The following is a 261,661-nucleotide window of genomic DNA, read 5'->3' as shown; positions in this document are numbered from 1 at the left end:
TCTCCCAAAGGCAGCTGATGCTTGTTTGATTCTGTTCTGGACCTCATTGTCAATGCTGTTGTCGTCAGAGATAATACTCCCAAGGTAATTGAATGATGGCACAATTGATAGTTTTTCATCTGCAACATAGAAGATGGGTGGTGCGGGTGGAATGTTGGCACTCCACTGGCAGATTACCACTGTTTTGGCGGTGTTGATGGTCAACCCCATCCTGCTGTATGCCCTCACTGCTGCATCTAGGACAGACTGGAGGTCTTGTGGAGAGTGAGATACGAGAGCGCAGTCATCTGCATACTGCAGCTCAAGTATCCTCACTCTGTGCAGTTTGGTGGTTGATTGCAGTCTCCTGATATTAAAGAGGTTACCATCCAGCCTGTATGCTACTGTCACTCCACTGTTGTCTTGTATTTCCTTGTGGAGAAGCTGGGTGACACAAATGAGGAAGATGTTAAAAAGCACTGGTGCCAGCACACACCCCTGCCTTACCCCTGTGCGCACAGGGAAAAGGCTAGACTGTTGACCTCCTATTGTCACCCTAGCAGTCATTCCATCATGAAACTGACGGAGGATGTTGACAAACTTAGTGGGGGATCCAAACCGGAGGAGGACTTCCCACAAGAGATCTCTCTGCACAGTGTCGAAGGCTTTGGAGAGGTCGACAAAAGCCATAAACAGGTCTTTATGTTGCTCCCTGCAGTTTTCCTGAAGTTGCCGGGTTGTAAAGACCATGTCGACTGTGCTCCTGTTCTTTCTAAACCCACACTGTGACTCGGGTAGCATAAACTCTGTGATGTTTTTGATCAGTCTTTGTAACATCACCTTAGCCAGGACCTTGCCTGCCACAGCAAGAAGTGATATGCCCCTATGGTTGTCACAAATGGTCCTATCCCCTTTGCTCTTATATATGGTGACAATACTAGTATCTCTCCATTGCTTTGGGATGCTTTCATCAGCCCAGGCCTTGGTGATGTAATGATGTAGTGTTCTTGTGCAGAGATACCCTCCCTGTTTTAGCAGTTCTGCAGGAATATTGTCAGAGCCAGGAGACTTGTTGTACTTCAGGGAGCGGACAGCTGACAGAACCTCCAGGAAGGTTGGAGGTTGGCTAAGGTTGTCAATAGGGGGAAATTCAGGCAATTCATTTAGGATGGTATAGTCTGCATCAGAGTCCTGATTTAGTAAGGTGTTAAAATGTTCAGCCCACCTCTCCAGGATGCTATTCTGGTCTTTCAGGACTTTGAGCCCATCTGCTGTTTTCAGGGGAGTGATACAGTGACTTATTGGGCCGTAAATGGATTTGACTGCTTTATAAAAGTTGTGCATGTCATTTCTGTCAGCGAATGACTGAATTTCATGAGCCTTCTCCATCCACCACTTGTTCTGTAAGGTCCGCAGGGTTCTCTGGACTTCCCGAAAAACTTTTTGCCAATGCTGTTTGGCAGTGCTGGATAAGGGTTTTCTTAGGGTTTGTGCTTTGTGCATATTGCTTAGTAGGTTATGGATGGACTCTGAGTTGTTGTCAAACCAGTCTTGATGGTTTTTGCTCTTATAGCCGATTGTTTGGGCTGCTGCTTCATGAAGGGCTGTAGTAATAGAGGTCCACTGCTGTTCTGTGGCATTACCATCCCTCAGGAGGAGTTCTAGCTCCCCTAGTATCTCAGCCAGGGAGCGACGAAACTCATTCCTTGCAGTGGTATCTTCCAGGCGGACACAGTCTAGTCGCATCCTACTAGATCCTCGTTTTCACATGGGGGGGCGCACTTTCATGAGGACCTTGGTCATGATCATGCGATGATCTGTCCAGCATTCCACACCTCTCATGGCCCGGGTTATGAGAACGTCTCTGAGGTCACAACATCTCACGATGACATAATCAATCAGGTGCTAATGTTTGGAACGTGGGTGCATCCATGATGTTTTGTATTTGGTCCTTTGCTGGAAGATGGTGTTGGTTATGGTCAGGTTGTGCTCAGAGCAGAGGGTAAGTAACCTCATTCCATTTGAGTTGGCCTGACCAATCCCATGCCTGCCAAGTACTCCTTTCCATATCCCACTGTTCTGCCCAACACGAGCATTGAAGTCTCCAAGCAGGAGGATCTTGTCGTTCTTGGGGATCTGGTGGAGAGCCTCATCCAGTGTTTGGTAAAAAGAGTCTTTAGACTCACTGTCAGATGGTAGAGTTGGAGCATACACACTTAGAAGTGTGGCATAGTGGTTCTTCACCAGGGGGATACGGAGGGTCATCAATCTTTCACTGATGCCCACAGGAGTTTCAGTGAGTCTTGGCAGTAGTGTGTTCTTAATTGCCAGTCCCACACCATGCAGATGTTGTCCACCTGTGGGATAGCCTTTCCAGTAGAAGGTGTAGCCCATGCCCTTCTCTGTTAGAGACCCCTCATCAAGGAACCTGGTTTCACTCAGGGCAGCAATGTCGATATCATAGTGGTGCAGCTCGGCTGCAACCAGCGCTGTTCTTCTATGGGGTCTATCAGACCTGCCATAGGAGTCCAGGAGAGTTCTTATGTTCCATGTTGCCAGTTTAAGGTTGTAGGATTTGTTTCTTCTGTTTCGACCACAGATGTGGAATGACCCGACAGGTGCGGTATCCTGTCCAGGTATGAGTTGAGTGGGCATTTTTTAGGCCACCTTTTCTAGACCCTTCCTCAACTTGAGGTGAGCAGTGCGGTCCCTGAATAGGGCTGCTCAGTCGCACAGGGGTCTGCCGAGAACACCTGCCACTCAACCCCAGCTGTTAGCGACCAATACCCTTTGCCGCTGACGTGCAGGGCTCTGACTAAGCCAATCAAACCTGCCCCCGTCATCAGACACCCCATCGCCGCCAGACTTCAACCAGATGTAGATCCAGGTAATATTCACCATGGTCAGAGGTGGAAACCTGCGCATGTAATTTTTAAAGTGCTTTAGGGGGTGCGCTCTCTCCAGTAGCACTGTCTTCACTATGATGAGGTAAGTCTGGTGGCATGGGTAAGCCCAGGATGACCAGCTCCCCATCCTGGCTGCAGGAGGCTGCCGGGAGCTAGCTCTGTTTAGGCCCACCTATTGCGCACCGCCAGCGCATTGCTTTTCTGTTGGGATGTGCTCCCTTAGCCTTGCCTCGAGAGGCTTACCCAAAAGGCAGTGGGGCTATTTACCCATAGCTGGGGCAGTGGTTGACGGGCGTCAGGGCATGTCCACCGTGTGGTGGGCCTGCACACCACATCTCTGGGGCCCACTGCTGCTCCGAGATCCCCTGCAGTTCAGCATGGGACTGCGAGGTACCCAGTTACCATGTGTGGCCACGAGGAGGCACTGCAAAAGTCTTGGTGGTGGAGAGGCTGTGTACTGGCGGAGGAGACTTACGCATTCGGCTCCTCTTTTCACCCCTATAAGGGGGCTAGCCAGCGGCGGTAGCTAAAAAGCAGAAAGTTGCAAGCAGCATGCAGCATACAGCATGCACTAACTACAAACACCTCCAACTCCACACTACTGCACTAGACGCTTCACACACACCCTGTGCCGGGAAAGCACACACACACACACACACACACACACACACACACACACACACACACACACACACACACACATATATATATAAACGGCATTTTTGAAAATGCATTCATATTTCATTTAAAAAATAATTTGTCCTTAAATAAATTATGCATAATTTTAATTATTTTTTTGTATTTTCTAAAATGTATAGATAGATATTTGTTCTTTTATTTTAAACACAATCATGATGTCAATTTGAATATACAAATTAGTCAGGTGTCAAAATCAGAAAACTGTTGACATCATCAGTCAATACAGTCAATAATATCCAATCTTAGTCATTTAGCCTAAGAGAGTTATCTGAAACATTGGTCCAACAAAATACACAAAGGAATCTTTTTGGAATTTTGTGTGACAATCACAAAAAAGAAAAAAAAAGAAAAATAGCTAAATCTATCATAACTGCTGTCATCATAATATTACTGCTGGTGACATTCATGCACAAAACCATGCTATTGACCTTCAGAAGGGAAAGAAACTCAGAGAACAGCATTACACTGCGAGGCTAGCACACATTGTGTGAAATGAGAGCGAGTGCAGATGGAGCCAAAACAAGATCAATATATCGATTAGAACCGTAATACGCTAATGGTTTGGTGAACGAGCGGACAGAAATAAACCCATGAGCATAATTAGAGTGTCATTTACCTCCTGCTCCCAAAGACTGAAACTGACACTTTATTTTCTTTAAATCAACTTCCCTTTATTAAAATGTTTTCATGTGTGCCCAACAAATATGACTTAAACATGAACTTTGCCTGCTGAGATCATTAAAAATGAATAATTATTTTGCATAATTAGAATAATAAAAATTGCTTTGTGTACATAATCTCAAAATACATGTAGCCTTTTTTGTGACATGTTGCTGATTACTGAAAATGGGGGAAAATCCGAAAAAAAAAAATCTGTATAAATGAACTAATTGTAATTCATTTTAAATTAATTTCAATAAATGAACTTTAATTTACTAAATTAATTAACAAATAACAGTTATTATTTTTTAGATAAAACCGTTTTATTGATGTATATACACCAGTGTTATTGAAATACTATTACAATTTTATTAACATTTTGAATGTTTTTATTTTTATATTATTGTTTTAATTAAAATTTTAGTTAACATTTTAGTAAATTAATTCTCTTTGTAATTTTATTAGTTTTTTAATGTCTATAGTTATATTAGTACATCAAGTTAAATGAAAAAGAGAAATGTTGCTTTAGCTGCAATAAAATTGAACACAATTAAAATTTAATTAAATATAAAACTTTTTTTGATTTCCGTTAAAGTTAATTTTATTTTTCTGTAATTTCTATAACTTTATTAACCCTGATGTACACAATTTCAACAAACATATTTCAATTATTTGAAGGCAATCAGAAAAAACGAGGTCCTATGCATTGGGTTTGAGGGGCGTGGCCATGATCTCATGAATATTTAAGTATGGAGTCCTTGGCAATACTGTTGAAATTTTTTGTTTTATTTTAAATCAATATGATTGAGATGTTTTACTAAAATGCTTCTTAGGAATATTGAATGTGAGATGGGCTTAAGTTTGCACAGATAGTTTATTTGCAGCATCATATATACTCATTTTGTACAGTAAGATCTTTTTGCAAAGGTTTTATAAGCGCAGTCAGACACATCAGAAGGATAAATCCAGTGCAGAGGCTGAGGGTGAGCTGGTGTGTGTCACAGTACAAATGTTTTAATGCTTTTTTATCAGATCAGGCCACTTAAGGCCAGGAAGCCGGTCGATGGTCCACTCTGACGAAAAGGTAATGTCATTAGCTCAGGCTGTGATTGGCAGATGCAGCCAGAGTGAGGTATCATGGGACTGATCGACCGCCTCGGCACTACTGTGATGCTGAGATTCATAAAATCACTCATTTATATATTAAATATTGATACTGACTGATGCCCTTTCCTGGAGATGGTTGTGGTTTTATTTGTCTTTATTTAAAAGTTTTAAAGTAGTCCAGCAAAACATGTCGCTGTGTCAAACTGGAATAATAGTTTGTTTTGGTCTTGTAGCAGACAGGTTTAAGGTTCAGTCGTTTTTCGGAGATGTAAGCCACATGGATCAATATAGCTCCAATCAAGACAGAAGCCTCAACCGCTAATGAATACAGGCTGAGCCATGCATGCATCTCCATCCAGACTTAAAAACAGCTTAAAATATTCCAGGATGCACCTTTTTATTTTTTTATTAAAGCTGACCACCTTCATAAACAAACAAATAAATAATGCATGAAAGAAAATAATGCATTAATTATTAATCACAGAGGAAAAATATAAAGGAAATAATGGTTGTTTTCCCTTCAGAACAAGAAAAATATATATATTTTTCAGAATGGTGTTTTTTGAGAGAGGATTGCTTTGGTGACGTAAATGGCTGTTTGTAGGCATGAAAATGCCTTTTTTTCATTTCAACAACGGCAATGTTTTGTCATAAATTAAAACACTTATTGACATATAAAGAGGAGAGTCTTATTGGAGTATGTGTGTAGGGGTCAAAGTTCATCACCCATGGTAAGGTCACAATTTGAATGGTTATTAATGGCTTTTAATGATCTTGCACCATAAGGTCAAATGGGCCTCTAATAATGTAGTTTTTACATATTGGTTTTGAATATAATTTCAAACAATATGCATTTACGATCTCATTGACTCATAATAGAAATATAGAATGGAATACAAGAACACAATGGAAATGGATCCTCCCTCTGGAGTGTTCCTTCGCTCAGCACCTCAGTGATTGACTGGATCCAGCTGATCACAGCACTTCAGAGCTCGTCGGCTTTATATTAACAAAGTGAAGTGTTACTCACCATGTTTCTGCAGCCCTTGGCCAGAAAATGCTGACTTGTGTACTAAAACAGTAATTTAATTAAATATGGCTTTGGGTGGCAATGTATCATAGCAATGTATGTCAGATATTTAAACATTTGTAAAGGTCCTCATTTTACTTTTACTGAAGGCTCAGTTTGTATGGGCCGCTGAGACGAGGCAAAAAGACTGAGATGTGTTCATTGCCTCTTTTCATGGTTGGTAGACATTTGAATTGTGTCGGCACTATGTAGGTCATTCACTCACAAAGGCCAAATTGCCAGTTCTGGCACAAGCCTAATACAGTGTATTGGTCCAAAAGCCATTTTCCCTACTTTTAATCATTTTACAAAATCTTTAATACATGATATTGTTTAAAGCAGCAGTTCTCAACCTTTTTGTCTCCAAGGCCGCACTGTTGTCCACCACAACATTAGAAAGCCCCTTAACGTGTAATTGTTTGGATATGGATTGAGTAAAAAAAAAAAAATGTTGTATATTTTATGGCATTTTAAGAGTTAAAATTACAATATTTTTTGCCAGTTTTCCATGAGTTTTCTAGGTATGGAAACTATACTTTTTAAACTATTTTCTCATATATTCATGTTTCCTGTGGGAATACTGATTCTTCAATGAAAGAAAAAAAACAGTTGTTGATGGGGTCAGTAAAATAAGGAATATATACACTTTTTAATTTAGATTTTAATGCACATTTTGTCTTATTGTACATTATTTAACACTTATTTTGTTTAGGCCCCCCAGTGGGCCCTGGATCCCTGGTTGAGAATTCTTGGCTCTCAAGGCATGATTTTAGACAGATACATTAAACTTTGTAATATAAAATAATATTATCATTGTATATAATTGCTCAAAGAAAGTGTATACAGAGTTTGGTTAATTAAACTGGTTAGTCTGAACAAGATCACTTTGGTTTTAATTTAGAACAATGCAAAGAAGAATTACAATAAATGCACTAACTATTTGTTAGAGACAATTATCTAATTAAATACAGTTTTTTTTCAAGACAGATCATGGACACAGTAAAATTCAGTTATAGTAGATTTTTATCAGCAGTAAATCTACTCTGAATGCACACAGAGATTCACGTTCTTATGTTTCTCCCAGTAGTGACATTCTTCAGGAAAACTCGACAGAGCAAAGCTGTCCTTGTGACGGCTGACGGCATGAACCAGAAACCCAGCTAACTGATTCTCCAGAAGCTCCACAACAGCTTTGGCGTCTCCCTTCCTCGCAGGGCCTTCCATCATCTGCTTTACGCTCTCGTTGGACACAGGCTGAGGGTTGCTGCTGAACGAGATCACCAGGTTGGTGACATTTCCTTGAGATACTTCAAAATAATTCTGTCCGGCCACACACTGAAAGTTTTGTCCGGCTCTCAGGTTGCTAATTTTGCCCAAGTTACTAATGACTCTGATGGACCAGCTCACCCAGTCGTACTTCTTCACCAGGAAGTCCAGCAGTTCCTGGGCCGTTTGCTGAAGGTTCCCATCCTCTTTCTCCTTCACAAGCCTCTTGATATCTAGTTCAGCTTGCTCTGGAAACGAATCCACACATTTCTCTATTGTTTCCTTCATTTTCGTCTCAATTTCTTGGATCTTTGTGCTCCACACTTGAATCTTCTCCTGCTCTGATTCCTCACCCTGAGTAAGGAAACAATATCCCAGCAGAGCGATGATTCCCAAGCAGAGCAGCTCCTTCAGTCTGACGCAGAAGTCTTCCAGGACCCTTCTGTTTCTGGCCTCGTATTGTTCCACGACATCCAGGATCGGTTCCCCAAATGTGCTGTTCCCCATCAAAGCATCATAAAGCATGTAGAGGTTCTTCTCTCCTCCTGTTTTGGGAAAATGCTGCAAGAACAAGCGTTTTCTAACCTCTCTGTACTCAGGTTTGGCCTCCAGAATATCTATGTATTTTCTAAACTGGTTGCATATATTTTCCTCCACAGAGAAGAACTGGGAATCCAAACGTCCCTTTTTAATCTCACAGTTGATGTCCTCTATTTGAGATGAGAGGACATCTAGTTTGCTTCTCACAACTAGAAACTGATCTTTGACATATGTGATCTCCTTGCTTTCCACATTGTCCAAGACCAGCCTCAAAACTGGTGCAGAAGCTTCAAAAAGAGGACACAGCTCCCCAACAGCGCTGGCCAGCACCTCTGCTCCTCTTTCAAACATCTCCATTACAGCTTCAATGGCCTCCTTCTTCTGGGCTACAACCCGCTCTAGTGGACTGGACATTTCTAAAAACAACCAAAAACAAATGCCTTAGTTTGTGGTACTATTAAAATATTTTTTGAACAATTAGTCTGTTTTATTCCAAAGTGCATAATGTAAAATAAAAGTTGCAAATGCAATGTATTGGTCAGAGATTGTTCTTTCATAAAGATGGAATAATTTTTGCCTGAGAAAACTGAACGTCTCCATTTGTTTTATATTCTAATTGTTGAAACGCTTTAGTTGTAAATAAATCTCAGAAAACCTTTAGAGATATGAGAGACAAAAAAGCTGAAGTGCATTCGGTCAGATAAATTATAATCATATTTTTATGTAAAATGTAAATTTTTTTCTCATATTTGTTTTAAAAACTAAACCATAGTCCTTCGTGTTTCATCACAGTCGAACGTATTGAGAATACACGAAACTCCTCACGTTGCTAATTTTACACGATAGCCTACTGTGCCATCCTCATCTTCTTCCATTTTAAATCCGCATGCATATTAATGAGAAAAAAAATGGCAAGCACATGGCAAACCTCTAAATAATCACATTCAGAACAGAATTAAAACGAGTTGTGCTTAAAATTATTTCATGTAGATATGGCACAACTGGATGTGCCATCAAGGACACACCTCGAAAAGCGTTTTAAAGCGCAGTCTCCCTCGTAAGTACCCTACGTGTGCATCACAGTAATTTACCCCAGCAGAAAATACTTCAAACAGGTTTCTCACGTCTGGCAGGTTGAAGAGCCGCTGTCCGAAATTCAGGTTACCCTCAGGTATTGGCTCGAGGAGGATATTTGTGATCTGAGTTAGTGTGGAATGAACAGAGAGGCAGTGTGCGCGCGACAGAGAGGAAGTTGCGCGCGCTGAGAATGCGTAAGGATGATTTTGGTTTGGAAAGTACTTGGCAACAGTCGGATTGTCTTTATTTTGACGTGCTTGGCTGGAGATTGCGCTTTATTCGTAAAATGGCAACAGATAGAAGTGTTCTGGACTGTTTTTAGAGAGAAATAGCGCGTGATGTTATGTTCATCAAAATGAATTGCGCGCAATGCGCAATATGGAGCTGCTCCGGTGGATCACAAGAAACATGCGCAGATATTTTCCATACTGGGATGGCAGGTATTTCACACACTACTGATGTATTTAAGTGCTTAACGAGTTTATATTGTATTATGTTATTTTATTTAAAAATAGCATATTATATAGGCTACCACCTTCATCCAGGGGGAAATCTTTTAGTAGCTATTCTGTAGCTAGTAGCCTATGTTCTCTGAGTGTGTGCTAATGAAGGAGGGTTTAAATGCAAATATTATGAAATCAAGCGCGGGTTAAAAGGAAAGAAAAACGAAGTCACATGGATTATTGTACGTATATGCAAATCAATTGTTGGATAAACATTGTTTTGCTAACAATCTACAAATAAGCGTGTGAAAATAAGTCAGGTGTGACCGTGTGTCTGAACGCGTCATAGACGGCTGACACTGCTGAACATGATGACTTATTCCCATGAGACCGACAGAGGAGGTGTCTGCACTGTAATGTTTTTCAGCCTTGTAGTCTACTGACTGGTATTAAATAAATTACTGCTTTAAATATTCAGTAGGCCCATTAGACTACGTCATATTCTGATTCTGATTATTTTATTGGGGATGCCATTTTCATATTTCAGTTACTATGTTTTCAGTTTAAAGTTTAAAATAAAACATTTTTTTTTCTTTTAATCACATAAACCCTCTAATATTAGACATTTTTGTATTTTCTGTCCACTGAACAAAAATTACACAATAATAGTTTAATCAACACAATAAAACCAAACTGGTATACATTCAGTTGAATTGAAAGCGTATTTTTTCACAAACTGCTATCTATCTATCTGTCAGTCAGTCAGTCTGTCTATCTATCTATTTATATTTTCCTAAATTCATTAATTAGGCCTGCACTTTCCTTTTCCTCAAGTAAAATGCTAAAACATTGCTGTTTTCTTTTTCATTTTGGCTGTTTCTTGAATTATTTTGTGGATCACAACTTCTCCAGAAAATCCTTAACATCTTCCTTTCAGAATCGTGTCCATATGATTGCCTCTCCGACTTGTCTTAAGTGTCTTTGCAAGTTTTTCTGGCTGATGGCGTGAAAAGACTCAAGACCTTTCTTCTGTGACGTCACAAGAGGTAAAGTAAAACTCATTAATGTTTATGTTCTCTTAAATGAAATCAGCCTAGTAATATCTCACAAACTACTTAGGATTAATCCTGAATATTTTGGGAGGAAAATGTATTATTTGTGTGAAAGATCATAGATTTGGACTATTCAAAGACAGTTTTGCACGTGGTCCAGAAAGCCCTAACTACACCATTGATTGTACTGTTATTTAAAAACATCTTTCTGGAAACGGCAGTAGACAACGAACTTAAAATAGTTATGAAAGTTGTGAAAATGACACAACTTCTTTTTTTAACAGTGTATGCCATTGTAAAGACTATCCCTCACAGTCTCATTTTTATTCACGTTAAAATTCGTTGTAGCCTCTAACCTGATTAAATTCTGTTGTGTAGGCAAAACTAATTCAGTTTTTATATAGAATAGTAGATGTTTAACCAGAGTCCATTTTGAAAGTTTCAAAAGTCTGAAATTACCTTGTATAACCTTTTGTGTCTGTGGCATTTGATGCATAGATAGCCTACTTTAAACTTAACATAGTCTGTATTCACTTTTTTGACACGTGCAATATAACTAGACATCATCATGCCATATCATATGGCAATTTAAACTTATTATAGCTGCATATTACATGCTGTTTTTACATATATTAATAATAGGTGCTATACACATAATATGCATTAAGCAGTAGCAGTATGCCTGTTTTCATATTTTTACGTCTAAACTCAGTTTATGATCTTTTCCTGCCATCTAGTGGCAGAAGAACATCTAACAAGAAAAAGCTCCTTCAAAGGTCCCTCCACCTACTGTTTACGTCAGAATGTAAGCCTTTAACATTCTATTCTATTTCTTAATATTATATATATATATATGTATGTATATATATATATAATTACATTTCTGATTAATATGATTAAATATACAGTATATAATGAATTTCAGTGCAAGTCAAAACAACTTGTAATAGTTTTGATTCCTTGTATCTTTATTGAAAAAATTAATGATATTGTACAGCATTATAATTGCAACAGCATTCCAAAGACTGAATAATAAATAAAAAAAGTTATTTTAACATTGATTTGGAAATTCAAGGGTTCCAATCCATTAGACATTCAAAAAGCACACAGAGAGATTATGGATGAACAAACACGATTATTTAGATGAACTTCAGACTAAATAACAGACTAGATTATTTAGACTAAACATGCAGCACTGTACATTGTGCCAAAAATAATAAATAAAACACAAGATACAATTAAATGCACACTAATGTGGCAAAAATATGAATAATAAACATTTCAGATCTAAATTTTGATCTTGGTTTGCACACACAGTAAATTTCATGCTCTTTATTTTGCAACATTTATGAATATATATATATAGAGATATTATATATGTATTTTATTGAATACATGTGTATATACTATGTATTTATTCAGGAAACAATTGTTCATCATGTAGTAAACTTTCAAGGTGAAACTGCTTATTAGCTTAAATTACGTTTATATAACCACAACCAGCATTCTTTAGATTAGTGTGACATATCTTGGTCATGTAGTTAAACTGAGGCAAGGCATATAGAAAAAACAAAACAGGATTACATAAAATAGATTACAGGAAATGATTGTGTACGCTTCAGCATGACCTGCGGTCATCAGGGAGATAACGCTGCAGGTCGATAAAATCTATTAGTGTAAGAGGAAAAGGTAAAGCACAAAGGCAATAAAGCTTTCACGATCACTTGCATCTCCTCAGCACCTCCTGCATTTTCTCCTGCACGTTCCTCATATTCTCTTCCCACTCTTTGTTTCGAGATTCCAGATCATCCCCCAGGATGCCGTAGTAGCCCATCAGAGCGATGAAACCGATGCAGAACAGGTACGCGAGTCGAGTGCAGAGGTTTTCCATGACATGCTGGTCACCCTGCGAATGCTTTATGTAGATGTCTAGGATGGGCTGGCTGAAGAGTTTGCGCTTCCCCATCACACCTTCGTAAAGCGTGTACATGTTCTGGTCATCTTTGTCATTGATGAAACTCTCTACAAAATCATCCTTCTTGCGTTGCACTTGCTCCGGTTTGGCCTCCACGATCTCCATGAATTTGCGGAACTGATTGCGAATGTTTTCTTCCACCTCGTGGTACTGTTTGTCCACTGTTTCCTTCCTGATTTGCAGCAGGGCTTGACTGTTCTGCTGTGAGATTTCATCCAGGGCTCGATTCACGCTGCCAAACTCATGTTTGAGTTTCTGGATGTCTTCATCGTCCACGTGGTGTAGCACCACCTGGATGAGAGAACCAGCCACGCCGAAGATGGGATTGACCACCGCTGCTGCAGATGAGATGGTGGCCACGCACTCCAGAACCTTCACTAGACCCCTCTTCAGCTTCTCTGGATCATCAAATATCTCATCGTCAGCCATTGTCTCCGGAGGAAGATTTTCTCAGTTAGATTCTTATCGGTTAGTTCACCTGAAAAAGGAAACATTAAATTTATTCAGAATTTAAATCCATAAAAAATATTTAACATGCATTCTTGCTGTTACAAGAACATTCTGGGGTCAGTCAGGGATCATAGAAACACGAATAACTATGAGTGAAACAACATCTAAAATCATTAAAAAAGAAATAAATTGTTTACTTTAAATGTAAACTGAAATAAATTATATATATATATATATATATATATATATATATATATATATATATATATATATATATATATATATATATAAAAGCTAGTTTATCATTTTAATTTAGTTTAACTTGGTGTATTAAAATAACCACACATATAGACAAAAAATGACAAAAACAAAATTATTTTTTAAAAATTTCAAATGAATTTGAGAACTGAAAATATACAAATAAAAATCCAAATATGAATAAAACTAATATTAATGAAACAATACTATTAATAAAGAAAACAGGTTAAGCTCAATCAGCATTTGTGGGATAATGTTGATTATCACAATCATTTTGCTTCTTAAAAACGCAAAAAATGAGATTTCAGTAAAGCACTTATGAGGTAAATTTTTGGAGTTTTAAAGCTTTTTTATTGAACGCTCACATTAATTCTGTTAAAATGTGCATATTATTTGTGTTGTAAATCTATATATTGATTTTTTTAGGCGTTATGTTGCAATGATGACGAAGTTGTGGAAAAAAAAAAAAAGAAAAAAAAAATAGTAAGGGATTTGTTTACACTAAAATCATGCTTACGTGCATGCTTGTGGCTATATTTGTAAAACTGAGTATTTACTGTCTAAACCGTGAGTATTAAATGTGTAAGGATTGGCCCTTATTCACTACCATTGTACAGCAAATGCCTCAATGTAACCCAGAAAGAAAGAAGTGGAAATTGTAATCAGCATTATGCCATAAATTATGTTAATTTAGTTTAACTTGTACTAAACCTGGAATTTTTCTTTCATTTTCTTTTTCAGATTAGACTGATCAAGCATTCTGCCTCTGAAACATTGACAGGTTTGCATTTAATGCAAATCAGTGCAATTTCCATATTCACCTGCAGTCTGCACTCAGTCTTTAGTGTGTTCACATCATGAAGTGACTTGGCAGAAATCACATTTGGTCATATAAAATGACAAATAAAGAGGCTTACTGCAATGACATGACAGAAAAAAAATAGATTTATTTATTGTGCAAAGAATGAGAGATGTTCCACAAAACATAAGCAAACAATTATATAATAATTCATACGAACTTGTGTAACTCGCATCAAAGGGTATTATGATTTTTTTTTTGCAATATATTCAGCAACAATAATGACCAAAACATGCTTAACATACTAAAAAAATTTTTTTTAACTGCGATATACAGTGTTAAGAACTTTGCACTACTTCAGTATTGCATTGAAAAGTCCATTGGCAAGCAGGAAAAGATTCACCCCTTTTACACCCCACACGATTTATTTAAACTTCCTAATTCAAGACTTTCAGCATATGAAATGAATAGTCTCAGCAATTGTTCAGTGCAATGTTCCCACTTCAGTTTTCCTCAGTGCACTGTTCCAGAACTTCTTGCATCTTGGCTTGAATTTCAATGACCCTCGGGCACCATTTGTCTCTCACTTCATCCTCGTCATCTTCAGTGACGGCGTAGTAGGCCATCAGTGCCATTAGACCGATGTAGAACAGGTGTGCGATGTGAGAGCAACGGGCCTCCATCACCTTTTTGTTTCTTTGGCAGTTCTCCAGGTAAACCTGCAGCATGGGCTTCCCAAACAGAACGGCACCCTTCACTCCACGGTAATACGTATCTAAGCTGAGATCCATCTTATCATTCTCGTAGATCTTCACAAAATCCTTCATGTGACGATCTGAGTGCTCGGGGTCCAGTTTTACATTTTCCAGCATGTTGTTGAAAGCCTTGTACTGATGCTTGATGATTTCCTCATGTTTACCATAAGTCTCATTGATTTCGTCGATGCGGATCTGCCGCAGGGTCTGCTTGTTCTTCTCTGAGATGGTTTCCAGCTTCTGATGGATCTGTTTGAAGTCCTTGTCCATCTCATTTTCCTCCTCATCCACGAGGCCTTTCCTAACCACCCCAACCACTGAAGTCACAATCCCAAAGAGAGGGTCTATGTTGGAGGCGAAGGAGGAGATCTTCTCCACATAGCACAGCACTTTGACCGCAGTCGCTTTGATCTGCTGTTTTTCTGCCATAGATGGGTCTGAATCTTTGGTTCTTCTAGGCTTTCAGTCTCGGCTGATTCTGAAATGAAAGGAAAACTTGTTTTTAATAAACCATATAAAAACAGCACAGACCATAATGATACTGCAAATAAAAGCAGGAACTAAAATAGTATTTTCATGTAAAATGTACTGAAATTACCTCATAATTACCTAATATCTTGACACTGAACTTGCATTGAGAAATGCATTGTGGAATCGCCTTTATTTGTTTATACTTTATTTAAATTTATACTTATATATTATTTTGAGTAAATTTTCCATTTCATTAAATTATAAAAAAGTCCAGTGCAATTCAAACTGACTATTTTACTTAGTATTTGTGCACATTTCGTATTGTAAATGAAAATTAGTGTATCATGCTGTTAGCTTAGAAATTAATGAATTCTCTAGAACTTTTATTTGAGAAGCCTATGAAGAGTTTCCTAAATTGGTTACTTGTGAGGTTTACTGATCATTAAATTCTACCTTAAAAAACAGTGGTAGGTTTTCTAATAGGATTATGTTTTCTCTTTCTTTGACCGTAAAAGGTTGCTGTCCAGTTCTGAATCTGCGGTGTCCTGGGTGGAAGTTTTCAACATTTCCAAAGTTCTACCTTAAACTATACAAAGTTATATACTATAAAAGATCTATACCTACGTATATAGCAACATTCAGTTTATTTATAAGCCTTTGTGCTTTAAGAATGGAAGTTCACAGCAAGAACTGACTCAAATCCACACATTATTTAATAGTAATCAAAAACCGGTTTGCACAGGAAAACAAACTAAACTTGTAATTCTACAACTAAAACAATGCAGTTGATAAGCATGTTGTGCTTGACATACCCATTCAACCATGTGGCATAATGAATGATGTCATACTTGTGGGTTCACTCAAGTTTTCATTTTCTATAAATGAAAAGATTTTCCAAAAGCAAGAGTTTTTTCTATAACATTCAGTTCATCTTTGTCGGGTTGGTAAAATAGGTTTCTAGGCTGAATGAATGGCAGGATGGCTTGTAAACAGGCTAACACAATTAGCTCAAGAGCGAGGTTAGACAAACAGCATCGTTCAGATACATGAATCAGCAATAGAATTTCATTTTCATGTCTCAGGATGCATGTTTAGTAAAACCTAGAAGCAGGACAATGTTCTAAGCTACGGATCTTACCTGTAAATGTGTCTGTAGCTGCTCAGTTCCTAGTGGTGCTGCTGCTGTTTGTACAAGCAGCCACCATTTCACTGTCCGGTCTGAGAAACAGCCCCTCCCCTCTTTGTCATAAAAGGAAAGGGTGTGGGAGTGACTCATACCACAGCAATGCTGATTGGTTTAGAAGGGGGAAAAAAAAGTATGCAGCTTTTCCGCAATCCTCTTTCTGAAGAACACGCACACACCCTGCATGGAAAATGGCTGCAATGCGTTCTGCCAAGTTCAGTTATGGATCTTGTCACTTGTAGACAAGAATGAATAACTAGGGGAGCAGATGAGTAAATTAGAGATCATTTGGTTTGTCTGTGTAAAAAAGAGGAATAAGAGGAAATTCTGACTTTGACTAATCTAATATTAATGCATGAGTCAAAAAAATATAATACACGTGAAAAAAAAATAGTTTATAGACATCAAACACACTGTATAGATAGTAAAACTATTCTTACAGTCAATCACATAAAAATGTTCTATTCATTCCACTCGTGGTTCATGAATGAGGTGGTGAGTGTGTAAAAATTTAGGAAGCAGGTATATCTTGTTGTGGATTTTCTAGTTAAGTGAGAAAAACCCACTGAAGAATGAGCAAAGGATGAATATACTGTACGGTGAAAGGAGAGGCTGTCGGGCAACTGTGCGTGTCAGCTGCCATTTGAACAGCTGTGAGAGAGTCAAGTTCATGACAGATGCATGCTGTGAGCTGGGCTTTGTGTGGGTTTGTTTTTTTAATAGAATGCCAGCAGATTTAATTCAGTAGGTAACAAAGTAATGTGCATTGTGCTTGGAGGAAAAGGTAACATTTTCACTTTGTTTAACAATGAATGACAATGAGTGTCACCTTTAACCAGTAAAGACAGGAAAATTAATTCTTACGTTGCAGTGAGAAAAACTGGATGTCCCAAATGGAGATCTTGTTTTCTTGTTCCAAGGACCTGGAAAAAAGGAAAGAAATTTTAGTAAATTCAGTGACTTCTAGCAAAGCATATTCGGAAAGATTCAGATCAGTTGTCCGTTTAAATTGTAAGAATGACTACTGATAATCTTGGTATTATCAGATGTTTTACACAGCATTCTATTGTTTTCCAGAAAAAGTATATATAAATATTATTATTAGTATTTTTTTTTTTTACTTTTCTTTTTTGTAGAGCGTGGTGAGAAAAAAAACAAAAAACATTTCTAAACCCTGTTAGGTTAAAGGTTTTTTGATGTCAAAGTACATTCTGGCTTGTTAAATTATATGACTTTTCATCTGAATATTATTGCATAATCAGAAGCTAAACAGTATGGTCATAAAAATATATTAGTTATAGTTAAAATTTTTTTAAAAACTCAAAAATAACTTTTAGAGAAGCAACAGGCTATAACGGAAACCGGAAGCCCCATTTCCACCTCACAGCAACTTCAGCTTCATACCTTAGTTTTGACTATTAACCCAATATTTTTAACCTCGATTCATCCAGAGGGGGCAGTAATTTTCATTTTTAGATTTAAAAAAAATTAAAATAAAATTACAACAATCAAGACATGACAAAAGTTTTCCACTGACACTGATTACTACTTAAAATGTGAACAAAACTCACATTTAATGTTAAAATATCTGTTAAAATTCTTTTTTTATCTTGTAAAAACATTTTATACATATAGTACAGACCAAAAGTTTGGACACACCATCTCATTCAAAGAGTTTTCTTTATTTTCATGACTATGAAAATTGTAGAGTCACACTGAAGGCATCAAGGGCTATTTGACCAAGAAGGAGAGTGATGGGGTGCTGCGCCAGATGACCTGGCCTCCACAGTCACCGGACCTGAACCCAATCGAGATGGTTTAGGGGTGAGCTGGACCGCAGACAGAAGGCAAAAGGGCCAACAAGTGCTAAGCATCTCTCGGGAACTCCTTCAAGACTGTTGGAAGACCATTTCAGGTGACTACCTCTTGAAGCTCATCAAGAGAATGCCAAGAGTGTGCAAAGCAGTAATCAAAGCAAAAGATGGCTACTTTGAAGAACCTAGAAAATGACATATTTTCAGTTGTTTCACACTTTTTTGTTATGTATATAATTACATATATAATTCCACGTGTTAATTCATAGTTTTGATGCCTTCAGTGTGAATCTACAATTTTCATAGTCATGAAAATAAAGAAAACTCTTTGAATGAGAAGGTGTGTCCAAATGTTTGGTCTGTACTGTATATATTTATGAGCAAGATATAGTATCAATTTATCGGTTATTAAAGTTTTTTATATCACTTCATGGCTCAAAGAATATGACTTCTTATGAAAGCCAATACTATGGAATTATAACTCTGAAGAAGCATAAACGGTTATATATTTTTTATTTTTTTTTTGGCATGGCAAATAAATATCTGATTTACAAGTTAAAGCAATTAAACAGTGAAATCCACGTTATCAATGTTTTTTGATGTCAAAGTACATAATGGCTCAATAAATAATACAACTTCACAGAAATATTACAGCATAATTCTTCAGAAGAATGGCTATAGTACGGTAGACAGGCCCGGACACACACATGTGCACAATCAAGGTTTTAAATGATAGGGTACTATTTGTTGGAAACACCTCTATCTTATCCAGGATTTACACTAACAGGTTACAGTGTAAATCACAAAAATTCATTGCCAATAAGATGGCTGTTCACAGAATGCTGTATCCAAGCATATTAACAGAAAGCTGAGTGGAACTAAAAAGTGTGGAAGAAAAACATGCACAACCAACCGAGAGAACCGCAGCCTTATGAGAATTGTCAACTGGATTCAAGAATTTTAGAGAACATCACAAGGAATGGACTGAGGCTGAGGTCAAGGCATCAAGAGCCACCACACACAGAAGTGTCAAGGAATTTGGCTACAGTTGTCGTATTTCTCTTGTTAAAACACTCCTGTACCTCAGACAACGTCAGAGGCATCTTAAGGAGAAGAAGAAATGGACTGTTGCCATTGGTCCAAAGTCCTTTTTTCAGATGAGAGGAAGTTTTGTATTTCATTTGGAAACCAAGGTCCTAGAGTCTGGAGCAGGGGTAGGCAAGTTCGGTCCTAGAGAGCGGCAGACCTGCAGAGTTCAGCTTCAACCCTAATCAAACACAGCTGAACCAGCTCATCAATCCATTCAGGATTACTAAGGTACAGGCAGGTGAGGGTTTTTTTTTTCAGGGTTGGAGCTGGACTGTGCAGGACTGCGGCTCTCTAGGACCGAACTTGCCTATCCCTGGTCTGAAGGAAGGGTGGAGCTTCTCCAATATCCCAAGTTGCTTGAAGTCCAGTGTTAAGTTTCCACAGTCTGTGATGATTTGGGGTGCAATGTCATCTGCTTGTGTTGGTTCATTGTGTTTTTTGAAAACCAAAGTCACTGCACCCATTTACCAAGAAATCTTGGAGCACTTCATGCTTCCTACTGCTGACCAGCTTTTTGAATATACAGATTTTATTTTCCAGCAGGATTTGGCACCTGCCCACACAGCCAAAAGCACCAAAAGTTGGTTAAATGACCATGGTGTTGGTGTGCTTGACTGGCCAACAAACTCACCAGACCTGAACCCCAGAGAGAATCTAGGAGAAACAAGAGACCAAACAATGCAGATGAGCTGAAGGCCACTGTCAAAGAAACCTGGGCTTCTATACCACCTCAGAAGTGCCACAAACTGATCACCTCCATGCCATGCTGAACTGAGGCAGTAATTAAAGCAAAAGGAGTCTCTACCAAGTATTGAGTACATGTACAGTAAATCAACAATTCACTGAATGTTTTTTTTAAATTGGTTTTATGAAGTATTCTAATTTGTTGAGATAGTGAATTGGTGGGTTTTTGTTAAATGAGCCAAAATCATCACAATTAAAAGAACCAAAGACTTAAACTACTTCAGTCTGTGTGCACTGAATTTATTTAATACATGAGTTTCACAGTTTTTAGTTGAATTACTGAAATAAATGAACTTTTCCTCAACACATTTATTGAGACGCACCTGTATTATATTTAATTTGTGTTAAAACTCGAAAAGAACTTTCAGAGAAGCAACAGGCTATAACCCTCAATTTCCACCAGATGCGTTACGGCTCCGCTGCGTGACAGCTCCGTGTTCCGTCGTCCGTCAATACCCACCAGGTCCGTATTTGTTGCGTAACGGCTGCGGTCATGACTGACAGCTGACGTCACGATGCCCCATGTAATCTCGCGAATTCTGGTGTGATCGCGCGATATGTAGTTTCTATAAACAGAACTACCAAACCAGGAACAGTTTTCCATCCGAAGGAGTATAGGATAGAACTCTTTTCTTTTCTCTTTTCATTTCTTCATCCATCGTGTCAACGGGGTTAAAACTTCAACAAGCCTGTCTCCGCCCATTATGACGTTTTCAAGGTGTAGTGTAGGGAAATATGAGCGCGGTGTATTTTATTTTGAAAATTAAACGGATCTTTTATTTTGTTTCTGGCTGTTCTGTTTTGTCCCTCGACTTCCTGTCCTGCGTACTCTGCCCTGTAGTGCTGCGGAGCGCTCCGGCATCCGGCAAAAATAGAAGCTCTGCGTATCTGGTCCCGAGGGCTGCGGATCGCCGGAGTCGGAACACAGCTGTAACGCATTCAGTGGAAATACACTCATTGACTTTAGATTGACTCCGCCGCCGTGACGGAGCCGTAACGCAGCCGTTACGCATCTGGTGGAACGAAAAACAGGAAGCCCCATTTCCACCTCTCAGCAACTTCAGCTTCATACCTGACAGTTTTGGCTGTCTATAGACATCTACCCAATATGTTTAACCTCGATTCATCCAGAGGGGGCAGTAATTTTCATTTTTAGATTAAAAAAAAGTGTGACACGGATTACTACTTAAAATGCGAACAAAATGAACATTTAATGTTAAAATATCTGTAAAAAAAAAATTCTTGTAAAAACATATGAGCAAGATCTAGTATCAATTTACCAGGTTATCAAAGTTTTTTTTATATCACTTCATGGCTCAAAGAATATGACTTCTTATGAAAGCCAATACTATGGAATTATAACTCTGAAGCATAAACAGTTATGAAATTTATGTTTTATTTTTATGTTTTTGTTGGAATTTCAAAAATAAGATGATAAGATAAGATCTGAAATACAAGTTAAAGCAATTAAACGTTATAAATTTTTTTTTATGTCAAAGTACATTATGGCTCAATAAATAATACGACTTCACAGGAATATTACAGCATAATTCTTCAGAAGAATGGCTATAGTACGGTAGACAGGCCCGGACTAGGAATCCTTGGGAGCTCTAAATAATGTTTTCCCACATCCACACACATGTGCACAGTCAAGGTTTTAAATGATAGGGCACTATTTGTTGGAAACACCTCTAGCTTATCCAGGATTTACACTAACAGGTTACAGCCTGTGATCACATCCTCTATCATACAGGATTTACATCAAATGATTGAAACAATGCTTTCCTGGACCAGCAGCAATCTTTGTAATAAGTGTAAATAGTAATTACACTATCTGTACTTTATATTGGCAGATACTATTTGCATCAGTATTTTTGTATATTAACAGAATAATAACATAGGGACTTATTCATGAAACTTGTGTGAATATGTGAGTAAATTCAAAGTAATCTGCCCATAAATCAGACCTTCCCGAAAACTCTCCTCCAGATTCACAAATGCTTCATAAACATCAGATTCGATAGTTGAACATGTGTATGTGTTACGCATCCAGGAACATTCTGGACTCCCTTCTCAGGTTTGGCTCCAGTATATTTGTAAGTATATAAGTCGCTGGGGTATATTTGTAGCAATAGCCAAAAATACATTGTATGGGTCAAAATTATTGACTTTTCTTTTATGCCAAAAATCATTAGCATATTAAGTCAAGATTATGTTCTATAATGTTATTTTGTAAATTTCCTAATGTAAATATATCAAAACTTCGTGGCCTAATGGTTAGAGAGTCGGACTCCCAATCGAAAGGTTGTGAGTTCGAGTCCCGGGCCGGCAGGAATTGTGGGTGGGGGGAGTGCATGTACAGTTCTCTCTCCACCTTCAAAACCATGACTTAGGTGCCCTTGAGCAAGGCATTGAACCCCCAACTGCTCCCCGGGCGCCGCAGCATAAATGGCTGCCCACTGCTCCGGGTGTGTGCTCACAGTGTGTGTGTGTGTGTGTTCACTGCTCTGTGTGTGTGCATTTCGGATGGGTTAAATGCAGAGCACAAATTCTGAGTATGGGTCACCATACTTGGCTGAATGTCACGTCACTTTCACTTTCATTTGGACAACTTTAAAGGCAATTTTCTTAATATTTGTAAATTTTTTGCACCCTCAGATTGCAGATTTTCAAATAGTTGTATCTCTGCCAAATTTTGTCCCATCTTAACAAACCATACATCAATGGTAAGCGTAATATTAATTTCTCGATTGATGCTCAGTCATTGCACAAGTAGGATGGTTGGTCAGTGTAGCATTCGTCCCAATGATTGGATGGCTGGTGACAGTGACAAGCTGTATTTTTTACCCAAAGTTGAACAGTAATCAACCATAGTCTCAGCTCCAAAAGAAAAAAATAAATAAAAACTGAACAAATAAAAATGTTATGATGGCAGTGCATCAAAACACAGTGTCATCAGTTTGCCAAAAAGAACATTGTTTTACGCACCATTAACACATGAGCAGTTGTACATCTCTTTCGTACCAACTAACATTTTGAAAATATGAATATTTTCATGAGTTTGAAAGTCTATGTCAGAACGGCTTTATGAACAATTTACACACAAATTTGTTCTGCTCGTTTCATGAATGAGGCCCATAGAGTGGTGCACTTGAACCCGGGACTATCACATCAAAAGGTTAGCTGAGACTGACTCTCTACAGTCTACACCACTGTAGCCATTGAATTTAATGCGTCTTTTTTAAATGTCATCCAGACATTGGTGGTCGGAGGTACTGTAAAAAGTGTTTGCCAACAAGTGCACTATTTGCACTTAATGTAAAGACACTACAATTTTTTTTTTCCCCTTGCTTGGGCCCCTGGGCCTGTGCCCATAATGACCATTGAATAATCTGGCTCTGACAATAACTATAAACATATAAAACTTAAAAAGCACTTTTTTTTAACAGGACAGCAGACTGCTGTAGGGCTGTCTCTTTTAGTGCGAAAATCGATTGCACAGTCGATGGGACCAACCAAAAAAAGTTTCAAAAATGAAAATAGGGAATCGATTTTAACCAAATATGTACCCTATTAATTTTAAAGGATTTAACAATTAAAAAATATAGATGTAACAAAACTCACAAACAAGCAGAAAAAAGAAAATAAAGAATTCCAAAAGTGCAGTAGGCGTTGCGAAAGCTAGACAGAAAATACCAGCAATTTTACGCGCCTATAAGACCCAGTGACGTCGAAAGCGACCTCTTACAGGAGATGCTGAGTTATGAAAAGGAGCCACCATTGCCTGCTGAAAGCGACCGGCTTGTGTGGTGGAAAATTGGCAGTAATACCCCCACCTTGCGCAGCTGGCAATGAAGTACCCGGGTGTCCCTGGGACATCAGTGTGGTCAGAGCGCATCTTTTCAACAGCTGGACATATAGTGACAGCCCTAGACTGCTGTAAGAAGCTCAGGCAAATTCATAATCACCTGAACAATTATCTTCAACAAGGGGCCTTTAACATTTACACGTGTGCATGGGAGAAATTTTAGTAGTAGTTCTGTTCTAGTAATGCTAGTTTATGAGAGAAGAGGGTGTGAATTAAAGTTCACAGAACAATTATGTCTTGTGATGTAGCTACAATGCAGCTGCCTTTAGGGGTTAAAACTGTCCAACTTTTGGCTATGATAGGACTGTACTGAGGGCTTAGAGGAACAATTTATTAAGCAAAAAGGAAAAAAAGGGGGGCTGCAACTCTAAATAAGAGGAGGAGCACATGTTTACTGCTCTCATTTTCCCATTAGAGACACAGACCCTTGTTCCTGATCCATCCAGAGGGGGCAGTAATTTACATTTTAAGATTTCTGATAAAAACGGCAGACAGTAACAATTAAAGCGTGTGGTAATTTCCTCTGATGCCCCCAGGAGGACTAAAATGTAACCCTTTAAATGCTGGATGGTTTTAGGATATGAATATCAAAGTTACACCTACATCCTCAATTCTTACGTTCTTTCAGTATTTAACCCTTAGTTTATCGGTATGCCTTATCTTATGTTAAAATCATAAATAATAATTATGTAATCATTTATATTAACTAAATTACTCATTTAAATATAATTCAACTTTCCTCCATTTTCATGGACATATGAGACATAAAATCAAAAGATGAATCATTTTTTATTAATAACTAACTATATAGTTTTATAGGCTATATCGTCCATGTCAAAAACTGAACAAAGGCCCTCTAAAGTGACTAATCGGAGACTAGTCCATACTATGCACTTAACTAATCCCATTCTCTAGGCTTATAAATAATAAATAAATAAAAATTGGTTCAAGGTTCCTTTCAGTTAACAAAACCATAACTTTGATTATTAATTACTTAACTGTAAATATTATTTTTCCCCCTGAAGTTTTATTTGAAAACTAAATATGCATGAACACAGTGATAACCAACACAGAGTGTCTAATAATTCATGAAGAAACCAGTCCCAACAGCATTCTCTACTCTGAGGAGCGGCCATCTTGAAAGCTCTTTAACAGTTCACTCAGAGAAGCTAATTTGTCAAAATTGTCTTCCAAATTCACACAAATACATAATAGTATCTATGATTTACATGCTTTTATTTATCAAGCACCATCATTAACATGCTTCCTCTCTTCTTTTCTACAGCATTGCCTGCATGTCAAATTGGCCAAGGGATAAAGACACAACAATTGCAGACCATCTTTATCAAGCTAAAGCACAAAATAGAACATCTTCCTTTGTTTTCTCAACCAATGTGAGTATTTTAAAGAGTCTGAAGCCCATTTGGAGCAGCTGACTTCAGCCAGCTGCTGTCCACCCTGTTATAGCTCCCCCTAGCAGCTCCCTCCATATTTCCGTGTTTATGCTAACCATGATATCTATTTTCACCCTATACAGACACCATCCCATGATCTGTAAAAATCCATATACTGGCATGCATCAGGGCTAGTGTACATACAACCCAAATGAACCCATGCATCCATTAGTGACCTGGGCATTGGAGAACACAGCTCGTCTTACCTCTTCAGATTGCCCCCTTCGTCTTCAAAGCCCCAATCCTGACTGTACTTCTTCTTCCCAGCAAACACTGCAAAAGAGGCACTTCCATTTTAAACTTGATATGGAGGGGTGTTCAAATTGGACTATACCGTTTAAATTGGTGTACAGATGGCTCTAGAACTTCAAAAAGGGCCCTTTGTCCACCATATAATGCAAGTCTCCACTTGCTACATTACAGAGGCATATATGAACCCCTGTTGACCAGCCCCCTCATCAAGCTAAAGATGACCTCCCCCAATGACATTAAAATATTTTAGGCTTGCAACAGTTAGATAGTCTATACAGAGAGTCGACTGTCACTTCTGGGGGCAGCTGAGGGCGCAGACAGGCTCTAAACAGGCCAGCTGCCAAGCTCTGCCATTGGTTACAGCTGGTGCAAAGCTATTCATGGGGGACTTTTTATTCAAATAAAGCTTTATATAATGAATTAAAGGTTAGAATGAACCAAATGTATTAAAATAAGGCACAGAGTTAAAAAGGACACCCTTTCAATGGTGTCAATGCGTTTCCAAATACTGTAGGACACTTGTTTCTAGTGATAATAATAAAAAGTGATAAATGAAGTGCCTAGACATGCAGAGACACAAAAGCTGGCCATTTTGTCTGTAAAATGGTGCAAAAACAGGATATGTGTTTTAATTGTCATGGCTAGAATATTCTGACGTCTCAAAATATAATGTCTGCTGAAACTGAAAATAACCCCTGCAGGAACATAGATGAGTGCACAAAGGTGTGAAGTCGCAGGATGAGTATATAAGGTAGAGTTGTTGAAAAAAAGAGGACATCTGGGTATTGAAAGGTATATGTAGGCCTACATAAGGTTGTTGTTGTTGTTTTTAATCTGTAATTGTATTTTTGCCATGAATGTCTCACATATAACATTTTTCTATTTTTCTGCTGTAAATAAATGTACTTTAATTTCTAATGCCAAATAACTATGTACTAGTTTTAATCCAGCACTAGGGTGGTGTGTATTTGAAATAAATTGTGTGCCTTTTATACACACATACACATTAAAATCATTCCATCACCACTTTAATTCAATGTTAAACATTTAGAATACAATGCAATTTAAAAGAGCTAATTAAAAGCCCCTGACTAGTGTCAGAGTTTTTTTTTTCAGTTTATTCCAATTATGTGCATTTTTTTTCTCATGCTGTGCATAGTACAAAAGAGTCCAGAAGTACATTTGTAAATCTTAAAACCCTCCCCATCTGCTCAGCCATCACATTCCTTATTATGTAGCATGTAAATGAAAACCTTGTGTGAGTTTTATATATAAACTAAAACAAAAGAGCCTGTAAATTAAGATGACAAGGAAGAGAAGGTGGTGGTCCTATGATTTTACCCTATTCCTTGTTTTTAACTGGGTAAACAGGTCTCCTGCAACAGTCATTGGTGCAGTAGCAGTGTGTGATTTAGCTTTAAACATGCTTAGAAACAAAACTGAATGAAATGAAATAATAAAAACGCTTACCGGCTTTGTGCAAAAACTGAAGCAAAAATATGAAGCGCCAAAAAAAAGAAGAAAAACTATAGACAAGGGAGGGATTTTTTGTTAAGTCAGCAATAGGCCTAGTTTAGAACAAAGCATTAAGTCATTTAAACATTTAAAATGCGCAAGTAGCCTATCAGTGCAAATACTATGCAACATCCAAGTGAAGGATTATTTTCAGACAGGCATCCGTTGACTGCCTGAGCCACGTGTGTTCTTATCCCAAACAAACAATACACGAGGCCTGTGAAATCTGATCTAATGCGAAACATCGCGAAATCGTTTGCAAATTATACTGGTTCTGGTATGACCTCAGGAATTAAGACAATATATAAAGGTAGGATAAAAACATAAATGTCAAACCGAGACTCACAGACACGCTTAATGTCGTGGATTGCTTTCAGAGATATCGTTGATTCGTCGCGTCCATCAGTTCTTGTGATGGACGACGTCAGCACAGCGTTACTAATTTGTACTCAGAAGTGAGTTAAATCTCACTTTGATGAGGTTTTCGTTGTGTCTGAGGTCAGGCATTAATTAAATCTTAAAAGAGTCTTGCATTAAAGATTATTTGACTATTTTTTTTTTTGTTGGTTTTGCGTTTTTTGTTTAAAGGATTTTTATTAATTTATTTTAAATCAGCTCGTTAATTAAAAAACGTTATACTGGGCAGACTAATGTGCAATTTGTATTTGTTCTGCCGTAAATACAGTTATGATTGGCATAAATCATAAATCTGGCAGATTACAAAATAAACGAGGTGTAAGGATGCATTAACAGTCCCAGTGATACTTAGTGTCTTAATATGTTTTTCTGTGAAGTATCAAGTCTTACAATTTATTAATGCTTTATATTGTTTTTTAAACATTTCGAATTCAAGCTCCTGAAAGAAATTGACACATTTCCCCCCACATTATTTTTTATCAATAACGCCAAACCACTGGATAAACTTATATTCAACACCAGATTACAATAATAATCACAGAGTTGTGTAGTATGTATCACTGTGTATAATGTTGTCTTAAAATATATTTTAATACTATTCTATTGACACACAACATACTCTACTATGAAATGCCAAATAAAAGCCTGTTCCACCTTATGTGCAGTTGTCTTCACCTATATTGCATTTCTCCATATATTCTCCATATGTTACAAGTTGTAATTGCACAATATAAGCACATTGATGTGAAAATTAAGTATGAAAAAAGCCATATTGTTGGTTGTGTATGTAACAGGATTAATTATTTCATATGTTGTGTGTTAGGGTTAATGTCTGATGACCAAATCCTTTGGTGTACTATACCCATATCTTTCTTTTGTCATTAAGCACATAGAAACTGGAGTAATGATATGTTTTTCTGGTGTTTTAGGAAAAAATGTGTATATCCTGCTTTTCATGACTGCACCACAACTGCAAGGAAAAAGATCAGGGAACATTTGACTTCTCATGATATGACTCATTCAGTGCTGTAAGTCTCTAAAGACGTCTTCAGTACTCACTCATACAATATATGCTGCATTTAAGGCATGTGACATAAATGGACAATTCTTGACAGATCACATAAATATTAGTTGTCAAAATGTTTGCTGCTAAACTGCTTTTAGATCTTTGTTTCAGTTGTTTCTGTGATGTACTGAAATATAATTACAAGCACTTCATATGTTTCAAAGGCTTTTATCGACAATTACATGACATTTATGCAAAGAGTCAGTATTTGCAGTGTTGGCCCTTCTTTTTCAGGACCTCTGCAATTCGACTGGGCATGCTCTCAATCAACTTCTGGGCCAAATCCTGACTGATAGCAACCCATTCTTTCATAATCACTTCTTGGAGTTTGTCAGAATTAGTGGGTTTTTGTTTGTCCACCCGCCTCTTGAGGATTGACAACAAGTTCTCAATCGGATTAAGATCTGGGGAGTTTCCAGGCCATGGACCCAATATTTCAACATTCTGGTCCCCGAGCCACTTAGTTATCACTTTTGCCTTATGGCACGGTGCTCCATTGTGCTGAAAAATGCATTGTTCTTCACCAAACTGCTGTTGGATTGTTGGAAGAAGTTGCTGTTGGAGGGTGTTTTGGTACCATTCTTTATTCATGGCTGTGTTTTTGGGCAGAATTGTGAGTGAGCCCACTCCCTTGGATGAGAAGCAACCCCACACATGAATGGTGTCAGGATGCTTTACTGTTGGCATGACACAGGACTGATGGTAGCGCTCACCTTTTCTTCTCCGGACAAGCCTTTTTCCAGATGCCCCAAACAATCGGAAAGGGGCTTCATCGGAGAATATGACTTTGCCCCAGTCCTCAGCAGTCCATTCACTATGCTTTCTGCAGAAGATCAATCTGTCCCTGATGTTTTTTTTGGAGAGAAGTGGCTTCTTTGCTGCCCTTCTTGACACCAGGCCATCTTCCAAAAGTCTTGGCCTCACTGTGCGTGCAGATGCGCTCACACCTGCCTGCTGCCATTCCTGAGCAAGCTCTGCACTGGTGGCACTCCGATCCTGCAGCTGAATCCTCTTTAGGAGACGATCCTGGCGCTTGCTGGACTTTCTTGGACGCCCTGAAGCCTTCTTTACAAGAATTGAACCTCTTTCCTTGAAGTTCTTGATGATCCTATAAATTTAGGTGCAATCTTAGTAGCCACAATATCCTTGCCTGTGAAGCCATTTTTATGCAACGTAAAAAATGTTGGGTTATTTAATCTACCCAACCGCTGGGTTATGAAATGCTTTACCCATTATGGGTTATTTATATGGAATTTGGGTTATTTTGTGCAACTCATGCGTTGGGTCAAAATCCATCAACCCAACTTATTTCAGTTGACCCAGTACATGGGTTGTTTGTGCTTCGAACCTCATCACATCATCACCAGAGTCCACACACCGAGAGCTCAACACAGCAGAGAACCTGAATGCTCATCCAGCGAGAAGAAGAAGTAATAAAAGGTATGTGTACACTACATGTCTAATTCACTTTGTCTGTGTTAAGTTACCTATTAAAGTAGTATATTGTCGAAGCAAGTTGGTTGGTTTGACAAACATTGTAGCTAACGTTAGCCATTATCATGGAAGCACTGGTAGCCTACAGCTTATCCGTTTGGTCTGAATTATATTAATTAATTAACTTTAATTAAACAAGTTCATAATGCCCATGAGCATATAGTCATGTTTATTGAATTCGCCAGGCTAATTTGAAAGGTAGTTTAAAGCTAACCAGGTGATTCGCCAGTTAACTAGTTTACTAGCTAACAGGCTGTCAGTTGCTTTGCCTTATTTTCTGGCTATAATGAGCGCTTGTTTTTCCTGAAGCTTTTAATGTGACGTGAAGGAATAACACCGTGTTTGACTGATTAAAATAGGTAAAAACAGTGAGATAATCTGATTTTGTGAAAGAGAGAATTTTATTTTTATTCATGTGAATTGTAGATATGCGGGGCTTGAAAGTAAATCAGCACAGGGTTAATATAGTCTGCAGTGGTGAGAAACCAGGACTCTTATTTTGAAAACAGAAAGGAGGAGCTGTGTGCGCGCCTGCGCCCTTACATCTGCAGAGCATTTGGTGAGACGTTACACGGATGTTTCCTCATCAAATTTTCCTTTTATTTTGCAGGTATTATTGTTACAAAAAATTGATAATATGCACACGAGATCTGTAATGTAAATGTATATGTTCATACCGCTGATATTTCACTGCGGTCAACCCAGCCGCCAAGTAGAAAAGCACGGTCAATCTAGCTGCCACGTTATCGGGATTGTGAATATGTTGATATGCAGACTGTCCGCCATTTTTTGAACGCTGTAAGACGAGGTGATTGTGAAACGCGTTTAATTCTATTCAAATTGACTCCAGTTACAAAGTTATAGTGTTCATTATGAGTTTACTTCAAATTTGTGTTTGGTTTATTTCGTTATATATACGTATAAAGATCGGATGTACTTATTTTGCAGAACTGTCTTATCTGTCTAACGTTACTTGGCCTTCTGCGCGGGGTCTGTAACATCAAGAAATATATAATATATCTATGTGCACTGAAGGCTATGCTGTGAGCAGCCACAAATATTCTTGTGCTGTAAGAACATAGACAATTTACATGTATGCAATTTGTAATGAATTATATAGAGAGAGGGAGGATTGTTTTCTCTATATTTTGTGATGCTAAATAAAATTGCTGGTATCTTCACATCGTTTTACATTCCTGCTGCTGTAGTCTGCATTGCTTTTGCATGGTGACGTATGAATAGTTAATACAATAGCAATTGTATTTTTGCTTAAGCTCTTTTTGTGTTTGTTTCAGATCAATGGACAACTTTGTCATTAACCCTTTTACAGACTGGCAGCTGACAGACCTTGTGACTTGTCTAAAGATTTAACATTAGAGGTAAGAAATTAGTTTTCCCATCTACCGCATATCAAGTCTGCATTGCTACTCAAGCCCTTTTCAGACATGAATTCTTATGAAATATAATTTTTCAGCAGTACTTTAAAGTGGTAGTTTGAATTATAGGACATAAAGATGTATGAAATGCTTACCGTCAATATGCCCTACAATCCATTTAAATCTAGTTTTCTAATCTAGATTTTACCTGTGTGTGTTTCTGATTAACAGTCCTACATAAGATATCAAAAAGGCACTGGCTGGAGACTTCCGGTGATGCGGACCGAGTAGCAGCGTTCGGTGTGAGCTCCCGCTTTGTCGATGCGAAATATCCTGATACTAATGCTTAACTCAGCCCAAGTCGATAAAAAAACACGTGTAGAATTTAGCTGATGTCATTGGACCACTTCTGGGGTAAAGCTTTTGTTAAAATGGCTTCAAAATCCGCGAAAAAGACACAGGAGAAGAAGAACGTCACGGCTAGCAACATGGATAAGACACAAGATGGCAACACAGAGACTGCTGAGACGGATGTGTTGAGTCCCGCAATGACCAAGGCCATGGCCACACTTACAGCAAATATATCCGGGGTGATAGAGGCTAAGTTTGACTCTTTCCTGCAAAAGATTGGAGATATATCGAAAGAGTTGCAAGACACAACTAAGCGTGTTGGGGAAGCTGAACATCGCATCTCCGCGGTGGAGGACGTAAATGTCGAGACGGAGAAACGTCTCTCATACCTGGAAAAAGTTGTGGCCTCTCTACAGGAACGGCTGGATGACCAGGAGGATCGAGGCAGACGTAAAAACCTCAGAATAATCGGTCTGCCAGAATCCTCAGAGGGCTCATCTGTTGTAAGTTTCATGGAGATGTGGCTCCCCAAAGTTTTGACACTGACCACCAAGGACGGGAAAATAAAGTTGGAAAGGGCGCATCGGGTGTCGGGCCCGGCGAGGAGGGGAGCCGACTCACGCAAACCTTACCCCCGCGCTATGATTGTAAGGTTTCACTACTACAGCGATCTGGTTCGGGTGCTAGAGGCAGCCAGGCGGGCGAAGGAGCTTCGTTTTGAGGACAGCAGAATTTTCTTTTTCCAGGACTTCTCCAGCGGAACTCAGAGGAAACGTCGGGCTTTTGACGAGGCCAGAAGGAGGCTCCAGTCGCTCGGACTACACACCTATGGCCTAAATTATCCTGCAACTCTGAGGATCACCGTGAATAACACTACCAAGTCCTTTATCAAGCCCGAAGAAGCTATGGCATATATAAACACGCTTGGTGGTGAAAGCACTGCACCGGACGAACGAGCGTGAGTAAGTAAGATCTTACAATTTAGTCATGGTCTGTGACGAACAAACTGAAATATAACGTTACAGTTCATGCTGCTGTAGTTTGTTTCCAATCTCAATGTTTTGGAGAACGAGTGTAAAAGACTGGCGTTAAGACTATCATGTTAAAGGCATTTGGACTGTCTCGTGTCTAATGTTTTTTTTTTTTTTTTTTTCTCTCTCTCTCTCTCTCTCTCTCTCTCACCCTTCTGTTTCTTAACAGAAGTTTATCTTGGAAACGAGACCTGCACGGCTCGCAGCCATAAATAATATCACTTTGTCGGTCATAAGTGGAATTTTTTTTTTAAATTTATTTTTATTAATTTATTTTTTATTTTTATTTTATTTTTTATTTTTTTTTTGTCTGTCATAAGTGAAAGTGCCCAAAGGAGCGGGGTATGTCGGACGTGGCCAGCTGCCACCTGCTGTCACCAACAGGTGGTAGCACATGATTATTTAATTTTATTTACTTTTAATTTTTTTTTTTTTTTTGTCTTTATATTATTAACTTTCTGACTGTATAGATACCAGAGATATACCTGTTCTTTTTGTGTGATACTATGTAGAAAAATTCAAATGATGATTGAACGTCAGCTCAATGAACATAGGGCTGATTGAATAATTGATCGCACTCGATATTGTGGGTTCAGGAACATCATAGTCGCATCTGAAGTAAGGTTAAGAGGGCCTAGCAAGGGTCTCTCTTCTGAAGTTGGGGTCTCCACCCTTCTCTTTATTTTGAGTTCCATTTGCCTGTTTGTTCATGGGAGACTATGTGTATATAGTTTTGATCAGGGGGTTATTCTAGGGTTAGGGAAGACAGCACAGCACTTTGAGTTTCTCTTTCTGTTTTATCTTTTTTCCGGTCACAATGTATGGTACATGGAGGGAATTAGATTATGGATAGTATAATGCATACAGACTTAAGGCAACAACCAATCCTCGCTTTATTTAATTCTTCACAATCACTATGATTGACTCTAAACTTAAGGTATGTACATGGAATATTAGAGGCATACATCATCCTGTGAAAAGAAAAAAAATATTGACGTATCTAAAAAAAGAAGAGGTTGACATAGCCCTACTGCAGGAAACACACCTAAAAGACACAGAACATGAAAAACTTAAACGGGAATGGGTGGCACAAGTTTTTTTTTCTTCTTTCACGTCCAATAGTAGAGGAGTCTGCATCCTTATTAACAAACGGCTTCCTTTTAAGCTAGAATCCTGTATTAAAGATAATGCAGGAAGATATGTTGCAATAAAAGGACACCTGTTTGGCGAAAATATATCTATTTTAAATGTTTATGCTCCACCAGGTCATCCTCCTGCTCTCATTACAAAAGCTTTTTCAGAATTAGCAGAGTTGGACTGTGCTCAGTCATTTGCTGGTGGTGACTTAAATTGCATATTAGACCCTCGCATTGATAAGTTACCTGCTGAAAGAACTAACCCTACTAAACGGGCGCGAGCAACCGCTGATATATGTGAAGAACTAGGTTATTTGGATGTGTGGCGAGCACTCAATCCAAACAACAAAGAATTCACATTATTTTCTGGAGTGCATAAAAGTAGCTCTAGAATAGACTACTTGTTTGTCCCTAAAGCAATGTTGTATTCTGTTTCATCTTGTGATATTGGGAGCATTACAATATCGGACCATGCCCCGGTTTATTTAAAGTTCTCACATGGAGAGGCCCAGCAACGATCAAGTAAATGGCGGTTTAATAACCATCTGTTGTATGACCCAAATTTTATATCTTGTTTTCGGACTGAGTTTCAGCTATTCTTTTCATGTAATAATACACCTGATGTATCTCCTTCTATTTTGTGGGAGACGTGTAAGGCTTACTCACGCGGTTTGATAATATCTTATGAAAAAAGCACAAAACGGAAGTGTCAAGAAAAGCAACGGGAACTGGAGCTACAGCTAGCTGAGTGTGAGAGGGCATATAACCAGAATCCTACGGATACTAATCTTAAAACAACTTTGACAACAAGAGCAGCACTTAACTCACTGCTCACTCAGAAGGCAGAGCAGACTATAAGATTCGCAAGGCAGAAATTTTATGAATTTGGTAACAAACCTAGCAAATATTTAGCCAACCTGGTCAAGAATAGACCTATCTCTCAGAACATATCTTCAGTTAAAGATGTCTTGGGGCAGGAAAAACTGGATAGCAATGGCATAAATAAGGTTTTTGTAGAATTTTATACAAAGTTATATACAAGTGAGCAGCCAGCAGGGTCTTCCAGACTTATGGAGGGCTTTTTCTCCAATCTGAATCTGCCCAAGCCTAATGACCAACAAAAGACAGTACTGAACGGACCGATAACACTGGAAGAAGTAGCTAAAGCTGTTCGTGTTTTACAATCAGGAAAGGCTCCAGGCCCTGATGGCTTTAGCTCGGACTTTTCCAAATGTTTTAAGCCGCTGTTGGTGAAGCCCCTACTTGCCATGTTTAATGACTCCTTCGAGAAGAGAGCTCTTCCCAAAACACTTACAGAAGCAAACATTAGCCTGATTCTTAAGAAGGATAAACCAGCAGATATGTGTTCATCCTACCGACCTATCAGTCTACTAAATTTAGACTTTAAGATTTTATCTAAAATACTAGCCTTAAGACTAGAGAAAATCCTCCCAACTATTATTAATAATGATCAGACAGGGTTTATTACTGGAAGGAACTCATGTAATAATGTTAGAAGGTTACTTAACATTATTCAGCTGTGTCAGCAAAATAATCTTAAAGGTATGGTAGTGTCATTGGATGCAGAAAAAGCCTTTGACCGTATAGAATGGGATTTTTTGTTTTTTACACTCAAGGAATTTGATTTAGGTAAAGATTTTATTGATTGGGTCAAGCTGCTTTATCATAACCCAGTAGGGTCTGTCATCACAAATGGTAAATGCTCTCCCTACTTTGCTTTGGGAAGGGGCACTCGCCAAGGGTGCCCCTTATCACCACTGCTGTTTGCAATCGCAATCGAGCCACTAGCAGAAGCCATTAGAACCCACCCTTCTATTCATGGTATATCGATTAATCATAGGCAACATAAGATTTCTCTGTATGCTGACGATGTTTTATTGTTTATCACGCAACCAGAAATATCTGTTACGTTAGTCCTTACTGTTATTAACGAGTTTAGTAAGTTTTCTGGTTACAAAATAAATTTCAGTAAGTCAGAGGCCTTGCCATTTGGTCGGGTGCATCACTCTCTTCCTCCCGGCTTGTCACCTTTCAGATGGGCAACAGAAGGTTTTCTTTATCTAGGTATATTTATTACTCCTCTGCTGCAAAGGATGTTTAAAGCAAATTTTCAGCCTTTGCTGAAACGCATCCATGATGACCTAGAGAGATGGTCTTCTTTACCACTCTCAATGCTGGGAAGAATCTCTTTAATTAAGATGAATATCTTACCACGACTGCTCTACAAATTCCAAATGATCCCAGTCGTACTAAATAATAATACTATTAAGACGGTTAACGGTTGGTTCAGATCATTTATATGGAATGGCAAAAGACCACGACTTAAATTAACAAAATTGCAACTGTCATCGGGTCAGGGAGGTCTGGCAGTTCCCAACATTAGACTATATCAAGTAGCTTCCCAATTTCGATATCTAGTAGATTGGGTACGGAGTGACTCGGACTCTGTCTGGCTTGATATTGAGGCATATAATTTAGGTAAGCCATTACAATTAGCTAGTCTCCCTTTTATCCTGAATCGGAATAAACTAGAGATTGCAGAGGGTAATTTCATTGTTAAATCCACACTAAAGGCTTGGGACATGATTAAGAAATGGGAAAAGAGAACAGATGTTTTATCTCCAATTACTCCAATACAAAGAAATACAGATTTTCTCCCTGGCATGACAGATAATGGGTTTGCTCTGTGGGAAAATGCTGGTATCACAACTTTGAAAGACTTATTTGAAGGGGACAGAATGATGTCATTTGATCAACTAAGACTGAAATAGAACTTATCACACACACATTTTCTTAGGTTCCTACAAATCAAAAGCTTTATACAGAATCCAATTCGGCATAAATTTACTCTGGAAATGTCACCAATTGAGCAACTACTATACAAAATACATAGCAATAAGGCTATAGTAAGGCGATGCTATGAGGCCTTTTATAAGTCCATTAAGACTAATAATACAATTATTCAAACATGGGCTCGGGACCTTGGGGCAGTAATAGATAAAGTTATGGAGGCGGACATATGGGAGCATGCTAACAGCATATCCATGTGTAATAGAGCGAAGGAATTACAATTTAAGTTACTGCATCGCCTTCAGATATCACCTGAACTCAGACATAAGATGGACCCAAGGAAATCAGCTCTGTGTATGAAATGTAACAGGGAAGTTGGTAGCTTTATACATACTGTATGGACCTGTATGCATATCCAGGATTTTTGGGTAGAAGTGGCTTTGAAATTAGACTTGGTTTTTAATAAGAAGTTGGACCTGGACCCAGTGTGTTTATTGTTGGGATTACCACACCCACAAATAAAAGGATCACATTGTCAAAAATTGTGGAATGTTTTAACATATGCTGCACGTAAAGCTATATTGTTGAAATGAATTTCAAATAAACCACCTACAGTTTTAGACTGGCATAAGGTAATATTTGAACTTTTACCCATGGAATACTTAACATACTGGTCCAGAGGGAAAATTGGTTTATTTTATCATATATGGACCCCATTTCTTGATTATGTAGGACCTAGAATATCTGCCATATTTTGGAAGGTGCTTCCCAGACCAAGGAATAACAGTTAAATGTTATAGGAGAAGTTTTGCTGTTTGTAATATTACTTTTGGTTGTTTTGTTTTTTACTTTATCTTATCTCCTAACTGTTGTAATGTATACTTATTTTTATTTATTTATTTATTTATTTTTATTTATTTTTTTTTTTTTAATTATTATTATCTTTTAATTTTATACTATTGTTAATTATTGTCATTACCATTGCCATATGATACTCTGCCATGATTGTGACTGAATGCTGTGCTGTATGTCCAACTTTGGAGGGGGGGGGCGGGGTTCTCTTGAATGGGGGGATGGATGTAAAAAAAAAATGTTGTATATGTGAATAAGATGTGATGCATAATTATATTAAAAAAAAAAAAAAAAAAAAAAAGGCACTGGCTTCGCGTTTGGTTCAGTCATTTACCTGTTTGAAAGACTCAAGCAGTGGCAACGTGAGTTTTTTTAATGTCATTGAGATTTATTTGGGTTGTCATGATCCTCAAACCGATTTAGTTTGATTTTTAAGGTTGCAATCCAATTCGATTTTCAATTTAAACTTTTCTTAGTTTACTGGAGTCAGCCGAGGGCTCTACCAGGCCCCCTTCTGTTTTTGCTAGATTTCCTATGTAGATCTCCTATTTCTGGTGAATCCTCACCAAAGAATACACACAAGGGTTTGTACATGTGAAAATTTTCCCGCAGGTCCTTTAAAAAGTTTTAAATAAATAATTGGGAATTTGAGGCCTTAAATTAGAAAAACTTCCATATTTCAGTTTCTGACAACTTTGTTCTTTTTTTACAGAATGTACCATATCAGATGAACGTGCGTCACAGTTTAACGAATGGTTGAGAAACAATTCTCCGCCCCTCAGCCAGATAGAGACCTACAAAGGACCACGTGGATTAGGGACAACAATTGGACCATCGATCAGATCCTCGAAGAGTTCCCTCGCTTAATGACCAAAGGCATGGTAGGTATAGGGAAATATGATCTTACTTATGAGGAAACATTGTTTATAATGTCTTATTAGTGTGCCACATTAAATTGGTTTTAAAAAATGTGTTTTCCATTTTATAGATTGCACGGGACTTTCTTGTCGTACATGGGGATGCTGCATCAAAGTTGTCTGAAACTTGGCTACCCATTTATGTTGAGAAGATCCTGTACCTGGCAAGACAGGAGGGGAAGCTGACATTGCCCCTGGATAGATTAACACCAGGTAATATATTCTTGTCAGCAGATCTTGTAAATGCAGGGAATGCAATGGAAGATGCGGGGTATTTATGCAATTATATACGATGAAATTGCAGGTATTGTGAAATCACAGGTATGCTATTTCACATCGTATTGACACCTATGTTTTCCTACAGATGGTGTTGGGGAACTCACCCTGATGCAGTTGCCAGCCTTGCTTCTACCTACAATTTACAAAGTTGGCCGTGGCCACGGTGTGAATGTAGTTCGCCTCACCATACAGGAATGCAGCTTGGCCTTCATCAACCATAAGCTTGTAAGTCCTCAAGCACATCTAAAGGGGGAACTTTATTCATTTTATCAACATATCTGAGCTCAAGACTGTGCACGCACACATGCATATCCAGGTTTGTTTTACTATACTTTTGGGGACAGGCATCAAATATAGCCTGACAGTATTAGCTGTTCTACAAGCTTACAACTCGTTGGTCACTACCAAAGCATCCTAGAACACCTCAGCAATGCTACAGGTTGATTACCTCTGTACCACACTGATGCAGTAATTTGTTCTAAAACGGGCACCAACAAAGTATTGAGTGCAGAAATTTTTATCAGAAAGTTGACTCTTTTGTATTTTAACCCATTTGGACCTGACTCCATGAGGTTGACTCTAAAGAAGTCTCCTAAATCTACAAAGCATTTGCGGCCCAACTATCTGACCACCTAACCCTGCTGCCTATCGGCCAGATAGGATGGTCAGATAAGTGGGCTGCATGCATTTTCTCAGCATGTTTATTGTAATGTTAGATCAATCAATTTATGACTTTTTAGGTCAATTGAGGTCTGTTAAATTGTTTTCTGTAATGAGAGCTATATGCTCTAAGACTTAGTCAAAAAAGGTTTGGAATATTGGTTATTTGCAATGAAATGTGAACTATTACAGTTCAACTTTTTTAATTAGAAATGCACTGAATCTTTTCTAAATTGTAAAGCTAACTAGACTTTATCATAAAACAGTAATTTCTCTAGTGAGGACCAGGAAAATGGTCCTCACAATGTCTGTATTTCAATTCTACTATAGTAATCGGTTGACATTTGGTCCTTATTCACTCGTACTCTCGCTCTCTTGTATTCTCTTTTATAGCTTGGAATAAACATGGTGGAGTACCTCCATGAGGCCAAGGCATGCAAGCCATACCCCCACATTGACACTGGGAAATGATCAGAGTGCATTTAAGGCCTTCGTCTAAAATGGTTAAGTTTATTCAAACTAGAATTCTTGCTTGCAAGTAGAGCTAATAGCTCTTAAAAGCAGCAATTAGGAATTTGAATTTATTCACTATAGAGCTGCTGTTGGTCTGTTGAATGTTCAGGCAGTTCAATCGAAAATGTTGTTTTGCTCTGAATGTTTGAACTGAATCATTTCTACTATATTGTTGATATTAATGTAATAAAATTTTTCAAACATTCCATTGCTTTGTTTTTGTATTTAAGTGTTTATTACATAATATGCATAAATCTAGCACAGTGGTCTCCAACGTGGTGCCCGCGGGCACCTGGTAGCCCGCGTGGAGTCTCTGAGTCGCCCGCCGAGCACCTTCTATAAATAGCCTGAATTGTAATCTTTCATTTTTTTTTTTTTTTTATGATAATGTTATAAAATGAGAAAATAACTATTGGTGACATTTCATATACCATTAAAACATAATAAAATAATTCAATTATTTAAAATATTTAGAATCTGCACGTCTCTCTCTCTCTCTCTCTCTCTCTGCGTTTCGTGCGTGCACCTCTCTCTCTCTCTCTCTCTCTCGCTCGCTCTTCGTCTCGCGCGCGCGCACCTCTCTGTCTCTCTCTCTCTCTCTCTCTCTCGCTCGCTCTGCGTCTCGTGCGCGCACCTCTCCTGTTCTCTCTGCGTATCGCGCGGCAGAGGAGCAGCGTTTTAATTTAGTTAAACACAGATATTATGTTGCTTTTCTAATTTTACATGCAAGTATGTAAATTATATAATTCAGTCACTATTTCAGGGCCGGCCCGCGGCATAGGCGGTATAGGCAAATGCTAAGGGCGCCACTCATCCATAGGGATAGGCTACTATTTAAAAACCATTAATTCGAAATACTACCAAATAAAGCAAAAAAAAAAGAAAAAAAAGTCCGGCTCTTCAATCTTTCCCCGCCCATCGAGTGCTTGAAGTGCGTCAAAAACAGAGCGCGCGCACGATCAGTTGTTGGTAATTTGTTGTGTAGCGTGCCCGACGCCGCATCCAATGTAGACAGCACTGCTTTTGTTAACACACAGCTCGTAGAAACGGGCCTGGCAGCTCGCGCCAGTTCTAGACACGGTGAAAGTTTCCTGATTGTGACGGAAGGCCGAATTTACATGACACATTATAAATGAGCATAGTCTGCGATAGATACAGTGCCAAAAAGAAGAGAAGAGGATAAAGACAGAGGTAAAGAGATGTAGTGAAATAACAATTTATTGCATAGGAGTAAGATACTATAATTTCATGGCAGTTATTTTTACCTTAAACTTAGCAGTTGTTCTGAGTTCTGAGTCCCCAGACTGTGATTTTGACTGTTGTGCAGTTTTGGGGGGATACAGTACAGGCCAAAAGTTTGGAAACATTACTATTTTTAATGTTTTTGAAAGAAGTTTCTTCTGCTCATCAAGCCTGCATTTATTTGATCAAAAATACAGAAAAAAATGTAATATTGTGATATATTATTACAATTTAAAATAATTTGTTTTCAATTTATTATACTTTAAATTATCATTTATTTCTGTGATGAAAAGCTGAATTTTCAGCATCATTACTCCATTCTTCAGTGTCACATGTGACATCCAGTCTATCACATGATCCTTTAGAAATCATTCTAATATGATGATTTATTATGAGTGTTGGAAACAGTTCTGCTGTAATGTGTGTGTGTATATATATATATATATATATATATATATATATATATATATGCTAAATCATGAACACAATGAAAGGGTGAAATGGGCTGTGATGCATGGGGCGCCAGGTAAAATCTTGCCTAGGGCAGCAAATTGGTCAGGGCCGGCCCTGCACTATTTCATATTTATGCCGTTGTTCTTTCTCCTTTCCCCCCCGTGATTTTGTCTATATCGCGAATATAAGACGACCCCCCATTTTTTAGGACAAAAAAGCCTATTTTTAGGACAACAAAAAACTTGTCTTATATTCGGGTATATACGGTAATTATATATTCAATAGTCATAATATTTAACAATATTACTGTTTGTTGTTGTATTTTTCAAAACTTGAAACTGTGTGTGTGCGTGTGTGTGTGTGTGTGCCTATATCAAACAAGTAGCCCTCAAGACTATTTTATCCCTTCAGGGAGCCCTCACTCACAAAAAGGTTGGAGACCCCTGATCTAGCATGTACTCGGTTCTAGGTTTGTAGTTTCACAGTTTTATATGGGTAGTCCATTGCAGTTTATTTTCCTATTGTAATGTTAGAATTAATCTGGTTTATGGGTTAATTTTACCCATCTTAATATGTAGTTGAATCAACCCAGAATTGTAATTAATTTGACCCAGCATTTGGGTACGCTACATAACAAATATGTAGTTAAATCAACCCATAATTGTATTTAATTTGACCCAACGTTTGGGTACACTATTTAACAAATATGTAGTTAAATCAACTCATAATTGTATTTAATTTGACCCAACGTTTGGGTAGAATATTTAACTCATCTGTTGGGTTAAAAATGATCAACCCATCTTGCTGGGTCAAATTAACTACTGTTGGTCTGGTGCAATAGTGACCCAGTGGTTGGGTTATAGAACAACCCAAGTTGGGTTATTTTTAACCCATCATTTTTTTGTGTGTATGATGGCTGCACGCGTTTCTTTGCAGGTCACCATGGTTAACAATGGAAGAACAATGATTTCAAGCATCACCCTCCTTTTAACATGTCAAGTCTGCCATTCTAACCCAATCAGCCTGACATAATGATCTCCAGCCTTGTGCTCGTCAACATTCTCACCTGAGTTAACAAGACGATTACTGAAATGATCTCAGCAGGTCCTGTAATGACAGCAATGAAATGCAGTGGAAAGGTTTTTTTTGGGATTAAGTTAATTTTCATGGCAAAGAAGGACTATGCAATTCATCTGATCACTCTTCATAACATTCTGGAGTATATGCAAATTGCTATTATAAAAACTTAAGCAGCAACTTTTCCAATTTCCAATATTTATGTAATTCTCAAAACTTTTGACCACGACTGTAGGTGGGTTTGTAAGGTCCGTAGATCGTGTAGTTTGTTTTACTTTATGTTTGTTAGATTACTTAACGTTCAGTTAAAGGTTGATTATGTTATCCTCACACATGCTCCTAGAGTCACTGGAAAAAAAGCTGCAGAGAAAATCCGTCTTTGTCAAGTACTCTCCAGCAGAGAGTAGGTAAGTGCAGAGCTCGTGTAGGCTTTATATAATTAAACGATTTCGTCATTCCTACGGCAAACGGCATAACTTCTTTCTTCTATCCAACTTTATTTAATGGTATAGCCTAATGATTTAAAAATCTTACATAAATCTTTAAAATTTTATAAAAACAAGAAAGCCCTTAAATTGACTTCTCTTTTGGATTTGTATAATTTAATTTAAAAGCTCTTTTTTTATGTATCTTATGTAGCCTACTTAAACATATCTTCCTTTTATTTTTCCTTCTGGTTCAGTTTGGGTTATTTTGACGCTTTATTAATTAATTATTTTTTTTTTGTTGTTGTGCTACTTTTGGTTATGCTCAAGCAAGACTGAATAAGATTTTTGGGATTTTTTTCTTGGAATGTGATTATGTTCCTTGTTTGGTTGTAAAGCTGATGCATTAAAAACAAACAAAAAACTTCTCTTCTGATCAGAGGCACAAAGAAGTGTTAGAGCCATAACACAGCGCCTCCCAGCGGAGAACTTTGAAAGGGTCATTTCATTTGGATATTTTAAACTTGTTTTAAATTGAAATCAGGGACACGAAGGAGAAAGGTTAAAGCTAAATTCATCTACGTCAAATGTAAATAAATATTAAAACGGAGTATAAACTGGGCGCCAAGAGGTTTGGCGTTTGAGGTGAGGAGAAGCGTTCAGAAAGATACTAACGAAAACTAAAAAGCAAAGAGACGTTAATCTGAGTTTACAACGATAAAGAGTTTCTGAAACCGCTTTAAACAGTAGTTAGCAAAACTACCATCTTTTAATAAGCAGGCTGTATGTTAAAAAAATCTCATTCAAAAAAAATTGAAATTGCAGTGTCGCTAATCCACCACAAGAGGGAAGTATAAATCTGACCAGAGAGCAGTGGACACAAAGCTGACCATCTCACGGACATACAACTCTTTCAGGTTTGAACTCTTTATTCCTCCACCTTCGCAAATATTGATTATTTCTTTGTGTGTGTCGATAGCATCGTCCAAACAGCTGTCAAAGCAGATTACTTTCAGAATATGTACCATTGCCCTCGGCTAAAACTGAACACATATTCAAACACACCAAAGATGCAAATAGACCCACTTGGCCCGTGCATTCTGCGGTACTGAACATGTGCGTTATTGTGTTACTGTAACAGGTAATGATATACATGAAGAATATAATAGATTTGCTTCACTATGGCAGTCTCACGCATTAACACGAAGTTTGGAAGATGCTCTTTACAGAGTACTTCTGATAAATATGTACATTTCAAATTAATCCTCATGTAATTTAAAACCCCCCTTTTCATGTGGAAAAGTTTACCAGAGAGAGATTTCCATATACCTTTGATATAATCAAGGTGAATCAGAACAGATACCTGTCAAAAAAAAAAAATTAAATCAATTTATTTTTATATGCATTTTATTAATTAATTGTTATTGTATTAATTTCATGTTTTTTTTTTTTTTTTTTTGAGCTCAACAGCATTTCACTTTCATTGTGTGGAAAAGAACATGCCATAGTACTTTTAGCATTTAATTTTTTGTTCACAGATGAATAATACCATAATAATGGTTTGTAACAACATGGGGGTGACTAAATACAAGTTTTTTGTTAGTTTTTGTTTTGGTGAATTATTTCTTATTTATTTTCAAAATGCACCAGCAACCTCATTATTTACAAATGTTTTTTTTTTTTTTCTCGCAAATACAAATCTGAAACATCACACTTTCCCCTGTGTTAGTGCTAGTGACACTTGTAGTTGGTGGAAGTGTTGGTCTTATCAGAGGATGCAGTTGCATGTCAGAAGGTTTTATCACTCTCGAGGCTTCGTGTGGTTGTTCAGTGAAGTGACCCGGATTCTAAAGCAAAGTGGTGGAGGTGTTGTGGAGTGGAAACAGGGGTGGAGGGGGGGCTCTTATGATGGAGTGGATTAGAGATGGAGGTGAGGGGGGTTATGTGTGATGCAGTTTTGCAGCTGTGCGTGTGCTTCTGTGTCTGTGTGTGATTACGGGGGGCAGGAAAGGTTCAGAAGTGTTGGAGCAGAAAATCTCTCTTCTCTCTCCTCCTCCTCTTTCTCTTTCTGTCACTGGGCCAGACGTAAAGCAACAGCAATTTGTGCGATTTCACAGCTCACTGGATCCCAAAAAACTCTGACAACCTTATACTGAGAAAGGAAGAGAAGCGAGGAGAAATGGAGGGGTAGAATGATGTTATGAACTGAACAAGGGGAATTTGAAGGGCCGGGAAAATAGAAATATGTGGGATGAGGAAAACTACAGTGACTTCAAAGTGGTGACTCGAAACAGCACTGAAATTGTTCACAGAAACCAAAATGTTAATTGAAATATAATATTATAACTATATATAATATTAATATGAAATGTGTAACTACAAAAGTATATTTAAATATTAAAATATGTTAAAAAAACAAACCTTGGTTGGTGTCTATCTATCTTATTTTTGTTTAGTTTCTTTTGCATGATTTGAGAAGGATATAAAATATTTTCGGGTCAGTAGATTTTTTTTTATTTTAAGAAATTAATACTTTTAGTTAGCAAGCCTGAATTCTATTTATCAAAAGTCACAGTAAAGACATTTATATTGATGCAAAAAAGAATCCTGAAAAATATTAAGCAGAACAACTATTTTTAGCATTGATAAGAAATGTTTCTCGAGCAGCAAATCAGCATATTAGACTGAAGACTGGAGTAATGTTGCTGAAAATTCAGCTTTGATAAAAAAAAAATAATGTAATATAACTGTATATAAAATATTCTGCAGATTTGTTTCTACATATTTGTCTTTGTGTCCTCCATTTGTGAGACTTGTGCTGTTTTAGAAACTAAACAATGAGCTCAGTATAAAATCTGCGCCTGAGGATCACCTAATCCCTCAATCTCTTCATGAGCATTAACTGCTCTTTGAGTTTCTATTTGTGTGGCCTTTTCCTTTATCTAATATTCAGAGAAGTGTCACTGTTAACCCCAGCAAAACCTCTGAAGCCGTTCTGAATGCATAATGCTGTCTCCAGGACAATTACGGTGTTTGCAGACAAGCAAGTGAGAAACTTGTGCAATAACTGAAAAGGCATTTGCCAGGATGATGGAGCACTTAAAAGAACCGCCTCTTTAGAAGAGGAGCTCGAGTGCCCTCAAGATAAGACATGTCACCTGAGTTCTTTGTCTCGAGGGCTGTAGGACATCTGGATTGGCTTTTAAGGTCAGTCATGGGACAGGAAGCCCCTTTAATCCCTTCAGATGTAAAGTGAGGAGGATATTCTTTGGGTTGCTGAACAGAAGCTGCACACAGTCCTGTCTCATCACAGCACATCACCTTATAAACTTGGAATAGTTCACATAAAATGAATATAAGATGGCTTTGTCAAAAAGAAGACTAAAATTTTATTCCTAAAGAAATGACTTCTAAGTGCAGGTGCATTTCAAATATTGTGCAAAATGTTCTAAATAATGCAAATGAAATAGAAATGAAGTTCATCTTTTGCAAATAAAGTGTAGGGTCTACCTAGATATTTGGTGCAACAAACACTAAACAAAAAAAAAAACAATAATTTTGACCAAACCACCATTTAGTGCTAAACCTAAAATATATAACTAAATATATAAAAAAACAACAGAATTAAGAAAATATATATACACACACTGACACACACATGAAAATATTAATAAAAACTCTCTCTCATGCTAAAATAACACTGGCTGGTGCTGTTATTATTAAAAATCCAGCCATGCACAGATTTTTTTTTTAAATAAATTAAATTAAGTACTGCAATGATCTTTGTTTTATAAACCTTTGAAAAATAACAATAAAAAAAGTGTACTAAAGTTTTTTGTAATAAGTACTTATATGGCACAATATGACATTTTCGCCACTAGAGGATGCATATTCAAAACAAAACAAAGAAACAAAGGCGTAGTTTGACGACGCAGTGACTGAGTGTGGAATCATAGGAGATGTCGTCTTCATCCCCACTGTCGATGCAACCCGAAGGGACTCGGGCAAAGATCATGTTCATGGATGAGCTAATGATTTATTAATGTAGTAGAATGAAGCCGGCTGAGGCTGAAAGTCTCCGAAGCGAAACGAGGCCGCTGAACGAGCGTGACACGGTTTGAAAGCAGCGGAGCTTTTATTATGCCGCAATCGACCGCTTCCCCTCCTTCCGGAAAAAGCAGCACTGTTTTATCATACTAGATACATTTGAAAGTTCTAATACTACTCTGTGCGGTCGTCACCGGCTATTAAAACGCACAACATATTAAGGAGTTTTCGGTGTTTCAATGTTTTCTACATAACAAAACCGGAAATCGAGGGGTTATGACGTCATTGGCAGGCGACACAATGAGACTATAGACACGGTTCGTGTCACTAGTTAAAATGGCTTATTCTTCAAAACATACACATAAGTACACAAGTCTTCAAAATATTTAGCAATGTTCTAGATAGTTATAACATATTGTGCCTTTAACGGAATAGAAGCAGGTTTATAGATGAAACACCGTCTCTTTTAGACGTGCTGTGTGGGCCCTGTTTTCTCATATGAGCGTGAAATGGCTGTGTAGGGTGAGGGGTCAAGTGAAGGTGGCATCTCCACGCAGCCAACTGGAAAGCTTGCTGTTCAAAGGTCATTGAAAAAATGCTTGATTGCTTGACTTGTCATACAAATCAAATCAGCTGCTAGCTGTACTAGTGGTTTAAAATGACCCAGCCTATTAACAGACCAGAGACAGCAGACGGCAAACCGGTACTACCAGTCCAGAATATCTGTATCCTCATTTTTTAACCTTTTAGATTTTTTAACCAGTGTAGATTTTATAATGCTACACTGAATATAATTTTATATTCCCTTTGTGACTTTGACCTTGTCTTCCCCGCTATTTGTTAGACTGTGATTTATCTGTCAGATTAATTTTGTTGGCTGCATTGAAATGTGTTTAAGATAGGGGTCACTCTTCGGGTCAGAGATGGCAGCCAATAAATTGAAGGGGAAAAAGAAGAGAGAGAGAGTTTAAAGAAACTTGTCAGAGGACAGAATAATTGAAAGTATTGCATTTGCACAAACATAACAACATCTCTGAATTATTAAACAGTTTATGGGAATTATAGGGCCTGGTTTTACAATGTACAGTTAAATGTGTGTTAAACACAACAATCAATAACTTTGCTTCATAGTAAACATGCATTGCAGATGTGCATTAATATTGGACTGCTGTCGCATAGGCAATGTGTCTTTAGAATAGTGTGAATTACAATAAAATCAATAAGTGTTTTCTTAAAGCTCTGAGCTGGCGTTCAGTTTTGCATGCCTTGCAACAGCTATATGAGAGCTATCCACATATATATTTATACACAAAGTAAGCACATCTTCCCTCAGCCACATCTGAAGTACCAGCATAGGTGCAAAGAACACAATCATTGTGCAATAATTTTTTTTTTTAAATCAGTAATAATTTAAACCAAACTATTATTGCTTTAAATGTACAATGCAATGTTTAAAATACTGAAAATAATGAAGCCATTTTATATCATTGATATATAATTAGATTTTATTATATTTTGAATTCGTTTTTGTTTTTACATTTTCCTTTTTCATTTTGATTTTTAAAGCTGTATTGTATTTTTAAAATGTCTATATACTTTTTCGAAAATTTTATTTTAGTTTTAATTTGAGTTATTTTAGTACATTAATACAAACTTAATGAAAGTGATAAAGTGATAAAGTTTAGGCTTTTTATATTTGATTTTATATATTTATATTATATATTATATTATATTATATTATATTATTGATATACGTTTGAAAATTCATCGAGCTGGCACAGTTATTTCTAGTACCAATATAACAATACATAACCGTAAAAAGCAGTATTTACTTGTTTTTTTGTAAAACTTAAAATGGCATTCATTCAGATCCTATTAAAAATAAATAAACAATCACTCAAATCACATTTAGATGACTGCAATATTCAAAATAGCATAATTTCATATTGGCAACAAAATCTGTATGAAAATATAATTAAATATGTGCTATATAAATAATAGTAATTTTTAAAGCATAGAATGAGGGAAAAGAGGATGCAACTTATACAGTAACACACATTCAAAATCACAATGTAAAAACATATATTTGTATTTTTCTCTTTATAGTCATACTGCACAGCTTATCCAAGCTCGATGGGTAGATGAAAAACTCCACGTGGACGACCGAGCTTATAAGGCAGATGTTTATGACTGGTTATTTACAAGCTCTTTACTCTGGCCAATTTCCCTGCCCTTGGCAGTGGACGGGTCTATGGGCCGCTTCAGCTAAACCTGCGCCGCTGGTCATTCATCTCCTCGAGGGCAGCTAATGTGGGGCAGTTGCTGGAGCGAAAAGCTGTCAGGGCTGTTTTTCATTCATCGCCCGTTTTCCCGCATACATTTCAATTAGAGGAGCTTCAGGATGCTACTGGTCCACCGAGGGAAGCTCTGGCAAAGGCCTCGTTTAATACTCCCATCTGTAAGATAAATATTAGCCCGTCGCTGCCTCTATCGATTTGTGCTAAGGTTAAAAGCTTCGAGGACCTTGGCTTGAATATAGGCTGCTTGACAACTTCCCTTCACCCCCGCGGTCAGATCGGGTCTGACCCAGACAGTTGAATCCTGCTCCTTGATTTTTTTCCCCCAATTTTGATTAAATGCTGCCTCCCTCTCTGTCACCCCAACCTTAATCCTGGACCTCTCTGCTCCCAGGTCACTTAACCTTGAACCCAATTACAAGATAAGGTTACTTAAAGGTGACCCCCGCTTTGCTTTACTCAGCTAATAGGACAGTCGAGAAAAAGCCCGGCGCAGCTGATACGCTTCTAGCTAATTCACCCGGGTTGACAAAGGTCGCACTCAAGCCATAAAGCAGAGCTTTCGATCTCTCAAGCGAAATGAAACTCAGCAATACACAAAGACGGCCAGGCGGTGAGCCAGCAGCACAGCCTGCTATTCAAATAAGACACTTTAGATGCATTACAGTCAACCTGAAGTATTAATGTTCATACACAGGTCACATTTACACTGTCAACCAATTTTGGTTTTCTGTCACTGATTGGCTCTTTCTTGCATGAGCGAAAACAGCGAAAAAACACTACTAAGATTTCTCTGCACCCAATTCTGGCCACTTTTATGATATTCATGTCTGATTTTCCTCTTTATTTGGGAAATTTCCTTATTGTGCACACTGATAAGCTAAGGTAAAGTTACTGAATGCATAGAAAAATGTGTGTATGCAATTAGTATTTATGATACGGTTGTCAAAACTATATATATATTTTTTAATCCTGATTAATTGAATGGTGTTTTTTCATGGTTTAATGCGCCATATGCTTATAGTGTTAGTCTTATTGGTGTTATAGTAAGCTAATAGTTCAAAGCTAAACTAACTTTATGATTAAATGCAAAAAAGTTAATATGAACATTTTTCAACCTTACTTATAGTCATGCAACCTGTTTTTAAATTATATTATATTATATATATATATGAGCAATATGGGAAGCTAAGCTGTCGAAACAAGCAATGAAACAGCCCTTCTTGACTGCAGAAAATTAAATGCACATTTCTGTTCTTTGTTGATCAGTTTTTACTTGTCAGTTGTCATTTAGTGGATCGTTTGCATTCAGAGCGATCTGCAGTGCACTAATAGCAGAGACTCTCCTCTCCAGCAGCAGAGGTTAAGTGCTGTGCTAAAGGCCACTGTGATCACAGTAAGAGTGTGATCCTGATAAGCTTCTGGTTGCTGGGGAACCTTTAGCCTGTGTCAGCAGTCATGGCCTTGTTAACATTATCACCAACAACTCACAGAAAATGATACCATTTCTATAGATTATATATTTGTTTAGCCATGGGGCATGATTTGCCATTAAGTCAAAATGGCAATAGTAATGAATCCATCAAGACGGAACAGCCTTTGCACATAAAACTCACATGACTTTATAATAAAATAGAATTATATGGATGTAGATTTACTTCATTGCATTCACTATTACAGACAGGGTTAATAAAATATGATATCAAAATGGACTTACCCTCATGTCATTTCGAACCCGTATGACTTTCATCTTTTCATTATTTTGTTATATATTTATATTAATAGCACTTATTATTATATATTTTATATGTATATAATATTACAATATTTATATTTACATATTGACCACATGGTTAAATGCATAACTAATTATGATTAAATGAATTAAAAAAGAAAAAAAATATATAGCCTATTTTTTTAAATAAACACAAAAAAATGATAAGTTACATATATACATATATATGTTTTGAGTAATATTATATTAAATTTATGCAGCCCAGGATTGAAATGTGATTTTCTACTTTATTTATGGCATCAAGTGTTTTATTCACTCTTTTCATCATATGAAAGTATGGTGCTGCAGCTGACGGGCTTTAACACATCAGTTCATTGTTTGTAAATTAAGCCTTGAAATTGGTCATTGCATTTTGATGAGAGACAAACGGACTGTAAAATTGCACAGCAATGCCAGGCCAGTATGTTCAAAAGATCTGTTTGCCTGCAAGGTCCACTTAAATGATACATTAAACAGCTAAAAACTATACCTCAGTGAAGACAAACATTGAGCTCAAGCAGAAAAAAGCACCTGCAACAAACCGAGTTACTGGTATTTTAACAATGAAGGTGATGACAACCTAGCCTTGGTGTTTGATACATACTGTATACTAGTTAGATTGCTTACAACATGAAAATAAGGGGGGAAAGCCAGAGAGGGAGGGAGGGATGGAGTGAGAAAGAGCGAGAGTACCCTGATAGCAGAATAGCCTGTTGACCGCTGAGTGAACCTTCCACTGAACTGAAGATGAACCTTCAACTTGAGGAGCGACGGTCACAGATCTCCCTGGGAGCTACAAACAGGGGCAGCCAACCCTGAGACCAACACACCAGCACTTAATACACACATCTTGCACTATTCACCCCTGCATGCACACATTTTTTGCATTCTCACACCTTCTCTGCAGCCATGCGCAAAACGGCAGAGCTGAAAATCAGCAATAGACATTTTTTTTTGTTTGTTTTTGCGGTGTGCTTGCATGCAGGTAGATGCATTGAGAGTCCATGCTTTAAATCTCCTGCAACACTATGCAATAGTGTACACGCACACCAGCAACATACGCAACCACCCCAACACGACACGCCCAGTGGGCCGATTGCAAAATGGGGTAGGGGTCATGGACGGGTCAGTTTCGAACATACCATTCCTGTCTCTGTTTGGCATTCTGTTGTAAATGTCAAGGGAGGGACTAACAACGCTAGGCAGCACAAACTCCACTTTATAGATGAAAGCTGAATTACTGGTAAGAGTCCCATTAACAACAGCATTGTGTTGTGAAGTGGGGCAAATGTGAGTCGGAGGGTGTCAGGCAGGGGTGAACAGAGACCTATAGGAGATGTACTGTACATACTGGACTACAAGAGTATTGGCAGTGTGCTAGACATAGAAATCTCAACATAAAAACATAGTGACTTTAAAAATATATCCGATTCACTACCAGTCAAAAGTTTGTGGTCATAAAATGTTGTTTTGTTTTGAAATAAGTCCATTATGGTCACCAATTCTGAATTTATTTTATTAACAATACAGTAAAAACATGAAATATAGCTACAATTAAAAAATAACTGTTTTCTAGTTGAATTTATTAAAATATATTTATTCCAGTGATGCAAAGCTGAATTTTCAGCATCATTGGTTGCTTTATTGTCTTTCAACTGTAATTGTAGGATGCACATATGAATGAAATTTAGTTTCACTGGCTCATAAAGAAAAACTACACTAACTAAAACATGTACTACTGTATAAATATATATATATATATATATATATATATAATATAAAAAAAATGCTCCAACATGAATAAAGAATATAACACTAAGAATAATTTAACAGCAGCATCTAAAAACAAAACTATTGCACTTATTAAGTGGCCACATATAAGTACAATTACAATCCCCATCTCATTCGATTGAAAGCAATCCATTGACAGTAAGATTAAAAAACTTACTTTGAGTTCAAAAGTCTAATAGCTTGTGGATAAACTTACAGGACCTTACTGTTCTGCCCCGAATGCTGCAAATCCTTTTTCCAGAGGGCAGCAGCATAAACAGTCCATAGTGAGGATGATTGGGGTCATGTAGAATAATTTGGGTACCGGCCAGGCAGAGTTTGTGAGCAAGGTCCTGGATGGAAGGCACTGAAGAGCTGATGATCTTTTCCACTGTCCTCACCGCACAGACCTCCAGTCTGAGGCTTTACAGTCCCCAGATCAGACCGAGATGCACCTAGACAATATCATTACTCATATAATTTCTTATTATTAGCAGTGATGAAAACAATTGTGCTGCTTAATATTTTTATGGAAGCAGTTATACATTTTTAAGGATTTTTTGATGAACAGAAAGATTAAAAGAACAATATTTATTTGAAATAGATTTTTTTTTTAAATAAAACGATAAAAGTCTTTGTCACTTTTGATCAAATCAATTGATTCTTACGGAATAAAAGTGTTCTTTTTTATTTTTATTTTTTTTTAGAAATCCTACTGACCCCTTACTTTTGAATAGTTGTGTATTTTTATTGAATACATAAACAGAATCGTTAAAATTCAACTGAAATTATTATTTTTTTAATTTCATTTTCTTGGACAAATCCATGCAATTTCAGACTTTTGGGCCATAATGAATTTTGTAGTCATTTGTGATAACTGAATAAAGGATTTTATAGAAAGTAATTTGTACTAGGAAAATTATATAACTAATAAAAATAACTACTGTCTATTTTTTTCTTTCTTTTTTTAAGATTATCAAAGCCATTCCCATGAGATTTTAAGATTTTATTACTTTTGTTGGATATGGATATAATGCATAACTAAACAGTTAAAAATATGAAACATATAAAATGGCTGGTGGTCACAGTAGAAGCACATAAATAATGTGCTTTATATCAAAAATCACCTGCACTACAACAAGATACTAAATAAAAACAAGTGGCAATTGTCTGTGCAAAACTCACCACTATGGTGTTGCTATACAGTATACTGGTTGCGAGGGCACTGATATGCAGTTTCTTTAGAATTGCAGATGTAGATCTAGAATTTCCTGTAAAAGTGAAATGTATAACATCATAGAAATAATGAGTTTTTCTGTTTTGTGTTGATGAAAGTGATCACACTAGCCATAAACTCATGTGGTAACTCATAAATCACTATGTTTTTACTGTATAGCTGGGCAGCCCAGAGCCAAGGACACCTTGCCATGGCAAAAAAAAACAAAACAAATGGAGAGACAACTGTCCCTGAGGTCAGAACAGGTGCTGCGGGACAGGCCAGAGTCCGCCGGGACAGCTGTACTATTCCTGTCCGGAACAGAGCCGGCTGACTGCGGATCCACAGAGACTAATGACAGATGGACAGGTGGGGAAGCCCTCGAATGGCCCGGAGGTTTGTGGTGTACTGTACACTCTGAGATGATGATGGAGAAAGCTTTTACACAACATACATAGAACTGATGCGCTATCAAAGTGTAATTGCACATAAATACTCCTAAATGTGTTAAATCAGCATGTGTTTGTTTCTAATAGTGCTCTTCTGGTCTCTGGAAACAGATTTATTCACTCCGATGAGCAATTTCCACACACAGACTCGTGGAAAAAACTGCGAATCATGCAGCTGCAACACCCCGCGCCAATTAACATGACTGCGACCTCACACATCCGGGTCAGTGCATCCGAGCAGGGGAACAAAGGCAGAGCTGGTCCCAGAATGTGAGTTCCCAATTACACTTGAGTGAGATCCACAGAGCAGAATGCTGCAGGTGAGAAGTTGGATGGGGCTTCTGTGACGGGCTGGCAGAGACACAATCAACCTCTATGGCACCAGCTTGGAATCGCTGCATGTCTGTGATGAAAAATGCTGAGGGCACAAGACAAAACAGTACACAGACTAATGAATTCAGTGCATTTGTAATTTATGACAAGCAGACAGGCCCCTCGATTCTTTCCGGTGTGGAACTGCATGCTACAATAATGCAAAATGCGTCAAATTAAATACGTATTTAAGAGCCGGACTCCGGTTATCAAGAGGCAGTGTCATGTGAGGTCATTATACTGTGACCCACAAAAAGTTCAAAAGATACTTTTTCATAAATAATAAAAAATGGCATGTAACACATTCAATTAAAATGTGAGGTTTTTGAAGTAGAAAGACTGGAAAATCATTTGTGTTTGGGTCATTTTGACCCAGGAAGGATTGTCTTTTTGCCAGAAATGCTAATTAATGTAATCGACACTGGACCAAAACTTTCTAAAAATGTATTTATTTATTTATTAATATTATTATTGTTGTTGTTGTTATTTTTTACTTTTTTATGGATTTATTTCCCATCTCGTTACATATGTGGTGTTCTAAGTCAAAAATGTCTGGCCTACAACAATTGCTTAGAAATGTCTACGTATAAATAAAATTATACTATTTTACCAAATTTTGGATTAAATCTTTTTATTAACTTTATTATCGTTTTCTTTCAATTAACATGTTTTGTATTTCTTTGATTAATCATCATAGGCCTCATTTATCTGAGGTTATGCAGCTCAGTTTTTGTCTAAACATTGTCAGGAGTATGCTAAAATGTTTGAGGTGCTTAAGCTCCGACCAGTGAGGCCTACAGTCAATCACTTCCACAAATACAGAAGTACAAAACTTGTGTTTATTGAAAGAAAACAAGTTAACAAAAAGATTAACAACCAAAATTTCTTGATAACATAGCATAATGAAAAATGTACAAATTATTATATATATATATATATATATATATATATATATATATATATATATATATATATATATATATATATATATATATATATATATATATATATATATATATATATATATACATATAAAAAAAACGAACACCAAATTAGGTAAAGGATTTTCAAAGGCATAACTGAGATGGCAATTGTTTCTTTGTGTTGTGGCTGACTGAAAATAGTCATATGGGCTGTTTTGTGGTGTTTTTTTTTTTGTTTTTTTCAAGCATGATATCCCCCAGATATTTAAAAAATCAGTTAAAGGGTTAGTTCATCGAAAAATGCAAATTATGTCATTAATAACTCACCCTAATGTTGTTCCAAACCCGTAAGACCTCCGTTTATCTTCGGAACAGAGTTTAAGATATTTTAGATTTAGTCCGAGAGCTCTCAGTCCCTCCATTGAAGCTGTGTGTACGGTATACTGTCCATGTCCAGAAAGGTAAGAAAAACATCATCAAAGTAGTCCATGTGACATCAGAGCATCAGTTAGAATTTTTTGAAGCATCGAAAATACATTTTGGTACAAAAATAGCAAAAAATACGACTTTATTCAGCATTGTCTTCTCTTCCGTGTCTGTTGTAAGACAGTTCAAAACACAACAGTTCAATGATATCTGGTTCGCGAACGAATTACTCGATGTAACCGGATCTTCTTGAACCAGTTCAACAAATCGAACTGAATCATTTGAAACGGTTCTCGTCTCCAATACGCATTAATCCACAAATGACTTAAGCTGTTAACTTTTTTAATGTGGCTGACACTCCCTCTGAGTTAAAACAAACCAATATCCCAGAGTAATTAATTTACTCAAACAGTACACTGACTGAACTGCTGTGAAGAGAGAACTGAAGATGAACACCGAGCCGAGCCAGATAATGAACGAAACATTGACTCGTTCACGAGTCAAGAACCGGTTGCATCGGTTTTCGGATCACCAGTAGTTCTTTCGGACAGTTCGATTGAATAAACCGGTTGAAGAAAACGGTTCACCGGTTCTTTTGCGCTCGACGTAATGACGTCATTGGCGATGATTGCCCTTCATTCAAGCCTTCGGTTTACCTGGGCTCATAACACTAGCACAGAATCACTTCAGAATCAATCACCAAAAGAATCAGTTCAGTTCAGACGCTCTGTGTGTCGGTCTGCTTCACGCTGAATCACACATGCGCAGTATCATCAGCTCCTCGGTTCTCGAATCGGACTCGTCTGACAGAAACGGTTCTTGACTCTTGAACGAGTCATTATCTGGCTCGGCTCGGTGTTCATCTTCAGTTCTCTCTTCACAGCAGTTCAGTCAGTGTACTGTTTGAGTAAATTAATTACTCCCGGATATTGGTTTATTTTAACTCAGAGGGAGTGTCAGCCACATTAAAAAAAAGTTATTTGTGGATTAATGCATATTGGAGACGCGAACCATTTTAAACGAATAAGTTCGATTTGGTGAACTGGTTCAAGAAGATCCGGTTACATCGAGTGATTCATTCACGAACCGGATATCATTGAACTGTTGTGTTTTGAACTCGCTCACAACAGACACGGAAGAGAAGACAATGCTGAATAAAGTCATAGTTTTTGCTATTTTTGTACCAAAATGTATTTTGGATGCTTCAAAAAATTCTAACTGATGCTCTGATGTCACATGGACTACTTTGATGATGTTTTTCTTACCTTTCTGGACATGGACAGTATACCGTACACACAGCTTCAATGGAGGGACTGAGAGCTCTCGGACTAAATCTAAAACATCTTAAACTGTGTTCTGAAGATAAACGGAGGTCTTACGGGTTTGGAACGACATGAGGGTGAGTTATTAATGACATAATTTTCATTTTTCGATGAACTAACCCTTTAAGTAAACATATTAATTGATCAAAACATGCAGATACTAACTGCTCAGCATACAGTGTCAGATGTTGTCAACACGATTGGAAATTTGCCTAAAGGCCATGAGGACTGAGTGCTGTATCTCACCTCAACTCGTTCCCTTTCTGTTAACAGTTCAATGGCATATCATCTCTGCAACAATTACTCTGTCCTGACTGTACTGAACAACTCGATAGAGTATGACTGTGATCTAATGTAGTAGATCCATCAGTGCTGGTGTAATGACAGTGGAGTTCACACAGAGATCAGGAATCAATGTGCAGCTCTGCAAAGGGCAGACAGAATTTATTAGTGATGTGCAGGTGGATACACAATCTGTGCATGCAAACCCAAATCATTTCTGAAGTTATAAACATTATCTCCCAAAAAAACATTATCTGAATCCAAAATTCTCAGACCAAACTTAAAATGTAGGATTCAAAATCTGATTTAAAGCTTGAAATAAAAAGTTGTAAGAATATTAAAATAAATTACATAAAATTAGAGTAAAATAAGTATTAATATTTATTAACTATATTAAGATATATATTTTTAAATAATAATATATATGATATAAAAATATTAATATAATAATATTATTTTTATATTATATTTTATGCCTTTAGTGGACAGGAAAGTAGAGAGCAGACAGGAAAGCATTGGGTGAAGAGAGGGGAGCGGGTTCAGCAAAGGACCTCGAGACAGGAATCTAACTCGGGTCACTGTGAGCACAGTTGTGCTAGTGTAGATGCACTATATACACACATAAAATTTCATAATAATTTAGATTAAAAATATTTCATATACATTTAAAAAAGAAATATTTTGACACAAAATAAATAGGAAATTAATATTTATAATTGTATAATTGTATTTTAGAGCATAATTATTCACATAAAATTGGATAATAATTTAGATCATAATTTATTTTGTATAAATTCAAAAATAAACATTTTGACTCAAAATAAGAAATTAATATTTTTTTTATAAATTAATATACAATTAAGTAATGATTATGTAGTAAATTATGTAGTAAAAAAAGTATGTTCAAATAAAATTGAATAATTTATTTAATATACATTTAAAACAAAGAAACTAGTATTCGTATTTATTTTCATAAATTTAAGTATTACTAATAAAAATCATTTATTTGATATAGAAATCTTTTTTGTCTTAACTGTCAATTTTGATTACTTAAATGCATCACTGTTGAATAAAATTAGCAATTTCTTTCAAACAGTAAATTACATTTTGTATAACTTACTGTTTACTAATTCAAAATAAACTAATGTGTGGCAAAGTTAAATCTCTTTGTACATGGATCATCAGGTTTTGTTCGTGTCAGCTTTAGTGCTGCTATTAATGAAGAAAAAAGGGGACACGTCAAATGCTAATAAATTACGAAATTCGTACATTTTTGAGTTCTTAAAAATGTTAAACAGTATTTAATTAAAAAGAAAAAAAGTAAAACACAAGCATTTTAAAGCACAAATGGATTTTTGGACCCCACTATAATGTAGCAAGATAAAAATGCTTATAACCTCACCATGCACAGCACTTTCTGCTAATGGCACTCACCAATTCTGGGTAACATTGACAGGCCTTAAGGTCATGTGATGATGACTTTCTAGGTCAAATGCTGCCCAAAGCCAAGACAGCCAGAAAGGAGGGGGGAGAGAGATACTGAGGGGAAGCAAAACGGGGGGGAAAGCATGCACAAAGTGGAAACTGACGTGCCTAAAAATAAACCATCTGAAATATTTAACTTACTGACCCAGAAACTGCATCACTGTAATCATATCTATGCTCCAGCAGAGGGGTCGGCAACAGCGAGAGTATGATATCATTAATGTGGAGTATGGAAATCATAATGAAACAGGAAGAAGAAACCCCCTGGGAAATTCACTGCAAACATGTAGCCAAGAAAAATCCTGTGAATCCAGGATGCTTTAATCACTCTGTCCACTCCTATAGAATTGTCTAGAATCAGTGAACTTTTAACGCAATGTGTGTCACATAATACATTTTTTAGGATTCTATGATTTGAAAAGGTTCAAAAAACAGAATATTTGAAATAAGTCTTTTGTAACATTATACATGTAAATGAAAGCATATAATTAACATAAAAGCACTACATTTAGTGGATCCATACAAAAGCATTTGTGAGAAACATGTCACGCCACTGCTATGTGCCTTGATTCTAAATGCTAATGTGCAATTTTACGTGAATATAGTTCCTTTAAGAGAGAACTAGTAAAATTAGAATACAGGCAATTATTATTTCGAATCATTCACAGATTACACAAATAGGAGAATGAGAAACATACAGACCAGCCTTGAATCTCCATTTGAGAATCATACAGTACAATTTGGAGGGAGATTTACAAATCATTAAACTGAAGATCTCTATTCTGTGAGCGCTATAATCAAACTCTTGCATTTTGGTAATCACTATTTGAGAGTTGCCCTGGGGCAGTTGGAAACACAACACCATCAATATTGATGCCCTGCAGCTTAACTGGGTTTTGAAGGGACTTTCTCCCACATCAATATTGATGCCATTGCCAAATATCCTCGTCAGGCCCTCTTTAAGGATTTATAACAGCTACAGGAAGGGTGGACAACTTTGTTAAAATGCTGCGGATGTTTCGGTCCCAGTGACTGTGCTGGAGGAATTTCTTTTAGTCACGGTCATTAGTTTTATGAGATTGTGATTGCTCTGGATTTTCGGTTTGGAAAGCGAAATGGATTTCATTTTCAAATGAAAAACACCTAAATAAATGGGGTTTTGATTTCAGCACCCCCAAAAAAGCAATCGTCCCAAACTTCTCAAGTACAGCTTTGTGCATTCCCTCAACCCGCCGCAGGGCAGGAGTTCAGCTTCAGCAGCTGGCTTCCTGACAGATAGCCAAAGATGAGAGACCTCGTATGCAAAAAGACTGACCTCAATTCAGTTTGACGTCTCAACTATTGATCTGACTGACTGAACCCTCCCAGGGACAGACAGCTTGCCCTTGTGGCCAGTGTTCAAGTTTAAGCGCTATAGCTGCCGGCGACTTCTTTCTTAACATCTGAAACGTGCATTGCTATTGTTCATCCAGGCCTCTTGCTAAATTGAGATTGTCTCATCAGTTAGAGGTTAAATGTGTGCTTGATTCAAGCACTGCTCAACAACACCCCATTTGTTTGCTATAGTAGAGTTTGGAACAATCTCTGTCGCGTCTGAATGATTTATGGGGCCTGACACCAGATTTGTCATTTTAACCACAAGCCACAATGACTATTAAAACACATCAGAGTCTAAACAATGGTAAAGCTGAAGCTGGATTTTTATCGAACTGAAGATGTAAAATACAAGCCTCCTTATAGATGCTTGAAATATGTATGAGATGTTAAAAACCAATATGCATCTACATTCAAACAGACATTTAACTTACCCAAGGGGCACATGCTGCTGCAAATATATTTAATATTCACAGTTAGGTAATATTGCATGTTGTTGAGGTGAAGAGGTCACTGTTGAACTGGAGTGACAGGTTTGAAATTAAGGTACAAGCAATCTTCGTACTAGCCGCTGTATTGCTGGTAGGGGTCTGGAGACCACAAGGCCACAAGCATGACTTATAATCCTGCCAACAGAGGTCTGAACATTATGCATTGAAAAAAATGTTAAATGAAAAAAGGTTAAATGAATTTTCCATCATCTTACTATTAAGTATTTAGATGTCTAGTGTACTGTACTGCACTGTATATAATATAAATAAATTAATATTCTTAAAACCATATTGGTTAATGTATTCAGTGATCTTTAAAGATCATAATGGCTATGTCACGGTCAATCCCTAGAATATCCCCTGATGCGACAGAAAAAAAAAAGCACAGCTGTTGTGTCACACATTTTAGTGCCCCAGTATGTAGTGGATCAAGGCTCTTTATAGTGCCTGTATTCATTGTATTGATACACTGATTTCACATCATTGGGTCATTGGCGTCATTACGTCACATCTGTAAACATAAAGAAGGCATCCCGGCTAATAGGCTATGGCATGCGAGGAAGCTGAAGGTGGTGGATCATTTATAGCCTTTTCTCACAGCAGCTGGAATAATTACACTTATCATTTTGATGGTGGATTGTAATCCAGAAAGGATTATGTGTTTATGAAATACATGTGACTTAAACTATATACCAGTTTTAAAAGTGCATCTGTAATCTGATTACTTGATAACCTACATGGGATTACATACATTTTTGTATTTTAAAAAGAAACCGTTCTAAGGAAGATTAATTAGCTTTTTGGATCAAAATAATTTCTGAATGGTATGACAATTAGAGATCAGACCGTACAGAAATATTCATGTAATGCTAATATACACAAAATACACACAATGCTCATGTTGTTAACATTGACAATTTGAGAAAGTATATCAATAATAATAATTTGCACGGTTAGATGGTATGTGCACTAAGTGATCATTAGATTTTTAATCACCATTGGTAGTGCGATTTATTGTAATGTTTTTTCTTCAATTGGTCAGAACAAAAGTGACAGACTTGTTACTTGTTCAGATGACAATATCCGGTGAAAGTTCTAATTTGGGTCATATATTCCAAGATGTATGCTAGAATCTGTGATTCCGTACAGTACAGTATCAACACCGGTGCAGTGACTGACAGCCACATATACTAATCAAAACCTTAGATTCATCCACGCTGGAGCCATGCCAGTTTATGGCCCACGCAAAGAAGAAAATTCCGCAAATAGCTGCAACTGCAGGTTTTCAAACAGATATTGAGACAAAGAGGCAAAACTTACAGACTGCAGCTTTAAAATATTTCTGACCATGCATAGACAAAGCAACCACCATGTTCAACTGCGCCCAGGGTTACATGCATTATGGTAGTTGTGAACTCACGTCGATTACATGAAGACTTGTTTTCTTTGTGCACAAAAAGTATATTTGTAGCTTCATAAAATTACAGGTGAACCACTGATGTCACATGGACTATTTTAACTATTTTACTACCTTTCTGGACCTTGAACGTGGTAGTTGCGTTGCTGTCTATGCAGGGTCAGAAAGCTCTCAGATTTCATCAAAAATATCTTAATTGGTGTTCTGAAGATGAACAAAGGTTTTAGGGGTTTGGTAAGACATGAGGGTGAGTAATTAATGACAGAATTGTAATTTTTGGGTGAGCTATACCTTTGAAGCCATCTAAAATGGAAGAAACTGTCATTAAGTAACAAACTAAATTTAAATTAAGGAAATAATTTAGCATTTTGAAAAAATCCACTCATAAGAATGACAAACATGAAGTTATGTTTCAAGGTGACTAGAAGTCATGTGATAAAGTCGATTTATTTAAATTGACCTGTTTAGTGCAAATCCAATCCAAATATAACCAAATATCCTTGTACAATGGTCCTTAACCATTAATCATGGTATTGGGAACACTGACCTGGAACGCTTTTTGCCATGGAGATAAATACCTGAGGAAAACCTGTTTTGGGCAGTCAGACACATCAGCATTTTGGGTTCAGATCCATTTTTTATGCTCAACAGGCTTAAAAACTATTAAGGGTTAGTCCAAACCAGAATAATATGAGAATGAAATGAGAAACAGGAACAAAATGCCACAAAAAAACAACAACAACAAAACAACAGCAGCAATTCATTGAATGTGTGACTTTTATTTCATTAATTAATTTCTCCCAAACTAAAATACAGAAAAACTTATTTTGATAGAAATATTCTGTGAACTAATAACAACAGGTCCTGCTTTCAAAGGTCCAATGGCTTTTATATCCAAATGCTGCTTTAAAAGCCGTAGTGCCATGTTAAAAAATGTGACAATGGGGTTTAAACATATTCAAACGAGCAAGAAAATAACAAAAATACTTGATGAAACCTACAGTATTCTACACAATATACTTGGTCATCAAAGGCAGACTATTGGCATAATTGAGGTCTTGAGTTTGTCAGGTGAATTAGGGTAATCTGGGTCATTTTTGCATGCTTGACTGCCACCTCAACACTTTACACAATCAAGCAAGACTTCATCCTATGACAAGCCAGTTAGAATATGGTACAGTTAGCATAGACTTTGTTGGCTTGGACAATGTCCAATGTACCCGACATTCCCAAATGTCCCAGAATACCCTATTTTACCCTAGTGTTTTTCTTGAAGCTACAGGAGATAAACACCTGTATTTAACAAAACAAATGTTGTGCTTGACACGGCAACATTCTGTCTAGGTGTGCTGATTATTTGGATGCAGCTGAAAAAAGCAAGAAAAGTGACGGTTATCTGGCTGGTTTCAAGTGCCTCTTTCAAGTCTTCCCACTTCATCAGAGACCAAAACGCAAAAATTAACAAGACAAACAAACTTCACCTTAGTCATCAATTCCACAAAATGCTCCAGAAAGTTCAGTTGCCTGTCCTATTTTGGCAATGCCTTTCTCTCCAATGAGTCCTGCAAGAGTCACGCCTTTCTCTCAGTTGTATTTGGGGTGAAGTACAATCCCCCAAACAAACAGATAGAATCTTGACTCTCCCATTAATACAAGTGGTTTTCGAGGTCCATCTAATAGCTGTTCTAGTAAAGTTTTGGCATCAGCTTTAATGGCTTCTGGTTGAGTCAAAATCAGGAATGGACGTTCTCGTTCAGTCCTCATTCATAGAAAACCTCTGTAGGAAACAGTTTGGTGTCTATATGAGCGCTGTAGTCCATTCCCCTTAATGGATCAAACGGCTGGTGCTTCAGGTAAGTGAGCAGGTGATGATGTGGCAGAAAGGGGCATGGCTTGCTGACAGATTCTTTGTATCGGCCATGACCCCATGGCAGTGCGGGTGAGATATGGACTATGGGGGCAGGATCAGGGCCCATTCTCATTGTAATGGAGTGAGATGGGCCGGTCTCTCTGGACGGGCATGTAAGGCCAGTTGTAGCTGGAGCCGGAAAGCAGCATGTCCCGCAGTAGGGTCTCAATGGGTGTTTTGCCTACCAGTCGCACGAAGAACAGCTGTTCAATAACAGGAGAAGACACGATGCGCAGGGAGGGCAATCGTAACAAAAGGCGGCCAAATCGGTTGGGTTGATTGGGGTATTGGTTCCGCACATACTCCTCAAGAGCGCACTGGGACTTTTCCTGGATACTCTCCACATGGGCCACATCAGACAGACCCATAGCATCTGAAGAAGAAAGTAAAAACAGATAGGAAAATTAGAAATACTGTAGAACAGTATCTATCAACCCATCTATCCATCTTTCTACAAATCAATCTATCTATCTGTCTGTCTATCTATCATATCAGTGTTTTGACAAACTGAAATGTGGGTTCTTACTGAAAAGACACATCTGAAATAATCAAGTGTGTAAAATTGCTAGTTTTTAAGGCAAGATGCCCTTTGTCATTCTCTCGGTCACGCTTCTTATCATTGGTGTACGTGTACACTTAATCCTGCTGAGCTTCAGTTCTGATAACAAAAGATTAATTGCTTCATATTTCTATGAGGGCGAGAATCCCTGCTGAGTGGGACACAACCGCCACTTCTGTCCCATGAGTCCAGATAAAGACATGTATAGTTACGGTAGGCAGCGTTTTGTAAGGGGGGCACTGATGCATCAGTCCCTGGCGTAATGTCAGCGGTGACAAGCCTTGCGTGCTTCTGCACCAGTCCCCCTCATGCTGGCGTTGCACAGCAAACGCATCCCCCTCTCTCTTTGTGTTTCACAGTGTGAACACGCGCTGGGAGCTGGGAGCTGCCACCGCACCGCGTCGGGCAATCGGGGCGACTGGCTGACATTAGAGGCCTGTCGGGTGATGTGAGGTGATAGGAGGTTTGGGCTAAGGTTACGGGCCACAAGAGTTTGTCTGTCCCTGTTAGCTCATGCCGGCAGATCCCGGCAGGGGGTGGAGTGGGGCTTTGGCTGGAATTGCAGGATGGATCACAGTGATGCCCAAGGCTACAGAGGTTATGTAGGTCACGGCCAGACTGAAGCGAATCCCTCTTGCTGCAACTCAGCATGCATAATTCAGTCATGTTGGTGGAAGTTGAGGTGGGGCGGGGGCTGCTTGGCTGGTTTCAATAATAGATGGAAGTGTGAAGGATTGAGTGATAAAAAAAGCGAATCGAGAGCGGTGGGTTCAGTCATCCGTTTGGAAAAGTGTAGGTCTGGGCTGGAAAAGGGTTTCTGACAGGTAGAGGAGGGAATCAGAAATAATCTAAACCAGTGGGCACGACATCTCTCAGTCTGAAGCTCTGTACCAAAGCGTTTGGCAGTGGCACAGGAAATCCTGCCCATCATGAATGTTTTGCGTGTAACATGTTGTTTGTACTGTAATACATGATGTAATCTGGTACCCTTTCTATGTAATTCACTTAGTAACAAACACTATTGGAAATCTCACAAAATAGTCAGGACTACTGACAACTAGATCTAAACAAATCAGCAAAACGGGTCCAGGTGTTTTCTAAATGGTATTACTGAGGTGTAATTGAGGTGTATTGAGGTAAATACTAATCAAACCAAGTAGCCTTAAGGTTAGTTGTACTTACCAGAGGTGAAGAGTACGATGGACTTCAGACAGGAGTATTCGGCCGTGTCTACCTGAAGGGCTTTCAGTTTCTCCACCTGCTCTTGGAAGACACGTATGTGGTCCATGAAGGCCACCACTCTTTCGGCTGACATGGGGGAGGCGTGTAGACCGGCAGCAGCCAGCAGGGGCGCTACATGCAGTGGCATAGAGCACTGAGCAGCATTTAGAACGAACAGCTCACTCCACGACATACGCAGGAGCGCCACCTACACAAAAAAGGTCCACACATGTGAGACATTGCAAAAGATGGTTAAAAAAAAAAACCTTAAATAAACCTCAAGATATAAAATACATGAATATAAATGTGTGCGTTTCTTGTGCAAAGTCATAAAGAGGTATATATATATATATATATATATATATATATATAAATTAGCATAAAAATTCCATAGATTTTATACAATTATATGTTAATGAAAGAAAACATTGATGTCTTCTATTATATTGCTGTCACTATTAGCAATATACCACTCAAGGCTGTGCATTACAGTCATTTCATCTAGGTCAAGTGGGTTTCAGGAAAATGATCACAATAATGATTTACTGCTTTAATTTAGTTTCTTATAGATGTTCCAATAAACAGTGCATGTTACTCCCAAATGTTAATAACTTTTATTTTGACTGATGTTACCAGGCCCTCCTACCACTTTTTGTTATTGATTCAATAAATAAAATAAAAAATATTTTAAAATATTAGATAAAAGGAAAAAATATATAGTAAGTTAAAAAACTATCAAATAAAATATATTTATTCGTTTATAAAAATGTACAAAAAATAAAAAATTAAGAATACACAAATTAACATTTAAAAATCAAAAAACATTATTAAGTAAAATTATCTTGATTTACCTGGTCCATTAGCTGTAGGTCAGGAAAGAAAGGGATGTTCTTTGCCCACTCCACGGCACTGAACAGCAAACGGGCGGCCAATTCACAGATATTCTCGATGCCCATTAGATTGTTGGACTGCATGCACTGGGCTCCATATCGGGACGTGGGGTACGGCTCGGCCCGTAGGAGCAGAGAGATGAAGCCTGAGAGATACGGCTGCCCATTGTATGGGTCACTCCCGTTGCTCAGGTACTGTCCTGGACTGGTCTGCGAGTTGGACATACGACCCCTTTGCACAGCTGAGGAGGAGAAAATAAAAAGCAAAAAAGCATTAGAAGAGGATATTAATGTGTTTACTTGCAAAAACAACCAAATCCATCCACCACAATAGATCAAGTGCCCTTCTGCTTTCTAATGTCCAAGCAACTGCAGTCATAGCATCTGTGAAACCCATCAGAGAGATGCTGACCCCTCTGCTATCCATAAGTGAATAATGAGTGAGTGAACACTATGGGTGAAATGGTTTTTTTCACACTTCTTCAAACAAATGGTTCAGCCCGAGGCGAAGGGCAAAACAGAGGCCATTCCTGTAACGATGCAGCTCAGTGCCCATTTGGGAAACACCTGTTTAACTATCCTGCTGTCTGGCCAATAACTCAATTTACTATAAACCAGAGGGAGCATGAAATGAGCACAGAATGAAAAAGAGACTGTGTGTGTGTAAGAGGGGGTGACAAAAACGCAGAGGAAAATGTTATTGCTAAGAGGTTTCACAGACATACAGTAATAGAGTTTCTTCGAAGTGTCAGCTTTATCTCAGTTGTTCCTCATAAATGCCAGACCAAGACCTGAAAGTATCATTATTGTTTAATTTTAATAATTTAAATGTAAAAAAAGATTAACCAACAGCACATGCAAACCCTGAATCAGATGAATGTTAAGGGTGAATTAAGGTTGAAAGAATGACTAAATGAAGAACAAGGTGTTTAGAAACTACCGATATTTGATTTGATTGACCGATATTTGAGATCGTCAGCTTTAGCCCGACAATCAGATTAGGGTATCCAGGGGTAGAAACACCCTCTATGATCAACAACACAGTCACTCAGTAACCTCTAGCAAGGAAATCACACATGATCAGGACTCACATTGAAGATGAAAAGGAAGGAACAAGTCCACAAGCCTCTCATTATGATATGAAATACAAGCATAGTTTCCTTTAGGAAGGGAGAAACAGAATGGTGAGGATGCAGAAACATACATAATGAATGCTTCAGCAATGTGTGTACTTTACAACTTAAGCTTTTCCCTTTTCCTTGTTTTATACAGTTACAGAGTGAAAATTATATATATATATATATATATATATAAAAATGTCATTTGTGAATACACTACCAGCCAATAGTTGGGAGTCAGTAACATTTTTTGAAAGGAGTCTCTTTTGCTCACCAAGGCTGCATTTGTTTGATAAAAAAAAGGAATATTGTGAAATATTATGATTTAAAATAAGTTTTTTTATATTAATATATTTTTAAATGTATTTTTGTGGCCCAAAGTTGAGCAAAGTCTTCAGTGTCACATGATCCTTCAGAAATCAGTCTCATATACTGATTAGCTGCTCAAGAAACATTACTTGTTACATTTACATTTAGTCATTTAGCAGACACTTTTCTCCAAAGCGACTTACAAATGAAGGGCAATAGAATCAATCAAAAGTAACAAAAGAACAACACTTAAGTGCAAATGAGAAGTCTCAGTATAAAACAGTCTCATAAGCAAGGTGTGTGTGTGTGCTTGTGTGTGTGTATATATAGCTATATATTAGTGGTGGGCCGTTATCGGCATCAACGTGCTGCGTTAATGTGAGACTCTTATCGGGCGATAAAAAAAAAATATCGCCGTTAATCTATTCTCAAAGTTGGGTTGGTAGCTGGGTCTATACTAAGCGAGCTATGATGACTTTCACCTTGATATGTTATATAACCGACTGGCTGAGGCCAGCCTAAAAAAGATGCTCAGGACAGTTGACGGGCCACTGCTGCGCATCGTCACGAAAGCTTATCTTTTTCACGTGTTTTTAAGCCTTAATTACCGCTTGTCGATTTAAACATTAAAGCATCCTAAAACAAGACGCGGAAAAGCTGAACAGAGCTGGTTACTCGCGCGCTGTGTTCGGTGCGCATGAGAGAGAGAGAGCCGCGTATAACAGACAGCGACACTGAACCGAGCTCTCTTCTGCGAAGTTCTCCTCAAAGTCCCTCCTGCACCTGAACGAACAAATACTAATCGCAGTTTGAACAAACAAAAAGATGTGAAAGAGCCCAATTCAGTATTCGCGGTGTTCTGGTTTTCAGGGCTCACGCAGAGAAAGACGTCTCAAAACACTTGAACACCGAATCTGCTTCTTTTTGCTCTTGTGCCAACAAATAGCCTACATACAAAATATGTCAAAATATCCACCTTGGAAATTATGCTCGAAAAAACTGTCAGTTATTTCTTAAGTGAATGTAAACAGTTGAGGAAAAAAATGGGATGTGTATTATATTGGATGCGTTCGTCGTCTCTTAAAGTGACCGCGCCTAATTTAGCTACTGGCTGTTGTAATGTTAATCCAAGAAAATGAAGATGAAAATCACTCACTGCTCTTGACTGAATTACTTTGTAGTTTTAACAGTCAAACCAAAAATTATTCAGACACCAGATATAATTTTTGATATAGCAAAACTGTAATAATGTGAGAAATGTTGAAGGTGTCTGAATAAATGTAGGTTTGATTGTATATTTCATTTTTACATTGAAGACTATCCAGTGCTATTTTACATTTAATTATTTGGTTTCTGTACCTTGACACCTACAAACTTGAAAAAAACTTAAACATTGTGTAAATAGCACAAATAAATAAAAATAAACGAACATACAAATTAAAGAATTTCAAACAGGGCCCACTGGTACAACCTTCACCGGGTCCCTGCTGACCCCAGCTACGGCCCTGCTCACGCCTGTTTCACACATACTCCGTCTGCAGTGCGTATGCAGTCCGTGTGCGTTACGTATGTGGTGCAGCACGGACTCGATGTGCTTTCACACAGGACACGTTTGCAGTTTGCTACTCGGTACGTAAACGATCGCTGCACTGCTGCAGACGCAACGCTCCTGGAACGCAACTGGAATCCGTTAACATGGGTGCGTAAAAAAATATGCAACGCATACGCACTGCAGACGGAGTATGTGTGAAACAGGCGTAAGGTTGTTTGCACCTTGTGCAATCTGGAATTAGTTTACAGCTTTTTCAAACACTTTGTGATGCATTTTGGAAACAGGAGATGAGCCCCTTTTCTAATGCACCACCTTACTGTTTGTCAATTTTATTTGGGTAACACACATATTCTGAATGCCTTCGGCAGAATTCAAATGAGCCATTTTAATCTAGATTAATTTCAAGATCACAGTGAGATTAATCTAGATTTAAAAAATTAATCTATGCCCACCACTAATATATATATATATATATATATATATATATATATATATATATATATACACATACATACATACATGCACACACACACACTCAAAAATAGAGAGCTACAGTTTTTTATTTATTATTATTATTTTTTTTAAATAAGAAGATAAATAGATAAAGTATTATCAGTGCTGAAAATAGTTGTGCTGCTTATTTTTTGTGGAAAAGGTGAAGAAGAATTTCAGAAGAACAGCATTTATTTGAACCTGATTTCTTTTTTTTTTTCTTTTTTTATAATGTAATGTAAAGTCTTTGCTGTTTTTTTCTGGACTTTTTTCTCACATTATTTCGCTCTCTGCATAAAGCAGAAAAGAAAATCAAGATGGAAAACTGAGCACACTCAAGACTCTGATAAATCAAAAAGTGAATGTGCTTCATGTGTGTCAGAGGATTAACACTTGACTCACACTCAGAGGTCAAAAGTTACGGTAACTGGACTTTCCTGTTCCTCTTGTGTTTTCACTGTTTGTCGTTCTCTCCTGAAACTAGTTGTGATGGAGCTCTGGCATACCATGAGACAGAAAGGGTGGGGATAGGTGCACAATATTTGCTGAGCAAAAATGTGTTACATTGGGTGTTCAACCACATTTCTATACAAATATTTAATCTTACTTAATTAGGAGCAACTCACAATTGAACAAGTAAAATAGAAGTGCATACTTTCATAGGATATGTTACTAAAGACATGAACAGTGAAAGCAATTGTCAAAATGCATTCTTGTACCATTTTTTGGTTTATCATTTTTCTTTTACCATCAGCAGTGTTATTTTGTTATGGACTTGACTGATGTTTTGAAATAACTTTTTTTTTCAGTTTAGTTTTTTTTTGTTTGTTTGTTTGTTTTTAATAGTTATTTTTGGCTTCAATTTATTAAATTTTTTAGTTTTAGTAATTTTAGTACTTCAACTTGCCCTGGAAACATTTAACGTTTAAAAAAATCATTAATGAAATGGGTCTCAGACTTTTGAACCCAACTGTGTTTGAAGAATCATAAGGCTTTACGTTACACAGCAAATCAGAAGGAAGAGTCACCTCTGCCGGAGGTCACCTGTTTAAACGGGTTGAACAGCAGGATTAGCCAATCGACCAGGTGGGTGATATTTACCCAAACCCCACAGAAAGCCGTCACATTTGGACTTTGCTATGATCCTGTCTATTATTAATGTTTACTTTCCATTGACCTATATTTCACCCTGCACATGGGAAGTGACTGACTTATAGGTCATGAGATGAAGTCACAGTTTCAGAGATGCTCGGCAGAAGCAGCCCATGGTGGACATGCACAGTTTACTGCATCTGCACGCATGCTGCATCCATCCTTGGCCATTCTGCATGAAATCTTATACAAAAATCTGTGTTTTTTTATTTATTGTTATTTAATACTGCAATTTTTTTGTTAAAATGTATTTTATTTCAAGTAATTTATTAACTGCGGCATACTGGCCCAAGTCAAAGGTTTCCACCCCAAGTCTCTCTATTTATATCTCTATATGTGGCACAAGTACCTCTTTCTATTAGATTTTGTATGCCAGCACTTCTGCATGTGAGTGTCAGACTTCATTCAGTCCACATTGGTCGTTTTCTAGTTCTGACAAAGGTCACAACCTTGCGCATTGGAACATTCCAGCAGATGCACGTACTTGCAGAAGCCTGTGGAACTGACAAGGCAATCGCACTGCTTTCTTTCAATCAGAGGCGCCCTTTGTCAGGCTGGAATGCCAGTCATGTCAAGAGCAGCCGTAAGGTGTAAAAACAGGTAGAGCAATCGAAGAAGAGGGGCGCTAGGAGGAAAATCATCTCAGTGAGTCTAAGACATGAACGCACTAGCTGAATCCTTCAGATCATTCTATTATTACTTACATTTACACTCTTAAAAAGGGATCTTATGGGTTTGGAAAAAAAGGTAAAGAAATAATTAAAGATATTTCACTTTGTGTCGAGTTACATCAAAATTGACGCACCTACTGTACTTCCACAGAACATCCACAGGTTCCCATGTGGAATCAGGCTGTAAAACAGTCTATTTTTAATCAAGAAGGTCACTAAAAAGTATATGTGTATACATGTATGTGTGTAACCGGCAGCGTGATTCTGCCCCATTCATCATTACCAAACACACGTGATGAAATCGTAGGAGAGAGTGGGATTTCTGAGCACTGCAGAAAACAAAGAGCCTTAGAGAGAAACGCGTTTGACCTCATCTGTAACAATCAAGCCATGCAAGAGTTTCAAGTTTACCAATGATCTATAAAAGGCATTATCTGTCTGATATCTGATTCTGAACAAAGTCAGCATGTTCATTTAATCATGTCAATCAAAGGATATATAAGAACCTCACTCCTGTTGCATTTCTTTCTTCATCCTTGCATCTCTTCAATCCCAACTTTATTCTTAATACATATTATCTGTTAACTACCAATTCTCTATACATTAATATTTCCATCTTCCTTTAATAAGGTGGTGCAGGAAGATTTCTTAGAGTATCTTAAAGCATGCCAAATCCATTTATCTGTATCACACTCAAGGACTACATGAACTAGAGGACTTGACAATCAAGCTGTAATAACCAGGTGCACAGAATCTGATTTATTTTGCACTCGTACTGCACTCATGTGAATCCATGCATGCACTGCCAGAAGAAGACCTTCTGGATATTTTATGTAAAATACTATACAGTGCTGAGGAGCTTAGATACGACACTCAAGCAGAAACTGTATTACATAGTATGAATATATCATCATATTTATGTAGTTTATTAATTTATCTACGTACTTATCGAAGACTGTGCCCGCCTCAATTAGAGCCTTGGAAGGAATCTTTATAAGTGCTACAATACACTGTTCACTATCATTAATATGTATATGTGAATACTAAACATAAACCTCATAAACCCACAAGGTCCACAGTATAAGAGCCAAGTGTTTTGTTTGTTTGGCTCAAGCTGTGTTATGACTGCAGATTATATGTAATAGCTCAGTACAAGGTGCTTCTCTTTGCAATTGACTGAATTGCATAATTCAGAGAAGGCATCATTTATGAATGAAAAGAAAAAGCAAGGCTGCATGTGTTCATGTCTATATCTATTTTGTCTAAACAAATGCAAGGAGTGAAGGAAAAAAACATATTATTGATTTAAATGACTGCATTCAGACAGGTAAAGCAAACCAATGTCTTGTCTTATCTAAAGGAGTCTGTTGAGGAGTCTGATGTTTTCACATATTCAAATAAAAGTGCAAAACATTAAGACTGACATTCCACATGATTTTTACATTTTAGTGTTAAATAAATTCATCACACTATATTGGGTAAGTCACAATGGAACCGCCTGCCAAAGGCTTTTCTTTAAAAATGTAAACACTAAATCAATTATGAGAGACAAATACCAATATAATTAATACATTCTATAAAAAAAGTCATGAATATAGGACTTTAATTCTTAGGACTTTCATTCTGTTGTGACAACTATCCCCGGTCTCCACTACGCATCGGAAAACTAGATGTGGATATTTTCTAATTCAACAGGCCACTAAGGAATGTCAAAGTATAAAAGTGGGAATATTACGGACCCATATTTTTCATTGACTCTATCTTCTAACATGAAGCTCATCAAAGGTCAACAGACTAGAGAATGAAGAGGTTTTCTCGGGTTCTCCTTCAGTTTAAAAACATGACTAAATGAATTTTTCCCTGCAGTGATTTTCATAATCCAAATGAATGAGGAACTTGGCAGAGTTTTCACTATTAACTGCAGAGGACAACAACTTATCCACCACCGCAGAATTAAATTAAAAAAAAACCTAATAATTTAAACTTCTTTTGAAATTGACCATTTTTGAGGATGACTTTCAAAATACTTATGCCACAGATTAGTATTTAAACTCCAGAAGCAAATGAGATTAGTCCGTTTTTTTTAACAAAATAATTATTAAATAGGTAAATTATTAAAATAAATTGCTGTTGCAATGACCATTTAAACAGAGGCTGAAGAAAAAAACGAATCTTTCCGCATTACTCTCATAAAACAAACATTTATTAATGGTTATGTTTATCATTCTAATTAAGAACTTTTTGTTTTTGTTGTTGGCATTTGGTTCTTTAGAGATAAAGAATTCTTTGAGCAAAGGTTTTTGATGTTACATTGTAGGTTCTTCACATTAGCACATGGTTCTGGGTTTCTCAAATGCATAGAACAATAAACAGTTCTTTGAGGAACATTGCACTCAAACCCCTTAACTTTAGATCGGTCACCAAAATATGTTTGAGAAAATTTACACAAATTTTCTTTTTTTGAAAGAGATCCCTTATTGATTTGTAATCTAGATCATTTTACACTTGTAACAATAATTGTAGCAACTATACTTTTTGTGGAAAATATGCTTACAATAAAAGTTCCATTTAGAACCAAACTCCCATAGTGATGGTTCTCTTTTTTGGAAACTCTGGTACTTTGGAGAACAAAGTAATGATCCAAATGTCACAATATATATATATATTTTTTTTCAAAATCCATATAGCCTAGCAACTCAAGAACCTTATGCAATCAAAATTACCTTTATTAGAAGGAACTTAAGAGCCACTAATGAACCATTATTAAGTATGGTTTGATTTTTGGTCATTTTTAAGTGTTTCCTAGCTTCAGTTGTATTATTTGAATAATTTCTGTTCAGGTTTTTCAGAACTGTATTTTTCAATTGCATGCAGCAGTTGAACGCTGTAAGGTCTTACCCTCTCTCCTCATTCCGACCTTCAAGCACTTCTTCAGCCGGCAGTACTGGCACTGGTTCCGATGGTGCTGGTCGATGGGACAGTCTCGGTTCCCCCGGCAGGTGTAACTCAGGTTCCGTCTGACCGAGCGCTTGAAGAAGCTCTTGCAGCCCTCGCAGGTAAACTGGCCGTAGTGTTTGCCGCTGGACTTGTCCCCACACACCATGCAGTCCACGTTGGGAATTTTGTCCCCGGAGAGCGCGTCGTTGCCCGGGGTTGAACCTGAGGGAGTTCCCGGTGTCCCGCCGGGCTCCTGACTGCACATTTGCAGCTGGGAGCCGGGATCAGCCGAAATGTTCTCTTGCCACTGATTTACTACCATTGCCATGCTATCCCGCAACACTTTCTATGGCAACGACCGATACAATGCGACTCGTTTCCAGCGGGGAGGAGAGTTCAAACGATCCTGAACGACGCTTGAAGAGATCTGAAGATCACCTCCGAGATCTTCCTTCGACTAGAAAACTTGATAAAGCGAAACTTTACTTCTCTACTCAGAGGAGGTCTCGGAATGTTTGCAAAGTAAACAAGAAGGTGGCATAATTATTGAGAGGGAAATCCCAAATGCATGTTCATCTTGGAGTTTCAGAACGCTCCGAAAACTGTCAATATTGCGCGATAATGTCCGAGCGAACACGAGAAGATATCCGTTTGAAGCTTCACGATCTTCTCGAAATCCCACTTGTTTTACTTTCTATGTAAGACAAGCTCGCGATCGTAGGTATTATTAGGTATTTAAATGAAAAGACTGAATAAAGAACGCTTTCCAATCATTATTCTGATACGATAGTACCAAATCGTAATCTTCTTTCAAACAAGGGCGTACGCGAAAAAAAACATGTAAATATAATAAAAATGAATAAACGCTAATAGCCTAATTCTTTCCGTATGACAGTTCTCTGTACCAGGAATGTTGCTCAATAATCCGTCAAAACTTGTAGGTTCTGTTTAGTAGAGAAGATTCAGCCTGTTTCACTCGCCAGCTGTCTGTTTCATCTCTGAGAACCGTAGTTAAGAATTCGGTGAAAGTGACACTAAACAGCCGTGCTTACCATAGCTCCACCCACCTCATTGCATATAAGGATAAAGTGACCATATTAGTATATGACGTCTTCACAAGGGGCGGAGCTTTGATACCCTGAGCTTCTCAACTGGTCAATGGAGGTGCTAGATAAAAAGTCTTTGTCCAATTGTAAAAGCGCTGCTCTGGCACAATTAATGTGAATTGTTTAACAGTCTTGAGAAGAGACATTATCACTGATTATTTTTTATTATCATTACCTTAGTTAACTAATATAAGTGGCAAATGTGAATTATTCTGTTTTAATCTGTTGTCTAACAATTTTTTTTAATGTTCCGTTCTAGAATAAATGATTCAATGCTAGATACAAAAACCTTAAATAAAAATAAGCCTTTTTATTTTTTTACATTTAACCTCATCAGGTTCATTCTAAAAAGATATAATTTATGTTACATTTCAGTAATATTAATTTCAAAATGTTTGCATTCAATTATATGTCATGAAATCACGTTTATTTTGCACTCTTAATTATTTCATAACAAAATAAATAAAACTAAATGTGTTGACGTCTACTTAATTATAATGAGAGAAAAAGCAAATGAAGGGATCTAGATTCTTGTTTTTATTAGTGCGTTGTGGAGGTGTTAAGTTTACACCATTTGACAAAGGCTCCTGTCAGGAGTCTTCACTTCTGTTAGTTTAGTCTGTAATGAGCATATTGGGAAGCTGTTAATGGACAAAAGGTCACAGTGTAAATTACAGTGACAAGCACTGGGTTTACCATTACACCTAAAAGCTGTGAAGAAGCATAGATGTTAAAGGCATTGAACTAACTATCTTATGCCAACTATTTAAAGTCTTGTTTGTATGCAAATTAAACGCATTGGCATCTGTTTTAAAAGATTCAGTTACTTTAATAAGAATTTATTGGGGACTGTGTTAAAAGTATTTGACTGTGTATATTCATGTAGTAAATGTGGACTCAGTTGCAGAATTAATTTGTTTCCCTAATTGTTGACAGCTTAATTAAAACACTACATTTGGCAAAATACAACCTTTTAAAGCTTTGCTCTAGTTGTTTTTTGTAATGTCTCCAACTGATTTCAGAGAAGGTAAAAAAAAAAAGAAAAAAAAAAGAAACCTTTTGCAAACACTTCCTTTCCTATATAATGGAGATTTTACGAAACTACATTTGTTACATAAAAAAAATAACATAATAATAATGCAATAAACACTAATTCCTAATACTGTGAAAATAGAAAACAAATTAGGATAAGGAAATTAACTGGTAACTTATTTTTTAAAATTAATCATTGTGCAACAAGCTCTAAATGTGATGGCTTTCTTAAAGAGAATTATTTTAAAACGTTAAAGAGCATGTCAGTTCCATAGAGATGCATTAATATTTTCCCATCTGTGAGTAAGTGCAGTATTCCTTTAAACGAGTTTAAACTGTTACGCCTTGCTCTTTGTCTAGCGTTACATGCTAAGTAAACACTCATCTTTGTGTTGATGCCTTAGCAAAACAATAGCAATAAAAACAATCATAACACTGCCAGCATTATTTACAATGAGTTAAAACATGTTTAAATATGAAGCATATAGTAAATAAATGGAAATGAAAGAAAATAAATTATTTACATACTCACAAAACATATGGTTCCCAATTAGGCAGCATGCAAAGAAAAGAACTTGATGTTATTGTTGTCCCTGTTTAGCACGGCACTTCTAACGCTAGAGGCCATAAATTTGGCCTTTAGCTTAGCTTAATTGTTGTCACATGTAACCCTACCTGTCCTCCAATTAGCCTTTTGACTATCTATTAGATCATTCTGTGGCATAGTGACAAAGGGACGTTATTTAGTGATTATGTGTAATTCTATACAGTGATGGCATTTAAAATGTCCAAATGAAATGAATTGAGCTTTTCAGTATCATTAAATCAGAGGTTCATGTGAAAAATGGCTCATTATTTACTTACCCTCATGTTGTTCCTAACCCGTATTCAGTGAAATACAAACGCAGGATTTTTGAAGGATCATCATGCAGCTCTTTTCCATATAAGGCCAGTTTATAGCCTGTCCAGGTTAAAAAGACAAAAAACAACAACATAAATGTAGTCCATACAACTTGTGTGCTGGTCAACTTGTGTCTTCTGTGGTCATAAAATAAGAAAGACCAAGAGTTACAAACAATGTGATCCGTCATCAGAACTTTAATCTAAATGTGAATAAAAAACAGCATACAGGCTTGGAACAACAAGTAAATAATGAAAAAATCCATTTAAGCATTGCTGAACCTGCAAAAGGTGGAGCTATATCAAATTGTATGATCATAACCAGTCCAATACAAACATCCATATATCAGATGCATCTCTGGCATGATTGATTGTCATGATAAATGCACAGGGAGCTCATGCCTAGTATGAGGTGACTGATGATTGCAGCAACTGGCACAGTGACTCCCAGATTGAGGTCAGGGAGTAAACATGACCACATAGCATGGCCTAGGAAATGCAAAGGCCACCGGTTTGCAGGTTAATTTATGGAAGCTTTGACAGTTTGTGACCCATGATTCAGTGCCCCGTTTCTGACGTGAAAGACAAGCCAGTCCAAAAATGTACCCATAAACAATCACTTAGGTAACCTGAGTGTGAAGCAAAATATGGCCTAGAAGGTCCGCTTTCTGAATGCCCAGGGTCGGTTTGAAAGGACAGAGTTAAAGTTAGAGTACCGAATGATCAGTTTATCATTTAGATCATTTAGATCATTTATTCACCATTTGACAGATCAATTAAAAGCTCAGAGTAAAGATAAACATTGTTTTGAAAGTTTTTAAACAGAACCATTTTAGCAAAAAATGTATAAATGGTCAGCCAAAATCTTAAAATGAAATTATTTTAATCTCAAGCTAATATGATGGTTTCACACACACACACACACACACACACACACACACACACACACACACACACACACACACACACATATATATATATATATATATATATATATATATATATATATATATATATATATAAATGACAGTATTGTCTATAAAAACACTGGTTTATAATATAAAGACTGGTTTAGTTTAATTTTGCCTTTGCATTTGTGCTTCATATTGTGGTTTGTTTGGACAGTGAGCTCTTTCCTCTCTCCGATTAGACTTAAGAGGTTAGACGTTGTGAAGCATGGCGTCTTTAACTGAGATTTATCTGTTCCTGTACTGACCTCTATGGGGTTGCCTGCCCTCACCCCAATGTCCTCTAGATTTATTTGGTTATTTGTTTATCTATTCTGAGGAGTCTTGCATTTCTCTCTAATTTTTTGTTTTCTTTTTTTTTCCTGTATATGCATCTATGTCTAATTTTTCACAGTGGTAGCAATATAAGGCTCTTTCCATGTGCTGATACAGTCAAAATACGGGGAAATGCACTGATGACCTTCATGACCTGGACACCCGCCTGAACTCAGCCCACAACATTCTGCAATGTACTGCTGCAACCAACATCTAGTAAGACATACCGCAGAGAAAAATAACCTCCAGGTTTTAAACTGAAGAATTTGAGTAAGCTTTCCATTGAGATACCACATCATATTTCCATTCGAGAAGGCCTTGAGAAAAAAATTCTCAAGTTCTTCATTTCTATGTGAGCTAAAATAGGTTCCATCTATCACTAAATTCATTCAAGCAACCCCAAAGCACTTGTCCACACACACATTTCTTATTAGGAGTTTCTGGGCTAAACGGGGAGAGCCAGAGTATGTGGCTAGCGTGACCTGACATGCCTCTGAAGCTGGAGGGGGTCTTGACCTTTGCTCTCGGGCTTCAAACCTAGGAAGATGAAAAAAGGGATTGGTTAGGAGGGTGACTTCTTAAACAAGAGCTTCTGTTTTAGACAGGAATGTCAGTTCCATAAAAAGACGCCTATAGAGAAGGAAAAAGCAGCAAAAAGTGAACCTGATAGAGAATGAAGATATAAAAGGAAAATTTTCATATATGCCCCATTTCACTATGATGTTTTTTTTTTTTATAACAGTGGTTTTATATGTATCATCAACAGCTGATATATAACATCTAGTTCTAAACCATTTTAGTTAATTCTGTCCTTCAAAATAACATTTCAATAAATCATTGAACTTGTATAATAGCTGTTGGCCTAAACAAGACAAGACAATAAATATAATATATAGATAAAGGTTAAATGTGTTCTCAAGGCATGGGTATTTTTCATGTGTTCACAGGCTGGGGCAAGTTGTCACATATGTTTTATATATTACAGTTTTATACTTTTTTTATACATTTTTTTTTAATATTATTTCTGATAGCTTTGAATGAAGAATTCTCTTGTAGCATGTTGTTATTTTGTTTAAGGCTTTGCATTTACTAAAATAAAAGTGGCAATATTAATATTAGTTGATACATTATAAACTAACATGAACTAAAAAAGTAACAAAAATATATATAAAAATAAAATTAACATTATCCAGAATTAATAAATCCTGTAATTTTTTGAGTTTATAGTCTTAGTTTTTTGTTACTTTTCCAGTTTTGCTCTTTTATGAATTGATTTGTGTTGCAGAATTGTTTTATTGGTTAAATTTTGCTGCCCATTAACAGGTTCACAATGTGACTACTTGCATGTACTGTATAATGCACTTTAACACTATTGGTCAACATGTGTTAAATGAAATGTAATGGTGGATTTTTTTTTTTTTTTAACTGGCTGCCAATACTTAAGCATGAAAAATAAGCAAGTGTGACATGCGATCTTTTCTGTAAAGTCTAGAGAAATGTATTAATTGTATCCATCACCTGCATAGAATAATGACAATATGCATGGTGGGATATACAGCAAAAGGTTTTTATTTTTATTTTTTACCCTCACTGCACTGTGTTGATTTTTCAAATGGAAAAAGGGACTGAAATACAAAACGTGGCACTCATGTACAACACGTCACCGGAGAAAGATATTTGATTATAAATGATCAGACTGGAAGACTGTGACCAATGAGCTTAACAAGGCAGAATACTGGGCTGTAACAGATTCACTAAACACCCCCCACCAGCCTTTCTGCCATAATGTGATGTTTATGGCCATTTTTACCCCCGGACTTCAGTCATGCGATGGAGCAATAAATTACTCAAGCAGGCCCGCTGGAGGGAAAGTCCTTGTGACTCTGTGCTGCAGTTCTAGCGGAGAGAGCGTGACATAGAGGGTCACATCTGTAGATAACCTTGTGTTTTCTCACCGTTTTTCTCCGACATTGTGGCCGCCTGGAAAGCACACATTACCCACCAATGGAGGGTTGGGATCTGCTCTGGGTGGAACAGTGCTGACACGTACCATCAATACATCTTAAGCAGAGCGTCTTTGTTCATGTCATTTTTGGGTCCAGCAGCAGATAAAGAGGCCAAAAACAGGAAATAAGAGGAAACGTGCGGAATTGTGAAAAATTATACTGCTGATCTTTGGAGCAGATTAAGAGTCAAGTTATGGTCAAGCTTATTATAGTCAAAGTCTCATAGGATTACAACTGGAACACATCTTCAAATTATTTGAATTTTGGGTCAATCAGTATGGATTTTCATTTGATAGTTCTTGAAGTTTTCATTAAGTTTCCTAAATATTGAACTTCTGGTTGTAACCTGACACAAAGAAAATTCTAACATTCGAAATATGAAAACACCCCATTATGACTATGGTCACTAAATGTTCCTTGCTTTTCTTCTTGTTTCTTAATCTAGCGGTCTAATAAATGTGGCATTGTATACTGCAAATATTGTTGGCTCTGTGTCAAACTGCTTATGCTTTCTCTGTTGTAAGTCATTTTGGATAAAGTCATCTGCTAAATGCATAAATATAAATGATGGTAGAGATGTAGAGGTGTGGTTCATCTTCAGTATAGCTTAAAGTAATCATTCGATAATTTTACATTTACATTTGGCATTTCTGTAGCTCAAAGCATGGCAGTAGCAATGCCAAAATCATGGATTTTTGGCTCCCAGGGAATGCATTAAATGTATACCATGAATGCAATGTAAGTCCCTTTGTTTAAACTTGTCTGCCAAATGCATAAATATAAATGTACTGTAGTTTAACACAGTACTAGCAATGCCAAGGTCATGGGTTCGATCCACAACAAAATTACAGATGCAAGCCCAGATTCTTCCTAAAAGCAAAAGGTACATAAAGAATCTGCGCTTGCATCAGACATGGTGTCCAAGCGGTCTGGATTTCACATAGAAGGGAGGCCAAATTCCCTGCAGTTAAAATCTCAGACGGTGGTCTTTAACACGTTCTCTCTCCCTCTCCCTCTGCCTCCCAGTCCCAATAAAAACCTTCTGACCACCGGTTGACCTTTCACCATTCTTCCCCCATCCAATGCTCTCTGTTCACTCCACCACTGCAGTCCAGTGGAGGCCAATGGGGGCCAGCAGCTGTGGGGAGGGGGATATGAGGTCATGAAGGTCACGGTACTGGTAAAGTCATCGGCGAGGATCCAATGTGGGGCATCATTTCCCCCCTTCAAAGGCAGTCCTGACATCCACAGGGGCCGCCCCGATGGCCCCGCTGTTCTTGAGCTTTCAAGACCTGAGACAGACAAGGGTAAATAAATTGATACCAGGTGTTAGCTAGCCCCCTTCCAAAAACTCCACCAAATCGGGGCCCCATTTCACACTAATAAACCCCGTACGGGTGCGTGAGGTATGGCAGCATGGCGGCCCAAGCCAAAACAAGTTTGGTACCGCCTAATCCGTTGAGGATTGAGTATGCAAATTCAAAGGCATTTTAGCTCAGATTTGGAATAGAAAGAGGTGGGGGCATCAAAGCCCACAATCACCACCAAAAAAAGCTGACCCCTTGAATAACTGTGAAGATCAAGCCAAGTGAATGGGAATCACTGTGGCGAAAACAAATCGGCTCTGACAATGAGTGAAGAGCAAGCAGAGAGACACCATCAGCGCACAAGTGCTTCTGTTCTGGTGTTAGAAGCGAAAGGGGCGGCTTTGAAAGCTCCGCCATGTGCAGGTTGGCCCCTCTTCTCTTTCTAAATCCCTCTAAAACTGTGCAGGGGCCCCAATTAACGCTAATTAACATCAACGACAGGCAAGGGGTCATTAGTCCAGCTAATCCGTGGTTTACATCTTGCACATGGAACCCTGCTGGCCAATTCTCACCCCAATCATAGAAAGGACACGTTGTTTTAAAAAAAAGGCCAGCATCAAAGCTTTACCACTCCACAAACTGCCCCATTAGTCCAAGATCTGGACTCGGATGAGATGGCACTCAAAGTCCCCCCGAGGCCTGGGTGTCAAGCCAAGTCTCTGTGGTTTGAGTCGTCAACAACTTGTTTGGGTCCTTCATGATCCACGGCCATTTGCAGAACAGGTGGTCCATGAAAGAGGTTAAAGGTGTGATACTGTAAAATGCCCCATTATGGGCGATACATTCTGGCGGGCTGTACTGTAGTGGAGGATGCAATGCTCTGATGGGTGGAGAGGAAGGCTCTGTTTCAAAATCTAGTTGGCTCCCTATGTAGGCAGCATTTTAAGCCATCATAAAACTATTTAAAACAGGCTATGTGTATGTTTTTGAACTAAGTTAAACATGGGTTGCTGCCCATACAGAGCACTCCAAATAAGTCACTTATGAGGTTCCACTTGAGTTAGGATGTCAGCTCACTCGGATTTGGAACAGAGCCGATGTCACTATGATAAGATTACACTGCCTAGAGGGGCTGAGAAGCACATTATACAGGACATTGACTCACAGCAGTGGGGATAAGAACAGTCAAAGATGAAGAAATGCTGAATGACGAATGATTAATATTAATCATATTAATATTTATGATATAAATAAAAAAATCATACTAATAAATAATTATTAGCATGCAAATAGTCATAAATAGGTGGTCTGGCAGATATATTAAAATATAAATAAATAAATAAATAGACTCAAATTTGTTGAAATTTTTATATAATTATTAAAATAATTAAAACAATAATTAATAATAATAAAACAAATAAAATCATAGAATACATAGTTCAACTGGAATATATATATGAATTTTATCATATATATTAATATTAATCACACAAACTTAAGTTCAAACAGAAACTGTTTAGTAATTACTTTTTTTAAAGCAACTTGTGAAACAGGTGAAAAATGTGCATAAAATAAATGTGTAGCTAAAAGTGTATGATTTGAAAAGGTGAAATCTCTTATTCTGATTTGGTCACTCCCGAGAAACAGAGCACATGTTGGATGACGATCATTTACAGAGTTCACAACAGAGAGACTAGCAAAGAAGACAGAAGAGCCCAAGACTAAGCTTTCTAGCAAACAAAAAGTCAGGGTGAGTTACGAGATTGATTTAGTTTGCCTCCGATTGATGTTCTAAAGCAGAAAGGTAAAAATTAACCCAATAAAACAGTAGAAAGAAAGAAAAAAACAATCAAGAATTAATTTGCATGTCTCAAACTTTTCTTGTTAAGCAAATAATAAATAAATTATAATAATAAAAGAAATTAAATATCACATTGTTTAATCAGAGTAAATGATTCTGTCAGTATGGAATGGAATGATACAAAAAAGTTTGATGTTCTTTTTCAAAATGATTCTGAATATCGCAAAAATGTGCATATGAATTTAACTTCTAAATAACACAACAAAAAATATATTTTTAGCTCACAATGAAATGCTAAACTGAAACACACTTTTAACTAATTACTTCTGTTGTTTTAACAGAGTTCATCATGTAGCACAGGGGTCAGCGGTTATTGGGAAATCATGCGTTCGGAGGCAAAAATGTTCTTGTCTGGCGAAAATATGTGCAGCTTTGAGTGAAACCTCATAAACCCTCAGAGCTAAAGGGCAGTTTGGAGATGTTTTAAATAAAAGTTGCTCACACATATACTGGCACCTATTGCTCTAGGGTTGTTCCCTCCCCTCCCCCGGCTCTGAAACCCGATCTGGTGGCATGCAGTTCGGAATTCTTCATTCACCCTGACATTTGACCTCTGGCCTTTTTGGCAGCGCACAGAAGAGAAGATGAAGTGTCCAAGGCTCTTTTTCTCCAACACAAAAAATCTCCTGTTCTTGCAAGCCTCCCACACACTCGCACACACACATAAACACTTTCTGGATGACTATGCAATGTGTACCCCTTGTTATTGGATCCATGGAACACAATTACGTGTAATATCTGGATAACAGTCTGTGACATCAAGAGGGCATTTTATAAGTGCGATTCCCACTCTCCTGTTTAACTGCCCACAGTCTAGTGCAACTTAAAAGCTTTGCACAATGCTTTCTGAACCATCTGATCATTATGAGTGGTGTATTATGGAGCTCCTCTGTCATTTTCCTCTTTGATTGCGCCATTACAATGTAATCAGTGTTTGAGCCTGAGTGAAAAGGCTTCTTGTACTGCTTCTGAGTAATTCTTGCCTTGCAAGTGTGTGCGCACAGCTTTAGTTCCATTCATGCGCACCACAACAAACTACTGTTGAGTGAGTGTCAAGCCATTTGATATACTGCCTTACTTTGTGAAGCGGTTATCTTGCTTTGTTACTTTTCCCTTTTTCTTGAAATTCGGCCGATCGTTGCCTAACAGACAAACACGTATGAAAGAACAATGTCCAATGGGACCAATTTGGCTTTCTGCGTGAATTATTGTCATGAGCAATCTAAATGTAAAAATTCAACAGTAGTGTGTACAAAGACTAAATTTGTAAATTAGACTTCAAATTTACAGACAAATGTCATTATGATCTCTCTAGCTTCACCAAAGACCAAATTATCTGAGATACAATCTCTATGTTTATATCTACTGCTAATACTCTAACAGTAGCTCACAATTTGCATCTATTTTTATTTCAGGAGAAACACCAGAGTCAAAGTTAACACAACAAAACAAGCAGGTATTAAACCTCTTGTTTCTCGTTTTTTAACTTGGGGAAAAATGCCTCAGTAATATTAAACGTATCTTAACAATGCCTCAAACTGTGTTCAAATATGCAAACGTCTTCTCAAATCAAAGATCTACCTTAATGTTATAGCTTTTTGTTGTTACAGTATGTCAACAATGGTCTGCATTTCTGAAACTTTAAGCCAAACATCTCAAAGCTAAATGAAACACAACTGAGAAGTTCTGAAACTATAGTCTTTTGCGGAGAGAAATAAACTCAAAACATTATGGAAGACATTATGGATATCTGAGAAAAAGTAAAGGAAAAATGGGAAAAAAGTAAATACAAAAAAATAAACGTTTAGATAATGGAGAAGAAATTGACTTTGACAGCAGCTCAAATGAAAGCTCAAAGCTATCTGAGCTCGGTTTGTGACATTGGTGAAGTATCTCTTGAAGCTACATCTCAACATTAAGAAAACTCAGATTTGCCAAAGTCGACAATTAAACCATAAATCATAACCGAAAAGTCTCTTGAGCTATAAATGAGCAACAGCTCTTTGTCAGCTAAACCTGAAATGAAATAATCCTTAAATTATTTCATCTTTAAGATTCAGAAAACAATCTCAAAAGCATTGGAGAAACATCTGAGAAAAAGGTGATACATGAATGAAAGATAACTGAGAACTAATAAGTCTACTATTTGGGAATTTGTTTGTTTTAAACATCAGCTTTGCCTTAGATATTTCTCCTGAAAAAAGAAATAAGAATAAACAAAAGCGTCTAAGAGACCTTTGACTTTTAATGGCAGGCTTCTGAATCTGAGCAAAGTTTGAGACATTGTTGAGATGACTTGTGAAACCCTAGAGATGCTTCTCAACAATGTCAAACTGTGCTCAGAATTGTCATTCCAATTCCAATTAATGTTATACTGTAGCTCAATACTGTTATTGTACTTTCCTCTATTTACTTTATTCAATATTTGAGAAACATCTCTGGCAAAGTTTATACTTAAATCTAACACAAATGAGAACTCCATTAAATCTTGTGAGCTATGAACGAACAACAGCAATAAACGTTTCCTCTTTAAATGGACTAAAATGGCCAACGACTAACCGGAAATCAAATGAGCCATAAATGGATTCATCTTTAAGATCGAGAAAGTCTTTTTTGGAAAACTAAGTGTTTTTTGGAATTCTAGGAGAAATGTCTGAGACAAAAGTTGATAGTTTAAAACAGTTTTCAGTTATGTTATATTAAAGTATCAACTTTTCCTCTTTGTCTAGACTAAAATGACCAGTCAACCAAACCTAAAATCAAATGTTACTCAAAGACTTTAATCTTTAGAATCTTTAAACCTTTTAAGAATTTTCAGGAGTTTTTTGGAATCATAGCAGAAACCGATTAATACTTAAAATGTAACATAACTGAGAACTCAATTAAGTCTCCTGATCTATGATAGAGCAACCGCTGAGCAATAAAATGTACGTCTGAATTGCTTTAATTATGCTGTTTGGATTAATAAAAGTAGAACATCTGAAAAGACAGCATGTGGTTTCATTTACTCCGTTGTTTGAGGAATCCTTTCAACCCCAGTGACCAAGTGTGGTGGATCCTTAACTGTGGAAAATCAATGAAGGAAAAGTTCTCCTGATCCTCCACACCGTGTCTGATTAAATGTAGCCGATTTCTACGGCCTGTGCTTAGAGAGCCCCGGCCTGAATGGAGAGTCAGAGGGAAACCAGTGTGTGCTGTTTGCCCAAAAGCCCAGAGGGCAGACAGCAAAGGATCCTGCAAACTGGTTATTATGGTCATTCCTGATCACAGAAGGCATCCCCTCCAATATCATTTATAGCTAGGATCAAATTGACACATGGCTAAACACGCTTGTGCATCATAAGCACACTGAACTAAACACTAGGCCTCACAATAGGAGCATCAGAACTTGTTCTAACACTCTCCCCGGGGAATCATGGGAAAGCAGCTCAGAGGGGAAAAAGCCTCCGCATCTGTCTCCTGCCTAAAGGGAGAGTGGGATGACATTCCTTCACGAGCATCCCACCCTCGACAGACTGCCTTATGAAGCCATCATTCACCCGATCAATGGCTCAGCGGCCTGAACCAGCCTCCCCAGGAGCAAGAGAATAGGGCGAGGAGGAGCTGCGGGCTCCAGTGGGCCGGGCAGCCCTCTAGCGCTGTGATCTGTCACTCCGGCTGGTGAAGAGGCAGAAGGGAAAGTTATTAGCTACCCTCCTCTCACAGTCAGCCACAAACAGCAACCTCCACTGACGAAAGGTGCAACCTTTTTAATGGAGATAAAACACTCAGCACACATCTTACAATATTGCAAGTGTGACATTTGAATTGTGTTATGTTTAAGACTACTTCCAATGAACTCTTCGGTTAAATTGCTTAGGGGTGGGCAATAAAGTCGAGATTTTTTACTTTATTTGAATCACTGAACTATGGAAGATTTGATTGTTTTTTCTTAATTGTGGGGTGTTAACTTCCAATTGCAAGAAAAAAGTCCACATTTTGAACTGTCAGAAAAAATGTCAGAAATGTCAAAAATTATCCTTTTATTATTATTTATTATTAATAATCCCAAGCTTGTTTCAGCCACTGGTTTTTGGTTCTGTCTTTATTTCTCTCAAGTGTAACATTTTATCTCACAATTCTGACTTATTAACTTGCAACTGTGAGATACAAACTTTTTTAAAACCCTTCTTATTTTTATTCCGATAAATAATGTTTTAACTTTCAAATACTAACTATATTTCTCACAACTTTGAGTTTATATCTCTCTTTTATTCTGTCACATACTTAAGTATGTCAGCAATACGCATCACCAATAATAATTAGGCTTGTCATTATATCAATTTAGTACAAACTGAACAAATCCTCACAGGTTTGAAATTCTCAAAATCGCCTCACAATGAATTAATAACTTACAAATACATTTTGACTTGACCTGACACTTCAACATTTTTGGCGTGTTGACAAACTAGAAAAGCACCATAGTTTTTCAGCGAGTATTCATTCATTCTACTTCAACATTTCACATTTAATTAAATGTGATACTTGCCATTACTTTGTAATTATTTGTTTCAAAGTGTGAATAACTAAAGCTAAATTTCTTGTTGGGCTGCCTGATACATCTTTATTAATGAATTTAGGCCGAGCCAAATTTTGGGTTAAAAAAAAAGTTCAAGTAAATGACTACAAAGTCCTGAAAACTGTTCATAATGACTACTTAACACTTCTAATGTTAATAAATGTAATTCAAACTTAATTTAGAACAATAAAACCCATCCAAACAGTGATCAAGAGACTAAACATACAGGCTTTACCTTAGTCTTACTTCTAAATGCAAATTTAAGTTGCTTTTAGAGCATGAAAGACATTGCAAATTTAGGTTTGGACAGAACCATTCATCTAATCCTGCCAAGTGATGTGTGACAGTCACAATCCATTATCCTTAACTCCTTGTTAGATTTGGAGGGAAAAAAAGCCTCTCCATTGTGCCAAATGAGTTTACTCTTAGATTATGTGAACTTGTGAAACACTTTTTTTTCACAAAGAGGGTTAAGTTAAAGCGGATATGCCAAAATATCATGGAGTATGGCTTTAAAAAGGGAATGAATCAAAGCTTTGTGAAGCCAAGAGGAGATGTTCTGCAGAAACTGAAATAAGGCTTGTAAATGTAAAGGCTTGCATGTATATTTACTCATTTTTGCAGAAACAATGCAGAAGTGTATGAAAGAATGTCTGCTAAATTAATGGAAATAAATTCAATTATTATTATTATTTTTTTGCAAAGTTCCCTGCTCAAGCTGTTTTGGTGTTCATTCACATTGTTCATTGATTATTATATATAGTATTCAGATGCATTTTAAATTATTTTTAAAAGTTTTATTGCCCAAAAAAAATTAAATAAATTGATCCTGACACAAAATAGCCAGCTAACATTAATTGACTAATCAGATCAGATTCACATGTGAAAGTGTGAATGAGTACAAGTCAGGTAAAATCACACTGAGGCAACATTTCTAAGTTTCATTTAGTTTTACTTGATGAACTAAAATGACTAAAACTGAAAGTGAAATAGAAAAAGAATAAAAATTCTAATTAAAGCTATATATACGTATAGACAAAAAAAAAGGATAAAAACAGAAAATTACTATTACTAAAACTTTAGCTACAATTAAAATGAATTTAAAATATAAACAAATTCAAAATAGTCATACAAACTATAATTTAGAAATAGAATGAAATAGGAACAGAAATGTCAAATAAAACAGAATTTCAATTATACTTAAAATTAAGAAAAGTAATACAAAAAATTGCAATACTCAATTTCTTAGTTCGTTTTTCACTGCTAAAGCTGTAGATATTTTTCGCCTAGACTGTATCTTCCAAACCTATGATTATTTCAGCTAAAATGGACAGCCAGAAAACAGCCAGCTATAGTTAATGACATAATTACACAAACACTCAAGAACAGCCCACATGACTACAATGGACCCGTGGCACCACAAACCTCACGGAATTGCCTGTGTGCATATTTATTTACGTTCGTTAGCTCGATCTGATTTTCAGCGGTTTGTGAAGGACTTCATTATGATGGCACTCTCCAATCCAACAGATTTTTGACCCCAAACAGCATTGAACACTGGGATGAGTAAATCTCTAAGCCATGCATTGAAGGGAGGCTTAAATGCGAACTATGCATTCATTCAGGAGCATTTTTTTTTTTTTCAACACAAGGGAGTGGAATCTCCCGAGAATGAACCATCTCAGGGAGTTTCTAAAAAAAATGCAGGTTCTGGATGAGCTGCTAAGAAAGAAAAACAAGAGATGAAAAAATCCCCAAAGGTCCCTGTCCTCCCTGTCATCCCCCACTGTGGCCCGGCCTACAGGGCTTTTCTCTAGCGCCGGGCCTCCGTTTGGCCCCCCTCTGTCTCTTTCAGCCCTCCACAAAGCAGCAAGCCATGTTATTTGAGGCACTAAAGAGTTAACCCTCCTCACTGCTCCAACACAATGGCCTCCCCATTGAGGGCTTTCTTCATTTAACCTTCCTAATGACAGGTTTCATCCTCTTTCCCCTGATGAAAAGGAGGAGCAGGAGCTAACCCACCACCTTTCTCTTTTACCTCCTTTCACGTTTCTTCCCATTTCCACACCTCCCAAATGCGCCGGCTTTCACTTTACAGTCTGATGTGACAACTCTTTACAGTAAATGACATTGTCATCGCATTGGGTGACAGTTTTGTGCTAGTGAGGCATTAACTTTTTTACTTGTGGTAAATGCAGTTGCCAGACTCAGAAAAGTGATCTTATTTTGGTTTAGCGTGCAGACACAACTATAAATGAACAGTTTGTAGGTTGAGTCACCTGTAAAAGTCAAAACAAAACATTGCTTTGTTTGTTTAGGCAGAGAGAAACAGCAACATACCTTAACCAATCACGTGAGTTTGGGGCAGGGCCATATGTTCGTTCAACCAATAGGGGGTTAGTGTCTGGGAAACACGTTTATAAACAGTTTTATTGATTTATTTATTTGCACATTAATTTCTCAATTTACTACAAATGCACCATTATTAAATACTGATATATACTGATAAGCCAATTTTAAATTTAAATGGAGATATTGATATTGTATAGCCTATTGTTTTTCCTAAATTAAAAATTTAATACTAAAAAAACTGAAAATTTAATAAATAATTTTAAATGCCACATCAAATGCTAACATATAACAAAAATATAAAACATATATGAAATGTAATGTAAAATGTTACTCTATATACATACATATATATATATATATATATATATATATATATATATATATATATATATATATATATATAAAAATAAATATAAATATACTATTATATATTGTATTCTATTACATTAATTATTATATTAATAATTGTTCATGTTTCATCAGAGGGGAGGGACATCTTGAAAATCTTTCAAAAAACTCGAGGGGTTGTAGTACATACGAGTACAAATTTCTAAAAGTGGAGGGAGAACATATTCATCATATTGACTACACCCTTCAGAGGTTGTAGTTCAGGAGGAAAATAAGCAACAGTTGTCAGTAGAAGTTTAGCTTGGGTCAGTTCCTACCACTGTTCAGCTGGGATGAGAAGGCACGCTTCCTGTTGTTTGGGCTCACGGTTAGTCATACTGTAAGCTGCTGCAGACACAAAGAAAGTGCGAGAAAGCGGCCCGCTGCTGCCAGCGCTGAGCAGGGGTGCGACAGGGGTGAGCAGTTTTGACTGGGGGTCGACAGAGAACATTGACAAGAGTGTTCGCTCTAACTCAGCCTCCATGTCTCCTGTCTCTGTGTCTCACCCTTTTCCACACCAAAAAGGGGGGGGGGGGGATTTTTACGGTTGACCTTCTCCTCACGCTTTTGTGAACCTCTTCACCTCATGTCAATTCTCTTGACCTACTTGGTCGCCCCGGAGCAAGCCACTTATAAGAGCGAGATGAAATTCTGTAGGCCATGCTCACATATGTTTCTTGTTGTCAGCGAACACTAATACTTTAGGATTTTGATTCTTGCTATTGAAAAGATCGAGGGAAAAACAGAGGAGCAACTGTTTGTTATTGTGCTTATGAGAGAGGGAAAAGGACACTCAATTCTGAAATGAACGCAAAACAGCCACATGAGACGCTGCCAAATTCACTCCGGTGATGCGTCTAAATGATGCATAGTTCATATTGATGATATTGAGTGATAGCTTCCATAAATTAATGAATGCATCTCATCAACGATATTAATTTAGTAAATTTAGACTTTTTTTGATGAACAGTACATGTATTCCAAGCAGCTTAATTTTCATTCATGCCACATATGGAATTTAACCTAAGGACCAAACCTCAAACTCCACATCTCTCTTTTCTTTCTCATTACCATCATCACTGACCTGGATTAAACATTTGAACCATATGTAGATCTGTCTGCCTCAGGTATAAGAGCAGAATGAAGTCAGAAAGCTGCTCAGATAGTGCACTTAAGAGCAAGTCAAAGAGCAAGATGCATTTCTGCTGGTAGATGCAGGATATTTTATGGTAAAACGAGTCCAAACAAAAAGCCATGAATGTGGGGAGGTTTCATGTGTGTGTGTGTGTGTGTGTGTGTGTGTGTGTGTGTGTGTGTGTGTGTGTGTGTGTGTGTGTGTGTGTGTGTGTGTGTGTGTGTGTGTGTGTGTGTGTGTGTGTGTGTGTGTGTGTGTGGTGTGTGTGTGTGTGTGTGAAGGGTGAGGTGGAGGGTTTCCGAGAAAAGCCGTTTGTCTATTTTGCAAGCGGTCAAGGACCTTCACTGTCATGTCCAAAAGTTTAGGGAAAATGCATTCTGAACACAAAGTCAAACTAGATTTTCACATTTTTCTGATGTTCTTGCTCATGCATCGTGAAAAGATAATGCTACACTCTTATGACTCTTTATCACTCTTTGACACACATGAACCTTTTACAGCTTCTTTATAATGGGAAAAGGTTCTCCAGATTATGGAACCTTTATTTTTTACATTTCCATGGTTCTCGGAAGCGCAAGTTGTCATAGTTGAGGAAACTACAACAAATATATTTTTTTGCTTTCCTATTTGCCCCAACAGCAAATATTGATTATATTGGTCAGAAGAACAAAATACTTCAAATTATAAATTCATATATATTTTTAAAACGATTTAACATGATAATAATGCATCATCACCATCTATATTGCTAATGGTCTATTAAAATGTTCTTCATATTAAGAAATAAAAAAATATTCTTTTAAGAACTGTTCACTAAAAGGTTCTTTATGGAACCAAAAGGGTTCTTCTATTACATTGCTGTGAATCCCCTTTTTGGTACCCTTGTTTTTAATCCTATAGACTAGCATTCAGAGTAGTTGCTAAGATGAATTAGTTTGTTGCTAGGTGCTTGTCAAAAGAGCCCACCCTCAAATCTCTACAACATTCAGGATCTCAACACATCTCTCTCTCTCTCTGTATATAAATATATATTATAAAGTTCCTTATTGACATCTATGGTTCCACAAAGAAACTTTAACATCCATAAAACCTTTCCATTCCACAAAAGTTTCTTTATATTGGAAAAAGAACCTTTTCATAACAAAAAGTTCTTCACACTAGGATTTTTTCTTTCTTTTTGGATCTTTTCATTTAGGGCTCAGACACCTCCTTTAACAAGTATACTTGATTTTTTGGTAAAATGGTACAAGCACACTTCTCCTCAACTGGCTGCTCGATTTACGTGCCAAAGTTTAATGCTTAGGGTCAGGGGTTGCAGTTTGGCGTGAACTACCTCTGGGCTGTAACCAGAGTGGACCTGTTCCTTACCAAACCAACACTAATGTAGAAACAGGAGATGCAATTCACCTCCACAAAGCCATTGAAGACTTTGACAATCTCTACATCAGATCAGCTGCATGCACGGGGGAAAAGATAAAGTGTTAAACTTAAAGGGTTGAGAGGAAATGCAGTAAACCCTCGGCCAAACTCAAGGTTTGTTTGCTCAAATGTTTTATTTAACCTCTAATCACCACATTAAGGCTTTCTTTCATTTGGCTTTTTACGCTCTCAAAGGCCTCGTTTTAAAGCACTAATGAAAATAAACCGCAGGGCCCCCGTCTCTTTATTTTGAGAGGGAACACTGGAGCCTCGGGTTCAGAGCGGGGTGAAAAACAGAGGGCATCTGGAACAAAGACCAGAAGACCTAGAGGTCAAATGGCCTGGTGTCCAGAACTTCTTCAGCGGACGTGGACGGAGAGAGAGCGAGGCGCTTGTATAATCACAGATCCGTTTTGTCCATGCGTGTAGGATAGAATATATCACATGGCGCTGACATGCCAACAATAGATAATGTTTTGTGTGAATCTTTTCAGCAGGCCACGCATCTGGACCGCTGCAGATTAACCCTCCATTCTCTGGCCTGCTTTCAGCAGATGACTTCTGCATCTGTCCTGGACTGACTGGATCCACACAATTACTGTAGACCCTGAGTGGGAGATTTCCAGGTGAAGAACATTATCCCGGGCTCTTTAGGGTCAAAGTTAATGAGGGGAATTATAAACCATCACTAACGTGCTGCATTTTCTTTCCTCACAACCCTGGACAGTCATGGTGTGTGTGCTCTTTATTTAAATAGGGGTCATCGTTGATCTTTTGTGCTCTTATGAAGTGTGCTTGTATAACGAGATTTCATTAAAATTGTGGTATTTAAAGGCCATTCGACTAGGCCGTGTTACTTTGACCCAAAGTTCAATTAGATGTCTCTAAGCACAATACGGACAGCTCTAACTAATGAACAACCATTATTTAGTTACTTTTATGCTGGAAATTGGAGTAGAACCAATTTTCACTTCATAATGGCTTGATAATGTAAAAAAATTCAAAGAAATGGCAAGTAACACACTTTAAGTACTTCACATTTGAAGTAAATATGAAGTACTTAAGTAGACTGAAATAGTATTTTCTCATAAAATCTATTATTTTATTTTTTTTACAGTTAATTTTCTCATTAGGATTAGTGAATTGAACAAATTTTGACCCTTCACTTTTGATGTGTAACAAATACTGCAAAGTTTGTGATATGAACTTGAATGTTTCCTCAAATTTACAGAGGTGGGTTACTTTTTTTTGCCAAGAATAAATAAATAAACACAGAAAAAGACAGATAGACAGACAAACAAATAAATGGGCAAGCACTACTCACACTTTTAAAAATATAAAATTCTACACTAGGGGAAGTCTACACTAGGGGAAGTCGTGGCCTAATGGTTAGAGAGTTGGACTCCCAATCGAAAGGTTGTGAGTTCGAGTCCCGGGCCGGCAGGAATTGTGGGTGGGGGGAGTGCATGTACAGTTCTCTCTCCACCTTCAATACCACGACTTAGGTGCCCTTGAGCAAGGCATCGATCCCCCAACTGCTCCCCGGGCGCCGCAGCATAAATGGCTGCCCACTGCTTCGGGTGTGTGCTCACAGTGTGTGTGTGTTCACTGCTCTGTGTGTGTGCACTTCGGATGGGTTAAATGCAGAGCACAAATTCTGAGTATGGGTCACCATACTTGGCTGAATGTCACTTCACTTTCACTTCACTTTCACTTTCACTGTGTAAAATGATTTTTGTAAACATAACGATTATTGAAGCACATATGAAACTGTTGTTTTTTGCAAGTTGTTTTGATCTAAATTTGAGTGCATTTTGAATGCAACTGCTATTTTTCCAAACATAATCACATTTTTATGAACTCTTACTATAGATTGTGTTAACTTTAAAGGAGGTATTGTATTTTAACTACATTTAGGAAAGATTTACAAGTCTTTTGTTGTTTTTATTAGCATGGTATGCTTCAGATCGTGTTTCACTATGAGCTGTGCCATTAAATAACACTCAAATATCATCCTGTCCTACTCGCTAATGTCCCAAACGAGGTAATGTCCTGTCATGTGACCCCCATCACCCACCTGTGTAGACTTTGTCTTAATCCCTGCTGATCTCCTCTCTGCTTTGAATACTCGGACTACTGAGTGTAACTAATTCTCCCACACAAGGATATTGTCCTCCCCATTTCAGCTTTGTCTTTCCTCTCTTTCTCTAGTCTCATTCGTTTGCCGAGCAGCCGGACAAAAAAAAATCCTCCAAATTAAAAAGACTTAATGAGCTATTACTCTCACCTTAAATCTAATTGTCTGCTTTGCCTCCAAAATGGATAAACAATCAGTCCGGGGAATATCCTCTCTGAATGCACTGTTTCAACTCTTTGTTTGAAATCTAAAAACAATGCCAATTTTGCTTAGAGCTCATGTATTTAACAGTGGCCTGTTTGAAATACAAAGGTACACATGATTGTGATGGAAAAATCAGACACAAAGCATCTGCACTCCTTTTAAAAGAATAGTTCACCCATAAATGAAAACTGTCATCATTTACTAAACCCTTATGTCATTCCAAACCTGTATGACTTTCTGTAAAACCAAAAATGTGATGTTTTGCAGAATGTCCAAGCTGCTCTTTGCCATGCAGTGGATAATAAGTAAGGTCTAAAAAGGACAAGCAAAAAATTATAAAATTAACACATATTAATGCACTCAACATATAGTAATGTACTTCATGCTTATGCTTGTATACAATAGTGTTCAATTGTTTTTTTGTATACATTACAATGTAATACATGACTAATGACATTTATAATGTTACAAAAGATTTATATTTCAAATAAATGCTGTTCTTTTGAACACTTTATTTATCATAGAATCCTAAAAAAAACATTAACGCCTGTTTTCAACATAGATAATAATTAAATTTTAATGATATGTCACAATATAACTGATTTTACTGCATTTTTAACAAATAAATGCAGCCTTGGCAACTTCTCAAACCTTAGTACACTTATACTTACTGTATTGTAACTTGCCTGGTCATAAAACACACATGAATGAATGTTTATTGCTCTCCGTTCTGTTGTAATGTCATGTGTTTAAAAAAGACATTTATTATCTGAATATGAAAGTGAAAGGGATTTGAGAGTTACAATAAATGGAAAAAAAATGAACAGTGAATTATTTAACAATTTTTTTTTAAATGTAATAAATATTTTTTCAAATATAACACATAAGCAGTATAGACTACTTTAAAAAAATTTATTGTACTGTTTTGTTTCAACTACATAATAAAATAATACAGAGTTGGAGTGTTTGATTTTAAATTTTTGGGTGAACTATCGATTTGAGCACCACAGACTCACCACAGTTTTTGTCACATTACTTGTGAACGTCTCCCAGCAAATGGTAAATGTGTCACCCCCCACAGTACACAAACAGTGCATTAGACGGAGGAATGGTACAGACGACTATTCCATAGAGACAGCCGGTCCCTATAGGAGCTTTTCCAGACGACCATTTGGTGCTCCCATCCCTAACCTATTGGCCCTCAACCTAGAGAGGTCAGCTGAGCCCAGATCCAGCCCAAGCCTGTAAATCAAGCGCCGGCGGGAAAGACGCACCGTCCAGGGTCCCAGCCAGGCCTGGCACCATCACTCTCCTCACTGTGACGCACTACCAGGCTGGTTCCCACTGAACCATGCCACTCTGGCAGCCCTTGTGACCCCGTGCGGGATACATCAGCCTTCGGCCGCTCTGCCGCTCAGCCATATAACACCACCTGTGTTACAGACCTTCCTGTTCTGGCTTGCATCACAAACATGTATCTCTCAGGCATCGCCGCACCTGGAGCTCAAGCCCACAAATCACTCCGTGCACTCCTGAGACGGTGAACATTAAACACACTTTGGTTTGACCTGTGTGGGATCACCCGGGGCTCTCTCTAATGGACGGAGCCATAAAATGGTCATGTTGCTGTTTTTCCAGTCAAACGCCAACACCAGTTGTTCTGATTCCTCACTGGCTTTGTGATCAGAGTCATCAGTTCTGCATGGAGGAACTCGGGAGGGAAACCTATTTTACCTTCCATTGACTCCATACTTCAGTGATGAAGCACAGTTCTGTCCACTTCTCCAGCAGAGACCCCTCATCACTGATGACAAACCATCTACCTATCTCAGGCAGACATGTGAATTGTACAATAACACTTACAAATAAGTTTAGTAAGTAAGTTTTTTTTTCTTCAGCAAGGATGCATTTGATGCAAATTGATTTAAACTACATTAAAATAATGCACAATGTTACAAAAAATATCCATTTCAAGTAAGTGTCAAATATCCTGAAATTTAGAAATTGAAATATTTTTTTCTACAAAAATATGAAAATGCACGATTAGTGATGGAAGTAATGATGCTGAAAATTCAGCTTTGCTCCACAGAATTATTTTACATTTTAAAATATATGTGACCCTGGAGCACAAAACCAGTCTTAAGTCACACAGGTACATTACAGGTATGATACATAGTATGGGTCAAAATGATCAATTTCTCTTTCATGCCAGAAATCATTAGGATATTAAGAAAAGATCATGTTCCATGAAGATATGTGAAATTTCCTAATTCCTACCATAAATATTGATTAGTAATATGCATTGCTAAGGACTTCATTTGGACAACTTTAAGGGCAATTTACTCAATATTTTATTGCACCCTCAGATTCCAGATTTTCAAATAGTTGAACCTCAGCCAAATATTGCTCCTAACAAACCATACATCAATGGAAAGCTAAATTATCCAGCTTTCAGATGATGTATAAATCTTAATTTCAAATAACTTACCCTTATGAATGGTTTTGTGGTCCAGGGTCAAATACAGCAGACTGACATTAGATATCTAATTGTTTTTTTTTTTGCATATCACCTACCTACCATATCTTCTTTACCTCTACATTAAAAAAAATCGACATAAGGATTGTGAGCCTACATATTACATTCGCTTTAATGCAGCATTTTAACATTGCTTTGCTAAATAACTTCTTTCAGATGTGTTTAATATGGAGGATCCGTTTACATTGATGTCAGATCAAATTCTGGAGGTGTCAGACATTGTTTTGCCACAAATGAAGCTATGCTTATATTCAATTATATAACCAGAAGTGATTTTCAAGTGGAAGAGGCACCACTTCACAGATAACATGTTATACAGACACAGCTGCACTCTGATGATCCGCTGCCCTCTGGTGGTACCATTTCTGCCAGTTACAGTACAGATACTAGAGATGTAAAACAATAATACAATCCTGTTTTAAAAGCCAGAAGGATCAAATTGCCTCTTTAGAACACCGAAATCTGATTGGCCAGTGGTCTTTTTTTTTTTATAAAATAATGACTGGCCATAGCAGCACTGCTCATCTTCTGTTTCTAAATGGTCTCTACAAGCAAGATTTTGAAATCAGTATCATCAAATTAGGAAATATTAGGCCTTTTTTTTTTGCAAATCAGCAGAAATTTTTTTTTGAAATGCAAGGCTGTGCTATACATTATTTCCTAAAGGTTTTCATTAATTTTTAAATAAAAAATAAGAGATTAAATACTTAGTTTTTTTTAAATACTTTATTACTGTGATAAAACGAGAAGCACTTCCTTCAGATGTAAATGAACCATAAATCACATTTTATTATTGTACTTAACCAGACTTAAACAGTCCAAGCCAATAAGAACAAACTGCATAATAACAATAATGTTTGTATGAAGTCAATAAAATATTATGCATTAGTCCCGGTCAGCTCCAGATGAGACGTATGCATTAAGCAAATGTGCCAAAAAACAACAACAACGGATAAAACTTATTTAGCTGATTATTATATTTTTAAATACCGATCAACACTAATTTTTGGTCAGTTAGTCTGGACCCGCCTTCAGTTTCTCAGCCATGGTGTTATCATGCTTGGATCCTCCCATGCATGGGGGGCTTTTGGCCAGGCTGGGGTTACTGCTCCACTGCTGGGGTGTCTTAGCCTGGATGGCGAGGGCATGAACGCAGCTACTTAGCTCCTCCCGCAGGGTCTCGTTTACAAGCCGGTGACGCTGCAAGAGCGAAAGACCCTCAAACTCCGGACTCACCACCAAAACTCTGAAGTGGGACTCTGAACCAGCGGGTACGGCGTGCATGTGACTCTCGTTCATGACCTCCAGGTGCTCAGGTTTGAGGGCCTGGGCCAGTTTGGTCCTTATTGTGGTCTCCACAGGACCCATGTGGGGCCGGTGATGGGTCAGCTGTCTGGTTAAGGCAAGGGTGAAGGTGGAGGGACGCAAACAGCGGAGAGCACTGGACAGCATCAGGCGCAGGTGAGACCAGCTGCAGGAAAACATCAAAGATCAGTGAGACATTTGTGTCGAGACATGTAAGGAACTACAATAAAGAGATAAACTCTAGTCAAGTCTATTCCTGCTTTATATTTTTAACTAACTTGCTAGTTTTCATCTTTTAAAGCATGATAAAAATCGAAATAATTTCTCTCACCTTTCCAACACTTTCTCCGCAGTGTTGTTTTTGTATCACACACAGGAAGCGATTCATGCAGATCCTCCTTCACTTGTTTAGAAAGCGGATGGCTGAAATGACATTAGCGCCGCCTGACGGCTGGATGGAGAGTTGCGTTAGATACCGATGGTACCTCTACATTACGTAAACAGCCTAGCTTGCAGACAAGCAACACCTCAAAATTCAACTACACGCGCATTTTAATTTTGCGCCAAATAAACGTTCTCGAACAGAATTCGAATTCACCTGAGGGGGCAACCATAGCAGCTGAATAAATTAAAATGATACTAAACATTTTTAATACTACATATATAGTGATTTCTCATGATATTGTAGATTTAGGCTATAAGAAGTAGCTATAGCCTTTATAAAAGTTTTATTGTTGATGTTTGACACCCCAAGCACAATTTGCTTTCTTAAGGACTTAAGAACTTGACGCTTAAGCATTTTGTAACATACTATTGTAAGTCTATAATAAAGAGATAGATGTTTCAATCCTGTTCCAGTTATATATATTTTTAATATGGCACCAGGGGCAAACTGGCCATCGGGAGCACCGGGACATTTCAGCTATGTTTAAATAACACGTAAAACAAACGGGGTTCAGCTAATATTTGTTTCTGTTGATGGATGAGCATTCTGGGTTCCCAGACATTACAAAAACAGCGATGAAAAAAAACCCCAAAAAAACCGGTGGACAAACTCACTCTTGTTCAATACGAATACGAACACTGACTGGATCAGTGCATTCTCTTAAAGTGACAGTCTTTATATTAATCGAACAGCAACAACAAAGAAATCACCCACTGCTCTTGATTGAAAAGCTTTTGCAACTTTAATAAAGAATAATCTTTTAATTTATAGTCCAAAATGCAATGCTATTTTACATTTGATTAATTTATTCAATTTCTGTACCTAAAATCTAACTTTAGACCTCCCTAAAAAACCCTGAAAGTGAGTTTATTTTATTTGCATATTTAATCTATTGTATTTTATTTGTTCTGTTGCTTGTAGTTAAAATATTCTTAATAATATGATAAAATATATATTTTTTGAAAGTATAGTTTTTCCATACACATAGCACATACAACGATACTTGCACAAACTAGCACACTGTTTTACATTATATACAGTATTTTTTTAGTGCCAAATTTGACCAGAAATTTTGATTTTTCATTTCTAGCCTACAATATATAGCCTAGTCTACAATGTGTATTTATTTATTTTGAAGGTGACGAAGGAAGCAACAGTAGCACTAGTGCTCCTGCTCCTGCTGTTGAACAAAGAGGGCAGACAGTTCAGCCTTTGAGTCAGAGCAGGAACTTTCAGGTAAAGTTTAAGCTATAAGCAAAACTAAACATGCTGGCTATATAAGATCATCAGTAGTATGACTGTGATCACTGGGACATACAACGGATGGATAATTAATGTAGATTATTTAAAGTGCTTATTTCATATTGCAGGGAAACTCAATGTGCAGAGTGAGAAAGAGGGGGATTCAGGGAAAGATGATAGAGACAGTGAATGCCTTGATACTCCATGATGTTTTTGCCCGTCCACAGTCTAAGGATTTAGATTTATTTTGTAAGTTTCACCCAATTCAAACAACTGAAAGAGCCAAATAATTTAGCAGTCTGGTGGACACATGAATTGGGTGTTGGTGACTGCAGCAACAGAGATGGCCTGGGGTGGAGTCAAATTCCCGGCCCGATTTACAGTCCCAGTCCGCCACTGTATGGCACCATATAAATTGTCACAAACTGAAATCAGATTTGCCTTAGTCTATATCAGCTGCAAAAAGTATATTTACAGTAGGCCTATGCTAACCATTTTAATTCTATATGTTTATACACTGATTCCATAACATACTGTAGGCTATGTTACTGTAAGTTGACTACTACTGTTATTTATTTCATATTTTGTCCATTTATTCTAGATTTACATATCAGAAGTCGCCTAGTAAGTACAAACAAATATTTAATATCTTATTAGTCTGATAAACCTTTTTTTTTTTTTTATTACATCTGAATTTTTTTTGAAGCCCTGGTATATAGCTACTTTTACTACAATTTTTTATTTTTGAATCCAACCGCCAAGTAAGCTTTGTCTATTAGCATGAAAACCAGGCCCTGGACCTTCAGCAAAACATTCATGTTTGTGTTTCACAAAAGAAGAACATGGAATCATGATGGTGAGTAAACAATGACAGAATTTTCATGAGTATAAGTTTGTCTGAGTGGTGCGTGCATGAAGAACTGCAATAATCTATTCAAGCATAATACCATTTGTTTATTATTTGTATGTATGTTTTAAATCCATTGAGGGACAGTTTGAAATGCACAAGTGCAGTCCGATCCCCAGAATAGAGTCAAAAAACGCAAAGTAAATCTCACAAACTGTAATACAGAACCATTTTGGTAAGGATGGAATAGTCTCTATATTCAGCGATAATGTCAACATTTTAATTCTCATGTACAAAAAAACAAATCACAAAATGAACAACATACAGTAGTACTCTCAACATTTTGTTCAACATTTTTTTCTTTTTTTTTTATTATTCCACATATTTATTAATTTACATACAAACATCTACGATCTTTACAGCACAGTACAATGATAAGGTGATAAACTCTCTGTAACATTGAAATTATGGCAAAACACTGAAACTGACAAAAGCATCAGAAGACCTATGGTATATTTGTAGAGTACACGGATGTTGGCCTGTTGTTTTCTTTCATCGAATATGGCCAGCAGATATTTTAGTGTGCTTTCTTGCCCAATAGTTTTGGGGGCAGAGCGAACATGTTTACCACTTATTGCTTTAATTTCTCTTCGCACACAAGATTGATTGTTGCTAAGTGAACACGTTTAGAAATAAAAAAGACCCTGTAACAAAACCCAAAAGTCTTACAGCCAGTAATACACAATCTTAAGTGAGGACCAAATCAAGGACTGCTTGTACACAGATAAGTCTTAGCTTCACTGAGATTAGTTACTGTAATTCACAGCATACAACAGCAATTGTGACATACTCATTGTAATTAAATGAAGGGAACAACAGCTACACGTTAGAGATGTAAAGGGTTACAAACTGCAGAAATGTTTTCAAAAGTGACAACAAAGAAGTTCAAGATGATTGGTTGTGCGTACAAACAATAACCTAGTTGACTGCCCAACCAAATCTTTAATATTTATCGTTTTCAAGTCTTCCCTCAATTGTAACCAGCATTCAGCTCGATTTAAACGTTTATAAAAGCACAAAGTGCATCCCATCTCAGTAAAACACCTGATTGAGAGATACTGTATGTCTATAGCCTCAAAACATTGTTATTCATATTGTTTTTGTGTTTGGTTCACCACATCCTGCTGGAACATCGATGTATTACAAGTTACGTTTTTGTCTGTGCCGTGTGTAAGATCTGCCAGTTCAAGCCGAGGAAGTAGAAAATATTTGGCAATTAAAGATGCGCACACATAAACATCTGTGACACTACTGGTGACCAAGGGTCACGGAAGGGATGGCAGTTTCTAGAATTTTATAACTATGTGGCAATGCGCAATGCCGCTTTCTCCAATTGAAATAGGCTGTAACATTTGAAGGGCTTGAAAATTACATCTGTGTCTAAATTGAATAGTTTGTGTTCGGTAACCACTTTGGTGGTTAGTTTAAGTCTAAAACTGGTTGGTTGTATTGTATGTCTACTCTGAGCACATAATATGGCTGCTATCCTACAAAATGGCAGTAAAGAACATTGAGAATGACACCAAAAATGGACTTTGTGTAAGCAATGGCTGTGTTTACAAGCAACAGGGCTGAAATATAGCTTCCAGCCAGAGGGAGTTTTGTCTTAGCTGAATTTTTTTTTTTTCTTGTCATTATCTGGTTATTTAACCAGTTTTCCATTATTCTCTATGGAATTAGTATTAATTGTGCTTGGTAATATGTAGCAGAATTGGACAAGTTGCTTGTCCTAATGGGATATCCTAGGTTTTTGCTTCCTATCAAATGTTGCTTTATTTTTAAAATCCTTTTTTTATGCTAGATCCAGTTACTGCTACCATGTCACCAAAGAATTGCACATCAGGTCAACAATGATACAGCAAAAAATTCACCCTGCATGTGGCACTACATCTGTTTCTACAGATACTCAAAGTAAAAAATACTATAAAATCAAACTCTCATAAACAGTTATATAAATAAATATAAATATTCAGAGAACACTCAACATTTCACAGGCAAGCACACATACTTCCATACTTACACACACACCCACACACAGACGGATACCTCTGTTTCTTTACAAGAACACAAGAGAAAACGTGAAGGAGGGTGACTGTGTGTTGCAAATCAGTGTATTGACTTGTTCAGTCATTTTTTTATATATTTTCTTTGATAAAAAATGAAATCCCTTAATGAACAGAAAAACCGTATATACATACATCAAATGGAATCTATCTAAGACATATGTTGATTCTAGTTTAACATTTGAACATGTAAATATCTTTTCTTATATATATGTTTATATATTTAATAATAGTTTAAGTGTTCAAACAGACAGACTTGAATTACAGCAAATTTGTATATATTTATATTCAATACATAATTTACATAATCATCAAAATAACACTATTGTTTTGGACAGTTTAATCAAATCGCATTGTGCTTCATTTGTTTATTTTTTCCTTTCGTTTTTTCTTATGTGTTCAATGAATTTTTTATATGAAAACGGGGCGAATGTAACATTTGTCACATTCAAAAGAGACACAATTGGATCTCAATAGGAACACAAACTCTAGGACAAAGAATGATAGTAGCATACATAATGGTATACAACCCATCACGTCACTTTTCTCATATTTTACATAATGTCCAAATTATCAAAGGCAGAGAAGCGTAATACAGATCACGTTCATCAGTTATGTTCAATATCTTCAAGCATATTCTTATGAATCGTCACGCTTCATTGCATGCACAACACCGTCAATAATCAGACATTTTGAAAGATCAACCAAATTTGAATTCCAAAAACCAGAAATGAGTGAACCACTGTCTATAATATAATAATTTGACGTCAGTGTTAATGCATTAAAACATTTTAAAAGTGAGGGGTGCTTGAGCCGATATTGCAGGCAATTGCGGCATCACACACTTTTTACATTTTTGGGACACAACAGACTAGAGTAAAGCAACAACATTAACCATCACCAGCACCACTAGACCAACACTGTCCATTCAAATATATCTACCTACTGATTTCACCGGTCCTCAGTGATGCTTTTCAAATTATCACGTGATGGCTCGAATGAAGGTTAAAGGGAAAGTCAAAATGAACACGTTAAATTTCACATTCAGTCCATAACGCAAAGCTGGAATGTTTTTAACATGGCAGATTTTCTACACACACACACACACACACACACACACACACATTCGCACAGGTTTTCCAATATTCCTGTAAGACAGTGAGACATCAGCAGGGAACATATCTGTACATGTAGATCTGAATGAAGTCAAATAAAATTGAATGAAATAATAATACGATTGCACCTATTGGAGGAATGAAGATATCTGTAAATGGTAGATTTGTGTCGACTGCTTCCAGCTTTGCTCACTCAGGGATAGGGTCAAACTCAAACGCCGCAACCTGTATGCTGGAACGCTGCACTATTGAAGAACCTGACCACGAGTCTCAGGGAGCTTGAGAGCCAAGAAGCTTCCAACTGCCAAAGCCCCTGATGCGAAGAGGATGGGCACCGCTTTAGTGATGCCCACGAACGACTGGAAGATGCTGATGCCCAGAACTGCAGCTAACTTACAGAGGGCGTTCAGAAAGCCAAAGGCTGTAGTTCTGTGGAAAAGAAGAAAAATATGTACAATTTCATAAATTGGATCTGTCTGAAAAGAAATTCATCCTTCTTTTTCAAAAATGTCTCTCCTTTTATTTGCTCTAAAAAGGCTCCTTTTATTTGCTCTAAAACTGTAATATTGTGAAATATCATTAAAATTTAAAATAACTTTTTTTTTTACTGTTTTGAATGTATTTTCAAATGTAATTTAATCCTGTGATGCAAACATAACTTTTTTACTCCACCATCATTACTCCAGTCTTCAGTGTCACATGATCCTTATTCTACACTTTTTAAAAATTAAAGGTTCTTTATTGGTCACTGAAGGTTCCACAAAGAAGCTTTAACAACCGTGGAAACTTTTCATTGTAGAAAAGCTTGTTTATAGCAGAAAAAAGGTTCTTTAGACTAAGAAAAACATGATTCTTATAAGAACTGTTCACTAGAAGGTTCTTTGTGGAACTCAAAATGGTTTGAATCTTCTATGGCATCACTGACTGCACACAACAAAAAAAGGGTAATATGCTGAAGTAACATTTGGTATAATTATGAATGTTGAAAACAGTTGTCCTGCTTCATATTTTTGTGGAACCATTTTTTCAGGACTCTGCTAAATAGAAAGTTATTTGGGATCTTTTATAATATTGTAAATGTCTCCGAAACTTTCTGAAATCAGTTGTTCAGTGCTTAAACTCTTAGGGGTGCTAAAGAGCCCATTTTGTTAAGCAGGCACTGTCAACATATTTTCTTAGAAATAATGCATAGCACTTTATGTCAGAACTGCTGAGACATCATTCGTTTTGACTGAGAATTTTTAGATATGCCCTAAATTATGATATATTTGATCTGCACTGCAGTGCCAATGCAGCACAGAATTACTGACATACATTTGATCTATTAATCTTTCAAAGTATTTCACACAGTGTGAAAATTGTTTCACACTGTGTGAAATGGAGAAGAGAAGTAGAAGAGAATCTTGCTTTACAAATATGTTTTAAAATGTAGCGTAAGTGCCCAAAATTGTATTGAGATAACTGTTAAATACACATACAGAGAGAAAAGAGGACAATTGTGATAGAATTATGAGCTTGGCCCACCTCTTGTCCGAGGGGTACAGCTCCACTGTAAGCACATCCAGGGCATTCCACGACGCAATGCTGATGCCCCCAAATAGACAGAGCAAGGCGATCATAGCAGATTCACTGTTTCCAAATGACAGGAAGAAGCAGCTGACGCAGGAAATCACACTGGAGCCCGCTGCACCAGATGATAAGAGCGAGAACGAATGTTTATCATTTTTTAAAAGAATTCATATTATTCTGAGCTCCAAAAACTATTTAGCAATGATGCAACTTGTTTTTCTTACCCAGCATTCTTAGACGTCCGATCTTGTCCATGAGCAGGGCAGACACGATGTTCCCAGGAAGGACAGCAAGTGTGCCGAGAAAGCTGACGAAATAGATCATGTATGCGTTGTTCTCATCACTGAAATCCAGCATACAGCCCTCTTTGTTATGCAGAAAAGTGCTGTTGATGAGTTTGCTGTTGATCAGCCGGTACTTGAACAAGTCTAGAAACAGATGAGGGCTCTTGTTAACCACTGCAGCAGCGATTCTTCCATTACACTAATTTAAATATGCAGGCGTTTTAAGGTCAAACTGCTGTAAGAATCAATAGGGTGACCACACATCCTTTTTACTCCGGACACGTCCTTCCCGGGATTTCTAAATTGCCAAGCTTTGGCTCTGTTCTCCTATTGACAAGCTCTGTAGAGCCCACCCTATTGCATCCTACGATTGGTTGATTATGTACAATGCTTGCATGCCATTGGTCAAACTACTTACCTTCAGCAATTATGAAAACAATAGCAAAGTAAAGGCAAAACCTGGATATTTTAGACAACTTAGAAATCCTAGCCAAGACTTGTCTGGGAAAAAGAGGACCTATGGTCACCCTAGAATTAATAGACATCTTTATGCAATGTGTTCTAATGCATTGAGCTACTTCAAGATGCAACTGAATTTTGGACATTTGCCTCAAAACTAAAAGCTTGTAAGCTGTCTACTGTCTTCAAATGGTCATTCACACAGGATATGGATATTATAGTCATTGCCAACTTGGATTAATTTATTCACTTAACCTTTTGAAAAAAAGCATTTTGCATGCCTATAGTGCATGTCAGGGGATGCATGCATGCAGGCATACACCAAAAAAAAATTCAGGAACACAGAAGATGATATATTGAAGAATGTTGGTAACCGAATGGTTTTGGGTCCGGCTGACTTCTATAGTGTGGACAAAAAAACAAAAAACAAGATGGAAATCAATGGGATGTGAAAAGGTTTGGTTACTAATATCTTATTTTGTGTTTTACAGATGAAAGAAATGCATGCAGGTTTGTGATGACTTGAGGATGAGTAAATTATGACTATCTAATGCTTTGGATAAAAGCATCTGTAAATGCATTCATGTAAACATTACAATGTTGTCTAGGTAGGCAGTGTACTAGGTTTTGGAACAGAACCTAGTCTTTCCTCATCATTTATTTGCTCTGGAAACTGCTCAGGGAAACGATTATAAACGCCCAGCACGACTGAATCAGGAAAAGCAGATTGTCATTCCTTCACAGACAGGCGGAGGAAGAATCTGAGCTGGTGTTGCTAGGATACCTGAATCATTTTCAATGCATTCAGTAGCTCTAAAAACAGAAGCCATTTTAACCGAAGAAAAACATGTCATATGAGTGTCTTCTTATAAAGGATCAAATCTTCGAATGACTACGGCTGGAATTCCAATATTTTTTTTATCTACGTCTGAATGCTGTTGAATGCCAATACTATATATTTTTTATACCCAGAAGGGTGAAACCTGTGGTTTTCTCACCTGTGTTGTAAAAGAGGGTGGAGATAAAGGTGCAGTTTCTGAAGAAGGTGTTGCTTGACGTGATATCCTCAAAGTAGCATTCCTCAAACAGGGAGTCCTCAAATACCATAGACTTCATCTTCAGATTCAAGAACCTTTAATGACAAAAAGAAGTTTCATTTAGAAAATTAGTATTGCTGCCTGAGAGGCATTCAGAATTCCTTTAGCTTCTACAAAGTGGCCCAAATACAAATGGATAACCTGGAAAGTCTCCATCTGGTCTCTGTGATTTTTTTTTATCATTCCTATTGGATTTGTTGTGCATGTTGAGACAAATTTGTATTTAGACTTTATTGAAGGTCATGAAATTAAAACTGCATTGTAACTATAAACTAAAAGCGTTAGATGATTAGAGATCAGCTTATATATTTAACCACATTCCTGATTAGCTGAACATAAACTAGATTTGTGGGAAAGATTTTATCTAGTTAAAGTGGAACAGCTGCTCATAATTGGGACACATTATTTAAATAAAACTGGAGGACACTGACTGATTAATGGTTTCAAAGAGGGGCTGGAGGGTGATCACACTATCACAGGCTTCACAGGAAAGCTTCTGAGGGACAGTTGCTCTGTTACAAACTCTACAGAGCTGCCTTACAGTCTACAGGCAGCCACCTATGTGAAATGTGTTTCTCTCAACTCGTCTGTATTCGCATGATTTTTAGCAACACACTCTGGGAATGAAAATCTTGTCTTTCTAAAAAAATATACATACTGTATGATCAAGGTTGTTATTGTAACTAAATCTAAAACTAATAAAAAATCATTTTAGTTTAGTGAAATAAAGCTGAACTATAAATATTAGATGAAAAAACTCAATTTAAAGTTTAAGTTTGAAGTACTAAAATTACTAAAACTAAAATAAATAAATAAATCCTAAGCCACAGTACTGTATATAGAAATATTAAATAGTATTTGAAATAAAAATGACAAAAACATACAATTACTATAACTTATATATATATATATATAGAGAGAGAGAGAGAGAGAGAGAGAGAGAGAGAGAGAGAGAGAAAGAGAGAGAATTTAAAGCTCATTTAAAATATTAATAAATACTGCATATGATATTGCCTTAGATTTTGGCTCAAACTATTTGTCTGCGATAAATGAAAGAAAAACGAAAGAAAAAAGGCGTGCTCAAAAGATAAGGTTGTTGTGTCATTCTCCCACACTTAAATTGCATTTCATCTGGAATATACCTTTAAAAAAAAACAAGCAAATGTCACAACACAATTCACCTTTCATAGAAAGGTCAGGCCTATTTACAGAAATATGTCTGGCATACTGCATGTGAGCAGCGCTTACTTGTTGTTGAAGTACTCTCCATTCCGGTGGATCTGGTTCTCCAGGGTGAAGTTAAAGGTCACATGCTCTACCTTCTCTTTGATGAAGACCTTTGTGCGAGAGGAGTACTCTTGTTTCTGCAGGTATTTGATCATGTCAGGGAACCAAACAGTCAGCCCATAGTAGCTGGAAACAGAGAGCAACAAGACATGAAACGATGCAGAGATGCATTCATAGGATGGGTTGGAAAATGCATGTGCTTCTGGGTAGTTTACCTGAAGGACATGGAAAACCACACGGCCATCATCATGTAGGTGACCCTCCGGTACTCTGAATTAAACACTGTCAGGAAGTTGCTCCACACCTGGAAAATAAAGCAGGATTTTATTTGAGTCCAATGGACTATAGAGACTTTGGTCTTTGTAATTTATGGAAACTTAAGCTGCAAATATGTGTCAATCAGAATCGCCACTAAAAACTTAAGAATGTTAAGATATGACCACCCACTGGTACTCAGCAAATTGTTGAGGGCATTATGATTTACTTCATGCAAAGAGGTTAACCAATTATAATAACAACCATTTACACACTGTATATAAAATAACAAGATTGAACAAGATTTTGTTTATGTTTTTGAAGGAAGTCAAAAATACAGTAATCCTGTCACATGTGTCACTTGATCATTCTAATATGCTGATTTGTTTCTTAAGATATGTTTCAGTAACACTTTATTTTAAGGTGTCCTTGTTACATGTTACATGTATTTACTATTATAATAACAATAAATTATGCATAATGACATGCAAGTAACCCCAAACCAAACCCTAATCCTAACCCTACATTAAGTACATGTATTTATAAAAAAGGCATAATTACGCTGTAACAAGGACGCCTTAAAATAAAGTGTAACCAATATTTTGTATTATAATAAATGTTGAAAACAGTTGTGCTGCTTCGTGTTTTTTCATTTTTATTATTATAAAATTACATTTTTATATTTTCAGTTTTTTATTTTAATTTGAGTTAGTTTTGCTCTTTTGTCATATTTATTCGTTTTTGTTCTTTTTAAATAGTATTTCAGTTTTAGTTCATTTTTAACTTTTATTTATTTCCAGTTAGTAATTTTAGAGCTTCAACATAAAATCTTTTTAGTTAGTTACCAAGAAGAGCTACCACTTAGATCTTCATTTAATATTTTATTATCAATTATTCTTAATTTAGTTTTTTATTTTTAGGTCAACAAAATAGTTTTTAATAGTTTTAGCCCTGGTTCTGCTTAATATTTTGGTGGAAAATGTGTTTGTTTTTTTTGTTTTTGTTTGTTTTTTCAGGATTCTTTGGTGAATAGAATTTTCAAACCGTATTTAAATATAAACATTTTGTAACATTATAAATGCCTTTTCTGTCACTTTTTATAAATGTAATGCATGCTTGCTGAATCAAAATGGAAAAACTACTTACTGACCCCAAACTTTTGAGCAGTAGTGTTCAATGAAATGATGACTTTTTGATGCAAGAAACTTTGACTGATATAAAACAAAATGTGTAGAGGAATACAATATGTCCTCTGTAGATCATGTGAAATGAAAATGTCATTTGTTTGAGTGATTTTTGCGGTGTTATCATACTCTACCTGATGGAAGAGGTTGGTCAGCTTGATCCTCCAGCGCTGATGCCAGGCTGTGGCCTCTCCACCCATGTCAACCAGCTCATCCATCTGTTTCACCGTCTTAATAGTGGTGACCTGAGGATTTCACAGCATGCTTCAAAACGGGCCTCCATAATTCACTGATATTCTCAGTTTTGTGGTAGGAATATTAACTACAGTACTTGGCAAAGAGAGGTGAGCCGTGTCTAATTAACAAGATTAAGACTTACAATGATAACCATTGAAGACTTTAAAAGGGTCCATAATACTTACAGAATGTTGTTTAAGTTCTCAAAATAAAAAAATAATTTTCATTAAATGTGCATGAAGACTAATTCGACTCAATTTCAGCCAGATAAATGTAAACTCATTAGCCTGGCTGCATAATTAATTTCTAATTCATACTGAGAAATGAATATTTCCACAATTCACTTGTTATTGTCTTTCTGATGGTGAATCTAGCAGTACTCACAGAGAAAACCCTCTCTGGATAGCCCTTGGCCCTCATGTTGGTGTCATGGACCTGCTTCAGAATCATCCAAGCTTCATCATGTTTTCCGTTCTGTTAAAACACACACATTGGAGTAAAGTCATCTTTCATTTAGGAGTGTATTCTGCACTTCTACCTCCAGCATGAACCAAAAAACAGATGCAAGCCGGCATATGGGACGTCAATAACCTCCAGGTAGAAGCGTGGGCTCTCTGGCATGGTGGTCAGCGCAGCGATAGCGGCGACGGATGGGAAGGCACACACCAGCACAAACACTCTCCAGCTGTGAAACTGGTAGGCTGAGCCCATCTGGAAACTCCAGCCTGGTTAAAGGGAAAGGGCATATATTACTAGTTCCAAAGAATCAGGCTCAGAAACAAGCTTTTCCATTAAGGGGCAACATTCCCAACTGGATAGGGTGACCATATGCGCCGTTCATACGGGACACGTCCCAGCCAGGATTTTAATAATGCCTAAAACATCCAGAGCAGTTTGACCAATAACATGCAGGTATTGTACATAATCAACCAATCATGGGGCTGCGTGTGAGACGGTGAGATCTAGAGGGAACGATCAAAGCGATGCAAATATGCGCACGTGTTTGTTCGTTCGATTGACTTGAAGCATCGCTGTGCACAAATCCAAAAAAAAAAACAAAGGGCGCCACAATGCCTCAAGTCAAACGAACGAACAAACACGTGGAAGTGATTCGAAAGCATAAGGAGCCGTCTGCTCTGCTCTTTATAGCTCTCATGAATGTTGCACAACGATCGACCTGCACAGTGCAAATAGCCAAAACCTGGATATTTTAGGAAATATTAAAATCCTGGCTAGGACGTGTCCCATATGAACGGCGCATATGGTCACCCTACAACTGGAACTGATGTCGAGTGGCATTTTTTACCTTTGTTTTGGGTTCTTGTATTTATTCAATTAATCCAATCAATCAGAATACTATAGATTTTAACCAACAAAATCTTATTAAAATCTAAAAAAGTCAAAGGTGGCACAGAAGCTGCATCTGACAAGGCATTTAGAGCATGTTTAATAATGGTTTATTTTGTCTGTAAATATGCAATGAGATGAATGTAATTTTAAATTGTAAAATGTAAAATTTTAAATAGCCTCAAAAGTACATACAAATAAAAAACAGGAACTAAATGTAATGTCCTTTTATGCAATTTCATATTTCATATTTTGTTTAATTTTTTTTGCACCAGCATCTTGCATTTGGGTGATATTTTTATGAGTTTTGTTGCATTTTTGCCCTAAACCCTTGTTAATTTCTGAGCCTTCCCTTAATGCACATTTACAAAGTCACAAAATATCCAAAATAGTTAATGATATCAAAATGTTTCCATTTTTTTCACTGTAAACTTTTTAAAGTGTGAATGCTAAAAATACCACTTAATTAACAACTAATAAATTACGTAGACTTCAGTGTTTCAGGGACAGAGAAACCACACTGGGAAAAATATAAAAATGTTTTTCATGTGGTAAAATAAATTTTGTTAAATTACTTGATTTTATAAAATAAATAAATAAATAAAATTAAGGGTAAGATTGAGTATTACTAGAAATACTGTAGCTCTTTAATGTAACAATTACACTTTTAACATTGCATTATAACTAGTGCATTATATTCACATATAGCATAATTAACAGTCATCTCCCAAGCCATACCTGGAACAGTCTGTGTGTAAGCTTGTTTGGACAATGTTTTAGGATTAATTATGGCAAAACAACTCAAGTGACTGATATTGCTGGTAATTATGGCAAGTAGGCTTTTAAAATCATGTCATACTTTTGAAGATAAGCTGATGAGATTTAGAACCACTTTTAACATTGTCCATGAATCATTTATTGATTATCACATGACACGATAATTGGTGGAATTACTTTCAGTGACATCTGGATCTTAAGTTACCGGTTCAGTCCCCTCTGGAGTAAGCTGAGGTTAAGTGTCCTGCTCAAGGGCACAGTGGTGATAGTTAATGGAGCTACAACCTTTCAGCTACCAGCTGAGATCAATTAACCATTAAGCTACAGAACACCACCCAAACAATGTGAGATTGATGGTTACCATAGTGGGGAATGATGGCCCAGGCCATGGCAGCAGCGTAGATGCCTCCAATCATCCAGAACATGCAGAGCCAGCTCAAGTGCTCCCCACGCTTCTCTTGAGCCAGAAACTCAGAGTAATAAGAGAACACGATGGGAATAGAGCCACCGATCCTACAGCACAAAACAGAGAGGGACTCCATCATTTAAAATAGAATATCCCATTTAAAATGAAACCTAACAGTGCATTTGTGCACCATTATAATTTTTTTGAATTTGAATTGAGCTGGTAAAAATACCAAGAAGTAGGTAAGTGCTGTTTTCATTACATTATAACCAATTACAGGGAAATTTCTTGGTATTTCTATAATCATTAGATCACAAAAAACTATAACAATGACAAAAGCTCAGAAAATCACTAACTAAAATGAAAATGACAACTGAAAAAAAAAAAACGCTAATTCAAAATGGGCAAAAAGTTAACTCTCTCTCTCTCGCTCTCTCTATATACACATATTGTATATACATTTATACATATTTGCTTGCTCTCATTAATGTAAAATATTTTCTATTTTGATTCAAATTCTGTAGTCATATAAATTTTATCTGAAAGGGAGCCAAATTCTCCCCTACCTTCATATCTATTTTTTATATATATATATATATATATATATATATATATATATATATATTTTTATATATATATATATATATATATATATATATATATATATATATAATGTAAAAGAGACTGTAGGTGTTGTGAACTGTGCATTTACCCCACACCAGAGAGCAGACGACAGAACAGGAAAGAGCTGTATCCTTGGACAAAGGAGGAGAAGAAAGCAAAGACACTGTTGATGGAGAGAGAGATAAGAAGGGTCTGTCTGCGGCCGATTCTGTCAGCCAGACCTCCCCACACAAAGGCACCCACCATCATACCCAGATACACAATTAGACCTGCGAGAGAAAGACACAGAGAGACAGGCCGATCAATACCTATACCAGTGTCCTGTCCCAATCAGGATACTCCATACAGACAGTAAATCAAAGTGACATTTCTGGAACTGAAGCCAAAATACGATTAAAATGTCAAAGTTGTGCTTCTTTTATAGAAGGGAACATTTTCATTGTTTTGTGCCTGACAGCTCAAATTCATTTTGTATTTTGTGTGTGTGCGAGGATTTGGTGTATTCACACTGACGGCTCTTTCACAGCTCCAGCACCAGCCTGTCATGTGACTGCGGGTGTGAACACAGACAGGTGTCACCCGGCAGACTGCTGGCACCGCTGGCATAGATGTGCTGCCACGGCAATCAGAAAGCAGGGACTCATCCATGGATACAATATAAAAGACCCAAGGAAAATGATATTCCTCAGATGTTGCTCTTTCACTTCTGATTAAAGTCGTTTTAATCACATTAGGTCTTGTTAGCTAAGCTAGTTAAGCACACCAGCATCTGAAAACACAATGGCTCTGTTCCAAAACCTAATGAGCTGTCGTACTGTCTGCAGCCTGTATAGGCAACATCCTAACTCAAATGGAAATCACTATATTGACAATAACATAAATATTCAACTCCTTATGTAATTTGCATAGGAGTTTCAAATCACCTAATATTTCCAGAAACACACATACATACATACATACATACACGCACACACACACACACACACACACACACAAAATTGGACAGAGGTATATCACTTATGCGATGTTATGTATGTGTTATATATTATATATTAAGTCTATATCATATTGTGTGTGTCATATATATATATATATATATACACACACATTTAGTAATACATTTCAGTATTTAATGAATTGCATTTATAAACACTTTTCTTCATTTCACCATCAGAACCAACACTTAGACTCCGATGAGCATCTGTGCTGGTGTCTGGTGTTTGTGCAGGTTTTTGAGATGATGCTGCAAATGTTGAAGTAGCATTAAAGTTGACTTTGTGAGGCAGCTGTCAGCACTACTTTTCTCTCACCTTGGCCTCATAATGGGCTGCTATGGCAGACAGCCGTGATGATGAGCCTTGATAGGCATCACTGCAATGCAGCACAGGGGTCTGTTATCTCAAGCCCTCCTCTCCAGCGCCCATCGGCTTTCACTGCACAAACCCTGGACAGCACATGCCAGCGGCTCTCAACACCTCCTGACTGAAGCGCTGTGTCCACTGGGCAATGCATTAGCAGAGAGGAGCAGCGCTAAAATGGGACAGTGGGATTTAAATACGACAAGACTGCTCTCTTATTAGCAGTAGAAAGATGTGTTTGCAGTCTGGGTTGAATTCGATGGGATAACAAATTGGGTGATGAAAACAACACTAAGGTAATGGTGAATCTGTCAAAGCATTTACTGACAAAAAGTGTAAAATTAAAAATATATGTTCACACTGCAAGAAAAAAAAAACCTTTACTTTAAGCCTGTATATATAAAACATTATGAAGTGTTTTAAGCATTAAATATGTACTTTAATGCAACTGATAATGTATTGTATGATCTTATGGAGAATTGTAACCACATTTATAATACATTATATTAATCTATTTATTCACTGTTACATCTTTAAGAAATATTATGCATTACCCTGAACTGCACAACACCTGTGTTTTTAAGTTTTTAATTACAATAATTTATGATAAGAATAATGTATTTAACATACATTATGAATACATTTATAATTCATTATACAGTTTAAAATAGTTTTTTTTCAGTAAAATATCTGAACATAAAAAAATAGAATAAATCTAAATAAAAAAAATTATCATTTTAGTAATCTTTTAAAAGATAATATATCTTACATGAAAATGATGAAATATCTCTGTGTGTGTATGAAATATTTCATATAACATGCACTTAAAACTCATATATTTATATATTGTGTAATATATATATATATATATATATATATATATATATATATATATATATATGTATATACTGTATTTGTGTATGTATGTGTGTGTATATATATATATATATATATATATATACACATACACATACACATACACATACACATACACATACACATACACACACATACATACATAAATACAGTATATACACACACACTATCTGTAATTATCTATACATATATATAAATTAAAACTACAAATGTATAAATCTTCAAATAAACAACAAAACCATATTTTTACTGGAAAAAAAGACAAAATAATATTTGTGCATATTTTTCTTGTGTTAAAGAACAACTTCACATTATTCAAAAAATACAATTGTTTTGTTTAGTGTATACTATAGACTGGGTGAAAGCATGATCATAATCTCAATAATATTCCATAAACAATGTGTTGAGCATTTGCATTCTGTGAAACTCTGCGGTGCTTTCCGCTGTATTCTGCGCTCATGCAGGCCTGTTTATGACCTTCAAAGGCAATGATGCAGTGCACATTTACTATTGAGACCTGAACAATAGAGATGACAACACCGAACATGTGCTGTGTGATTTTACACAACTCGCTCACCTGACAGCATTAATAAACACGGCTGTGCTCGAAGTTTACCACGTGTCTTGAATTTAAAGGCAAGGTCTGTGTTTTACACTGCCACTGCTACACTGATGCAACACGACGAAGCCAATAAAGGCTCTGGGATGGCTAAGTGGGTGGGTTGCCTGCATGATATCACAGGGGTCTCAGAGATGCAGGAGAGACGAGGGGCGGGGCAAGAGCCTGGAGACAGTTGACCTCTGCCTCCTCTTCCTTCTCAGAGAGAAAGAGAGCAGAGGGGGAAGGGCGAGAGAGGATTCTCCAGCACAGTGACAGGAAAGTATACAGGCTCCAGGGCTGCGAAAGTGAGGGTAAAAGAGAGAGAAACTGGGGGAGGGGACGAGAGACTATTTATAGAGGCATTTTTTTTCTGCGAGTGTGTCTATGCATCACAGACGAGGGGAGCGCAATGGACTGTGGCGGGTTTGTGTATTGTGTTCTTCAGTTTCACCCGGACTAATGTGCCGTTTGGCACCCGGTGTTCGGGTGAGAAACAGGCTAAACGTGCACTGTCAAAGATACAGGGGCGTCACCTTTCACCCCCACTGAGCTGAGCAGAAACACTCCGCATTTGTGCAGAACAAACGAGGAAATCTGACATAACAGCTGCATCCATCCATGTATCTATCTATCTATCTATCTATCTATCTATCTATCTATCTATCTATCTATCTATCTATCTATCTATCTATCTATCTATCTATCTATCTATCTATCTATCTATCTATCTATCTATCTATCTATCTATCTATCTACCTACCTATCTATCATCTTTATCCATCTATTTACCTCTTTTATCTTCTATCTCTGAGTCACTGTAGCATCCATCAATACATCCATCCATCCAAACAAATGTCCAATACAAATCCGTTAAACCATAAAATCTCCCTGACAGGTGATTTGACATAACATTTAAAGTCCCCATGAAATCAAAAGTTTTTTGGGTTAAAGTTTTTTTTTTAAGTTAGTATCAATATGTTAGTTTTAAGGTTACTATATATAAGGCAGTGTGCTACAAAACTGTGACAAAATTCACAATTAGAAGATATAATCATTCAAAGCTTGCAGTTCGTCACTTGCACCAAAATGGTTCAACAAATTATTTTTTTGACGTCACATCATACTTCATCTTCTCATCAAATCTTCTGATCAATCAAATGCCCTCTAGAATCCAAAGGGCCCACCCCCCGCACTATAGTCTCAGCCTCAGACGTCACGCCCACGGACCGTTGGCTAAATGTCTGATGCATATGGGAGACAAAAGTGGAAACACTTCAGGAGTGTCAAAGTCATCATCGGATTGGATGAATTATACAGGATTTCCGGGAGACATGTGTCGTGTTCTTAAACGTTCCAACTGGAAATAAAAATTCTGTGGTACCAAACCCCCTCACGAAAGAAGAAAGCCGCCGAGTTTACAACTGTGACGACGAGCGCTTATCAGGATCAACTAAACATTGGATATTCAAAAGTATGTCAAATATTTAAAGCTCGGGGCATATAATCCTTAAAATATGTCCGAGAGTTTTACAGAAAGTCTGTTATTGTAGCGAACAAACTGTGATTGGTTGTTTGACATGTCAGTCGAACGGCCTCATGGGCGGGCCTTGGGCAATGAAAGCTGCCATATTTTCCAGACCTTCAGCCATCAGTCTACCATCACTATAAATTGACACTGAAGCTGTGGCTGAGATTAGTCATTTGTTCACAGTGTAGTATTTCCTGTACAGTGAATGGCTCGTACTGCACAATGTAGGCGACAGGGAATGATTCAGACAGTGTATATAAGCTTTCCATTGGTACAAATGAGGTCTGGGTTCACATTGTTTCACACGAACCACGGCAACGCGAACAGTCTGATCCGGACTTCGGCTCTGGTCCAGAGATGCGATCGCACGGGGTGGATCATATGCGCAAGACGGCATATATTTAAAACTTTTACAACTACTCAGCCTCAGCATGATTATGACCACTTTTTTTTTTTTTTTTTTACTAAGAATTTCATATTGAATCTAGGGATAATCTATTAGACTGTGGCTGTCAAATGCGGCCTTACCGAGCTCAACGGCTATTTTAAAAAAGGGGGCAGGGCTGCTAGATATGTCCCGCCCTCTCTTCCTGTTTCTGTTGAAATTACGTCACCACATAGAATAATGCTGCATGTTTCAAGGCACTTCAGGGGACCTTTAATGAGGCGATTTACTTTCAGTGTCTTGATAATGATAATAATAATAATAATAAAAGTGTTGTATCCATCTTATTTTCATATTACACACACAAAAAAATGCTGTTTCTTCTCATTTAGGTCTCATTCGTTGCATTTAAACCCATTAGTAGAGAAACATGCAGGTTGACTGCTGGGTGCAGTGAGCAGAAACAAACCCTCCGCGGGCCATTTCATCCCACACATCCACGCGGTTGAATTTTATTGGAGAATGTCATGTGACAGAGGCTGAAGCACTTCTGCTGCAGAGCTGCAGCTTCGTGTGCATGAAAACGTTTCAGCACTAGGACCCAGCAGAGATACAGATGGCACTCCTGCATGAGTCAGGGCTGTTTTGTAACAGGGGAGAGACCAAGGGCCCTGTTCCCCAATGGTACTCTCACACACACGCTCAGCTGAGACCCAGGCCGAGTGAATATATCACTGAACAAGCACTGACATGAGCACACAAGCTCACATTATAAACCAAGGTGTGAACCTTACGACCAGGAAAACACATCAGTAATGTCCCAAATAATCCCTTAAAAGATAATTTAGCAAACAGTTAACATAAGGAAAAAATGAATATGGTTTAAGAGCAGCAACACCTGCGTGCATGCATGAGCAGAGCAGAGCAGTTAAGACCACCAAAATGTCTGTGTATATTATATAATGTAACATGATATTCAAGGACTCCATCCATGCAAAAGGGCTATTAGAATATTCTATCACAGACCACAAGGAGACAAAACAAGCCATGAAAGCACACTGTGCTGTTCAGCATGTCTATTGTCAGTTAATTATAGCTCAAACTGCGTCAATGCTGCGTCGGGTTTGACCAGGATGGAGAATGGTGTCCTTTCTGTATGGACTGACACATGGTGAAATGGGCACAAGATGACAGTGGAAACTGGCCTTAAGATTTTGTTTATGTTACAGAAAGCTATTTTTCTGTGACCACTGACAGAGATTTGAAACATCTCTGCTGAAAAAATAAACAACTTACATTAGCGTAATCTGGCTTGCTGGTCTTAGTTGGTTTTACAGGGGTTTTAGGCACTTTTTTAGACCAGATAAGACTAGCAAACCAGCATAGTGAATCTGTGAATCATAAATATCAGTGGTATCTTTTGTGCAACACAAAAGAAGATCTCAGGCAGAATATTTGAGGTTCTGTTTTCCATAATGCATTTCCAAAAATGCAGATACTGCCAAGCTTTAAAAAGGGCCATGAAATATCATCAACAAGTAAAATATCTTCAGCAAATTTCTTTGTAAGGAAGAGTGTAACTTGGACACTGCGCCTAACACTTCATTTTGTATTTCATAGAAAAAGATAATCATACATGGTTGAAAAATGTAGTATTTTTGAGTAAACTAATCCTGTATCATCCAGTTTCATTAAATGTATTTACCAAATTTTTCAATCCTACACATATTCCAAAAATAATCAGCCCTCTCTCCCTCTCTCTCTCTCTCTCTATATATATATATATACTGTATATATATATTGTTACGCCTGTGACTGTATTTGACTATTTTTTTGGGTGTTTCTTTCTCCCTCTCTCTCCTCTCTTGTCTTTTACAGCCAACAGCGTGTGCAGAGGTAGGTTTGCGAGGAGCACCGGCATCTTTCAAAAAGACGAGCGTAGAGCAACATCCTCAGAAAGAGAGGCGTGAGAGAGTGGAATGTGTGCTGTTCATCTTGTTGGACATTGTTGAGACTGTTATCATATTTATTGCAAGAATTTGTTAAAGTTTTGAGTAAACAATTGAAACGTTTATTGTTCTTTCCCTCAGATTTTTCTCTTTCCTCATTCTGAGTGTGAGACACCATAAATCTGTCTAGCAAGTCGTTAGTGTCTTGTAAATGCTGTAGGGTCGTATATGTACTATAAATGATAATCTCTTGTTCTTTGAAATCACAATAATGGGGAAGACTGGTGACTTGGCAGTGGTCCAGAAGACAGTCACTGACACCCTCCACAAAGAGGGTAAATCACAGAAGGTCATTACTGAAAGGGCTGGCTGTTTACAGAGTGCTGTATCAAAGCATATTAAATGCAAAGTTGACTGGAAGGAAGAAAATGGTTAGGGAAAGGTGTACAAGCAACAGGGATGATTGCAAGCTTGAGAATACTGTTAAGAAAAGCCGATTCAAACACTAGGGAGAGCTTCAAAAGGAGTTGACTGAAGCTGGAGTCAGTGCATCAAGAGTCACCATGCTCAGACGTCTACAGGAAAAGGGCTACCAAGCCACTTCTGAAACAGAGGCATCAGAAGCATCTTACCTGAGCTAAGGAGAAAAAGAACTGGACTGTTGCTCAGTGGTCCAAAGTCCTCTTTTCAGATAAAAGTAAATGTTGCATTTAATTTGGAAATCAAGGTCTGGAGTCTGGAGGAAGACTGGAGAGGCACAGAATCCAAGCTGCTTGAAATCCAGAGTTTGTGTCCGTTAGTGAATCGTTAGTGTAGTCAGTGATGATTTGGGGTGCCGTGACGTCTGCTGGTGTTGGGCCATTGTGTTTTATCAAGTCCAAAGTCAATGCAGCTGTCTACCAGAAGATTTTGGAGCACTTTATGCTTTTATCTGCTGACAAGCTTTACAGAGATGCTGATTTCCATTTCGAGCAGGATTTTAGCACCTGTCCTCAGAGCCAAAACCACTTCCAAGTGGTTTGCTGACCATGATATTACAGTGCTTGATTGGCCACCAACATGCCTGAACTGAACCCCATATGAAATTATAGAATATTTTCAAGAGAAAGACGAGAAACAGTTGATCCGAGCTGAAGGCTCAATAGTGCATCAGAAGTGCCACAGGCTGATCGCTCCCATGCAACACCTCAGGAGCCCCGACCAAGTATTGAGTGCATAAATGAACATACTTTAAAGAACTTGAGCTTTTCTGTTGTGCAAATTCTTTTTTTGATTAATCTTAGGGAATATTCTAATATTTTGAGATTGTGGATTTTTGACTTTCATGAGCTGTAAGCTCTAATCATTCAAATTAAAACAAAAAACTTTTATAATGTTTTACTTTACATGTATTGAATCTAGAATATATTAGTAGTTTGAAATAAGTTACAAAAAAAGAATTCTGCAGAAAAAAATAGTTTTTCAGGATATTATAATATTTTGAGATGCACCTGTACACACACACACATAAATAAATATATATATCAGTGATGCGTGGGTCAATGTATTAATAACCCGCACCCGACCGACATTTTCAACTAACCCGCCTGCAATTCGGTACGCAAAAAAAAAAAAAAAAAATTGTTCCCGACCCGCTTCCTGACCCGCATTTTTAAAAACCAGTAAATGCTCATTGTAGCGTCATTGGGCCATATGGCAAAAAAAAAAAAAAGTATTATAATTTTGTCAAGAATTATAAAAAATCGTCAGTAAGCTCATATTTTGTACTAAAATAGTCTAGTCTGGCTATGTCTATTTCTATGTTTCTGCAAGGTCAGCAGACATTGAGGCTCAGGTTTGTTCCGATCCGAGCTTGTGAGCGGAGAGCGCATTTCTGAATATCCCGATCCGCTCGCTCATTCCGTGGGGTCTCGCTCTACCCAGAATGGCCTGCTGGTTCGAAAATATGAAAGGAGTCATTTAATTGTTTAGTAATAAACTGGTGTTTTCTGTGTTGCTGCAAAGATGAAGTTGACAATGCAGACTCGCCATGAACGCCAGAGAGAAATGCACATTTCATATGGATTACATCATCAGAGAGTAGTCCATTTATTTTGGTTTGAATATTTTCGTTTAAAAGAAGACATTTCAAGCTTTCTGTAATATATAACCTATATTTCTCAAATCTGTGAGGCACACGCTGTTTAGTTCACATGCAATGCACGTGATCATGCCGGCGCCTTATTACATTGTCTGCTAGGCTATATATTTGCTTCTTATTTATTAAATACGGGCAACTGATTGATAAAACATTGATCAAAATTAAGATACAATTTCTACAAAACAAAAATCTTTTAAAAAGAGTTTTCTATAAAACAAAACTTAATGAAGTCGTCAAAATCATGTTTTACCAAAAACAGCGGCATTGCTCCCCATGCAGTCTTCTTTGCCGCCTCCATCTCTACGTGCAGACTGAGCTCGTACGTCATCTTCATGCCAGTTATTCAGCCAATAAAGTGTAGGCCTATTTATTTCAAAAATGTGTCTAGTACTATATAATTTACAAAGGTTTAATTGGCATTTTTATTTCAAAGGACCCGACCGACCGCGACCCGAATATCATTAAAAATATTTTTGGATGACTCGTAACCGTGGGGAACCACGGGTGACTGCAGGCACCCCCTCATTTTGGATCAACCCGCGCATCACTGATATATATATATATATATATATATAATATATATTCTGCATCTTTAAGCCTATAATTTTATATTTCTCCATTGTTTTTATTTTAGTTATGCAATTCACAAGTCTTTCTTGGATTGCAGTACTTTACCTTTATGAATTTAGCAAACATATAAAAGAGGACAAATACAAGCAATTTGTCAAAGAGCCAACAATAATCATAATATTGTGATATTTCCCTGATTAAATGTGTTAAGTACACAGCTTTGTCTTTTTTGTCTAATTTTCAAAAAAAAAAATGTTTTACTTCAAATTAGTTCTTGCTAATAAACAAACATTTTTTGCTCATAATTGCAAAAATAAATAAATAAAAGCCTATAAGCTGTTCTGGACTTACCCAGCATCCCTTTGTTGGGCTCAGACAAACACATGTCTTTCTCAGCACTAGGGAGTACGAATCCCACCACGAAGATCTCCACGCCATCAGCCATGAGGGCCAGACCCAGCACAAAGTACAGGGTCCACTGGAAACGGCCGTGGCCACATTCCTGGAGGATGGTCTCATACTGCTGGGCAAGCTCCTCCTGGTCCTTCCTTCTCTCGCCCTCATACTGCGTCTTGTCCTGGAACTGAGACTGTCCCACTCCGTCCACCTGTCTGTCGGCCTTCTCAACAGAGTCATTTCTGGGGATGCCCTGGTACTCGCCCTCGTAGATCTCATCATCCTCATCGTGGCCCTCTGTGGAGTCGCTGTGAGCCCCTTCGTCGTCGTTGGCCCGGCTGTTGCTGCGGTAGTAGCTGCCGTCCTGGGCCTGCACGGGGTAATCGTCATCATCGTCTTCCTCTTCAAAGCGGGTGTAAGAGCGTTTGCTGTATTCGTCGCTCACCCTATCCACGTGGCGGCCCACCTTTTTACCTGCTTGCCTTTTGACTTCTTTGGCAATGTCCTTAGCCCCTTTAATGAAGGCTGAACGGTCTCTGTAACCCTCCTCCATGGTTCAAATTTGTGCACTGATGTAAAGAGAGTTGGAACTGGGTGTCAGGAGCTGCCTGTTTGCATGTAGTAGAGTGAAGCTGGGCTGAAGAAGTTCAGGACCCTGGACAGCAGCTTCTAGAGCAAAGAGACCTGAAAATATTCAAGAACACAAGCTGTTATTCAAGATGAGGCATTAAAGCAAATACTTTACAACATTAACGCATCAGTTTCAAATTAAATCATACATCACATAAGGCACGTTATTATAAATTATATGTTATAACTCATGGTATATAAAATAAAATAAAATATTTTAATCAAAATATATATATATATATATATATATATATATATATTTAAATATATCAAAAATACTTAAAAATGTAAAAAGTATAAATAAAAAGTTTAACATTTTAAAGTATTTTTGCATAATGATTGTAATAGTTTATCTATTAGAACATTTTCATATCTCACTGTTTAGTGAATCATACAGGTGGTCTGTAATCTGTATATACTTTAATAATTGACCATCATTTTTAATATGGACTTGCAACACACATGATTTGAATTCTTAAACTGTGGCTTTTTGTTTTGTGCACAGTTTAACTGTTCATATCAATGCATTTTTCCCACAATATTAAATATATATCAGTTAGAAAGATAGTCTACCAGGTCAAAAACCAGGCATCTGGCTTCTGCTATTCTAGCTAATAGCAACCATCTATTCCATTTTAGTTCTGCTAAATGGCATGCTTAGACCATATAAAAAAATCATATAAAACCAGCTATTACACTGAGCCTGGCTTCAGCAGGATTTTCAAGCATTGATATTACCCGAATAAACTTGATTATGTTTAATCAGCTTTGTGATAACAACAAGAAATACACATGGAATTAAAATTATTGTAAGCTAAGAGTACAATTACAAATGACTACATGGATAACACTGACAGCATGTAAATAGGTACAGCAGCTCACAGTGACCTTGTTTCATCCAGTTTACATTCTGGAGGAAAACACTTTAAGAACCAATTGAGTCTCCCTGAAAAAAAGCGATTAAATTGTTCCCAAGGGAAATTCATAAAACCATCCGTCTGTGTTGCCTTCTACAATCTGTTGAAATTGGTCTGGATCCTGTTATTGCATTAATAATCTAATATACATAATTGAGCCACATTAATAATATCTCAGGGGTACTTAGGAGCTCTACAGCACAGATAAAGATCTTGCACAGATATAGATCAGATAAAGTTCAGAAATCTGAACAAACCTGAAAGGGATGAGATTTAGGGTTATGAAACAAAAACCAGAGATGGTGATGACATCTTGGTCGCTTTATGTTGAGTTGTTCTCAATACAGAACAACTGATGTAACATGATTTTTAAATGAATAACACCAATGAAATGGTTCTTGTTATCTATTTAGAATGAGTGAGTCAAAATAAAACTCACTACTAAATCCTTCACTGAAGATCCTGACATACATTTTATCATGTTCAGATCAATAATATAATATAACTTGATGCCTTTTGCCACAATGAATTTGAAGATCAAGGTAAACTGTACTTAATTTGTGTTTCCCGGGAAACATGCAAGTGTCTTCTGTTCCTTCCGAAGGGCTATATTAAATGGAAAAAATATGCTATTTCAACAAAATAAGAAAGATTTGGGCATCTTCATCCTGTTCAAAAGGCTCTTAATGCATCGTGTTTCCTTCTGGAGCATCAGTGAAGGTTTGAACCATTTTAAATAGTTGTGTCTGAGTCCCTCAATTGTCCTCAGTGTGAAAAGATGGATCTCAAAATCATACAGTCACTGCTGGAAAGGGTTCGAATATGCAAAAGATGCTGGAAAACTGAAGAATCTGCAGGACATGGAGGTTTTTCTGAAGAACCGCTCTCAGTTTAACTGTTCAGAACACACAAGGGACTCATGAAGAACCATCACAAAACTTGTCTTGTGGACTATATGTAAACATCTTTTATGTAAATTATCTTAATCAGGACAGTACTAAATAAAAAATAACATGCATTTTGTATGATCTCTCTTATTTTGTTTAAATTATTAACATTTTCCCATATACCGCAAGGGGTTCCCAAACTCTATCTAGACAAACATCAAATATTTTGGGGGAATTTTGGAACATTTGGAATATTTCATTTTGCTGTAATAAATTATTATAATTTAAGTTAATAATATTATATAACATAACCTAATAAATCATATAAAAAATCAATAAATAATATAAATAAAATACAACATAATACATGAATAAACGCACAAATCTTTTGGATATAAATACAGATCTACATACTGTATTTGTATACAAAGTTAAATAATGATTCCCGTTCCTAAAGACACCAATTTAAACAAGTCACATTCTGGTCTAATTTCTCTGTTCTTTTCTCTCTCTCTGATTGTGTATTGCTCTCGGAATAGAGCTCATCAGTGCTTAGCTCACTTCACCCCGTGCCTGTGAAGATAATGAGTGAATCTGGGATATCTGTCAGCACTGCTCTTCCCGAGTCCTATTACATTATCACGGCACTAATAAGTGAATACACAGAAACAGACCAGTCATGTGGACTGTAGAGCCAATAAAACAAATTGACATGCTTCTCTCAGTACTCCAAGTAAACACTACGATGGTTGTAAAGCTATAAATGTCTGTAAAGGTGAATCTGGGGCGCTATGAGCTCATCAGCAGATGCGATTGGTCCAAGGGAGAAATGGCCCAGTTGGCGGCAGCAGGCATGGATCTGCCTTATGCTGTCCTCTGTGGTGGTTTCATTCTCACTCGTACAATCCCTGCATGCTCTCTCTGCATGTGCACGCGTCTGCCAATAGAGGCCTGCGCTGCCATTGTGAAAATAATTTTAATATTGATTGGTTGCAGGGCTGATTATTATACAAAAATTAATGCAAGTTTTTAACTGATACAGCACTGACACATGATGAAAATTCATCATCAGCACTGCGGCCACACTCAGGGAACTATTTTTTCTTTCAAAATACATAAAGAAGAACGATGGTTTCACTTATTTATCATTTACTCAACCTAATGTCATTCCAAACCTTTCTTCTGTGGTACACAAAGCATATTTTTTGAAAAGTCTTGTGTTTTAGAGTTTTTTATTTTATTGCAACATTTATTATTTATTTATATATTTTTTTCATGAAAATTGGTGGGGTCCACACAACATTGAACCCAACTATCACTTTAAAATACTCTGAGTTTGGAAAATCTTTTGGTTACTGCATTAAATGGTACAGTTTACTCCAAATTTAAATAATAAATCAAATAAAATGTTGCTTTGGAAACTAACTGAAATATGTTTAAGTTGAAGCACTAAATTTAAAAACTAAATTTCCCAAATCCGTCTCATCTCTATTGCGGTCTGGAGATGGGACAGCAATAGTGGTGTGCAGGAGCAGCGGTGTGTGTGAGATGGCTCTGTTGGGAACAACAGTCTTTCTCTTGGTGGAATGTGTGCGTTTCAATTAGACTGGTACAGGAACACATGTCAGCGCTACAGAACAGGGCCTAAAAGCTCTGTGAAGCAAAGCCAAGCCCAGAGCTGTCAAATCTACTCGCTAATGCAACATGAGATTACAGGCCTTTTATTTGTGATTTAGGACTGTGGTAGATCAAAACTGGAGTAAAACAGACAAGGAAGACAGTGCCTTTCTTGAATGCAGTAATAAATGAGATTTACTCTAGATCTGTTACAAATCAAGAGGGATGGTACACTGCAAAACTACTTGCCTTATATGTTTCTTTTATTTATTTATACAGTATATGCACCATATACTACAGATTACAGATTGTTTCTGCAATAGAATAAAAAAAAAAGATAAAATACTGTAAAAGATTTAGAATTTGTATCTGTATCTGAATCTGTAGTAAATGTTTCTTTAGACTGTTAAAATAATAATAAAAAAAGGGACTTTGTGGAACCCAGAATTGTTCACTGCGAACTTTTATTTTTAAGAGTGTAGCCTAGCAACAGAATCATGCCAAAGTCTATACTGAAGTCTGAACATTACTCAGGAATAGTATGTTTTATGTCTCTACTGCACAGTCCTTGTTCTAAAGAAGGACATTAAGCCGCCATGTGTTGCATTGAAGGGTCACTTTGGCTGAGCCAGTTAAATGCCAGCAGTCGAAGGTTGGCGATGAGACCTGCTCAGCAACAGTGTCCTACAGAGCTGCAGAGCATGTGGAGAGAGAGAGGAGGAGCCTGTGCTCGCTGCCAGAGCAATGCAAACACACACAAGGCAAAAAACACTTAGACTTGGGACTGTTTAACTGAGCTGTTTCTTCATGGGAAATATCATTACATCACTTGCTCATTTTTCTGTCATTCAGTGGATCCTCTGAAGTGAATGGGTGCCATCAGAATGAAAGTCCAAACAGCTGCTAAGATGATCCACACCACTCAAGTGCATCAGTTAACATCCTGTGAAGTAAAAACCTGCATGTTTGTGAGAAAGAAATCCACCATTTTAACATTTTTAATGTTAAACTGTTGCTTCCAAGTAAAAATGTAAGTCCTATTCATAATATTGCTTTCACTAGTGAAAGATGAGGTTAGTCATTTTGTCTAAATCAGTAGAGAAATATGCAAAGATCAAACACCGCAAGCGAAAACAGTACAAAAACGTTGTAATATGTTTGTAAATTTTGATGTGAGAAGACAACAGTTGATGGACATTTCACTAGAGGAAATGTCATAATGGATATGGACTCGTATTTGGCCAAAATAAATAGTTTAAAGTTCAAAAACCCGAAAGATGGATTTGTTTCTTACAAACATGCAGCTTTTTGGTTCAAAAGACATGAATTTATTGTGACTATTGTGATGTTTTTATCAGCTGTTTGGACTCTCATTCTGACGGCACCCATTCACTGCAGAGGATCCATTGGTGAACAAGTGATGTAATGCTAAATTTCTCCAAGTCTGTTCTGATGAACAAACTACCTCATCTACATTTGTGGTGGAAAAAATCCGTAAATGGTCTTTAAAAAGCTCAACAGTCACAACATTGGGGTGTACATAATATTAGACACAAAAAAACTTTCACAGAAAAATAAAAGTCACACATGTTTGGATCCAAGGAAGATTATTTGTGTCCTTATTTGATAAAAGCGAGGCAAACAATTACATACATAAAGATTTAAGAAGAGAAGAAGCACTCAAAACTAATTTCAAACTTTCAAATTAATGCATACATTCCTATTCCTATTTCCTACAGTACCACTGCTGTTAACCAATACTTGTTATTATTCATTTTAAGTCTGTAATTTACATACAAGGCATTATAAATCCTATGTCATCCCATATAATAACCCTATTAATACACTTAATGTGATAATTAATTATTCATTTAAATAATTTGAAAAGCAATTTCAGCCTTAACAGTGTGCCCTTCAGGAACAATACACGTACTACCGAGCAATTTTGCACATTGTAAATGATTATCTGAACAAAATTTGAAATAAAGCTATCGATTGTTCACCAAACAGATGGAATAAGTGTATGGTGAAACAGCCCAGGGGCTTTCCACAGGACAAACATGAATATACTAACATCCACGGCATAACAGCAACTAGAATGTAATGAAGCAGTAAGCCTGAAAAAAACAAGTGAATTTATCTATAGGTGAATCTCAACCAAACCTGTTGTTCAGTAAACGTGTTCAGGGCATAAATTAGCCAATGGTGTAAGTTTGAGGAGGATATATCTGTTTGTTAGAGGGAGTGTTTGGAATCAAGCAATATTCTTGCAAAATTTAATTAGCTTGTAATGGCTAAGAAATGACACATTTCAGCTGTAATTTAGGACCACTTGTAAGGATCTCGTGATAATTAATCATTTTAATTTCCACTACCATTCAAAAGCCTGGGGTCTGTAAGACTTTTGTTCGATTTAGGATGCATTACATTTTTACTCTTACAAAGGATTTCTATTTGAAATAACTCTTGCTCTTTTAAACTTTCTTTTCAATAGAAAAATGATTGAGCAGCAAATCAGTATATCAGAATGATTTCTGAAAGATACAACCCGAATTCCGGAAAAGTTGGGACGTTTTTTAAATTTTAATAAAATGAAAACTAAAAGACTTTCAAATCACATGAGCCAATATTTTATTCACAATAGAACATAGATAACATAGCAAATGTTTAAACTGAGAAAGTTTACAATTTTATTCACAAAATGAGCTCATTTCAATTTTGATTTCTGCTACAGGTCTCAAAATAGTTGGGACGGGGCATGTTTACCATGGTGTAGCATCTCCTTTTCTTTTCAAAACAGTTTGAAGACGTCTGGGCATTGAGGCTATGAGTTGCTGGAGTTTTGCTGTTGGAATTTGGTCCCATTCTTGCCTTATATAGATTTCCAGCTGCTGAAGAGTTCGTGGTCGTCTTTGACGTATTTTTCATTTAATGATGCACCAAATGTTCTCTATAGGGGAAAGATCTGGACTGCAGGCAGGCCAGGTTAGCACCCGGACTCTTCTACGACGAAGCCATGCTGTTGTTATAGCTGCAGTATGTGGATTTGCATTGTCCTGCTGAAATAAACAAGGCCTTCCCTGAAATAGACGTTGTTTGGAGGGAAGCATATGTTGCTCTAAAACCTTTATATACCTTTCAGCATTCACAGAGCCTTCCAAAACATGCAAGCTACCCATACCGTATGCACTTATGCACCCCCATACCATCAGAGATGCTGGCTTTTGAACTGAACGCTGATAACATGCTGGAAGGTCTCCCTCCTCTTTAGCCCGGAGGACACGGCGTCCGTGATTTCCAACAAGAATGTCAAATTTGGACTCGTCTGACCATTAAACACTATTCCACTTTGAAATAGTCCATTTTAAATGAGCCTTGGCCCACAGGACACGATGGCGCTTCTGGACCATGTTCACATATGGCTTCCTTTTTGCATGATAGAGCTTTAGTTGGCATCTGCTGATGGCACGGCGGATTGTGTTTACCGACAGTGGTTTCTGAAAGTATTCCTGGGCCCATTTAGTAATGTCATTGACACAATCATGCCGATGAGTGATGCAGTGTCGTCTGAGAGCCCGAAGACCACGGGTATCCAATAAAGGTCTCCGGCCTTGTCCCTTACGCACAGAGATTTCTCCAGTTTTTCTGAATCTTTTGATGATGTTATGCACTGTAGATGATGAGATTTGCAAAGCCTTTGCAATTTGACGTTGAGGAACATTGTTTTTAAAGTTTTCCACAATTTTTTTACGCAGTCTTTCACAGATTGGAGAGCCTCTGCCCATCTTTACTTCTGAGAGACTCTGCTTCTCTAAGACAAAGCTTTTATAGCTAATCATGTTACAGACCTGATATCAATTAACTTAATTAATCACTAGATGTTCTCCCAGCTGAATCTTTTCAAAACTGCTTGCTTTTTTAGCCATTTGTTGCCCCCGTGCCAACTTTTTTGAGACCTGTAGCAGGCATAAAATTTTAAATGAGCTAATTAAGTGGATAAAAGTGTAAAATTTCTCAGTTTAAACATTTGCTACGTTATCTATGTTCTATTGTGAATAAAATATTGGCTCATGTGATTTGAAATTCCTTTAGTTTTCATTTTATTAAAATTTAAAAAACGTCCCAACTTTTCCGGAATTCGGGTTGTAATATGACTAGAATAATGGCTGCTGAAAATATAGCTTTGCCATCACAAGAATAAATTACATTTTACAATATTTACAAGAAAACACGTATTATACATTTCTCTCAATATTATTATTTTACTGTAATTTTGATTTAATAAAAGACGCAGGTGAGCATAAGAAACTTAACATAAAAACAACATTAAACAGAAATTGAATTAAAATATTTTTATAATGTCTAAATAACTGTTTTAATTAATAATTATATTATTAAATGATATTATTAAAATTGCATTCGTACCTTTAATTTCTGGTGATTGTAATTGAAAAATGATTGTATTATAACACTGTAACATTACATTATTTAATATATTATTTAATGTTTAGCTTTATAATTTAAGGAAAGAATGCCCTAGGCTCTTTAACCATTTTTTCTTCATCTTTTGTACGTCATCTCTTTATTTGTTTTAAGTCTAATCTCACCTAAAAGTAATCAGTTAAGCACTATCTTTACGCTTAAGGACGAAAAGTATTGCAAACAAGGCCAAAGCTCAACGTATCTGGTGTATATCAACGAGCGAGAGTGACAGCAGAAGCCTGGAGTTAATGGATCTGGGAATGAGTGCGGAGGAATAGAGGGAGGAGAAGAGGACATTAGTGAATGGTTAGAAGCGTCTCGACAGCGGTCTCAGGACAGAGCCGCTGTGAGTCACGTTAGCCCTGGAACAAATCTCTCAGTGTGTGCTGCTGTCACCATGGCCACAGTCACTCCTGCCCTCTGCTACATCAGCACCACCAGCATCCTCTGCCCTGCCTCCATTTTAGCCCAAAATATTCCAGCGCAAACACTGAGCCGCATTTAGACGGGTGTTGTCAATGCAATGTTTCACTAAAAACAGGAAACACTTCTATTCTATCATATTGTTGCTATAGTGCAAATGTGAATTAACACAGAAATGTGAAATATATATTCTGCAAAGATGATAATCAAGAAATTTAAACTGACCTTTAAATTTTTTATTAATATGTTAATATGTTAATTAATATGTTAATATGTTTAAATAATTTAATTTTTCTTAATATGTTCCTGATCTGACTGTGCATGATTCATTAGCACACATTATTCTACAGAAATGAAACATTTCATGATTCATCATTTCATTTTCATATTATAAAATATAGTATCTGGAAAGAAAAAGAAAAAGAAAACATTGATCACTGATCACAACACCAGAATTTTTTTTGTGTGTGTGTTTGTTCCAGAGGGGGAAAAAAAACACTGAATGTCATCCAAACGTAAGAATGTCTTCTTTCTCTGTAACAAATTTCCTTTTTCCGCTGATGTCACAATGATAACAGAGAGCCAAAACATCTTTCGATCTAGATATATCCACTTTACACAATTCACTCAATTCTAGGCTGATAAAACCAAGCTTCACTCCATTACTTCTTGATAAGTATCCAGTTTCACTCAGAAATGGGTTGCAAATGGCTTTAAATTCTGACTCTGACTTACATAATTGTGGGATGCGCAACTCAACCGGTTTAAATGACAAAAGAACAGTCATGGCACATACTATGTGTGGTGTATATAAGTCCAGAGGAAATGAGAGGTCCCTCTATAAGTGCTCATATTTTCCCGCACGGATGAATGGGTGAGAGATTAGCATATGATTCAGATATATGCGGACTCATGCAGTATAAACCTAAGCATACTGCAGTTAAACTTCTCACCTGTGCATTACTGTGAAACTGAGGACATTTGGATGTAACCTTAAAAAAAATCGAAGTAAATCACACATCTATAGAGGAATGTGATGTCACTGTTATTTGTTACACTTCAAAGAGGTTTTTGGCTTTTAACACATGCTGGGAGAGTAATGCACAGGTTTTTGTTCAAACACAAGCAAATAGGAATCATTTTTATATATAGCTCTACCTTGGTGTGTAAAGACACCTCTTCTGAGATTCTGCTTCAATTTGGCTGCCTTCAACAAAATCTGCATGCCTTTGATTTCACTCTGAACATTTACTCAGGCTTTGACCTGAATCATTGCTGTTATGCAAGTTTCTTTTGAACTTTTATTCAAGTGATTTCACAAAAGACTAACAGATGGAGAGTGGGTATTCAAAGACACAGGATAACTAATCACCAATTATAGCAAGGAATAATCCCAAGAAAACATTTTATTTTAAATATTTTAATTAGAGAAAGGGAAAGGGGGGGGGGGCACCTGTAAAATGATTTGACAGAGAAATTTGGAGAAATTGACTTTTTTCAAAGCGTTGCTTCCAAACTAAAATTGAAGTCCATTATTCATAATATTGCATACTGAAAAAGTTGCCTTGTCTGAATCAGGAGATAAACATGCACTGTTTACAAGCCAAAACAGTTATAATCAAGTATGCCGATTTTGAAGTGAAAGGACAGTGGATGGAGTATTATTGTAAATTATGGACTTTTGGCCAGAAGTGAAAGTTTAAAAATGAACACCCCTTAATGTTTCTTAAACATGATGTTATTTGGTGGACTGGAGTGTGGATCATTGTGATGTTTTTATCAGCTGTTTGGACTGACGGCACATATTCACTCAAAAAGAAGAAACAAACTACATCTTGGATGGTCTGAGGGTGAAGACATTTCCAGTAAATTCTAATTTTGGGGAAAACTATTCCTTGAATTGCTAAATTGCAATATTGTACTAAATATTTAAGTTTATATTTAAAAAAAAATGTATCCAAATGTGGCATGGAAATGTACTGCACCAAACCCAAGTGATAATCATATATTCCAGATCTCTGAATGAGTGAGTTATGAACGGCGGCCCAGTCAGATAAGACATCAGCACCTGCACAGATCAATGATAAACACTCCTGCTGTTAAACCCTGTTCTCTCTCTTCCTCCTTTGCCACATCAATCCTCTGAGGATTCCTCTTGAGGTTACTCTGAAAAGAGCACTGCAGCGCACAGAGCACACAATGATTGAGGAACAACTGCAATCCTGAGCAGCACCACCACTGACAGAGACCCCAGAAGCTGTGTACCACAAACAGCCTGCAAATCAATTCATATTAGGAGAAACAGTCCTAGACAGGGTCCAGAAGTATGCAAACATAGTCACTCATCCTACCAAGGACCTGATCAAACTTTCAGACATTTGCATATCACATTATTTAATTTCTCTCTTTCAACTCTACCAACATAAAGCTGCATCCTACTATCAGATGTACAGCTTTACATACTTTCATGAATCTCTACATACTAACAATACAATCAGATACAAAACTCTAATATCAATCAAGATATGAATAGATATAGCAATACTACCAACATTAAGGTCTACATACAGGCTATTATCATCAATGTTATACCATCGGAAATCTCTGCATATTAACAGTAGGCTATACGAACAACATAAAGCCTTGCATATTCCATCAAAACTGCCAAATATCTAGCTCTACACAATCTACTCTTATATAAGAACTGATAAAGAGCACAGTTATCACCTTTTGCATGCACTCAACAGTAATGGTTGGTAATTTCCAGCTCAAAAATGCTATTTCACTTTCAAAGCAGCAGTGATACAGACACATGTAGAACACATAGATGCACATCACTGTGAATTCAGTCAAACCAAGTGACACTTGCTGTCGTGACGAGACTGAATGCAGTCAGCAATGGAATAAAACATCGAGGAGATCCACACACGCACACATGGAGCAGGTTTCCATTCTTCATGTCTGCTGCAAGGTCATTTTGATGCTTCAATATATAACGCGGTACAAATATCATTTTAATTTATATTTCTCTTGGTTGATCAATTCCTCGCAAATATGAAACCCGATACCAGTCCAAATCATCCAGTGAAGAAAATGGAAAGCCCAATCAAGTCTTATTCTGATGGATATATTAGGTGAAGGGGCGAGGCTTAAGGTGCCGTATGTCTCTATGGGAATATGGCTTTTATCAATTACTCTTTTAATCTATGCTTTAACCCATGGTAAATAAAGATTGATATACATACAAGAAATAAGTCATAATAGTCTACAACGTTCTGGGTGCAAAATACAGCGCGTTTCAACGAAAAAATAAAATAAAATAAAAAAATCTGCTTGCCCAAATTTTTTTTTTTATGTCTTGAGATGATGCATAAGCCGTGTAAAATGACAAAAGGTTGCCTCAAAAACAGATTTTATTTCATTTTCGTTGGACGCTATAATTATAAAGACTGTTGATGAAGACCACGTTTGCATCTATCTTTGATGAGCACATACTATTTACCAAATGAATGAATCTGATACCTCAAATATAAAATCATAAAATTTAGCATTTAACATTAAAACACTCACTCAAACATAAATGTGGTATATTTAAAACGTTTACGAGCGCCTTTAATCTATGTGCACGCTCATTATAAATTAGCTCCAAAAACACTCATTAATTAGCAAGGTCACTTACCAGAGCAAAACGGTTATTATTTTCCCCAAATGCTGTGTATCTATGATACGGTGAATTTTTAGTCGTGATGATGAGGAGGGCTGTGTGACATTGCCTGTATCTTCATCCCTGTAGCCGACAGCGCGTGTGACGTGTAACGGGGCGCAACCCTGCCACACAGGCACAATGAACTATTCCTACTATGGCGAACGCTTGACTTATTAATATTAATCGGCACGCTGACGTTGCATGGTAACCTTCCTAGAGCGTCCAGTTACGTAATCTAGCTAGTATTCCTAGCCAAGCCTTCTCCGTACTAGAATTCGCTGATAGGCCAACAGAATCACAAACTTCTGTTCTTCAGCCAAACAGTGGGGCGAACGTCACGCTGCGTCATTAATATTCATGAGACAAGTAGAATTCCTTCGTTCGTCAGCTGACCTGCACTCTTTACGAACGTCTGCCTTTCAGCCAATCGTTTAGGTTTACTGACCTAACGTGATGTTACGCAATTAATATTCATAAACCAAGCCGTGGCCATAGTAGGATTAGCTAACTCGTATCCCTCATCTCGAGCGCACCGTTCTCAAATGTGCAAGTGACCCTAAATGAATAGGCTATCAGCATCACCAAAGCTATAAGTGAAACGCGTTTTCATTGTGATCAAACGTAATAAATATGTTTAATCTAGACTGCCTACAAAAGGTTTCACGGAAACATGCGTGTTTTCCTCGAAAAATTAATTGCGGCAATAGTCGCGTTTCTTTATAATTTAATGTCATATTGTGTGGTTAACGTATAATCCTTTTAAATCATGCAGTCAGTTTTAAATGGTCTGTGCATGATTGCACACGTGCTGTATCTCGTGCACATAATTGGCCAAAAGCACGGAACCATGATGCGCTTTCCTGTCTCTCTCCATCGACTGTTATTAATGTACATTTGACGCAGCCTGCTGTCTTTATCAAAGGTTAAAACACTGTCAATTAATAACTGTCTGCTAGAGGAAAGAAAGGACAAGGTTTTCAAACGTTTAGATTCCACAGACCCCCAAATATGATTATTATGATCCCTGTGCATCCAGGTGATGTATTCTCACGTAGCTATAGCCTATAAAGACGCAATTTATACTGAGAAAAATTAACAAATATAGGCCTACGTGAAAAAAAATGTTTCTATGATGTAACATTAAATTTTTTTCTCTCCTTGATGTACAGTAGCCTGCATGTTTTACTGATTGATTGACTGATTTAAATCAAATGAATATATTTATAGTTTAATTATGTTTTTACACTGTTTTCCTGTAAACTTTTTCCCTGACACCAGTCTGAAAACCCATGTGATAGTGAACTATCAAAACAGAATCATTTTCTCTTGAATAAAAATAAGCCAATATTTATGCCAATAACCTCTTAAATAAAGGCTGTAATTTGTCTACACTGACACTGTTTTGCAATAACGAATCAGTCAGATATCAATTTTTGTTTTTATTCCTAGCACTTCCAATGGAATAGCAGTATGATATAAGACACAAAGTAACAGTAACAATACTATTCAAATGCTAACAAATAATGTTCTGCCATATATATATATTTAATTGCCAGCAGTTTCCTAATTGCCATGATTAGGTGCTTTGGTTATGATGCTGATTCCGACATCATTTATAAAAGCTGTTGTGTTCAAAGATAGAACATGAGCATCACAAAACTGGAAAAATCTGCTTCCACATCATTTTGGGATATTTCTTATTTTGTCTCTTGTGGAATTGCAATGAAACCTGCACTGCAAAACCTGTGCCTGTCAGACAGAGATCCAGAAGTGCCAGTATTATTGGACATAATGGACTAATGCAGTGCTTAGCAACAGGCAGTATGACGATGTGACTGGTTTTCAAATAAGGCTGCAAGTCACCATTCTCCTGCTTACAACAGAAGCATCTATTGATGGACAGGTCTCTGAAGAAGCTAATACACCACAGTACCTCAACACCAAAATCTATATTTGCAAAATGCAAAACAATTATTGATCTTTCTGAAAATGATGTAAGGATATTCAAGTAAAGTTGCTTTTTGAATCTTGAAATATTACTAACAATACAAAAGTTATTTTTTATGTTAACATCACAGAAATCAGTTAAGATTTTACAGCAAAAATACACATTAATGATGACCTGAAGTGGGACATTTTTACAATATATACTAAAAGGTCTTGTACAGAATGCTCAACAGGTTTTTCAGCAAAGTTTTGATCATGTTTATAATTCAGAGGGCTTAGAAATTTGCATGTCCAATATGATACAGTAGGATTAATTGTAATACTTTTCAGCCATCTGTGTTTCCTGTTAATTCATATAGACTATTGTTTGCTCAAATCTACTAAAATCTTTAACATACATTTTTTTAGAAAAAAACAAGCCAGACCTAACGGTGCACATTATTTCAAATTAAAAAATGGTTTAGAAACTGCATTTCATGATGACTTTTACAGTATGCAAAGCACTTGGTTATGTTGCAGTTCTTTAGAAGTGCCTAAAAGTTTGTGAGCAAGTAAACAATTTAATCAAGAACATTGTGTTTTATATGATGCCGTCTTATGGAAATGTTAGGAAAACTGCTACCTCCTTACAGGGTAATCATCATCAAGCTGTAATACACCATTAGAAGAGAACAACAAAATTATTAGCTCTACTTAATTCCCCCAAACCATGTCACAACAATGGATTACTTCATTAATGCTAAATTACACCTCTCTGCCTCATGAGACGGCACCTAATAAAACAGAAAACCTCCAGCTCCAGCAGATGCTTCTGAGTCATCTTAATTTGTGCTCTGGGCTTCATTAGTGCTGCCGCTTCTAAAGAAATAAGATGTACTAACTATTGTTAAGTGCCCTAAAAAGTGCCATGCTGCACTTGACATTAAAGCAAGCTAGATTTTTTCTGTTCCAAAGACATCCTCTGCTAATATATACATTATTATTTAGCAAAATGCATGGACTAAAATGTAGTAAAATCTCTTTGAAATCTCCAGTTTCTTTGGTTCCAGCTGTTGTGAGGCATGTTGGTACGAAACATCCTTAATATGATTATCCCAGTTTAGATCAGTCTACTGATCAACAAAATACAGCCTAAAAATACAGCACTATGTCTAAGTGAACACCTATTAGGAAACAGACAGGCCATTTCAGAGCTGATTGACTGCACAGAAAGGCAATTAATTGTTAATTGTTTATGTTAATTGTTAATAAATATTGCAGTGCATGTGTTATTGCATATACATGTGTGTATGTGTGTGTGTGTGTGTGTGTGTGTGTGTGTGTGTGTGTGTACAGTACTTAAATATACTGTATACACACACATATAATTATAAATTAGTTATATTTACTTATATAAGCTTTATAAAGTAAAATAGACATAAAAAGACACAGAATGAGTCTAGAGAGTGTGTGAATGTCAAGTCAAGTCACCTTTATTTATATAGCGCTTTAAACAAAATACATTGCGTCAAAGCAACTGAACAACATTCATTAGGAAAACAGTGTCAATAATGCAAAATGATAGTTAAAGGCAGTTCATCATTGAATTCAGTGATGTCATCTCTGTTCAGTTAAATAGTGTCTGTGCATTTATTTGCAATCAAGTCAACGATATCGCTGTAGATGAAGTGACCCCAACTAAGCAAGCCAAAGGCGACAGCGGCAAGGAACCGAAACTCCATCGGTGACAGAGTGGAGAAAAAAACCTTGGCAGAAACCAGGCTCAGTTGGGGGGCCAGTTCTCCCCTGACCAGACGAAACCAGTAGTTCAATTCCAGGCTGCAGCAAAGTCAGATTGTGCAGAAGAATCATCTGATTCCTGTGGTCGTGTCCTGGTGGTCCTCTGAGACAAGGTCTTTACAGGGGATCTGTATCTGGGGCTCTAGTTGTCCTGGTCTCCGCTGTCTTTCAGGGCAATAGAGGTCCTTTCTAGGTGCTGATCCAGCATCTGGTCTGGATACGTACTGGATCCGGGTGACTGCAGTGACCCTCTGATCTGGACACAGACTGGATCTGGTGGCTATGGCGACCTCGGAATAAGAGAGAAACAGACAAATATTAGCGTAGATGCCATTCTTCTAATGATGTAGCAAGTACATAGGGTGTTATGGGAAGTGTTTCCGGTTCCGGTTTACCTAATTAATGCAGCCTAAAAATCCTTTAACGGATTTGGATATTAAAAGCATATTAGGATGTTATTTGTAAGCCTGGTTAAAGAGATGGGTCTTTAATCTAGATTTAAACTGCAAGAGTGTGTCTGCCTCCCGAACAATGTTAGGTAGGTTATTCCAGAGTTTTGGCGCCAAATAGGAAAAGGATCTGCCACCCGCAGTTGATTTTGATATTCTAGGTATTATCAAATTGCCTGAGTTTTGAGAACGTAGCCGACGTAGAGGATTATAATGTAAAAGGAGCTCATTCAAATACTGAGGTGCTAAACCATTCAGGGCTTTATAAGTAATAAGCAAGATTTTAAAATCTATACGATGTTTGATAGGGAGCCAGTGCAGTGTTGACAGGACTGGGCTAATATGTTCATACTTCCTGGTTCTAGTAAGAACTCTTGCTGCTGCATTTTGGACTAGCTGTAGTTTGTTTACTAAGCGTGCAGAACAACCACCCAATAAAGCATTACAATAATCTAACCTTGAGGTCATAAATGCATGGATTAACATTTCTGCATTTGACATTGAGAGCATAGGCCGTAATTTAGATATATTTTTGAGATGGAAAAATGCAGTTTTACAAATGCTAGAAACTTGGCTTTCTAAGGAAAGATTGCGATCAAATAGCACACCTAGGTTCCTAACTGATGACAAATATCATATCTTAAATAATAATAATCTGGTCTCTAATTTACGATTAGAAATTGAATGCCATATTTTCAGTGTGATCTGTTTTTGATGAGAAATATTAGATTTTTCATTGAAACCTCTGAAAAAAAAAAGAACTTTTTAAAAAAGTACAAGCAACAGCTCTGGCATTTACATTATAGAAATATATCAACTTAAAAAGCTAAGCTATACATTTTATAAACACACATAATTATAAATTATTTATATTGACTTATTAGTTATATATCGTCTAGAGAGAGAAAGAGAGAGAGAGACTGATAGATAGATATGTTATTACAATTAGAATGCACACTAGTAATAAATATTAAATAACTAGATCAATATGTAGTACTAAGTACAAGAATAGTTTATAGTAACTGGACAGAAAGTACTAGTTTCTTAAGGTCTAAGTAGAATAGGTATAAAACTGGAATAGACAACAACTGCTGGATACTTAACAGAATAATAATACAGAGCCTAGTAGTGATTCTAACGGTGAAATAAATAGGCAACATTGAAAAAATGCTTTCAATCTGAATACAGATTTTTAAAACTATTTCCATAAAACACCTAAGTAAACTTAGGTCGAGTTATGCTTTATTTTTTTTTTTTTGACTGAAACTTTCTGAAGACAGCTAGGATCCTGTAGAGACGCTCGCGCACCGCTAGCTTCGCGCGTGATGCGCAGATTTCCAATTCTTTTTTTTTTCTCGCTCTATCGTTTTTTTATCTGCATCTCATCGGCGCTGACCATCGAGAACAATCTCCTCCTATTGATTTATCGACCTGCTCCCACCTCGAGAACGATAAACCGCCCATCGCGTCGTGAACTGCGTTTTAATGACCCATTTACTGTCCGCGCGCGTAAACATGCTTCGAAACTATGAGTCGCTCGCACAGATGTCACATCTCTCCAGTCGTGCACCATGAGAGAGCTGAACATGTGCTGGAAGATTATTGCAACATTGAGCTTGGACTGTTTTAAAGGCTCTCCGTCCTCTTCGCACAGGTACGTCATATTTCAATAACCGTGTCAGTGTCGCGCATTATCTGTATGAAGATGTTTGCATGCACATGCAGGATTCGTGTTGGCTGACTGAACAATGGCAGATTATATATGGGTTGCTATGGCAATGCCTGCTCCGAACATCATCGTTACAGAGATTGCGCGATGTCTCTAGAATGCATGGTGCATAATAATCTGATATACAGTCGTGGCCAAAAGTTTTGAGAATTACATAAATATTCGTTTTCAAAAAGTTTCCTGCTAAACTGCTTTTAGATCTTTGTTTCAGTTGTTTCTGTGGTGTACTGAAATATAATTACAAGCACTTGATACGTTTTAAAGGCTTGTATCGGTAAATTACATGACATTTATGCAAAGAGTCAGTATTTGCAGTGTTGGCCCTTCTTTTTCAGGACCTCTGCAATTCGACTGTGCATGCTCTCAATCAACTTCTGGGCCAAATCCTGACTGATAGCAACCCATTCTTTCATAATCACTTCTTGGAGTTTGTCAGAATTAGTGGGTTTTTGTTTGTCCACCCGCCTCTTGAGGATTGACCACAAGTTCTCAATGGGATTAAGATCTGGGGAGTTTCCAGGCCATGGACCCAAAATTTCAACATTCTGATCCCCGAGCCACTTAGTTATCACTTTTGCCTTATGGCATGGTGCTCCATCGTGCTGGAAAATGCATTGTTCTTCACCAAACTGTTGTTGGATTGTTGGAAGAAGTTGCTGTTGGATGGTGTTTTGGTACCATTCTTTATTCATGGCTGTGTTTTTGGGCAGAATTGTGAGTGAGGCCACTCCCTTGGATGAGAAGCAACCCCACACATGAATGGTGTCAGGATGCTTTACTGTTGGCATGACACAGGACTGATGGTAGCGCTCACCTTTTCTTCTCCGGACAAGTCTTTCTCCAGATGCCCCAAACAATCGGAAAGGGGCTTCATCGGAGAATATGACTTTGCCCCAGTCCTCAGCAGTCCATTCACTATACTTTCTGCAGAATATCAATCTGTCCCTGATGTTTTTTTTGAGAGAAGTGGCTTCTTTGCTGCCCTTCTTGACACCAGGCCATCTTCCAAAAGTCTTGGCCTCACTGTGCGTGCAATGCGCTCACACCTGCCTGCTGCCATTCCTGAGCAAGCTCTGCACTGGTGGCACTCCCATCCCGCAGCTCAATCCTCTTTAGGAGATGATCCTGGCGCTTGCTGGACTTTCTTGGACGCTCTGAACTAAGCCTTCTTTACAAGAATTGAACCTCTTTCCTTGAAGTTCTTGATGATCCTATAAATTTAGGTGCAATCTTAGTAGCCACAATATCCTTGCCTGTGAAGCCATTTTTATGCAACGCAATGATGGCTGCACGCGTTTCTTTGCAGGTCACCATGGTTAACAATGGAAGAACAATGATTTCAAGTATCACCCTCCTTTTAACATGTCAAGTCTGCCATTCTAACCCAATCAGTCTGACATAATGATCTCCAGCCTTGTGCTCGTCAACATTCTCACCTGAGTTAACAAGACGATTACTGAAATGATCTCAGCAGGTCCTTTAATGACAGCAATGAAATGCAGTGGAAAGTTTTTTTTTTGGGGATTAAGTTAATTTTCATGGCAAAGAAGGACTATGTAATTCATCTGATCACTCTTCATAACATTCTGGAGTATATGCAAATTGCTATTATAAAAACTTAAGCAGCAACTTTCCAATTTCCAATATTTATGTAATTCTCAAAACTTTTGGCCACGACTGTACAGCACAAAACAGAAAAATAACGATGTGCTTCAATCAGATAATATGGCTTGCTGATCTAGTCTAGTCTATTTTAAGGCTCTTTTTTTCTTTTAGCTTGATCAGGCTGTAAGACTAGTTTAAACTGCAGCTGTTATTGCATGCTGACTTTAACAGTAAAATGATGAAGGAGGCTAATTGGTAAATGTAAAATTCATCTTGGGGTCACAACACTACCTTCCTTTGTAAGCATGTCATATTTCTACTAAATTGAGGGGAAGGAGTCTCAGATGTGTCTCCTAAAAGAAAAGAAATATACAGTAAATAATGAGTATAGAGTTGTAGGTGAGCATCATAGTTTAGATAATAATTTGGTCTTTAAAGTATATTGAGGTTCTTGTGAAATTAAAACTTAAGATTTTAGAATTTATTTATTTATTTACATTTTGAAATTAATACATTTATTGAAATAAATACATGTATTCGAGATTTGAATTGGAATTTGATTGCAATTTTGTCACTGTGGTCTTAAACGTCTGATTATGTATTGAAAACACTGACGTGAAAAAAAATCCAATCAATCAGCATTAGATTTAACTTGAAAATGTAAAAATTAAAGAACATTTCTTAATCTATAATTTAAAAAAAATAAAAATACTTATTCCAGATTTAAACTGCAGTTTGAATTTAATAAATACATAGACAATATATATTTTTTTTTAATTAATTTAAAATTAGAAATGAAACGCCATATTTTCAGTGTGGTCTGTTTAATCATCTGACATCTTTAAAAAAAATCCTTAAAAAAGGCAAGCAATTGCTCTGGCACTAACATTTGAAAAATATATCAACTTAATAAGCTAAGCTATACCAATGTGCATTTTTCTGGCATTTATCAGTGAAAAAAATCTAAAGAGAATACAATTCAATTCAATACTAAAGAGATCTCATCCGTCTTTCCCATGGTCCTGCAGGTCATCCACAAAGTTGGGCTCGAGTCAGGCCGCCAGCATGGAGAGCAGTTCTGTGACCGGCAGTGTGTCTCTGAACTCTGATGTTCCTCACTGCCAGTGCTGCATCTCTTATGAGGCCCGGCTGAAGCGACTCTCCTGTGGCCATCTCTACTGCGACCCCTGCTCCGATCAGATCGTCAACCTGGCTTTTGAGGACATAGAAGGTCTGGCCGAATATCCCTGCCCAGTGTGCAAAACCCTCCGTCACCTTGGAGGCTTCGCTTCAGCCCACAGCTACCAAGTCATGACCCACTGTTCGCCCTTCGGAAGTCAAAAGCAGCAGCTGGTTGAAGAGAAAGGAGGCCTGTGGGAATGATTGTGTCATTTAAAGTAATTGCTCACCCAAAAATGACAAAGTGCTGAAAATGTACTAACCCTCAGGCCATCCAAGATGAGTTTGTTTCTTCATCACAACAGATTTTGAGAAATTTTGTATTAAATCACTTGCTCACCAATGGATCCTCTACAGTGAATGGGTGCCGTCAGAAAGAGAGTCCAAACAGTTGATAAAAACATTACAATAATCCATACCACTCCGGTTCATCAATTAATGTATTATGAAGTGAGTTGTAAGAAAGTCTATCATTGAGTGTTTTTTTTTACTTTAACCCTTTGTAAACCATTGTAAGGGAATCATTTGATAGGTTTCTTATGCTCTCCAGTGCCATAATTGAGGAAAAGTAAGTTGATGCTAAGAGTATTTAACTTCATTACTGGTGGAAGTGATTTAAACAAACTACTGGCTTTAACAGATAGTAGATTCAGTTGCTGTTTTGCTGTATTTGATGTTTTTAATGCCACATGATATAGAGTAGTAGCTTACCTGAGTGTGTATATATTTTTGTAATGAGCGCTGTTGATGTGAAAATTTTTTTATTTGGTAACTTCTTGTAATGCTTCTTGTAAAAGTGCTCATGTTGTAAATATCTATATTTTGATAAGACTCAAGTATGTCAGAACTATTTGGCTCATTTGTCATATATTTTTAATAAGCCGGAATAACAAAAGTTAAGAAAACCATCAAACAGTTGTATTTAGGAACTATAATATGTATTTATTTATCTAAAATGTGCCAATCAAGGTTGTTACAAAAGAATAAGGGATGAAAAACATGAGAATAGGAAATGATTCGTCCCTGTGACAGATGCAAGGATGAAAAATATAAAACAACTGGAATCAGTTTTAAGGCACAAGCATTGGGTCATTTCAAGACATGCAAGCAATTCTTGTGCCATCAAATAAACTTTTGCTTCAATTCAGTCTTGTGAAATATGTTGATGCAAGATATTTCAAGTCCATTTCTTCTGCTGATATGAGAGCGAGACAATAGAATGAAATCTCAACACCGTACCGTATGTTAATGTTTCCAGCCCCTTTTCCCCCTAGGGGAAATATAAGTAGGACAGAAACCTCTGGAGCTACTCTCTCAATTTTAGAACGTCACTGTTGTCAGACATTAGTGGCGCAATGCTTTTTTTGAGGAAGAACGTCTCACAAGGACAGATCTGAAGCCGTCTTGTCTTGTAAGCCACATCACTAAGGAGCTTCAGAGCTTTCTATCAAACCTAAAAGGAATAGTTCACCTAAAAATTGAGAACGTCACATTTATGTTCTTCCAAATTCTGTTATTTTTTTCCTCAGAACATTAAAATTAATTTTAAGAGGAAAAACAACAGCATTGGGATGAGTAAATAATGAGAGTTTTCGTTTTTGGGTCAACTGTTATCAGAATGAGCAGTTCTGAACACTTAATTTGTAGAAAATCTGTCAGTCTTACAAAAAACATCCACAGGAAAGAAAAAAAAAACATGTTGAAAGGGGTCCTGGAACTCAACTGATTGAAAACGGAGAGAGTAATGCGCAGAAGATACAAATATAACAATGACAATATAAAATGTCCTTCAACATGAGTGCTATTTTTTTTGCATACATTGCATACAATGTATATACATACATTGATTTTAAAAACACATCCCCGTTCATAAAGATGAAGTAAGACTTAAATATCCACTTAAATGGCAGAGGCAGCATATAAATAATTGTAATATCACTTATGTTGCATCTAGTCTCCATTTCTCTTCTATTTTTGTATTAATACTTAATAGAATACAAAAATGCATCACACTTAACAGTATTGTGCCATTGCTTGTAAATATTAAGAGGCAAGACAGCATTTTGTATTATTTGCATTCAACAGAGAGGCTGAAGATTATTTTGTGTCCATCTTGTGGCCATTCAACGAACTGCAAAACCTCCTCTGCGTGCTAGCAGCCATTTTCCCGCCTTTTTGGTTGAGGAAACACAAATCGCTATTTTACTAGCCTATGTACCATAAACTACTGCTACATGCACAAACTACATTAAGCTAAAACGGGTTCTTTATCAATACATTAAGTTATCAAATCAATATTTTGGCATGAACCTCAGACACATAACATTTCACATGCAGACACATACATGTAGGCTACTAGCACTCTGCTTCGCTACAGTTTTTCATTTTTTAATTGAAATAATAGTAAATTCTGTTGTTATTTAGTCACCCTTATGTCATACCAAATTACGAGCTTTCAAACTTCAAAATTAACCATTTAGACTGATTCGGTGAACAAAGTCAACTTGCATATTGCTATAAGATTTTTAGTGAATAATGACTTAAATTTGGTTTTATTTTCACACAAAATCGTGACTTCAGAAGAAGTAGTATAGCCTACATTTGGAACAACATGAGGATGAATAAATAAGATTCTTTATTTTTAGTTAACTAGCTTATGTAGTTAAATTATCTCATCAAAACACAACAGAGGAAGAATTCAATGTAAATTGTTGATGCTTTTTTGCTAGCCTATTTAATGCTAAACTTTACTTAGCTACCTATACAAACAAAGTCTATGTCAATCTGTGCTTTTTCAAGTGCACATAGATTTCTGTGCTATAGATTTCTAGTTTCTGCCTTGTACCGTATTTAATTGTTTTAGTAACACAAACACCAGGGAGGGCATTTCTTTCCTTCCTAAAGATCAGTGTGAGTTTCCGGGGCGTTTGGGAAGTTTGGCACTAGGGGAGGGAATGTAACGCTGGCCTGATTGCGGCTCTTGGTGGCCAAACAGAAACGTGTGCTTGCCGTTATTCCTCTGCGCAGGCCTGGATGGATCAGATGCAGTCCGTTGGGCTCTGGGAGGGACAGAGGAATGGGCCGCACCTCGGCTGGACGGCGGCAGCTGCTGTTGAGATGTTCTAGAGGAAGAAGAGAAGAGAAAGGTCCCATTGTTGGCGTTCTGGTTGAGGTTGGACTCCAGCCGGCGTGTCTCCTGTCGTTTAGTCTGGTTCTCGGGGCGTCTGTGAGAAGCCTGAGCCAGTTTCTCTCGGAGCTGCTGCACTTCCCAGGCCAGCTGATCTAATGGATGCTGACTGTTGGAAGACATGGGGTGAGAGAAAGCCTACAGGTAGTGGAGAGAGAGAGAGACTGATATTATACAATTGACTTGTTGATTACAAGCCATCAACAACATGAGGATGTTAAACATCATGTTTTCAATAATCAAATCTTTTTTTCTGTTTACTCATTTATATTTTTAGCCATCTATTTATCTGTTCAGCCATCCATCTATCCTTCCATCTGTTTAGCCATCCACCGGTCTATACATGCATCCATCCATCCCTTTATTTATCCATCCATTTATCTTTTTAGCCATTCTTCCATGCAGTACATTTAACTTAAGCCATCCATCTGTCTTGTCCATCCACTCATCTGTCCATCCATCCATTTAGGCATCTTTCTATTTATCCATCCATCCATCCATCCATCTTTTAAGCAGTCTATCTATCCTTCCATCCACCATCCATCCATCTATTTCTTTAGCCATCTATCTGTCCATTCATCCATCCATATATCAATCTATCTGTTTAGTCATCCTTCAGTCCGTCCTTCTTTCCATCCATACAAAAATCCATCTATCACCAAAGTGGCTTTCACAGTACATACAAACTTAAATATGTTGCACTAATTCCCCTGTAAGTGGTGATTTCTTTACTTTTCAAGAAAACTTTGGATGAAAACACAGCTTTGCAATTGGTATTTACTGTATTTTGATGATTTGCATACATCAAATATGCAACCTAGTGGAAAGAACAAAACACCAACCACAGTGTACCTGAGCGTGTAGTGCGCCCCGTAAATAGCAGCCCCTCCATACTCTGACACAGGGTCCCAAGAGCAGGGGCAGCAGGGGATCGTACGGGTCGTGGAGGATTGAGGGGTTCTCTGAGGGTTCAGAGAGTGAACAAGCTCGGATGAGACGCTCGAGTCCAGACAGACTCTCAGATGAAGGAGCCCTGCGGTGGCTCTTCCAGTATGAGCCAGAGTTTCCGCTCCTCCAGGGGAGCAGGTTGGAGGGATGGGAGAATGTGCTACGGGACAACAGGAACACAGAGCCTGGCAGTCCATCATTGTGCTGAGAGAGAGAATAAACAGTATTAACACACTCAGGCTAATGAAGCGGAACAGTCAGTTGACAGCCCAATTAGAAAAACGACCTAATTTTGGCAAAGGTTTATTAGTTGGCCTCCTTTTTTAAAGAACCTCCCTGGTATTTTAATTTCCAGCCATTTGGGAAACCCAGAAAACATGAATCAATGATCATTAACTTGACACAAGCAATGCCTGTTAGCTGATAATTAATTTCTCTGTCCTGTACTATCAATTCCCTACTCAATATTGTTCCTCTCTGTTAGGGAAGAAGGAAATGAAAAAATAAAACTTATGTTTCACAAAATTTTTTTAAAACAAGATAAGAATGGCATGAGGGTGATTAAATTAAGTTACATTTTTATTTTGGGGTCTCAGATTGCACTAGTAGGATTCAAACCTATAAACTTTTGATTAGCAGTCCAGATCTCTATTCCTACACAGGATGAATGTATCCTTGCTGAAATGGGACCGTTAGTGTAGTCCTCTCAGTAGATCATTCTTACCCAGCTGCGCTCCAAGTTGGTGTTAAGGTTTCCGTTGAGGACAGGTGGAGGGCAGGCGGGTTGGGACACAGGTTGGGTGAAGCGGGCTCGTCTCTGAGCGCTGTACTGCAGGACCCAGTCCCACACCGGAGGGAAAGGTGGGTCTACCGGCATCTCTGGGGAACCCATGGGCAACTCCCTCAGACCGTTCACTGGGGTGTAGCTCTGGGGAAGATGCTGCAGGGAAACAGTGCAATACAGCACACACTTCAGATCAGTTGTTTGGGCTGGTAAATCAACACATGAATGAAGCGTAACAATATAAATGTATTTTCTGTTACTTTTGCCCAATATGATGCCTCCTTGCTGAACAAAAATATTAATTTTTTTAATCTTACTGGTACTTTATGCATTTAAGTAGCTATGCAAAAGGAAGACAATGTACAATTTTATGATGCCTTTTTGTCAAATTAACCCCTAAGGCAAACACATTGCTGCATTAAATACTGTAGCTCTATTGTAGTTTGCAGCTTTTTTTGTGTGTTTTGTGTATACCTGTGAACGGCGACATCTCTCCCTCTGACTGTTGGCCAGGATGCTGCTGAAGAGTGGAAGGTGCACACTGTCATGCAGAGCCAGCAGGTAGTCTTCAGTAAGCTGGAAGCGCGCGGGATACTGCGCCCACAGCTGCCATACGCAGTCAAGAAACAGCAGGAACACAGGGGCCTGCCGGAAAATTAAACAGTTATTTTAAATTATATTTCACAATATTTACTGTTTTTACTGTATGTTCGATCAAATAAATGCATCCTTGGTGAGCCTAAGAGACATTTTTGAAATCATCAAAAAATCTTACCAACTCAATGTTTTGATGCATTTTATATGTGTATGGGTTACAGAACAGAGCATTTTCTCATTCTTTTACCTCCTCTTTATCACTTTCTCTGTGATAGTTGATCCGGCTGAGGAATTTGTGTCCGGCCGTGATCCACTCTTTCTGAACCAGGCCCTGAAATCCAGCCACGGTCCTGCAGTGAGGGTCACACATCACCTGCACCAGACTGCAGACCACACAGTTCATGTCTCGATCCTCCGGCTCTGAGGAAACAGAGCAAAACACAATGCATCATCTGAGAATTTCATTGAAGCTTTAAACTTCAAATGAGTGTAAAGAGTGGATCAGGGGATTTCATCGGCCTCTCGCGGTGCTTTCTCAGCGTCTCTGCTCAGAGCACATGTGGCAAACAGGTTTTACAGTGATCGATGGGTGCGACAGCCTCATCTGAGAAACCCATTCCTGACGTTATTCACTGGTTGTCAAGAAACACAGAATATTGATGTATATGGCAGGGTAGCTGCGGGTTACGTGGAGGAAAACAAACGCTTTAGAGGACTGTAAAACGAAATAAGAATTTAAAGAATTGAAGGACACTGCCAGATGTTTGTTGGTTTATGGGTTAGGAAAAACAATAAATCACAACTGTGTGGTATGTTTTAACTTCTGCTAAGAGTGTGTCATTAAAAAGAGATTAAATCCTGTTGTTACAAACTGCAATCTTGTGTAGTTTGAAATGTGATCTCTAAAGATTTTTAGAAACGCACTTATGGGACAGATTTCAAGTAGTATCAAGATCGGCTTCGAAAAAGAATTTGCAATATGAACAAAGCCTAAAATTCACAAATTTAAAATAGTAGTATATTTACTTCCATAGTGAAATTTCTGAAATAACTGGTGAGAATGGCAATATACAGTAAATATTAGCATGAGAGTAAAAAAAAAGAAGTCACATTTACACTACTGTTCAAATGTTTTTGAAGTCTCTTTTGTTTGTATTTGATAAATACAGTAAAAACAGTAATATTGTGAAATATTATAATTTAAAAGAACTGTTGAATCTCCACAAAAAATATTTTTTGTAATAATAAATTTTGTAGAAACTAATACTTTTTTGTCACTATTCTTTGATGAATATAAAAAGTTTAAAAGAACAACATTAATTTAAAATAGAAATCTTTTGGAGCATTATAAATGCCTTTAACTTTTGATCCATTTAATATATCCTTGCTAAATAAAAGTATTAATAATAATAATAATAACAAAATCTTATTGACCCAGTATTGTACACATAAAGGCCAAAGGTTATATTACCATCTGATGTTCTCACTGTATTCAGCACAGATTTGATGTGTTTAAACAGTAAAGACACACATGACTCATTATGTGCTAGGAGGGTGCAAAGTTCAGAGTCGGGTCAGATGACCGTTAATGATCAGTTTGACTAACCTTGGAGAACAACAGTCATGTGACCTCCTCTGAGCAAACATGCCACCTCTGCAGCTTTTCTCAGACAGCACCTGTGGAGACAATCACATCAAACACAGCAGGGCAAAGCGCGCACACACACACACACACACACACACACACACACACTGATGAAGGCAACATCAAATACACAATGCTAAAAATGAAAGTTAAAGTTAAGAGCATTGAATTGTGGGAGGCAGTATGCTCTTTTGTATATTTTAGCAAATTAAGTGTAGGTAAGATGGATTCCACAGTATACATACTACAGTGAAGAAAAAGTGGGAGTGGTATTTTGGCCAGAAAACAAATGTTGTCAAAAGAGAGAAAAGATTTCTACATGATGCATCCAAATATTGTTATATAGTCTAAAAGATCACGATTCGTATCAAGCACAAATATACCGAATATAGTCAAGCCAGTGGGTGCTTTCCAGAGTGGACAGCCACTTGTCATCAGGTACTGATACAGATGATGAAATATCTGTAGGGCAGAGAGACAAAAATACATTTTATTGATCAAAACATTTGAAAACATTCTAACAACAATACTGGTCAATAGCTACATATAAGCATAATGCATAAACATAAATCTAAAATCATTTTACATAATACAATGTAATTATATCAAACTCCAATAAAAAAAATTAAAAAAATGCAATGAGTGTGGCTAATAAATGCAAATATGAATATATGAACATTCTATATAAAATACAATAAAAAAAGCAATAAATAAATAAATAATCAATAAATAATCCTAAATGCAACACAAATGCAACAAATGTGGCTAATAAATAAATATGAATACATAACCTTTAATTATAGCAAACGACACATGCATAAACTGTTGAAATGAAACACTTGTATTTAATTTGACATATTAAAAACGGTCCAAAAATTATTAATATTTTATTGGCATTTATTTTTATAATATATAATATTTTGATATCATGACGGGCCCAATCTTATAATGGCTGAAATTTCATTCTGTTAATTCCTTATACTCAGAACCAGTTGCAATTTTCCAGTATTTTTTAGCATCACACAACAGACAATAGAAAAATGCAGCACACTAAAGAAAAATGTGAGAAACAAAAATCTGGTCAGCCATAGTGGGACTGAGCGAGCTGCTCTTTGAACTCGCAGCACTATGAGGAATGCTTCTGGCCAGTGTGGCTTCAACCACAGCAGGAATGTGAAGCCAGACAAAACAACAAGTCTGTATCTCTGGGACTATGACTAAAATGAATCTTTTCAAACAACAGAAGCTCTTGACCTCTGCATACAAAATCTTTAAATCCACACCCAAGTCTCAAAACAGCTGTTTACAGCATTTAACCTCAAAAGATAAAAGACATTGCTCCGATTCCAAACATTCCAATTGTTCAATTCAAAATGTTCAAATTCAAAGTACTTCACTCAAAAATGAAAAATATCCACGCAAGTCATACAACAGGTTTGTGTGAAGAACAAACTAGTTTTATGAATATTTTATAGAGCGGTTTTGTTTTCTGTGAAAAAATGAATCCTTTAATATGCCCTGCTAAAAAGAGCTTTTTTGGATGCTTATGTGCTGCTGCACCCATCAAGCTCGCCTGGCCACCATCTTCAGTTTGAGTTTGTGGGAACAGCAACGACATGTCTGGAAATTTATGCTGGTTTTGGCACCAGGGTATCATCAGGCTATCAAAAATCAACATAAATGACCCACCGCCCAGACAAAGTGTCCGGAGTCTCGTGTGAGCCAGCTGGATGTCTGCAGGTGACGGCATTTCCTCTCCCAGATCCACAATCACACACAGCTGCTGTCCGCCGAAGAGCACCAACTCCAGATTCCTGTAGCTCACAGACGACAAGAGCTCTGTTCAGTAACAAATGCTCAACTGCTGCTAATGAACGTCTAATTTATCTAGAAAATAAGTCATGACAAACCTGATGTCGTCCTTCTCATGGTAGATGTTATTTTGGAAGCTGGCCATTCGTAGTAAGTCACTGCCATGCGGATGCCGCCAGCACCAGCGCTGAGGAAAGTTAAATTACATATTATAAATCATAAAATGTGCTTCCATATAAAAATGCTTTTGACATACAGTATTACAAGCTGTGCTGTGAAAAGGTATTTGCATCCTTCTTGATGTCTTCTGTTTTTGTGTCTAGTCCATACCAAATATGTTTAGATCTTCAAATGAAATGTAAAACACAGGCAACCTGAGTAAACACAAAAAGCAGTTTTTAAATGATAATGTTATTTATTGAAGAAAAACGTTTTTTTTTTTAATCGCTGAAACAATTTAGTATAAAATATACACAAAAACAGAAGAAATCAGGAATGAGCAAACACTTTTTCACAGCAGAATATTCATGCTCAAAGCTATTGAATTGCTTCAAAGTACTTAGTGCATCATATGAACTACTCTTATGTTGATTTTTTTTTTTTTTTGCTTGACAGACTTGTTTTGCTGCATGAAAAAAACATATACTTTGGGAACTATTGCTAACTATTCATTTAAGGACAAAAAAGCATTCACAATACTTGACTTTGGTCAAGGGAATATCAATGAAAATCCTGTCATCCCAAACCTGTATGACTTTTTCTTCTGTTGAACAAAGAAAGAGATTTCAAAGAAAGTCAAAACAGAAGTTCCACAGTAGAGAGAAAGTCTTTTAGAGGAGGTTTGGAATGATGAGTGTTGAACCGAATATTTTGTGGGAAATAATGTTGTGTAGGAACTGATTTTCTTCCTTAAGTGTTTGATTTGCGAGGAGTAGGTTTTGGTTTTGGGTCATGTTGGTAGCCTAGATTAAAAACTATTTACATTTCAATTATGGAAACAATATAAAATATTTAAAATATAAAATTAAATATAAAATAAATATAAATATTAAATATAAAATCTAAATATAAAATTTAGGAACATTCCATTGTGGAACATTTATCTTAGTAGTAAATAATGTCACATTTAAAAGTCTTGTTTTGTAGTGGGATGTCAGAATGAACTCACTGGGATGCGGCCCTCGTTAAAGTGGGCAAATGTTTTCTTGAGCTCGGTGTCCAGGACCCTCTGAGGAACCACACTGAATCTGGGCAGACTGTAAGAACACAGGAGGAAAAAAACATGGGAATAGTTTCCACATAGAATAATATGATGTGCCTATGATTGGACACGCTTGTGCAAACATGAGATCATGTGGAGAGCTCAAATAGATTCAGCCTTACATTTCTACACTACCATTCAAAAGTTTGGGCTTATGTTTTGATAGAAGACATTATTATTACTATATGTTATATTACTAAATGTAACATGTAAATCAGCAAGTGATGGACAGTTATAATATTGAAATATGGTTATTTTGGTCCAATTTTGATTAAAATGTCTTTAAAAATCACAGCTTACAGTATGTTACCTCCATTCATTTTTTGTATTTGCATACTGCTAAAATGACATAAAAGTATAGTAGTATGATATTTTGCCCACACAAAATGTTATTCATCAGAATGTATGTGTGGGAAAAGCATTTAGAAAACTGTCATGGGACAATGAACATCAGTCGTGTCTAAAAAGCAGAAAAACGTGTTCTAATGTCAAAGTTAAACTGAGCTCCGGAGGTCTGAAAGAGGAGCTCTACCTGGTGGACATCTCAAAGCGGTCATTGACAGAGCTGACCCTCCAGCCGCTGACACCCGTCCTCTCCAGCTCCTGCTCCCATCCCATCGAACACTCGAACCAGTTCATGTTAGGGTCACGTCGCCTGTTGCTTAGGAACTGCTTCATTTCTATAGACAGCATAGGGAAGCATTGAATGTTTGGATTGATTACAAGATCCTGTTTTTGTGCAAAACCTCCTGAGAGCTGCGAACTCAATTTGGACTGGTGCAATGAACATGCACAGACTACAAACAAACCTTGACAAGGTTGAAAAAGGGCTACAAGGTGACTTGTTTCAGATTACTTTCCATTATTCATCTGGTTACCGGTCACTTTCCCTCTCAGAGACGTGACTTAGCTCACATTTCCTTCTATGATTCATTTGAATATCTAATATGTGTGGACCACAAAGCTAGATGTGGGTAAAATAATAATATTCCAATATTCTTCAGCAAGTAATCACTTTTAAAAACACAGTTTTTTTATATATATATATATATATATAATGTAACCATTTATTTTAGTAGATTTAATATGTTCAATGTAAAAAGTAGAATAATTAAAAACAATATAATATATCTATAAAAGACCATAATGCAAAATAAGCAATGTTTTCCATACTTTTTTCAATAAATGACCACAAGTCAAAAAGAAATATTTTTTACATTTATATTCATCCATGTAATTAGACATAATAAATGAAGCGTAACAAGTCTCAACTATTTACTAAATTTTAATTCATACATGTACATATACTTTTAATGATACAATGTATTGCCCACCCCTACCTATAACTATAATACTGATCTACAACTCATTCCTTCACTTACTGATGCTTCAAAATCAACTGAATAAATCCCTGCTCGTTTGTGCACTTGTACTTGAAATTTATGTTCTTACCAGTAGCAAACATATCATTATCACCAAGTTATATAGTAAAAAGTGTGTCATCTGGAATATGTCACATTTTAATTACCATATGCTAATATAAGATAAACAACTTAAAAAAACAAAAAAAACAACAACAACAACGTTTTATTCAAAATTATAAATACTCTATAACCCTCAAGGAATGTTGTGGAGTTATATTGCAGATGAGCAAAACTGGTATCTTCAAGAAAGCCAAACAAACACATCAGACAGATGACGGGGCGATGTATGTGTGCCATCTTCTCACTGTCATTATGGATTTTTGCATTGATTCTCAATTACTCACCAATACTACCCAAAGCAGCATTTTGGAAGGAGAGGATGGTCCCAGGTTTCAGTGGTTGGTAGGTCTTAGCAATGGTGTACGTGATCTGAAAGCAAGTTGAAATAGAGTATGATTATCAAAGGCTTGAAACACACTCCACAATAATGTATAGTAAAAGCAAATACATAAAGCTCAAAGTCAGCAGTTTGGATGGTTAGCATGACCTCACTGGGGACTCATGGATAAAAAAAACATCTTTCTCCACTGATGGCCATTCATAAATAGCCATGTTTTCAGATTAAAAAAAAAACATTATATATATATATATATATATATATATATATATATATATATATATATATATATATATATATATATATATATATATATATATATATATACTTTGCCTGTATACAATTCAGTTTGGCTCTTAAAGCATTAAATTAACTACTATTTTTCCTGTCTTATGAGTCACAGCATATTGGCAAAAACTATACATCTGCATTTGCACACTTGCACAAGTACACTACCACACAAAAGTTTGGATTATTATTTTATTCAGCAAGGGTCCATTAAATTGAAAAGTGGAAGTACAGATGTTTATAAAGTTCCAAGAGATTCCTACTTCAAATAAAAGCTGTTCTTTTGAACTTTCTATTCATCAAAAAATCCTCAAAAAAGGCATTAATCAGCACAGCTGTTTTTAACATTGAAATAGAGCAGAAATCAGAATGATCTCTGAAGGATCATGTGACACTGAAGACTGGCGTAAAGCTTTCCATTACAGGAATGGATTACATTTTAAAATACATTCAAATTGGAAACCGTTATTTTGAATTGCATTAATAGTTCACTGTTTTCACCATATACTGATCAAATAAATGCACCTTTGCTGAGCACGAGTGACTTTCCTTATATTCTTATATTAAGACGAACCTCCACAGCTTGAGTATCAGGCGTGAGTCTGTCAAACAGGAAGCAGAGGACACGCATGTCTCGGCAGTACAACACCAACTCCTCGGGGGTGAATTTAAGAGAGCAGGTAGGGGTCACTAGTTTGGTGCGAGATGGTCCCACTACAGCACACATTTATATGCATTAAAACATATAGTTAAAAAGTGACCTGGACATATTCTTTATAGGTTTCATAAAAATATGCATCTGTTTATCTGTCCGTAGAGATTGTCTCACCTGCCACAACTTTATCAATGGAGGCGAGAGATACATCATGATCTCCGAGCATCACAGGATCTGCGTTATCCTGCACAAAGAGAAAAGAAGCCATCCAGATAAATACGTCTGCAAAGAGTTACACTAGTCTGCCAGAGACTTTATGAACTTGAGCCGGCCAGAAGTGTTTCACGGTTCACAGTGAGGCTCAACTTTACCCGGAAAAAACAGTACTGGGATTCTCATTCAGGAAACATCTCAGCAATCTGTGGCACTCACGTCAGGTTTCTGGCTGTCCTGAGGCACGAAGGCAACTCTGAAATGAGTGCAGAACAGAGTCCCAGACAACCAGCCTCCTCCTTCTTTAGCCGACAGCTTCTTCCTCACCAGCACGGCTCGCTGTAGCACACACTCTCCTGCAAAAACAAATTACACATGATGAAAAACACGTGCCTTTAGTCCATGTCTGTTAGCTTGGATTCCATCTATATGCTAGTATTATGCTAAAAGTGTACTATAGCAATCGGAACATGTGTGATCTGTGGAAGCAATGACACAAACATCTGGCTTTTAATTCAAAGGGACACTTTAAAGTCTCTGTAGGCTATTATGGTCACATATATAAAGGATATGCGGTATTTTAAAACCAGACTGAGCGAAATTATGATTCTGTTGACATAGAACTCACACAATCATAAAAAGTGAAGGCAAATGTCAGTAGAGCCCCTTAAGGTCAGGCATGAACACTCTCTCAGTCTCACGTGGACTGAGTAAGGCTACTCTTATGGTCACTTTTCAAAGGCGACTTTCTTCAATTTATGACTCTCAAGGGTGCACTGGATCTCAAAGCTCATTCCTGAGGCATCATGGGACGCAGATGTCAGAGAGAAGAGGACGGAAGCAGAGAGATTGGACCGTCATGGGGTTACTGTGCTATTAGAAAAACAGAGCTCATTGGACTGACTGGACACTTTCCTGAACAGTGAAAATACCCTTCATTCCACAAGGTTTATAGCCGTTTCAGTGTTCTTCTTTTTTTTTTTAATTAAAACTAAAACTATTCAAAATTGCCTTCAGTAGTCAGAATAAAGCTAAAATATAATAAAATAAAATATAAAAATCCCCAAAATTTTAAATGTTGCCTTTGTTGGCAAGTTACTGAAATAACTAGTACTAAATTAAATAAGTACTAAAATTGCTCAAATTAAAGCTACACAGAAACACACACACACACACACACACACACACACACACACACACACACACACACACACACACACACACACACTAAAAATTAAAAAGAAAACAAAAAAATATTAAATTATGATATATTATATTATAGTCAGTAAGTGAATTGTTATATGTGAACTACTTAAATACCGAATGAATTTAGCTTGCCAAAATATTTTTTTCTGAATTTATCTAAAAATAAAATTAAATAACATGAATCCACTTCACCCGGCTTGTGTTGAGTTTCACTGAGTTGCTGCTTTGCTAATTTGAACCACATGTCCAGTTTGATTTGCTTTAGTCAGCATTTGGTTTCTATTAAACTTCACTTTCAGACGAGAGTAGCGTGCACTACCAGAGTTATTCCATGTTGGTCCAACCTCTCCGGGACACATCAGCCAGTTTGTTCCAGGTTTTATGCTACTGCATGACGTCATGTGAATAAGCAACCATGAAGAAAGGTCACATCTCACATTCCCAATGATAACGGAGCAAACACTAATCTTACTATTTCATAAACTTGCAGTTAAGACACTCCCAGCAAGGTTTTACTAGGTAACAGTGAACTAAAACCAGTAAGGCAAAGAAGGCCTAACAGCTTAAACCACTTCCTTTAAAATGTGCTGTCAGTGACACAGAAAGTGTCTTTACTTTTAGAAACTGGGACAGTCCTGGGTTTATGAACAGCAGATGTAATCCATTGTGATAAAAAAAAAGACTAAATCATTTTAAAATAATATTTATTATTATGCAATTAAAAATAAAATCATTAAAAGTAATAAATACATAATTTAAAATTATAAAAAAGCAATACATTAATTCATTAAAATAAAATGTAAAAAATAAATGAATGAATAATAAATGAACACTAGCATACATACATGGTACGGTCATAAAAAGTATCTGGCAGTTGCTGATTTGCTGCTAGATCTCAAAATGCATTATTTATATATTTTTTCTCTATACATCTTTTCTCTTATTTGTCCCAGTTACAGGAATAAACCGCAAAATAAAAAATCACTAACACAACTAAAAAGACATCTGCCACATTACCTGCCAGAAAACAAATCCCTTTCCTTTAACCCACCGCACAACACGAATAACAGCAACTCTATCTAACAATCAAACAATAAACAGCATCAGGGGTATGTTTAAAACTGCATACTACCACACTACTCTTGCAGTATGCATCATGCACAATGTGATTTTTCTATATGCATCTGACAAAAAATGCGCAGCATACAACCAAAACATCCCACAAAAATACTGCATCACACAATGCAAATGCAAACTGGTTTAAAAACTGCAAAATTCCTCTGATTCTGTTTCTGAGAAGTTAACTGGATGGCATTCTGTCAATTCAACCTTGAAACATAATGAGGTCATGAGACAACAACGCAGTATACTACACGTGTGAATAATTTATCATTGCATAATACATACATTCTTTTAAATAGCAGGCTGTCAGCAGGATATACAGTATAATCTACTCTTTCAATCTCCTCTGACCTGTTCACCTCCAGGGACCGATTCAGTTTCCGCTGCCCTGCGTCTGAGGGTTATCTGAGATTGTGCGGATGGAGGTAGAGTCATACACATGACTGTACTGACCATGAGAGCATGTGTGTCCCCACGGGTCACTGCAATGTAAGCCCTGTGACCCTGAATGGTTAAACGCAGTTTGTCGCTCCATATTCAAACCACTGTGAATGAATGAGACTTGTGGCATGATACCTTAGACATCCAGGATTCAAATGAATGAAGATCCCATAACAGAAGAAGTCATGATGACATGTGCTGCCTCAGACTGCTATTCAGCCAATAATATGTATGCTGTCTTGTCTACACAGCCTATAAATTACTACTGTATTTATATCTATATTGTACTAGTGTGTACAGTAGTATAAAGATCTGTGAAAGAAGTATATTCCTCTCAACAAGACTTTATTTAAATGCAGTTAAAGCAGTAATAATGTGAAATTTTATTAAAACATTTTAAGAACTGTTTAAAAAAAACAAAAAACATTTTAACATGTCATTTATTCTCGGGCTGCAAAGCTGACTTTTCAGCATCATTACTCCAGCCTTCATTCTAATATGCTGATTTGCTGCTCAAGAAACTTTTTTATTATCATCAATGTTGAAAACCGTAATGCTGCTCAATATTTTTATTTATTTAAAATATTTTTTGTAGTTTTACTTCTGTTCGAATTAATGCATCCTTGCAAAAAATTGTAAATAAAAAACATTACTGACACCAAACTTTGAACAATAGTGCATGGTGTTCAAAATTAAAACAAAAGTAATTTGACTCTTTCTGTCGTCAAGTTAATGTTTTTATCACAAATGGTAGCTTTGCAGGTATGTGTGTGTATATATATATATATATATATATATATATATATAAATAAATAAAAATCATAAAATAGCTTTTACACACAAAAAAATATATATATATATATATAATCGAAGACAAAAAGATTGACATTTTAGGGGAGCACTGTTTTAAGTGTCCTTGAGAATTTAATTGAATTCACAGATGTAAACAGTGAAAATAGACAGGTGTGTGTGTTTTGTGTCCAAACAGAGACCATGCACACTGAACATCAACAAAGACCGAGCTGTGTGTGAGAAGCGTTGAGGTGAGCGGCTCTATTAAATGTTGACACGGTGGGAAGCGCTCTGTGCTGTGTAAGTGCTGATATGAAGTGTTACAGATTAGGTTGTCCGGGTCGGACTCATGGCCTGCCAACATTCCTGAGTAAAGCTGCTGCTTAAACACACTGCTGATGCTGAGATTGTGGTGAGGGGCTGCTGGGCCGTTGTTTTCTGAGGACATTCACACCCACAGAGGCAGACAGACCACAAGCATCCAGACCAGACCAGGTCTTTTCCTGTTGGAGATCAACTACCTGAAAGCAGCGGTGCTATAAACGTGACCACTCATTTCAGAAGGTTTTCAAAACAGTGTAGCTTTTCCAACAAAGAGCGGGGAGTCACAAGCCAAAACCCTACTTCACCGTTTCTGTATGTCACACTGTACAAAACAAACACACTCTATTAGAACAGTCCCCTCTCTCAAATGGCATTAGGGAATCAGGGAATCATTTGGTTCGGACGCTTTGTTTGTGAATTAATTCAATTCAATAAACTGATTCAACAATACGATCCGATGATTAATGAATCATTCCATTTTCACACGTTAAATCCCTAAATGTCATTTTACTTATACTTTTTTTGTAGCAAAAATAAATTTTTAGTCACTATGCTTTTTAATGTTTTTTAGTTTAATAAAAGTATTTTAGTTCATAATTTAAGTAAATTTGCCTTTACTAACTATAAAACTGTAGTTTGACAAGCTCCAGACTATATTAAAACTATATTACATAATTAAAAGTAGTTTCATCTACATGGTTCCTGACAGAACTACTTCAACTAACACTACTGTTTTGTTTTGTCTTGTCTTTTGTAGAAATTAATACTTTTATTCATCGAGGATACATGAAATTGATCAAAAGTGACAGAAACACACAAAAAATGCAATTTCAAATATATACTGTTCTTTTGGATTTATTATTCATCAAAGAATTCTGGATTTCCATGAAAATATGAAGCAGCACAACGGTTTTCAACATTGATAATAATCAGAAATGTTTCTTGAACAGCAAATCAGCATATTAGAATGATTTCCGAAGGAGCATGTGACACTGATGACTGGAGTAATGATGATGAAAACTCACAGGAATAAGTAACATTTTAAAACATATTCAAATAGAAAACGGCTTTTTGAAATTGCAATAATATTTTACAATATTCCTGTATCTTTGATCAAATAAATGCAGACTTGGTGAGCAGAAAAGCATTAAAAACATAATAAATGGGTAGCATAATTATGATAACAGGGGAAATCCTGTTATAAATGTTAATATATTATAAAAATAAGCTTGCATTGTGAGATTTACCTGGCAAACAGCAGAGGCCGAGTACATCTCTCCCGCGTGCATGAAGGCTACTGTGGCTCATCATCCTCTCCTGTAGAAACACAGAGAGATAATAAACAAATGAAGGTTGTCATATAGTATGGTAAAATTAATAGGGGTTATATGTGCAACAAACGTATGCATTCTTTAAATCAGGTCACATAATTTCCAGTCCAGGTCTTTTCTATGTGCTTCATTTACAGTTGTTTTACTCAAGATGCCTTCAAAAGAGATACCACATACAGTTGTATTTTATTTAACTTCTGATACAGTGACAGGAAACATGGCCTTAATTTATATGCAGCGATTAGAATAGTGCTTTGAAAGCAGCTCCTGGGACTATATTTAAATTGCAGTAATCTCTCAATAGACTTTCAGGTTTCATTTCCCACTGAGCAACTGAACCACACAAGTAGGTTAAAATTGAACACGCTGATATTATCAACTCACTTATAACAAAGCGTCTTTCATTAGCGAGTCACTCACTACTGGGTAGAACAGAAGTCGAACAGAGATGACATACTTCCAGAGGTCTGAACAGTTACATTAGTACCATTTGAGAACTTGTTAGCTGATCACTAACATTAAACATCCGTGATATTGGATTATATTAATACAAATGATTTTTTAAAAAATAAACAAACAAATAATTTGTTACGTTTTAGCCATGCTTAATAGAGAAAGGACAGGAAATGACTGGGAGAAGAAAAATTAAACAGGTTGCATTGCCCACATTATCTTTTGGAAATACTGCATATTAACCATGTATAAAATTATTTACTGCTTGCTCATTAGTTTTAGTTGTGTGTAAATGTTAAATGTAATCGCAAAATAGTAGACTCTAAAAGGCAGCCAGAATAAAATCCACCAGAACAAGAAAAATACTGGACTGGACTGCTTAACATCTCTGAGGAAGTGAATATATGTGCAATAAGTGCAGGACAGATAAATGAAAGAAAAAGAAAAAAAAAACCTCAGTAGCACATTTTTGCTGAGGGTTCAGTTCTTCCAGTCACATGGTCGCCACCGCTATCGTGTAAGCTCTCTTTCACTGCCTCTTTCTTCACCATTAAACACATCCCTCCCTCCTTCCCCTCAGCTTCTGAGGGCCGAGGCAGCCAAGACTCATTTCAGTTCCCATTGCTCATGGCTTCCCCTGGTTTCTGTGGCCAGAGAATGCAGCTGAGGGAACATACAGGCCTCGTCTCCCACGAATCAGTCAGGCCAGACTCGCAGAAACAAGACGGCCAATGGGAATGTGGGAATGCACTGTGCCACCATATAAACCTCACACTGTTAAGTTTATTAGTCATTGCCTAGAGGCACAATAAGCCTTTGTGTGGAGCATCAATCTAGGGCTAAATGAGGCAACTAGAGGCCCGGTGGGACGCTTAAACCTATCGCTTTATAGAGCCGAGCTATTGTTCGGTGGCTCGTTATTTTCATGTGCTCTTCGCGTGCATCTCTCTGCCGCACAGAAATGTCAACAAACGGGAACAATGCATCTATTTGTATAAAACGTTGGGAGTATTTTCTCTGTATGTCAGTTGAGATGGTTAAATATAGCACCTTTGTTCTCAAACTAAAATACCCGAATTGAAAAATCATTCTCGTCTAGCCGTGACGCTGCCTTTTCTGAACTTAATAAAACAGCTTGTATCATCATTCCTTAGTGCAAAAACGGGGAAATATCAATATTACAACAAGGGTTACTGTGGTTAACTAAAACCAAAACAAATACAATTTTGGTTACTTTTCTGAAATAAAGTAGTAATAAACAAGTAACTTATTTTAGTTAGTTTTCAAAGCAACATTTTTCATTTTCATTTAGATTAACTTGATGTACTAAAATAACTAAAAATGAAATGAATCTAAATAAATAAACTATAAAAAAATATACAGACATACTTAAAAATTAGAAAAACATACAAATAAAATTACAAAACAGTTAAATTAATTTGAAAATAGAAATTTAAAAAAACTAATGTAAAATATTATTAATGTTATTATAATATCATTCATATACTATTATTGTTACTGTCAATATTTTGAATTAGATTTTTGTTTTCACTTTAACTTTATTTATTTTTTGTATTTTTAAACATGTCTTTGTATCATTTATTCATTTTTATTTATTCTATTTATTCTATTCTATTTTATTTAGTTTTTAGATATTTTAATAATTTAACAAACAATTTCAGTTTTTTTTTATTTCCAACAATTTGTATTATTTAATTTTTTTTACTTTTGGTTAAAATGCTAATCCTAATCTCAGTAATTAAAATAACACTGATTACTACTGCTCATAAAGATCTGGCGCGCTAAATAATACACATTGGCACATACCTCATCCTGTAACACCAGTACTACAATTTTAATAAATCTCAAATAAATATTTATTTTCGCTTGAAGGTTGATATGTCAAGTCCAAAACCAGACCTGAGCCACATCTAAAGACCTTGGGCCAGCAAGAAACCCAGAACACCCTAGCAACAGCATAGCAACACACTAAAAACCACACCACAACACCACAATAGCCTAAAACTGCGACAGTGATTTAGGATTGACAAGCATCACTCTCAACAAAGCTATTTTGCACAACTAATATAGTTTTACATAGAATCATAACACACACCACCACTGTTCCAGCTGTTTTTGTCATATAAAATACTCGGTGTCGTCATTCTCTTTCTGCAGCTTATTAGGAAACATCTAAAAAAAGCAGTGCAGGAAAAGCTCCAAGGTTAATTAGAGGGTGTGTCACAGTAGTGTTTATGTTATGCTTCATCTTTTAAAATAATTTAAAGTCAAAACAAACCTTCAGCAAATCTCTTATTTAAACAACCACTCATTTCGCACCGAAACCAGATGACGCCGTTCACTTCGATAACATAAACGCAAGTAATTACACACGCCACATGGCATATTCAACTCCAACCAAACAAGCAACAATGAATGAGATATCCCTGAGCTCTACAGCAGTATATCTGCATTCACAGTGTGAAGTTTGATCCATCGGGGAAGTTCTGAGTCAGGGAATTTTATTTGTGTTTTTTAAACCATTGACATTCCAGAAGAGCTGATCCCAAGACGCCCATTTGAAGAGTCATGTCAGCTATGAAAATCTCTGTTATGACTGAGTTACTGGTTTGAACTGACTTAATGAGTTTTAAATGAAAAAGCCAATGTGGTGAAGTCTCGCCACAACTGTTACATTCACAATTCCTTCTCCATCTGTTCATTTACAGCAATGGAACAAAACATAGATTGCCCCAGTCTCAAATGCACCAACTTGGGAGGCCTCCATCCACACAATTTACACGATTAGATTCATTTTCTAAGCAGGGAAGAGTCACATCTGACACTTCAGCAATACCCATTCACCACCTCCACTCCTAGCAAGCTCTAGGTAGGCTGTTTCCATGGCAACAGCCAGATGTTGTGCACATCGGGGCCTCCACACTCTCCACGTTTCCCCCCCCCCGAGGCAGCTTAAAATAGCCAGGGAAGAAAAGTTATGCAGCAGAGGTGAGCAATAGCAGATTATAGCTCAAGAAAATAGATGATTTGCTCTCCCATAAATAAAATTTGTCATCATTTACTCATGCTCTGTCATTCAGACAAGTATATCATATTATTTTGTGCATGAAACAGAAAGATGATGTTAGGAGGAATGTCCAATCAGATCTTTTAAAAAATAAATAAAAATAGATTATTTGCTTTCCCAAAAATACAATTTGTCATCATTTACTCATTCTCTTGTCATTCAAAAATATATATTATTTTCTTTCGTACATGAAACACGAAGATGATGTTAGGAGGAATGTCCGTTCAGCTCTTTTCAAAAGAAAAAAAAAGTGAAAGGTAAATATGCTGTAAATATCCTAAACAAACAAAAGAATTATAATTTAAACATTAACATTTTTAAAGCATTGAGTGTAAAACAAGTGTTCTTTTCTATACAACCAAAGAGGATTGCAATTTATACTCAACCCTCATATTAAATTAACTAATTAAAAAAAAAAATTAAGTGTAATTTATATAAAATATATATTTTATATTACAGTACATTAAAACATATTTATGTCTCCAAGCATGCTTTATGAATGACTAAAAAAAACATAAATAAAAATACTCACCACACCCTATGAGATAAAAAATGAAACCGAATTCCCATCTGAGAGTCCAATTAAGGAGGGTCTGTTATTCCAACATATTTAGGCTTCATCATTTTAAAGTAACAAATACAAGCAGCCCGACATTCCTTGTCCACTGAAGCAGATTTATGTTTTCTTGTTCCTTTTATTATTATAATATATTTTTCCTAAATGGAAAAACTGACTCCTCAACCACAGATTGTGGACTATTCCATTTAAAGAGTTTCTGGTGAAATGAAATGATGTGAAGGTAGTTTCCAAATACAATATTATGGAGGATAGATTATAGAACAGAAAAGTATATTCCATCATTCTCACAGCATCTGAAAAATACTAAGCACCGATGTAGTTCAGGTCCAAAAACCAGCTAAGCTGAGCTCAAATTTATTAGCAGGACAACATAAGTCATTCTTAGAAAAAGTTTTTAACTATTTTTTAATGGAAAACTGACTCCCACCACAATAGCAGATTGAGGTTACACCCATTAAAACTTTTTCTGGTAAAATGATGAATTTAATGGATTCAGTTTTCCTGGGAAAGTGACTAACATTTGCATGAAAGTTGCACAAACATTTACTCATCTGTTATAAACTAACTGACAGATAAAATAAATAGAATCCACACGGATGTGTTCGAAACCTTCTCAAAATCGTGCTTACTTTAATATGAATTACAATGTTTATATTATAACGTTACTTAGACGACGCAGAAATTAGAAAACAATAATAAACTTCTAAATAAATGATGGAATTTAAGCTTACCTTCATGTCCGGAACCATCTGTCTCACTTTAAAGGTGGTTTTGGACCCTGTCAACATGATTTCAACCTAAACAGCTCCGGACTAACAGGATAAAAGGTGTATTTGAAAGAGGTTTGACGGTTTGATCCTGTCCATGTTACTGAAATCGGATAGTCTGCGTCCAGTCGGCATCACTAAAGCGCTTACACACATTTCTCCATCCGTTCTATGTTAATACTCAACTAAACGCGAAATCATCCCTAACAGAAATCTATTTTCTCAAAGAGAACGCGCTTTTTCCCACCGCGTTATTTTACAGCCCCTACGCCATAGTGAAATGACACGGGTGTTACTGAGTAACAAAAACCAGGACCGAGTCTCTTAAAGGGCCAGTCCCGCCAAAAACTGAATGCGCTTCTGTTCTTATGAACTGCTTCCATCTGTCTCTCAGAACGAGCTGCAGCTCTTCTGGACATCCGTGGTCATGTTCGATATATCATACTAGCGTACAACTCTTACTATTTATACTTAATATAGCATATACTATAAACAGCATTCACATGTTCTGTTCGAATTACCCACAAGATCTGACATTTCATTTACAAATAATTATAGGTCACTACAAGGGGTTAAGGTTTGGCTAGTTAGCCCCTACTGGCAGATTTGCAGGTAAAGTCTCTTTTCCCATTGACGACCATTTAAAACGACAGACTCAGTTTTAAGTGCACGCTTAAAAATAAAAAAGTAAATAAAATAAACAAATAAAAAAACGTTATTTTAAATAATAAAATAAATTTCACAATATTACTGTTATTTCTGTTTTTAGTTGGCCATAAGAGACTTCTTTGACACATTTTACAACATTTATTATTTTTGCTGCTGCTGTTGTTAAGCTATTTTAAAAATGCTAAAATGCATTTCTCCAAAACAGTCATGAGGAATACAATGTAATTCATCTAAATGAATCGATAACATTAACAAGATAAATGTGTGTGTGTGTATACCAATCGAATTCAATGCCGTCGACTAGTCACTGGTCCTATAGAGGGCGCAACAGGATAATAAATATTTTAAGGACTTCCATGTTTACGCTCCGTTTCCGAACAGTTAAATCCCACAGCATCACTACTACAGAGATGCTGCAAGGTAGAATTAATTCACACACACAATCGCTCTCACTAATGCATTCATATAAACATAATCTTTACTGTGTTACTTTATCTATATCTGATTTAGAACGAACAGAAATCTGTGAGAAATAAAACGACCCAAAGGCAACATAACTGTAACATAAAAATGACCCGTTATAGTAGAAATAGCCATGTGGGCAACACAGTGTCATATGCCATAGCTGTGCAAAAGGGGTTTGTCACAGCCACAGGCATATTTGTTCATTAATGACGTCATCAGCGACTAGTCGACTTCGACTCGACTTTCATCACATAAAAGTCGACTTTAAAAAAATCTGAAGTCATTCAACTCCTTATATATATATATATATATATAGAGAGAGAGAGAGAGAGAGAGAGAGAGAGAGAGTGAGAGAGATAATAGAAGTACTAGAAAATAGTATATGGAATAAAATGCAGCCTTCATTCATATAATCTCTCAATTCATCACTAATGTTAGCTAGGTTTAAACTCAGAGGTCTAATGTTAAACCACCTAACAGACCAGTTTAAATTGACATGGCACAAAGTAATTCTTGGAAAGGTTTTTCATGCTAAAAATAAATCTTCTGCCAAGCCTATTAAAAGAACATGGTGTAGTTAAATCTGGTTTCTATTCTATGCTTTATCAGTGCATCTAAATGCGCAAGATACCAGTCAATATACATTGTTTACGAACAATTCAGACTGCTGCACCATGATTCTCTTCTGTTCAAACATAATGCACTTCACAGGTGAGCAAACACACTTGACATTCCCACAGTTTTTGACACCCTAGTTACCTTGTCACTGCAGTATCAAAGAACCATTTCACAGCAACATCCAAACAGGAGAGAGACTGAGACAGGTGTCTTTAGATAACGATGTGGGTCCAGCATCAGCGCTCAGGTGGATATGAACACGATGCAGTGTGCACTGTGTAGAAAAGGCTTGCACTAGAAATGGATACCTGCAAAGCAAAAACAAATGAAAACTGATCCCAAAGATATCAGTGTTGCTATTACTAATTCATCAGACTCTCACTTTGAATTTATTAGAGCGAAAGAACTTGAGTAATAGCCCGCAAAAATACCTCATAAATAATTCAAACATTCTGAGCACTAATCTGGCAATTTCTCACATAATAAGCAAAATATGCCTGACATAAGAAAAAAAAAATCACATGCTGTGGTAATTAGCAGTCCAAAATTAAATGACTTTACCTTGCAGTAACTTAAGATATTTCTGAAACAATTTCAAGGTTCAGCTGCATTTTAGCATATGCTTGCTTACAACTATAGTTTTTGTTTTTCTTAATTTAGGTTTCCACACTTTCATACTGGAAAAATCACTGCAGATGGCAAAAGAGCAGCTTTTAACCAAAGAAGCCATTATTTTTAAGTTTAATTTTTTTTATTATTTACTTTTTGCAAAATAATACCTTATTAAAAGAACAGTTCAAGAAAAAAAAAGTACTCTCTCAGATGTTTATTACAAACACATCGCTTTCACTTCACAAAACAATAATTTATGGATATAAGATTATTTGTGGATTACTGTGATGTTTTTGTCAGCTGTTTGGACTCTCATTCTGACAGCACCCATTCACTGTAGAAGATCCATTGGTGAGCAAGTGATGTAATGCTAAATTCCTCAAATCTGTTCTCATGAATAAACAAGCTCATCTACATCATGGATGGACTGAGGGTGAGCACATTTTCAACAAATTTCCATATTTGGCTCAACTATTTCTTTAATCCCTGCTAAAAAAAAAGAAACAACAACAAAAAACGTGGGAATAACTTTATATATGCAGCTGAAAGCGCTTGTGTCACTTTAAAAATACAAGATGTTTGTTATTATGAAGCCTCCACATAGTTAAATGTAGAGAATGAGGGTACAAAATAAAATCAATACAAACAACTGTTTAAATACAATGAGAATTTTATTAAAACGGTGCAAAAAAGAAAAAAAAAAGAAAATAAAACTAACATAAAAATCAGATGTTCTTTCCACCTAGATTGCACTGTCACACAGCCTGGGGTCACCTCTCAAACAGAGAGAAAGGTAAAACGGCTGAAAACAAACACAAATTGCCCAATTAGCCAGAAGTAATGCACAAATATGATTAGATAAATTGCATCTGTCAGTTCTGTACATGCAACAGTTTCAGTCTCATGCAAATTGGAGAATGCTGATGACTGTAGCTCTGTCACATCCATGAAAACATACCATATAAAAAAGTAAACTACATCATAAAACAAAGCCCACTGTATTAAATAAGAGAATTTAGTGTGTGAAAACTGATGGTGGTGGACGCCACCACCATCGTTAAAAAATTTACTAAAAATTCTATTAAGTATCATAATTCGTTTTAAAATACAGGAATCTTCAGGAGGCCGTCTGTTTGACAACTAGCCACATAAGAAAGAACATCTTAGTTTCAGAACTAAACATCCCAAACTATTTGAAAAATCTTACTACAAATATATATTTTCAAATCATACTTCGTCAGATCACTGATGGAGAAATTAGTTTGTTCACAAGAAACACTCTGATTTAAGAGGCTTCTCGTCTGTCATTGCCGTACGCTCCAGAATACTGACTCCACCATCAATCGGGGTACGGTCCAACAGCATACATTCGTATCTTTAAAAAACACTGTAAAACTGCGTTTGATTTACAAAAATAACTTGAACGTATTTATACAACAGTTTTATTTCATAATACAAAAATGTTTGCACTCTTATTGAAGTCCAACGCTCGGGGTGGCTGAAGGAGCTATCCAATCGTTAAATAACTGGATCCGTTAAACGCAAGCAATAAGTACACTGGAAGGAGAACAAATTCCTATGTAGAGTATTTATCATTTTACTGACAATTTCCTCGTTTGTGCCTTGAAGCTGCAATAGGTTTGCCAAAGCACAATTCACCAGATGCGCACACATAAACACAAACTCACACGCTGAATTTCTTTTTGCAGTGTGGAAATCTGGGTAAATGGTGTATGCCTTACATAAGACTGAAAAACAAATTTATCAATCGCAATTTAAATCCAAAAGCAGTAGCAGCAGCATACTCTTTGTCCTTTATTTACACTATGAAAATGTGAGCCATCAGTCACAGAGTCACTAGGGATGCACTGATTTAGACAAAGGTGATAGCCAAAATGTTACCTAAACAACTGTGCCATCTATTGGTTATAAGAGGGACTAACATGTCAAATATATCATGCTGTCTTTGGGTGAAAAACTAAACTAGCAACCCTTCAGGCTTTTATACCGCTGTAAATCTTCACTCTGTCAGAGATAATAGACAATTTAGTGTTTTGAAATGTAAGTTAATCTATACTGAGAATTTAAAGCTTCAAATGCATGGGAGATACCAGATGAAGAGTTTTGTTAGAATACTAACATATCCATCCATCCATCCATCCATCCATCCAAATCAGTAATGCAAATGTGGGAACATTGTGGCATTGAGCTGACACAGTTATACAATTATTTGCACACGACTAATTACATCTGCATTGAGTGTTTGAGAAGCGGAAGGGAGTTTGCTGCAACTACAACACCAACTCTACATCTACCATCAGTGCAGCACACTGACACTTACCCACACCAAACAAACATGATCACAGCAGCAACATCCTCTTACAGTACTATAGAGCCCATTTCACATGAGCAAAGACAGGATAAAGGGTTATCCAGCCCAAAATGAAGAACCTGTCATCATCATTTCATCAACCCTCATGTCGTTCTGAACCTTTATGACTTACTTTCTGCTGTGTCCAGAAGAACGTCCAGATTGCTCTTTTCTGTATAATGAAAATGAATGGGGACATGTGCTCCAAGTCAAAATGCAGTAACTAAATATTTTAACAGAGCAAAATTTATAGGAAGTAAATGACATGTAACAGACTGGTTTGATTCAGATTCAGAGTGGATGTGTGCTATATTAGCAGTTTTGCCCTCCAACGTAGCTTGCAAAATCTCATTTGCACATCCACATTGGCTTGTTGTGCTCCGTTAAGACACAAAAAACCAAATGGCGTTTGTCATCACTGGCGTCAGATTTGTCAGTAGGCGAGATGGAGCGGAAGACTTTCTGTGAGTAATGACTTCTGGTCCATTACTCACATTAAGTGATTGGTCCCCATTTACTTCCAATGTGCGGAAAAGAACAATCTACTTTTGTTTTTTGCCAATCGTACAGGTTTGGAACGGCATGGAAGACTGAGTTAGTAACAGTATTTTAAGTTTTGGCTGAATTGTACAACTGGCTGGCTTTATCGGAGGCTTTTATGTCTGTTAAAGGTGTAATAGGATTTGGTCTCGATGCACCATTCATAGTGTAACTGAGATACAGACAGATCTGCTAGCATCCCTCTGAGTCCATAAATATCGACAACAATCAGCACTGCGAATTCAAAACCAAACAGAAGTAGATTCAGTTCAACGATCCCCCTGAACTAAGACTGAAAAGGCAACTAGGAAACAAGTTAGCTTGCACACAACAGTGGCACCTACAGCCGAACCCTGACATCCGCAGTCAACGCAAGTGGAACTGCAAGTTCTCCCTCTAGAACGAAGCGAAATTCCAGACTAGAAGCACAGCATCATAACAGTCTATTCATTGTCACGTCTGAAACCCACACGCACAACCTCTGGACATTAGAAAAGTGCTTGATTTGGTGCAGTGACTACTCTGGGGGCGACTGATCAATAACATTTAAGCCGGTAACATCTGAAGGGGTCAGAAATGGTTTCAACATCAGCCCCCTTTGACCCGCGAGTACCTAGAACTCATTAACATAACTCTTCTGCATGATGTACCATTTCTGTAAAATGACATCCGATTTCCTTTCTTTTTTGCACTAATTTTAAACGCCTTGCACTTTTAAATATTGTGGAAACACTTAGCAGAACATAAACGACTGATTTTTTTATGTGGACATGTGAAGACCCAAAGCGAAACCTTTGGCTATCAAGGTTTAGTTCCATAAGTTGAACATCTTAGAAACGAGAAAGCACCATTTTAGCTCATTCAAGCCAGTCGGTATGGCTTCCAAAGGGGTGCAAGTTAAATTATTGTAGCGTTGGGCCAATGCAGATAACGCTCACTTGAAGTTAACAGTGTGTTTTTTGCCTTACAATCGCAATATGGCAAGTCTTACTTTGACTGCACCTGAAATCCTACATGAAATGTTTATTTTTATGTATACAAACTCAGCTGATATAAATACGTATTTTCTGGTTGTGCTTAACGTGTATTTTGGGGTACGCAGCATGTTCATGTGATGCAATGTAGCACATTGTGCTCCAATGTCAATTGTCTGTGCTCTACATTCTCGCCACTAGGAGGAGACAAGGAGACAGGAAAGAGGATGACCACGTCAAGCAAATCTGGGCGGAGCTTAAAGCTTCTGCCTATGAGCCACAGCAAATGTAACAACAGCAGTCCTATTCTCACAATGGCCATTCATTGTGGGCGCAGAGTCTCAGTAACCTGGTTCAGAAAGGCCGAACTTGTGTCTTAAAGCAAGTTCCACAAAAACAGGATATGTTGTAGCTCACACGGTGGGTTCTAATGAATCCTATAGGAGAGAAACCGGACAGAGATTGTCCATTCAAAATCTATGGATAGCGGTCTCTGTTTCCCGTCTCTTCAGCTCCTCTCTGTAGCAGTACGAACAGTAATTGCCCGTCTCTGGGTGGCCGTAGTAATTACATGTAGGCGTTCGGCATTTGCTGGACTGCAGGTTGGCGAGACCACCCGCACTGCCTAAAGAGTAATGCCTCACAGGCATCGGCCCATTGCGGCTGTCCAAAGTAAAATGTGAGTCCCGCAAGCCATTCGTGTAACCTCCAGCAGGTTCGGTTGGGTAATCAATTGGGTCATGATCTTGGGGAAAAGACATCATGCAGGGACTGATGATACGGGATGGACTCCCCAAGCTGGTGGAGGGAGGGTGGTACTGGGTATGGGGCGGGCCCTGTGGTAGGGGGCAGTGTCGGGGCAAGGTAGCATAGGATGGTAGGCCTGGGTAAGAAGACGGCGAACCTCCTGCCAGCTGCCGTCGTGTATCCAAATAACCATGCATATGGAGATGCTGTGTGAGTGGGGAAGGAGAGTGGTTAATGAAGGTGGCCCTAGGAATTGGGACCACGCCGGAGTACATCACCGGACTGAAAGACGACGACTTCAAAGCGTTAAAAGTAGGAGGTGAGTTATCAGTGACTTCCTCTTTGCCTTCAAAATTTCTGTAACTCAGCTCAGGCCCGTCCTTTTTTAGTTGGGACCCAGCAGTCGTTGCGAAACCACCAGCCGTTTTCCGCTCAGCTTCCCTTCTCTGTTCCTGTTCGGCATGGAAGCGCTCCTCAGCATCAAGCAGGTAGCGTTGTATCATTTCCTCCTGAAACGGCTGCCGGTTGCTTGTAGTGAGTAGCGCAGTGAAGATGTACTTCCTTTCACCTTGCATAGCGGATCGGAGGACGCTGAGGCTCACTTTCACATCCGAGCTGTACTTAAAAGGGTCACCTTCAGAAGAGTAGCTTCCATTTTGTCGCTCGCTGGTTGAGGAGGGTGAACCTTTCCCAGAGTCCTCAGAGCCAGTATGAATGGAGGGAGAGCTGTCCTTACTGCCCTTACGACCTTTCAGAGAGCCTTTCTTCTTCTCTTGACCCTCCTGTTTGGATCCACTTCCACTTGCATTCTTTCCTGTCATCAGGCCTCCCACATTCTTTTTCAGCTTACTGCCCAAGCTCTTGCCAAAGCTACCCAGTTTGTTGGCAACGGAGTCTGCACGTTTCTTGTCCTTATCCTTTTCTTTGTCTTTCTTTCCCTTCTCCTTTCCAATTGTGCCAGTTGTCCCTGCTGAACTGTTACTGGATGAGCTAGAGGAGCTGGAAGATCCACCATTTGTTTTGCCTGTTGTGACACTGGTTCCAGTTGTACTGCTGTCTCCATTGCCATTGGAACTGCTGCTGACGGACTCCTTATCAGACTCTCCAGAGTCTGGCGGGGTGCGGGCATCCTCTCCTGCAGATGCTGTAGGTGACTCTGGCTGGGCCAATGGGGCCTGCTGTGAATGCAAAAAAAAATAATAATAATAATAATAATTTATAATTACTTTCTTATTTTTAATTAGAACATCATACCCATATCCAAATTACTTTTTTGACTTTTACATACAACAAAAAACAAAACAAAAATTAAATATTTTAATTATAATAAAGTCTACATAGTCCGTGCATACATTTTTTTTAAACGTAAACAATAAGGGAAAATGATTTAACTCATCTTCAAATAAATGTGTTTGTACAATTGATAATTTATTTTTCAACAAAGAATCATTATATCATAGATTTTTTCCAGACAAGTTTCTATTAAGATGAATGAAAATGAGAAGTGAATGAAAAGGAGAAGTGACCAGAAAACACTGCCAGTTTGGCAGTGTAATTAGAATCATCACTTATTTTAAGAATTTTACATAATGAGAGTAGCTTTAAAACATTTTTTATATGTACTTTTTTTGTTGTTGTTGTCGTCAGAGCAAATTTACCAAAGGTTTCTGGCTGATAGTTTACACTAAAACAGTTAAATTATTCTTAGCATGTCAAACAAAGCAAGAAGCTCACCTGTACCTCACAGGGTAGAGGAAGCCAGGTGACAGTCATGTAGCTATGCAGCAGATGGAGCTTGGCCTCCAGAGATAAGGTTACACTGAAACCAAACAAGAGGAAGGTCAGAGTGCTAATATTCACTCATAAATAGCACTTTAAATACCTTTAAAAAAAATTAAATGCAAAACAATGAGCATGTTTTATGAAAATACAAAATAACATTTGCTAAGTTGGGAAAAGTCACAAGAAATGTGTGCTGAGGTATTTAAAAAGGTAAGTAAATTATTTCATATAGTGACACATGTGAAAGCTGTGGGAATAAAAGGAACTACAGATGCAGCCCTGAGCTATTTGAGAGCTTCTCAGTGTTCCATTCATAGAAAGCATTTAGTGATAATCTGCATTAAAGAATGAGAGTTGCTAATTTTAAGTGTTGGCCAACAGTGCACAGTCCCAGCAGGCTCCACAGGGCTTATGCCGTCATTAAGGTCAGACATTACTAAACTCTGCTGTAAATAAGTCAGAGCTGAGTTATTTTGCACCACATAGCCAAAATAACCAGAATATTTTAAAAACATTTTTCAGAACAAATTTGGTATATGCACAACACATAGCAATTACAAGAATGTTCCAGGTTTAAAACAAGCGAAAATCTATGGATGGCATTTGTGACATGCTGTTGATTACCACAAGAAATAATTCTGACTCATCCCTCAGATTGTATAAACACATGTGGAGAAATTACTCATATAATTGTAACAAAAGTATGAGCCATGCATTTTAGCTTCAAAACTCTCCAGAATGTCTCGCTACAGACTTAACATGCAAGGTTAATACTGTAAACAATTTATGCTTGTTATTCTTTTTTCAATCCGAGTCTGAATTATCGTCTGTGGTAACTGACAGCATCTCAAAAATGCGGTCAATTGAGCTTATTTATATGCATGAGCCTGGGCCTTTTTTATTCATTAAACTAGGTGGCACACTTGTACAGTGGATTGCACAGCTGAAACTGACAGTGGAGCAGAGAAAGTGATGAGCACCTCAAAAAGCTAGGAAATGATGATGTTTATATAAAGATAAAATAAAATAAAAAAAAACACATTGTTAAATTGAATTCAGATTGCAAATGCATACTGAAAATAGTTTCAAACCTAGAATATTCCTTAAACAGACGAATGCAAATGAAATCCTACCTTGCCAGCATCACATTATCGTTGTCATCTTTGCCCCATTCCCAGTCTTCTCCAGGATCCACAGCAAAGTGCAAAGGCAGCATCTTATGATCCGAGTCTGTCAGAGGGATCACCACTGTGGAGGTTTTTAACCAAACAAAAGGTAACAAATGGTTAGTATCATTCTGAATTTCACTACTTCCCTACTTATTTATATCACACTTATTTACAAACACAATACAGTATTCAAATGAACTCCAAGACTAAGGACTCTGAAGAAATACGATGGATTAAAGTGGATAAAAAGACTTTCTGGAAACAATAAATTATTGCAGATTTTGTTCTGTCTTGCTTTGAAAAACTGGTTTATCAGGCAAGAACAGCACACTGCATGAACCCTAAAAAAGCAAACCGATTTGCTACATATAAACCACTCCTCACCTTGTTCTTTGGAACTGTCTTTCTGCTCCATTGAGACCAGAGCAGAGAAATGGGCCTGGTCATATGCCAGGACGAGAGGGGAGCGGTGGCACTTGTTGGCTGGTACTTCTAGGGGCAGGTAAATCCCTCCAAATGGGATAGGTGCAAAAGCTAAACAACAGACAAAAATGATAAGCTTTGCTTATGGAACATGAGAGGACAAATGGAAAATGCATTAAATACAGGGGACATAGTCAACACTTGTGTGCCACTGCATTTCTCCGTTACAATCACAGTCATGCTAATTTGTTCTTGGTTACAATATAACCATTAAGATTTCCATTTCTCCATTTTTAAGATGAGCCATTTTTACAACTTGACTTCGATATACAAGGAAGGCCTTCTGAGTGGTAAATGTTAGAGTACCTCAAAGTGTGTAATACTCCCCTCATTTAAAAAATAGTTTACCTAAAATTGAACATTCTGTCTTTATTTACCTTCTCCCCCAGAGTCCCGCAGCATGGTGTCAGCCACAACCACTATCGGCCTGCGGAGCACGTGAGCAAGAACGAACACATGAAACTCCTCCAGGCTCTCGTACACCGGCTCCTCCTGTGACTCGGCACTGCGGGACACAAAACACACTAACAGCATGAGTAAACCACTCCAGAAACCTCTGTTTACAGCTTTCAAAGCAGAAAATAAAATCAGATGTAATAAACACACCCGTTGCTGCCATTAGTGCTGTAGTGTATCCTTGGTTCACTGGATGCCAGTTTCAATAACTCATTCCACTCTTTCTGCCACTCTTCCTCTGTGTAAACCAGTCCCGACTGCACACAAATCCACACACACAAATATTAGGCTGAAACAAACACCAACTGTGTGCAGATTTTCTAATTTTCCCCTATATATATATATATATATATATATATATATATATATATATATATATATATATATTTAAAAGAAGCTGCATTTATTCGATCAACAATTCAGTAAAAAAACTAATATGGTGAAATATTACAATCTGTAGTAAATGTAATTTATTCCTGTGATCTAAGCTGAATTTTCAGCATCATTACTCCGGTCTTCAGTGTCACATGATCCTTCAGAAATCATTCTTATATGCTGATCAGTAGCTCAAGAAACATTTCTTATTAATATCAATGGTGAAATCAATTGTGCTGCTTATTTTTGTGGAAACTGATAATTTTTCAGAATTCTTTGATGAATAGAAAATTCAAAACAAAATAGTTTATTTAAAATAGAAATCGTTTATACCACTATAAATGTCTTTGCTGTCATTTTTTGTTTAGTTTGTAAATAAAGTATTCAATTCTTTAAGAAAATGTAAAAGAAAAACACACACAACACTCTTTACAATGGTAATTTATACTAAACGGATCAGCATTATCTGTTGCCATCTGTTTGTAAAACACATAATGATAAAGTGCTCTAACCTCTTTGTTCTGCATGGTTTGTTGCCATCTCCACCTTCGCTTTAAAGCCTCCCTTTCCTGCCCATGATCAATCAGTGCATAGAGAGACTTCCGCAGCATTAGGTCTCGATCATGAAAGCCCCACATACCTGCATAACAATGTTTTAAACATAATTACTGAATTCATATCTTAAGATTACACCTGGCAGTGGTTTCTAGGCAAGTATGCAGTCCTTTTACAGTTGTTTTGGACATAAGTCACAGTATATATTTACACTATAAATCTAATACAGAAAAAAAAGCACTTATATAGAACTCTATAACACATTAATTCACAGGAAGAATACATTTTTAGCTTTAAATATTCAAGCCATGTGTAACACCAACAAACTTTTAGAAACCTTTAAGGTGGAATGAATATGTATAAAAACTCTGTGCTGATAGCTTACATACAAAAAGTCAGTTTGAACACTTACCCAGTGAGGCAGCATGTAACAGACAGTTACCATCACCACTCGTAGCCAGAGGTAATAAACTCTGACAGCCGGTCCCCAAATGAGTCCACCAGTTCAACCGTCCTGTTGAAAAAAAAAAAAAAGCATTTATTTCTCAAATCAAGAAACCCAAGATACTATGTTTTATGGCTGCCTTCCAAAATCCCATACTTCCCTCTAATATAGTAGTCAAAAACAATTGTGCAAACAGTAGGATGTCTGAATTCACAGTATTTTTAAAGCGGTTAAAAAAGTATTTTTCCAGTTGAGATCCTGAAGTGTGCATCCAATGGAGACTTAGGTGCCCTTGAGCAAGGCACCGAACCCCCAACTGCTCCCCGGGCGCCGCAGCATAAATGGCTGCCCACTGCTCCAGGTGTGTGTTCACATTGTGTGTGTGTGTGTTATCACTGCTCTGTGTGTGTGCACTTCGGATGGGTTAAATGCAGAGCACAAATTCTGAGTATGGGTCACCATACTTGGCTGAATGTCACGTCACTCACTTTACCAACCCATGAGGCTACAGGAAAGAATATGTGAATGGCAATGAAGTGACGCAACTGATGCTGGTAGCACAAATGACAATGACATCATAAAATCAGTATGTCCGTATTACACTGATACTACATGAATTTAGCATATATAGAACATACTTTTTAATGGTCACAAAGTAATAACTTCAAAATAAGTATCTACTTTTACTTAGTATATGATTGCGGACACAGCCTGTCTTTTTCAAAAACTTGACCGCTACAATACCTACGTAGGCAACACTAGAAGGGCAATAGTGGACCAAAATATACATAGAAATATTTATTCACATCATTCATAATTAATTAAATAGTTAAATCTACAAAAGAAGACTATTTTACCATTAATTTTGTGTGCTGTGTATCTTTAAGCTTATTAGACTATCACTCTAATGACAAAACTACTGTGTGCGTCACATGAGAAGCACAATATGGTGCCTATGTACTGCATTTCAAATCAGTCACTTATAATGTTACATTTTAGTCAGGATGCTTATGTAGACAGTAGAGATTAAAGCAGCTAACAGAAACAAGTTAGAAATATCTGACTATAAAACTCATAATATCAAAATATTTGGTTCAGCTGTCGGAGGAGAGATTCTTGAAATGAAATAACTAACCAGCTTGCTCCAAGGCCACCATCATGGACTGCTCAATGAGGTCTCTCTCGATGAAGCCGCGGAAGTCGTCCCTGTAGACGGTGAGGTCAGGCAACTGGAAGGTGCAGAGCGGAGTGTCCAGAAGTGGCTCGTTGCTGCCGCCTGTACTGGACACGTGTGAGCGGGCCAGAGAGACTATGGTGGAGCTGGCGTGAGAGATTCCCCTCGAAAGTCGCTTCTCCGTGGCTGCTGCCATGATACATGTTCAGATTACTGCGTATATTAGAGAATATAAAACTAGACACTGGTAAGCTATTATCTGGTGGACCTATTGTTATCAGTCCTCTACTACCTTCAATTCGCAAAAGAAGGTTAGTCAGGTGAGAGTGGGCAAGGCTTTGAAATGACATAAGCAACTAACTGTCATGATCATGGTAAATCATTTACAAAAATTATAAACCACATTTGAGAATTAAAGTCAGACCGTGCAGACAGACCTTCTAGTGCTTTCGTACCTTGAACAACCTCATCTTGGCGATGCAAGAGAGGCCGCCCCATCCGGGCCATCTCCTTTTCAAAGGAAGGATACTCTCTCTCTTCAGCAAAGGTGCATGAGAGGTTCCCAGCGTGCACTTGTCTCAGCTGTTCAAAGTCACTCAGTGCAGCCGAGAGGTTCCAGTTCTTTCCTGCGAAGAAAGCCACATTCATGAGGCATGCAAGAAAATAAGAGGTCATAGTTCCACTGCACCTCAGCTTAGGAGTTTAAATATTAACCCGATATCGCAGCAAAGTTCAATGACACATTCCGCTGCAGTTGCTTGTGCAAATACTGGTCAGTACCGACTGTCAAGTATGCATACTGCAGAATTATACATGTTTTAACTCATTCTCTTATCACCAGTGTTGCTGGGCAACATGTCATGGGTTTGTTAAGGCTTTACGGCACACATTTATACAGATGTGGTTTTGCTCTTCTGCAGACATTTAATCATAAAGACCTTAGTCAGGGAAGACACCATATTGAACTCTACATGGCTCATGTAGTTTTGTAAAGTATGTATAATCAAGAAAAGTAACATATAATATCATAATAATAAAAAATTGCATAAATATTATTTATGTCTGTATATGAAATCAGAGAGGGTGTTGGGGAAGAGGATGGTTTTGACTCACCCTCCAGCAGGTCTCTGGCCAGTCCGGGTTCAGCTCCAGTAGAACGGACAAAGTCGGACAGGACTGCGTCCATATCCAAAGTTATGTGATCATGAATTTACAGTGCAGAAGGGGGCATTAGGAGAGAGAAAAGACAGGAGAGCAATTCTCCCTCACAGCAGAAGAACTGTTTTGGCCAAACCTAAAGAGCAAGATAAGAAAACAGACTGTGAGGCCATGTTTAAGCTTTGGCTCTGTGCATCATATTGGTGCACATCACCAGAGATCTGTTGACTCCAGCAGTTACATGTCTTTCCTGTGACCTCTGCTGTGGAGCCTAGCAGTGCGCTTCAGTTTCCATTACAGAGAATATGCAATTCATTAGAAAGATGGCTACTATGATAGCGCTGTATCAGGCACATTTTAAAGTCCCAAATTATGTTATTACAACATATTGAGGGGAAAAACACCCACCCACACACAAAACAGGGCTCATCAAAAAGGATTTTTTTTCTGCTGACCTCCAAAGTCATAATAAAACAATTGTAATTTTGTCACATACACAAATATCAAAAGTGATATTAAAGACAAAATGTAACAAGTTTTCAACGCTGTTTGAGCTAACCTAACCAATCAGCATAGCATTAAAAGTTTTTTCCGTTCTTAACTCTTGAAGTCCTCGTGAGAATTTCCTACTTGTGCATTTGGAAGTCATAATTACAAACATGTGCATTCAAATGATTTTAGTTCAAACTAGTCATTTAGTCTGAATAAATGGTTGAGTTAGCAGTTTTGTTTATGTCTCTCTTTTGTATTTTATGTAAGACAGGAAACTTTTTTTTGTTCAAATGCAACACAAAGAAGAGCAAGTTGTGTGTGTAATTGATGTTTTCTCTGTGTCAGCACAAGAATGATGCATAGATAATGATGGAAAATTTAGTTTTGTCACGCAAGTCTGCCGCCTCAAAAACTGGCTAAATGAGTACTATTTTCTAGTAAGCTTTATAGTGATTCCTCATCAACAGCACACAAAACACACACAGACTAAACTGTACAGTCAATATTAACAGAAAGTACCATTCATGTGCACTTATCTCATACACTGTAAAAAAATTAATGAGCTAATTACTTAAAAAAAACTAAGGTAACAATATTACACATAATATTTTTGAGTAGTTTTTCAGGCTTGATTTTTTTTTTTTTATGGAATCTACCTGAATAAATCATGTGAAATCTCCTAAATTGATCTATGACACAATTCATTTAATATAATTAGGGAAATTTGTGCTCATTTATTCTGATTCTCAAAAGTCTGTGATTTTGAGTGAGGTCTGTTTGTATTTTGTTATTTTATACATTAACAAGACTTTATACAGCCAAACAGCTCAAGTAGGGAAATACTTGAGAAATGCTGGAAAGTACTGCACTTGCAAAGCTACTGCTCATTAAACAAGGCTTATTGCCTTAGAGGAGTAGTATCCATAACCATAAGCTCTACTCTTCTGCACAGTGGTAACGATTGCACTGCGCAATGGAAACTTCAATGTAACAGAAACTCTTACAAATGTCAAACATAACTGAACATTAAACATTAGATGCTTCCCTTCGCTCAAAAACATAAAGTAGCATTTAATTTCAAAATTTACTCTCCATATACAGCCATATGCAAAGCATGCTGGGAACTAACAATCACCTCTAAAATAAAACTGCAAAATTGAGCTAATTCTCTTAAAATAAATAGGCAACCTTCTTTCCTTAATTATTTTAGTTAAATCAGTTCCCCAATTCAAGCATCAAAACTGCTTAAGTCTCCTTAAAAAATTAGGAAAACACATCTCTTGGTTTTATTAGTAAAAAGTCTTCAGCATTTTCTATACAAAACTGAATCACAATTTCTTTAATGAAATCCACACATTATTTTAAATTATCACCTTAATATTTTTTTTATGAAAATTACAAGACCCATGATTCATTTTTTACAGTGTAGATTACATTCACTCCAACATGACTTGAAGGCTGCATAAAATCAAATGCACATAAAAGCTCTGATCCTTTATGCCTTAAACTGCACTGCCCGAAGCATCCTGACAGAAAGTGGTGGTCAGCTGAGAAGCCAGCACAGGAAAGCACTGGAGGAGCTGAACAATGCCACTGAACTATCAGTTACTGCTTTTATTAAAACTATTGAAAAATTTATTATGTACATAATGCAATATGCATATCTCAAAAACCTGCAATAAGTCAATGATTTTAATAATTCAGAAAGTTTAAGTTTACGTCTATGGTGATGTAATGAGCAAAGAATAAATTGGAAACAATTATGCTGCACCACAGAACACTTTTTTTTTTTCCACAGTTCACTATTTTTTTTATTACAATAATTTTGTACCAACTTGTTGTTAATATATATATATATATATATATATATATATATATATATATATATATATATATATATATATATATATATATATATATATATATATATATATATAGAATTCAAGTCTATGCCTCACATAGAGAATATCATAATTAAAACTATGACATATATAACGATTTGCCAATATTATTGGCTGATATGAGCTAGTCGCCGATATATTGGTATTGGTTAATATGCCGCAGATATGCCGATGATTTGAATTTTTTTTTTTTTTTACAGAACCAATAATGCAGATAAAATGCTTGAAATGGTGTAATTACTTAGTTTGTCCGTTGTTTGCTACTGGTGACCTGGATGAAACACTTTAAAGCTTAAGTCTATGGAAAACCATTGAAACTTTGAACGGCCATATCTCCATAATGGTGCAGATTCGCACCAAATTCAGGGGATCCCTTCAGCTTGAGGAACCCTCTAGAATGCAATCGAGTGTACGTCTAGAGGCGCTCTTTCGAATGAGACCACCCGTGCATTCGAGAGGGCTCCTCAAGCTGAAGGAATCCTCAGAATTTGGGGGAGATCCGCCAGCGCATTCGTGAGATCAGTAAGGAGGTCTCTTGTTCAGGCAGCATTCAAGTACGGTCTTATTGGACTGTAAGTGCCCTGTGAAGTGGTCTCACATGAAATTCCACCATGATTCCAGTTCCAAGGGAACGTAAATGTTACATTCAAAGGGCATTAAAGTGTGCAAGATGTGAATTTCTATTGTATTTATTTACAGAGGTATATTATGTCACACTTCACACTTTTCTAGTAAGTTTAGTCTGTGTGTGAAGACGGTAGTGCAAATCCGTGAATTAATGTTCTGATGTGAAATAAACTTCAACAGAATGAAGTTGAATGGAACTGAATTGAATTAAAGTTGAATAAACTTCAACTTTACTGTTCAGTGCATTGTCAGACCCATTTTGGATAATAAAGTTTAATGTTAAATTGTTAAATGCCCTGCCTCCATTACTCTGTCACATCATTATAAATGTTTGATCACCACATTTGAGTAATCATTGCAAAAATGTGTTTATGTATATATATTAGGGCTGAAACGATTCATCGAGTTACTCGATTAACACGATTGCAAAAATTCCTAGAGGCAAAAACTCTGCCTCGAAGCCTCATTAAATTCATATGACGCGCACTATACACGCAGGGATCTGATTCAAACTTCAATGATTCAGCATCTGAACCAAAAACATTCACTCCATGCTGTTTCACCAAGCGTAGCTGAAACAAGGTAACGTAGCCTAAGCCTATACATTGATGTTCACTAATTTTAATCCCATACTGTATTTGTAGCGATGTCATGATGCGGTTTGACTAGATATGATGTTTAGCTTTGATGTTTTTAAGTACTAAATGTATTCACTTTCAACTGCAAGAGAGTATAGCCAAAAAAAAAAGAACACCTTCACACACACACTAGGGCTGTCACTTTTTATTCGATATTCGAATATACATTCAAACATGGCGTGAAATATCCGTAATCGAATTATAAATAAAATATCCGGTTTTTAAAATACCATGTGTAGCGCATTCTTTACAGTCTATGATTAAACCGTTTGTTTTTTATTTTATTCTTTGCCATCTTATCCAGTAGAGGGCACTCTAGACGCATTGTAGCGTAGGCCCATGACCAAATCAAGCAAATAATAGCTAGTAGCCAGGCACGTCTGTGCGGTCACGTAGATATTCGAATATATTCGAATACATTGCATGATATTCAATATCCGTTCAAATTAGATTTTTCTCAAAAGTGACAGCCTTAACACACACATATGCACCCTCATCTCTCTCACGTCGAACCTGTGTAATCCGTCAATAAAAGAATATAAAGACACCCAGATGTGCAATAATTCTGAACAATTGTTTGTTCACATGTTTGTTGCAGAGCGGACCATCAGCATACGCTTTCGGAAGTATAAATGGAAGAAGTCTGTGTTCCGCGTCCGGATCACTCATGCGGAAAATATAACACCGGCTTAATCTAACAGTTCAACTGATCTTTTGAATACTTTGTATTTAACGTGTTCGTTTATGTACAATATTAGTGTTAAATTGCTGGACTTTAAATGAAATCTACTATTGATTTTCACCGTTGACTGATTTTGCAGAACATTTAAAATGATAACTTCCGTGCTCCGATGCGGCAGATTTGTCACAGGACGCGCAATATGACAGCTGCATCTGACTATATATGAACTAGCTGTTTTAAATACAGTATTTTTATATTTAACGTTAGTTTATCAGTATGTCTGAAAGTATATTTTTTTGATTATTGGTAATTCCATCGGCTCTCTCTCGCGCACATGCGCAGTTTAAGACATCAAATAGTTATGCTATGACAAGAACAAAGAGTCTCTCTCACTGCACCCATGCACGATAATATCGTCTATCGTCGATCTCACGGGCTGACGATATGACGATTTGAAAAATGACCATATCGCCCAACACTAAGCCCTACCATAGTGTCTGGATGACAGATCAAATTAATGTGCCAATTACATCTTCCTCAACAGGAAAATGCAAATCAACTCAAACAAAGGTGTCAGTTTTAATCCACTGACGTGTTAAATAATGATTCATTGCTGCTGATTACACTTCACAGGTTTGCTAACTAACAGAGACATCACATAAAGATGATGACATTCTGCAGTCAAAAGTTCCCAGGTTTAAATCTGCCCTCCCTGCCCTCCCTGTAAGCTCTGACTCAAACTTTTCAACATAATGCCCATGACTCATGATTCCTTACTGGGCCCTTTCCACCCCTACGCCCAACAAAAAGGCAGGCAGGCGGCTCACAGTGCTACTGATGGACATAAAGGGCTTTTTCAGTGAGGGGGCTGCTTTCTCTCTCGCGTTGACTTTGTTTGACAACTATAGAAGTGCGGCTAGAGAAAGACCAACAGCAAACATCTCTATCTGATGATTTCTAGGCATGTAAAGAGCTCCTGCCCAGAGCCGCTAATCAGACTAATCTACTGGGTGGGTATAAGATTAGTGACTCAAAACAGTTCCTCTCAATGTTCCAAGGAAATATGAAGAGCTAAATAAAACCTTGAACGACTCAGCAGCATATAGCTTGCTTCACACTCACCGGACATCTTTCATAACATTAGATAGAGTGAGTCAGCATCTTCTATAATACAAACAAACACAACAGGGCAGTAGTTCTAAAGGTCTGGGACCCCAGGACATAAGTCCATCTCTCAGCAGGACCATCCAACAAACAAAACTGTAAAAGACAGAAGTCATGCAGTTGTATAAATAAAAAAATAAAAATTGTGGTTCACCCAAAAATTTCAATTTTCTGAAAATGTACTCGCGCTCAGGCCAAAGATTTGGAGAAATTTTGCATTACATCATTTGCTTACCAATGAATGGGTGCCGTCAGAATGAGAGTCCAAACTGATAAAAACATCACAGTAATCCACACTACTCCACACTACTTATGAAATCAAAAGCTGCATGCAATAAACAAATCCATCATTAAAAAATCTGAGTCCTCTATACATAATATTGCTTTTTCATAATATTGCTATAATCTTTTCGTCTGAATAAGGAGAGAAAACCGCTTATGGAAAGGGGCGTTACATTTCTGACAAGTGCTTGCAGTGTTCAGCCAATCACAATGCACTGGTTCATCAGGCCAATCAGAGCAGACTGCACTTGTCAGAAGGAGGGACTCTGTAGAAAATAACGCATCTGAGAGGGGCGGGACATAGACCTACATTAATGTACAGTATTTGAAAAATTATGTGTTTTTTGAACATTAAAGCATGTCAACATAGGGCTGTCAAAAGACCCGGTACTTCGGTACCAAGTCGGTACTAAAAAAATTTAAATGTGACGGTACCAGGTTTCTTTAAGTACCGGTAGTACCGAGGACCTGTTCAAACCCGGTTCAGCGCTATGATTTCCGCGAAGCAAAAAACGAGGAAAATAAAACTTACATTTTAATATGGACAGTCATGGAATTTGTCAAAGTTAGCATAAATTAATCAAATCAAATCTCCATATGGACCAGTATCTGTAAATGTTAAGCCGCAAAAGTTGAAATATGAATCCGTGTTCTGCGCGTCTCTGTGTGAATTAATGAATGGCAGAGACGTGCGGGTTTGTTTACTACATAGACTGAAGCGCATGACGCTTGCATTAATTTCAGCATCTGAGCTTCAGAGTTCTCTCTCCATCAAGCGATCTGAACTTTTCAGTTCATCTCAATGGACGCACAGCGCACCTGTATTTGATGCTCTGTAAACTCTTTGTGAAGGCGTAGGGCTGTGACGGTTGCCGTGACAACCGCATCACCGCGGTGGTCGGTTGCTACCGCGGTTGTCTACTGCCACCAGCGGTAGTGCACGTGACGTCAGAAACTCTATAGCAAGCATAATACAAAGTTTTGTATATAAGTGTAATAACTGTAATAGTTGCAAATTCTAAATCTATGGTAATTAACAAATTACCTCAAACACAGTTTCCTTTAGATTGGAAAATACAATTTATGCATTCAGCAAATTAATTTAGTGTTGGGCGATGGATCTTGTTGGGAAAGCAAATACCACATCGCCGATCTGGAGTCATCTGCATTCATGTCACCCATCAGTGTTTGCACAAGTTCAAGTGATCGCAAATGCTGGCTGGTCAGGTACGGCTAGGCTTTCTCCAAACTGGACAAATACAAACGAGACAGCGATACATGAAAGATGAACGATTCCTATTTCAAAGAGAGCGCGTGCAGATGAGGAGTTAATGAGCTCGCTTGTTGGCGGAAAAGTAAACCGGACGCAACACAACCGCGTTGCGACAGGTTTATTGTCTATACAGGACATTTGAACTCTGTGTCAGTACCTCACAGACCGGACGGGGGATTTATCATGTCGTGTTGTGCTGCATCCAGTATAGCATCACTGATTATGATGAGTATTTTCTCGCGCTTCGTCGCTCGCGTCCGTTAGACAGGGTGTATTTAACTTTCTTATTTAGGCTACTTTCTTGTTTAACTGCATTATTTCTTTGATATTTATTTTAGTGTTTTGCAGGCGGCATTTACTGACAGAAGTGCTCAAATATACACGAACTGACGAGTTAAATATGATGTGTTAGATGAGTGAGACAGTGCTGGGCTGATTTCATAGACATGTGCATACATATAAATATATCCTGTATATAATATATATAAAAAATATTACATGCATGCAGAGTTTAAGTCAGCTTTAATCACCTTTTTTTTTGGTAATTCCATGAATTAACGGACCACGACACTGCTTGCACATAGTTTATTTCGCAGTTTGATATGAAAGGATATGCACAAAGGAAGCGCGCACCGGCGACTTTGAGCACAGGACCATCCGCGCTTGCTTAACTTGCACCTGATAATAAAGTGAGTGGAGCGCGTGTCTGAAACGTCTCCTGTTCAGTCATTCTGCGACTGAATAAATTCACTTCTTGTCATGAGAAAAAGTGACAGAAGCAGCAGTTGTGAGTGGGTGGCCATCTCCGCCCCTATATGTTAAATATTTTGAATACGTTAAACTGAAAAAAATTATCGCCTTCGTTAACGAACAACTTTTGACACTCATACATATATATATATATATATATATATATATATATATATTTATAATATTATTATTATAATATTATTATAATTTTTTTTTTTTTTATCAACACCGCGCCACCGGCGGTTGTTGGTCCATGACTACCGCAATGGTAAAAATCAGCCACCGTCACAGCCCTATGAAGGCGCACGACTCACCGACGCTTTACTGATAGCGCTGTTTCTCAAACATGCAAAGAGAGAGCGAGTGAGAGTCTTACCACGCTGAATCGACACGCTATATGTAAACTATTCTTTGTTGTCTTCTCTTATTCATTTTCATTTTCGAACAAGCAGAAGACATACCGATTTCTCCGATAGTGGGCGGAGCTAGTGCGCAAATGGCAATTTCATTGGCTGGCGCTGATCTAGTACAGTCCCTGTTTTGATTTCAGGAAATCAGTTTGACCGAACGCAGACAACGTGATTAATATTCATGAACCCAGCAGCTCATCAATTCATAGTGCATTGTATATACATTAGTATGATAGTAGAATTAGTAGTAGTATTATCTTTTAATAATAATTAATATGATCTATTACAATTTTTTTTACAGAAACCCTCAATGACCAAAAATATCTTAAGCATCACCACCAGTCTTAAGTTCAGTTAAAATGACAAATATATATATATATATATATATATATATATATATATACACAACCCGAATTCCGGAAAAGTTGGGACGTTTTTTAAATTTTAATAAAATGAAAACTAAAAGACTTTCAAATCACATGAGCCAATATTTTATTCACAATAGAACATAGATAACATAGCAAATGTTTAAACTGAGAAATTTACAATTTTATGCACAAAATGAGCTCATTTCAATTTTGATTTCTGCTACAGGTCTCAAAATAGTTGGGACAGGGCATGTTTACCATGGTGTCGCATCTCCTTTTCTTTTCAAAACAGTTTGAAGACGTCTGGGCATTGAGGCTATGAGTTGCTGGAGTTTTGCTGTTGGAATTTGGTCCCATTCTTGCCTTATATAGATTTCCAGCTGCTGAAGAGTTCGTGGTCGTCTTTGACGTATTTTTCGTTTAATGATGCGCCAAATGTTCTCTATAGGTGAAAGATCTGGACTGCAGGCAGGCCAGGTTAGCACCCGGACTCTTCTACGACGAAGCCATGCTGTTGTTATAGCTGCAGTATGTGGTTTTGCATTGTCCTGCTGAAATAAACAAGGCCTTCCCTGAAATGGACGTTGTTTGGAGGGAAGCATATTTTGCTCTAAAACCTTTATATACCTTTCAGCATTCACAGAGCCTTCCAAAACATGCAAGCTGTCCATACCGTATGCACTTATCCACCCCCATACCATCAGAGATGCTGGCTTTTGAACTGAACGCTGATAACATGCTGGAAGGTCTCCCTCCTCTTTAGCCCGGAGGACACGGCGTCCGTGATTTCCAACAAGAATGTCAAATTTGGACTCGTCTGACCATAAAACACTATTCCACTTTGAAATAGTCCATTTTAAATGAGCCTTGGCCCACAGGACACAACGGCGCTTCTGGATCATGTTCACATATGGCTTCCTTTTTGCATGATAGAGCTTTAGTTGGCATCTGCTGATGGCACGGCGGATTGTGTTTACCGACAGTGGTTTCTGAAAGTATTCCTGGGCCCATTTAGTAATGTCATTGACACAATCATGCCGATGAGTGATGCAGTGTCGTCTGAGAGCCCGAAGACCACGGGCATCCAATAAAGGTCTCCGGCCTTGTCCCTTACGCACAGAGATTTCTCCAGTTTCTCTGAATCTTTTGATGATGTTATGCACTGTAGATGATGAGATTTGCAAAGCCTTTGCAATTTGACATTGAGGAACATTGTTTTTAAAGTTTTCCACAATTTTTTTACGCAGTCTTTCACAGATTGGAGAGCCTCTGCCCATCTTTACTTCTGAGAGACTCTGCTTCTCTAAGACAAAGCTTTTATAGCTAATCATGTTACAGACCTGATATCAATTAACTTAATCACTAGATGTTCTCCCAGCTGAATCTTTTCAAAACTGCTTGCTTTTTTAGCCATTTGTTGCCCCCGTGCCAACTTTTTTGAGACCTGTAGCAGGCATTAAATTTTAAATAAGCTAATTAAGTGGATAAAAGTGTAAAATTTCTCAGTTTAAACATTTGCTACGTTATCTATGTTCTATTGTGAATAAAATATTGGCTCATGTGATTTGAAATTCCTTTAGTTTTCATTTTATTAAAATTTAAAAAACGTCCCAACTTTTCCGGAATTCGGGTTGTATATATATATATATATATATATATATATATATATATATATATACACACATTTAATATTCATATTCATTAGGCCTAAAAGTTAATTTTTACATAAAAGGCATTGTGCTAGAAATATTACTATTATTTAGTAAAATGTATGTGATACTGCTACTACTGTTGAAAAATTTATACAAATTTATTTTTTAAAGACATAAATCACAATATTTCTTCCATGTTTTAATTTTATTAGCAAATCCCCTTTATTTACCAAAAATAAAATGTTTAAATTTCATAAATTAAAAGACAAATTAAATTTGGGTGACACTTGTTTACTGTTTTTCATAATTATATAACTTGTAGAAAAACTTTAAACACAATTGTAAATAAGTATAAAGAATGGCATTGGTTTTATTTTTAGTGCTAAAAAGTTATTTTTTTTTTATTAGCATATTTTTGTGTTTCGCTTTGGTACCGAAATTGGTACCGAGAACCGTGGATTTTCACTGGTATCGGTACCGAATACAGAAATTTTGGTACCGTGACAACACTATGTCAACATATGTATACACCAAATACACAAAATAACGATCTTTAAAAAAAAAAAAGCATCATACGACCCCTTTAATAAACTGGGTAAATTAAAAATACAGTGGTTAAATTTAGAAGAAAAAAATAATAATTCTCTTTGTTTTAAAAAGGGTATAAAAAAAATAAAAAAAAAGTCATTTTCGATATTGAACAATATTATATTGTTGATAAATTTTTTTGCTATATCACCCAGCCCTACTCTCAACATCATATCTGTAGCATCATTATGGTATTCTGGTATTGCCAGAGACACCTAGGTGATGGATTGTAAACAGACAGCACCCAACAGATTTTTCTGCATTTGCTAGCCGGGCTTTTGTCTGTTACATAACGTGCATTGCTGCCAACACGTGGGTGCTTTAAGATAGCAGGATCACTGAAACAAGAGACACACAAGCAGAGGTCAACACGGTTGTGTTTGTTCTGTGCACTGAACTCTAGCCCTCTAACCTATATGACTGATGACTGCGATTGTGTTAAGGTTAAACTAATAACAAAGATTTGCATCAGTTTATGGAAATAACACAAACGCTTGCAACCATTGCACCCCTATAAATGGGCATCAAGGTTCAACAATAAAGATGACCCTGGGTCAGTGTTAGAGAGTTCAGGGCCATTTGAAGAAACTGTCACTCAGGTTAGTGCTGTGTTGTCAAATATGTTTTAATGATCATGTGCATGTTTATGCATTTGGATATATATATAAAGTACAGACCAAAGGTTTGGACACACCTTCTCAAAGAGCTTTCTTTATTTTCATGACTATGAAAATTGTAGATTCACACTGAAGGCATCAAAACTATGAATTAACACATGTGGAATTATATATGGAATTATATACATAACAAAAAAGTGTGAAACAACTGAAAATATGTCATTTTCTAGGTTCTTCAAAGTAGCCATCTTTTGCTTTGATTACTGCTTTGCACACTCTTGGCATTCTCTTGATGAGCTTCAAGAGGTAGTCACCTGAAATGGTCTTCCAACAGTCTTGAAGGAGTTCCCCGAGAGATGCTTAGCACTTGTTGGCCCTTTTGCCTTCTGTCTGCGGTCCAGCTTACCCCTAAACCATCTCGATTGGGTTCAGGTCCGGTGACTGTGGAGGCCAGGTCATCTGGCGCAGCACCCCATCACTCTCCTTCTTGGTCAAATAGCCCTTGATGCCTTCAGTGTGACTCTACAATTTTCATAGTCATGAAAATAAAGAAAACTCTTTGAATGTGAAGGTGTGTCCAAACTTTTGGTCTGTACTGTATACACACACACACACACACACACACATATTCATACTAGGAATGACACAGTTCGCTGAAAAAAAAGGAACTGTTCGGTTCACCACACATGGTTTGGTACGCTAATATATTTTTCTGTTGATGGATGCACATTCTGACTTCCCAGACATTACAACAACAGCGATGAAAAAAAAAAACCTTGGACAATCCATTCACTCTTGTTCAATGCAAATGCGGTATGCAGGAATATGAGCAGTCATTTATTCCGTCATCACCTGGGTGCTGATAGCGCACACTCACAAATGAGACCCGAATAGCACACGTTAATATGTGTTTAAACTATACTCATTTAAGCTTTGTCAGTTTAAACATCTAAGAGACAAAGGACGCAAGCTTGCGTGCGGTGAGAAGATTTGTGCATACACTCACCCGAAGCACGCAAACCTGCGACTCAGAACACGCGCAAATATTAAGCTCTCTCTGAAGTATTGTGTTTAAATGGACAAATTCAGACAACAATTATGTCAAAACGCCCATCTTGGTAAGTATCCTACAGCAGACATAGCCGGCTGAACGTAGGCCTACTGGATCAGTGCATTCTCATAAAGTGACAGTCTTTATATTAATCAAACAGCAACAACAAAGAAACCACTCACTGCTCTTGATTAAAAAGCTTTTGTAACTTTAATAAAAAATTCTCTTTAATTTTTACAGTCCAATATATAGTGCAGTTTTAAATATGATTACTTTACTTTATTAAATTTCTGTACCTAAAAACTAATGCTAGACCTATCTAAATAAATTAATAAACGGAAACTCACTGTTTATTTTTTGTATCTTTACTCTAATGTATTTATTTGTGCTGTTGCTTGTAGTTAGATAGAATATTCTTATTTTTGTATTTTTATTAGAAAGTATAGTTTTTCCATAAACATAGCACATACCGAACTGTACCGAAAACCGTGACTAAAACCGAACCTTGAAACAGTTGAACCGTGCCACCCTTAGCATACACACACACACACACACACGTAAAGCAATAACGTCATTGTTTTATAGCCTTCATGGACCTGATAATAGCCTGAAATACTGACCAGGACAGCGGAAAAAAATCCCCAGTTGAATCCAGATGCATGCAACAAGACTTGACATGCTTCTCCTGATTTGCTTGTCAAATCTCCTCAATATATCTTATGACAAGTATGGAATATAAATATGACAACAGAGCACTGCTCACATCTTAAAGTGAGTTTGAATTAACAAAGTTTACTCTATGGCAACAATCTGCATCTCCATGGTAGCTGACATCTGACTTCAGTACATTTGACTTCTTTTATCCCCAAAAGTAGGCTGACAAATACATGAGTGAGTTAGAAATTAGAATAATAGCTGCAGGTGCAATGACAGATATAATGCAAATAAATGGAATGAATGCTTATTTTCCCCCATATTTACTCAATTCACAAAAATCTGTAAATTTAAGAAAGGAGGAAAGAAGAAGGGAGGTAACTAATACTCTGTTAAAACGTTATTAGTGTATTAACATTAAACAATGCAAAAACATTTTAGTAAATAAAGAATTTTGGGAGTTTGTTTTACAAGAAAATACTGTTTATCAATGTTTAATACAATGTATTACTTGATGTTTCTAATAGCAATTTCTGAGTTAAAATAGTTTCATAGTAAATCCTACACCAAATTTTCCTCTATGTATTAAAAAATTTGACTAATTTAGTTAATGACACAAGAGTCAGCAACTAAAGAGGTTTGTTTGAATATGTTATAGACGTTGTTTCTCTTCAGGTGGTGTCTGCTCATGCAGAGCTAATGACTAATAATGAACTCACTAGTGACAAACACCAGCATACATGAGCAAGATAAAACGCTAACCAGCCATCTGCTACTCATAATCCAAATTAGTAATGCCAGACAAAATAAAATCTAAACTAAGGTGGCCAGACATTCATGATCTGAATATAAATGCAATACTGGAACTAGAAAGTCTGAGCTGAAATGATTTCTGAGGTTTGGAGCAGACCTCCTCGACAGATGTATCAGAAGTCACTGATGAAGGGTTATGGGATGAATGATCCCCGTGGTTTTAGAGCTGCATTAATGAGCCCAACTGGTATCAAGCAACCACCACTGCTGAGATTGAAAGCAGGAGAGGCTGCTTGTCAATCACAACTTGACTCATGCTTGTCACACTCACACCATGTCCTGACCAGGTGTGACACGACCATTTGAGTGTCAAGTAATTTTTCTCACTGAATGCTGAGAGAAGCAACAAAATCAAAGCCAACGGGAACATATTTGAAGTTTAAAGATTCTACTCTGTTAGCAAAATTGGAAAAAATATATATAAAAAAAAAAAAAAAATACATAAAAAAAAAAAAATATCCATGGCCCAAATAAAATGACGTTTTCTTGCTAATAAAATGACGTTTTCTTGCTAATAAAATGCACATTCTTGTGAATACAAATTACAGCAGAGCATTAAGTATAATTTCATGAGCAAAGTGAATTATTGTCAATGCATAAATCAAACAAAGTCCGAAGAAGTCTTGTAAGATCTGATGAGCCAAGCAAACTTGGTTCTGGCGTAATCCATTTGGACATGAGATGTGTAGTATTATTATGTAACATCACTGCTAGGGCTCTGTCATGTGGCAAAGAGGAGATAGAACCAGTTTGCTCTCAAAACCCAGCTTGCAACCTCTCACTAATGCACCAAAACAGACCATGCAAAGATTAGACACTGAGGCCTGAAATCAAAGGCCGTCTCATGGGGTTGGGTGGGGATGTCTACACTCTTGGGAAATTCAAGGACTTCATCGCAGATATATGCTCTTTAGCATCCTGTCCAGCCCTCATTAAAAAGTAATTAGTGCAAAGCAAACCAACTGTTCAGCCAGAGCATGGAGTAACTGTTAATTTGTCCATTTGCAGTTAAGAAAATGTGCTAAACCGTCCAGATGCAGTCCTCTGTGACTCCTAATCAATATTTTCAAACTAGTGGTCACCAAGGCCGATATATCGGCCAATATTTGGCATATTTTTTTTATATCGACATAAGACGATAAGTATTTCTGCTTGGCCGATGTGTTAGAGGCAGGACATTTTATTATAGTGGTGCTGAGAGCGGCACACTGTGCTCACATTCTATTAATAATAGGAAAAAGGAATCCATCTAATAAATTATTGGCAGGTGTGGCAAAACGTTGATGACTAAACTGTTTTAATGTCAATTCTAATATTGGGAAATGGGTCAAAAGTCTGATGAGAGAGACGTCTTGCAAATGTAAATGTAACAAACATCTTTGGAGCACTCTGTGTGACTAGAGCTTTCAACGCACGTTCAAGCTCTTATCAGCAAAGCGCCAAGTTTAGAAAAGCCTGTTCTTGACTACTAAAAATAGCCATATATAATCATAGTCCAAAAAAAGCAACACAAAGTACAAAGTAAAGTCTGCAAAACAGACAGCAGTGAGAGAGGAATCAGGAGGTAAGAAATCTGGCAAACCCCCATGCTATGAATACCATGGAACACAATTAACTTTATTGATATGACTGAAGGTTTTTTTTTGTTTTTTTTGTTTTTTACAGTGAGACGAGCTTGCAGTAAATGATGTAATACTCTATTTCAGCTACAGTCCACTCTAGCAAGCAATAAAGATAAAAGAATGATGTCACAGTCAACATGTTTTTTTCTCTGAAAGGGTCACTGAATTCAGGACAGGCACTGGAAACAGTGTGTATATACACTGTACGTTAGTAACAAATGCTGAGTTAGAAAATCTACAGAGTGCAGTGCCTTTTAAATAGCTTAAAGAATTTGTTTGGAAAATAGTTAAGAGCTTGCTAAAGTCTACTTACATCTAACAATACAAATATTTAAAGATATGCCTATCAGCAAGGACACACAATATTTGCCTCAACAGATTCTTTCTTAGGAGTGCAGTACTCCATTTACTGCATTAAAACCCATTCTTCCACAGATTTTAATTAAAAAAAAATCTGTAAAGAAAAGGCCATCTTGGTACCACAATGGCAATTCTGCTTCATGGCTATGCCTACTGCTGTGCTGCAAAAAATAAGAGAAAAAAATGCAAGATAACGACAGTTATGTTTTCATTGACCCTGGCAAACAATCCTCCAAAGTTTTCACAGTGCAGGGGAGTTTGCCAACCCAAACTAAACAATGTTTAGGTCATACAACAAAGTCATACTGTACTGTGTACATGGTTTGGGTTTCCCCTTTCTCATCCACATCTGACTGTAACATTTTTTGTATTTGAATTTAACAAACACGCCTTAGAAAAACAGACATCTGAGCAGCAATAGTCTGAAGCGCACAATCACATTTGGAATCTTCTGTCATTTGAAAAATGTGCAATGCTCACTGTGCCATGGTAAACTAGTTGCAGCTCCTATAAATACTATTGTTGCTTGAATGATTAATGAGTTGTTGTATTTACTCTGATGCTGTTATGCAATCTGTATTAATGTGGCCGGGTGTGGTTTGGGTTTTGATTCACACATCATTTTTAAAAGGCACATGTATTTAATGAGATTTTATCTAACGTTACTGCTTCCTTTCATCAAGCAAAAGCAGTCTACCATGACCTTAAGTAAACTCAAAGAAACATATCTGTACAAAACGTTTAAACAAGTCATGCTTAACTGCTTTGTTGTTCAAATAAGACACATCAAACAAACCAATTCAAGGAGTGACTTTTCACCAGGGTAAACAGAAAAGTAATATTTCTTCCATATCAAACAAATGTATTATCAAGAAGGACATTTGGACCACAAAACAACAAATAGGCAGCTCAACATAAATTATCCACAGCCTAAGGCAGCTACTGCTCATGTGAATCCCCACGTGCTGCAAACTCGACAGCCAGGCATCTTTACGTCAATAATCCCTGTGATGTCATCCCAGGCGAAAGACTCCTCTTCGGCATCTCTGTGATAGGATTACGGCTGCTCTGGATCGAGACTGATGTTCAGGGCATGAGGAATGAGCCATGTGATCAGCACACTTTCACATCAGGCACTGGGCCCAGTGACAGTCAGTGCTGGTGGCTTGGGTAAACTGATGGTTACATGGCTGATATTGTTTATTTGACTCACTGGCCACTGTTTAGGACTAGCGGTTCTGCTTTTGTTGCACAGTATAATCTGCGGTGCTCTGAAGAATAGCGGTTTGTTAAGGAACACTGTGAAGTTGACACATAGGTCTGGGGCAGCGGGGTATGCTGCTAACGGGACTCTCCAGAGTAATGAATCAAACCGTGGGCACTGGCTGTCGTCACACGGCCTTTTGGAGAAACCAAGAGAACAGTTATTTCCTAGGAAGCTCCGTGTTGTAGAAGAAACAACCTGCATTTTAAAGCTACATATTAACATCTAGCCGTTAGAGACAATAGCTCTTTGACTAGACATAATATGAGCAGTTAGTCACTTTTATTCAGGTTCAATTCACCTGGAGCAAACTGCTCGATCTAGTGCTTCGTTTAAGGACACAATGCTGATGGTGCATGTTGGCTCATATCAAATGAAAACATATTGTTCCTTTATATATAAAGAAGCAAGAAGTCTACAGCTGAGGGTCTCATATCAATTTAATATTGTAACATGTTTATCAGGGCAGAGGATTGTTGTGGGAGCATTTTGGCTCAGTGCTAACACTGTAAGTGATATGAAGTCTCTGCCCCAACTGCTCTCATTCACCAGCTGTTCACAGGCCCACTGGTGAGGGGACACCTCTTAAATTTTCATAATTAACAAGTAGCACCTGCATGTTCTTACCTGACACCCAGCTCACAATTAGCTCTCAAAAATAAATAAACAAAACAAGGAATTACACATAAACAGACTGATGTGAAGCTCTGAATATAAGCATTGGTTTTCAGGTGTCTGAAACACATCAAATATTCTTACATGCCATGTTTGGTCAATTATGCACAATGCCTGTACGCTATTTTCAAACTCCTTTTCATTCATTACTGTCAGCATGTAAGAAGGAAAAGGAAAACAAAGCCAAAACTACTTAAAAGTCCCAGACAGGACATGTCCAGGAAAAAGAGGATGCATGGTTACCTTACAGGTATCACTATTGCTATTAAATAGTGATGATCATGCAGTCATACACACTGCTGCAAACTGGACCAACTTCCCTAAACTGTTTACCCATCAAGTTAAGTTGCCAAAAAAACATTAATAACATCATGTAGAGTAGAAATGAGGGAGCAGGGACCTACAAAGCACAGTCCACTCGTGTTCTTTAGTTTCAGGTGTGCTGGAAATAGAGAATGACTCAGAGGAAAAAAAACCTCTAAGATCATGTAACTTTCAACCTGTTTACTGCAAACCATAAATCAACACACTTTTCTGGGTATTACACAAGGTCTTTGAGCTTCGGAGTAAACTACAGAATGAAAAGAACATTAGTCTGAATTAAGGTTGGGCTGATAAATGATGCCATCACGATGTTGCGCCAACATAGTACTCTGAAAATAAGTGAATGCCCATGTTCATTTGTCAACTATGCAGGAATAAAAACAAATAAAAATTCACAATGAGGCTGATATGTTGGTCTGTGTTTAAACTACAAAGGATTATTTTCAAGGTCCACACAAGAAAAACAAAACAAAAAAACAAGCCCAAACGATCTAAAACCCTAAGACTTTGTTTGCATGTCCTACTTTCATGTTTAGGGGTGGCTGCCTTCACTAAACAACAAGCTGACAAAAGAGATTGTAAATACAGAGCTGAATAATTCAAGGCTGAGTGTAACCGTACCCACACATTGTAGGGATTCAAACCATGGCAGCAAGACCCCAAAGCTTTCATTTTAAGTGGGGTTTGATAATTAGCACCCCACACTCTGAGAACTCTGTCAAACTCCACCAGAAGAAAAGAAGAAGGACAGTTGTGAAAAAAAAAATAGATTATTAACATATATTCCTTACAAAATTGGGTCACTGAAAAGCACTGCCTTTCAACAGACTCTGAAATTGGCGCAATCACAAAACAAAACATTTCACCTGTCCTTGGCTGGTTGCTGTAATATACAGTTAAAGATGCGATCAGTAAGACTTTGTTTGTGTTTAGCAAACTCTTATTAATTATTTTATTGATTTTAACAACTGATGTCCCACTGTTTATTCTCAACCGGTGTAAAACTGCTAATTGAGAGATTTTATCAATAGCGTGACACATGATGTCGATATGGCAGTGCCCATACAAAGGCAATCAGTTCCACGTTGAATAAAATATGATTTTTTTAGATGACTGAAGTGGTTGGCTGCCATTTACTTCTACATAAGTAAAACTCTTTAATTATCAAAAATTACTAAGTGCTAAATATTAAATATTGCTACGTGTGTGTCTGTGTGTGTCAACATTATACATCTTGAATATTAATATTTATTGGTAAAAATTACTGAGTGGCCCTTAAACCTATATATGTATATTATAATCTTCTTCTGACTGAATGCATTTGCTATTTGCAAGATTATGATCTTTAGTTGAATTAACATATGAAGATAACAGAGGATATAGATCAGGTCATCATATAACACAATGGATATAATATGCACAATGAAACAGTATGAGACACATTGCACACAACATGATAAGCTACAGTACATACAACAAATGGCAAACAAATATGATGCACAGGTCAGCATATGTAGTATATAACACACACATAACGTTACCTATATATGACAACCAAATAACTGTGAAGTACGACGGGTCAGTGGGCTGAAAGGAGTGTACACAACAAATAGGCAGCCACATGGTAGCTTCAAAAGTGTTCAATAATCTAGAACACATTTTCACTTCTTACTAATTTAAAGCTTTGAAGCCACACAATTTGTCCTTCTTCTTGACCAGTTAGTTAGCTGCTCGGCTAGCGGACAGTGAGTGACTCTCAAAGTTGTAGGGACACAATTATTGCGTTAGCCCACAAATTGAGGATCAAGTCTTGTTATATACAATTGAGAGCATTTAATAAGACTTGTAATGAACTTTTATAGTCTGTGACGGTTAACGTTAGTTAATTTAGTTTCGGCAGTTAAAGAAGGGTCAACCATACGCTCACCATACCTCTCAGATTGTGTCCAGCCTAAAACATGACTTAACGGCCAACTTTCTCTTATTAACGCTCTACTTTCGCACAGTTTTTCACATAAAACATTTAATTTGGCGTCAAACTGTGGATAAAGTGGAAATAACGGACACTTTAGTTTTATCACCGACACTCGGCCGCTGAAGAATTCCGTTACAAAACGCTCGTGAGGGGTTTTCAGGCTCGCGCAGCTAAAGCTAATGTATTTGCGCGCTTACCTCGAGCGGCCTCGCGGAATTTCTCTCTCATTTCCATCCACTCTGTCTTTCGTTCGCAGAAATTCACTTCCTCCGAGGGTAATGTGCTATTCAGCTTTGTGTGAATGTTAAAAATACGTCTCGCTTCTTGTCTTGAAAAGACTTGACGACTAAGTACATTCTTACTCCCACAACAACAACAATGTCAACCGAGGCGCTACAAATCCGCCCATCTAAGGAAATTCAACTGGCCGTTTGGGCCAATCAGAGAGAGAGTTGAGTTTGACAGGCACATGTGTGAGCCAATGGCGGTAGGAGTTTCCTTTTAAGCTCAGTATTCCACGCTGGTTGGTTAACCGCATTGTACACGATGGGCATCGGTTCGAGTAGCCTATGAAAAAAAATTTCCTTGAGTGACAAAGCCTAAGGAACAATTTTATTTAAGGGGGACCGTCTTAGTCATTATACAAATTGCTGATGCTGGAAAAACGTCATCAGCATCTTGTCTGGTCAATTCCACCTTCTGTCAGCATGACCTCAGAAGTCATCTTTCCTTTGTGATAAGTTGACGCCTATCATTTCAGTTGAAAACTGGCCTAAAAACATTTCCTAATAGAGATATGACATTCCTATGTGGTGAACATTTCAGATCTGATGTAAAAATAAATAAAAGCAAAGCACATCAAATATTTGTGTAATTTTGATCAACTCCGCTTAAAAGTGAGCAATTCAATATGCAACTATCTGAACACCAAGTCATTTTGTGTCCTATTTTTAAATTGAAAATACTGGTAAAAAAAGAACAATGTCAATGATTACAAAAACAAGTTGGATAGAATAACATCTAATTATTAAACTATTTGTGGTCAACATTAGTCAATGGATTAAAATCATTGCAAAAATTTGCACATGACAAGCAATGTTAAAAAAATTAATCTCAAAAGAAACTGTGAATACTACACAAGCTACTTTTATTTATACTATTTTGGTACTGCATTAATTTAGGTAAACTTGTAAATTCTTGGTAAAACTGTAATTTTAAAAAACAGAATGCACTCAAATGCAAAGCATGGAAACAACAGATCTCAAACCAAAAGTAATTTATTGGAAATATACAAATCACTACTCATAACAAGTTAAGGAGTGAATTACATTTTAAAGTGTACTGCCACGTTTTACAAAAAAAAAAAAAAAAAAAAGGAAATAAAACCGTGGTGGAAATACAGACAGCTTCAACATATGTATGCTTCAGCAGCCTCTGTCATTCTTTAACAAAAGACCTACAGACAGTTGCAATTAACAATAGAGACAAAAAAAACCCTCAAAAACACTAAAAATCCTCAATTTAAAGAGATGCACGCACAATCCAATCTGACTCCGAACTATCTTGAAAAACAATGCCACCCTGACTGGGAAACAGAGACTGGAGTCAAAAACTTGGAAAATCAACGTCGCCGCCTGTCAGGGCTCCTGCTGCGTCTTCTTCCACCCCTAGAGAAAAGCACAGCGGTCCATTAATCATGTTGTATTATGGCCTGTATCATTAACAAATTCAATAGAAGACAAATATCCACTACAAATTAAGTTTGTGTGAGCGAGTGAAACAGTCCGAGTATATAAATGCAGTTTAACAGGGTCAGAAATTGACTCACCTCCTCTTGCTCTTAGGGGGTCCTCTTACAAAGCACCAGTCAACGCTGATTGGTTGCCCCATAAGGTCCTGGCCATTCAGCCCTTCCATTGCTGCCTGGGCTTCTTTGTAGGTCTCATACTCCACCAGTGCATAGCCCTATGAAAAACAAGTCTCATTATTTGCCAAGATAATGTTTCCAACAACACGACACCCACAAAAGAGATGTTTTTCCATTGGGTTGCCTGGTTCTAGAACTGTCGGTCTTTCACATTCTTTGTCTTAAAAACAGGCCAAACTAAACATTTTATGTATTAACATGTGTCAGCTTATCCTGAGAAAACAAACCTGCTAACAAAAGCACAGTCCAATTTGATGATTTACCAAAGTGGGGTTCTCAATGGCAGACAGTGATATATAAAAAAATTTGATGACAGAAAATAGATGTTTTCAAAAACAAGATCTGAGTGTTCAAATTCAAACTCACATGATCAAAAACAGCTAAAAAGAGCACAACTGAATGGACAAGGAAACAGGGGTTGAGTTTTCTTAGTTGAACTTTTTTTAACATAACACTCTATATTTGATACATTGACCCAAGAACATCATCTGACATGTGCATATAATAAAATATCACAAACTAAATTAGCTTTCTATCCCTCCCGACTGTAAATTTTTTGAAAGTGGTTAAATAAGTCAAAGTATTAAAGATGCACAACCCTAGTCAAATGCAAAGCTGCTACAACCATACCTTAACTATACCTCATTTCTCATACCATCATGGAAAATAACATTATAAACATTGTCTTACAGACAAGCATTCTCTTGAGAATGTGTTCCGTTTAAAACACTGCCATCTGGTGGACAAGATCTAACACATTCAGGTGTATCTCTGTTTTATCAGATTCAACAAACCATTGCGAGTGGTGAGTGAATAGAGTGGTGGAACAGTGACGTCACTTTGTAGAAAAAATCCCGGAAGCGAGTTAGCATTTTAGGACTTCCGGTTCCATCGTCCCAGAGTCAATGTGTTTATTAAATGGGATCTTGGTTAAATCCCTAAATTAAGGTCCGTAGTTCACACAGACTCAATATGCTTTCACGTTTTATTATGATACAATATACACCAGTTACACTCCACTCACACGCTACTCATGATTCTTTTAAACTGTTAAGTTTCTTAAAGACGGTTGCTAACAAGTTGCTAGATGGGAGTACAGGCGCTGTCGAAGACATAACATCAAGCCAAACAATTTATCAATTTACAGTATTTTCCAGTCATAGTACAAGTCACGGTGAAAGTGAAACTAAGGACGCATATTGCTTAAAGCCACGTTAAATGTAAATGTTTACAGTCATATGAAGCTGTTAGAAAGCATGAGGATTTTCTAGAAGCAAGGACCCTCCCTAACATAGCTGAAATGTGGTACTTTATTCACTAAAATAAGTTTAATCATACCATATCCAAAAACTCGGTCACTGTGATGTTATTTAATAGATTAAATGCACTAGAATTTTATTGAATAGCATGTGGAGATACATTTTTCATTAAAATATTCATATTAATCAAGGTCTTTTTGAATGAATTTAAGTGTACAGAAATACATGCTTTCATATGTCCTTTAGTTAGGATTATTTAATTTATTCACTATACTATTTATTATTAATGTCTCATTTCAGTTTGGCTCTAGTTTTGTATTTATTCCAGTTTATATGAAAATAGAAGAAGCAAGAACTGTTCCCACTCTCTGTTATCATCGCTGAAGAACTGGCTCAGCCTTTTCCGACGAGTGGGCATTGCATCCTCTTCATCGTTGGTGACGGCGACTGCATCCGCACCACTCGCATCAAGGAAAATGTTCTGATAATGTTCAGAAAGTTTTTTTCTTACTTCTCTCATGTTTTCGTCAAGGAACCTTAGATGTTTGTGCCGTGGGTCTAGGGCAGACGCGAGAAGAGGAGTTTTCACTGCATTCTCCAAGTTAGCGGTGTTTATTCATTTATTGAGAGATGCCGCAACAATGTTCTTGAATTCGGTCACTTTCTATGATTCTCCACGGCATATTTGAAGTACTGTAGAAGACCGCAGTTCTTAGGGGCCGTTCACTTATCCTGTCTTTTGCGCGCTCAAGTTCGTTATTTCCAATGTAGGCGCGCGGTATGCGCGCTCATAATGGAAGCGACGCGGTCGCGATGCGCTCGCGGTACGACGCACCCGTTTTTTACAGGCGCGTCCGCACTGCATCGAGTTAAAAACATCTCAACTTTTCAGAATGCCACAAGCGCACAGCATGTCATGTGACAAAAACTAAACATTCAGCTTCATCCTTTCCTGTAACAAGGTTGAAAGCTCAGCCAAGATGATGGAACAGCTGATCATAGCTGTATATGGATTGCCGTTTTGAAATAAATTTAGTAGCAGAGCTACTAAAAGCGATTTTTTGTGCTGCAAATCCATTTATCCTTTGCTGAAATTTCTGCGTCTTCATGGAGAGAGCACGTCATTGGCAGACGCCCCAGGAGCGCTTCTGCCCGAGCGCCTTGGAAAGAAGGAGAAAGTGGCGCGCCTAGCGTTTTCCATGCGTTTTAGGCGCGATATGTGAACAGCCCCTTATTCATTAATTATTTTTTTCTTGCATACATCTTCAAATATGCCGTGGAGAATCACAAAGTGACCAAATTAGGTTTTATTGTGAACTTTTTTTTTTGCGAAATTCGAATATCATTTTTACTTATCGAATAATTAGAGCAGAACGAATATTCGAATGTTCGAATATCCGTGCACACCCCTAATGCAAACGTGCAACAAAATTTTCTTTTACAGAAATTTCACAGAACAAGAGGGGAAAATCTGCCAACCAACCTTAAGGTAACCGGTTCTTCTGTCCAAATTTAAATGCACGTTTTTAATCTCTCCGTATTCTGCAAACTTGTCATGGACATCCTCTTCGGTCGCCTCTTCGTGCACACCAGTCACAAACAGAATCCATCCTTCCACAGCTGTAATGACAAAAATTTAAAAAAAGATCACAGAGGTCAGGTGAGAGAATTCAGATGCTATGTAGTTCTGTGGGTTACACATACATCTCTGAGGCCCAGGCTCATCTCCATCCTGTTCTACTGTGTCATAGTCCTCTCTGACTCTAGATCTCGCTCCCTCCTCTGTCGAAAAAAGAAGCAAACCACATTAGCACATGCTTTATTAAGACGACAAACACAAGATTGGAGATGAGGTGACTTACCTGATCCAAACCCGCGACCCTTCCTCTTCTTGGCTTTCTCTTTTAACTTGTGAATACTATCTGCAAAGTTAACAAAGGAAAATAATCACTCTTACGAAGCATTCGAAGGTACTGAATGAACGTTTTTAAAGACAACTTTATGAGAACATAAAAAATAAACTAAAACAGAAAACCGCAATGATAGTGTCTTTAAAAATGAAGCACTAAACACGAATGCAATGAGCCTGTGTGCGTAACGAGTACACAATATTTATTTGTTTAATTCTTTTTGGCCAACTCAAACATGGAAAAAAGTAACACGTGTTAAAGCTAAAATCAAAGCACGGCAACAAAAGAAAGCATAAACACAACAGCGCGCGATTCATTTGAATTAGCTAACTATTAGCAGGCGCGCTAATCGGACTAGGCCCACCGGACATAAACACGAGGATTTCATACGTTCAACACTAATAAACAGGTGAATTCTGGCTATGTGAAATAAATAAACTGTCTGTGCACCGTTTGAATACAAATAGACACTGTACCGTCGCCATCCTCGTCCATAGGAAAGTCTTCACCTCCCGCTTCATGAAGATCCAGTACATCCGCCATGACGCCTGATTGTGAGTGAGTGAGCGTCTCGTGGCTGCGAGCATGCGCACAGAACACTCAACGCGGCGCTGCGTACTTTTCGACTTGTGTGTGCGTCACATGCTGTTCGAGTACTACGCCATCTGCTGCTGTTGTGCAGGAGATTGTATCAACTGAATAAATTACGCAACCCAATTTATAAACAAGGAAATATAGGACACACTAAATATATCTTAAACAAGGCCTAAAATGATCTGAGTAAAACGTGTTTATTTCTAACGTTGTACTCCAATAATCCCTTTATTAGGCAAACGGAGACAAGATAAGCAGGGATACGTGACTGTAGATATTCTCCCCACTCCACAGTCAATAAACCCAATCAGTTTGTGATAGAATAAAAGCTGAGCTGGACAGTGTGAACGTGTAAGTCAAAGCATATGAACTGATGTCTCATAACTGTTTGTCATTACTTTTTTTCATTCAAAGTTGACTTAGCTTACTATGTTTGAGGGACACCAACCCAAGCTTTTTTTTTTTTTTTTTTTTTTTACACATATTATAAATATGTGAAAAATATATTTGGAAAATATTTAGTTTTTATTATGTTAATTGTTTTTTCACCATTGTACTCTTAGATGTATGTATGTGTGCATGTAGGCTATGTATTAAATTGAATGTTTTATGTATTTAACCAAATTAATTTAGTGCATCAAATTTATTTATTTACCATAATTTTATCTTTTATCACTTTTTTCCCACTAACTTCACTGACTTTACCACAGGCCCTCTGCACTCTCTGACCTCTGATCTAATACCCTAACCCAGACCCCAGTTTGAAAACCAATGATGTCTATTACATTTATGAAACTCTACATCATAGATTTATTAAGGATTACTAGGATTAGGTTTCCATGGACTTTTAAAAGTGGAACGTCTAGTAAAATAAATAAAGAACTATTTACTTAGGTAAGACTTGCTGAGACTGTTAGTGAGGTTGTATGGGTCAGACATAACCTAGATTTACCTTCCAGTGTTCTGGGAGTTTAAGCACCATAAAGACAAAGATATTGAAATCTGCTTCATTAATGAATTTTAATATTAAATATTAAATATTCCATCAATCTATCCTCACATAAAAGTAATCTCATGAGGTGATTTGAAACACCACAAAATGCATCATTTGAGCAGAAAGAGTAAAAGAGATTACTGCTGAACTTTGCTTCGATCACTTCAGTGTCAAGTAGAGCCTAAAGGTTCGTTGTGTGTGGATGATTTCATCAGCACAGGACACCCTTTGAACTTGTCCCAGGACTATATAAACCCATGGCTCTTTGGAGAACACACCATCAGCTCTAAGAACCCCTGGAAGCAAGGTAAGATTTCTGCTACATTATATGCATGCTCATGTCTAACTCTGCTTCTTAATGTACATTTATAAGAATATGTCCAGAATCGAAATTAATTATTGTCTCTTTCTGTTCAGGAAAATCTCACTCAACCTGCAACCATGAAATTCTCCCTCATCACTGTCCTTGTTGTTGCTCTGGCCATTGGTGAGACTTTACACCAAGTTAACTTGTGATTTTCTCAAGATATTTTGTTTTGTAATATGCTAACTGAGTTAGTTTGGGGGTTAAATTACATAAACTATAACAATGTGTGTGGTGGGTATTTTATTGGTTCTTAACATAACAGAGTCTTTCACCTGATTTAGCTTGAGTGGCTGAGAGTAAAGATGCAAGACTGCATTGATCAAACCATTCTGTTCATGTTCCAGGCTCTGAGTCAGCATCTCTGGTCAAGAGAGAGGCTCCTGCTGAGCTGGAGAAGATCGCCAAGTACTTCCAGGATCTTGTGGACAACCTGAAGAACGTCGAGGGCCCTGAGCTGGCCAACAAGGCCAGGTAAGTCTGTTATCGTCATCCATTTTGGGTGGAAACTTCCTCTCCACTGTGAACTTAAATGATTAATGAATTCTCTTTGGTTTGTGTTACAGTGCTTACTTTGAGCAGAGCAGAGCCCAGCTCCAGCCCATGGTTGAAAAGCTCCAGGAGCAGCTGAAGCCCCTCTCCAGCAACATTGAAGACCACCTCAAGCCTCTGGCCGCCTCCGTCCAGGCTCAGGTCGCCCCCCTGGCCGGCATGGTCCAGTCCCAGGTTGAAGATGTCCTCAAGTTTGTGGCTGACCAGACCAAAGCCATGCTGCCTCCCCAGTAAAACCATTCCTTAGTTCTTTTCCCATTATGACACAGTCTCTTTGTATGTATGCTGGTATGTTAGAAATAATAAAAAGTATGATAAAAAAAAACTGACCACTTTTTACTCGCTGGTTACTTATGAAATTGAACAATATAAATGTTTTATTTAAATATATATATATATATATATATATATATATATATATATATAGAGAGAGAGAGAGAGAGAGAGAGAGAGAGAGAGAGAGAGAGACTATTCCCAACACATATTGTGAGAAATAATGTAAAACAAAATAGGGATTTTCAGTAAGGCTGTAATTTTTAAATATATAGTGAGTAATGATTTAAGGGTAGCATGTTTAATACTATGTTAAGTTTTATTCTTATGTTAACAAATAATATAACTCAGGGAACGGTTGCATAAACTGTTTAAACTAATTTCTTCAAGACTGGTCGTATCTTTCTATAGTTACTATAGTTAACCTACCACAAATTAACCATGGTTTTGCTACACTAACCATGGTATTAGTAGTAAAACTGTGGTTATACAAATGGTAATCAATACAATTATAATAAACAACAATACACGGTTACTACACTTTTACTATAGAAAAACCATGGTTCATTTTTGTAAGGGACAAAACTGGTCTAATCTGAATCTGAAAGGTGTAACTGATGAGGTAGGCTACCCTTTGCATAACTACTTGGTCAAATATATACTGGCTATTTTTATGCAATTAGTCCCAGGTTATTTATTAGTAGCTGTGGTAAGAGATAAGATAATTTACTTCTCGGCTGATATTTTTCCATTACATATGATTTAGTATTGATCATAATTATTGCCTGGCCTTTTGAGGTGTTGACACGAGCGAGCAGACAACAATAAATCACATGTGCAGAGTTAGTGTTCGCCCACAAATTTGGAAGTACACTTGTTACATTGAACACATTCACTAATAAAACTGTTTGACTTGTGTAAAGGGCTATTTTAGCACGGGCACCGTTTGTGCTACATACATAGATGATAGGCTACCTCAAATCATATGATCATATGACAATTAGCCTAAACAACCATCCAGAACACTATAGCAATCGCATCACATCACCTGGGTGTTCCTCCTGATTCGAAATTGAGAGCAGGCTTTTACAGTTCATATTTTAGAGCATTGTCAAACTATTTAGTAAAATCATTGCATTTAAACTTATTAAAATGCATTTAGCTATATTTACAATATAAAACAAGGAAAATGTTCTAATTATTATAGGCTATACAGAAAAATAATAAATAATAATAATAATAGAAAACAAATGTAATTAGGATTTTTTTTGGTCATTTTACATTACCTTCTCTAATCATACTTTCATATATTCGAATCCCAAAGGACAAAGAATAAAAGCAATTAAACACAATTAAAACAAAACAGCATTTCATAGACCATGCTACCAGTGTCACACAGTCTGTTTTCATTCTAACTTTACTGCATTCAAATATTTTATGCATCCAAAATCAGACTCAAAGACAGTTATGTGACAGTTTAATACAATAAAAGAAAGAAAAAGAAAAGAAAAAACCCAGAGGTATAAGGACGTTTAGGTAAAGGCTGTAATGAAGTTCATGAATAAAACAAAATATCAACACATTCACATCATTTCACTCTCACTAAAATCACTAGCAGTTTTGGGCATAATATTATTTATATCAGATTGTTAAACAGTATTTTCAGTTCTTAAACAGAAAAACAATAATAATCATTTCTGTGTACAAAAATAAACTGGACAGTTTAGGATCTTCTGCAGTGTCGTCTTTAAAACTGATGAAGTCGTCAGGTGACACAAAAATGCACAAACACAGATTACTATTGAACTTTGATCCAGTCACATAGTGTAAAGCCTAAAGGTTTAGTGTATATGGATGATTTCATCAGCACAGGTGGGTGACCTGTGAATGGGTGCAATCCCATCCTGGGACTATAAAAACCCATAGAATCTTAGAGAACTCACCATCACAGCATCAGGCCTAAGAAACCCTGGATATAAGGTAAGATTACAGCTACATTATAGCAATGGTCATGTCAAACTCTGCTCTTGATTCTTAATAGCCTACATTAATTATGGTCTCTTTCTTTTCAGGAAAATCTCACTCAAACTGCAGCCATGAAATTCTCCCTCCTCGCCATCCTTCTTGTTGCTCTGGCCATTGGTGAGACTTTAAACCATGTTAACTTTTGATGTGCTCAAGATATTTGGTATTTTGTGTATGTAATACAGTTACACGAACAGAAACTAGAACAATGTGTGTTGTGGGAGTTTTATCTTCACTCTGTTAAGTACTTAACAATGTGCCCTGTAGAAGCAGTCTTTCACCTCACTTAGCTTGAGTAATGCCATTTAAGATGTAAGACTGCATTGATCAAACATCTCTGTTCATGTTCCAGGCTCTGAGTCAGCTTCTCTGGTCAAGAGAGAGGCTCCTGCTGAGCTGGAGAAGATCGCCAAGTACTTCCAGGATCTTGTGGACAACCTGAAGAACGTCGAGGGCCCTGAGCTGGCCAACAAAGCCAGGTAAGTCCATGAGCTTTATCATGGAATCTGGAACTTAAACAATGTTAATGAAGATCACAATTGGTAGTCAGCTGGTCTTTATTGATCATTACACTCTTAAAAAAAAAGTTCTGTAGTGACATCAATGTGTCCCATGAAGGGACTTTAACATCCATGTGACCTTTTCATGCACAAAGTGGAAAAAGGATCTTCAGATTAGGAAAAGGTTATTTAAGGAACGGTTCACTGAAAGGTTCTTTGGGAATTTTTACTTTACTGTCTCTAATTCATATAACAAATTATGATCTACAATAAGAAATGATTAGTGTGAATACAAGTCCTTCATATATCTATTTGTGTTTAGGCAGAAGAGCAGTACTGATTGTCTTGGTCTGTGTTACAGTGCTTACTTTGAGCAGAGCAGAGCCCAGCTCCAGCCCATGGTTGAGAAGCTCCAGGAGCAGCTGAAGCCCCTCTCCAGCAACATTGAAGACCACCTCAAGCCTCTGGCCGCCTCCGTCCAGGCTCAGGTCGCCCCCCTGGCCGGCATGGTCCAGTCCCAGGTTGAAGATGTCCTCAAGTTTGTGGCTGACCAGACCAAAGCCATGCTGCCTCCCCAGTAAAACCACTGGAATCCTGCTTATTTCGCTTCCGTTTTGTTCTCTTTATGTATATTTAAAATAATAATAAAAGTGATTTAAAGGTCAATGTGAGATCTCCTTATTTTTTTCTCACAAACTGTACTTTTTCCTTGCACATCTCACATGTATTAAAAGCAGTAGCCATTAAAAAATCTAAAATTATTTAAATCAAACCTTCAGAAGGAACACTGTCTTTAATTTTCCTGATACTTTACATGTATTCGAAAGTGAAACAGTGGAGAAACCTTAAAAAAATTCCTATAAAAAAGATTATATTAGTAAAGTTCCTTTTAAAAATATTATTATAATTTTTATGTTTTTGAATCCATATTTAATATGTATGCTCTGAGGACAGATGGTTTGACGGTGTGAGGACAACCAATGTCATACTTCTTTTTTTTAATAAAGAAATAAATTAAATGAAATACGTATTTGGAACTTTCTAGTCATTATCTCTAATTGAATTAAAAGTAGAAATGTTGCAATGTTAAAAAATGTGGGACATTTCAATTTCAGTGCCATATCTCAAGGACCAGTGATACATTAATATGACCAGGTTTGTTTTTAATTAAAGAATTAAGATTGAATGATTTAAAGGCAATTTCACAAATATATTTTTTACAACTCCTAAATTATTTATTTAATTTGTGTAGCAGAAATAACCTAAATTGGCCATATTGTGTCTGAAATGTTAAATGTTCACTTTTTTATATTATTATTATTATTATTATTATTATAGCAGAACTTGTGAAAAAATATCACCATCATTTTGTCATTTGAAATGATTTGGTTGAATCTCAATTTCACATCCAATGCAAAAAAAATGCCAAAGAATGACAAAAAGATTTCGGAGGAGCCCAGGTTTGCCAATTTCTCTAACGATCTCCCTTTATAATTCAGAACAATATTTTGTTCCAAGAAACCGAGGCAGCTGCATCACAATAAGAAAAAAAAATAATAATAATCCAGAAACACTTACAGGTGTCAGTTAAACTATCCTAAATAAAACACGCATTCATAATAACCCACATACATCTGAATAACCACACAAGAAAATTTAGGTACATTTATTTCCAAATGAATATCCTCAGTTCATGTCAATCATTTCATTTGGCAGCAGAGGGCAGTGTAAATAAATAAACTCTGCTTATTTTCTGTGCGCATTGAAGGCATTCATCTCAGCGCTGTGAGGTAGACTATGATTTGTTGTCTTCTAAGATAATAAAAACAACAAAATCACTAGTCTTCCACACGGCAATGGACTTCTCTGACTAATCACAGAAAAAGCTGGTTTTATTACTATTTTAAAAAAAATAAAAAGTCAAAAATGAAAAATCAAATATTAATCATCTAAAAGAGGCATGCATTACCACTGGAGACATCTGAGCTCACAGAATAAGAGAAATTCACATACAGACTCTCCAGTCATGATTTTATTCCTCACTTCTTTCTGTCAATGCAACACCTGGCCTGCAGACTGCAGTCACTGTCCCATTTGAGCACGAATCAATGATTTATGTACATCTGTCAGAGTTATAACTTGTTATGAAGCAATAATTTTATCATTTATCAGCTCACATCCCCAGTAGATGTAATATCGGGTGTGAAGGTCACACCGGCGTGAGGGACACACTGTGAGTCCGCATGACCTTCTCCTTGTACAGCCAGCTTTTCATGCACGTCAGCCTTCATAAAGAACATTTTTGTATCTCTCTTTGAAATTCAATGCCATGTGTTAAGCCATTTGGGGGTGCATATCTTCAAAATGTTGTTTATTCCAAAGCAAAATTGCATCATTTGACAAAAATGAATAAAGGAAATCACTTTTTTTTATAGAACATTATCAGTAAAACAGTGTCGAATGTCAAAAAATATATACATATATTGTATTTTTCTTCTTCCGAATTTATAAAAACTTACCAGAATGATGTGCAATCACAAATAAGTCAACGGTTGTCCTTTTTCGGTCTCATTAATCTACATTTCCTTGGTCCATATGTTCTGAAATATGCATTCAAAGTCCTTAATAGCTGATGACCTATAAATATGGATAAAAAATAGATAAATGAAAATAAATTAGATGATTCAAGGCAGCAGAATTAAAGTCAAATAAAGCATACATGAAGGTATGTCCTTCCCGACACAATAACTTCAAAATAAAATGAAACACTTGGTACTCACCACGAACAGCCATTGTGCGTCTCTCAAAGGGATCAGTTTATAGTCGAAAGGGCTTGCCTTTGACGAAAAAGAAAGAAAAATAGGCAAAGAAAAAGAGTAAAATAAGGCTCCCGCTGATAATTGGAGTCTCTGCAGCACTTGAAAATAAAACAGAGGCCAGATGAATGGAGTACTGATACAAACTCCAAGGTGCTTTAGCTGAAAATTGGAAACAAAACTACAGGTTCACTCAGGAAAGATTGCAGGACCAATGTTTCCCGAGGAGTCTGCTCTCTTAAAAAAACAGCCGGTCCTGAAGGGCCCCGGGTACGAGGAAAGCTCTGCGTCTCTGGTCAGTGGTGGAGACTAATGGGTAGGTTTTGCAGACATGGGTTATGTTTTTTTACTCAAAGCTGACAGACAGACAACCCCCACTGCACACAGGTGCTATTCAAGGATATTGTGTAAAAATGACGTCAAGCTAATTTTACTTGTGTAAAAGTCCCGCCCTCTCTTTCCATTGTATATAAGTTCATCTGTTCTATAGACTGGCGTCTTCTTTAAAGCATCTTCTTTCACACCTATGAATTTAATCATTCATATGGCAAACTGTTTTTAATCATTATTATGCCATTTAGTGCATGTGTATGTTTCTAACATACCTGAATATCAGATGCATTTAGTCAAATCTATAGAGTAATGCAAAGGATGCAGATGAATCTAAAGACGGACAGAGCAGCACGCAGAGCTTTGCCTCAGCAACAATGAAGCGCTGGCCTTGGTGATAGTTGCTAGGCGATGGAAGAAATACAATGGCCTCCTTAGAAAGCAAAGGCCGTTTTTGGGCTAAAAGGAGCGATGCAAAGCAAATTAAACTTGATGTACAGAACTAAACACTGATGGAGATCATCGGACAGACAGATGATAGATAGATAGATAGATAGATAGATAGATAGATAGATAGATAGATAGAAAAATAGATAGATAGATAAGAACTTTTACTCATAATTATAAAGTAATTAATTCATTTTACATTGAAAAATAATAATATGGTAGTTCAATTAGCAATCTATTATTTTTTATGTATATTAAATCTCTCCAAGACCATTTCCTCTTCTTTTTTCTCTTTTTTTTTTTTGAGCCAAAGTTATTCAACTTAACTTATGCGGTAAAGACATGCAATTTTCGAAGGCAAACGTGTTGCAATTAGAAGACCATTCTTTCATTAAGTTGAGGTCAGCCCATTAACGGCGGGGAAAAAAGAAACGCATAAGGCAAGTTTGACGCACCCCAGTGAGTTTTAGACAGGTCTTCACAATGGGACCTGCAGCAAAATGTAAATTACACTAAATTGCTCTAATACACATCCAGCGGTCCTGAGAGGCACAGTGGGTCTTTTATGCCCATGACTGATGGGTTCAGCTACAAAGTGGAGGTGAATTAGAGAACAGACTTGAAAACAGAGAGCCAGCAGTGGAGCAAGAGGCAGGCCAGTGAAGGATTGTTCTTTTGTACTGACAGAGGAGGCAGGTGCACTTCACGAGACGCAGAGAAAGACAACGGCTGGCTCACTAGGATGCAGCATTCCCAAGATTAAAAAGGACAATTAAATTAATTTTATTTTTCTGGAGCCGCTCCACCCTCCCTTCCGCATTTCCTTCTTAATTAAGAAATTAAAATGAGACTGAATTATTAAACGTGGCCACACCTTTTTATTAAGATTTTTCTTTGCCATACTGCTTTCTAAAATTAACCATCATTTAGAAAATAGCACAATGGGATTGTTATGGCTTTTTAGACATGCAAGTGCAAAATTGTGTCATGGATTTTTTGCAAATATCATGGATTATGAATATGGTTATTATAAGGGTCACACAAAATTCTGAACTGAAGAACTGAATTACATTTGAATGTGAATTAAATGGATGCTTTTCACACTTCCATCATCACAGCCGCTTATGTCTCTTTTATACTTTGGTTATACTTCTTCTATAATTTTTTGTGTTCCCATTTGCCCCACAAGCAATAAATAAATAAATAAATAAATAAATAAATAAATAAATAAATAAATAAATAAATAAATAAATAAAATAAAATAAAATAAAATAAAATAAAATAAAATAAAAAAATCCACAGTAGGTTGCTATGACTTTGCAAAAGAGGAAAAATTGTTGCAATATTTTGATTATGCTGGTCAGGGAGAGAGAAAAATTTAATATTTGCAATCAGTCCCTCAGTACATTGTATTTGAAACAATCACGAAACAGTGTTAACTAGTTTTCTGTAATTTAATGCAAAGATACCATATATATGTAAACTACGGCGCCCCGCACATTACAAATTTAGAAAATGAAGATATAAAACATTTGCTATCGCTGTACAAAAATATTTATATTTGTTTTCAATGTAAATGTACAATGTTAATGCTGTGTTTTATTTGTCATTGGAGGTAGGAAATTCAGAGCTCTATGTCAGGTTTTTCAAATGGCTTACACAAGCCCCTTCTCAAGAATTTGATCACATGCGCAAAAGTGAAAGCTGTAAATACTATAATATTTGTGAAGCTTCTGTTATATTCCCGTATCATTATTGTGTCATAAACTCATTACATATAATCTGTGAACATATTGCTGTGCTGTATGTGATTGTCTACAGTAAAATTAGTGAACTCCATTCAATTTTTTCCTGACTTCTCTTGGTGTAGGGCCATAGAATATACAGTTTGTACAGTATAAAAACCATTATGCTTATGGGATGAACCCACTTTTCACAAAAACAAACATGTGTGTGTGTGTTTGTGTGTGTTTTTGACCCTGGAGCACAAAACCAGTCATAAATTGCACTGGAATATTTGTTGCAATAGCCAACAACACCCTCAAATTCGAGATTTTCAAATAGTTGTATCTCGGAAACGATTCCATCAATGGAATGCTTATTTATTCATCTATGTCAGATGATGTATACTTCTCAGTTTCAAACATTTGACCCTCATGTTGGTTTCAATCATGGCCACTTTGTACTGATTCATTCCTCTCTTTTTAATTTACTTAAATTGTGATTTACCTGTGGAAACAAATTTGTACGTTTTGCGAACACATTCTTAGTTCATGGTCACAAAATATTGTTTTTATTTCCTCTGCATGATGTCAAATTCTGAGCTTCTTTACATTTCTTTACATTTCAGTTCTTTTTAATTGAACATTCTTACATTCAAACTGCAATTTCCCCCAAACTCATATTCAATAAAGATTTCAGGACTGAAATGCAACTTAAAGGGCCTTCTTAATTCAATTCTATGGCTTATATGAATGATAGGTGTTTTTGCATCAAAGTGCACACACAGATATATGTATATTTTTACAAATCTATAGTATATCGAGTTGTGCAACCTGCTAACAAAATGTCTTGTTTAATCATGCTGTGTCCGATTAGGACATATAATATTGCATCATAACATGAGCACATGTAAAATCCTTTATGTGTAACTCTGCTCTAATATTAAGTACAGCTAACCACAGTTGTTTGGCAAGACATATTTAATGGGCGTATCACAATGCTTCTCCATTAATGTACCTGCTGTTCCAATGCTGCAATTTCATTTTCATTTTCCCCAGCAGCCAGATGAGGAAATGGTGAAGCTCCACTCAAGGCCCCCGCCCGCCCCCCTCAGCCCCACAGACGGCCCAAACCAGAAGTGTTCCACTCCGTTAGGGCTCTTAATGTAAATTCCATTTCAGTGGCTATTATCCCTGCTTATTTTCCAGAGCTTTCCGTTAGTACTCCATGCATCGGCCCTCTGGCACTCACTGGCAGACGCAGCCCTCATCCAGCAGCAGCACCACCCCGGGGAGCCCAGCAAACTGCTTATTCAACAACTGCTCGCCATAAAGATGCCTAATGACATTTTAGAGGCAAAAAGGCCTGTGTGGTTTTTAATTCATATTTAATGGCCGTCAGGCTAAATAGGTCCACTGCCCTAAATGAAGACTCTCTCTCTATCACTTAGGGCTGATGCTGTGAAAAATGTATCCTTTTTTTCTAAATGAACTGCTGAACCCAGCTGCTCTTGTCTTTTTTTTTATGTCAGGGCAAAACAACATACATTTAAAACATGTGTAATGATATTTAATATCAGCACATTACAGTGCTTTTTGGAATCTTTGAATTTATTAAATTAAGTTTTTTGTATTCTCCTTTTTTATTTAAAATGTAGTTTAGTGATTTTGTTTTTTTATGTGTGTGTGTGTGCGTGTTTAATGTTTATATAGTTTTAATTTATATATAGTTTATATAGTTTCATTTCAGGTAGTTTCAGTTATTTTAATACATCAAGTTAAACATTGCTTTGGCTTTTTTTTCAGTTAACATTTATTGCGTTTAAATATTATCATTATTATTATTATTTAAATAATTTTCAACAATTTATTACAGTTTTAACAGCTTTGGAATTTGAAGGTAAGTCTATAATAACTTATTAATAAGTCCCTATAAGGCTATATACTCTTAATAGTAAATCATATCTTTTGAGCTTTCTATTTATCTCAGAATCCTGAAAGAATGTATTTTCAAATGTAACTGTAAACGTATTTTCAATAAATGTAATTTCCACAAAAAATGTAAGCAACTGTTTTCAGCAGAAATGTTTTTAGAGCAGTAAATCAATATATTAGAATGATTATGAAAATTCAGCTTTTTATCACAGGAATAAATTACACTTAAAAATATAATCAAATAGAAAACAGCTAAGGTATTTTAATTGTAATAATATTTCACAATATTACTGTTTTTTTCTAGCTTTTACTGGCTTTTGTAATGATGTGAGACTACACACACACACACACACACACACACAATTTAATACAATATAATATATTTTCAAGTTCAAAACAAAAAAAAAAGTTTTCTCTAGCAATGAGAGCCCATAAGAAAAAAAAAATAAGATGAATGGAAATGATAACAAATAACTTTTCAAAAGCACTAGACCTACTAGAAACCCAATGTAGCAGGCACTAAACTTAATAAGAACACAAATGTTAATCAAGAAAAACAAATCTTTGATTTCATGTTGACATGAAATATTTGTACCTCACATGCAAATAAAATCAGTCCTACAAATAATTAGTGCGACTGTTCAAGAAGCACAAAGAACTTCAATCAAAACATCATCATCACCAAACAGCAATGCCTCCCCCCGCTCTCTGTTTTTCTCTCTCTCTCTCTCTGTTTCTCTCTCTCTCTCTCTGTTTCTCTCTCTCTCTCTCTCTCTCTCTCTCTCTCTCTCTCTCTCTCTCTCTCTCTCTCTCTCTAGACAGGGCTGAGGCACTGAATGTAAATAAATCTATCAGGGCAAGGAGCTTCAATATCAAGTTACCACTCCTTAAAATCAAGAGCCTTTTCATGCCACCCATGAGGCCCATTCTTGTAATGCTAGCACACAAGAGAGGCCCACAAATCATCTCTCTCTCTCTCTCTCTCTCTCTCTCTCTCTCTCTCTCTCTCTCACACACACACACACGCACACCTTATTATTTTTCCTCATAAATTCCCTTTCAATACCTCCCTGTTGTACCTAATCCTTCTTTCTTTCCATTCGCTGACATCTTGTTAGTTTGATTGTGAAGAACAGGAGCAGAGGGATCTGAACGCTGGACGACCTGTGATTGATATCAGCTAGAATCTGCTTTGGGCTCATGTAGCCACTACACAAACATGTTGCGAGTACATCTGAACGATGAGACTATCTCTAGCCATGATCAATGTCAGGCTCGGCCGCTATCGATCTGTCCCTGTTGGCATAGCCGTGCTCTGACCGGGAGCTGCAAATCTGCTTACAAGGGTCAGTGGAGTGTTTAGACAGACAATTGAAGAGGTCAGTAGCTACTAGTAAACACGGTAAAACGGACGTGCTGGAAATGTGCAGCATGTTATAGAACAGCATGGCCATTAAATGTGATAAAATACCTGTGCATCACTTATTTAAAAGAATCATAAGTCAAAGTTCCTTGTAAAAATGACAATAATTTAGCCACTTTAATATAAATAATAAAGAAATGTGAATATACATACTGTTAAAAAACTTGGTTTTGATTTGGTAATGTTTAAGTCTCGTCTGCTCACCAAGACATTGCATTTATTTAATCCAAAATACAGCAATAACAGTAATATTGTGAAGTATTGTTCAAAATAATATTTAAAAACATACTGATTTAAAATAGCTGTTCTCAATTTAAAATGTAATTTATTCCTGTGATTCAAAGCTGAATTCTTAGCATCATTATTCTAGTCTTCAGTGTCGCATGATCCTTCAGAAATCATAATATAGCTTTTTATTCAAGTTTCATAGATGAATAGAAAGTTCCAAAAGAACAGCATTTATTTGAAATGGATTTATTTAAAATAAATCTACTGACTCCAAATGATTCAATAAGTAATTTAAATAAGTAAATACATCTCTAACCCATGAACTCAAATACTTCTTACTGAATCTTTTCAAGACCTGAAGCAAACACTGAACAGTTACTCATTATCCTGATGAGTGACGTAAAAGGCAAATATCTGCTAATTCAGTCGATGACCAGCATGTCTTTTTGATCAGAATTAAAGCTTTTCAAAAAAGACAATTCAAGTGCATTCAGATCACATCCGACTTAAATTCTTTCCTGAAACTGCTGTGATTCATTATCAACTCAGTGAGTCATATGATGAAAAAACACATTTATAGATTTGTTTTTCAGACACTTCATCTGGAAATACTGCTATAAAGAGTAAGCCTGTGAACCTGATCTCAAAAGTGAACGAGCATGGGCCACTTCTAAGGATAAACGAGTGAACAATGCTACCCATCTGTGTTCTATTCCCACAGGAGATGACATGCAGTGTCAGTGGCTGAGAGATCCTTTACACTTTAAACTTATCCTAAGCTTCATAAAGGTTTTTGCATAAAAATAAAATCAATCATATAAATCAGCATGAAATGGCATTTGCAAATCATTCTGAAAGGTGACATACTATTCCCATATAAAACAAGAAATATTTAAAACATTGCTCTTAAATAGGTATTGAGTCATGCCACACTCCTGAGTGTTTTCCTGAAGGCCTTCATTCATATTCACATCTTTTTCTTCCTTTGAGAGAATGAATGAAGAGAGCACAACGTACAGCAGCATTTAAAACTGAAGGGCCGTTTACATCAAGGACAATAAATATAACCATAATATGTCAAATTAATAATCGTTTTATTTGTATTAGAATAGGGAAGTCCACAGCACAACTATAAAAATAATGGAGAGGACTGATATTGCTGAAATCACTTTCAGAACTATTTTCCCCCCAAGCTGATGAATTATACAAACATTAACAGCCAATCAGAATCCATCCTAAAATAAAGAGCTTGAGCATTTATTGTGGCACTCGATTACACACGCTTATAATAAACGCTAGTGTTTAGAATTATTTATATAGTACTATTATCATTTTTTGATAATAAATATTTAACTTTTATTTTGTTTTTATTTTCATTTTAGTTGAAGTTTAATCATCTTTTATCATTTTCAAATATTTCTATTTAGAATTCATTTATTGGTATTTTAGTTTTAGTGATTTTCATTTGATTTAAATATTAGATCCCATAATTTTCCGTTCTGCTCAGATGACCACTTCCTGTCCAGTTCTTGGTTCAGTCAGATTACTGCTGCTATGGCACTTGTCTAAAGATCATTTTAATGCACAGGCTAGTCTACCTCTTAGAGACATTTACATTTAGCTGACGCTTTTATCCAAAGCGACTTACAATTGCTATATATGTCAGAGGTTGCACGCCTCTGGAGCAACTAGGGGTTAAGAGTCTTGCTCAGGGACACATTGGTGTCTCACAGTGGATTCGAACCCGGGTCTCTCACACCAAAGGCATGTGTCTTATCCACTGCGCTAACACCACCTCTTGCACTGGAACAAAACTTCCCCAATAAGCTTCCAATAATAACAGAAAAGGCAACGTTTCACTGTTGTGTTTAGGAATAGCTTGCATTTACTGCAAAATCATTGTGGACTTATGAATAAATCATTATGCATAAGATAATCTAATGCATCAAGCCATATTGCCCACAGACCTTTAACCCTTGGGTAGGTTATGAGATTAATCAAAGAAAATGCACTCAGATATTTTGTTAATGTTTGGCCTCAAATGCCAAACTCCCCGAGCGAATGATCTCCACCAAACACTTAAAAGTCATCATCAATCATAAGTCCATCACTAAAACACAATTCAACATTCTAAATGATGTAAAATTAGGATAATAATAGCAGCTGTCACTCTTAATATGCAGTATATTTTGTGTAAATGTTTTGAATAAAATATTACATTCATATTAAATATTACATTTCCGTACAATTTGTGTATGGTGGTTCATGAATAAGAAGCTTTTATTAAATTGACTATTAAACTTAGATATAAACTCAAAATTCTCAGATATAAATTTAGAACTCTGACTTTTTTTGAATTCTAAATTTATATCTCAGTTTACATCTCTCAATTATTATAATTTTTTTAAATAATTATTATCAATAATTTCTTATTCTTATCTCACAATATAATTGTGAGTATAGACTTTCTTCTTAAATTGCAAGGACTTATAAACTTTTTTTGCTGAATTTGCTGAAATTGCTGAAAACTTATAAACTTAAAAAAAAACTTAAAAAATAATGTTGCTATTCTCCTAACCAGTTATTATTGAAGCAGAAATGGACAGATGAAAAGACATGTTTTTGTTTTTTTTGTAGTTTCTTCAAGGATCAGAGATGCTGGACATTTCATGTCTTCTTGTGAATGGAAATCGACCCTGAGCGCCCTGAAGCTGTGTTCAGATCCACCAAACAGCCTTGGGCTTTTTAGGAGCTTTTCATTTAAAGAAATTAAATACTATTTTTGCATTGAGGTCAGTCGTGTAATTGGCCTATTTCATAATGATGCATTATAGTAATTGAATGGATCCGGACCAAGACCAAACCTGATGAGATACATAGAATCAGTCGATACAGAGCGAAGCGCTTCTGATTCCTCTCTTGCCTCTGCACTTTTTAATACTGCTTTTATTAGAATATTAACAAGGAAGCAGTGCAGATGATGATAGAGCCTTCTTGAAAAAAGAAAAAAAAACACATAATGAAATCATTATGCTTTAATTTCAGCTAAGAGGGGCAGTGGAGATTAGATGGTGTGAGTGAACTAATGCGTACGAAAGAGCTAGAAATGGAGACAACTACTGTAAGAGCGAGTCAGAATGGAGAGTAGGAGAGGAGATGCTGCATGTTCATTAGTCTTTGGCGAAGCGCTCCTCGAGTTTCGGCTCATCTGCATGAAGACAGGCTTCTTGTGTCCCTAATGAGAGAACCTAGATACAGTTACATTACCAAAACCCCCAGCAGCACGAGCCAATCGATCCCAGGTTTACCCCAGCGAGTCTCACTAACACTGTGATTTGGGTGTTGGTGGGGTTTGCTTCCTGGTAGAGAGATGATGTGAGGGGAAGATGAGGCAGAGATGGCCACACCCTGCAATAGAACATCTTTGTATCAGTTGTTTTATTGGCATAAAAACAACACTGTAAACTGATCATCTGAAAGCTCTGTTAACTGAAAGCAAAGGTTCATTGCTTTCTTTGATTTGCACCCTAGAAACAACCCAGAACACCCCAGCAATCACCCACCGATGCCTTAGCAAACACTTAGAACACCCTAGAAACCATATATCATGGCCCTAACTACCAACCAGAACACCCAAGCAAATACATAAGACTTAAAAACAACTTAAACATCATAGAACCTGCTAAAAACATCTTAGATCACCATATCAACACCCTCAAAAACAACCAAAACACCAGAAGCTGCTAAAAACGTCTTAGATCACCAGAGCAGCACCCTAGAAAACAACCAAAACACAAGAGCCTGCTAAAATGTCTTAGATCCCCATAGAAAAGACATAGCAACACCCTACAAAAACACCATACAACCTGCTAAAACAACCCAAATCACCATAGCAACTCACTAGACAACAACTAAAACAGCAAACTTCTCAGATCACCATAGAAAACAAATAAAACACCACAGAGCCTGCTGAAAAAACAACATACCAACAAAAAAAAAAACTCTATAATTACATGAAAAACTTAGTTTTAAAAAAAATGAAGAAGAAGAGCGCTTTGGCGAGTTTAAGAACCACTAAACAATCTTTTTCAGACTGAGGGTGAAGGGTCACATTTTAGGAGCTGCAATAAGTTCAGAAAGCTTACGGTGTTATTTTAATTTGACATTACTCATCATTTAACCAAATATGCAAATGAAGCATGCACATGCAGGTGAATGGTTTTCTTTATTATGTGTGTCAGAGGACAACAAAGTGTGGAGATGCATATATTAACCACTGCAGGTGTAAAAGCTTTTCCTTGTACCAGTTCCAGAAGTGCTTTTACTCTGATGCACTTCGCACTGGTCTCTCTCTCTGTGGCAGGACATTAGTTTGATGTGGATTGAGTAACCTGCCGTCCAGTCACTACTCTCCCCTTCTGTCATCATACCTCTTTCATCATCACTGCTGCTCAGGAAAAACAGTGAGGAAAAGAAAGACAATCATTTGCTAAAATGATTCAAATATATTAAAATGTATAACACTGAATGAAAAAAAAGTATTTCAGAATAAATAAATAAATAAATAAAGACATTTCTTTAATATTTCAGAATACATAAATAAATAAATGTATCTATATCAGAGACAGCACTTATTATAAAATTGTATTTTAAATAATAAATAAACAAATAAAGTACGCCATAAAATCAAGACATTTTTAAATAAATAAAATGAATAAATGAATGAATACATAAATGTATGTTTATTTCAGACATAAAGGGACACCAGTTGTAAAAAAAAAAAACGGTGTTAAAAAAAAAAAGACAAAATGTATATTTTTGAATAAAGTGACCACTTTTTAAAATGGTATTTGAAACATGTTTCAGTGTATATCGCATTTTGTTTCATATTATTTAATTTTGAACCCTGTCTCCGAGAAAGGTCCGTTATTTCCTTCTTATTTGGAAGCTGCAGCCATTAGCAGTAGTTTTGTTGTGTGGGAGTGGTGAATTTGGCCTGTAATTGAATTATTCTCTGCTCTGATTGGCTTGACAGACTTGTTCAGCATATCCTGTTTAAAATCACTGATACTTCCTACGCCTAACTTTGATGGACTGTGAGGGCTCACTGGAAAATAATGACAGTCATGTTTACAGAAAAAACAGAAAGTCTGTTTAAAAAAATGACAAAAAAGCACCATACATCATCCTGATTCGTGAATGAATATACTGACTCTTTTGAGTCGGTTCTTATTGATTCAGTTCACAAAATCATCTAAATAACTTGTTCATGAATCAGTCCTTACTGAATGCTTTGACATGGCTTCTGCAGGTTCTCATGAACTACAATTATGATTCTTCTTGGTCATTTCTGAAGCTTGAATGGAAAAGAGGAAATTAAAAAGAGGCCAAATATATGATTAAAAATCTTTTTCTTTTTGAAATTTTGGAAGGAATAATACAAAGAAGAAGTTTTTCGTCAAACTGTTCCCTAAATTCACAAGAACTGTGAAATGTGTCAGCACAGAGGTGTTTCTGTAAGTTGTTCTTTAAAGAACACAGAGGGAGTATTAACAGCCAGCCGCTCCTCATGCTGACGGTTTTCACCATTTCAAAAAGAGTGAGAACGCACTGAAATAAATCAAAGGATTGTGGAAGCACACATGTACACTGCTAGATGTAAAGAGGTAAACAACTGAGTCAACAATAGAGTCCGGAATCTGCCAAATGGTCTTAAAAGCCTCTTCACAAGCTGAGCTTTTAAAGAGCACGAGAGAACCGTCCAAACTCTCCAGTTGCCATTTTAGGGCCATGGGATAGAAAACCACCATAGATGGATTTTTCACTCGCCCCCTCGTTCTCGCTCCCTCCCTATCTCCAGCTATATTTCTATCTTTGCTGATTCTGATGAAGAGGGAAAGAGGAGGAAGTCTGGAGCCATCAGTATATCCTTATTGCTGCAGAAAAGGGGTCTGCTCAGGTCCTGCCAGTAATTGTGGTCAGGGCACTATGACCTTACTGCTGCGTACATGGAGACTCTCTGAGAGGAAGGCGGGACACAGTCTTTATCTCTTATGGGAGGATGAGACTCTGCAATCACAGCAGTCGGCCAACAACATCCATCCTCCTCTTGTACCCTTTCAGTACCAGAAAGCTTTGAGTGGCTCCGAGTCCAAGCTCTAGGCATAAACCACATGGAAAATTACAACAAGCACAGCTGGATCTGTAACACACCAAAGAGAAAATATTTAATATCAATGAGAAAAAAATGTAATGCCATTTGAAAGGTTTTATATATATATTAAGCTATATCCACTTTCAATTTATAGCTCTATATTCATACTGTAATGTCATTAAATTAATGTATTTTCATTTTTATATTGTCTATTAAATTTTAAGAGAAACAGGTATAACTTTTACAATAAACTTTATTTAACTTTAGTTAACCTCATTAGTTTATATGAACTAACAATGAAAAATTCTTCTAAAGCATTAATTTATCAGAAGTTAATTTCAAAATTTTTAAAAACAAAACTAATCTATTTAATGAAACAAGCTAACAAACGAACAATGAACAGGTGTATTTTTTTTACTAACATTAACAAAAATTCATAAACACTTATATATGTACAGTAATGCTCACTTTTAGTTAATGCTAGTTAATGCGTTGACTAAGGTTAACTAGGAAAGCTTATTGTAAAGTGTTACCGACAAAGTTGATACTTAATGTAACTGTTTTCTGTATAATAAAAGAGCAACTTCTGAGCATTCAAGGTTTCTGCTGGGACAAAAAGAAGGAAAGAAAAATCACTAATTACATCTTTTTAACATCTCACTTGTTAAACAAATAAATAAATAGTGGGTCCTCAGATTTATTCTCATCAGAAAAAGAAACAGTAATATCACATGGCCCAAACTGAGCTCAGATTTGCCAAATTCTCCTATCAAATGTCACAGATTTCCCTTTTTCTCCTCAGTAATATCAATGGAGAGCAATTGGAGACTGTTGCTAATGCCTCCTGCTTCTCAGATTTATTCACCTGAGAAAAAGATGCAGAAATCTCACATTTATGTAATCTAGAGTTTCAAAATGTCACAAAATGTTTCAAACTGTCCTTAGATTTCCCAGGATCCAAAAGTCTGCCATCAAAAGTCGGGAGATCTCAAAAAGAAGTCAAACATTTCATCCAAATCAAACATTTTATCCAAAGCAACTTACATTGCATTCAGGCTAACAATTTTCTCCTAACATGTGTTCCAACCTTGCGCTTGCTAACGCGATGCTCTACCACTTGAGCTACAGGAACACCAATAATGTCTGATAAAGACATTATTACAATGATAAAGACCCTAATAATGTCTAACTGCCTCCAGTAGTTTCAGAAAAGATTTCAAAATATTTCAAACTGCACTCAAATTTTCCAAGAATCTAAAGTCTGAAATCAAAGTTAAAGCTCAAATATTTGTTATCAAATGATCTCAGTTATGCTACTCACATTCATTTTATAACTCTACATATTTGCTGTAAAATATGTTTATTTTTAACGAACCCAAGGAATTTTAGCAAGAAAAATCCAAGATGAATTTTTCTCACATCTGAGATCTCCAGAGCTATGAAAAATAGCCAATGAGCAATATCATTTTCCTCTAATACTTGCTCAAAGGTAGGAAAGAAAACAAAACTGACATCTCATATTACTCTGCTACACCGCACGTGTCTCCATGAGTTTCAGAAAAAAATCTCAAGATGTCTCAAACTGCTCAGATTTTTTACCTCAATCCTACAATCTGAAATCAAATGTCAGAGACATAATAGAAACTCAAATAGTTATCATCAAATTATTAATCATCATAAAATTATGAGATATTCTACTCACGTTTATTCTATATTTTTATATATTTATTGTAAAATTGGTTGGGGGGGGCTGTTGAAGAATTGGAATGGTCCCTGAACTGTAAATACTTTTTGAAGTTTTCACAGGAAATCACTGGATTCTCATTTCCTCGAAGACTTGTGAAGACGAAAAACTGTACGAATTTGTTAATTTGGTAGGTCTTCTTTATGCTATTTGCAAGATATAAATGTGTTTGAGTTAATAAATGTCTGTAAGAACATCTGAGCAGTTGCTCATTTCTCAGTTAAGCTGTGCTAACCAGGCGACGGACAGGCGGTAAGAGTCATCACGATAGAGAAGACCTTTTTAAACGTTTTGAGATATACATATTCCCTGATTATTGTTGTATAGCACATTGTCACTATTAAGTACTTTAAAACTTCAAACTTTATTTTATTAAAAAAAATTATTTACACCATTTATTTTCCACTTGCACTATGTGTTACTGTGCTTTTAGTAGTGGACTATAATTGTATGTTGTTAATTGATGAAATATTGTTAATATGCTTGTAATTCGGTTTATTTGATTGAAGTTCCGCTATGAAATGTAAAATGTAATGTAAAATGTTAGATATTGACTAACAAAAAAAGTACAAATTACAGTATAATGCTGTACTTTGTTTTACAGTACTCTTGAAACTACTGTATTTAGTTTTACAGCAATTTTACTGTGGTACAAAATACAGCAACTACTGGAAAATTTTTGAGCGTAAGCAGAGGAGGACAGTAGTGAAGTATTTGTACTTTAGTCAAGTGAAATTAAAAAGTATCTGTACTTTATCAGAGTGTTTTTCTTTGGAAAACTTTTTCTTCACTACATTCCAAAGCATAATGTTATACTTTTTACTGCACTAAATGTAATAAAAAAGTGTTTGTTTTTTACCTTTAAACTTAAAGTAAAACTTTTAATTACTTTTAATTGCGTAAAAGTAAGAAAGTACTAGATTTCTAATGTAATTAAGTATTACATTATATTTAATATGAAACACAGTGCAGTAAAAAGTACAATATTTTGCTTTGGAATGTTGTGAAGTAAAAGTTTTCTAAAGAAAAGCACTATGATAAAGGACAAACACTTTTTTTTATTTATTTACTTTTAAAGCAGAGTAAAAATATTTCACTACTGTCTGCCTCTGCCAGTAGGTTACTGTTAATTTGACGATTCACTTTTTACAGTGTGTCCTTTGAGCATGGATAATCATTAACTGTTGTTTTTTTACAAGCTCAAAGTTCACGGTCAGCTCTAACAGGTGGAGCACTTCTGATCAATCCGTGTCCACCTGCAGTTCATGGGTTTGACTTCCCTGCTCGCTTCTGCGAGTGTCACAGAGGTGTCTGGTGATCAGTGCTCTCTCTCATCTCACACTCACACTCAACTAATGGACTGCTTTGCCCCTCCCCTCAGTTTCTCCATCTCGGACTGGGAGGTAGTGAGAGGAGGAGAGGAGGCAACAGCCCACCGTTCCCCTGGGCCCTGCTACACAGCTCAATAGCTCAGCTCCTGGATGGGATCATAGCCTTGAGTGCTGGCCAAGGGAAGAGAAGCTTCTCCTCACGTCCAGAGTTCCTGCTGCAGGGTGGAGTTTCTCCCAGGATAACAAACACACTCGAACCCCACCATGGCTGACCGTAAGGTGGCCCCGGTTGTGGTTATGCTTCTCGTCCTGGTCGCACCAGCCCTGAGCGGATGCCCAAGCGCCTGCCGCTGCTCCTTCGCTATGCTTCAATGTCTGGAGCTGGATGGAATCACCAGCATCCCTGTGCTGGCGGCGCAAGAGAGCGAAAACGTCACTGAAATGTAAGTGGAGTTTGGTGTTTAGGTAGTTTACAGTGAGAAAAGTTGTGTGGGAGTTCAGCGCTTGATCTTGGAAGGAGAAGGAATGGGTGGCGAGTTCAATCAAAGTGACTGGCCTTCATGAATGTTCATGGAGAAATCTGGGCATTTGGATATGTAGTTGGTGCATGGTGTAGCTTAGTGGTTTTTCCTTGCAGACCACTCCAAATATCATCAGCATTTACTGCTTTTACATGCATTTCACTTAATTTGTGGAATACGAATGTGATGCACCGAAAGCAGAACTTTCTCAAAACAAGACAAACCTTAGGAACTAGTCAAGGACAGAAAGGCCTGGTGATGTGTTGCTCCTGAGCGTCTATGTGCAGCTTCTCTTTAAGTGCTTTTAAGAGTGTCAGGTACATAATCTATTCTCGGAAATGGTGAGAAAACATCTCCACGTTCATGTGTGTACAGTCAGACGGATGGATCCCAGAGGTGCAGGACTTGAGATCAGTTTAGTGCACTTCATTCAGAATAGTGTTTATATTACTATAGCACTCATGCTTGTAGTAGGAAACATAATCGCTACACCTCTTACAATCATCTAAGTTTCATGTGTTCTCTGTTGCACCTCCAGGTGTAAACAAGGGAATATTTAAATGAAAGGAAGCCTGATAACTGGTCAACTCTAAGTTAGTTTATTATATGCAATGAAAAGCTAGTATATTTAAAAACAGAATGCATTTTACACTAAGTGTTGTTACACTTAGTATTAGTGTTGTTTGAAATGTATATAATTTTGCGTGTAAACTATGTTTCACCTCAAAATTTCCAGTCAAAACAATATCATTCCCATAATGAAGGCATTTATTTTTTTTAAAGAAAGGCTGCATTTCATTTTCTTATTAATATGTCCATTGGAGTGTTAAATGGCATTTACTTAGTTAATGTTTATGGCATTATTTTAATGGCATTTAGATGTGTGTTACCTTGATGGTCTTTGTTTGGGACATAATGTGCACTGCCCAGATCGGTCACAGATGCTGTTTTTGATGAACTGTATCATCATGTGCATTATTTATTTTTATTTATGAGGAGTCCATGCTTTTTTGAGTTCAGGTTTTCCGAATCTGTCTCTCTTGGTTCTCTGGAAGAGATGAAATATTAAAAAAGGTGACAAGAAAATACACAAAGTAAGAGCCGGGGTTCAGATCCCAAGCCAATATATTGTGTTTTAATAAACCAAGCTTATATTCAAACTGAAGAGATCAACATGTAATTTCATCATACAGAGAAGAGCAGCTTTGACATTTTTTTTGAAAATAACTCCTGTTGTTTCCTATGGAGAAAAATTAAGCAATATCAAGCAACATACAATTCGCTGATTTTTGCCATAGTATTTTACAAACACTTTACCTACAATGATTATAATGCAACTTAATAACAGAATATTTTTTTCTTGGAAGTTGCATTGGTCATCAGGTGCTTAATTTAATAATTAGGATAACTGGATGAAAAACACAGATTCAGTCATCCCTGTATTTTCATGGTAAAGTTCTGCACAGTTGCCACTGTTTTTTTTCTCAGTACAGCTGCTCAAGTGTGATTCTCTGAAATCCGGTCGAGTCTTACATTTACTACAAGCATTCACTCAATAAATGAGAATGCTCTTTCGGCATGTGTTTACACAGAACACTTTGTGCCCGTAAAAAACGCAGCATTTGGCCATATTAGTGAGACGGGCACAGTACAGAGGAACAGCGCTTCTACCACGGAGGAAAACAAGAGGCCATTAACTTCATACCAGCAGCAGAAATACATCATTCATCATGCTGTAAATTCCATTCTGTGAATTGCTCGCGAATGCACCGCTGAAAACAATAGATGAAATATTGCCCACTCGACTCGATTCAATAAGCCAAAGCAGTTTGAGATGTCGTCCCACCTGCTCTGTAATTGCATTATGGCCCTCTGGGTCAATCAGACGCTAATAAATATCTGTTTGTGCTTCTCGAACACAACTGGACAGAATCACAGATCAAAGGATTCCAGTAAAGTCAGTAGAAATGTATTTAGTTATTTGAAAAGGTTATTATGTACAATTAAGAGAGCATATAAGGCAGCAACCTTTTATAACAATATATAAACAATTGATATAGGATTTACTTTGCTAGTAAATGATATATTTATTGCATTTATTAAATTTATTTACTTTTAAATAAAATACCATATTTTAGCATGCTACAGTAAAAGCAATAATTTAATCAGATGTGCAATTTAGATTCTGAAAAAATGACTTACAAAAAGTATTTCTGATATGAGTTTTGTAGTTTATTTGGCTTTTCCTATGTTAGGTGCTGCTGTCAGTTGATACTGACCTGCAGAATGAAATGTTCTAGATGATTAAAGACATGGTGCACAAAACCATGGCAACACCATGGATGGTTTTGGATCCTTTTTTACTTTGACTGAATTAGGGAACACGTCATGTTGTCATACAGTTCTATATAGTTTAATTTACTGAGCCATTGTGGAGAAACCATTTAAACATTTCTCTAAAATAATCTGAGTTCTCCTTTCTGGAAGTACAAGTGCTTTTCAACGAAATGCGTGAAACTGAAAAGTAATCGATCTCAAAATACTTCACTGATGGTGTTTATGCCTCATATTAGCGGCTGCAAGGGCACAGCTCTGGTTCGTTTAGCTCAAAGAAACCTGGAGTTTTATAGTGAAGGAAAACTAGTTTCTTTTGCTAAATGTGCTCAGGCGAACATTAGAGCATTTATTTATCCAAATGCATATACATAATGCAAAGTCAGGGAGTTGTCATTCTAATGAAACGTGGGTGGTTACAGTTTTTCAATATTTCAACAAAGCAAGATAATTCTAAATTCAACAAGAAATTCAGTTTGAAAACCATTTACATCCATAATGTAATAAACTAATGATTGGGAACTGATGAGATCATGAAAAGTGGGCACTACATACAAGAATGGAGTCTGATGGTTGGAGAGGAAAGTAAGACAGATTTGTGACATCATCTGAAAAGGAAAGATATTTCAGAGGTGAAGCAAGTTATTGCATTTTGATCATGCAAAGAGATTAAAGTGCACCAAAACTGCATCCGGAATTGATGGTGAATAGTTTCAGATTTGAATCAGTCTTCTTATTGCTAGAGGTGCCTGCTAAGTATACCATAGACACCACTTCTAGCAACCCAAACAATGTACTAACTACCAGTCAGATCACTGTATCATACAATTCTTTTTTATGTTCTTTCATTTTAACACTTTAGATACATAGAGAGTCAAATCAACCTGGAGAACATCACAGATGTAGACCTCGCCAACTACAGAGAACTGAAGAACCTGTAAGTAAAACACAGTCTACAAAAAGATATACGTAAAAGATTCCAAAAGATTTTCAAGTGAATTAAAACTTTGTGCATTCATATATGTGTTTCAGGACGGTCACATATTGTGGGTTGCTGTATATCTCCGAAAATGCCTTCCAGCATAATTTCAAGCTGCAGTATGTGTGAGTGTTCTTTACATATATGACTGGCCTTCCCACAATACACTTGGGTCTCAGGGCTTGTACCTGTCAATCACTTCAAACTCTCTTCCTTTTCTGATGAGTGAAGCTGCTTTATTGGTCTCAGGTGGTAAAAACCCAAGACACATTTAAAGTTAGTCATCAGCCAAATGAATACAGAGGAAAAGATTTCCACATTTCACTTCCAGAAATCATTTAAATGCATTCATTTTCCGGTAATTCAAAAGGAAATTTGCAGAGATTAGTTCATCATGTACAGTATTTCAAGGGTGTTAAAACAATCTGGAAAACTGTGTTTGGTGGGGTGGAGGATACTTTCAGCTTGGCTTATGAATAATAATTACACAACATTACATCCTGTAGTTCCTCTTGATTTGCTATTTGAAATGCAACAGTGTGACAAAGGCTTTTGATAAGGCTTATAGGAACATTTTGCCCCAAAATGGAAACAATGCTGTCATTATTTATCTACATTCCACATCTATCTATCTATCTATCTATCTATCTATCTATCTATCTATCTATCTATCTATCTATCTATCTATCTATCTATCTATCTATCTATCTATCTATCTGTCTGTCTGTCTGTCTGTCTGTCTGTCTGTCTGTCTGTCTGTCTGTCTGTCTATCTATCTATCTATCTATCTATCTATCTATCTATCTATCTATCTATCTATCTATCTATCTATCTATCTATCTATCTATCTATCTATCTATCTATCTACCTATCTATCTATCTAGCTATCTATCATCGCATCTGGATAGAAAATAATATCTTAGAAAACAAAACCCAGAAAGAAATATGTTAGTTTAGGAATGGTATGAGGGTACATAAATAACTAAAAAAAATTTTTTTTTGGTAAATTATTAATTTTAAATCTTCAAAAAGAACAATAATGGTTTCTAAGCCCTTGATTTCATGAAAACCATGCATATAACAAATCAAACTTCACAACATGTCATAAAACTTAATGCAGTTAAGTATCTTTTCTCTACAGAATTTCTAAAGACTTAAAACATTTGGATTATGGAATATGCTCTTATGTATGTATTCATGTTTGGATTTTTAAATCACCATAAAATGTTGCTGGATTAAAAAAAAAAGCATTAACTTGGTTATATTAATGGTTTCTATGATCTTGATCTCTTTTAAATCATGTATATAATAAATCAAACATCACATTAGGAAACATTATAGAACCTTCTCAGCATAATCATGTCATAATAGACTATAACATAAACAGATAAATAACTCATCACCTCAAAATCCAGCCTAAGAAAGATTTTTCATAGTTGCAAATAAAACAAAGATTATTGGAGTATGGTTTACTAGAAAATACATTTAAAAATATTGCACCCAATTCAAATTGTTACTTGATTCTTAATTCTTGTTTGTGAAATTTATTAGTAATTCGTGAGGGAAAATCATTTCTACACCATTATTTCCAGTGTAGAAGCATAGCTTCTAAAACCAAATCATCCTGTTTAAGGCTCAACGATGTGACATCTATTCTCTCCTGAAGGGAAGGTTTCTAATCACGGCATCAAAAAAAACGCTAACGATATTAGCCGAAGGGTTGTTGACCTTTATCTCCACTATCTTGTAATCGTTATCTCTCAGTGTGTGACATGCCCACTGTTGTTGATGTGGGGGAAAGCGGTCACACAGGAGGGGGAACGGGGGGGGGGGTTCTGGGGAAACATGAGAGCATATCCAGCAGTCACCTTTTACTCGCCCACTTTGGCGTATTATTGACAGCTGATGCATAATAAATACACTCCACTAAGGGTCCATTATCACACAATCAATATTTCACAGAGGGCTGTGCGGAGGACCAGATGTGTCTGTATCTCTGCGAGCATCGTGTGGCGGTGGGGATGTACAGTATGAAAAATCATAAGCATAAACGAGTCTCTCTTTTATTCGTCCGTGGCTTCGGTTCTTTAATCCACAGCCCCCACTCCCCTCGACGCCAGCTGCTATTCTCAGTCGCTCTCTCCCTATGGTAGAATCGAGCTGTAATAGATAGGCCCCGATGGCCGACCCATCTGACATGAACTTTTGGGAGTAGGGAAAACAAATATTTGAACCCTTGCTGGCCCCCATTAGCCCTGCCACAGAGAATCTATATGTGTGAATCCGTCACTGTCATCCAGCTTCAAGTGAAATCAACAAATATCTCTGAATTGGAAACCTTGAACTGAAAAGTTTTCTGTACGCAAAACGATGCAAAATATCCATCAAACTGTGTCTGTGGTCAACACACTTTCTCGCGCTTAGTTAAACCTGGTCTGTGAGGAAAAAAAAGTAAATTCACTCAACTAATTAAGCTTGATTCCAGTTGTCAGCCAATACAGACAGATGTGTGCCAGTGTTATTTAGAAATGTAGTGCTGCTATGAAATATTCTGCTGCATTGAATCTTGTCACTGCTGCTTGTTATTTCTCATATATGAGGGTTGAGATTTATACAAACTCTTAAGCGTTAATATTTTGCTCTTCGAAGCACAAAGCATCTTTTATAATTGTGCTAAAATATTCCCCCTTAAACTGAAGGATTTACTGGATCCATATCTAGAAACCAGAACAACGTCTTGTTATTCTTGCAGTAGTGTTATTTTAGTATTATTTTTACTATTGTTTTGAATTGGCTGCTGTTTTTGTTATTTCAGTTTTCATTTGTAGTTTAACTTTTAGTCACTTTTAGTGTGCTTTTGTGATTTTCTATTAATCTTCAGTTTATGTTTGTTTCAGTTTTACATCATTTAAACTTATTTTATTTTAGTAAGTTACCAAGTCCACATTTCAAAATTTCATTAACTTATTTTTAAAGGTTCTCAGTCTAAAATGCATATTCTATTTCAGCTTTATTTTAACAGGCAACCCTATTTTTAATGATTTAAAACACAGCAACCACATACCAACCACTCAGAACACCTTAAGTATTTTCTTTAAAGTAGTAATTTTCTTTGTATGTTTTACAGTTCAGTTCAGTTTTTCTAGTTCAAAATTGTTTCACTTGTTCACACAAAACATGTTACTTGCTGTTTCTGTGTAATTGCTCGTACAATTGAGTACAGATTGTTTCTATACCCATTTTTTTTCAGTGTAGCACCACATCAGCATATTTTACACATATATATTTTCAGAAAAAAATAAACATCTAGTTATGTGATACAATTCCTACAAACATGTTAAACTCTATATCTGAGCTGTCTACACATTTTATGTTTTAAAAGAGAAATAGTCTTATTTATTAAGAGTCTATCTACCTGTCTTACTGAATGCAGCATATGTCTCTTTGGCATGAGTAATTCACATCTTCTCTTCTTTTACAGAAATCTGGCGTCTAATTTACTGGTGCACATCAGTTGGAGGGTGTTCCAATCGGTCCCTCTGTTGAGTCTGTGAGTAACACACTGCACTCAGATTTACTGCTGGTAATTTGGGACTGAAAATGTGAACAATTTACCTCTGTCTGAAAATGATACATTTCTACCATACATATGATTTTTCTGAAAGCATGAATTAAGCATAAGAAATGTCACTTGCTGCTCTTTTGCACAGAATCTTAAGGGACAATCCACTCACCTGCTCATGTGACATTTACTGGCTTCAGCAGTGGCACAGAAAAAGACAAAGTGACACTGATTCTCAACAAACCTGCGTCCACAATGGCAACAGCTTTCAGCTGGATTCATTTGAAATGGATAACTGCAGTAAGTGCTCCTATCTGGAATCAAACCTATTTTTTAAGAAAAAGTGTGTCATTTTACTTACTTCTGTCCTAGTTTAATACGAAGAGACAATAAGCAAGCCATTCATCCATTGATTTCACCAAAACTTGGGACAGATAGATTTGTTTGATTGAACAATGGCAGAGTTTAGGAAACTCATTATTTATGGTTTTTGAAACCTATTGGATACTTAAGATTGGATATGGTAAGATTTTATGTTTTTAAAAGAAGTCTTTTGGCTGCATTTATTTGATCAAAAATGCAGTAAAAACTAAATATTATAGCAATTCCAAAGAACTGTTTTTTATTAGAATATATTTTAAAATGTAATTTATTCCTGTGATGCAATGCTGAATTTTCAGCATCATCACTCATGTTCAGTGTTACATGATCATTCAGAAATTATTCTAATATGCTAATTTGCTGCTCAAGAAATATATCTTAATATCATCAATGTTGAAAACAGTTGTGCCACATCATATTTTTTGTGGAAAATGCAATTTGTTTTTCAGGACTCCGATTAAATCTGTTTTTACTGTCACTTTTGAACAAAGTACTAATTTCCTATTGAACATTTGAATAGGAGTGTGTTCATAAGAATATTCCATGTACTCACAAACTTGCTTTTCCTGATCTTCTTCCCCATCATTTTCCAATGCCCTTATAACTAAATGTTTTGCGGTCTGCAGGTATTCCTGAAGTCACAATTCATCCATCGACACTGACCACTCAAGAAGGTGGAAATCTGACATTTACCTGTCTGGTGACTGGAGTACCAACACCGATGATCCACTGGAGAACAGAGCACCTTCAGTCCAACTGGACCCTGCAGGTACATGACACTGCTTTCACATCGTCAATGAAGCCATCTATGAAAAATCTGATTAACCATGCACTTGAAGGAAGATCAACATGCAATCATAACTCTAACCCTATGATTAATCACTGTTGTTGTTGTAGTCCTCATTTTTAAGTCACTTTGTACAATTAATACATGTAAAATTGGTTGAAAGCAATCTTGTTCTTACCCCAGTCCACTAAAATCTGGACTTCAAAGAGTTGTTTACTTTGTCAGTCAGTTCAATCTTGCCTACATCCATCCTTGTCCACAGCGAGGGATCTGGGGATCAAGCCTGGAGCTGATTCTGTACATGAGGAACGTGTCGTCTGAAGACAACCTGCATAACCTCACCTGTGAGGCAGAAAATCGCGCTGGAATGGGAGAAGCTGTAGTGCAGCTGGACATTGAATGTATGTGTGAAAACCTTTTGTTCTTTAATTTCCATCATTTTTTTAAACTTATAAGCTGTTATTTTTCAAGAGAGAACCAAATTGTTTTGCTTAAATGTCCACCAGTGTATTTTAAAATATGAAAATCTGAACTCGTTTCTGCGTGAGAAAAAAAAAACAAGATCAAGTTTAAAAAAAACAAGTTGCAATTGCAAGATTGTGAGATATAAAGCTGATAAAACATGCAACAACCTTTTCTTTTCTTTTCTTTTTTTTTCTCCAATACTCTGAGCTTCTATCGATTTCTTAACTTTGACTGTTTCTCTTAAAGGGTTAGTTCACCCCAAAATGAAAATTCTGTCATTAATTACTCACCCTCATGTCATTCAAAATCCATAAGACCTTTCTTCACATTCAGAACAAAAATTAAGATATTATTATTATCCATGTGACATAAGTGGTTCAACTTCAATTTTACGAAGCTAAAAGAATACTTTTTGTGTGCAAAAATTTATTCAACAATTCTTCCTCAAGTTACAGTCTTCCACCATTTTTGAGAGTACTCAAGAACGTAATTAATTATTGTTTACATTAGGGGGGAAAGTGTGAGCATCGACGTAATCAGCGTAATCAGCATTGTTTACACTGATAAAGTGTGTGTATGCGTTTGTGATTATCTCCAAAATGGTGGAAGACAGTAACTCGGGGGAGAAGAATTGTTGAATAAAATCTTCTTTGCGCACAAAAAGTATTCTCGTAGCTTTGCTACGTGTTCTTATTTTTCTCAAACCCTTTTTACAGTAGGTGTCCTTTTTTCCCAGTTTTAGTTTGACTTGAAATTTAGTTTATCCATTTCCTTTCATTTACAGTTTTTCATCCAGTATTTATATTGTATAGTATTGAATCTTTATTTCAATTTAGTTCAATTCAGTTGTAGTAATGGTTATTAACCCTGCTCTTGACAGCAAATAATAGCATTGCAAGATTTTTCCATTGAAAATCCTCCCATATGACCGCACTCCACACCACAGCAATTATCACTGTTTATCACCTCCTCTTCAGAAAGAAGAAAAACAGTGCTTGACTTCAGACAAATGTATAGCCATCAGGGGAGCGATAATGACTGTCAGGAAAATGGGATGATAACCGTCCTCAGATCTTGTTTGTTCTCTACTAATGGATTTCTCTCCCCCTTAGTCCGGAAATATAATTGGGAGATAGCAAGTGTGCTAGATGGCAGTCTATCAGAATCATGTGATGGGTGGACAATGGCTCGTCAACGGCCACTGCTTAATTAGCTCGTAAATTAGCAGGATGGTTATAGCAACGCACTCACAAAATCCAGTACTGCATGCAGGCATAATTCCAATCCAAAACCTCTTTTATTAAACCTAGATGCCAATCGATAATAGAACTCCCCAGCATTAGTTATGACCCTCAACATATTGTACTCACTGCTAACTGTAGCTCCAGATGATGAAATTCACCCAAGGCCATCTACCTCAACCACAACCTGATGGATTCAATTATTTAATTCCTTTTGATAACCACAATTAGTGGAGTTCGCCGATGGCTCTCGAACTCAACCGCTAACATGGGGTCAGTGTAACGAGGACGGTTTTTAAGCGTGAACTCTAGGCCACTACACAAATGACTGTGATTCTCCATGCAAAGCACTTTCCGCAGGAAGGGTCACGGGTTAAGAGCAGTGAAATGGTTATGAAGCAGAAAGCGGGCCGTGTGCATCAGCATGTTCTCCCAGCTAAAAGAACCATTTCCTGCATCCCGCCTTCGGCAGGCTCTCAATTGCCTCTTGTGGTTAGGTCCCCTAAACAGATTGAGATGTATTATTTATAGCAGGTCAACAGGTTTACTGTAAAGATGGAGCACATCTTTCATGGAAAAAATTATGACGGATGTGCCAGTCTTTTGAGCTATACTGAAGAACGGGTACTGGATATAGAATAGCATTATCTATAAAGGAACATTATGTGGACTTCTTTAATTGCAAGTGAATGTCAAATACAGAAATGATTTGAAGTAGCAACCGGTTTAAACTTTATGCAAATGAGCAAAAAAGCCATGACTGCCAATAGGAATGCAGACTGGATGACAGCAGTTGAATAAAAGCGAGAAAAAAATAAATAAATAAAATCACACAATGTTATAATGCACAGTATGAAAGACATTCTTTAAATAGGCTTTCCTGTAATAAAGTTAGATTTTACAATTCTTCAGTAAATGAATTATTTAAAATTCTTCACTATTATTACTAAAATTAATATAGTATAGATCTCAAAGTATATAGTTCAAACAGTATGTATTATAATTATAACTATTTTAAAAAAGTATTTGTTATTATAATTATTATGATCAATATTAATATAAACAGTGTATATTTTAAACTATATTTTTTGAACAGTATGTATTTAAAGCTGATAGTAAAGTAGAAAAATATTATTAAAAATATTCATTTGTATCAAAAACATATACTTTTTTTTAAATTGGCTTTCAAATACATTTTGATTGAGTTTGAAACAAATGCTTATGATAATAGAGAAGGAACCTCCTGGATTTTTACATTACTCCAAGAAATTATAAAAAGTAACCTACATCTCAAAATAGGTAAAAATATTTATTTAATATCAGCTGATATTGTGACTGTGATGTCTTACTGCACAAGTGTGTGAACTCATTCCCTGTATGTGTTTAGTTCCAGTGCGGATCTTGTTTCTGAAGGACCCAGAGCCACAACATCACTGGTGTTTCCCATTCGTTGTGGACAGCAATCCTCCCGCCACCATCAGATGGCTGTACAACAACCTGCCTCTCGTGGAAACACGATACACCTACACCGAACTGATCCGAGACACGGACGATGGCTCCATTCAACACGGCTGTCTGTTCCTCAACAAGCCCACGCACCTCAACAATGGCAACTACACACTCACCGTGGAGAATAAACTGGGTAGAGACCAGGCTACAGTCTACGGGAAGTTCATGGAAAACCCTTTTGACCCCTTTGACCCGGAGGGCATCATTCCTGGTGAGTGTACAGTTAGGGCTGTAGTACTCGAGTCCGGAGACCATTTTTTTATCGTCTCGGACGTGTCTCGGACTTGTTGCGTTTGCATTCGGACTTGGCCATTGGACTCGCCAAATTTTCTCGTTGGTCTCAACTGAGTCCAGCAAAAAATAAAAAAATATATCCTTCAAAACAAACCCATATTTGCATGTCGCGACTGAAAACGTGTGTAAAACGCTACACTCTAAAACAGTGGTCATCAACCTGTGGGTCGCGGTGGAATTGCAGGTGGGCCACCAATTACTATTAAAAGAAATAATAATTTTGTTAATATATGTAAAAATGTCTAAGTCATAACATAATAAAATCATTTCATATATATAATAAAATTAACGCGCTCTCGCTGCTGCTTCTGCACCGCTTACACATACTGTATATGCACTGTAGACGGAGTATGTGTGAACCTGTATAATGTATAACAAATCTATTTCAACACCTGAGGCACCGCTACAATTAATGAGCTATGAACATGGCAAAAAAGGAAAAAAGTCCCTAGACACGGGATTTATTTATTTATATATATTTTTTTGCCATAAGTCTAGAAATTTTGTTACACATTTACTATAGTGATTATTTTGACTTATGTCTGTTCTAGAGACGTTAACATTTTTTCATAAAGCGCTAATTGGTTTCCTTTAGGAAATATGTTTCAAATTCATCCTGAATGCATCTATGACTGTAAAGCATATCTGTGTGTGTCAAAATTGTTTTTAAAATCGAAATTGCAAAATTGATCAAAGAAATCGTGATAGTTTTTTTTGTCCATATCGCACAGCCCTAGTTCATTCAATAAATGAACTGTAATTCATGAACTGTCAATTAACTGTACAGTTAACAATCTAGCTTCTGTGTGCTGAGTTATTAACCCAACAATAGCGGGGTCAGTTAATTTTTTTTCGCAGTGGGCCGCGCAAACATATGTGTTTGATTGTGTGGGCCGCGAGTTGAAAAAGGTTGGGAACCACTGCTCAAAAAACTCTGGGGTTATTTTTTTTTTTTAACCCAAATGCTGGGTTGAGCCTTCTGGGTAATTTTTTTTGGGTTGTTTTTTCAGTGTTTGGGTAGTTTTTGTGTTACCCAGCTCCTGGGTCAAACGTAACAACCAAGCGGTTGAGTTATTTATCTCGGGGATTTGCTTCTATTCTGGAGAGAGCAGTTCTCAGCGCCATCGAATAGACTCATTCGTCGGTAAAATACAGGTTTGTATACATTTTATTTTATCTATAAAATCATTACTGTGCTGAATATCATTCAATTTTATGCAGAGCAACATACAGGCGCGCGATATGAATCACCTTTAATGAGTGTCGCGGTCTTTTCGAGTGATGGAAAAGCCTAATGCTTTGCATGAAATAAACGATTTTATTCATAAAGATACAGAATACAAATATTCCCTCAGAGCTGTTTAGCCTACTGTTTGTTTTTGGGCAGGTAATAAAGGCAATCGCAGTAAAGTTATGAGTGAAACACAGGAGGGTGGTCTCAGGCGTAAGCAGTGCCCCATTGAACACTTCTTAAAACGCTACTTCAAACACTTCTTCAGCTCGGGCACGAGAACCAACGCGACGCAGCGCAGTTAAGGTGGAAACAGAACAACAGAGACCGGTTAATAACACGTAAATTACTTCTGTTTAATGTTTAATTTTTAGTTTTATTGTTTGTTAAACGAGTTTAAATGTGGGCACTATGTATAGCCTATTAAAAACTATATAAACAATGCTGTAAACGATAATCAAAGGAAAATAAAGGAAGTTAACATGCAAACCAGTGGTTGTGTGGATTATTTTAGAAAAGTTTAGAGGATTTAAATTAATCTGTAAACATTATTTAATGTATGAAGTAAAAAATAAGCTAGTAATACAGTAAAAGTTATAAACTTTATCTGGGTTAAATAAACAACCTAATTTGCTGGGTAAAATGAACCCAATATGGGTTCTGTCCCATGTTTACCATTTACAATAATGAAATAGTAATCAATGTTGTAGCTACAGTATAGTGGTTGCAAGACTACTGATTTCTACTAGTCGATTTAAAATATTAAAAAAACACCTCGAGTTACTCGACTACTCGTGGTTCATGTGATTGTAAATGAAATTATTATTTTTTAAATCAATAAATGTTTATTAATTTACAGCCTTATGCAACAATTACATTTGTACATTTTAAAAAACTTTATAATTATGACATTAAATATTTATATTTTCATGTAACAGACAGTAATTGTATCTGTAACAATCACAACATTTTCCGTATCTGCATTCGGACACAACGTCGTATAGTTATACTTGATAAGTCCGGTATGACTTTTTATCTTTTTTTTCGTAGTTATCACTGATCATGTTAATCAATGTCATGTTAAACTAAAATAATTATTAATTTCTAAAATAATATTTATCATGCAAACAGAGAGACAAACATTTAGTGATCATTTGAACACGACTGAAACAATTCAATGCGCACATTTTCATTACGCAGTATGCTACTCTTTAATCGAGTCTATAATGTTTAGTGAACTCCACTAAACAAATGTGTATGTGCCGCACAAACCATCAAAAGATAAAGATGGAAACATGTAGGACAAGTAGAAAATGTATCCATATCTAAGTTGATTATTAGCCTGCTCTCTCGAGATAGAACTGGTTTGGTTTTTGAGAGACTGAGACGCGCAGCGCGGCTGTTTGATTGGAGAGCGCGCTGTGCTTAATCCATTCATTCATATCATATCGTAGCCTAAACTTTAAATCATTGGCTCTTAAATATATCCAAATAATATAATGCGCATGATGTATTATTATATAATAATTATTATTAAAATCTTGCCAAGCTCTGATTTTTGAGGGATGCACGGAGAGGCAACAGCAATGTGGTGTTTGATTTGCGCTCTTTTCATTCATAAAGTTTACATTCATTCACTTCACACTCGTGACTTTAGAGCTCTGTATAATATTGCGCTGATCTCTTGACTCAACTGTTATCTAGCAAACACCAGACTGTGTCAGCTTCAGCCGAGTACTCAGGCAGAATTATTCCTTGTCCATTATTCGTTTTTGAAGCCATTATCCGTGGCATTCCGAATAAGGTATTCGGCTTCAGGCACATTTTTTATTATAATGTCTATGTTACATGCAACATAAATAAGGTCATAAAAAGTAACAGCTCCACGCAGAGGCATCATGCCCATTCAAAGTGAACCCTCAGATTTCTGAGCCAATTTAAAAAAAAACTTTTTTCCGATTAATATTTTTTTTATATATTGGATACTAATCACACCGTTGTGATTAGATTGTCAGTGCACAGCATCAGCTGCTAAATTCAAATCTGCGTTCGCTGGCTGGCGCAGAGCTAGAGACAGATGCGTTCATACAACGCTTCATGATAACCAATCAGAAATGATTCTGTTGCGCTTACGAATGCAATGACCAATCAGAGATGTTCAGAAGAGTCATCACTGAAACGCTGTGTTTTGTTCACTTGCTCGCTGAATTATTTAGCGAATTCTCTCATCAGAAACAACAAAAAATGCAGATGTGCATATGAATGTAAGTTAGATAATCGTTTCATAATGTTAAGCGCTTCAGTGATTTTAATGGGTTTTTTTTTGAGAGATAATAATAAGTAACTTACAATATTGTTATTAAAATTAACACTAAATGCTAATTCAGTCGTATTAAAAATATTTTATGGCATGATATGGCACTAAAGTAAAAAGTCGGGTTTTTATGTGTAGTTAATAGATTACACTACTTTGCCCATCACCATATATTGATCAAATATTAATTTATAAAGGTGCAAAACAAGTTTACTTACACATATTTGAGAATCGAGACATTTCCTGATATATTAAGCATGTATGGAATTGTTTTGAATAAAAAGGTAAAATAAATAAATAAAACATAAACCTATATCAGTTATACAGTGCTATCGTAGCTGCTGTGTCGCATGACAACCATGACTTACCCCCCAAAAATAATTTGACCCTACAGCTCCAAACTCCAACCCTAATTAAACACACTTGAAACTAATCAAGCTCTTACTAGACACAATAGAAACTTCCAGATAGTTGGTTAAGGCAGGTTGGAGCAAAACTCTGCAGGGCAAAGGCCCTTCAGGATCTAGTTTGGAGAACCCTGTCCTATTGAGTTATTCTGAGTTATTACTTTGCACAGGTTTTTTGATCATCACAAATAATAATGTAAAATTATTTTCTTAGAATAGGAGATATACTGTCTTTCGCATCACATACATTATCAGTAGTTATGTATGTTAAGTATCTCTCATTTGGACTCGGTCTTGACTTGGACTCGAAACCTTTGGACTTGGACTCGACTTGGACTTGAACCTCTTTGGACTCGGTCTCGGCTAGTCCTGGACTTGACTTGGACTCGACAAAGCTGGACTTGACTACAGCTCTATGTACAGTACATCATCACAAAAACATCAGCTGTGTGTTGTACAGAGTAATTTATTGTTATAATCTCTCTCCACATGCCAGTCCTCACCGATGAGCCAAGTAAGTTACTCTAAATCAAATTCTTATAGATCATACTCTATTAAAGTACTCATTTATCTCATTCACTGCACATGCTTTCTCAGTATATTGCAGTCTCGTTTTCCAGTACAAATATCTTAACATTCCTTAATCAAGTCAAGATATGTTTACTTCAGAAGCAAAATTACTAATATTAAGTCGTTTAATGTAAACTTTATACCCAGTGGAGTCAGAAATTATTATTATTATTATTATATTTTTAATGTTTTTCAGAAAACAAGACACAATATCTTAAGTTATTTTGTTTCTCAAGTAAATGCATCTTGATTTTAACAATGTTTAGATCTTTTTACTGGAAAACGAGACAAAACATTTAGCAACAAAGTCATCTCATGTTCATAAAGTAATATTTCATTAAATGCTTTAACATTAGCAGCTCCCACTAACCAATCAACGGAGACGGAGAAACTTGAGAGCAGGGTGTTTGGGGTGAGAGACAAGACACATTTGATACACAACTTTGTGTTATTTTTATATTTATCTCTCTAATTTTGTCCATTTACACATTCATAGGTGTCAGTAGCAGTGGGTCTCGCTGTGTTTGCGTGCACATTTCTGCTCATTATGGTTGTGGTCATCAATAAATGTGGACAGCACTCCAAGTTTGGCATCCACCGTAAGTTCTACTTCCAAAAATAGGGAAAAAATTCAATATGAAGTCAAAATATTGCCCATATTTACTTTTCTTAATGCACAATAGTGGTTTTATTGTGCATGCTATTCAAAAAAAATCTTAACCTTGCTCTGTCCGGTTCTGAAACAACTTTCCTTCTCAGATGATACAAATCCCTTTTACTTTTCAACCTCACTATACTAACCATCCATTTTGGCATTTAACATCCACTTTTCACAATCAAATTAATTCTCAATGGATACAATCAAGCCCTATCTTGTTCAGCTTGGAAGTACATCAGAAGATGAATGCAAAATGAGTTGTGATTAAGATTTCATGTTGATTTTTTGTTATGTTGCTTTCAAGGAAAGTCAATTTCAATCAACAGCCATATTTGCAACATATCCAAGCATCTATTTTGTTGCATGCAAGACCAACTTGAAATGTTTGCAAAAATACAATTTCAAATCAGCAACAAAATCTGACATGAACAACATAGCATTAAAATCAACCATATTTACTTTCATAATGCATCCTCCATTGCTCAACTTTCCATTTAGCTGATGCTACATATCCAAATAGCTTTCCACCAGCTATCATATTTGGCATGTTTTTTTCTTATTAAATATCGTTTACCTCAAAAATACATCAGATTACAGAAGCAAAATGAGTTATGATTAATATTGTATTACTTTTTTTAACGTAGAACTGGTTGATACAGAAGTCACAGTTGTGTGAAGATACTCATATGACTGATTCGCTTAATTTCATGTAAAAAGTTTGACAATTTAAAATTTTACTTAGACGCCTTAATTTTTCTTCAAAATCCAAATCAATTTGCAGTTAACCAGAAGACTAAATCAGTTCACTTAAGTTAAGACTCAAATGAAGATGTTTTGTTCTTGAAGAAGTCTTTTATGGGACAGAGAACTATCGCAAGCAAATGTGTCACAGAAACAAACCAGGTGCGACACAAGCAACAACAGAAGCTGGAGAACCGAAAGCTGGAGACAGCACAATCATAGTCCATGCCAAAATGACTTTCTCCATTATTATTTCGGAATCTCAATGAGTTCCACAGGAGGCATTGTGTTGCTTTTAAGTAAGGCACAAAAAGCAGTGAAATATAGTCTCTTCTAAGCTGTAACTTTGTACAGTGTCAGCCTAACAGCTCGGCAAAGTGCTGCCAGGTCTTAATTACAGCATGCAAAGTAAATAGCATCGGGAGCCCCAGCCGCGAGCGAGCCATTAAAGAAGAGTGATGGAGCCAGGCTTTTCAGGTCCACTCGCTCCGCTCACAAAGTGCCTAAGTGGACCTGATTGCCTCCCTCCCCTCTCGCCCTCTATTCCCTGCATTCCTCTTCTCTGCCCAGTCTGGGGTCTCTGCGGTTATATCTTGAGTGGGTTTTGTGATTTGAAGGAGACGCTTTTGTGTCTAACCCTGCTTCCTTAAAACGTGGTGATTTGCTTCAGAGCAAGCAAACATTCTGCTAGGTATCTGTTTTGTAGATGCTGTTTTATATATGCACCTTGTTGTCAATGTTAAACAACATCTTGTCAGTGGGTTTTGCCAAGGCAAGCATCAGTAGTACTACTTCTCGCACTTATGGTTAGCGATCTGAACAAACTCCTAGTCTGAAGTATTAAATTACACTATGTAATCATTTGCGCCACATGATACCTCAAATTGTGCTGCTTTCTGAGGAAAGTTGTGCTACTACTTTTTTAAACCAAGGGATTGCTGTCAAACTATACACAGGAAGTTGTGTAGAGCACTTCAGATGACTCAGTGATTGCAAATAAGTTGATTAACTTAATATGGGCTCAGGATATAGATATGAAGAAAGGAAGAAAAAATATGCCAAACCGGAGCTGCTTGGGAGCCACTTCCTGTCTGTGTATCTACAGGTTCATCTGTTCTAGGCACTGAGGATGATTTGGCTGTATCTCTTCGCTTCATGAACTTCGGTGCAAGTCCTCTGTCTTCAGATGATGGCACGCTGGATTCTGGCTTGTCCAGTTTTGTAGAGAACCCGCAATACTTCTGTGGCATCATCAAAGATAAAGACATGTGTGAGTGTCTCACAATGACAAGTTTTCAGCATGCTGATCCAATTCGTACCAGATCAAAGGGATTATTTATTTGTATTTTGCAGGTGTTCAGCACATTAAAAGAAAAGACATTGTTTTGAAGTGGGAACTGGGTGAAGGAGCTTTTGGCAAGGTTTACCTGGCAGAATGTGCCAACCTCTGTCCTGATACTGACAAGATGCTGGTCGCTATCAAGGTATGATCATGCTTTATGTTATCAGGGCTTAACATTCTTGCAATGTCTTTTTATGTGCCAGAAAACATATTCTTGTTTTTATCAGCTAGATATTTTACAGAAAATATGGTATATACAGTAACTCTACATGCAAAACCACACATCTGTTTGAGACTGATGGCATATGATAAAAAAACATTACTGATTTTCAACAAATTCTAATCCCACTAAGACTATCACAAGTCAATTTCACAACTAACATTACTAAAACTGAAATATACATTAAAGCAAAAGAGATATAAAAAACTACTAAAAAGAACAAATGCACATAACAAAATTACTAAAATTTCAACAAATTAAAATGATAACTGAAAATAATACTATAATAGTATATGAATGATAGATTTATATAAGGCATAATTTAAGCCATTAAACCAGAGCTGAGTGCCATTAAGAACTAAACTGATAAATTCAAATTGAAATGAATTAAAAATTTAAGTAGCAAACAGAATGAAGAATTGCAGTTTGAATTTGAATGGCAGGAAGTATAGCATCAAAATGCCATTTTCAACAAAAAAGGAACATTTATTTCCCAAAATCCATTACCTTGTTGAATTTCTTGAAAAGTGTCTAAATACTTGGTCATATGCTCACTATATTAATATCTGATTGTCTGTGTAGACCTTGAAAGTGGCCAACGAGTCCACCCGGCAGGACTTCCAGCGCGAGGCTGAGCTGCTCACGGTGCTGCAGCATGAACACATAGTGCGCTTCTACGGCGTGTGTACAGACGGAGAACCTCTGGCCATGGTGTTTGAGTACATGCGACACGGAGACCTCAACCGCTTTCTAAGGTCAGTCTAATAACCACCAGCCACTCACAGCGAATTAACTACTATACCAGCAATGTGGTGCAGCGGTTGGAAACTGAAGAGCATCCTTGGAGCTTCAATCTATACATGCCATTCCTTAACAACCTCGGAAACACCAAAACAAATTTGCACATTTTTTTTTTATTTGGTCATAGCAAAGAACAGACCTTCAAGTGTTACTAGTTTATAATATGCATTTAGTTTTGGCCTTAATCAAGTTTTTTGTATACATTTTTTTTATTGGCATCTATGATTCTATGCGAAACGTTAACATCCACACTCTTGAAAATACAGCTTTCATAAGGGGGGTTTTGTGCAGCAATGCCTTTGAAGAACCATTTTGAGTTCACCAAAGAATGTTTCAGTGAGCAGTTACTAAAATAAATGAAATTTATTTCAAAAATTTATTTTATTTTAACATTTTTAATGATCTAAAGAATCTTGTTCCATTATAAAGAATATTTTGTGCAATGGAAAGGTTCCACGGATGTTAAAAGTTCTTAATGGAACCATAGATGCCAATAAAGAACCGTTACTTTTTAAGTGTAGAAACTTTCCATTGCACAAAAGGTTCTTTATAATGGAACAAGATTCTTTAGATCATTAAAAATGTTAAAATAAAATAAATTTTTGAAATAAATTTCATTTATTTTAGTAACTGCTCACTGAAACATTCTTTGGTGAAGGGTTTTTTAGATCATTAAAATGTTCTTAAAACCAAACCGTTAACTGAAATGTTCTTTGGGTAACCCAAAATAGTTCCTTTATGGCATCACTGTGAAAAAAACAAACACTTCTGGAACCTTTATTTAAGAGTGTACATGAAAAGTTTAATCTAATTCATGGGTTTTCATTTACCATATTTCCATCTACAACCACATTCACATCTGAAACTCTAAGCCCTAACAAAGTAGAGGAGCGCTCCAGCCCACATGCAGATCCAGCTTTTTTCAGTCTTCTGCTCAGTCTTAATTAAAATGTAAAGTTCACTGAAGTATGAGGTGGCTGATGGGGGACTGACTGACCATATGTCCAGCACAGCTGAGTCTCGGTGCGTAAAGATCCAGTCTGTTTGCCAGGTGGTTGCTGGGGCCAGATTGCGAGTGGGGACATGTGAATGTTTGAGGGGGAGATGAAATCGCATTTTCACGTGTGTGGATGTGGCTCCAGTCTCAGTTGCAGCTGCCCCATCCTGCCACCTGCCTGCTAAACTAATAGGGATCACATACTAAACCTCAGAAGGCAAGCGAGTGGCAGAGATTTCACAGGCATATATTAGGATGAATGGAGAGAGTGGTTTGCACATTGAGGCCTGACACGCAAGGCAATGGTGACCAATGGTGCTTGTGCTGTCATTAAGCAGATGCTTTCATATCCAAAGTTACTTACAGTACTGATTTCAATCTGGGAGGTGTTTGCAAGTATAACAGTATAATTCATTTAGCTTACCATTACCAACGCAGATACTGCTGGTATCTAAAAAGGCTGTGTTCAGAATGGAATGCTTTTTTAAAAAAGTAGCATGCCGTATATAAAGATAAAAAGTAGCATGCTGCATTGTTGTCACATTGGTAGTGAGTGGCATCCAGTTGTCATCTCTGCTTTCAGCTTTGTGTAAAGTGGTCTTAATTTTAAGCAGTTTGACCAAATAATGTGCCAAGATCAAGGCTGGTGTCACTTCCAGTTCAGTTGTTCCAGTGGAAATGAATCCTAAAACCTGCAAATAAGTAAGCATTCTTTCCAGTTCCATTGTCCTGAAGTCAATAGTTTTTTTTATTGGCTTTTTGGTTACATAAGGTCTGTGGTTAACACAAATTTAGTATATTTTCATGTTTTATTCTATGCCATAAAATATATCAGTAATACCCCATTAATGATTTTTTTACTTGATTTTACAAAAGGTGGTTGCTAATAAATGACTAAATGGGACTTACAGAAGTTTTCTGGGACATTAAATGTCACCATGGCAAATCTACTCATTACTTTTACATTCTTCTTGCTCTTGCCAATTTTTCTAACTTTAACTTTCTAACTGGTTGTAGATTTTTAGTACAGATTGAAAGTGTTGTCAAAGCTTTGCAGTGTTTACAATTGATGTTGTGCAACTGTGGTGTAGGAATAACCTACTTCAAGTGATAGAAATTTAAAGTTGTATTCATTTGTGAAGGTCGTCTTGATAAACAAAACATGTAAGAATCAGAAACTTTGTTGGTCATAGAGTTTACTTTCTGCCAAAATCTAAAAGCCAATGGAAAAAACCTACTGTGATTTTTACTGAGGGAATCAAGGTTATGCTAACTTTTGTGTTGGCCGGCAAAAAATCTCTTCAGCACTTGAAGATGAAGTAGCCTGCACTGCATTGTGGGATACAGCATTCCAAATACACTCATAATGGTTCTTTACTGGCATCAATGGTTCCATGATGATCATTTAACATTCATGGAAACATTACATTGCACAAAAAGGTTCTTTATAGTGGAAAATGGCTCTTTAGATTATTAATATGTATTCAAACTAAGAGAAAAGTGTTCTTTTAAGAACTGTTAGTTCACCCAAAGATGAAAATTCTGTCATTAAATAATCCGAGAGCTTTCAGACCCTGCATAGACAGCAACACAACTACCATGTTCAAGGCCCAGCTAGTAAAGACATAATTGAAATAGTCCATGTGACATTAGTCCTTATCTTTCTGGGCCTTGAACATGGTAGATGCATCGCTGTCTATGCAGGGTCAGAAAGCTCTCGGATTTCATCACAAATATTTTAATTTGTGTTCTGAAGATGAACGAAGCTCTTACAGGTTTTGAACCACATGAGGGGGAGTAATTAATTACAGAATTGTCCATTTTAGACGAACTTTCCCTCTAAAGATTATTCAGTTTTATTCCAAAATTGTTCATCTATGGAATCATTGCCAAAACCTCTTTCTGAACCCTTTTTAAAGTATAACATGCTTTGAATGTATACTAAATATTCTGAACACAGCCAAAAACTTTTTTTTTTTAGGTTAATGTTTATATAATGTGTGTATTTTTTGAACAGGGCTCACGGTCCAGATGCTCGTATCCTGGATGAGATGAAGGTTCCTCTGATGGGTCAGTTGACTCTTCCTCAGATGCTCCACATCGCAGCTCAGATCGCCTCGGGCATGGTGTACCTCGCTTCCCTTCATTTCGTCCACAGAGACCTGGCCACCAGGAACTGTCTGGTCGGAGAGGGGCTGGTGGTGAAGATCGGGGATTTTGGGATGTCGAGAGACATTTACAGCACTGATTACTACAGGGTAAAACACATTAGGCTTAGGATTGTCACATATGTTCATATTGAGATCTCTGACTTATCTGATCACAATTAGGACCCCCATGAAAATTAGATGCCACATCTCAAGGAGCTATCCTTTCAATAAATGCTAATTTTAGACACTTCAGATAACTTTAGAAACGGGAGACTTCTCCACTTCTTGCTAAGGTCTGGGAGAAACATTTGAAACATTTAAAGATTTCTCATTTTTTATTCTTCCTTTCCCTTGTAAGTTTATAGATGTACCCCCAGCAGAGATGTTTGGTTGTAATCGGTTTCCGTTCACATCCTCAGGTCGGTGGGAGGACGATGCTGCCCATTCGCTGGATGCCGCCAGAAAGCATCATGTACAGGAAGTTCACCACGGAAAGTGATATCTGGAGCTTTGGAGTGGTTCTTTGGGAAATCTTCACCTACGGCAAACAACCCTGGTATCAGCTATCCAACAGTGAGGTAAATACCACATTTAATATTCAAAAGTATGTGTGGTTGCAATCATACCTATTTATATTCTCATTCACTGTCGGTTTTGAAAACAATACAACCACAAAACAGCTTTTAAAGGAACAGTACATTTAAAAAATGATAGTTATTGTCATTTACTCACTCTCAAGTCATTCCTGTATATGGACGTGAAAAAAAAATGGAGTTGATTGATCCCATTAATGAATTTTGTAGTATTTTTTTCAGCAATGATGCATTAAATTGATCAGTAAAGTGACAGTAAAAATATTACAATTTAAAAAAAATATATTTTTTAAATATATTCACATAGAAAAAATATAGATCAAGTGAATACAGCCTTTCAACAACATTGAAAAAAATCCCCAAACTTCTGAATGAAACAAAAACAAAACTCTGATAATAGTATCCTTGTCTAAATGTTTGTCAAATTAACAGTCGGTAATTAGTAACAGATATAATCCATTACACGGTAAAAGAAGTTCACTTTGATTTGGACATGATTTAGGATTATTTTTGACCAATTCATAGGATTTGTCATTTGTTCAGGAAGGAGACCACGATGTTCCACTATGAGACATTTATGATGTTTTTGTGCTATTTTGTCCCTTGTAACTTCGACATTTTCCAAAAACTGAAGAAATACAGGTTTAGAACAACAAGAAAGCGAGTAAACAGATTTTCATTTGACAGTAAACGATTGCTGTAATGTTTACCTCCAATGACAGAAGTGATTTAGACTGTCTGATGGCATCAGCGCTGGTCAGTGAGTTAACACAAACAGACAGAGCTATTCCCAACCTTCATCGTGCATGATATGAACATCCAATTTGGACTGGATCAGACCGTGCTCTTAAGCACTTATGACCGAGAAGATCGATAGATTTTTTCGGTTCCAGAGTGATCCAGACCTCTCAGATTAGGCACCAAAAAGTGGACTCTGGTGTGACCACAACTGCACTATTACACTGGAGAGGCCTCTCTTCTTTCATCAGAGAGGTAGATCACTTTCCCGCCAACTCGATTTTAATCCGATTAAACCTCATCTTCGCTTTGGGCCGACGTTGTTTAACCTTGTTAACCTAATCCTTCTCGAGCCATGATGGACACAGCTAATTATCTAGAGCATAAATTGTATGTGACGAAGACGGATCGTTCGTGACTTTCCATCTGCGAGGAGAGAGGGTACCAGACTTTCAGAGGGGTCAATGTGAATTTTTGTTAATTTATTGCAGTGATTGAAAGCCCATTTCAGAATGATGTTGTGTGGTGCTGACAGTCTCTTCACCTCATTTGATTAAGAGGCAATGCTATAAGGGCTTGAACTCAGTGCTTTTTAAATAGCCACCAGGAATAGCCTTGGAGAGAAGAGGGTGCTTCTTTACAGTCAACTGCGGCCTGTAGAAAATAGAGTAAAATAAATCAAATTTCCTTTTTAAATATTAAGTACATTTAATGTACTATGAAAATGCACTATGAAGTTTAAAACTTCCTCCATACCAAATAAAAGAGCATTTATTGAAACAAAGTTACAGAAACTGCTCATTCTGAATGTCTTCAACTCTCTAAGGTCAGACAGATGAATACTGTACAGTACATTATGTTTATATGAGATAAAGCTGCAGTTTAATTCAAAAGATCATACAGATGGTTACAAAAATAATAATAATAATTACCAATAAACAATGTTTAGCTTACTTTTGGGTACAAATTTGTCACCAAAATATGGTTAAGTAAGTACACACACACACATATCGATTATTTAAATGGAGTCACATTATGGCATTATAACATTAATGGGATACAGATTTCTATATAAAATAATATTTTGAAGTAGCAGATTAAAGTAGCACTTCTACTACTTCCATATATTTCCACTTGTCTGCCTGTAAATATGAAATATTTACCCTCTGTCCAGGCCATTGAGTGCATCACACAGGGGCGGGAGCTTGAACGGCCACGTACCTGCCCCAAAGAAGTGCATCTCCTCATGCAGGGCTGCTGGCAGAGAGAACCGCAGCAGAGGCTCGTCATTAAAGACATCTACAACCGGCTCGTGGCCCTCGTCAAGAACCCGCCTGTCTATCTGGACATCCTGGAGTAACAGCACCCTGATCGGACCTGTGTGGAAAAGACATACTTCTGGACGCAGGCCGTTTGAGGAGGAAAATCAGTGGTGGGTTTGAGAAGGACACAATCCACAAACTGTCTCAGATGCGCAGTATGAACGTTTTCGGAGTTTGTTGTGTACGTTTTAATCCACTGGAGGTACATTGTGTTTAAATAAAAAAAAAAAAAAAAAAGAAATAAAAAAAATAAGAGAAACGGACTGAGTAAATGGACAGTGGATACTTTGAATATGCATTAGTGGAAATTGCTCATGGATTGTCATGACTCACCCTGAACAGACATTTGATTTTTTTATATGAGTATACTTATGTCCAGGTCTTGTAATTAAAGGCCATTAAAGGTGAAGTGTGTAATTTTTCTCAATCCAGTCTAATTTGCAGACATTGTAGGATGATTTTCTCAAATAATGTAAAAACTGTGGCTCTGTTTGTTTGAGCTACCTGCCCAGCCTGACATAGCAACAGTCTCAACCAATGGCGTGAGTTTGGGGGCGGAACTTTCTGTTTGTCTGACGAATGGGGAGAGTGGAAACCTGGGCTCGAATTACAGAATCATCTTGATTCATCATCCTTTTCTATCTGTTTACAGGGTCTCTGCTAAAATTATAGCATTTAAGGAACATTTACAGACTACCTTCCAATCACACAAATACTCATGAATAATAATTATTATTATTATTATTTTTACAATGCATGCAAACTTTAATGCCATGAATTTATGAATTCAAAACATTCTTCTTCTGGTAAAGTAACTTGTTTTTATCACCTAGGAATTCAAATCTTAAGGCAAGAATTATGATGGGAAGTTTCTGTAATACAGCTTATTTTAGCATTTGGTTCTCCAATGTCATATTTATTACATACT

The 261,661-nt window shown here is 36.9% G+C and overlaps 12 protein-coding genes across 17 annotated transcripts; 3 read left to right on the top strand and 9 right to left on the bottom strand.

Annotated features, from left to right (window-relative positions):
• Positions 1-5,950: 5,950 nt before the first annotated feature.
• On the bottom strand, positions 5,951-9,483 carry LOC132158866 (protein rapunzel-like). Of its 2 annotated transcripts, none has more exons than XM_059568473.1 (2): positions 9,351-9,483; positions 5,951-8,642 (listed from the first exon to the last, which is right to left on the bottom strand). In XM_059568473.1, exon 2 carries the CDS (start codon positions 8,638-8,640, stop codon positions 7,459-7,461), a length of 1,182 nt encoding a protein of 393 aa, XP_059424456.1. In that variant the 5' UTR covers positions 8,641-8,642; positions 9,351-9,483; the 3' UTR covers positions 5,951-7,458. The 2 variants fall into 2 exon arrangements, with proteins under 2 accessions (XP_059424456.1, XP_059424457.1); XM_059568474.1 differs by having other exon boundaries at positions 9,318-9,455.
• Positions 9,484-12,115: 2,632 nt separating this feature from the next.
• LOC132158867 (protein rapunzel-like) lies at positions 12,116-27,817 on the bottom strand. 3 transcript variants are annotated; one of them, XM_059568476.1, is made up of 4 exons: positions 27,772-27,817; positions 25,865-25,931; positions 17,554-17,612; positions 12,116-13,251 (listed from the first exon to the last, which is right to left on the bottom strand). In XM_059568476.1, exon 4 carries the CDS (start codon positions 13,200-13,202, stop codon positions 12,519-12,521), a length of 684 nt encoding a protein of 227 aa, XP_059424459.1. In that variant the 5' UTR covers positions 13,203-13,251; positions 17,554-17,612; positions 25,865-25,931; positions 27,772-27,817; the 3' UTR covers positions 12,116-12,518. The 3 variants fall into 3 exon arrangements, with proteins under 3 accessions (XP_059424459.1, XP_059424458.1, XP_059424460.1); XM_059568475.1 differs by lacking the exon at positions 27,772-27,817 and adding an exon at positions 27,381-27,748; XM_059568477.1 differs by lacking the exons at positions 25,865-25,931; positions 27,772-27,817 and adding an exon at positions 19,417-19,698.
• rpz2 (rapunzel 2) lies at positions 14,394-16,972 on the bottom strand. The gene is made up of 2 exons (XM_059568478.1): positions 16,645-16,972; positions 14,394-15,513 (listed from the first exon to the last, which is right to left on the bottom strand). The coding sequence occupies exon 2, from the start codon at positions 15,462-15,464 to the stop codon at positions 14,784-14,786; it is 681 nt and encodes a 226-aa protein (XP_059424461.1). The 5' UTR covers positions 15,465-15,513; positions 16,645-16,972; the 3' UTR covers positions 14,394-14,783.
• Positions 27,818-63,929: 36,112 nt separating the features above from the next.
• On the bottom strand, positions 63,930-76,991 carry nr2f5 (nuclear receptor subfamily 2, group F, member 5). Its single transcript, XM_059568472.1, has 4 exons — positions 75,942-76,991; positions 67,711-67,991; positions 66,821-67,067; positions 63,930-65,452 (listed from the first exon to the last, which is right to left on the bottom strand). The coding sequence occupies exons 1-4, from the start codon at positions 76,306-76,308 to the stop codon at positions 65,136-65,138; spliced, it is 1,212 nt and encodes a 403-aa protein (XP_059424455.1). The 5' UTR covers positions 76,309-76,991; the 3' UTR covers positions 63,930-65,135.
• Positions 76,992-100,972: 23,981 nt separating this feature from the next.
• bola1 (bolA family member 1) lies at positions 100,973-101,996 on the bottom strand. The gene is made up of 2 exons (XM_059567116.1): positions 101,840-101,996; positions 100,973-101,674 (listed from the first exon to the last, which is right to left on the bottom strand). Exon 2 carries the CDS (start codon positions 101,653-101,655, stop codon positions 101,218-101,220), a length of 438 nt encoding a protein of 145 aa, XP_059423099.1. The 5' UTR covers positions 101,656-101,674; positions 101,840-101,996; the 3' UTR covers positions 100,973-101,217.
• Positions 101,997-105,849: 3,853 nt separating this feature from the next.
• On the bottom strand, positions 105,850-139,397 carry LOC132158877 (synaptic vesicle glycoprotein 2A-like). Its single transcript, XM_059568489.1, has 13 exons — positions 139,245-139,397; positions 126,565-127,293; positions 116,895-117,075; positions 116,138-116,289; positions 114,244-114,377; positions 114,037-114,126; positions 113,550-113,660; positions 112,192-112,280; positions 111,938-112,102; positions 110,591-110,724; positions 109,074-109,277; positions 108,805-108,964; positions 105,850-107,709 (listed from the first exon to the last, which is right to left on the bottom strand). Exons 2-13 carry the CDS (start codon positions 127,160-127,162, stop codon positions 107,526-107,528), a joined length of 2,202 nt encoding a protein of 733 aa, XP_059424472.1. The 5' UTR covers positions 127,163-127,293; positions 139,245-139,397; the 3' UTR covers positions 105,850-107,525.
• An 11,105-nt stretch (positions 139,398-150,502) lies between these two features.
• On the bottom strand, positions 150,503-171,587 carry mtmr11 (myotubularin related protein 11). Its single transcript, XM_059568471.1, has 17 exons — positions 171,239-171,587; positions 166,303-166,372; positions 161,390-161,526; positions 161,132-161,201; positions 160,877-161,016; positions 159,962-160,046; positions 158,726-158,873; positions 158,101-158,188; positions 157,031-157,119; positions 156,810-156,934; positions 155,504-155,582; positions 155,082-155,152; positions 153,723-153,895; positions 153,353-153,523; positions 152,819-153,034; positions 151,999-152,298; positions 150,503-151,284 (listed from the first exon to the last, which is right to left on the bottom strand). Exons 1-17 carry the CDS (start codon positions 171,293-171,295, stop codon positions 150,865-150,867), a joined length of 2,439 nt encoding a protein of 812 aa, XP_059424454.1. The 5' UTR covers positions 171,296-171,587; the 3' UTR covers positions 150,503-150,864.
• Positions 171,588-175,813: 4,226 nt separating this feature from the next.
• otud7b (OTU deubiquitinase 7B) lies at positions 175,814-206,447 on the bottom strand. 3 transcript variants are annotated; one of them, XM_059568468.1, is made up of 12 exons: positions 206,247-206,447; positions 185,823-186,003; positions 185,165-185,335; positions 184,671-184,898; positions 183,503-183,604; positions 183,048-183,175; positions 182,311-182,417; positions 182,082-182,209; positions 181,606-181,755; positions 181,186-181,300; positions 180,005-180,089; positions 175,814-179,448 (listed from the first exon to the last, which is right to left on the bottom strand). In XM_059568468.1, exons 2-12 carry the CDS (start codon positions 185,893-185,895, stop codon positions 177,994-177,996), a joined length of 2,742 nt encoding a protein of 913 aa, XP_059424451.1. In that variant the 5' UTR covers positions 185,896-186,003; positions 206,247-206,447; the 3' UTR covers positions 175,814-177,993. The 3 variants fall into 3 exon arrangements, with proteins under 3 accessions (XP_059424451.1, XP_059424453.1, XP_059424452.1); XM_059568470.1 differs by having other exon boundaries at positions 180,011-180,089; XM_059568469.1 differs by having other exon boundaries at positions 184,671-184,895.
• Positions 206,448-207,310: 863 nt separating this feature from the next.
• Positions 207,311-211,766, bottom strand: rbm8a (RNA binding motif protein 8A). Its single transcript, XM_059568465.1, has 6 exons — positions 211,622-211,766; positions 211,098-211,157; positions 210,940-211,017; positions 210,719-210,855; positions 207,878-208,014; positions 207,311-207,716 (listed from the first exon to the last, which is right to left on the bottom strand). The coding sequence occupies exons 1-6, from the start codon at positions 211,686-211,688 to the stop codon at positions 207,671-207,673; spliced, it is 525 nt and encodes a 174-aa protein (XP_059424448.1). The 5' UTR covers positions 211,689-211,766; the 3' UTR covers positions 207,311-207,670.
• Positions 211,767-213,150: 1,384 nt separating this feature from the next.
• afp4 (antifreeze protein type IV) lies at positions 213,151-213,978 on the top strand. The gene is made up of 3 exons (XM_059568467.1): positions 213,151-213,220; positions 213,445-213,571; positions 213,664-213,978. Exons 1-3 carry the CDS (start codon positions 213,175-213,177, stop codon positions 213,881-213,883), a joined length of 393 nt encoding a protein of 130 aa, XP_059424450.1. The 5' UTR covers positions 213,151-213,174; the 3' UTR covers positions 213,884-213,978.
• A 1,838-nt stretch (positions 213,979-215,816) lies between these two features.
• Positions 215,817-217,113, top strand: LOC132158860 (type-4 ice-structuring protein LS-12-like). Its single transcript, XM_059568466.1, has 4 exons — positions 215,817-215,902; positions 215,995-216,064; positions 216,300-216,426; positions 216,809-217,113. Exons 2-4 carry the CDS (start codon positions 216,019-216,021, stop codon positions 217,026-217,028), a joined length of 393 nt encoding a protein of 130 aa, XP_059424449.1. The 5' UTR covers positions 215,817-215,902; positions 215,995-216,018; the 3' UTR covers positions 217,029-217,113.
• A 17,359-nt stretch (positions 217,114-234,472) lies between these two features.
• On the top strand, positions 234,473-261,443 carry ntrk1 (neurotrophic tyrosine kinase, receptor, type 1). The gene is made up of 17 exons (XM_059568464.1): positions 234,473-235,019; positions 238,294-238,368; positions 238,464-238,535; positions 241,892-241,960; positions 242,121-242,272; positions 242,980-243,122; positions 243,403-243,541; positions 246,234-246,566; positions 251,098-251,115; positions 251,528-251,583; positions 251,668-251,770; positions 253,676-253,840; positions 253,924-254,054; positions 254,715-254,887; positions 257,948-258,188; positions 258,500-258,658; positions 260,586-261,443. The coding sequence occupies exons 1-17, from the start codon at positions 234,841-234,843 to the stop codon at positions 260,769-260,771; spliced, it is 2,394 nt and encodes a 797-aa protein (XP_059424447.1). The 5' UTR covers positions 234,473-234,840; the 3' UTR covers positions 260,772-261,443.
• The last annotated feature ends 218 nt before the right edge of the window (positions 261,444-261,661 follow it).

The sequence above is a fragment of the Carassius carassius genome, chromosome 15 (genome assembly GCF_963082965.1).
Source record: "Carassius carassius chromosome 15, fCarCar2.1, whole genome shotgun sequence".
In the NCBI taxonomy this organism is placed as follows: Eukaryota; Metazoa; Chordata; class Actinopteri; order Cypriniformes; family Cyprinidae; genus Carassius; species Carassius carassius.
The sequence above is the reverse complement of the archived record's forward strand: the minus strand, read 5'-3'. Positions and strand labels throughout refer to the sequence as shown.

Coding starts and splice junctions, on each gene's coding strand:
- afp4 (XM_059568467.1), top strand. CDS start 213,175: ATGAAATTCTCCCTCATCACTGTCCTTGTTGTTGCTCTGGCCATTG. Junction 213,221..213,444: donor TGTTGTTGCTCTGGCCATTG/GTGAGACTTTAC, acceptor TTCATGTTCCAG/GCTCTGAGTCAGCATCTCTG. Junction 213,572..213,663: donor GAGCTGGCCAACAAGGCCAG/GTAAGTCTGTTA, acceptor TTTGTGTTACAG/TGCTTACTTTGAGCAGAGCA.
- LOC132158860 (XM_059568466.1), top strand. CDS start 216,019: ATGAAATTCTCCCTCCTCGCCATCCTTCTTGTTGCTCTGGCCATTG. Junction 216,065..216,299: donor TCTTGTTGCTCTGGCCATTG/GTGAGACTTTAA, acceptor TTCATGTTCCAG/GCTCTGAGTCAGCTTCTCTG. Junction 216,427..216,808: donor GAGCTGGCCAACAAAGCCAG/GTAAGTCCATGA, acceptor TCTGTGTTACAG/TGCTTACTTTGAGCAGAGCA.
- LOC132158877 (XM_059568489.1), bottom strand. CDS start 127,162: ATGGAGGAGGGTTACAGAGACCGTTCAGCCTTCATTAAAGGGGCTAAG. Junction 117,076..126,564: donor GCCCAACAAAGGGATGCTGG/GTAAGTCCAGAA, acceptor TTTCTCTCGCAG/GTCTAATTGTGTATCTGGGT. Junction 112,281..113,549: donor TGACCAACCTCTTCCATCAG/GTAGAGTATGAT, acceptor TTTATTTTCCAG/GTGTGGAGCAACTTCCTGAC.
- rpz2 (XM_059568478.1), bottom strand. CDS start 15,464: ATGGCAGAAAAACAGCAGATCAAAGCGACTGCGGTCAAAGTGCTGTGC.
- bola1 (XM_059567116.1), bottom strand. CDS start 101,655: ATGCTGTCCAGTGCTCTCCGCTGTTTGCGTCCCTCCACCTTCACCCTT.
- ntrk1 (XM_059568464.1), top strand. CDS start 234,841: ATGGCTGACCGTAAGGTGGCCCCGGTTGTGGTTATGCTTCTCGTCCTG. Junction 241,961..242,120: donor TCGGTCCCTCTGTTGAGTCT/GTGAGTAACACA, acceptor TCTTTTGCACAG/AATCTTAAGGGACAATCCAC. Junction 254,888..257,947: donor GACCTCAACCGCTTTCTAAG/GTCAGTCTAATA, acceptor TTTTTTGAACAG/GGCTCACGGTCCAGATGCTC.
- otud7b (XM_059568468.1), bottom strand. CDS start 185,895: ATGGACGCAGTCCTGTCCGACTTTGTCCGTTCTACTGGAGCTGAACCC. Junction 182,210..182,310: donor AGCACTAATGGCAGCAACGG/GTGTGTTTATTA, acceptor TGTGTCCCGCAG/TGCCGAGTCACAGGAGGAGC. Junction 181,756..182,081: donor GCGGGACTCTGGGGGAGAAG/GTAAATAAAGAC, acceptor TCTGTTGTTTAG/CTTTTGCACCTATCCCATTT.
- rbm8a (XM_059568465.1), bottom strand. CDS start 211,688: ATGGCGGATGTACTGGATCTTCATGAAGCGGGAGGTGAAGACTTTCCT. Junction 210,856..210,939: donor TGAGCCTGGGCCTCAGAGAT/GTATGTGTAACC, acceptor TTGTCATTACAG/CTGTGGAAGGATGGATTCTG. Junction 207,717..207,877: donor CCCCCTAAGAGCAAGAGGAG/GTGAGTCAATTT, acceptor GCTTTTCTCTAG/GGGTGGAAGAAGACGCAGCA.
- LOC132158866 (XM_059568473.1), bottom strand. CDS start 8,640: ATGTCCAGTCCACTAGAGCGGGTTGTAGCCCAGAAGAAGGAGGCCATT.
- mtmr11 (XM_059568471.1), bottom strand. CDS start 171,295: ATGTTGACAGGGTCCAAAACCACCTTTAAAGTGAGACAGATGGTTCCG. Junction 155,153..155,503: donor CACTGGCTTGACTATATTCG/GTATATTTGTGC, acceptor TTGTCTCCACAG/GTGCTGTCTGAGAAAAGCTG. Junction 153,896..155,081: donor CATGACTGTTGTTCTCCAAG/GTTAGTCAAACT, acceptor CTGTTTCCTCAG/AGCCGGAGGATCGAGACATG.
- LOC132158867 (XM_059568476.1), bottom strand. CDS start 13,202: ATGGCTGACGATGAGATATTTGATGATCCAGAGAAGCTGAAGAGGGGT.
- nr2f5 (XM_059568472.1), bottom strand. CDS start 76,308: ATGGCAATGGTAGTAAATCAGTGGCAAGAGAACATTTCGGCTGATCCC. Junction 67,068..67,710: donor ACCTACAGCTAATGGACCAG/GTAAATCAAGAT, acceptor TTTTTTGTGTAG/GTGGCGCTCCTGCGTATGTC. Junction 65,453..66,820: donor CATCGTACTCTTCACCTCTG/GTAAGTACAACT, acceptor TTTCTTCTTCAG/ATGCTATGGGTCTGTCTGAT.